Source organism: Rhagoletis zephyria, unplaced genomic scaffold, assembly GCF_001687245.7.
Source record: "Rhagoletis zephyria isolate East Lansing unplaced genomic scaffold, Rhagoletis_zephyria_1.1 Rzeph_scaffold_00006, whole genome shotgun sequence".
In the NCBI taxonomy this organism is placed as follows: Eukaryota; Metazoa; Arthropoda; class Insecta; order Diptera; family Tephritidae; genus Rhagoletis; species Rhagoletis zephyria.
This window is the reverse complement of record NW_016157090.1, coordinates 148875-437232: the sequence shown is the minus strand read 5'-3', so window position 1 is coordinate 437232 and position 288358 is coordinate 148875. Positions and strand designations below refer to the sequence as shown.

The 288358-nt window shown below is 35.7% G+C and overlaps 16 protein-coding genes and 4 long non-coding RNA genes across 47 annotated transcripts; 9 read left to right on the top strand and 11 right to left on the bottom strand.

Annotated features, from left to right (window-relative positions):
• Positions 1-11067: 11067 nt before the first annotated feature.
• Positions 11068-22523, bottom strand: tyf (twenty-four). Of its 7 annotated transcripts, none has more exons than XM_017636926.1 (7): positions 21930-22523; positions 19937-21066; positions 17871-17978; positions 17092-17805; positions 16576-17028; positions 11970-16512; positions 11068-11135 (listed from the first exon to the last, which is right to left on the bottom strand). In XM_017636926.1, exons 2-7 carry the CDS (start codon positions 20366-20368, stop codon positions 11089-11091), a joined length of 6297 nt encoding a protein of 2098 aa, XP_017492415.1. In that variant the 5' UTR covers positions 20369-21066; positions 21930-22523; the 3' UTR covers positions 11068-11088. The 7 variants fall into 7 exon arrangements, with proteins under 7 accessions (XP_017492415.1, XP_017492491.1, XP_017492556.1 ...); XM_017637002.1 differs by having other exon boundaries at positions 19937-21026; XM_017637067.1 differs by having other exon boundaries at positions 21976-22523.
• Positions 22524-23902: 1379 nt separating this feature from the next.
• Positions 23903-26581, top strand: Pis (phosphatidylinositol synthase). Its single transcript, XM_017636715.1, has 5 exons — positions 23903-24379; positions 24620-24754; positions 25749-25902; positions 25983-26143; positions 26223-26581. The coding sequence occupies exons 1-5, from the start codon at positions 24328-24330 to the stop codon at positions 26393-26395; spliced, it is 675 nt and encodes a 224-aa protein (XP_017492204.1). The 5' UTR covers positions 23903-24327; the 3' UTR covers positions 26396-26581.
• Positions 26582-27548: 967 nt separating this feature from the next.
• Positions 27549-28366, top strand: LOC108380413 (mitochondrial inner membrane protease subunit 1). The gene is made up of 2 exons (XM_017636820.1): positions 27549-27775; positions 27842-28366. The coding sequence occupies exons 1-2, from the start codon at positions 27674-27676 to the stop codon at positions 28253-28255; spliced, it is 516 nt and encodes a 171-aa protein (XP_017492309.1). The 5' UTR covers positions 27549-27673; the 3' UTR covers positions 28256-28366.
• Positions 28367-29384: 1018 nt separating this feature from the next.
• Rrp4 (exosome complex component Rrp4) lies at positions 29385-30493 on the top strand. The gene has a single exon (XM_017635916.1). The coding sequence runs from the start codon at positions 29509-29511 to the stop codon at positions 30403-30405; it is 897 nt and encodes a 298-aa protein (XP_017491405.1). The 5' UTR covers positions 29385-29508; the 3' UTR covers positions 30406-30493.
• On the bottom strand, positions 30467-36335 carry RhoGAP16F (Rho GTPase activating protein at 16F). Of its 6 annotated transcripts, none has more exons than XM_017635292.1 (6): positions 36257-36335; positions 32699-33546; positions 31215-31550; positions 31031-31136; positions 30780-30962; positions 30467-30652 (listed from the first exon to the last, which is right to left on the bottom strand). In XM_017635292.1, the coding sequence occupies exons 2-6, from the start codon at positions 33522-33524 to the stop codon at positions 30559-30561; spliced, it is 1545 nt and encodes a 514-aa protein (XP_017490781.1). In that variant the 5' UTR covers positions 33525-33546; positions 36257-36335; the 3' UTR covers positions 30467-30558. The 6 variants fall into 6 exon arrangements, with proteins under 6 accessions (XP_017490781.1, XP_017490851.1, XP_017490572.1 ...); XM_017635362.1 differs by lacking the exon at positions 36257-36335 and adding an exon at positions 35552-36044; XM_017635083.1 differs by lacking the exon at positions 36257-36335 and adding an exon at positions 34014-34499 and having other exon boundaries at positions 32699-33775.
• Positions 36336-36468: 133 nt separating this feature from the next.
• LOC108380016 (thioredoxin, mitochondrial) lies at positions 36469-37796 on the top strand. The gene is made up of 3 exons (XM_017636417.1): positions 36469-36762; positions 36913-37116; positions 37192-37796. Exons 2-3 carry the CDS (start codon positions 36934-36936, stop codon positions 37510-37512), a joined length of 504 nt encoding a protein of 167 aa, XP_017491906.1. The 5' UTR covers positions 36469-36762; positions 36913-36933; the 3' UTR covers positions 37513-37796.
• Positions 37797-38188: 392 nt separating this feature from the next.
• AMPKalpha (AMP-activated protein kinase alpha subunit) lies at positions 38189-40737 on the bottom strand. Its single transcript, XM_017634983.1, has 2 exons — positions 39992-40737; positions 38189-39855 (listed from the first exon to the last, which is right to left on the bottom strand). Exons 1-2 carry the CDS (start codon positions 40265-40267, stop codon positions 38434-38436), a joined length of 1698 nt encoding a protein of 565 aa, XP_017490472.1. The 5' UTR covers positions 40268-40737; the 3' UTR covers positions 38189-38433.
• A 2232-nt stretch (positions 40738-42969) lies between these two features.
• svr (Carboxypeptidase D svr) lies at positions 42970-94470 on the top strand. 5 transcript variants are annotated; one of them, XM_017634082.1, is made up of 13 exons: positions 42970-43093; positions 43179-44104; positions 79560-79795; positions 81450-81929; positions 82236-82336; positions 87415-87520; positions 89970-90612; positions 90750-91159; positions 91230-91500; positions 91578-91801; positions 92010-92162; positions 92246-93336; positions 94251-94470. In XM_017634082.1, the coding sequence occupies exons 2-13, from the start codon at positions 43565-43567 to the stop codon at positions 94391-94393; spliced, it is 4398 nt and encodes a 1465-aa protein (XP_017489571.1). In that variant the 5' UTR covers positions 42970-43093; positions 43179-43564; the 3' UTR covers positions 94394-94470. The 5 variants fall into 5 exon arrangements, with proteins under 5 accessions (XP_017489571.1, XP_017489776.1, XP_017489708.1 ...); XM_017634287.1 differs by having other exon boundaries at positions 42970-43281; positions 43432-44104; XM_017634219.1 differs by having other exon boundaries at positions 42970-43290; positions 43432-44104.
• Positions 94471-99559: 5089 nt separating this feature from the next.
• arg (arginase) lies at positions 99560-141393 on the top strand. The gene is made up of 5 exons (XM_017635811.1): positions 99560-100205; positions 100286-100483; positions 103248-103434; positions 136286-136385; positions 140076-141393. Exons 1-5 carry the CDS (start codon positions 100001-100003, stop codon positions 140439-140441), a joined length of 1056 nt encoding a protein of 351 aa, XP_017491300.1. The 5' UTR covers positions 99560-100000; the 3' UTR covers positions 140442-141393.
• Positions 113979-142130, bottom strand: LOC108380244 (uncharacterized). Its single transcript, XR_001849552.1, has 3 exons — positions 142120-142130; positions 138420-138426; positions 113979-115160 (listed from the first exon to the last, which is right to left on the bottom strand). It is a non-coding gene; the product is annotated as an uncharacterized LOC108380244 (long non-coding RNA).
• elav (embryonic lethal abnormal vision) lies at positions 118235-127277 on the bottom strand. 2 transcript variants are annotated; one of them, XM_017635528.1, is made up of 3 exons: positions 126976-127277; positions 125651-126018; positions 118235-122236 (listed from the first exon to the last, which is right to left on the bottom strand). In XM_017635528.1, coding segments are annotated over exons 2-3 (1341 nt in total). In that variant the 5' UTR covers positions 125652-126018; positions 126976-127277; the 3' UTR covers positions 118235-120896. The 2 variants fall into 2 exon arrangements, with proteins under 2 accessions (XP_017491017.1, XP_017491089.1); XM_017635600.1 differs by lacking the exon at positions 126976-127277 and adding an exon at positions 126373-126937.
• Positions 142131-142607: 477 nt separating the features above from the next.
• LOC108379327 (endoplasmic reticulum-Golgi intermediate compartment protein 2) lies at positions 142608-152228 on the bottom strand. Its single transcript, XM_017635703.1, has 6 exons — positions 151989-152228; positions 151768-151923; positions 151413-151705; positions 143518-143815; positions 143302-143451; positions 142608-143238 (listed from the first exon to the last, which is right to left on the bottom strand). Exons 1-6 carry the CDS (start codon positions 152107-152109, stop codon positions 142937-142939), a joined length of 1320 nt encoding a protein of 439 aa, XP_017491192.1. The 5' UTR covers positions 152110-152228; the 3' UTR covers positions 142608-142936.
• On the bottom strand, positions 145004-147609 carry vtd (RAD21 cohesin complex component verthandi). The gene has a single exon (XM_017634884.1). The coding sequence runs from the start codon at positions 147328-147330 to the stop codon at positions 145156-145158; it is 2175 nt and encodes a 724-aa protein (XP_017490373.1). The 5' UTR covers positions 147331-147609; the 3' UTR covers positions 145004-145155.
• A 161-nt stretch (positions 152229-152389) lies between the features above and the next one.
• Vlet (COMM domain containing 10 protein valette) lies at positions 152390-217078 on the top strand. 4 transcript variants are annotated; one of them, XM_017636322.1, is made up of 3 exons: positions 152390-152617; positions 152819-153462; positions 216456-217078. In XM_017636322.1, exons 1-2 carry the CDS (start codon positions 152586-152588, stop codon positions 153414-153416), a joined length of 630 nt encoding a protein of 209 aa, XP_017491811.1. In that variant the 5' UTR covers positions 152390-152585; the 3' UTR covers positions 153417-153462; positions 216456-217078. The 4 variants fall into 4 exon arrangements, with proteins under 4 accessions (XP_017491811.1, XP_017491737.1, XP_017491665.1 ...); XM_017636248.1 differs by lacking the exon at positions 216456-217078 and adding an exon at positions 205986-206045; XM_017636176.1 differs by lacking the exon at positions 216456-217078 and adding an exon at positions 153995-157538.
• Positions 189749-191212, bottom strand: LOC108379631 (uncharacterized). The gene is made up of 2 exons (XM_017636015.1): positions 190550-191212; positions 189749-190415 (listed from the first exon to the last, which is right to left on the bottom strand). Exons 1-2 carry the CDS (start codon positions 191192-191194, stop codon positions 190404-190406), a joined length of 657 nt encoding a protein of 218 aa, XP_017491504.1. The 5' UTR covers positions 191195-191212; the 3' UTR covers positions 189749-190403.
• spdi (sperm antigen with calponin homology and coiled-coil domains split discs) lies at positions 197226-221771 on the bottom strand. 6 transcript variants are annotated; one of them, XM_017634450.1, is made up of 12 exons: positions 221589-221771; positions 202270-203312; positions 202049-202189; positions 201637-201813; positions 200501-201433; positions 200282-200425; positions 200037-200205; positions 198960-199108; positions 198520-198651; positions 198240-198444; positions 197762-198036; positions 197226-197671 (listed from the first exon to the last, which is right to left on the bottom strand). In XM_017634450.1, exons 2-12 carry the CDS (start codon positions 203041-203043, stop codon positions 197582-197584), a joined length of 3189 nt encoding a protein of 1062 aa, XP_017489939.1. In that variant the 5' UTR covers positions 203044-203312; positions 221589-221771; the 3' UTR covers positions 197226-197581. The 6 variants fall into 6 exon arrangements, with proteins under 6 accessions (XP_017489939.1, XP_017490064.1, XP_017490004.1 ...); XM_017634575.1 differs by having other exon boundaries at positions 202270-203328; positions 221603-221771; XM_017634515.1 differs by having other exon boundaries at positions 221603-221771.
• A 26209-nt stretch (positions 221772-247980) lies between these two features.
• On the bottom strand, positions 247981-251360 carry LOC108380111 (uncharacterized). Of its 3 annotated transcripts, XR_001849548.1 has the most exons (3): positions 251036-251360; positions 248173-248194; positions 247981-248066 (listed from the first exon to the last, which is right to left on the bottom strand). It is a non-coding gene; the product is annotated as an uncharacterized LOC108380111 (long non-coding RNA). The 3 variants fall into 3 exon arrangements; XR_001849546.1 differs by lacking the exon at positions 248173-248194 and having other exon boundaries at positions 247981-248082; positions 251036-251358; XR_001849537.1 differs by lacking the exon at positions 248173-248194 and having other exon boundaries at positions 251036-251354.
• Positions 251361-252034: 674 nt separating this feature from the next.
• On the top strand, positions 252035-260508 carry LOC108377554 (zinc finger protein 140). 2 transcript variants are annotated; one of them, XM_017633916.1, is made up of 9 exons: positions 252035-252824; positions 256607-256969; positions 257130-257234; positions 257309-257441; positions 257595-257689; positions 257753-257842; positions 257907-258286; positions 258364-258563; positions 259370-260508. In XM_017633916.1, exons 1-9 carry the CDS (start codon positions 252786-252788, stop codon positions 259609-259611), a joined length of 1647 nt encoding a protein of 548 aa, XP_017489405.1. In that variant the 5' UTR covers positions 252035-252785; the 3' UTR covers positions 259612-260508. The 2 variants fall into 2 exon arrangements, with proteins under 2 accessions (XP_017489405.1, XP_017489343.1); XM_017633854.1 differs by having other exon boundaries at positions 258364-258590.
• On the bottom strand, positions 260170-260996 carry LOC108377711 (uncharacterized). The gene is made up of 2 exons (XR_001849355.1): positions 260945-260996; positions 260170-260569 (listed from the first exon to the last, which is right to left on the bottom strand). It is a non-coding gene; the product is annotated as an uncharacterized LOC108377711 (long non-coding RNA).
• A 1441-nt stretch (positions 260997-262437) lies between these two features.
• Positions 262438-263945, top strand: LOC108377489 (uncharacterized). The gene is made up of 3 exons (XR_001849332.1): positions 262438-262932; positions 263016-263568; positions 263628-263945. It is a non-coding gene; the product is annotated as an uncharacterized LOC108377489 (long non-coding RNA).
• The last annotated feature ends 24413 nt before the right edge of the window (positions 263946-288358 follow it).

The following is a 288358-nucleotide window of genomic DNA, read 5'->3' as shown; positions in this document are numbered from 1 at the left end:
TCAAAAAAAAGGAGGTTATCAATTCGTCGGAAGATTTTTTTATGACATACAAGGTATTTTACCGCATAACATTGGACCACGTTAACCGAGTTCCACAACTCTTTTTTTTTAAGGAAAGGTCGTACCTCAGAGGTGGTCCCATACTAATTTGGTTTAGATCCGATTATTGGATCATGAAGAAATTAACGGTACTCTTAATTTTTTTATATGAGAATTGAATCTGGTTTTGTTTTTTGCTTAAAAAATACTTGTTTGCTAAAAAATTACTTGCTTTTATTTTTGTTTTTTTTTCTATTAATAATAAAATAATTGCTTATTTAATTTTATATTAAGTCTGAAATTAACGTAAAGTTTCCGCACGGATCTTATACGATTCGCAATGTCGTAACAAGCCAGTGTGAAGGATTTGTTTCGTGCGAATGACATCCGTCGGATATATGCCTATTCCAGTCCGAAAGTTGCTTGTTACGACAGTGCGAATCGTTTAGATCCGTGCGGATGGCATCCGTCGTAAAGGGAAGGACTCCTTCGCACATGCAGAAATAGTGGTTTTCCTTCGGGAACCGGTTCTAAGAACTGTTTGAAGAAGGGTTATTTTTTCGGTGGCCTATCATATGCAAAGGAATTCATTCAATCAGAAATTTCATTTTCGAAAACTATAAAAATTAAGTCGAAATTCTTGCAATAATTTACAATATCGTTTCTAGTCTTTCTGCTGTTTAAAAGAGCCTCTAAAACAAAATTTTGGAAAATATGGTGAACCAATTAGGAAGTTCGGGTATGTTGTGCAAATTTTATAAAATAAAAAGATGACAATTTTTTTTTCTCTTTTTTATTTATTGATTAATCAATTAAATACAATGATTATTTATGGTTTACTTAGCTTTTGACTTTTGTTAACAACATTCACGCCCATATACTAACCGCAATTCACGCGTAAGATCCACGCATTTTACACATTCGCAACGCACAAATTAGCCGAACATTCAGACTTAACACAAACACACACGCAGATGTACCTAGAAAAATTCACATTGATAAAGAGTTAAAGTCTAGCTTTAGTTTGCAAGTTATGTTATTTGTTTTTGTTTATGCAGTTCAGTTATTTTTTTTTTTTTTGTATCTTTCTCGTATTTATAGATTATGTATATTTTTTTTTACCATTTTCTACACTTTTTAATTTTTTTTTATACGCTTTCCGTTGTTATTTTTTCTCATTTAATTTTGTTAAATTTTAACTTAACGGTTTATAACTTAATCCTTCACTAAATTTCAGTTTACTCATAACATCAAGCTGTAAACCACTTTTCTTAGTGTTTTTTTTTGTTTTTGTTTTTTACTTTCTCATTTGTTACTGAATTTAAGTATTATGCAAAAAAATTAAATACATACATACATTTTTGAAACGCTAATTGCCTTATAAATACATATACATATGTGTGTATGTGTTAGGTTTTTATATATGTATCTACATATATGCAGTTAAGTTTATAGGCAGGTATGTATGTACATACATATATAAATAAAGAGTGTGTATCTGTGTCCGTACCTATAAATATATGTATGTATGTGTGTATGAGTTTTTATTGTTGGATTTGTGGTACAATGCTTCCCTAGTTTTTAGTGTTTCAGTTTATATCGTAATTTTTCCTTAACATCTTTTCTCGCTTCTATTTTCGCAATATGTATTTGTATTTTTTTTTTTTTTACAAAAGTTTTCATTTTCAAATTTAACTGGACTTTTGAGTTTATGTCTTAGATCACATAATTAAAATATATGTTTATATTTAGTACATATGTATGTACATATATAATTAGCACTGAAAATTTAAGATTTCCGTGCTTTTCATTTAATTTTTTTATACACATGCATACATCATATGAAAATTATTATTTTTTTTTCATAGTTCTACATGGTGAATATTAGTATTTTTCATATTATTTCAGGTTATGTTGTTTATTTATTTTTTGATTTGGGCGTAAACAAAATAATTTATTTAGTGGAAGCAGCTTAGGCACAAAGGCACTGCTGTATCTCGGAACTTAGTTTTGAATTCTTCTTTTCGTCTACCTTAACGAAAATCCATTTCCACATTTGAAAAGTTTTGAAAATTGTGAATTTTAGAGCGAATGATAAAATGTTGAAACATCCCCGCTTAACCATAGATAAATCTGAGCTTCGCTTATTCAACACGCGCTGGCGTACAGCATCTTGGCATACAATTTACATATGTACATACATCTATATTCTGTTTTGTTTTACAACTATTTTCGTTTCTTTTATAATTGATTGCTTATATGTATTGCACGCATGTACACATGCATGGAAATAGCTAACGATTTAATGATTATTAAACTTGCATAAATTTAGCCTACCCATATTAGTTTTTAAATGTTAAGTTTTTCCCCTTGTTTGCTTATTTTTTTTTGTTTGTTTTTTTTTTTTAACGTTTATACCGCAAGTTCAAGATTAATTTTACTTTTTTATTGTAACCATGGCCAAATTTAACTAGCTAGTAGCCATAAATACATTCGTAAATGTTTTAGTTTAAGCAAATGCATTCTATAATTTCTTTAAAAATACTTAAACTGATGACCGGAGCTGTAAATTCGTGCAACATCTTAACAAAAAAAAGCAGTATGAAAACATAAATTAAACAATCAAAAATATACATATATAAATATGAACATAAAAAATATACAGAATTAAAAAGATAAATGTTTATAAACAAGTCAAAACAATATAAAATATAATATATACAGAAATTATAAAATAAAATTAATTTAACTGAGTCAAAAAACAAAAAAAAAAAAACGAAAAATACTAAACTAAAATTTTGTAAATTCGGGAAATTTATAGCGAATTAAAAAGATATAAAATTAATAAATTGAAAAAATAAAAGTAATTCTTTATTTATTTCAGTGTTTTTTTTTTCAGAGCAAAATCTAAGAAACTTATCCTCAGTTTCACCAATCAATTAAAAAATTTATCGCATTGTTACACTTTAAAATGACAAATTTTCCGAACAAAATTCTGTTATTTTAAATTTACTTACACTTTAAAATGACAAATTTTCCGAACAAAATTCTGTTATTTTAAATTTTAACAAGCTGATAAATATAAAATTGATTGGTGAAACTGGGGATTAGAAAAACAAATTAGCAGGTGCCGTAAATGGGGTAAAATATCAAGATTTTTATTTTTTGATCATTACAAAATCGTTATCTTTTGATTTCTTCGCTCAAGTACAATCGTTAACTTAAAATTTTTTTGTTTAATTTGATCATTATTTGTGATTTTTTTTTCTACAAAAAATAAACGTTATTTTGGATGTTTATTTTTCGTGCAATTAAAAAATTTCTATCACAAAAATAAAATACAAGAACAAGATAATTTTGATAAATGTGAGGAATATGTATGTACATACATATATATGCATCTTCTCCGCCATAACAACCAGAAAAATTTAACAAACCAAACACAAAATTAAAACAAGTGCAAAAATAAATAAAACACTTTAATGTTTTTTTGCCTAATATTAAACAATTGTTATTGAGCTTAAGACCTTTTTATATGAAAAATTATTGTGGAAAAAACAACAATAGTTTATAAATAGTACCATACCACAATAATTTTTCATATAAAACGGCCTCAAGCTCAATAAAAATTGTTAAACAAAACGATAATTAGGGAACTGAGCAACTAATAAAAAATCAAGATATAAATATGATTAGTTAAATAGAAAAGGAAAATTAAAAAAAAAAATATAATATATCAAAATTAAAAACAAAATTGCAAAATTTCAAAAAATAGGCAAAATAAATTATTAATATATAGTGAAAAAAGGTAATACAAAATTTTTAGCCAAATGTTGAATATTAAGAAAGCGATGGCAAAAATATTAGAAAGTAAGTAAAATAAACATAAATCAAGAAAAAACAATACAAATAAGAGCCAGACAAATAAAATAAATTAGAATACAACAAAATAAAAAATATATAAATAAAACAAATAAAAAATTCGCGAAAATTAACTTAAAGTAGAAAAAATAAACCAAGTTAAAGCAAAGTAAGCAGCTTTCAAAGCTTAATTCAAAATTAAGAACAAAATCTTAAAACTCACATTGTCAAGTAATCATCTTCAATAATATTGTATATAGCATATAAGTACATGTTGATTAAAAGAAAATAAACACGCATTACATAGACTATGTTTTAATTAGTTATTATTTGTTTCAATTAAAACTAATACTAGTTGATATTCTAGCAAAATCGTATTTATATAACTCTCAAGTACACTCAGACTCAGGCGTGTTTGGATGTAGTGTGCATGTATGTATGTACATATTTTATTTTTTCTTTTTTAACGCAACTCTTGCCAATCAGGCACCAATGTAATACAACTTTTTTAAATTTATTAATCACAAAAAGCATTTTTCTTGCAAATTTCATTTTCCAAGCAACCGTTTGAATAGAAATAGCAAAATGTTTTGAAAGGCAGCAGCGGAAAATAGCAACACACCCGCTACAGTCGGGTTTGCGTTACCACAACAACTAAGCTGCATCTCACACAACTTTTTGTGGAGTTTCCGTGCTGAGCAGAGAGATGGCCGAATTCCTATGCGGCGTATTTTTAGGCAAACTATTTATGACAAGAGCAACTTCGGCGAGTTTTGTCCTCTCATGCTAATAGCAAAGAATTTCGCCTTTGGTTTCCCTTTTACTTTTCGTGTTCGATTCTAAAATAAAGACAAATAAATTTTGTTTTCGTTTCTTAAAATGTCGCCCTCTAGTTACGTAAAAAAAGGGTCATTATCTGCGCTTTGAAACTTTGTCAGACGGTTGCTTAAAACGACAATATTATAAAATGTATGAGCTAAACAAGCACAACTATATATATATAGCACATATGTACACTTTTAGTTACAAGGTTGAGTGTAACATCACACATATTTTGCAACATGGAAGGGCAACATTTTTTTGGAAAACAACGAATACGCCATAAAAGTTTTTCAAAAACGCTTATCTTCGCTTTAATTATTTTAGACCGGAAGGATATATTAGACTATATATGTATTTATGTATATCGGATTCGATATTCGGACGTTTCTAAGGCTCTTTACAACCTTAAATTCTAATCGTACTCATTGTGCAAATTTTAAATAGAAAAACTGGACATGGCTTAAACTTACAAAAGTATTTAAAATATTCACGAAAGGGTCGCGAAATTACTTTTTCAGTTAATAAAAACTGAGTTGATTCGCATGACAATTTTAAATGCCTTTTAAGCTTTACATGCATTTTAATAGTGTTAAAAAAAAAACATAGGCGTTTATAAGTAAAACGAAATACTTAAAAGTAATCGAATTTTTTTTTTTTTTAATATTATTTCTTCTTTTACAAATTACCCTGAGCCATATTTTCACTAGCTTTAATAATAAAACCACTCTTGCTGAAATCTATGTGTAGCCGAACACTAGCTGAACAACAAATGATATGTAAATTTTCTATTAAACAACAAATATTAGGTTTTGGCTACGACCGCATAAAAATTCGCTACAAGGTTTCCGGATGGCAAAAATAAAGTATAATTTATCCAGCAATAACTGTTGCAACAAGTACTTTCTCATCCCTACTAAGATCGTAGGTCCTTCCCACTTTTATGAGGCCCAAACTTCCGCTGAAGGCTTTAGATTTTAAGCGGTTTTCTTGTTTGAAGCAAAAAGTCGTTATTGAAATAATTTCTGTAGGAATAAGTGAAGTCTTTTGTAATATATGTAAGTATGTGTGTACATACACATTTCATTTTTAATTTATATACATATGTATGTATGTATGTACATTCGAAAACAATTTTACACACTTTAGTATGCCTTTAAACCTAATTGAACGCATTCTTTGTCAATATGTTTGTTCGTCTGTGGCAGGAGGTTGCGTGTTTTTTTTTGGAGTCAAATCCCAAATCCATTTATTTATTTATTTCTGAATTGAAAGATGTATCAAATCCTAAATAATATAAAACTTATTATTTGTTCGACAATTCAAATCATGAATAAAATTAATTTGGGATTTGATTTGTCGGACAAATAATAAGTTCATTTCATTTGTGATTTAATTTGGCGACCAAATAAATTTTATTCGTGATTTTCGTGAAAATAAAATTTATTTTTTATCACAAATAAATTGTATTTCTTATTTGGTCGATAAATCAAATAACAGATCAAATACATTTCTTAATTAATAGTGGAATTAAAATCAAAAAGGATTTTAAATCACGCAACCCTGGTCTGTGGCTGGTTGTGTCGTTACAATATACATATGTTGGTATGCAAGTATGAATACATGTATGTGTATGTAATGTATGCAGTTGCGTTTTTTTAGTAAATTTCAAGTCGATTTTTAAACTTCAAAGACAAAATTGTATACAAAGCTGTGTTTGTTATTGATTACAGTAATTACAAACATGTACCGTAATGTATTTAAATTTAGGCAAATAGCAAACTTTTGATTAGTGTTTTTATGTTTTAATTTTACATACATATGTATCTATACATATCTATCTGTATACAAATACTTTTTTCTTGCTTTAACTGTAAGTTAATTTGAATATTCAATTTATTTTCGGGTTAGTACTTGGATTGCCATAAAATGGGCTTTTAACATTGCGTAAAAAGAAACTTTTGACGGTTATGACTAAAAAAGAAATTACGTGTTTTTTATATTTAATTTTAAATTCGAAATTTTTTTTTTCATTTTATGCTAAATACATGGTAGAAAATTTCTTGTTTTTGGTTTTTTATAAACCATATATTTTTTTATCGTAATTTATTAATAGTTCTTAATGTTTTTTTTTTTGGGGGTTTCCTTTACAAGTAAATTCTCTGCAGGCTTTGTACTCGCCTTTTACTAAATTTGTATACATATCAGCAGTAAACAAACGCTAATGCATACTAGAGTTCTCCTACAATTTAAATTTTTACTTTTTGGATTCCAAGGCTTCGACTTCTTGACTTTCAGTTGCCTAACTGCATAACTACACTGGATTGCGTTAATTACCACCATTTTTTAATAAGCTTTTTTATGAAATGCTATCTACATACATATCTAGCGCAGCGATTACTTAATTGCGCGAATTTCGGAAACTTTTGTTTAAGCCAAGTTTGTTTCATTTTTTTTTGCTAGTTTCGCAAGTCTCTTTTATGTACTTTCACATGTGTTTATGTACATACATGGTCTTATATATACATATATTTTTACATATGTACATATTTTAAACGTCTTTACGTACATACAAGTTGGAAGCGAAATTGTCGTAGAAATTTGGAATTGTCGCAGGCAAAATTATTTAAATAACTATCAAATGCATTTTTAGCACGTCATCGAAATATAAAAAATGCCAAAAAAATAAATAAAATTAAACAGTTTATATAATCGTAATTCCAGCTGTGGCGTTTTTATTTATGTAAACTTTCCATACAAAATATTGAAATTCATTCATTTGAATTGCTTTAAAGTCGATACTTTTCATTATGGTTCTTTCGTTTTAAACAAATTAGAAAAAAGTGAACGGTAGACGGTAGTATTACAAAAGTCTCAATACAATAGCTTAGGGGTTTGAAATATTAATTACATCACAAGGCAGAGAAATTTATAATTCTGTTGGCATAAATTTGTAATTTCCTTTTAAGGCGATTTAAGTAATAATTAGCAAATTAATTTGATTAGTCGCATAATTTTATTTAAAACGCAAGTGCGAGTATGTTGTATGCAGTGATGGCATTCACTCAGGTTGAAGTAATGCTTGGCGAAAAACAAAAACTACATACACAATTTTCTCCGGACAGTCGGGGCTAGGCAACCGAAACGACCCAGATTAAGAACTGGTAAAGGACTGTCACTTCATCCACATTCCCCAAAACTCTGTTTCTGGAAATGTTTATACTTTTACAACAACACAAGTATTTTGATCACGTATTCGGCAATTGAAATGAGCATCAGTAGTATGGAAATTCATGGGAAAATGTTGTTAATAGCCACTGACGTTTAGCGTAAGAGGCCTAAAGGCTGTCAATGGAACGCTATCGGTTCGTCAGATAGCTTTTTTTGCCATTGTATCATAGCATAATGATTAATAAGTATGTATGTAGGTACATGTATATTTTTTTTGGAAGCTAACTGTATCTACATATTCTCTCGAATGATTTTACTTAATTTTCCAACCAGCTAAATAAGCAAGAACAAAGTTATAAAGGCACATCAAAACATGCGAGGCGTACTCGCTCCCGATGACAATCGGAACGTACTCAGTTTTATTTCTTAGCAACTGACTGCCTTTCCCTCCAACAGCATTTTCCAAAATGTTTAGGAATTTTTGCTTGCTATTTCAACAAAAACAATAACATGCAAGTGTGCTCTCATTGTGCAAGTAGCCCATTCCAAAATAGAAGCGCATTTATACGCGACTATGGCCAGTCACTTCAATAGCTGGCGTTCAAAATTCACTTCGAACGTATGCAGCTATGTAACCAACTGCAAAGCAAAACCATATTTTGCATTTTTTGTTGTTGAAAATTTTGTATGCACGCCGTTATGCTCTATTTGCTGCTGCAAACATATGTATGTAAATAACTTGTTGTCGATTTAGCCACGCATTAATACAATCACTGCATTTACATACTACTACATATACACATTTACACCTTTAAAAAAAAAAACTGAAAAAAAAATTAAATAAAAAGTACAAAAGTAGTTTACAACATTTAAAATAAGCAACGGCTTCTAGTGCTTAGCTCAAAATAAAAAAAAAAAAATCCAACGCTATGCTTTTTACCATTATTATTTTTTTAAGCATAACTTAGTTCATTTCAATTATTAACGCTTTCCAAAAAAAAACTTCAGTTATAACTAATTTTAGTCGCTCTCATATTTCAGCATGCATTAGAGATTGCAATTAGCGTAGCCACTGCTTGCTAACATTTTTTTTTGTAATATAAATAACCTTAAAATACTTACAAATTATATACATATAAGGATTTTAGTTCATTAATCGTGTTTTTCTCAATGTTTTGGTTGTTTTTCTTCTTCAAGGCTTTACGTTATTGATAAATAATTTTTAATATCGCGTGACTTCAATGCAACTATTATGCATTTATAGTTTTTCTTCTACTTTATTTTGGTTTAATGTATAGGCGGCGCGTGTGGATGTAAGTGTGTGTACATATGTGTTTCTAACCATGTGAGTTGTTTTTTTTTTTACTTTTTCCTGTGTGTGGGTGTGTATGTATTTATGCACTATTTAACCAGTCCAGTTGATTTGCTATGCTACTTAGTGGCTTACTTATACATTTTTTTTGCGTTTTTGTTTTGTTTGCGTACTTGTTTCTGTGCTACCGTCTTGTTTACCCACAAACACAAACGCTAAGCTCACTTGCTGCTCAAGTCCCTTGTTCGATGTCTTATAATCATTTTCTTTTACCCTTAAGCGTTTCTGTTTTACAGTTTAGCTTTTTTTCTTTGATTAACCAACATAGGCGATCCTTGCGTTGGCAAATCCCTACTCTGTGATGCGCTGCGCATGTGGCTTGGCGCCGGTGGTACGTAGCACATAGTGTAAATTTGGTTATATACACTAAGAGAAGTACATTTAGATCGTAAACATATGTACATATAACTACAATATATATTACAGCTTCTGCGAGAGAGCACAATAGGCCAGCTGCAAGCAATATTGCTAAATTTGCCATTCATTTCACTTGCGTTTGTGTAAATTCCATACATGACACTCAGCTGTGGCATTAAACTCAACTTATGGTTTATTCTTCTGATATTTTCGGAGCTATTTATCAGCACTCGGTACTCGTTCGCTTCTCACCGTCTTCCTGCCAATTAATTGTTCTGTACGTTTTTTTGTTTAAATTTTTTCAAAATCCCTTTACATAGTTTCTGTTGCGGAATTCTTCTCCATTTTATATAAAAGGATTTGTGTTTGCAATTCAATAATGCGTTCACTTTTTTTTTCAATTTTAAATGTTTTCGTAGCTCTTTGAGACTCCATCCAGTTTAGAGTTTGCGGCTACTTTCCATACATTTTCATACATACATACTTCATACATTTGATTTCTTTCGTTTTTCTTTAATTTTATTGTTTTGCGCTCAATTTTCCATTGTCTCTCTCTCTCTCTGCTTCGAATTCGTATTTATTATAAAAACTAGCGTTTTCACTAACTTCTAATTTAATTAAAAATAGTATTAATAGTAGTTGTATAAGTTCAGCGTAATTTTTGAGTAGGGGGTTAGGAGACAAAAAAGCACGTAAAGCAATGTACAGCCCAAAAGCAATACACAGACATACATATATATTTTTTGGGGTTGTTTGCTAACCATACATATATATATTTATGTGTAGTTCCCGTTATTCTTTTCATATATGTTTGTATATTTTTTATTCCTTTCTTGTAAACTACAGTAAATGTTAATGCTTTGCTTTTCACTTTTACCGTTTTTTTTTTTTGCTTTTTCGTGCTTTCGTTATTTGCAGTTCATGTTTTTTATAATATAATCAAACACTTATAATTACATACTTTAAATAAGCAACTATACGTACAAGCTAGTTTATTTGACAACGCACCCACCGCCGGCCAGCACACTTTTTCGCATAAAACACGCGATTGAGCGGAGCTAAATCCACCCGCGACACTACCGCCCACCCAAAAGGAAAAAACAGTATCATCACAATCACACTTGGTCCTCTTTAGAACAGCCAAACCATGCACTAGCTGTCACAACAAAAGGACAATTTTCCACTTTCCACTATATATCTAAGATCTAAGCGCCAAGCTGACAGTCGGTCCTACTCCACTGTGGTTTAGGTGCGCTGTAGCCAAAGCGCTCCGAACGCTGTGGCAGTTAGTGCATGAGGCTAAGTGAGTCGACTTAAATTTACATGGTAATTCGGGCGGTGCTACTGGTAGCGTTGGAATCTTGAATCTTACTGCGTGGTGCTGCTGTTGCGCTGGTTGCTGCGCTTACGTTGATGTTGCTGCTGTGGTTTCTCTTTTTTTTTTTTGCTGCTGCTGCCTTGGCGGCGCTTTATTGTCCTTCGTAGAATTTCGTCACTTTAGCAACTTCCTCCCAGGCTATAAAATACAAAGAATTTAGTGGTGGTTGTTGGTAAAAATTATAAAATGTTTTAGAGCAGCGAGAAAGGTTTTAAATGAGTTGGATAAGACACAAAACTGGCGATTTTTTTTTAATTGCTTAACGGTTTTGAGTGTTAACGGCCACTTCTTTTTATTCTCCATTTACTATTTATCAAACCATCCCAAAAAAACTACAAGAAGATTACAAGAGCTGTATTTTCAGCAGCTTTTGTACCGAACATTGTATGTTTTACCACGCCAAGTCCATAACGACTAATTTTTAAAAGACCTAATAAATTTTAACGATTCGCCGTCAGCTTCTTCTGCCGATTCTTGCGACAGATGAAGGCTTGCAAAGTCGGCCTGCGACTCCTTTTATTATATACATAAATGCAATAAATTCGATCAAGTTTTATTATAGTTACATAGAAATATATATTTTTAACCGACTTCACAAAGAGGAGAAGGTTATCAATCAGTTCGTCGGAATATATATTTTTTGTTTATCTATGTTGCCGCATAACTTTGGACCACGTTAACACAAACAAATTATATTGTAACGAATATTTTTTAGCAAAAACTAACATTTTGACGAAAAACTATGTTTTTAGCTGAAATTTAAAAAAATATAGATCAACATTTTTGTATGATAAAATTTAACGCAGGGTTTGCGATGAAAGATTTTAATTTTTAGGGATCTTTTTGAAGTTTTTAAACACGAAGATAAGTTTTTCATCTTTTGTTTTAACCCCTTCTGAACTCTACTCGCCTACATATCGTTTCAAATTCCCTTTCTAATAATGTGATAGTTCCTAATTTTGCAACACTTACCGGAGCCAATGAAATCCACAATGATCTCATTGTGTTGCAACGAGCTGTATGCGTTCGACATTGTTGGCGGTATGAAATGTATGTCGAATTCTTTGCGTTGGATGTTTACCACAACAGATGGTGAAGTATTTGGCGATTGTGGCGGCGGTGTGTGGCCCGATGCATCGTATGAATTAGTATTGTTGTTGCTGCTACTGCTGCGGCTGCGCGAAGCACTGTTGCTGCTGCCACTTTGGTGATAATGGTAGTGTTGCTGCTGTTGTTGTTGCTGGTATGAAGTATGATAATGTGGTTGTTGTTGTGGCTGGTAGTGATTTGGTGCGTCTCTGGCGTACGCTGACGACTGTGAACGCTGCTCGCGCGGGTGTGTCGGCTCATAGCCGATGTTGGCATTGCCATAAGAAGTACTTCTGTACTGTTGCTGCTGATGTTTTTGCCTAAAAGAGCGCTGCTGTTGCGCTGGGGGTGGCTGCATTGGTTGCTGATGTTGCTGCTCGGCAGCTGCACGGGCCGCAGCCAAAATCGCAGTCTCAATTTCATTGCAAGTTTCCAACTGTTGCAGCTGTGGCGTTTCACTGTTTCTCCGCTGCGATGACTGCTGTAGCTGTTCACAGTCGAGTGTGGCCGGCACAGACGCCTGGCTGATCGTTTCATTGCTTTCGTCAGTATCTTGTACACCGGGGAGCGTATTGACTTTGTCGCCTTCACTTTCCACCGCACGAACTCTCAATTTATTGCCAGACTCAGTACCAGCTGCAGTATTTGGAGGTTGCGGATTTGAATGCTCCGCCATTGAGACACCAGCAAACATTGTGGAGCTTTCCGCAAACGCTGACATATTGTTCGCATTCGAAATATCGGACGCTATTCCAGAATCATTGAAGCATGCGGCGGTATTTGTCGAAGTAGCTGTGGATGCAGTTTTGGTAGCCACTTTACCCTCAGAAGCTGCCTGTGGCAGTTCGTCGCCCGTAAATCCATCCGCGCACTCCTCCTCGGTGACGCTTTCATCAAAGAACTTTAGTTCGTCCTCGTTAAAATCGCCGAATGTGAACTCAATGCCCGTTGCGCTGCTGTCGCCGGAGCGATCATCGTTCAAAATAATGACTGCGGGCCGATTGCTGGCACTGCCACCACCTGTGGTCGCCCCTCCCGCAGTAGCTGAAATAGTGGCTGTTCCACGTGACACTGCGTTGGTTTTGTTGCTACCGCCGACGCTGCTCGCATGCTGTCTTTGCGTTTTGCTCAAAGCAGGGGTCGTCATAACTACCTCGCTGCCGACCACAAATGCCGGCTGAGAACGCGCAATAGTTTTGCTGGGCATTACCACTACATCCATCGACGTCGATTGAGTCTGGGTGGCGGTGCTGGATTTTTGTGCAACATGACCGAGTGGCTCACCGGCCACCTCAGCGCTCAACAGTGGTTGCGCCTTGTCTTTCTTGTTCTTTCGGACTATGTTAGTAGCAGCAGCATCAGGAGCGTTTATTGTGGTAGGCTGCGCCCCTACACCAATGTTGATGGTTGCTGGAACAAACACCGATGTCGGCGACTTTTCTTTTGCCTTGCGCGTCGCTGCGGCTAATGGTGCCACATTTGATGATGACGCTGCCAACGGTGAAGCTGCCGTCGCCATCGAATAATTCGTGTTTGAGGTAGTTGTTGCAGCCACGTTGGTTGTTTGTGACGCTGGCTCTGCGCTTGGCGGCTCTGTCGCAATTGACGGCGACATTGGTACTGGCTGAGGTGCAATACCGCCTTTGCTAGCTAGCTGCTTGGCAGCTGCGGCGAAATTGAATTTGCCGACGCTCGTAGCGTTGGTTGGTAGCATTGAGGTAGCGGCTAAAGCAGCAGTACTGCTGCTGGCACTTCCGCCGCCGCTAACTGAACCAGCTGCCGTCGGTGGTGACATCGACACATTTGTTGCGCTGTGCCGCTTCACGGTTTTCTCCAGCGCCGGGTACTGTTGGTCCAAGTTACTGCTGTTGAAGCTGTAACTGTCGTGCTCCACACTCTTCGATTTATGTAGCGTTTGTTGTTGCAGCTGCTGTTGGTGTTGCGTCGCTTGGTGCTGAGGTATGCGGGTTGTGCTGACGCTGTTGTTGTCAACTTTGTTGACATCTGGGACGGTGTTGCTGGCTTTGATGTTACCCGAGCCACTGGCTGCTTCGACTATTGCGCCGGCTGTTTTTTCCACGAGCGCATTGCCTACACTGCTGGACGATTGTTGAGCTGGCGCAGCGACTAAACTCTGTGAATACGAAATTGTCTTTGAAGCGACCGCGGCCGAAGATGGGTTAGCTGAGGCTTTACCGATATCCGTAGCCGTCGCGTTAGTGGCTACCAGTTCTGGGAAATCAGGCTTGCTAGCGAGCTTCTTACTCTTACCCGGCTTGGTGGCTGAGCTTGCAGCTGTGGAAGCAACAACTGCTGCGGTGGCAGCTGCATTATTTGCGTTCGTCAGAGGGGCAGGTGTGGCGTCCACATTGGCTGCGTGCTGTTGTGATTGTTCAACCGTACTAGTGGCCACACTTAAGCTGCCGTTGCCAGTCGCCGAAGAGTTGTTATTGTTGGCTGCATCCAAGCTGGGCCAACGATCAACCGCTGCTGCGGCTGCAATATGTGCATAGGAAATGGGCGCAGGCGCTGGTGAACCAAGGCTTGTCGCGCTCTTCGGAGTTTCGGGCGTCGCCGCGGCGGAGGAGGCAGGCTTAAGACGTTGTTTGTTCTTAGAGGCAGATGCTGCCGTTGATTCTATAGGCAAAGAATGCACCGAATCGAGATCACTAGAATCGGATTTCTCCGAAGGTGGCACTGAGGAAGTTGACTTGCGGCGCGATTTGTCCGTGGCGCTGCCGCTCATGGTGTTAGGAGTTACATGCTGCTGCTGTTGCTGTTGCTGGTGCTGCTGCTGTTGCTGTTGCTGCTGCTGGTGCTGTTGATGTTGTTGATGCTGCTGTTGCTGATGATGGTGGTGATAGTGGTATTGGCTTTGCTGTTGATAGCCGCCGTATTGTTGGTACGAATGATTATTGTTGCTGCTATTATTTAAATTATAGTTGTTGTTATAATTGGAATTATAGTTGTTGTGATAGTCAAGGCGTGCACCATCCCCGCCACCGCTATTGTTGTTATTGCCGTAAGTGTTGAATCCATGTGCATTGTTGTTATAGTATTTGTAACGAGATTGTTGTTGCAGTTGTTGTTGGTTGCCAAACGATGAGGCGCTGTTACTGTTATTGCTGCCTTTCTGTGCATTTATTACCAAATTGTGCGCACGTGCAAAACTGCCAGTTGTACCAGTTGTGTTATTGCTATTGTTGTTGTTATAATTGTAGCTGTTGTGGCTTGTGTTGTTGTGATAGTTCGAGCCCTGCGTGCAATGCGTTTCGTCGATGGAAGCGCGTTGCTTCTTTGGCTTCTTCTTCTTGGTAACAACATGGAATTCCGCAGTCTCTGATATTAGTGTATTCATCGATAGCAAATCGATTGGAGAGAAATCCGGAGTATTAGCGGGTTGACTATTTTGACGTTCCAAATTTGTGGCAGTTTTCGTTGGAGTGGTGGACAACTGCACCAAGCTTTCGGATTTTTTGCGTTTCTCCAGCTTATCCGGCTTTTCCAATTTTTCTTGTTTTTCTATCTTCTCGATCTTTTCGTTTCTATCATGCCTTTCCAACTTCGCATTACTGTCCAATCTATTATTTGTAGGTTTTTCATGTCTATCGCCGTCTTTATCTTTCTCCTTTTCTTTGTCCCTTCCCTTCTCTTTTTCGATATCACGATCTTTGTCCTTTTCCTTCTCTTTATCCTTGCTTTTCTTATCCTTTTTTTCCTTCACCTTCTCTTCAATGTTGATGGAGGCACCGTTGCCTCCAGCATTGCCAACATTGCCCTCAATGCCCAAATACTGTAGTTCCTCGGTCCCCCAAGAACGCCGTTCGCCTTTGCGATTATTCGCTGGCGTTGCTCCTGTTGTAGTAGCCGCTATGGGTACCTGCTTACTACAGCTGACTGCAGCCGTAGCTGCTACTTCCTTGCTACCTCCATCGAAATTCTTATTTATATCCGCTGTAGAGCCAGAGTTATTTTTAGTACCCTTGCCACCGCCACTTCCTTTGCTGCGCATTGTTACATTGTTGCTTTCTGTGGTGGCGGCTGACCGCTTCAGCTCGCCTACATCAATTTTGGCACAACTGCGTAACTCTTCCAGCGAGTTGCTTTTCTTCATCTTATTTTGTTTCACCTTTTCCTTCCTGCGTTCTTTCTTTTTGGTGTTTTCACCAAATTTGCTGTTGCCACTGCCCCCACCACTACCGCTCTGTTTGCTGTCCTCTTCTGTACTCTCGATAAATTTGACCAACACCTCTACCGGATCTTTGCCGCGATATCCAGCCTCGTTCTCCACATCGACGGGTATGGTATTGTCCTTTTGTGGCTTCTTTTTAGCTTTGGCCTTCGCCTGCGATTGCCCTGCGCTGACCACAATGCTGCTGCTGTGCTGTTGACGCTCACAGTCATTGCCGTTCTCATCTGTCTGACGCTAGAAGGACAAAATTATTAGAAGCTTATTTATTTTTTCTCACTTTTCGTTCGATTCACTTACCGAGAGGGGCAGCGATTTGCTGTAACTGCCAATGCCAATACTGTTGCTACCACCGCCACTGCTCACGCTATTGTTTGAATTGTTGCCGGAGCTGCCACTATTTGGAACCATAGATGTGGAACTCTTTGCTGTCGATACTGAATTTACACTGGCGCCTGCACCTTCGCCCTTTTCACCCATCACCGATTTAATGGACCGATAACGCTCATCTAACGGCATCGGGAGGGAACAGGACGCAGCTGCTGACTTCAGTGTGCTACCAAGAGCGTTAACAGAAATGGCCACTTCACCACTCTCACACAAACCGCCTTCTCCGCTATCGATTTGATGAAAGCGTATCACTTCGTCGACATAATGATGCGAACGTGTTGGCGCAAAATCACCACCATCGCGAACCAAGTTTGGACGCGGTATACGCATATCAATGTCCACACGCTCGTAATACGGCAAGCCCTGATAAGGGTTATGAACGAACAAAAATGCAAAAAATTGCTGAAGAGTTTAATCATCACTTACCTGCCCGCCGTCTTGTGCTTTTGACGGCAAAATTTGCTGTTGTTGCTGTATATCTATCATATCGCCGATATTAATAATGTAATCACCGCTGCCACTCTTGGGATTGGTGTTTTTCAATCCAGTATTGCCGATACCTGCGCCAGTTGCCATGGTGCTACCGACACTATGGCCGCTCGCTGTTGTCGCCATGTTGCCACTGCCTCCACTGACACTCGTAACACTAGCACCAATGCTATTACCACCCTCCTTATTGCATAAACTCGTAGAGTTTGTGCTGCCACTGCCACTGGAATTTGTGCTTAGTCCTCCGGTTGCGTTATTCCCGCCGCTAGGGCCACCAACTACCCCAACCAAAGTATTATTGCTATTCAAAGCTACTGTTGCGGTTTCCACGCCTAGCAAAATCGCACGGCGAACTCGTTTATCTGCGTAGACGGACGCCTGCTGTTCGAAGCTACTTAGCAAACAATTGGCGACATTTACGTTACTGGGCAAGCTGCCACCTTCACGTTGGCGCGATGATACCGACGAGTTCTTCTTGTGGCGCGATGTGTGATTTTGGCGGCGATAATCGGGTGGCAACTGTAGAAGATCTTGCAGGGAGCCGCCCTGTTTTTGCTGATGCCGATTTTGAGAGTGTGGGTGATGGCGATGACTATCGGAACGCGTGGATGTTATGCCCAGATCTTCATTTTCCACTTTTTGTAGCAAGTCCTGCAGGATAAGTTGGTAATAACTAGGAATATTCTGATTTAAACAGATATATTTTATTTACTTACCAAAAATATTTCGCTTTTATCTTTTTTATCTTTGGGCGTTTTATAGGTGTAGGCCTCTTCAAGTAGCTTTTTTAAATCGGGTTCTTCCAAATCTGAGACATCAGATTTCTGTAAAAGTTTAATATAAAGCGTGAAGAGTAAAATGTATTAAAATCAATACTAAAATTCTCGTCTGACTATCAGCATTTAAAAAAGGGAGTGAAAGAGTGCAAAAATTTAAGAAAGTATAATATTAGATTGGACACAGGTAATTTTGATAATTGCTTTCAAGGGTCATTTGAAACATGTTTTGTAAATTAATCAGCTCTACATTTTTCACATGCACTATTACACACACACACACGCACACAAAACTCAAAGCGAATGGTGTAATCATAACCTTAATATTTCTTGATTTCCACAAAAGCCGTTAGTTTCACTTTAAAGTAAGAAAACTTTTTCGGATTAACTTTCGATCCAATTGCTTTGCAAATGCACTTTAAAATTAAAATTTTTTAATATTGCATTTGTTATCGGTCTCTGAACTTACTTACATATGTATTTCCCAACTTTTGAATTCGAGTTTAATAAATTGGTTTTACACCATTCGAAGCTGTAATCTATCAATTTTTAAAACAATATGCTAACGAAAAGCAGATTTTTATAACATATTTTTCGTATTTTATAATAAATATATACACGTAGGTATTGAAGTATAAAATTTGATTCGTTTTAGTCGCGGCGTCGTTGCAATAATGTGGTTTATGGTTTGCCTGTAAATTAAAACACTTTAACACTTTACTTACTCGCAGAGGGGCATACACCGAACATCAACGATTTAATGTGCGCTCCAACGGACTATGTAGTCATTTCAAGTCGTTTCCCCCCGGCCTCCGAGTTTGTTTCTGTTGTTTTTGGGTAATTGGGAATTGTCGCAACACTCACCGCTAACGGTGCATTGCGGTTTTCTATGTTTTAATTTTTTTTATGTATGTATGTACAAATGTACATATGTACAAATGTACATACATATTATATATGCTTTTTTTTTTATCAAGTAGGTGCTGATAGCAAGGAATATACGACAGAACAATTCTAGGTGAATTCTGCAATTGCCTTGTCACCAGTACGTACTCACCGCTGCTGCTATCTGCTATCAGTGTGCGAATGGAAGGTGCGGTATGGTGACAAACAGTAAACATTCGACAAACACTTTGAATACCAAGCAAAGTACATATTAAGGCATTGCAAAAAGGTGTACACGTTTGTCTGGTGATATGTAAATACATATTATGTATACGGGAGAATACATACTATGATAATATACACAATTATAAATATGTATAAGACCGATCCCTTTGTGCTAAGATATACATACATCCACACTTATATGCATACAACGCTTTGACTACAGTTAAAAATCATGTGTTGTGATTGACGACAGCCAACAGAAGACATTGACTAAATATTTGAATTTTCTGAAATAGACATAAATTTGGAAATGAGTATGCAATTCCGGGTCAAGCGGCTTTGACTGACAGCGGCAGTCATTTGGAAACCGTAGGTCAAAGAATAAAGGTTAAGAAATGAAGAGTTTTTACTATATTCAATAAAATCATAGAAGCATACAAGCATAGCTATCACTTGTTCTCTGAATGTGGCAAAATAAAGGCATTAAAAATTAGCGTAGAAAAATTATGAACACTTTGTGAAATGCATTTGGAAAGTACATTACAAGTGTATATATGTATGTACATATGTATGTATACCAAGCCCAACGTGAGCATTTTAAAGGCCATGTTATTGATTTCTAATTTTTATTTCCCTGCCACAATGATCAACAAAACTTCAATAGCCAGTGTCTTCTCTAATCATCAAACTTATGTGTGACGCCATTTTTCGCTCCCACTTCTAGGCAGTAGCACCGGACTCTATGGACACCGCAACGTAAAAGCGATACATTTGTTCAAGGTTGTACTAAGTGATTTAATTCTGCTTATAGTATATATGTACATATGTATGTTCCAAACATACATATGGACATGCATACGTACGTAGAGATAGAGCAAATGAAATGCACCACTTACCTTTGTGTCGATTGTTGTATTCGTAGTAGCTTCATCTGTTTTTCCAACATGGGCAGCATTCACAATAATTGGATGCTCTGTTGTGGCATTTTTACCGGCTATTCCACCTGGATCAGCGAGCGCGTCGTTGGCTCTTGTTATATTTGTTGCAGTGGCGTTGGCAGTGGTGTTACCGTTGCCTCCTGCTGACTTGGTGACAGCAGCATCAGACATTGGATTGTTTGGCAAATTGGCTATACTATGGTCTTTGTTGAGTTTCGTTGAAGGTATAAAGGATATAGGCGTTGGTGTCGTGGTTGTCGAGGTGGTTGTGGTAGTGATTTCGCTTAAAGTGGCACCGGCTATGGACACAATAGGTGTGTCAGGTATGATGGCGGCGGCGATCGATGCGGTGACAGATAAAAGAGTCTTACCACTGATTTCATTGTTCATTTTTCTGCACCAGAAGGGGAGAAGGGCCAACAAATGCCATTAAAATAGAAAGAGTATAACGTGATTGGCCGTGGAATCGTGAGTAATTTCTTTATTTATGTTATACGGAGAAAATAAGGATCCAAATAAATAACAAACGATTATTCAGATGGGCGGTGTACTCTAGACGGCTGAAATGTAGTGACACGAATTACAATTTATATCAGTACGACTCTGCAGCGTTGAGTGGTTAGGTTTGTTATCCCAAAGCCGGTGTTCACACGACAGGCGTACGTGGCTATGACGACGTTGGCGTATGTAACCACAAAAGCTGCTAATGGCTGCGCCAGTTCTTCGTAACGTAACAATTGACTTTCCACTGAAATGGTATTGCTATGTCTGCAGTGGAGTTTCTTTGAAATGTTGTACTATATTGTTTTTCGTCAATTTATTTTTTTGTTCATTTGGGCTATTTTAACACAGAATCAATGCATATCAGCAATTTTTCCCCCAAGTGATACATCAGAACGGCACTAGACTAACCACGTTTATTTTTTTTTATTCATCTGTATCCTTTTTCGTTCGGTATTTTTTTATGTCCGTTTTATTATAAATTTTAAAAGATTTTTACATTTTTTTGTGAATTTAGAAGTTTTTGATCAATTCACATTATTTTTCGCTGCGTAACATACACAAAAGTAAAATATGAAAAACGGCGACTTGTCAAAAGAGTTCGCCGTTCAATCACTCGGTTTAATATGCCGCATGCGAAACCACCGTAGAGAGAAAGAGACAAAAATAGGGTGTCCGAAAGGAAATACGCTCAAAAGAAAGCAGCCGAGAAGGAATTCAAAACGAAATGCAAAAAACGGCAAGAGATCATTTTTTTAAGTTTTAAGGTTAGAAAACCTGTGCTAAATTTTATATATAAGGAATTAGGTCTGTTCATGTGTTCTCCAGTTCAAAATTATCCAGTAATTGCCAGTAGCTTAATTTTCGAGAATCACACTCAATGAGAACAGAATCTCTCAACAAGAATCATAGAATACATCGCGATCTCTCAACTATCCAAAAAAGTACGACGCTAACCTTGACAGCATGTAGCTACTAATTTTATGAAATTTTAATTAGTTTCATTTACTTTACAATTCCAAATTACTCATTCCTGTTTTTCTTACTGGCAGTTACAAGTAAAAATTTATCCAGTAAAATTTGCAACTTTCCCTCAAAATCAAGTGTCGTTTTGCTCTCTCAATTTCCCCTTCTTTCAAAGTTTTTGAGAAGAAAACAACGCCAGAACATGAAAACTTGTAATAGTTTTTACAAACAAGCGAAAATTGCAAAGATTCAAAATTTTGCAATACTTGACCCATAGAAAATTTTTAAAAAGGGTTTTTACAAAACAAAACCCTTTTTAAACTCATTAAATATCAACCGCATGCATTTTTTATTATTTTTATAAGTAAACTATTTTTGGTATTCAACTTTTACATTTTTCGCGCATGACTCGCCGAGATTGCCTCATTTATCGCTACATAGTGGTTGGAAAACACGTCATATGCCTTTACTCGACTCTGCATACAATTTTCAAACTCATGCTGTTTTTTTCGCTTATTCTTATCGCATACTTCGCACAATTTTCCGTACGGCGCGACTTGGTCTAACACCGCAAAAAATTGTCCAGTTTTTATGGCCTTGGTGAAAGCAATTTTCCACAAATTATTTACAGCAATTTTGAAGCGTTTCACCTCGCCATCGCACGATGATAAACATTTATTTTCTCGTTGGTTTAAATGCACTATTTTTAACAGCTCGATGACTGATTACAGCTTACAGCTACGCACAAAAATCTACATACGTGCTTCGCCTTTTTAACTTGCTGTCGTACTCCTTGTTCTGCTTTGCACATTTACACACAGCACTGTCACCAATTCTTCTTCCACTTATTTTTTCATTCTGTGGGCCAAATTTTCAACACATTTTCTGCATCAAATCACTCACTTCACAACTTGTATTTAGTTTTTAAATGTTTTTTCTATATAGTTATTTATAGTTTATCAGTTTTCAATGATTTTTTCACGGTTTTAAAGCACGAATTTAGCTGCTCAAAATTCACAAGGACTGTGATCAGAAAATCTATTCGAGTTTTTTTCGTTTCGCTTCGCCTTCGCTTCCGCCAGAGTTACCCACAGTATTGCCAAATGCACGGTTTCATCCAAGGCGAATTTATACGAGGCGGTGTTGCATGAAGCAAAATCCAAAATCACGCGAGAAGAAGATTAGCTCGTTTTAAACGCATTTTGGAAAAAAGTCGGGCGATTTTGACATAAGCCGTTCTTTTTATATTTGTTCGTTATTTACAATTTGGTGGTGGCTTTTTACTGCAATTTTCTTCATTTTCGCTTGTCGGTATATGGGTGCACTCAAACAGACGCGGTATTGGAAGTCGGCATGATCCAACTAATCACATGATCTGACAAGATGAAATAAAAGAAAAAAATATTCTGGCTGACGTTTTAATTTCAGCGCCATGTTATTTTCTCTGAAATGGACCAGATTAAATAAAGTATAGGGGTCTTCATCTAAAGTGATAAAGGGATACATTGCTTAAATTTATCAGTTTATCTGCATTCTTTCATGAACGCACCTTGGTAAATAATTCCACAAACTTGTTTATTATTTAACTTAGCTGGCTAGCTACGTTTCATTCTTACCGCGTCCATTGTACTAATTTGCTTTTTATGTATTCGGTGCAAACTCGATCACCTGTCAGTCTGTCAGGGTTGAATTTTGCTGAAATTTATACGTTGATAAACTTTGGTTAAATAGATGTCCATACAAAGTTTGACAGTTCATTTATCAAAACGATAAATTTATCATTTTATCAGGTTTATCAACAGTTTATCACTTTTGTTGAAGATCCCTAATTTGATGACGAAGCATAAAAAAAAAATGAAAGCAACTTTTGAGCCCATGTTTGTGCGAACCAATTTATTATTTTTGTGCGTGTTTTTACAACCTGTTAACGCAGGTTCTTGCTAGTCCAAGCGTATTACTTCCTCTTTTTATACCTTAATGTTGTTAGCGCAGTTACTTGCTTGTTTAAGCGTACCAATCCTCTGTTTGTACCTTAATGTTATTGTTGTCGATTTCTAATTTTGCAAAAACTACCACATATCTAATGAAAAACTCATTCGTGATTCGGCATGTCAGTGCAAAATTACATCGATGTTTTTCGATGCATCAATTTATAAAAGTATCGATACTGAGTACTCCAAAGTAGCATTCAATCGACGTTATTTGGAATTAATATATTAATTTGAATGAAGTCCTGCCGTCTAGTGAGATTTCTTTACTAAGCATTGAAATGTTACCAACATATGTATATGTAAAGAAAGTACTCGAATCTCAAAAGTACTCGATACTCCCAACACTAAATTTAGCTATTTTAGAAAATTGGAAATATCGATAGAAAACATCGAATTTTGAACCGATACTATCCATGAACGGAATGTTTCAAAAACATCGATGCATTGTTTGCCTTCCTAGCTTAGCTAGTTCGCAGTGAACAGAACCCAATTGAATTTGTTGTAGAAAAATTTCGTTGGCGATGAAAAATTCCGATACAAAAAAGTGCAATTGCAGGGAAATGCTTCCGACAGTATAAATTTGCATTCCAATAAGAAATTAGTTATAAAAAATCAAAGATCATCGCGTATTAAATAGTTAATATTGAAACATTTGCCTAAAACACGCTTGTTCGACAATTAAAAAGGGGGCAAAGACGCAATTCAATTAATTTCAATTAATCAGCGCTATTAACGTTGCTGTCGTCATCATTACATAGTGCAGGCACGAAAGCATCTCGTCGCATCACAAACCAGTTTACATCACCTCACCGGCAAGCAATTGGCAGTAACGACAAGATCACGATACCCACATCACAACAGCTAGAAGAAAATCTGCAGTGAAAATCTACAATGGCGGTGTCGGAACATGATAACGTCTTCTTTTTCATCCCAAACTTAATTGGTGCGTCTTCAACGTAAAAAAGTAATGTGATACAAGTGCAAAGGGCATTACATATAAACATATGCGGCTTGCATATTACAAAACGGATAGCAGGCAAAGCATTTGATGCTAATTCAATTAGTTTGCGTCTGATAATAATTTGTGTACCTATGTATCTTTGCCTGTTTCACGACCAATTATTGATTTTCCACTCATTTGTATACCCATTGAAACACTAATTCGATTTGTTCTTTTCTACAGGATACGCGCGCATAGTGCTGGCACTGATAGCTTTTTGGTTCATGTCCACCAATTATGTCGTTGCTGGCTGGTGCTATGTCATAAGTGCCCTCTTGGATGCAGTCGATGGACATGCAGCACGTGCATTTAATCAAAGTAAGTCATAGGAAGAAAGAAGCAGCTGGTGTCTATGTTTTTGTAATGGTAGTAATTTAAATACATATGCATATGCTTCTAAAATTTTATATGGGAAATACTGCATAAGTAACATTCCTTCGCCGGGTTCCTCAGGTGACATACATCGATACCATTATTGTATGTTGGCATCATACTTTACAATTTTAGTGAGCTTTTTTAATGAAATATTGTTATCTATTTTTTAGTAAACCTAAACGACTTCAATTAAATTTAATTTCTTTTTTATCAGCTAAAGTTCATTAGCAACCACTTTTATCAGAATTTTAATATCGCATAATTTTCGTTTTTGATAGGCAACCAAGGATCGATCATACATACATCGTCGTAAAATACAAAACCGCGTATCGTCCTTTTTCAAAAGTGCGTAACTGACATTTTTTGCCAAAAATTGGATTTGCTCACGCACGCTCTTGGCTCAATCCTTATCCATTCGCCCTGAAATAGCTAGAAATGCGATTGCTTTATAAAAAAGAGAACCGTTTTGCAATATGAGTTTCTTTACTCTCAAGAAAATAATTTATGCAACCTCACAAACGCGGTTATGGGCCAATTGCACAATGCGTAGTTAACTCAGAATCGGGAGTTAACTACAGATTTTTGTACTGAAAATCTCTAGTTAACCGTCGATTCTGAGTTAACTACGCACTGTGAAATTGGCCCTATGCATTTTGTTGATACGCGGCTTTGTACTTTAACCGACGACATGCATAGTAGGTATATTTATTTATTTATTTATTTGTTTAATGTTTGTGAACATATTTTATATTATATTTTGGGGTATTCACAACGTAAAGTGTCGTATTGAATGTCGTAAACTTTATACGTTTAAAAAATATATTAAGGGGTTTTCGCAAAGTGCCATTAAAGTCATATTATAAATTTTCGCAGTGTTAAAAAATAGTTGTTGTATAATGTACATATTTCCAATCACTTTTGTCTTGTTTCTCCATAGGTACACGTTTTGGCGCCATGTTGGATCAATTGACTGATCGTTGTGGCACCACTGGCCTCTTGGTTACACTCAGCTATTTCTATCCGAAGTATATGTTCTGGTTCCAAGTCTCAATTGCCATAGATATCGCCTGTCATTGGCTTTATATGCAAACGTAAGTACATAGTTAGAAAAAGTTGCTCAACTTAATCATAATGTACATTGTATAATCAATGTATTCGCTAATTTCTATAGGAGCGCCATGATCGGCAAAACATCACACAAAACATTTGACGTCAAAGAAAATGCGATAATGCGCACTTACTATCAGAAGAATGTGCTCACCTTTATGTGTTGTGCAAATGAACTTTTTTACGTTTGCTTGTATCTTCTACATTTCACATATGGACCATTGAGTACGTAATTGCATTTGATATTTGTCTGAATATTTTGATATACTTACTGAATAATCTTTCCATTTTTTTTTACCGACAGTCCTTGGACTTTCACTTTTCAGAATTTTGGCCATCGCTATGGCTCCATTCGCTGTTGTCAAGTCATTAATTTCTTGTCTACATGCCTATGTGGCCAGTATTGATTTGGTCTCTTTAGACGTGCGTGAACGTGAAGCCAAGCGCCAGAAAGAAGGGGGCCAGAAAGCTGAATAAATTGGCGTAGTTAAATTTCTGAGATAATTTTAAGATATACATATATATATATATATATATATATATATCCGCAAAACACGCTTTTGGCAAAAAGTGTGCGAACTCATGGTTCTCCGATTGTTGTTAATATTGATTTATTTTTTTATTTATTTTTGATATACATATTACATATACTTAAAAACAATACTTGTTTAGTCTTTTCCTTAATTGCAGTTAGCTAATTTTAATAGTATTTTTAAAGCGTTAAATGTACCTTATTTAAAATTTAAATTAACAAACGACAAACGCATTTTAGTAGATTAATAAAAATAGACATCCCTAAACCGCATAGTCGCAGCGGTGTCGTTGTACGCAATTGGAATAGGTAAAGAATTAACAAAAACAATATATGTATTAATTTAATAAATAAGTGTATGCCTCAGATTGATATTAGAAATATTGCATTTTCATGGAACAAAAGTCACTTCAAGAATATTACAAATATATAAATGTATTTAAAAAGTGGCAAATCCAATAATACAAAAACCCTTCCAAAACAAATGTAATTTATAAGGTTATGGATGGTTATAAGGTTTGGATTCAACATAAAAAAGGCTGAATTCCAAGTTGCATTAATTCAAAGCATCAGCCTCTTTTATTTCTAAACTATAATTGATGGAAATGCCCAATATGCCATCAGCTAGTTTTCCATCAGTTACAGTTCAGAAATAAAAGAGGCTGATGCTTTGTATTAATACAACTTGGAACTCAGCCAAACTGGTTGCATTTTGAGATTGAGAATTGATCTACATAGAGATATATTTTAATGTTTAACATCCTAAAACAGTAACGTGGTTTTCCAACCAAAATATTTGCAAACAAATTTTTTTGTTTTAAGCACTTAAGATACAATGAAATATGTATGTATCTAAATTCAAAGCTTCAGAGTAAAAATTAATCTGTAACTATAAATTAATCAGACTCGTAATGAATAAAATTTGTCGTTTAAAACAAAACTAAATTTTTTATATTGTGTTATTTATATTTAACGCCTCTGCAATCTGGTTCCTTTGTTAGTAGCCCAATATAGTCCTACGAGAAAGCATGTACCGCAGTTTTACCGCTTTTTAGTAAGTTTATTGTGGTCCTAACCTTATATATTGCTCACACTGAATATACCCCAGTCAATCAGCTGTTTATTTTAATTAATTCGCCGCCGCACATCTTTTTAGCAACATTTACGAAAATTGTAGTTAAATTTAGTTTAAATATGTATTATAACTCGTAATTCAGGCAAGGATGGTGTCTGTATTTTCAAAGGTTAAAGATGTAGTAAAATACAGCATTATGTACGCCTGCCTTACGCACTGCACTTTCGAATATGTCGGGGATTTTGTGGTGGTAAGTTGAAAGAATAAATTGCTGCTATAAAAATAAAAATTCTTTATCATTTTGAATTACCAAAAGTGCAATGGCCCATCAATGGAGCCCACTCTACATTCGAAAAATATCCTGCTGACAGAGCGTATATCGACGCGCTTCCATAACCCAAGACGCGGCGATATCATCATCGCTGTTTCACCCACCGACCCAAAGCAATTTATATGCAAACGCATTATCGGTATACCCGGTGATAGAATCGTTTTAAAGAATAATGCACCACCCACAGATACTGCCGCTGATGCTGCTATCTTAGCAAGTACAAAACCAAAACTTATAGAATTTACAGAGGAGTACGTGCCGCGAGGTTTCATCTGGATTGAAGGTGACAACAGCGAAAATAGTTCAGATTCACGTTACTATGGTCCAATACCTCAGGGGTTGGTAAAAAGTAGGGTCGTTTGTCGACTTTGGCCCTTGAGTGAAATGCGTATGCTATAGACCGAAAAGTTTACTAGGGGAATAGGAGAATACAATTCTCAGCAAACACATATACAATTATTTATTCTTGCAAGCTTACGAATAAAGTGTCTATAAAATGTGCTAACAAAAGCAGGAATTTTATTTAAATGCAAAAATTAGCTAACATTTCTTGTTCACGACTATCGACTGCGAATCCTTTAAGAGAATTGAAAATATGTAAAATATATTTGCATTTGTTAATAACTTACAAAAAAATTAAAAGTAATCTTGATAAATATCTTTTTGTGTATAATTAATATCACCCAATTTGGTGGAAAATTTGTAGCCATCTGGCAATCTTGCGGCAACCCTGCTGTCAAGAATGATAGAATACAAATTATTAGGTGCGTTCGTTTAAAATCTCCAACAGAAACCAACCAACTGCCAAATTCCGGCGAAATGTCATCTGTTCTCTCACAAAGGAGAAATATCCAAAATTGTACGCGAACAGAAAACTTGCAAGTTAGACGAACAGCTGATAGAAATTTTGTTTACAGTCAAAAGTGTAAAATTTAAAACGTACGAAAAGTCATCAGAAAGTGTTATACTGACACAGTTTATTGATTAAACAAATAACTACTTATTTCTTACAAGTAATTTTGTAATTTTTAACTTCCAAACCATCATTTTCAATTTTGTGATTTGCGTAAATGCCAACCAGCTGTTTTTGATCAGCTATTTTCCTGTTGGCAAATTGCTGTTGGCGAAAATTTTTCCAGCAGAAACCAGCAGCTCCCCTCAAAATGAAATGTCACTTTTCTCTCTCAATTTCCCTTACTTTGCAAGTTTTTTGCGTACGCGAACGCAAAAACTTGTAAGTTTTGGTTAAACATGAACAATTAACGGCTACGCGAACGCAACTATAATCGCATTTGTTCGTTGTTTAAAATCTGGTAGTGGCTTTTTACTGCAATTTTCTTCATTTTCGCTACACACGGATCGATTTATCGGCCAACCAGTTGGTGGTAAATAAGCCCTGTGTAGGCAAGTTGGAAAACCTTCGTCAGGTTGGAGCAAAATCAAAATTTTTTGATTTTTAGACAGATTGGTCAACTTGTTGCTCTGTCTGTGTAGACAAGTTAGCAGCATAAAATGTCAATGAAACATGAGCACTAGGTAGATTTTTGACAAAAATTTTCTGGCAACACTGTAGCCTTGTACCATCTTGTATAAATTCGCCTTGGTTTTTCACAACAGAAAATTTCAATAATTAAGATTTAAAAACTTTTAAAATGACTACCAACGTCAATATTCGGCTTGCTATTGACCGCGTGAATATGGGCCTGTTGGCACAGAACCAAACTAGAGCGCCGCGTCTCTACACGCCCGGCGAAGTTGTTACCGGGCAGTTTGGTTTCATGAAAGGACACGGCACGTATGTTGAAGGCGATGACATCAAGGCCTCAGTGGCAGGTGTAATGGAGCAGGTGAACAAACTTATCTCAATAAAGCCGCTCAAAAGTCGTTATGTTGGCGAAATCGGTGATGTTGTTGTTGCGCGCATCACGGAGGTGCAACAAAGACGCTGGAAGGTGAACACGAACTCACGCCTAGACTCGGCATTGCTGTTGTCATCTGTGAATCTACCCGGTGGCGAGTTGCGCCGACGAGGTGTTGAAGATGAGCAAATGATGCGTAAATACCTGCAAGAGGGTGATCTTATATCTGCGGAAGTGCAAAACATCTTCGACGATGGCACGCTATCTCTCTATACACGCAGCTTGAAATATGGCAAACTCTCACAGGGTGTTTTGGTCAAAGTGTTTCCATCATTAGTAAAGCGGCGCAAGACGCACTTTCATAACTTGCCTTGTGGTGCATCAATTATACTCGGCAACAACGGGTTTATATGGATATCACCTACAGTCAATACCGAAGCTGATGGCGGGGACGGTGGTTATGTGCAGAACTTGAGCGAAGTTATACCAAGAGCAGATCGTGAAGTGATTGCACGTCTACGCAACTGTATTTTGGCTTTAGTACATTGCAAGATGATGCTGTATGACACGAGCATATTGTACGCCTTTGAGGAGTCTATGAAATATGAGGTGGATGAGTTGCTGCAGCAGGAAGCTATATTTGACGTTGCATTCTTAACGCAACATCGACTACGTCTGCAGGAAGAATAGCAGTATATCATAAGGTGGGTGATAATTCAAAGAAAGCCAAGGTCTATTTTTAAACATAAATAAAAGTAAGCATTTTTCTAAATAAAAATCAGTTTATTTTTTATAAAATTTTTTGTTAAATACTTAACAATCTATAATCCTAGTATTATTTGATCAAAAGAAATTTTGGAAAATCATATCCGGTTGAGAGAGTGTCTTCCGCAAGCGTCGCACACTGATTCGTTTATGCCGTCGCTCGACCGAGCATCTGTATCGGGGAAGGATTAGCGAAAGCCGTAAGTTCAAACATTTCTTTGAATTAAAATTAATTAGGACAACCAAAACCACAACCAAACACAAACATAGAAAACGCAAAGCCCATATACACTACTTACTCGAATATTCGACTTTGATATTCGATCATAATTTTAACACAATCCGCCAGCAGTTGACTCTCTCTGACCAACTCTTGTAAATCCTGCATGTTTGCGCCCTTCTGAACGGGATGAAAAATGGTGGGGGTTATGGAAATGGCAAGCGTATCGGCGCTGACTTGCTGTAGAGGCACTTTTGTGAGTCTATAATTGGAAATTACCAAAAATATCGTTTACTGATATACCAAACAAATTATATTTGAAACGCTTACTTGTTTAAATGCGCAAATATGTAATTCATTGTATCCCTATTTACTTCCGGCAATGTACGGATCAGTCTTTTGAGAATTTCGATTTTCGCTGCAACATCCATTAAGACTAAAATAACGATAAAAAACGATGACAATTGAATGTCTTGGCAATAACTCATAAATTTGTTGCGAAACGATGGCTTACCCCACTGATTCGGTTTACCAATAAAAGTCCTCGCTTCATTTGCGCTCACAAGTGGACTTTTTATTTCGCGTAGAAATAATTTTAGCACGCCGGTCAATGTATGAATGTCGACATTTGGTTGCCGCAATGACTCATAATCATTTGCATCGATGCGAAAGCGCAGACTTTGCATTTTATTATAATCGCCACATTGCCGGTAAATGCCCTCGATGGGCTCTGAAGACTTGCGATAACGTTCCTCGATCAAATCACAGCAGTCCACAACGATTTTCGGCACAGTTTTGTGTACCTCGTGTTTGAGTACCATTTCGATTTCTGTATCGAAACAAGGCTCATCTAGAAATGAGAAGAAAAAAGTTGTCAAAATTATTTGGCAAAAACGCGTTCTTTTCTTCATGACATAATTGAATTCATAAATAAAACTTGAATTAGGTCGCTGACCACAAATAATCAAGGCTTGTCGGCCTTCTAATCGGCAGGGTCTCGGGTTCGAGTCCAGTTTCCGACCAACACCAAAAAATAAAACATACACAAGTTTTTCTAATAGCGGTCGCCCCTCGAGAGGCAATGACAAACCTCCAAGTGTATTCTGCCATGAAAAACAGCTTCTCATAAAAATACAATCGCCGCTCGGAGTCTATTATCTATTATTATTTCGACTGGTCGATTGGAGAAACTCAATAGTACCTGAAGGATAAGTTAGTTAATTCCCAAAAAATTCGATTGGTGCTCCATAGCCTTCAGTCAACTTTATTTAAATTTTTTTATGAACTCTTCGCTTTCCCACTACTCTATTGCGTACACGTAATACTTTTAAATATTTTATCTGACTTTCCATACACATATGTATGTATATACATAATATGTATATTATGTACATAGTATCGTAAATAAATAAATTCATGCATATGCTGGTACATTTGTAGGTGTAAAAACTTTTTGATTCGCTTTTACTTTAGCTCTTTACTCGAAATACTTATCATTAGGAATTGATATCAATTGAAATGCTGATTAAATTTATAGTTGTAGATATTGCATGCCTCGGCAGAACCCTAATAGTTCCACTTGCTATCTTTTTGTTGTTGTATAACTTAACAAATGTTAGTATTTATCTCACTAATACGTTCCTTGTTTGAGTCATAAGCTGGGGAATATGGCGTGGCTTTACGCTGTAGCACTGAATTGTTCTTGTGAACTACAGCTCTTGTAATACTTAAACTTGCTGTCCACCATGAAATGCTCACAAACTCGCGCCAGAAATAGTAGTAATCACCTTATCTTATTAAGCCAAAGTTAATAGCTCGGCTTAAACCCATAAAGTACTATCTCCCAAGGTTCATCATTTACGCTTCCCTACGTGAACTTTAAACCATTCTTGCATGTTGATCTACACTTTGTACGCTTTTTTTCATCTGTACTTTTCTCTTCCGTTTCCACCACAGCCAATTTCAATAAAAACCTTAATTTAAATCTAAACCTCTTACCATTATAGATATTCTGTTCTTTCAGCGTTGCAATACTTGGCCGTTGCTTAAACCAGTTTGACAAATTCATCCACGCCACTAACTTTGAAGGCTGCACTGAAGCTTGTGAGTTCATATTTGCGTTTCCCTGTGACGCTTTTTTGCGCATGCTGCTGCGTTTTCGCTTATCAGGCGCATTTAATTGGCTTAGCTGCTCTACGCGTCGCAAGAGTTCATGTATGCGCGTGGATAGATCCTGTGCCACGGTCCGCTCATTTTGCACTTGCTGTTCCAAGTGTGTTATACGTGTTTCTAGCTCGGTGATACGTTGCCCACAATACTCCTCACAGTAGTTACGTTCACGTGCGCGTTGTCGCTTATGGTCATCCGCTGTTGACTCTCTCGAGGAGGCAGTGCCGGTGCTGCTAGTTGTTGAGCTGTCAAAATGTGTAATCATTGCCCGTGGTGTAGGAGCAACTGGTTGCTTTTCCTCGACAACCAAACGCGACAAGTCGCGTGTACTTGCACTTTTTAGTAGCGCCAGCTTGTTGATTGGATGTGGTTCCTTTAAATAAATTACTGCTTCTGGTCGCCTGCGGTTTAATCTGACTTGTGGCTGCTCCTGATGGTATTGATAGTAGAGTTGCTGTTGTTGTGCACGCGTATGACTCGGTGTGCGGTCACGAAAATAGTGCATTATCGTTTTATTACGTTTCTCGTAAACAGCTCGACCCGCAGCACCGACTAATATGCCCGCTGAATCGGGCGTGCCAGGAGTGACTGGTGTTGAGGGTGCTACATTGTAATGGCTGTGGTTACTGCTATTGCTGCTGCTGCTCGTTTGCATATTGAGGTGCTTGAAAGAGAGGCTGTCAAAGGAAGTTGGCGGAAGGGGTAAAAAAAATCACATATGTTTGCCAACTACGGCGCGAATGGATGTACATATGTACTTATGTAGCCCATGTGCATATTCTGTTTGTGTAAATATGTTTTGGTTGAGTGCGCGAAGGCGAAATTCAAAACCGCTGGCTATATTGATTATCACAGTTTGCGTTTTCGTAAGTTCCTCCAGCAACTTACTTAGGAGAGCGTTGGTCACTGAAACCACGTATGTATGCATGCATGTATGAGCTCCCATGTGCTTTCATATGTACATACGTACATATGTAGTAAAAATTAAGTAAATTAAATAAGCTACTGCTATGTAAATTTGTATGTACTATTGTATTTGTATTTATTATTTGATTCTGTTTGCAGCAAACTAATTGTAATTCAATCCACTGCAGTTCGCTGTTCATAAATATATATTTATGGTCTCGTGCACACGTATACATACATACATATAGTGTTTCCCGCTGTATTCCTGCAGCGTGTCGCTAGACGACGTCAGACACGATTACCAATAAGAAATGCAACAATTGTCCGCCTATATACATATAGTATAGTAAACGTATATAGATATGTATAACAATACGTTGACGTGAGGCATTCGACCGTGCCGATGACGCTTTACACTCCAATAGCACCTACTTACTGTTTTTGGAAACTCTCAGGGAACTTAAATTTTATGGAAATTGCCCTAGCGCTAGCCCGCTAAGGCGAAGTAATCTTATCTGTGCGCTCAATAGTATCCGACGACATTGCCACCACTCGCCTCAGCGCGCTCTGCGCTAAGCGTTCATTTTATCAATCGCAATTGTTATAACGATTTCGGATAAATATTTATGTGTCAATCTTTACTTTTTAACCAGTAGATAGACATATATATACGTCCATACACATTCCACGTTTAATAATATAGAGATGTAACTCAAAATTTACGTTTTTGGAGATTTCATTGTGCAATTAATAAACTTGATAAGTAGAATATGTTCAGTCTAAATGCAGTGTAGGGCGTTTGCCCAAAATTTGGTGCAAATCGTATCCTAATCGTGTGAATGCACAAATATTTTTATCTTGATCCCAACCACGACAATTTGTACAAATTTCTCAATAGAAGTTCGCTGCATTTCTGTAGTTTTTGTTAATTTTGTTTTAAAATATGGTTTATGTTTTAGCAAATCCCATTTGAATCCAAGAATGATATTGTTTACAAAATTTAAGAAAAATCAACAAAGCTTCTGCCAAATCGCGAACCTTTTAATACGCATTTCTAAAAGGAATTAGAGTAAGCAGTTTTATAGCCCATTAAATTTTAGTTTACAAAGTGCAAATTTCAAATGTCTAAAAATTCGCGTTGATTTTTTAGATTTTTTTTTTCTGACTGTCCTACGAGTTTTTTTCATATAAAAAAATTCTGAAAATTTTTCATGCATACCTGAATTCTTTTTAGAAATTCGTATTAAAAAGTTTGCGATTTTGCTGAAACCTTGCAGATTTTATTAATTTTTGTACACAGTATCATTCTTGGATTTAAATGGAGTTTGCTAACATTGCGAATATTAACAAAAAAGAGCCGTACGCTCATGTATGTATGTATATAGTAACTACTTTCTGTGCTTTGCCGTCTCAAAGCATGAGTTTGATTAATCATCGAAACTTAGCATAACCAAGTAATTTTTAAGCAAAAAATACAACCGACTTCAGTTCTCATACATGCGTTATGATTAATGCAACATAAATTGTTAGTATATCCATACATATGTACATATGTAGATAAATACAATCATACATATGTATGTATGTATATATATATTATTTAGAATTCTTATCAAAAGTACAGATTAATAATTCGGATCCGTTTTATTTTGCTGCGTTAAGTTAATTAAATAATTAAGTTAAAATTAAATAGCGATTAGTCCAAAAACCGCAAAAATCCTTTTTTAATTCAGTTAAATATGCATAACTGTTACTTCTATAGGATTACTTAGTGACCTGGATTCAATCCCTGGTCCGAGCAACGCCTAAATAAGTTTTCTTTAATAGCGGCCGGCCCTTTTAATAGCGGTTTTGATAAAATCCTTTTGACGTTCGGAGGCTGCAGGTCACTCCATTTGAGTAACACCATCAAGATGCACACCACAAATTGGAGAAGCTCGGCCAAACACTTAGCAAAGTGTAAACGCCAAAATGTTATCATTATGTGTGCTTGTATATATATTTAAACCATGATTTAACATAACAACCGTCTGCTATAAACAAAATTTTACACATGAAATTTTACAATGAAATGATTTAAATGGTCAAGAACTTCAGGAAGTTGAAAAACGAATATGGGGGAAAGTTTGAGTAGCACTGTGTGTGGTCCCACACGATGATTATGCGCACGAGCGTGTTCACCAACATTTCAAGTCGCTGAAATTTTTTTTTGTATTTTGATCTTGCGTTATATGGAAGGAAATGATCATACCTTTCACAAAAAAAAATCTAAAAAGTCTACGGCTATTTTTGCTGAAAATCAATTTTTTATAAGATGGTTTTTTGAATTTGGTAGTGTTTGGTATTTTAGACTATTTGATCAAGTAAGTTCCTGTGCAAGGAAAAAGGCCTTTCCTCCACTTTCCAGCGCGCCGTTTCGCTGACCTTCTCAGCATCTTTCTATTTTGAAAATCGAAAATTTAAAAATATGAGCATTCATACTAACTCTGTGTGGAACTATTTAAAATAGTTTTTTCTTACACAGGAGCTTGATCAAATATCCTAAAATACCAAACACTATCAATTTTTGTTTTTGCAAACATGCTTACGGTGAACCTGACAGCGCGAGCGTGCTCACCCAAATTGTCTTCGTTTATGGCCCGCATTGTAAAAATAAATATGGCATCATTCTGGCTTGACATTTCAGACTTGTCAAAACATTACAGTGGAGTTATTTTCGATAAATTGATTAATTTTTCCAAATTTCGCGAACATTTTTTTTAATCTATAAGCAACAGCTTTAAAAGCGTGTAAAATAAGTTATTTAAAAGCATAAAATCGGTGTGTTTTGGATGGAAAAAGTACAAGGTCATAGGTAGTAGGTACACTTTTCAGAGACGTCAGCCTGAACAGCTGATTGTAATTTCAATAAAAATAACGCGATTGCCTATTATATACGCGTAGAACCAGACATCTTTTAATCATACGTATATTTTTAAAAGCAACAAGTAAGCATAAATTCAAATCAAACTTATCTCATAAATGACATACGTAACATCACCTCAAGACTCATGTTATTGCTCTCATTTTTCCACTGAGGACGCTTCGCAATTGCATGCGCTTAAATATAAATAATATGTGTGTTAAACTATTCGCAGCTTAAAATTAATAAGGTGAAGATGCTAAAATTTGCTGCTCAAGGAATTGCGCCGCATTTAATCCTCGGATTGGTTAGCAGTACTCAGAGCAGTTGCCAACTTGTGGCACCCGTTGTATCTGCTGCCACACAAAAATTCATCTCGCAAAGTAGTTGCTATGACCGCAAAGTGGACGTCAAGGATCACTACGAATTCGATCAAAAGGTGGGTGCCTAATATCTAAGTTTGAAATAATCTTGTTATATAATCGAAATGATTGATTTCACATAATTTTGTCAGGTAATAAACAGCGACAATCCGGTTATAGTCAACTTCCATGCTGAATGGTGTGATCCTTGTAAGATTCTTACCCCAAAAATGCGCGAACTATTGGAGAATTCGGAAGATATCGATTTGGCTACAATAGACGTGGATTCAAATGCCGACTTGGTGGAAACTTTCGAAGTAAAAGCCGTGCCTGCCGTCCTGGCATTTCGTAATGGCGTAGTTGTTGATAAATTCATTGGATTAGTGGATGCAAATAGTATAGAAACTCTCATAAACAAATTAAAACGCAAGAAACAACTCGAAAATGCAGCGGCTAAAAGTAAGGAAGAATAACTTAATGAAAGGAGAAGGTACTTATGAGTCCAGTTCTTTTGGAATAGTTGAAACGAAATTAATTTCCCCGGTTTGGATTTTGTATGTACGTAAATCTTTATTTAAAGTTTCGTACTGTTCAGCTAGGATTAGTATATATTTTTTAATACACTCACTGCAATATTGATGATTAACTTTTTGGATTAGTGTTAAAAGTATATATTATGATTTATATAGTAACATAGTTGACATACGTAAGCCATAATGTGCGAAATTAAGAATAAAGCATTATTAAATGAGAATAAGATATTTTATAATGCTATGCCTGAGAAGTAAAATGATTAATCCTCGCTTAGTTTTGAATACTAATTAATATGCAATTGGTTATCTGTTGTATGGGCTGCTACATCGGCGTAGCCAGAATGAAATTTATGATCCTATTAAGCTGGCATTTCAGGGTACTATTTTATATATATATAAGGAAAATTTGAAAGTTAGGGGGGGCTCGAGCACCCCCCTTCCCCTACCTGGCTACGCCCATGGGCTGCTATCTGTTTTTCTCAAAATAATGCGCTCTCAGCCTCTACACAGTTAACTTTTTTCGCAAAATTCTACTAGAAAAATACGATAAAAATTGCGATTCTACTAAAGAAGCTAAAACTCGTTTAATATTTCTGTCTGCAACATAAAAAGCGTGTTTCCAAACGGTAAATGGTTATATTTCTATTAAAAGCGTTAGCGATATTGCATAAATGAAGATATTAAAATTTCCCTTACAATTCAAATTCCATATGTGGCAATCGAATGAAGAACTCAACTAAATTAAATAGGCACCTACACCTTCCCCTCTTCCTCCCACTGTATAGACATATTTTCTTTATTTTTGCTATTCAAAATAGCGCAATATGTTCCTCCCTCAACCTTTGCGTGCCTCTTAAACTCTTAACGTGCCAGCTGTATAATCAAAGCGGCGCACATTTCGAAGAACTCCATAGTGTGGTGGCCTGTTGGCTGCTGCGGCATTGCACCCTGTACGCTTAGCGGTGGTGGCGTTAAGCTTTCCAATATTACATCATCTCCCTGCTCAACTTCATCGTTGGTTAGTGATTTGAAATCCAGCAAATAACTTTTGGAATCTACTTGATATAGCTGCAGCGACATCTTCGAGTATTTGCCTGTCTTGAGATTTTGACGGCGCACACGCACGTGATAGGGGTTTATGATCTTCCACTCGTAATCGAGCGCCTTCATGGCACGATACACCTCCTGCATAATGTCGTTCGGTTTGCTCTGCGATCGTATGCCCAAGTGCCACTTAGCGCGCTTGATGGGCGTGCCACGCGCTGCTTTCTCGGGAAATGCAGCACCACCCGATGCCTGTACCGACATGGCCAGTTGACGTTCGCGCATTGGTGCTATGCGTTCGGGATGTGGACGCATTGCGCCGCTGGTGCCGCTAGGTGTCGATGTGCCCGAAGCTGAGCCACCGACAGTGTTCGAGGCCGTCGGTCCAATAGTTTCGGCGCGTTCACTCGGCGAGTGTGAGACAGGCGGCGGTGAACCGGCGACGAAAAAGTTGTTGATCTCTGTCTTTGCAGCCTCGTCAGCAAATCGCTTGTTGTCGATAATCAAATGGTAAGCAATGGCCAACTGGTCATGTGGATCGCCGCTGAGCAACGCATTATGCACCTCGGCCTCTTTAACTCCAAATTTGCCACAAACTTCGGCGACTGCAACGGTGTCAATGACATTCGAATCCTGCTCAATTGATGATGGAAAGAGATATGAGGGCAAATCCTTCTGGAACCACTCGTGCTTCTTGATTTCCTCCATTGTGGCGCGTTTTAAAGGATCGACTTGTAACATCTGGCATACCATATTCACAACTTGCTTGTTCAGGTACTCTGGTATGGGGAAGATACCAGATTTGATTTTTCGGAAGAGAGTAGGTACATGCTCGTCGTCGAATGGAAGGGTGCCGCAAAGCAGTGCATAGAGTATAACACCGCATGACCATATATCTACTTCGGGGCCAGCATACAGTTTGCCAGAAATTACCTCTGGCGCAGCGTAGTTGGGCGAGCCGCAGGATGTGCGCAAGAACTCGCCATCCAACATCATGTTGGACAAACCGAAATCAGCGATTTTCACATGTAGATTGTGATCCAGTAGCAGGTTCTCTGGTTTCAAATCTCGATGTACCACCATGTGACGATGGCAGTAGTCTACGCCGGATATGATCTGCTGGAAGAAGCGCCGTGCTTCGTGCTCCTGCAACTTTCCATGCTTTACGATGTAATCGAAAAGTTCACCTCCGCTCACATATTCCATGATCATAAAAATATCAGTAGGTGTAGAAATGACCTAATTTGGAAGAGAAAAACAATTGTTAATATATAGCAAAGACGGCGAAGAAATAATACATGTACCAGTAGTATACCTATAACAATTGTTGACCTTCGTAATTAAGTTATTAGTATTTACACACATGCATATGTACCTGATAAAGCTTTATGATGTGCGGATGACGGAAGAGTTTTAAATTCTGGATCTCTCTGCGAATCTTGCCCACCACATCGAGACTTTTGATTTTCTGCCGATTTAATATCTTTACTGCTACCTTGTGATGCGTCATTTGATGTTCGCCAATCTTCACTTTACCAAAGGTGCCCGTGCCGAGTGTTGCGCCTAGTAAATAGTGGCCAATTTTGACGAGTGGCTGTGGGCCACTGCCAGTAGCTGCAGCTTCAGCTGCGGCGGCACGTGATTGTGGCATAACGTTGATGGACAATTAGAATTGGATATCTAGAAGTTCGAAGCGAGAAATACAAAAAGGTTTGGTAAGGTGTTTCGGGCCGCTGCTGAGGTCACAAAGGCAAATGCAGCCACACGTGCGTACGTGCTGCGTAGAGACGTATATTATAGTTTTCCGAGCTCCAGTTCCTTATCGCACTATTATTTTCCTTATGACTTATAACTCTCTGCCACGATTTGCGCTGCTCGGGCGACGGCTGCTTGTACAAGAAAATTGCCCTCAACAAACATTTAAATACGTTTACTGGCACTTCGTGAGCGTCCGAAATACTTTGCTACAATTTTCTGCCTAATAATTTTTACTTTTTGAGGTACTAAAGCGATTATGAACTTTTATCACGTAGCTAAAATTTTTCGCAATGACGAATGACAACCAGTAAAATTTTCCGATTGTTTTCGACATATGAAAATCACAAATGGCAATTGAACGAATCGTGGTGTTATCGGATCCGCTGGTTTCATGGCGAGCTTGTACCTGTTGTCAAAATGATGTGTTTGTTGTAATTTTGTTTTGTGCTGGTTGTCAATATGCGTATAATTTGTTATTGTAATTTTTGTTTTTGTTCTAAATGGTGATTTTTTAAGAGCTTGATAACTTTTTTTTTAAAAAAAACGCATAAAATTTGCAAAATCTCATCGGTTCTTTATTTGAAACGTTAGATTGGTCCATGACATTTACTTTTTGAAGATAATTTCATTTAAATGTTGACCGCGGCTGCGTCTTAGGTGGTCCATTCGGAAAGTCCAATTTTGGGCAACTTTTTCGAGCATTTCGGCCGGAATAGCCCGAATTTCTTCGGAAATGTTGTCTTCCAAAGCTGGAATAGTTGCTGGCTTATTTCTGTAGACTTTAGACTTGACGTAGCCCCACAAAAAATAGTCTAAAGGCGTCAAATCGCATGATCTTGGTGGCCAACTTACCGGTCCATTTCTTGAGATGAATTGTTCTCCGAAGTTTTCCCTCAAAATGGCCATAGAATCGCGAGCTGTGTGGCATGTAGCGCCATCTTGTTGAAACCACATGTCAACCAAGTTCAGTTCTTCCATTTTTGGCAACAAAAAGTTTGTTAGCATCGAACGATAGCGATCGCCATTCACCGTAACGTTGCGTCCAACAGCATCTTTGAAAAAATACGGTCCAATGATTCCACCAGCGTACAAACCACACCAAACAGTGCATTTTTCGGGATGCATGGGCAGTTCTTGAACGGCTTCTGGTTGCTCTTCACTCCAAATGCGGCAATTTTGCTTATTTACGAAGCCATTCAACCAGAAATGAGCCTCATCGCTGAACAAAATTTGTCGATAAAAAAGCGGATTTTCTGCCAACTTTTCTAGGGCCCATTCACTGAAAATTCGACGTTGTGGCAGATCGTTCGGCTTCAGTTCTTGCACGAGCTGTATTTTATACGGTTTTACACCAAGATCTTTGCGTAAAATCTTCCATGTGGTCGAATAACACAAACCCAATTGCTGCGAACGGCGACGAATCGACATTTCACGGTCTTCAGCAACACTCTCAGAAACAGACGCAATATTCTCTTCTGTACGCACTGTACGCATTCGTGTGGTTGGTTTAATGTCCAATAAAGTAAACTGAGTGCGAAACTTGGTCACAATCGCATTAATTGTTTGCTCACTTGGTCGATTATGTAGACCATAAATCGGACGTAAAGCGCGAAACACATTTCGAACCGAACACTGATTTTGGTAATAAAATTCAATGATTTGCAAGCGTTGCTCGTTAGTAAGTCTATTCATGATGAAATGTCAAAGCATACTGAGCATCTTTCTCTTTGACACCATGTCTGAAATCCCACGTGATCTGTCAAATACTAATGCATGAAAATCCTAACCTCAAAAAAATCACCCGTTATTAACACCACCTTGTATAAATTCGCCTTGCCATATAATTAAACACAGGGTGTTTCCTTTTCTAATAACAATAAAAAAAATAACTAAATATTTCCTCTCAAAAAAAAACTATCATTAATTAAAAAATAAAGATTTGCATGCGGTGGTTAAATTTGGCAGCTGTTACCTAATCGGTTAAGGACCAAATGCATTACCGGAATCGGTTAGGGCACTGCCGGAAGTGCCAATTAAAAATAATAGTTGTGTTTTCGTATTCTCCAGCAAAAAATATCCAGTAACTTGCCAGTAACCAAATTTCGGAGAGTAAGCCAATATTTACTCCCAATGAGAGAAATATGCAAGAAAGTACAAAAACGCAAAACCAGCAAGAAGTTGCAAGTTTTATGAACAGCTGATTAATATGTTATTTTCAGACACAATTTTTTAAGAAAAATAGTTTTTTCCAACTTATTATATATTTAAATAGGTTCAGTTTGTCAATTGCAACTCTAAAAGCACCACAAACAATCCTTTGGTAATGGGCTGCAGCTGTTTTTCTTACTAGCAAATAGTTACTAGTAAAGATTTATCCAAAAAAAATCTAGTAAAACTTCAAGTTCAGCTGTCATTTTTGCTCCCTAAATTCTCTCTCATTTGCTGAATTCTTGCAAGATTTGCGTACGAAAACGCCTTCCAGTCAAAACCAGTTAAATTAGTATTGCATAGTGCGTACGTGAACAGGGCTAATGAAATGTATTCGGTTATTTGAGGCACTTTTTTCTCAGCTGTGCCACTTTTTGTATTTGAAAGCTGCTGCTTTTGCTATACGCTGCAGCTGCTGCTTGAGTTTTTCAGTTTGTGTCGTTCGCGTTGGTTGTCTCGGTTTTTAGTGTTTGTTCTTGGTGTTTGTTCGCTTTTATTTGTTAATAGTTCTGTAATAATATGAGTAAAATTGCTTTTGCGCATTTAAAACAAAAAGTATGATAAACTAATTTAAAGAATTTTTCTCTTATTTGAAGGGGCAAGTAGTGCTTGTGAAAGCGGGCGTGTGAAAATATCTGAAGGATCTCAGTAGCGCGCAACGCAGACAAAGAAATCGCGGAGCAGCGAAAAAAATCCAACGTCAGCAAAGTAGATTTGAGCGGTCCCCTTCATTGCGCAGCGTTGCGCAGTGTTATTTTTTGCAAAAATACATATATTTTTTTACCAATTAATTATAATAATATTGTGAAAGTGAAAAAAGCTTTAGATAGCAATTCGTCCCCATAACAGGTCGAGGAACGCATGTGAATTTTTCTCATAAATCGCAATTTACGTGTGTACGTGCGTTTTTTAGTGTATAATTCCCAACGACCGATTGTGATCACAAGTTAAACTAAATTAAAATAAATTATTTTCCAATAAAATGTGTATGAAAACGCTTATGCCTGCACACGGCATTTACGCCTTTTTAGTTGGCTTTGCCATTACATGCGCAAGCATACAACTCTCGCACAGCGCCGACGCAAACACTACCTCTGCTGGCCTCAGCGCAGCTGCAAATGCACCTGCATCGCCTGTGGAAGATGAAACATTCATACATCATCCACCGCCGCATTTTCTAAGCAATGGTGAAATAAGCGCACTATTCGGGAAGCTACAGGATCTTTATCCGCAGCTCGCCACGAAATATTCCATTGGCAAAACGGTGAAGGGTCGTGAAATGTATGCACTTGCATTGACTGCGCGCTACAATGATGACAAAAACGGTGATCTGCTGCGGCCAATGGTCAAGTTGACTGCAAATATACACGGCGATGAGGCGCTCGGTAGGCAAATGGTGCTATTTCTGGCAGAATATTTGACACTGAACTACGTAAATGTGCCGGAAGTTCAACGCCTTTTGAACAACACCGAAATACATATTTTACCCAGTTGCAATCCGGATGGATTTGCGGAGGCCAAGGTAAGTGGAATAGAAAAAAATTAGATTAGCAGATAAAGGTTCAATTAAATTGACAATTTTTGTTTAATTTTTGCTGTGTATGTGTGTACGTATGTACACTCTAGATCTTTCAATCCCGAAGCATTTTAACAATTTCGGGATTTCGGAATGCCAAAAGTTCTTAATCCGGGATCCCGAGATTTATCGGGATCTCGACTTAATCACAATTTGTGCATTTTGCAGTAGGCTCAACGTTCTCAGCGTCAAAAAAGAAAAATGGAACCACACAGATTCATTGCCGCCACGTTTGTTCTTATAGCCCGAACACAATGAAAACGACGAGCAACTGACCACAGCTGTCAAATTATTTTAACACGTACTCTTATGTAGATAATTATTTTGGCGACGACCGGGCTACGCGACGACTGTGGTTGTGGCCAGATTAGATCTAAATATTTCTATTTTTCCAGCGCCAGATCTTCCTCTTATTTTATGTCAAACCGATACAAATTCGTTTAGGTAATGAAGATAACAAATTGGAAGCTGTGGCCCGTAGCTGGTCGTTTTCAATGTGTTCAGAGCTTTAGGATACGCACTGACCGCAAGCCCATTTTTTTTTTTTTAATTACATACCCTCCTGAGTCCTCGCGTGTAGCCCACTGGACACTGTTTAAGTGGACATAAAATAAATTTTAAATTTATCTCAATTCGTTCCAGCTTTATACATACATATTTAGCTGGGCTTCTTAACCGCTTAAAAATCTCGCTTGCTGCTTTTTTTCTCGCAAATTAAATATTATCTTTTGTGATTGCTTTCCATAGCAAATATGAAGCGCTAGAATCATGTCTCTTAATTTTGGCAGAAATTGATTTTTTAGAAATTTGTAAAATAGTTTGCCAAAAGAGCATTGCGTAAAAAATTTGCAATGCAAAATTATTGCAAAAAAAACCGCAACAAACTAAGGTGTATTTTCTACAAATTAGCATAAGAAACTTTTGATAAAATTAGTAAATGCAAACGAAGAGAAATCTTGACTTAGAATTAAATTTACATACATGCATACATACATATGTCCATACTCGTATAATAAAACACCGTTGGAAACAACTATTTAACAGATGGATTGCGGTAGGTATGTATGTACATACAGTGACGAACAAAAGTATTGGCCCAGAGAATTTTTCGCAATATATGCCAAGTTTTTTATTCTAATTATTTTTTTCGATACTTTTTTGTTAAAAAAATATAGTTCATAAACATAAACACTCTAAATGCAAAATTTAGGAAAATCAATATTACATATTAATTTCCAATTTTCTATTCAGATTTTCTAGAAAATATATAGCCCATTCAAATTTAGTACAACAAAATGAAAGTTTGGAGTTGCTAGAAAATCGCGTTGATTTTTGACCATTTTTTTGCGGATGGTGTTATTATTTGGCAACATCAAACTTGCACTTTGTTATACTAAAATTGAAAGTTGCTAGGCGATACACATATACGAGTATTTTCGCATAATATTTTAGGCTCATTACTTCAGCCTAAATTGGAGCACCGTAGAGTAAGACTGAGCTGACTGGTCGCCGGGGACTAGCAGGACGCAGTGGATGAAGCTACAGACCTGCCACGGCATTACGAACTGCGACAGGTTGCCTCCTGATGACGCCCCAACACCACTTACATGACGAGGCGCATGACGAGAGGTTTATCAAACAACCTCTGGACCCGTCAACCTACCGACAGGCCCTGAACAGCATTCACAGGGAATCAGTATCAAGTTATGTAGCTCCCGCCCTGTGAATGCCGTTCTAGGCACACAACCACCGGACGTGGACGGGACAGAACTTTGTCTGCCTCGGGAGACCCGCACTACAATAGCCCAACTTCGTTCTGGCTATTGCAGCAGGCTCAACTCCTACTTGAGCAGAATCAACGAGGATGTGCCCAACAAATGCCCGGCATGTGGAGAGTCGCCACATGACTCCCGGCACCTCTTTACATGCCCTGAGAACCCCACTCAGCTAACGCCCCTGTCCCTATGGACAGCCCCTGTGGAAGTAGCACACTTCCTGCGCCTCCCCCTAGCTGAAATTGACGACAAAGTTGATGGATGAATCGCCCCGAACGGGGCTTATTAGCCGCTACAACAACAACAACAACTGAGCTGACCACTATACTAAGCAATGCTTTTCTACTATGTTTAGGACCGCCGATAGTTGGTATCATTCTAAATAGACATGCCTGTAAATTCGATGCTTTCTTTGCTGCATACAGGTGGGTCTTAACCATTAAAAATTACCCCCAAACTTTGTTTCTACGGTCTTTCTGCTACTTATCAATACTGCCTCTGTTTTGTGATCAGCGAATCCTAAATATTTTGATGTGATGATAGCCATACTCGCTTCGCTGGCTTTCCTTTTAGCATCATGTATATTATTCGCTACAATTACTACGGCGATATCGTCTGCGAATCCTATTATTTTTGTCCGAGGAGGCATATCGATGCTTAGAACCTCGTCATACATTAAGTTCCACAGTAGAGGCGCGAGAACCCAACCTTGGGGTACCCCATGGTAACGCTTCCATGTTTTTTTTTTTTTACCAAGCATTTGAGGAAGTTTGACGTGTGTTCTTCCCTCATTTAGAGGAGGAACAGTTCTCTCTTGGTTTAAGGGGGGAACTCTTCCCACAGCTATGGGATGATCAGTATGCAGAGGTATAAGTAGTATGTACGCTTAAATGAGGTACATAGTACTTGTCTTAAGGCAGTGGGTAGTTTTTCTTTGCATTTATTTGGAGTCTCTGTTAGTTGGAAATGGTATGCACGCGATCGTTTTGTGCCTTGAAGTGTAGTTTGTGGCAAACTTGGTTTCACGCAAAATGTTAAATGAATTTTCGTCTGGGGTATGGCGGGCACGCCTTCGAAATTAACTGTGACCCACAGTATACTCGTTACACTTGAGAGTTTACAGCCTTTCAAAAGCTTATTCGAACTGGTTCTATATTGTGATAGTTTATGCGAGTGTCACCTGGATCTGTGAGGGCCTTTCGATATTGCCTGTAGTAATGGCTTGCTTTGGGAAACAAAATCATGAAACATCTTTGACAGTGAATTCAACATTATAAGACTGCTATTCAGTATATTCTTTGCATTCAAAAGTATTGAAAAATATTAAACGAATGAAAATTGCGAACAATCGACAACAGGTAGTTATTTTTTCTTTTTGCTAAATAAATAAACATTTGCTTATAATACAATAACAGAACAGACAAGCGATAACCCACGTCGTCGTGCCCTCGAAAAAAATAAAAATAAAATAAAAAAGCGAGTATGGTGGCGTTTTTTTTTTTTTAAATTTTATTTATAAGACATGCCTCATTCCATGTCTCTTTATCTCGTATATGCATTGCTTTTCTACTTGTTTTAGCAAGAAATACTTACACTATATATACTTGTGCTTATACATATACTAAGTACATACATATGTAAGTAGATGGTCTCTAGTATTTACATACATCCCACTCGTCTTTCGCTAGCAGGTGGTAAGTACTATCTTCTTTCAATAACCACCTTTGATGAGAAGCGTGTAGAATCAGAAAAGTTGTGCAAGCGAGCTGGTGAAGAGGCTTTCATAAAAAATAAAATAAAAGCAATAAACAATGGTAGAAATAATTGAGATAAACAGCAACTGCTAGCTGGCATAAATAGTAGATAAATACACCTACACTTCTACATAAGTACATACAAATGCACCTAAACATATTGTCGATATATCTACATATCGTCGTTTAAAGTACAAAGCCGCATATCAAGATAATGCAAAACCAGCGTATGTCAGGTTGCATAAATGATTTTCTAGAGAGTAAAAAAACTCATATTTCAAAATGGTTCTCTTTTTATAAAGCAAACACATTTCTGGCTGGAATATTTCAGGACGAATGGCAAAGGATTGAGCCAAGAGCTTGTGTGAGCAAATCCAATTTTTGGCAGCTAATGTCAGTTACGCGCTTTTGCAGAATGGCGATGCGCGGTTTTGTACTTTAAACGACGACATGTATGTATGGCTGTGTGAAATGAAATGAACTACAAATGTACCTAAGTATATTTACTTATAGAAAAAAAATAGTAGCATTTTGTCACGAGTCTTTGCTACTTGGGTGACAAGAAGGAGCCGCAACCAACCAACCACTCGATAGTCTAACGAACTGCAGTCACATCAATCGACAAAGGCTTGCTAGCATTATTTGCCAACGTTGGCCCTGGGTTGGGTACTGCTTTTCGTTTTTTTTTCCCCCCCACTTCAACAACCTGGCAAAGTAAATTTCAAACCACTTACGGCACACTTGAAAAATACTCTATCTACAATTAAGTTCAATGGTTTCTTCCGGCGCGTCACATTTTTTTACATTTGTTTCACTTTTTTTTTATTTCTCCAACACTTTTTATTAGTTGTTTATGCGGTTGTTTGAGTCATCTTCAACAATTTAAATAACCGGCGAAACTGGTCAGGCCAAGTGTTTGTGAAGGCTGATCGCGCTTGTCTTCAGCGATGCCGACTGACAAATACTACTTGTTTATTCTTTATTTATTTATAAAATTTTTTATGTATTTTAAGTGTCAGCTTAGTTGTTGCAAAGTCAGCTTTACGAACGTGATTCATTCATACCTTTAAGGTTTCTTGCTGACACCCTTTGCAAGTCAATTTTCGCCTCTACTATGTTTGTGTATCGTATTTTTTTTTTTCTTTTTGCTCAATTGCTTAAGTGCGATTTTTTTCGCTTAAATCGTCTGTTTTTTCTTGCGTTTTTTTTTTTTTTTTGTATAAAATTTCTCATGTTGCAGTTTTCTTATGATTTTTTTGTTTGCACAAAAACTTACGCTGGCCAGCAAAGTGGTTCTCTTATTTCAATGCATTTGGTGAGTTGTGTGGCGGATTTATTAAAATGTTGTTGGTGTTATTCCCTTCCTTTTAAATGCATGTTTTCCGTTTACTTGAGTTTCTCGCTATTTCTAATATATTTTGTTGGGGCTTTTTGCAGTATTTTTTGTAACCTAATTTTTTCACCTTTCTTACAACTTTATTGTAGCTCTATGGCCTTAGATGGGTATTTATGTAAATTTATCATGGCGATGCCTTTCACTTTCTTCTTCTATGCGCCCTTTCTTTTTTCGTGGCTGGCATTTGGAAATGTTCCCAATTTGTTGATTATTGGCAATTGTGGACACATATCGTTACCCTAATATAGAAAGGCCGTATCTCACATCGTCGCTGAAATGCTAAAAAAGCCGAACTAACTAAAATTGTTTATTGCATAAAACGATGTGGGCACTTATAATTCGATGAAATGCATCGAACTCACCAAAAAGAGATTTTTGGATTTTTTGCTTAGTTGACATTTAGATGGATATTCTAGAAGTGAAATTTATTTGTAGCAAAAAAATCTTAACCCTTTTTCCAGAGATTTAACGGGATGGCCTAGACCACCGGGCCTTTAAAATGGAGGGAAGCAAAACAAAAGTTACGTATTTTTATACTTATAATCCGAATCTGTACTAAAGATTTGCATATCTAATTTGAAAAAAAAAAAATGGACTTCCGGTAAGTTTAGCCCAGTATACCCGACTTAGTAGATAAAATTTTTGTTGTTTTCAAAATTTCACTCCATTTTAGCGGGGGTTAGACCACCCGTCCACCCCCTGTATATTTTCATGCAGAGCTTAAATTTTTTTTGAACGCTTCCACAAGTGTTTTTGTAATATACCCAGGATAGGAAAGGGCCGGCTTCGTCTAATTCCAATAGTTTACGTTTTTTGTTAGGTGTGAACACGTTATAATCGTAACACATACGAATTTGATGCTAGCATTGTACGAATTCTGTGACATGAAGCAGTTGGCAAAACTAATCGAAATGATAAAATTAGCTTAAAGCATTTCAAATTGTGTTTATCAAGCCATTAACTGTGATGTTCCATTGCCACGATTGTTGTCAAGCATTTTGAAAGTGTGAGGTCCGCTTTAGTTTATGAATCAAAACGTTTATATAAAATAAATGAGAATTTTATGCCTTTAAGAAAAATCGGATCGAAAAAGGCTCAATTATTATTTTTTGTAGGTATTTTTAATTTCAAAATGTACATGCTCAATTATTATTGACGAAATAAAAAAGTTCTACGGATCGTTTTTTTTTTTTAATTTCTTTAGCAGGGAAGTACCTTGTTTTTTTTTAAATATGTTAATTTATTGATTTTTTTTTATTATTCACAATGTTTTTCAAGTTAAGCTTTTTATTTTTTCTATAAAAGTGTTTTCCATGCATTAAATAAATCAAAGTCTCAAACTTTATACAAAATCTAGAAAAAACTCAATGAATTTCAAACAAAATTTTGAACTTTTTATCTGAATTTTTAGAATATATTTTGGGTATGCTGTTTTATAGCGCATAAAATTCTACATAGTATGACAAAGATAGGGCTGGTTTTTTTTTAATTTCGAATTTGTTGAATTTTTCTGCGTTTTTTTATAGAGTTTGAAACTTGGATTTATACGGTTTTTATAGAAAAATATATAGTATAATAGTTTTTTACGCATTTTCTTCCGTCTCAGTTTCTTACAACTTTGAAATATTTTTTTCTAATCTAATACCCATTTAATTCTGATAAGCAATATAATTTTCTAATCAACATTTTTGCATCAATCAGTACATCAATAGTCGCTATGTTTCCAGTCCAGACTCGTAATTTCTGCGAATTTAGTACTTCATTTGAAATTGTTTAACTTTTTTTCACCAGCACTCACTCAGCAGTCATTTGTGTGCCACCAGCAAGCCAAATGAAACTGGTTTTTCCGCTTTTCTCTTCAATTGTAAAGCAAAAAGATTTACGGCAAGCTGAGCGAAATATAGCTGGCGTCATTTACTATGGAAATAGCACAGCGCGGCAAGGAAATGACATAAAAAATTACAGTATATGTATATTCATACATATATTAGAGATGTGCGTGTTATTAACGAATTAATCGAAACCCGAACACGTTAATTCCAAAGAGAGTTTGTTGTAGTAGAGTATAAAAGGAAAACTTTTTAATGGTGAAAGTGTCTTTTCAGTGTATTTTCTTTTTATTTATTTCACCACCATAAATACCATTCCTACGAAAAACTAATCTTTGCATACGCTTAGAAGTCACAGCACGTAAAACAAATAAAAAGGTTTTGAATACGTACATATGTATGACCATATGTATCTATGTGTTTATATGTATGAAACATTGAAAAGAAAACCACTTCCATGAAACTTGCTGGTGTCTGCGGCGAGCAAGTCCAAATGTTGACGTAAGCTGCGCACTCATTCGCATATCCTGCCAGCCTTGCGCTATTCATTTACTACGAACTTTTGTAACGCATAAAATATTTATTATTGGCCTTTTCATTCACAAGTTTATTCACACAAACATATGTAAATTTGTATGGAATTCTTTTTCATGCCAATTGACGTCGCTTCTTCGAAGGAGGAACTACAGAGTAGCAAGGTAAAAAAACGAATGTTGAAGTAAATTGTAAAAACTGCGAAAAGGATGTCATCGCATACTGGAAATCTATTTTTAGACTAATCACGCGTCATTTTCAAAGCGAAATTTGTTGTAGATACGTAAAAGTGTAAAAGATGGGCGTTGGTGTAATAAAAGCTTTTCATATCAACGATTGTTGCGCACAAAACTCAGTTTTAATGTAGGACATTCTAAAAATAGAAAAAAAAAATACATTAAATTTTTGAATAAAAATAGCTGATTTCTATTACAATTTATTCCAAATACACCAATACACTGAACCAAAAAGACCAATACACTAACCAAAATTACACCTACAGCCAGCCAAACACAAACTTACAGCCTGCCAGAAAACCGTAAGAAGAAATTACGTTACTTATATGCAGAAGTGTAGTATGCCCGCGACTCCGTCTGCGTAGATTAATACTTTTTAAAAATTAATTTCATACTGAAAGTGCCAAACGTATCTTAAACTTAGAGATTTTCTATTAAATAAACTTTTGAACTCTGTTACCAACATACAGGCTTACTTAGGTAGCTATACAACAGTATACATATACATATATAACAACATATACATATTTAACTGCAAAAAGCCTATTAGATCTGAACTAAGTCCAACCATAAATATAGATTTTCGAGAAATACGTATACGTTTTTAATTCCATCTAAATCGGCCACCTACCGGCTTCCTACACTCAGAATAAATTCAAGTAAATACATATATTTCTCTAAACACATAATTTGGTAGTAATAACCAAATAATTTATGTTTAACCAAATCATTTGGTAAGAGAAACATTTTTAGTTGACATAACTAATTTCGAGAAAAAAAAGTATTTCCCGTCGGATTGCAGTATCCGTTTCTAATCTCATCAAAATGGTTTCATAAATACAGATTCGGATCATAAACAGTTATTTTCTGAATAACTCGACTGCAGCGCCATCTGGCGGATCTATTTTTCTCAAAAGTATTTTTCATCACACTTGCAGTATATGTATATTTTTGATTTCATCAAAACGCACGGTTAATACAGATTTTCGACTCTATCGCTTAAAATAAAGCCTGTGTTCGTGCCACGGTTGCAAGGAATATACGGTCCAAATTTAGTTGAAATTCGCCTATAAGGTTTTGAGTCAAGTTTTAACAAAGAGAACGGCTAACTTTGTATATGTACATATATATATATATATATATATATATATATAGAAGATGAGAAAATTAAGGTTTTGTGAAAATTTTAATTAGATAAACACTTTACGCTTTGCTTTTCTGACGCTCAGTGACCATAACTTTTTCAATTCTGCAAATATTCTGTTTTGAAAATTTCAGCCAAAAATTATTGGCTGGGGTACAAAAGATTTTTAAGTTAGAAAAGTTAAATATTTTCAATTAAAAAAATTTTAGCTACCCATAAGATTGCCCAAAAAGTGATTAATAACTCAGCTATTTTCCGTTGTGTAAACGCATGGAATAATATCAACGGATTGCTGAATGCTGTTTTCTACTAGTGAAATTAGAAAATCTTGAATGAAAGAAATGAATGATTATTTTGTATTTCAGTCCGTTGTTTTTTTTTGCGGTATACAAATAAAAAATAAACAATGACATGTTTATGCAAAAAAATAGTCATGACAATGACAATTGATTTTCCCACACAGCTTCCATGAAATGGGCTGCTCATATTTCTTGCCACAGAATTGTTGTTTGCACTCAATTGTGCCAAAATAAAATCTCTAACAATAGTCACCAGATAAACCGAATTGCTACCACTAATATTTCGAGATATTATTATCGATGTTGTTTATCGATATAACGACTTATTTTTTCATTATTGTACTCATTTAATCCATAAGACTGCGGGCATTTTTGATATTGTTATCGATTTACTTTTAGATACAGCCATAATCAGATATTATAAAATAGATAATATAAAATTTTCGTTACTGTTTTTTCGATATTTTTACATATATTTATCGATATTGTTATCGCTATCGCTATTAAGTTGAAAAATAAATAAAAAAAAAAAAACAAGTGGAAAATCGATAAAAAGAGACAAATCATCGATACATATGTACTCTCAAAAAAGACATTCATAATGGCTTAATCAACGCTAGTTTAATTAAACTCATTAACACTTTATCCATACATACATGTGCTGCCATAAAAACGCAACGCGCATTAGCGAAAATGGCGAAACGCAGACTACTGCCACGCCAACATATCCAACCCAACCCGTCTGCACAGCATGACCGTATGGTATTGGCTATAAAACAGTCATGTGATCGACTCGACCAGAGGCTGTCTAGCTTATTGACGAGCTGGCTGGCTGGCTGGCTATTTGCCCAGCTTGCTAAGTAATTGACCAGCAATCGTCATGTCACTAGGGCGAATTGGCAAATCTATCGCTATTTACATTGTAATTATTGTTTAATGCATTTTCGCTACGGATTTCTCTTCGGATTTGTAGTTACATAGGCTGTTTTCTCTTTCTGTCAGCATAGCGAGTGGCATTTATGTTGCACTACTTCAAGTAGCTGTGTTTATGAAATCAGTTCTCTGACGGTGCTCGTCACTATTCGAATTTTCCGGGAAAGGAGCAGTGTCACTATTCGAAATAATTATGTTTATATGTATTAAAAAAAAAAATTAAATTACTTCCGCTCTGCAATATTTCAATGTCAATTGTTTTGTTAACAATCTCCAATCAGCTATTTCGGTTTCAAAGCGGAGCCAATTCTGAAAGTTATAGCTGCTAAATACATACATACATATTTACGTCTGTTCTTGCCTACTTTTTTGTTAAAACCTTTCTAATTCATGGCTCTAATTCATGTGCATGTCGGATATGTAATTCAGCAAGTGTTAAATGTCTAATGCTTAGCTTAATTCCACCGTTACCCCAGCTAATCCGTTCACAGCTCAGCTACTGTTGAAGCGCTCAGGTAAATACATACATTGTTATGCTTTTCCAATCCTCATGTGTAAATCTTGTTTTTTTATTTCTTTGCTCAACCACCAAGCTAATTGTTTGTTTACGCGGGCACTTACTTAATAATGAGTGTTGTTGAACGTTGAAAGCTCGCTTCTCTCTGCACTTGAGCCAATTTGGATGCTGACGTCACCAGTGATGCCAGATTGTAGGTAATTGCCCTGTCTTAGCGATATTTTGCAATTAAAGTTATTAAAAGGGAAAAAGGACATTAAAAACGAAAAAAAAGGATCTTTATGTAACACAACTATCGGTGCCTAATTGCTTGAAATTCAACTAAGAGTGTTCGGCACTCTTACACAGCACTGCATAGTGGTCTGAATAGAGAATCTAGCCGGACAAAACTATTTTAATAGATTGGTTTTGATGGATTTGTACATAACTTCGTATCTACTAGTTTATGGGGCCACTGATTACAAATCTTCAGTCAGGTTTCGAAAATCCAATATGGCGGACAGATTTTTAAAAATTTATTGCATTCGCCCGAAACTTGTTACTCGACGGTATTTGGAGTCGCTGATCATGAATCTGACCATACATTTTTAAAATTCGAAATGGCGGATCCGATATGGCGCAATAATTAAAAAAAAAGTTATTGAATTCGGCTCGAAACTTGTTTCTCGGGGGTTTTTGGTAATATTTCGGAGTTTTTATGGTGGCTGATTACTAATCTGAAAGCAGGTTTCAAAAATCCAATATGGTGGAAAATTTAAAAAAATTATTGAATTCGCTCAAAACTTGTTACTCTGTAAGCGGAAGTATTTAGTTTTTTTCTATTTAAATATTAAAATAAAAATAATTTCAAGTCCAAATTTTCACGTTGAGCTTAAAGGGCTATATAAAATTTATTTATTAAATTTTAGAAATTAAATTTTTTGCAATAGACGCACCGCTCAACTTAGGTAGGTAATAGAAAGCGCACAAAAATAACGTTTCTTTGCTGCAGCTAACTTACTTGCATCGATTAGCCAACTTATAAGCTTAATATTCTTTTATTAGTAAAAGAGATTAAAAAAAAACAAAAAATTAGTTAGTTTAGTAAATCCGACCTGTGTGCACTGTAGGGAAAATATCAAGTTTCGAAATAATACAAAAAAAAGCCGAGACGCGAAAATTTAATTTTGGGTTATAGATCATGGATCTGTGTACCATTTTTTCAGATCAGGCTATTTTTCCAAGAAATTGTAATGTTTATGAAAAAAAATTTCAACTTTAACAAGGAAAAAATTTAAACACTAACAACTTTTTTGTAATTTTTTCTTATTTGTGTTAAAGCCTATTCTGTTGCCAAAAAATTAAGCGATGAAAATCGCTGGATAAATGAACCACTTTTGAAATGTCAAATGAAAATGTGTAATAATTTTTAGTATGAAAAAGAATCCAGGAAAAAATGTTACTCATACGCCATATACATGGCGAATACTCATACATTACTCGTCCATGGCGTATGTATGGGTACTAGAAATGTTAATCCCGGGATCCCGGGATCCAGTTTTGGCTATATTCCTTTTGTTTATTTAATACTAGCTTTTACCCGCGGGTTTCACCCCACGTCTCTAAAACAAATATGAAAAATATTTTATGTAAATATGTTATACCCTCTGCTCCAATTTTACTATAGCCGTGTTGGCAGCGTATGGTAGGACAGCTGTATAGCTTGGGTGTTATGGAATGAAATGCAATAATAATTTTTTGGCACTACAGGTGTTTTTATTTAGGTCAAAATATCTCCAATAAATTATATAATAGAAGAAATACTATCTAATTTCCTACGAATAATAACTCTAATAGTATTTCACAGCATTTTTTAATACTTCAAAGTATCTATTAACATAAATGCATTTTCCAATACAATTATCATACATTTTATTTTCGATAAAGTTTCAGGTCTTTTAAATTCGAAAGGCATATCAAAAGGAATTAAAGGAGTCATGTGACTTGTGGTTCCAAAGTTATGGCTGATGAAAAATTCCACGCCTATATTATAAACCTTACTATAAGCACCTACCATTGATATGTTTGCATACCAAATTTCAATTTTATGTAACTTATGGTTCCGAAGTTATGGCTGATTAGAAAATCTACGACTATGAGAAATGCATCTGCTTAAAATGTTTAAGGTTTTGTTCAATAGTTGTCAAAATTCTTCGAATTTTTATAAATGTAGCTGATGTTAAATTTTCATTAAATCTCTAATATGTAAAAAGATATTAGGGATGGGAACTTTAGAGTTATTTTGAGTGAACCGTTAAGTTTTACTTCGTTCACCTTACTGAACTAGTTCATTTAGTTCAATTGACGAATACGTATGTTATTTTAGACAAAGTTAAATTATTTGTATTAACGAAAACAAAAGCTTTGATAATTTGAATTCACAGAATACTTTTACATACATAAAAAAACGTATGTGTATGGAACATATACAAAATCACATCGTCGACCGCCTAAATCGCCATTGTAGCGAAAATTAGATTTGGTAACCCTGAATATAAACATCAAGATTTATGCATAAAAGTCGTAAAATCGTTATTAAAAGAACTGATTTGTATTATTAAAAGAACTGATTTGTTAAATATTAGCTAGAGAAAAACCGCCTGTGTCAATGCCATCGAAGAAAGACGGGGTTTTCGATCTTCTGTAAAATTTGACTGCCGCAAGAAAGGCGGTTTTGCAATTGGTCGATGGTCGCTTTTGCAAAGTCATCAACGATATGCAAATTATTAACCCTTTTTTAAACGAGGGCTGCATTTGCAGTAATGGCAATCTTCTTAGCATTATTGCTATTACACAAAAATATTTAGTAACATGCGTAAGTACGTAGCTTATTTAACTTAAACATCAATCTTTTGCAGAGTTTTCGTATAAATAAAATACAAAATGAGAAATAGTAGCACCGACAAATTTAGTTCAATGAAAACACCGAGCTAGCAGGCTAGTTCATTGAGATGAACTAGTTCTCAAGTTCATTTAGTTCCTAAGCCTATTACATACTTATTTTAGGATAAATTGTGTTTATTTTTGAGAATTCTTTTCGTTGAAGATGTTGCTAATTTTGTTCCAAATAAAACAAATTCGAGGCTATGGTATATGGAAGAAAATGAGTAATGCTTTCAATAGAGTAATTACAAAACTTTATAAAAACTAAAGTTCAAAATCCTGGGTTCTAATAAACACTGAAACTAATTTGTTGATGTAGTAGTTATTTTTAAATTATACTAAGTAATCTACCGTACTTTATACAAAGCTGAATTTCGAAAGAAAATGAGTTATGAGTAATAAGAATGCTATCCCTTTACTACTGACATATATGTTTTGAATCCTAAAGAAATTTCGTGGTATTATTTTATTTAAAATGTGGGTAATTGAGGGATTTTTCCCGATTTTCGTAGGTAATTAACAGAGAATGTCTGGCATCACTGGACGCCACTAATGCGCCCTCTGAAATTCTGTGCTCCCCACGCTCTGCGTATTGCTCTCTTTGTGCGCTCTATCTCTTTCTCCCTTCGTCAAATTAAAGCTCAGCTTTTGCTACGTGATTTATTGTACTGTTTTCGCTTTTTCGCTTCACACACACATGCAATATTTTTTAGTAAGCTAAAGCGGTGAGCTATGGGCAGTTCTGTGTTCGATTAACATGCCTTTTTATATTATGCTTAAACAGCCCAATAAACGTTACTGTAATAATAGTAAATTATACTGCATATATAGTATATGTGTTATATTTAAAAATTTTGAAAAAAATATCAATCAAATTTTTTTAAATTTTACACATTTGTTCAACAATTTTATTGAGCTTGAGGCCGTTTTTGTTATTAGGCCAATAAATAGAAAATTGCAATTTTGGCAAAAAGTTAATGTTTCCATTCTAAGTTTTTTGACAACTTTTAAACCACATTACATTTTTTTAATTATTTTTTTTTTTGATTTTTTCACAAATTTGCATACTTTTCTGAACGCTGGAGATTTATTTTGTCAAGCTTTAAACATTTTAAAGCCTCAATTCGAATTATGTACATATGTATTTAAATTTGTAGAATTTGTTAAGCTTAATTATGGATATTTTAAATTTAAAGCTCTAATGCACAAATCAGTTTTAAATTTTTCAGCCTGTCAAGCTTTAAAATGACACAATTTTAAAATTGATTGGTGAAACTGGCGATAAGATTAATAATTTAAAGGAAGGCTAGAATTTGTGAGTCGTTAAAAAACTGAATGTTGCTTGTATAAGCTTAATCTGAGGCAACTTTGAAGGCGAACTCCCAGATTTTTATTGTTTTATGCGAATTCTAAAATTTTAGAGCCGTTTTCTCGAGTAGCTTTTAAAATTTATCAGTCCTTCAAACATATTTTTTCAGAACAAGAATTGTGTTTAAAAGACAGATAAAATTTAAAAGTTGCGGAGAAACTTAACCCTCAACGTAGCATAAAAAACTTCACTTTTAAAATTGGAAAAATAAGCTTTAAGTTTTCTTATCCTTTCAAAGTATTTTATGTATTTTTCATATCTATGCGACAATTTTTATATCACAATACATATACATAGTATCTACATACATAACTCTCCAGTTTTCATATGAAATAATTAGTTTGAGAGCTTGTCTTGCTTTATTTTATTTTCTCTATTCTAAAGTTTTAAAAATTTTTACGTAATGACCAATTCTGCTCTAGTTTTGGTACTCAGTCGTATATTCAAAATTTATTAATTTTTAATACGTTTACAATGAAAGCTATAATGTAGGTGCTTTTCACGATTGAGAGAATACAAAGGTTGCGCCGATCTCGGACCGCTATTCCTCTCTTAACGAATTTGACAGAATCGTGGTTTGCATGACGTCACACTTGTGCAACTTGTTTACGTTTTCCTTGCAACATTTTTTCTTCTTCTTCCATTCTTGCTCACGTTTTGGCATTTCTCTCTCGCAATTGCACCAGTGTGACGTCACACAAAAGTTATTCTCGAAAATCCTCTCTGATCGGCGCAATCTTGTATTCTATCATTCTTGGGTGCTTTTTGGTTTTACTGTGAAAGCCTTAAGTTTTCAATGGTCACTTTATAGCGTGGGTTTTTTTTGAGATTTTTATGCTTTAATTTTGGAGCTTTTAACTAAGAAAATAGTTAAAATTTAAGGCACCGCATTTCTGGCACAAAAAAACCCAAAAATTATCTTTATTGCTGTATGGCTTAAAAATAAATACTTTTTTAATCAGCGTGCAAACTGTTTCATTCCATGCATAAAACACCAAATTGGCACATACATTTGTACATGCATACATACGTAACATGATTATGTTTATAGTTTACAATATTTTCGATTAGCATTTTTTTTTCATACCGAAAAAGCGGATAATCAAACCAGTTGTAACCTGATAAGGCAACAATAGCAATAACGACTAAACAACACCAAACGAGTGTTGATAAGTCGATAATGACAGTAATAGGTACATATTTGTTTACTTGAGTTGATGTAGTAAATAAACAGAGAGTGGGTATATTAGTACGCGAGAGTATAGTGAGAGCTTATGCCAACCGCGAGACTGGCGTCCGAAAACTCCAAAGCGAAAGGTGGCGAGATACTCGGAGAAAAGCTGAGCCCAAAAGAACGCGGAAAAATAACGAATGCTGCAGTGGTTGGAACCAGGGGCGTGACGTCATTACCATGCGCTCTAAAAAGTATGTAACACCAAACAGTAAAGGCGCAATTCGTCAACGACGTAGCGTAAACGTACGTTGACGCTGACACAATCTTTCTTATGAGATTTGCGTGTTTACGTGTTTACGAAAACTCACCGCCGCATGACGGTGACCAGTGCACTGACTTAGAAAAGATTAAAAGTGGTAGATTTTACATAAAAAAATTGTTAGAAGTTGGTAGATTTTTTAAAAGAAATAATATTAGATAGTTTTTACTCATATAGGATAAATGAAGGCGAATTCAGGTAAGGGAGTGTTATCAGAGTAGATGGATTAAACACCGAGGTGAAAATCCTTATTGAATATCTTATTGTCAAAATGATGTATTTGTTGTAATTCTTGTTGTTTTTGAACTTCTGCTGTCACCTTATATGAATTCGCCTTGGAATATATTGTATCTTTTTATAAAACAACAAAAAATGTATTTTACTCCAATAAAACATTCAAGAAAAAACGTATACTGGGCTGGAATCATAGCATCCGTGATCGAATGAAATACGATTCGAATCGAATGAAATAAAATGACTGCTGTTTATCTTAAATCACTTATAGGCACTGCCTTGCCCGCGGGCAAAGCTCTTTTAAGCTTTCTATACATTCTGTATAGGCGCATGCAGAGTAAAAGCTCTCTCTGCCCATCGCTGTCTTAAATACATTTTAAGTTGAAAATGCGAACTCGCTACCAAATGCCATAATCTCAAAAAGAAATTTCGATTCGAATTTGATTCGATTACCCATGCCTTGATTCTACATTACAAAAACAAAAAACAATTATTCTGCACTAAAAAACTGTTTGATTAAAATTAGTTTTGAAATGCTTGAAATTTTCAACCAATTCATTTGGAATTCTCCCACCCAAACGTATTGCAAGCGAAAAATATTTCCATAAACAGCTGATAGAGACGTAATTTCACTTTTAAATTGGTCATGATGGTCAGAGTTATTTTTTCATATTTATTTTAGGTGTGTTCGATGACAAAATATGTAGCCACTGCGTTCATTTAAATCTTTTTGCTTTCTTTCCGAAAAATGTTGGTAGATTTTTAGCCTTTGTTGATTAAAATGGTGAAAAATAAAATAGAGTTTAAAAGTTGGTGGTCTACCAATAAAGTGGTAAGGTCCGTGCCCTAACGTGACGTTGACTTTGCTTATCTCTTTCTCTCTATCAACACTAAATTTGATATGTTGTTACGTACGTTTACACTACGTCGTTGACTAATAGCGCCTTAATACGAGCGTTACCCAAGTCGGCACTTCCCACTCGATTAAAGTGTAGCAAGCGTTGTGCGCTGATAGCTAACATTTTTACATACATATATACATATAACCAGTTACATTATTTCGATTCATTTCTGCATTTCTCACAATTTTCGGAAACGAATGCAACAACGAGGTGTGTCCAAGTCTTGTGGAACCGCGAATTCCCCAACAAGAGCGCGCGTACTCACTCTCACTCTCATCGACGAATCGCGCAGCGGCGGCGAAGTACTTCTTGGGTGATGACTTTTGCCGCGGCGTTGAGGCGATGACACTGTCGTTGCCGCCACCGACAAGCGCGATTCACACAGTTTACGGCATAAATCAGCAGCGAGTCATTGGATTTCATTCAGTTTGTGCAAAACGAGCGGCGAGCAATGCAGTGATAGAGCAGTGTTAAAAGCTTTGTGGACGATAGAACAATTTTTATTCACCCTCCCTTCACTCTACTAATTGTTGGTGGCAGTGTTTAAAGGAAGGAAAATAAAAAAAAATTAAAACAAAAAAAAAAATTAAAAACTGAAACGAGGGCAAAAACAACAAATCGTGTGCAAAAAGGAAAGTCGAAGGAAGGAAGTTTTACTCCTGCAGTGAGGTTGGCATCGGAAGTGGTGGCTACTATAAAAAAATTTAAATTCTCGCAGATTTTTTAACTTTTTTCCTGCTTATCTGCTTGCTTGGTGTCTGCTGATAACAAAAAGCTTATTGCAAGCGCTTGCAAAGTAGTGCAAGGCGGCAGCGGGGAGCAGCAGCGGTTAAGCAGAACCGTCGAGAGCTGCAACGTAGTGCTTGAAGTATCGTTAGATTGGTCTGCAGGCGGAGGCGTATTTCATTTTCAGTATAACAAGGAGCTTAGCAACAGACAGGGTGCAAGTTTTAAGAAAACATATTCTAATAAGCGAAGCACAAAAGGAAAGTAAGGAACAACCCCGGCGCAACAGTGCTACAGGCTCATTGAACGCATACAAAAATATATCCAAAAATAGACACACCGAAAATCGAACAGGAAAGGCAGCGCCTGACCGCCCACCCGCACTCGGCCGCCCACGGCACACGCGCATCCAAGTAGACGCCCACGCGCTCCAGTTTGCGTTGTACACCAGATAGCCGACAAGCGGAAATCAACGACCGACGTCGAACCTCTCAATTGCTAAACAGACAAAGCTTGGCCAAAAGCCGTACCAGTGCAAACTTGCGCCTCGCAGCTTAGCGTAGCAAGTAGAAAATAGCAACCAAATTTAGCGAAAAAAACACCTCTCCGCCACAGCGCTACTTCTGTCACTTGCCACTTGTCAACTGCACGTCAAGATGTTCACACGTCGCATCAGCTGCCGTCATTCACAGCATCGGCACCACCGCCTCCACCAGCCACAGCTGTTGCTGCTCGCCTGCACGCTTGTCGCGCTGATGTTCGGCGCCATCACGCAGGCCTTCATCATCAAGGAGGATGAGTCCTTCCTGCAGTCGCCCTACTATCAATCGCAGAGCGAAATCGAGGACATGTTTGCACGTTTCGCCAAGACATTCCCGGAGAATGCGCGTGTCGAGACCATAGGCCGTTCGCTAGAGGGTCGCAACTTAATCGTGCTGCAGATTGGCAAGAATGTGCAACAGCCACGCACGCCACTCACGCCCATGGTCAAGTACATTGGCAATATGCATGGCGACGAGACAATTGGCCGCCAGCTGCTCATCTATTTGGCGCAGTACCTGCTGTACAACTATGAGACCAGCTTGGAGGTGGCGAACCTGGTCAACAGCACCGATATTTATTTGATGCCCACCATGAATCCCGATGGCTATGAACGCTCGCAGGTGAATATGGGATAAGGGAAGGATGGGGAGAGAAAAAAGTTTAAAAGCAGAAAAAACTTGCTGAAAAACAGCTATAGAAAAAAGTGCAAGATAAACAAATTTCAACGAAAATTAGTATTTGAAATGTGAAAAAGTGCGAAATTCTTTAATTAATCAGCTAAGAAGAGTCAATTCGAAAGCAGTGTCGAATTCGAAGGCGTTAATTGTAAATTCATGTACATAAGTGTGTACATACATACGTATGTATGTCGTCAATGGCGTTGTTGGTGGTGTGCATGGACTGTAAAGTTTGCAATTAATGTGCTTTTGAGTGTTTCGTTTTAGCCGATTCCCTTGCTTTAATTTAAAACTTAACGTGTATTTATTTTAATCGTCTCTTCGATGACAAGGCAAGGCTTAACATTTATTTTCCACACACGTCAATTGCATAACATTAAAGTTTAAAATAGCTTGTTTTTATATGTTGATGTTATCGTAATACCTTAATCGTAATGTCTTAAACGAGAGCAACTAATGCAACCCAATTAACCTTTTCATGTTTGGGCAGGGAATAGTCCCGGCTTGTTTGTGCTAAAAATAAGTGCAATGAGTTTCATTAAAGCAATGTGATAGGAGTGGAGTGATCATGGAAGACGCTGCTAGCTCAGATAGGTTTTGTAAACCTTTGGAACCAGTCTCGGAACATATTCGATGTAATTCTTTTTTATATTTTCTTCACAATCCAGAGCTGGTCGTCGCAACCTTCAGAATCTAAATCAGCTTATCATTAATCGCTTTGTTTGAGTCGTTCTTTCCATACATTTTTCAATACTCAACCAAACACCCCTAAATACTAGGACTAATTTTTACTAAAGGGCAATGTAATATATTTCGAAAAGGCTGTCAAATTGAGAAATCTCAACAAGCAGCCACACAATAAACTCTTTCTTGCAGAGACAATGCATGTTCACACAGCAAATGAATTTCTGGCAATCTTTATCGATACTAAAATGAGCCGCGTTACCTGTTCTTTGTTGTTTCTATTGGTTGTAATTAACTTTATTTTCGGTTCAACTTAACAATTAAATTCCGAAAAACAATTGAGTCGGTGAGTTCGACAACCGTAAAGGTACAAAATCAGTTTTTCGATGTTGATTGTCTGTTATTTGTAATGTTTTTGATCTCAACAATGAATAACTAATTTTGAACTTGTACGGCCGCCGAACTCACCGATTCAATTAGTTAAAACCATTTTTGATATTTTACTCAAAATTATACTTTACTGTCTCTCACAAATTAGCGATCAGTGTCACACGGCAACACTCGAATGATTTGCCGTAACTTGCAGCAAACATAATAAATTGCTAGTGCAGCACGAGCAAGTTGAAATATATGTATTTTCGAAATCGATTTGCGCTCTTTCAGTTGCAGTCATACTGGGCAACTTTTATGTATTTCTGAACCTGACTGCCGAAAAGGGGAAAATAGATCTTTCTGGCTGCACCCACTTGGAAATATAATTTCTCAATTTGACAGCGAATTGCATGGAAAAGTTGGAAATATTGCCGTGTCTGAAACGCTCTTAACTGTTATAGAAATATGTATACTCGATGCCCAAATATCAATGTTTTTTTTTTAATTTTTTAGTGAAAAAGTTGGTCAGTCTCTTAATTAGTCGCATTTGAGGCTAAGCAGCTTTTCCTATAGGAGGAAAAAATCGATGTAAAACTCGGTCAGTGTCTTATGAGTCTGTCTTACAGTAAATAATCACAATTTTCTGGCAGCTGTATACTAATTAAATTAAAAAAATCACATTGAATACCCACAAGATTTTGCGGTTTTTGAAATATGTAAAAATATTTGCGAAAAATAATTGCATACAGCCAGCGAACTACATTAGACATTAAGCTACTTATTTGATTTTCAAGCAATAAAAAAGGATGGTAGTTATCCAACAATCGGAACTAAACCAAATCAGGTTGGAACCACATTCCCACCCCAGTCGGGTCTGCGTAACCTCAACGACCCAAATTCATATCTGACCAACGACTGTCACTCCAGTATCATTCCCCAAAAACACTTTGGGAAATTGGTATGCTGCTACAACTAACCAACTAGGATGCCATCTTTCATAAGAGAAGAATTATCGAAAACGGGTCACGTGGCCCAAAGTTATCCGAAAACATACATCTTTTTATTAAAATACAAAAAAAAATACAAAAATATTCATACGAATTGAATATCCTTCTTCAAGTCGCTTAAAAATTGTTTGATTTACAAATAACACATAGTAAACGTATTCCGTACATTCATACAGCTTTTTCAGATTAGAATCATCTCTCATTGTATTGTTCCTTTTGAAATTTTTTTCAACAATTTTATTGAGCTTGAGGTCGTTTTTAAGGAAAATTGTTGTGGAAAATCCACATATGGTAGAAGTTACAGGTGCTATTTCGGAGATCACCACATCTCCTCATTAGACTTCTTCATCAAGTTCACTTTACTCAACTTTACCAGCAACTCCGGCGTTCAAAGTCAGTAGTCTACACATTGCGTTTTTCCGCTTTTACCAATTTTTCATTTGTCAACCAACTACAATTTTAGGCGTAATTTCCCTAATAAAACTCAAGCAACGAGCGTCAAACTTTTGAAGGAGAATAGCAAGAAGATTCACTTAAGCATCAATCGAACTTTGTCTTAAATTATTATTTTTTTATTATTTTTATTTTTTATTTCGAAATTTGTTTTGCTGAAACATGCCCAGAAAGTACCTTAGACTAGCTGAGATATTTACTTAATAATTTAACACCTTATCCAGGGCGCGCTAATTGATCTAGTTCAAGCGCTACTGCTCTACATTTTTGAGAAAAGATTAATGCTTGTTGGCATCGAAAATTTGCACTGAAAATTTGAAATTGTACTGTTCGTTGGCTGTGTAAGTAACACTCATTACCGATATTACAGCTCATATCGCTTACTGTCCTCTTTCGCGGCCTCACAGCTCAGCCCGAATCTATATTTAAATTGCTTATCTGAGTTCTAAACGTTTATTGTTAATATTTTTAGCTTCCTTTCCTTTTAATTATTATTAAACGGAAAAGTGAGTTGATTTCTTTAGCATTCTTTTAATTTATTTAGCATTTATTACAAAATGGTTGATAGTAAAGTATAACTTCGGCAAAAAGGTTTACGAATTTTTATTACTCTTTGTGTCTGTATTTATGTAGATTTAACGACACGACACGTCGCGACGCCATATGTTGTATTTATGTATGTACATACATATATGCCTATTTCAAACTCTCTTTGCGTATGCCAACCTTCTGCTATGAATATAATTTATCATGCTTTAACACTTGGAGCGTCCTTCAGTACAATTTGCTGCGCATACTCATACTGGAACATACAAACATGCATACACGCATGCTAGAAATGCATGTCCTAGCGCAATACCAACACCTGTTTGTCAGCTACTCAGCCTATGTGCAGTGTATATACATATGTATACTTCAATTTAATTTTCTCTATACCACCACCCAATGTCTGTATGGCTAACTTTGCAGGTACACAAATTCTCCAAACTTTCTGTTGGTCGGTCACTCACTCCACTCGCCGCTATACGTTTTTAACAGATACAGACTTTATCTAACTACATATGCACAAACATATGTACATACATATGTATGTGTACGTTTGAAATTCGCAAGCTTTTTGAGGAAAATCGATATTAGGCCAGCATTGCAGTTTTCCACCCCAAAATTTGTCGCATTAGACTGTGTCAACCCACAACAAAATTCTAACAACAAAAAATTGTTTAAGCAATTGTATGTTGCGCCAGCGATGTCTACTTTTTGGTTGTTAGTTAAATGTAGGCGAAGCAAAAAAAAAATATATATATATGTATATAACACTCAACATAGGCGCTGTTGTGTGACGAATGAGCCGCTGCTGTTGCTGATATTTTCGTTTGAAAAGAAAGATAGAAAATGTTAGTTTTTTCTTTCAACAAAAAAAAAAAAATAAATACATACATTTTCATGTACATATGTATATACGTACATAAATTGATATGTAGTATGGAGTGTGGTATAGCAGTTATTAGCCAGGGAGGAGGTTATTTGCTAGGGGTATTTCCATTAGATATCGCCTGGAAAAATCCCCTATGAAGCCGATTTATGGGCTTTAGCATACATATGTATGTATGCATGAAGGTATGTATGTATGTATGTAGTTGAACAAATTTGCTATTAGCTGTTTTTGCGTTGACGGCATCCATATATTAACCATTCACTTTTTGCTATTCACCTGTGGGTGTGTGTGTATTTTTCATTCAACTTTTGACACTATTGTCAACTTTAGTTAGAAGATTTCGCATCACAAGGGCTAATAATTATTTTGTTGTCGTTTTCCTTTTTTTAACAACTGGCATTGGTGCGTATGATGACAAAAAAACCACACACAAAAATATTTTCATAAATACTGCATACGTGTATTAACTCCTTGGGCGGCGAAAATTTTAAGTCTTTAAGCCCCTTAAGTGCCAAAGAAAATTTATTTTTGGTTGTTGTTTTTAACAATAAAAATTTATTGAATATGAATTAAAACTTTAAAAAAATTAAATAAAAAAATTAATAAAAAATAATATATTAAAAAATAAAAAAAAATAAAAAATATATAAAATAAATAAAAAATAATATATACAAATTATATATGTATATATTTTAAATCTTTGCTCCGCGTAGAATAGAGGAAAATATTTGCAGTTTAAAAAATGTACCACCTTCGCGCTACACCTCAAACATATGTGGTTCAAATTCTAAACCAGTGCTGCCGAAAGAGTTGACATCCTCTCTCGCTTTCCCACTGAATTTTCACCGTGGCGTGGCGTTGTCGTAGAAACTAGAACACAAATTGTTTGTATGTTTATTTTTCACATTCGCGTTTTAGCACAATTAATGTTAAGCTTGGAAGTTAAAAAAGTGTTTTTAAATTTTTTTTTATTCATTGTTATTTCTTATATCCTCGTGATTAAATAAAACTTCAAATAAAAACAAGAACTCAATTTAGGTAAAAAATAGTAAGAAGATTTTCAAATAGAAAAAAAAAAAAATTCTCTAAAAACGGCCGCAAGCTCAATCGAATTGTTGAATAAAAATTGTTATTATGTCAAAAAATAACTGAAACAAAAATAGTTTCTTAAGGGGGAGCATTCAAGTAAATGTCAAAAAATAGAACAACTAAAAAAATAAAAAATAAACAACCAGATCATCAAGTCTAAATAGCAACAAACAGTTGCCCTTGATTGTAGTTGGGGTAACAATACTGAAAAAACGCAACAAGAGTTTATTATAAATTATTGTTGCCTGTCAAAAAATTAACTTAAATTCAAAAAAGCATACAAAATGATTAAACTAAAATAAAATCAATAACATTTTTCATCACAGAATGAATAGTCACCTCAAGTTGAAAAATAGTGAACTTATAGTGCATAGTTGAGTTCCCTACAGGCGAATTCTATTTTATTTCATACAAATTTTGAAAATTTAATAACGGTTTTGCGATTTTCTAGGCTATCCCTAAATTTGTTTGATAATGTTGCATTTTGAAATTTTCGTAAATAAAAATTTAAAAATTCTAAAACTTGAAAATAATACATATCGCATTAATAAAAAAATATCAGAAGACGGAAATTGCCTTAGTCAAAAATATTAACAACTATCATGCATGCTGAAAATTTGTCCACAATTTAATTAAAATTTCTTAATACCTTAAATTTTTCGCATATTTGTTGTTTAATTCAATGCTAATTTTTGTTATTATTTTTATTTTACTGGTAAACTTATTTAATGCTATAATTTTTTTATATTTTTTTGTTATAATTTTTTTTTTTTCGTTATATTTTTTTGTTGTATTTTCCCTGTTATAATTTTTTTAGGTATTTGTTATAACTTTTTAAATTTTTTTGTTATCTATATTTCTTATTTGGCTTTATTTTTATTTTTTGCTTAATTTTTATTTTATTTATTTTACTTTTTTTCGTTTTCAAAAAGAAGGTACTCAGAAAAAAAACAGGACACCTGTAGTGGAAAAAATCCCACCACACTCTTTTTAATTCACTCTTTTTGGCTTCTGGTCCTGGGGGCTTGAGATTTTTCTGCGTGCCTTATTCTCAAGCTATTCAAAGATGCGCGAGAGGGGAAAAATTCGGATGTTTGTAATTTTCATATATCTCGGAAATGCTCTAGTGAACATATGTATATGCATTTTATTATGCACTTACAGACAAATAACTATTTTATATTTTTTTGCTATCTATATACATTGCGGCGAAGCCTCTTTCTCACGTTGCAGAAAAAAATCAAAGTGCAAAATTTTACAACAACAATAAAGAGAGAGCCATAAACAAACGATTTGCTTGTTGCCAATTTTTTCAAATGAAATCTTTGTTCATTGCAAATAATTGCATTTTTATTTTTAGTTTTTTTTTTTTGTTAATTTTATGTAATCATGACACATTTTTACTGTAACTATGTATGTATGTTATTTTTTCACTCGCAATTTTTTGTTCTAATAATTCTTTGTTGCCGCTGTTTCTAAATTCGTTTCGCGCAAGAATACATAGCCAACAGCTTCATTATTTCGATTTTCGCTTGCTGTCAATACTACATACCGATGCTGCTACTTATGTACATATGTATATGTATGTACGTACTTATTTATGTTGCTTTATTGCAATATCAGTCTATGTCAGCGGTGACGCCAGTGATGCAGCGCTGCAGCTTTGCTGGTTGTCAGATAGCTCATGCACTTTGAGTTATATATATGTATGTATGTATATATATAGTAAAACGATTAAATTCAACGATTCGCCTTCGTATTTCTACTTGCCTTCAAAGACAACTGTTAGAGCGCATTTTGTTTTTATAATATTAGTTATTAATGTGGTTACATATTGCTTGTTTTTTGTGCTTCACAGCATGTCTACTGTTTTACGCTCATAAATATTTGTAGTTTGCAGCGGATTTGTGTCTTTTCTTGTTGTTGACGTCGTGCAAAACTGCATTCCATGGATACGACTATTTTTACATAATTTCTACAGCTCTATTTATGTACATAAATGGAAATATGTATGCATATATATATAGCAAGCGATTTAAGCGTTAGCATTTCTGCTATCGGTCGCAGTATTTTTAAGCCGTCTACCCAAAATTCATTAAATACTATCTTGGCATTGGTAGATTCGACTCTTTGAAGAATTAACGGACAGCTACATATCTCCTCATGCAACACTAATACTCTCTCTTTTTCAGCTTCAGTTTTAGATTTGTATATATGCACCTATCATCTGTGTGTAATCAAATCGTGTAGTAAAATTTTTAACCAACTCCCCGATGAGCTAGAGTCTTGAAAATTCAAACCTAGCTCCGAACCTGATGACAATCCTCTTGGCGGCGCAGGTGTCGAGATATATGAAAAACATTTGTTTTTGTAAAGAACTCTTACCAAAGAAAAACGGCGACCTATCAGCAAGGCCCCTTTTATTAAGTGGCTAGAGTGGGGACATAAGGTTTCAGCGCATTTTGCTGAAGAAGCAAATTATGTATGCATGCGGGTTGAAGCATCTGCACCAAGGCATAGGAAACAGGTAGTAGCATAAGAGCAAAAACCAATATTTACAAGTATTTTGTTGTTTCTTCTGGTCTCGAAAGTGTAAAAAGAATAGTCTGCTTTTTTAATATCATAGTGAAAGACAACTTAAATAAAATAATATAATTGGTGCACGCTTCTTTCTAAAGCTGCTTCCTAATGATGGGTTTCAATCGCTTCTTTTTGTGATAAAAGGTTTCTACCGAAAATACATTATCCCAATTTTGACTTTTTGTTAAAAAAATAAACACTATTTCACACTTTAGAGGCCAAATAATTTCAAGAAAAATTATATCAGCTGATCCGCTGATACTACCCGTTCAATATACAGTATCGGTCATATCTATAGCACGCCATTTCAAAGTGATATTGTGTACAACTTATGTTTATTTATTTATTTTTGAGAATTTTCAATTAAAATACAGTTCTTTCTCTAACAAACCCCATATAAATCCAAATTTAACAATTTGTAGAAAACTTCAAAAAAGTGCAACAAATTTTCACCTAAATTTCAAACTTTTTTCTCAGAAGTGTTTGAATTTTTCTGAATACACAGTTTTATAGCCCAATGAATTTTAGTCTGATAATGTGCAAGTTTCAAGTGACTGAAAGTTACCGTTGATTTTTTAGAATTTTTTTCTCCAAAGGTGTTGCGGCTTTCCTCCATATACAAATAAATTGAGTTTATTCATTATATGGAAGCCAATGCGACAAAAAAATTCTAAAAAATTAACGGTACTTCGTACCTACTTGAAATTTGCACATTATCAGACTAAAATTGCAAGGGCTAAAAAACTGTGTACTCGAAAAAAATCTAACACTTCCGAGAAAAAAGTTTGAAACTTAGGTGAAAATTTGTTGCGCTTTTTTGAAGTTTTCTATAAATTGTTAAACTTGGGTTTATATGGGGTTTGTTAGAGAAAGAACTGTATTTTAATTGAAAATTCTTAAAAATAAATAAATAAACATAAGTGGCACACAATATCACTTTGAAATGGCGTGCTATAGATATGACCGATACTGTACCTTGATCTGCACAAAATTTTTCCGACAAATAATGAAAACATATGAAACGTTTTTCTGTTTCATAAGTAGCATCGAAAATTCCACTACGAAACGTTTTCGTTTTCACATGATAAATTGACTTAAACAAAATTTTATTTTAAGTGTTTCGTTTTACTTTGCTGGTGGAAAATTTTGTGGCACTACAATTTGTAGGAATAATATCCTAAAATGTTTAAGCAGTTTTGGTTTGAAAAATGCAAATTTTGGGAGTAATTTTTAATATGTTTTATTTTTTTATTTTAGTTGCTCTTCTCAGCCAAAATGCAAAATATGGTATAATGGCATATATCGTCGGTGATGCGGCAAAACATTCTATGTCTACTAGTACCCTTGACACTTAAATGGTCTCTTACGTATAAATCGTTACACTCTGAACGGTTGCCATAAGCGATCAGACACTGATAACAGTTCAATTAAGCACCAGAGGCAATAAGTGACATGGAACGTTTTGCAGTATCATTGACAATATGTAGTACTCCTATGTTGGCAGTAAAAGCTAGTAGCGCCCGAAAACATTACAGTACAGATATATGTAGCAATAAACACGTACAACAAAAATGGAACATGTCCCTGCAGAAAAAAATTATCAATTGATAAAAAATAATACCCTTGTAGTTAGCTAGAAAAAGCTAACTTGAAACATTGAAGGAGATTGTTTTCTTTAAACGCGTTTCTATTTAAATATCCTGCACTTCGCAAATACTTTTTCGAATTGAGGACAAATAAAAGGAAGATCGAAATTTCATATTATCGAGCCCTAACCGCCAAAATAACGTAAGCGACATTTTTTTTCAAAATTTTCTTTTAGATGCAGAAATATTCCTAGAGCATCTAGATACATTTCTGCATCAAAAAGAAAATTTTGAAAAAAATGTCGCTTACGTTATTTTGGCGGTAAGGGCTCGTTATCATTTTGAAGTTAAGTCTGACGGAGTTCGAATATGGGATCACCTACAGCAGAATATGGAAACAAATATGAAATGTAATAAAATAGTTAAAGTAAATAAAAATAACAAAATAAAAAATAAAAATAAAAAAGTTAAAAAAAAAATAAAGCAAAAAAAAATAAAGTAAAAAAAATAAAAACATAAATAAAAAAGTAAAAAAAAAAATAAAATAATATAAAAAAGTAAAAAAAAACTTTAAAAAATATTTTGTTTTTCTTATTGATATTTTATGCCCAAAAGTAGTTAGTTACAAGTTTTTTAAATTAAATGCAGAAGCAAACCACCCTTGACTATTCCGCGGCCATCGCCATAGAAATATAGTTAGCTTTCGTCAAAGAGAATATACAGATAATAAGTGATTTTTAGCTCCTTTCTAATCAACTTAAATAAACATTTACATAACACATACACGAAAATGTCGCTCACGTATACAACACACACACAAAAACGATACTAGACTCTCTTGCGTCCCGCTTTGTTTTCGGAATGCTTACACATTGAGAAGTTAGCTTACTGCCAATATAGAAGTACATATTACATATGTATAAGTATGTATAATGGTCGTTATTGTTTTGCGACTGTTACGTTTTAAAGTCATGTATACATGTACTGCACATATTTTTAATTTTGTATGAAGTAAAATTATTTCAAAAATTTTTGCTTGACAATTTCTTTTGAATTCGCGAGTTTTCCTCTATAATTTATCAGTGCTAGACAAATTCGTTGTGTTGTCATCAATAATGTCAACAGTGTGCACAAATCAATGAACCATTTCAGTTGTCTGCCTGCCACTCACGCCACGAACACTAAATAGTATCTGTAAGGTTACTCATACGCAGCGACACCCCAGCAGCGATTGCCGGTGCACGCACATACAGACAGCTACAATTGTTCACAACCTGGTACGGAGAGAAACTAGTTTAAATATTGTTGTTGTTCAACCAGTTTTTTATCCATCACAACTAATTGAAGATCCAACTGACCTTCCTCCTTGGAACGAACTGTTGACTTTAACATGGCGATGTCCTAGGCTTCAGTCAATTATCCGACTATGCATTTGATTTCAGCTACTTTAAAATGCATTTGGCTTAAAACACTTCAAATTCAGTATGTTTCTTTTGTAGATGTATTTTCATTCTACAATAGTTAATAGTTATGCCCAAAGTTAGATGATTTTACAACAAATATTGAATTATGTATGTATTTGCAAAAAAGAGTATCAAAAGTGTAAGCATTTTGGTTTATCTCAAGGAGTTAGTTGCTACTTAAGCAGAAATAAATTAAATTTTCTGAGGTAATTGGTTGAGCTATGCCGTACTGGGTATTTACATAGATACATATGTATGAATGGTTGTATGTACATATAAGACTGAATGTGAGTGCCCGCTTTTAATTTCATGTTTTTTTTTCTGTAATGTTCTTTTCTCGCATTTGTTTGCCCATTTGTAAAGCTTAAAAAAAATAAGCTCGCTTTTAATATCATTCAGTTCCTCATGCCAAGCGTTTGAATACATTTTTTTTTGTAATAATTTTCCTCCTTACTGTTTTAAATGCACAGCTCGCGTTTGGGCGCATTTTACCGCCAACTAAAGCGACAACGTTTTAGCTTTGTGAGACGAATTGTCATTGTTGATATGTTTACTATGTGTCACGTATCTACTTATTTTGTTCATTGGCGTTACGTCTAGCATATTTGGGGATTTTAATGTTTATTTTTTTGCTTTGAGTTTGCTGTAGATGACTTTAACAAACTGGTTAAGCAACTGGTCGATGGGCGGTTTTGCAAAAACATCGACGATATGTATGTACATGTCGCAGACGATCTCCAAAGGTGTTGCTGAAAGGTAAAGTGCATTTGCAGCGCATAATTTCAAAAATGAAATAACAAATTTTGAATTGTGTCACTCTTTAAGATAGTGTGCGATATGTACATATATACATATGTATGTATCTTTATTTAGTAAAATGAAAGCGAGATGAGTTATTTCCCTGGTAACATATGTACATAGATTGAAAATAAATAGAATAATACTAAATATTTAGAAGAAAGTCTGATAAAATAAACAAAAATTAATAAATATAATAAAAAAGTTTAAATAAAATTTAAAACAAAAATAAAGAAAACAAGTAATTTTTAGGCAAAAAATAAGACCGACTTCAGTTCTCATATAAAATTTTAAGATTATCGTTAATTTCCTCATGATTCACCCAAATTAGTATGGGAACACCTGTGAGGTAACACCTTTCCTTTAAAAAAATAATTATAGAAATCGGTTAGCGCGGTCCAAAGTTATGCGGTACATAAAAAACAAAATATATATTCCTACGAATTGATAACCTCATTTTTGAAGTCGGTTAATAAATAAAGCATAAAATATCGAAATAAAAACAAAAAAATATATATTAAATTAAATTAACCAAATCAAAGAAATGTAAGTGAAATGAAAAAAAGGAAGTGAAAAATGTATAAAAAAAATAAAATAAAAATTAAATAAAAAAATAAACTGAAGTAAAGTAAAATAAAATAATGAAAATTCAAATTAAACTAAGTTGAAAATGTACAACATTAAAATAAATTTAAGCAAAACAGAGTATAAAAAAACTTTGAACTGGTATACGCTGAACAAAAAAGCGACATACATAAAAAAATAACAAGTAATATAAAAAAAATTAAGACCAGCCTTTATTAGTGGTTATAAAAAAAAAATGAAAAATTTACATTTTTTATGAAGTTATTTCTTTTTATTTAAATAAAATACGTTCTAAATATGAAACAAATCGGACCCTAAATACGGGTTTTACAAACATTTCAACGCCTACGCCACCTAGCGTATTAATTCATCTTTCATATTACATTATCATAGGACAAGTTAGAAATTAAAAGTCTCTAACTCATCGGGAAGGTGGTTTAAAATTGATTGCCAGATTTGATTACACACAGGTGAAAATTAATAAAAGCTTATAAAAAAATAAAATATATTTTAATAAAATCATTCTTCTTCTTCTTCTTGATTGGCGCTGTAACCGCCTAAGCGATTTTGGCCGAGTCCAAAACAGCACGCCAGTCATTTCTCTTCTGTGCTAACTGACGCCAATTGAAAATGCCAAGTGAAGCCAAGTCCTTCTCCACCTGGTCTTTCCAACGCAGAGGAGGCCTTCCTCTTCCTCTGTTACCAGCATCGCGGCCCGCGTTGAATATTTTCAGAGCAGGAGCGTTTCTGTCCATCCGAACGACATGGCCAAGCCAGCGGAGCCGCTGAATTTTAATTCGCTGCACTATGTCTATATCGTTGTATAGCTCATACAGGTCATCGTTAAATCGTCTGCGATATTCGCCATCACCAACGCGTAAAGGTCCGTAAATCTTTCGCAGAATCTTTCTCTCGAAAACTCCAAGAGCCGCCTCATCAGATGCTTTCATCTTTCATTGTCCATGCCTCCGCGCCATACATTAGCACAGGCATGATGACTGACTTATAGAGTGTGATCTTTGTACGACGAGAGAGGACTTTACTTCTCAATTGCCTACTCAGCCCAAAGTAGCACTTGTTGGCAAGAGTGATTCTCCGTTGGATTTCAAGGCTGACATAAAATCATCTAAAATCATAAAATAAAACAAATACAATTATTGTATTTGGAGCCGGTTATATAAAGCTGCAAATACCATAACATTAAACTTTCAAAGATGGCTCAAGAAAAAAAATGATAAAGTAATAAAAAAATTTAAGTACCAAAAACTGAAATTAATTTGGAAATAAAATTCGATAAAAAACAAAACAAATTACTTTTTAAAAAAATGCTCAATACGGGTACTTCTACTTTCTTTGTTTGAAAAAAAGGAAACATTTAAATATAAAAAAGGATAAATTGAAATATCAAAAGTTATAAAATAGTAGTTTAATAAGCAACTACATACATATGTATAAGCAAAAACCTCAATAAAAAAATAAAAAAAATAAACGCAGTAACAATCGCTGCTGTAATTACATATGTATGTATGCATATTAAATTCAAAATCGCTTAAAATAATGTTAGTTCAATTTTAATTCGCACATTCTGACAACAGTTGACGCCTGCCGCCATTAACTGTATTTAATTGTTCGTAACAAAAATAAATGCCTCTTTTAAAAAATGTATGTTTACATAAATGCGTACATTTGGGCATAAATACATGTGTATGTACGTACAAACGTATGTACATATATCACGCACGTGTTTGTGGTGTAAAAAGCATGCACTTGGCTCTATCTTCTATTTAAGTACCACTTGTGTTTTTAGCTTTTTATAGCTAAAAACAACGCACGCATTTTTCTTATTAAATAATGTCTGCCTTTTTCGAATGCATGGCGTATAAAAATGGCGAAATAACTGCGTATGTGACGACATTTGTCGAACGACTTTCAACGGTTTCGCATTTTTCTAAACTGCTGATTATATACGTATGTACATAAAACTGTGTATTCAGAAAAATTCAAACACTTCCGAGAAAAAAGTTTGAAATTTAGGTGAAAATTTGTTGCCCTTTTTCGAAGTTTTCTACAAATTGTTAAACTTGGGTTTATATGGGGTTTGTTAGAGAAAGAACTGTATTTTAATTGAAAATTCTCAAAAATAAATAAATAAACATAAGTTGCACACAATATCACTTTGAAATGGCGTGCTATAGATATGACCGATACTGTATGTACATACATATGTATTTATTTATGTACTTAGTACATATGAAAGTGTATATTATAGTTATTTGTTGTGCTACTAAGTAGCGCAAGCCATCCATTAAATTCTGTTTTCAAAAATACAAGTAATTTTTAAGCAAAAAATACAACCGACCTCAATGCTCATATAAAATTTTAGAAGACGTTTAATTTCTTCATGACGCAATGTTCGGAACTAAACCAAATTAGTATGGGACCACCCTTGAAATGGCCTCGAACCTGACATTATTGACCTCAAATTCGGGTTCAGCGCATCGATTAACTTAGGGATATAGATAGAGGTTTGGTACAATATGCAGAAACTTTACGCAAAGCTCTTTCTTATTTAACAAGTAAGGTAAATGGGGCCAATTTGGACGTAGTATTGCGGTACTCATGAGCCTATTCTTGTGTACTGGTACAAGTTTTTTCTCTAAGCGGTTCGAATCGCTGAAACGAAAATGTTACATATTGACTTTATATATTAAGGCAAGCATATTTATATTTGTCTAATATTAAATATTGGTTTATATTTCAGTCGTTTAATTCATTTAATTTTTGTTTTATTTTTTATCAAATATTTTTATTTTTGTACTTTATTATTTTATTTTATTTTTCTATTGCATTTAATTTTTGTTTAATTTTACATGATTTTTTATTTGATTTAGTTTTTGTTTTATTTAATTTTATATTTAGTTTAATTTGTTATTAATTTTCTGGTTTATTTTAATTTCTTAGATTTATTTTTTTAAACTTAAAAAAAAAAAATGATTTTAAATTTTATATTTTTTAATTTCTATACCTTTGCCCTTAAATTTTTTTATTTCTTATATTTAATGTTTTACTTTTTTATTTTTCTTTGTAACTGAAATACATATTTTATTCGAATTTTTTGGTTTTATTTCTTTATTTTTTATTTTTTTAATTGGCTGAATATGTTTTTCAATTTTTTACTATATAAGCTGTTATTAATTTATTCTCCACCACCACTATCTAGTACTCATATTACTAAAGTTTTTTTATTGCATTTGTTTGCATTTCGCGGTTTATTGCGTTGAATACCAATAAGTATTGAAAACCCCCAACTAACCAAACAATTGCTAACTGCTTTGAATGCTAATTAGATACTTAGAAAGGTCAAGTACAGGTGCAGCGTCACCACAACACCATTAGGTTTCTTACAAACTACTCAACTACAAACCACATTTGGTATTACCAAACAAAAATAGATTTTACTTTTTTTTGCAAAATATTTATTGCTCCACTTTGAGCGGTTGCCGTCGAATGTTGCTGACATTTTACGATATGCCATCACATGGCTGCATAAATGCATATGTACATATGTATGTATGTATGTACATATATATATATATATTGAAATATACGCCGGCTGCATGTGTGAAAGTTATGTTTGCGTTTAGGTACATATCGTTACCTTAATATAGATATGTTGCCTTATGGCAACTACATAAGTATTAGAATAGCTATCAGCACCCGTGGTGCAACAGTTGTACTATGTATTTATGTACATACATACATATGTATGTAGGTGTCAAAGCTAGACGCCTGCATTGACGCAATAACTGCCGCATTAACAACCTACATATTTACGAACGTAAGAGGCACAAACAAGTATAAATGAACTAATGAACTGCGCGTCCATTTTGAAATTTGGCCTTATCAATTTCGCACTTTTTCTATTTTTACACCTTGCTATTTTTGCAGCCATGTTTTTTCGATATGTTTTTTTTTTTGTAATATCTGATAAACGTAAATCAATATTTTCTATCATTGCTTTCTGGTGCATATTCGTTTTTTTCGTGTGCGCTATTTATATTTTCAGGAAGGTAACTGTGAATCACTTCCGAATTATGTTGGACGCACCAATGCTGCTGGCGTCGATTTAAATCGTGATTTTCCTGATCGGCTGGAAAATCAACAGACCATTCAATTGCGTTCGCACACACGTCAACCGGAGACAGCGGCCATCATAAACTGGGTGTTGAGCAAACCGTTTGTCTTATCGGCGAATTTCCATGGCGGTGCTATTGTGGCCAGTTATCCGTATGATAATTCAATGTAAGTGAGAAGAAGGAAAGGGAGTCGTCGGCTAGTAGTTGGGTGGGTGTGTGGCAGTGGTGAGGTGAGAGGGTTCGCAGGCGCGGTTGTGTGTTAAAGGTGCTAAAACGACCAAACTACATTTTCATTCGATTAATCGAAAAGCGATTTTTCATTCGATTAATCGATAACAGATTTTGTATTTGATTAAACGAAATCACAAAACCTTTTTTCATTTGAAAAATCGATACTACATTTTAATTCGATTTATTCAAAATCTATTTTTTCATTCTAATAATCGATTAAATCATATTTCTGCTATTTAATAGAGCAGCCATCCGAAAAACGTAAAATACTTCAGCGCACGTGTGCCGTCCCTGCCAAATACTGACTGCCTTGCACTCAAAACTCATGCTTTTTTAACTCGAATAAAATTGGCAAGAGATCTAGATATTAGTTGTATATACAGTGACTCAAACAAATGACCACGTGTTGATTTTGTTCAAATATTCGTAGTGTTTTTCGAGTTAATTTTTTTTTGTTATTTTTATATAAAAATATCGTCTATGCTTTAACCAAAACCATGTAAAAATTCAAACTTTATAAAAAAATTCAGAAAATCCAACAAATTTTCATAAAAATATCAACTTTTTATTCTGAATTTTTAGAATTTTAGTCTACTCAAGTGCAAGTTTCAAACGGCTAAAAAATCGCGTTGATTTTTGAGAATTTGTTGTTTTTGGTGACGGATTTTTACTCTTTTTCATATAAGCATGAATTTCTTATGAAATAAAAATATCAACGCAACTTTTAAATATTGCGCTTGTTATATTAAAAAACCCGAAAAAGTAGCCTCCGAAAAATAATTCTCAAAAATCAACGCGATTTTTAGCCGTTTGAAACGTGCACTTAATTAGACTAAAATTTGATGGGCTATAAAACTGCACACCCAAAAATTTTCTAAAAATTCGGAATAAAAAGTTGAAAATTTGTTGAATTTTCCTAAATTTTATATAAAGTTAAAACTGTGAAAAACAACAACACGTGATAATTTGTTTGGGTCACTGTACATATGTACATACATACATATGTATACCCTTAAACTGGAAAACCGTCGAAATCCTATAAATTTTCGAGATTTCTACTTAGCTGTCAACATTCTTAAAAAGTACTATCGAATTTTTCTTAAAAATCCCCCGAGTGTTTTTTTTTTCTTATCGAGGTACATAATACATAAAGATTGAAAATTGCAACATAAAGAAAAAATTTAATTGTAAAAAACTTTTGACTAATAAGTTTTATCTATTATCGAATAAAAAAGTTTAAAAAAAACTTAATATAAATAAAAAATTAAAAAAAAAAAGATTTTTTGGTATTTGGAAATTTTAAAACTGTTTGATATTTAGAAAGTTTTGCAAATAATAAAATTTTAAAAGCTTATAAATTTTATTAAAAAAAGAGCAACTATCGAAAAGTCAAAAATACTATAAACTGCCCATAAAAAAATCCACAACTGCGGTGGCTAGAATAAAAAAAAAAACGTTCGAGTTAAAAACGATTGCCTCTTACGTGTACCACCCGTCACAATTAATTTCTTATCACTATGTATTCGCTCTTCCAAAAACTCTTCAATTCACACAAAACTCAACAAACAAACAATCTTCGCCATCACCAGCGCCCATCGCGAATGCTGCGAAGAGAGTCTCACACCCGACGATCGCATCTTCAAGCTAATGGCCCACACATATGCCAACAATCATCCGATCATGCGCAAGGGTCACAACTGCAACGACACATTCACCGATGGCATAACGAACGGCGCTAATTGGTACGAGCTAAACGGCGGCATGCAAGATTTCAATTACGCCTTCACCAACTGCTTCGAGTTGACCATCGAGTTGTCGTGTTGCAAATTCCCAACAGCAGCCTCGCTGCCCACCGAATGGGCACGCAATAAGCGCAGTCTGTTGCAGCTGCTGCAACTGGCCCATATCGGCATCAAAGGCCTCATAACGGACGCCAGCGGTTATCCAATCAATGATGCAAGCATTGTGGTCTCCGGTCTGGAGGATAAGCCAATGCGTACCACACAGCGCGGCGAATACTGGCGTCTACTTACGCCCGGCATTTACAATGTGCAGGCGTTGGCATTTGGGTGAGTAGTTGCAGAAAAGAGTGGTAGACTGAAAGGAAAGGAAGAGTGGGAGAGGAATGAGTGGGAAATTTATGAATGTCGCAATGGGCGTGTTTGTGCAGGCATGAAAGCTTGCAAAAGCGATCGAATGTACTACTTGCAAGCGTGTGTGTGTGTGTGTTTGTGTGCGAAAACTAGTGAATGCAAATTTACGTAAAAACTTGATAACTTTATAAGCAACATATTTAAATCACTTTTATTTTGTTTTTTCTTTCTACTTCCATTTTTTCCACTTTGCTTGCGCTCTGTCACCTTGTCAATGCGCAGCTATCAGCCCAGTGAGCCGAAACAGGTGCATGTGACCAACGAGAACAGCGAAGCATTGCGCCTTGACTTCACTCTCTCACCGCTCGAGACGAATTACGATGGTATAAGCAGTTTCTATAACCCATATTTTTTTAGGCATTAAAACGCCAGTACACAACTGCGGTCCAACCCGCCCAGTTCTACACTGTTTCTGTTACAACACTTTCATTTCATTGTTCATTTGCCATTTTTTGTTTAGCCAATTCAAGAATTGCACGTACATACATATGTATGTACTTAGTTAGATAAAAGTTGCTGCGAAAGCTCGCGTAAGGAATTGCACAAAATCACCAATTTTCCGACTACGCATCGCTTTTAAACATTAATGTATTTCGTTTTTTTTTTTCAGTCGCCTTCTTTCAGGTGCTTTGTGGGCTCTTTTGCTTGCGTTAGCTTTCACAACACTACTCTGTACTATCAATATTATATGTGTACATATTTTTCACAAGAATACCACACAAAGAACTTTCACTCAAACTTTCATCTTTTCAAGGAGCTTTCATTATCGCTCAAAACACTCGAATAAACTTGCACTTTAATTCATTATTTTACGCACTCGACTACTATCATTCCAAGCACGCTCTCCTCCACATATTTATGTACATTCCATGAAACGTTCACTGGTTCATATCATAAGCTTTCACTATATCATAAAACAAGCTTTCACTATTATTTTCCACTGCACAAATGGACTTCCACACCATACTACATATACTGTTTGCACTGTGTCCTTGTATGCATAAGTTTCCTTCTAACGAAATTCGCGTCAAACATTTCATAGCTCCCGCTATACATTAATAAGTCCGCATACTCTATGCAATAAAAGGAGTAAATTTATCATATACCTATAATGAAATGGAACAAAAAAAAATTAAATAGATAAAAGTACGTACTTATAATACATCATATACATGTGTATGTATGTATACTTAATCACTGTTATTGTTATAATATATGTATGTGTGTATGTGAGGAATAAAGAAAAATAAAAATCAACTGCTTCGTGTTCACTTATTTATAATTTATCGCCCTAGCTCATAAAATTTGTTTATTAATTAATGAAAAATCACGTATACAAAATTATGAATACTTGATAAATATATATAACATAGACATTGTTGTATTTAAGAATATATTTATATTGGGCCTAGAAAATTTTCGTTTATTTATACATAATCTTATCAGACAAATGATGTCTTAAAAGTTCAAATTTTTAAATGAAAGTCAAGCATCACGAGAAATTTTATAATAAATTTTAAAAGTTTGAAAAATGCACGTTGTTAAAGTTTGAAGGTGACAAAATATTTCTATCAACTTTTTTGCGTAGAGAATTTTTCCCAAAAGACAGCGTAGTTTTTGGAAATTATTTAAAATTAATTGATTTATTTAGGACTCTCTGTACCGAGCACTTGAAAGATTTTGATGCTTTTCAAAACTTTCATTTAACTAGTTACACTAGAACTTTTACTACTAAAACGTTGTATAAGAAATTTATTATGAGAGTCAAATTTCAGGCGCCACATAATACAGAAAAGGCAGCACCGAACACGGTGAACATTTTTGAATTTTCACCGAACTCATAAAGAGCTTGCAAATCCACAAGGTAAAAATCAGTAATGTGCGCACTTTTAAGCTTTTACTTATTCAGATTGAAAACTTAACCAAAAGGCGGATCTGTTGAAGTTGTTCGACGCTTTGTTTTCTGAAGTTTTGAAATTATTTTTAATTTTCTCTTCTAACAAATTGATAAATCAAGCGAAAGCTTTGCTGTAATATACACCTGAACACTTTGAGCTTTCACGTATGTACATATATATGTATGTATAGTAGAAAAGCTTTACATATAACCGAAACGTTTTACATATAACAGAAAAGCTTTATCTAGTTAAGTTGCGGTCAAAATATATTCCTTGGAAAAAGAGCTACTTAGATTCTAAGTATATAGGCGCGCACAAGGTAAAAGCTCACTCTGGTCGGCTCCGATCTATTTGCCGAATAAGCTTCCAGATTCTACGCTTATCATTAAAATGTGATAAAGATTATATTTACGTTGAAATGTGTTGCGATACAGAGGTACATACGTGAAGTCCAAAAAGGAAGATGAAGACCAAGAGCTAGAGGCTGGATGGAGCCTACTGGAGTAAATCGCCAAATTGAGAATACTATTCTTTGACAGATCTAAGAAGCAGAGGAAACTCTCCACGCTGGACTTTCTTTTTATACATTTTGCAATGATTTTATGATTTCGTATTTGTTTTTTTTTCAGAATATTTAGTTGAAATTTCCATTGAAGATGCTATTTTATTTATAATAGCTAGCTGGAAAAAGTTTAGGGTGTAACGATTTGCGCTACAAAATTAGCATAGCAACCGACATTTTTAACACTAAAAAATACACAGCTAAACATTCGTTAATTTATTTTTATTTTATTAATTTTGTATTAGAAAGCAATCATTGGGTTCCGATTTTTTTTTCTCTAATTGAAATTTTTCTTTTAAAAATCTACATTTGTTTTAAAATTTGAAATTGCCTATACTCGTACCTTGCACTGCTGCATGGTGAAATTATACTAAGTGAAGTAATAAGAGCCAGAAAAATAATTTGATACAATCTTATTTGAAAATTTGCCCTTTAACCTTTTGTATAAAATTTGAATATAAAAAATTTGACTGACACCATTCCAACGTGTCTGAAAAATTTAACATTAAATGAATAGTGCGTATCATAACTATACGACACCCACATTTTTTACTACTTATTTTTTTGTTATTTGATTTTAATATTATTTTTTTTTTTTGTTAAAATATAGTTCATTCCTTTAGTTTCAAACTTTGCGCTAAAATTAAAAAAAAAAATTCAATAAATATTCATTAAAATTTCAAGCTTTTTAGGTACTTAAATTTCTAGATTTAGCTTAAAAAGCTTGAAATTTTGATACAACTTTTAATATTAATACAAAGTTGGACTTATGTATATGGTTTTTATTATGGAATGAACTAAGTAAATATCGATGGACCTCTGCAATAATGACACAATTCAAAATTCAAAAATAAAAACTCTTACTACTATTATGTGGCTCATGTCTTTAATTCTTGTCTAATCCTTTTGTAGTCCTTACTACTTACTTTAGCACATAATTGTTAGACATGGATTAGACAAGGATTAGATACATGAGTCTCTTACAGTGGTAAGGGATTTTATTTTTTGAATTGTGTCGTTTTTGCAGAGGATCATAGATATGCGTATTAGATAAAAACAAAATTTATGAAACAATTAAAAAAATTGCCAAATCATGATAAAATATGGGTGACGTATAGTTATGATACAAACTATACGTTTAGCGATAAAACTTTCCGAGACGCCGGTTTTAGTAAACTTCTTTAACAGCAGTCAAATAACATGTATTAAGTATTTTAAAGATAAAAATGTGTTTCTAACTTTCAAACCGAAAATCATCAAATAATTTTATGCTGTAATCAGATTCTAATGTAAAAAATGTAAGAGAAATGCAAATGGGCTTACAGACGTGGTTTGAATGTACAACAGCATTTACATACATATATAGTCGTTAATTTTTAAAAATTATTTTTGAATTGAAGTTTTCTGATATGCTCAAAATATATGTAAGTAGGTATTTGTTGGGAACTCTTTTTTATCCACTTTACTCGGAATTATACGAACAAATGAACTCTACGGGTCTTATTTGCTTTTACTTTTTAAAATATAAGTATTAAAAAAACTAAATTTTATGCAAAAAAAAAAATATTAAATACATGTATGAAAAAATATTTATCTTCCTTAAAATCATTTTCTCCTCTCAAATTGAATTATACGTAGCATAGCTAAGCATAAATATATATGTTACCATAATATATCTATAACTAGTATGAAATATTGTAACTATGAGTTATGCATACAAAAATTAATAAAAAATTTAATTATATCAATAAAGCAACTTAGCCCTTATGCACCAAATATTACTGCAATAAAGTATGAATATGACCTTGGGAGAAAAAAAAAACGCATAACAGCTGTGAAAGGCAGCAAATTGCTCTGACTTATTTCAATGTTAGGTATGTTTGTACAATCTATTCAAAGTTCATAGAAGGATATACCGCAACTTTCGAACCCCCATTGCCTACAAAGTAGTATTGGATGTGGAAAATAAATTGCACTTTTTGTTTGGTTTGGTAAAATGTATTTTGTTAAAAAATAGTTTTTCCCCGAAATCAAACTTATTTTTTGGCAATCTTTTCGTAGTACACTGCACTTTTTGCATAGTTTAGGATTATTCAAATTCCAAAATTGATTTTTTTTTAAATATTTTTTAATCAAGAGTTTCAGTAGGTACATTTTTTCCACTTTATTATTTAAAAAACAAAAAAAAAACAAAAAACGCACAAAATTTTTTATTTATAAATTTTTTTGTTTGCATATTTTAACGTTTTTTTTGGGGATTTCCACATATGTATGGATGTGTTTCTTCCGAAATGACTTAAATTTCATTAAAAAAAAAAATCGAAATATTTTTTAATTTAAGGCGGATTCATTGTTTTAGTTTGTAAATTCTCTTAATGTAGACATTTATTTTGTAAATTTTTAATTCCACTTGAAAGTTTTATTAATTTTTGACAATTTGTTTTATTTCACCGCATTCAAAATTGGTATTTCGTTTCGAATAATTTTAACGAAAAAGTTAAAAAAAAGATTATATTTTAAAGACAAAACAACTCAAAATTTTACGTATTAATAGGGTATGTATTTTCTTTTATCAATCTCTCCATAGTTTGTTTTCATCAATAATACTAAATTTCGTTTTTATATTTTATCTGTTCATCGCTTTATAATATAATATCTGATTATATTGTTGCCATTTCCAGTTCTTCATTTTTGAACGGTTTCATATTCACTTCTCATTTGGTTGTTGTCTACCTGTTTATTTTTGATTTTTTTCTTTTTCCATTCTGCAAAGCATCCCATTCGCATAAATTTTGCATATTTTTTACACATAAATTTAAATTTGTAAACACATAACACGCACGCTTTCGTTTTCAAATCGGGCCATAGTTATTATAAATTTCTTTACTTTTACTTTCTACTTCATTATTTACATGCATACGTACGTTCTACTCGTTTTTAGGGAATTTCCGCAAGGTGAAAGTGGAACGGTCCAAAGCTTCGACCAACGATGATGATTTTCTAACACCCACCAAGTTCGAGCATCACAATTTCACGGCAATGGAAAAGTTTGTATCAAAAACAAGAAAAATTTGTATTAATATTTCAGATTATGAACTCAAGCAGTTGATTGAAGAAAAATTGCGTAATGTTTCCCATAGCAGGGGATAGCATTCAGGTTAGAATTGAGCTTTCGGTTTGAAAGCTTGCTCTGAACAGTTTTTACAAGATTTAGAACTTACGAGGTGAGGTGGGCTGTTAACAACTCTGACTGCAAGGTAAGTATTGGCCAGCGATAAAAATTCTGGTCGTAATGCAAAAAGTTCCTCAAGTCAGAATCATATACAGCTCAAAGTTCAGCTAAGTGTCCGATAATCTCATTGTTACAAACTTATATGCTGGAGCCTTAATATAAGACCTTCCACGCCTAAGTAAGCTGACCTTTTCTTCAATGCTTCGGTGAAGCTTCGAGTGACACAAATACAGTAAGTGCTTTCGACAGACGGCAACGTTAATGCCGATTAACGGCGCAGTTGATCTGATCAAAATTGTACCTTGATACACGGGCAGTAATGCGGGTTAACGAGCGGCGCGCGAGGTCGTGATTTCGTGTTCGACTGCCAGTAGAATTTTCATTTAATTTTTATACCCGAGCGCACTTGTGCACAAGGGTATTATAACTTTGTCACATAACGGTTTTTGTATTAGTCAAAACGAATCGAGGTAGCTATAGACAAATGTATACATATATGATCAGAATGAAAAAATAAATCGATTAAGCGGTGACTGTCTGTCCTTTCGTCCGTTCGTCCGCCCCTCTGTGCACACGATAACTCGAGTAAAAGTTGAAGTATGTGTACTTCTTTTCAGCGTAGGACGAACGGTATTGAAAATGGGCAAAATCGGGCAATAACCACGCCTACCTCCCACAAAGCGGTATTTTTCAGAAGTACGCAAACTGCGATACTTAAGTAACAACTGAAGCTTCTTCATTCAAAATTGATATTTACAATGATTTTTAGACGAAAAATAAAAATATTATAAATTTTTTGGAAATGGGCGCAGCCACACCCACTTATGATTACATTTGTATATCTTGGTAACCACTCCACCAATTTCTCCCAAATTTGACACCGCTGTTGGCCTTGGTACCACATACCAATCGGCTGAAATTTAGAAAATCGGACAATAACCACGTCCACATTCCATATAACGGTAGTTTAGAGAAATACGAAATCTTCGATAAATCAGTAATACTGAAGCTAATGTATTTAAAATTGATTTTTGCAATAATTCTTTGGGAAAAAATACCTCTATGATAGAATTTAGGAATATGGGCGTGGTACCGCCGACTTATGGCCAGATATATATATGTATATGTGTATCTCGGTGACCGTTCGACTAATTTGTACCAATCTCATTATGATAATTGTGCTTCCCACATAAAAGCATACCGTTAAAAATTATTGAAATCGGACTAAAACTACGCCCACTTTTCATATAATGGTAAATTTCATAAATGCTTTTCAACTTTGATCTTTCGAAATTTAAGGACGCTAATTTGCTCAAAATTTATACTTACAGAAATTTCTTGAATAGAAGTAACGTTATTAGGGAATTTTGAAAAATGGGCGTGATACCGCCCACATATAAGTTTATCTCATTATCAATAGGGGTAAAACCACCCCTGCTTACTATGTAGCGGTAGTTTTCGGAAAGGTGAAAAACTGTATTTAATACTTGCGCCGGGCATTTAATGTTCGGCTCCGCCCGAACTTAGACCTTTTACTTGTTGTTAATGCATTCAATTATGACTTTTATTTATATTTTCTATGTAATTACATAAAAGGGATGATCCATCTAGACCTTTTTTTGTTCGTTCGCGAACCTTGTATAAAATATATGCAGCCAAGATTCGGTTCGAAATAAATGTTTGCTTACTTGTACAATATAAAAGATCTGGGCTCGAATCGTAACATCCGTTCACGGATCGAAAACGATACGAAAGAAAATTACGTGATACATCAGGTAGTATAAGCTGAATGGGGCAAAGAGTACGTTCACGTAAGTCATAATCCGAAAAATGTGTTTTTACGTGACGAGTGGAACGCTATCGTGTGTGACGATTCGAGCCCTGGCCATTTTTACCAGGCTTGTCATCAAAAATTCCATTGATCCGATTTAATTTTGGGAATTAGCTCTAGAACTTAATCCGGATCAACTGCAGATAATTCCTAATTAACGAGCTGATCCAGATCAACGCTGCCGTCTGTCTATGCTTTAAGCTCTCTCTGTTAAGTTAAGTATAACAGCTTTCGCAAGGCATACCACCATGGAATAGTATTCTTCCACACGTGTGTATGTATGTAAGTATGTGTGCTTGCACAAATGTACATTCTGACATGGATGACTGCTTGAGTTCCTAGCACGCTTCTTTACGAATTTCCTGCGAAGCCATTAACTAACCAACTACGTCCAACGTCTTTTTCCCTTTACGACTCCCCAAACGCATTCTAGATTCATTCGCAACATCGCCGAATCATATCCAAGCATCACACGTCTCTATTCAATCGGTCAGAGCGTGCAGCATCGCGATCTCTGGGTTATGGAGATATTCGCCACACCCGGCCAGCATATACCCGGCGTACCAGAATTCAAATATGTCGCCAATATGCATGGCAATGAAGTTGTCGGCAAGGAAATGCTGCTGCTACTCACGAAGTACATGTGCGAACGTTACGGGGTCGATGAACGCATTACAAAGCTGGTAAATACGACGCGCATGCATTTTCTCTATAGCATGAATCCCGACGGGTATGAGATCTCGCACGAGGGTGATAAAACGAGTGGCAATGGACGTGAGAATGCCAATCATATCGATTTGAATCGCAATTTCCCCGATCAGTATGGTACGGATAAGTACAATGCGGTAACAGAACCGGAAGTGGCTGCTGTGATGAATTGGACACTTTCGATACCGTTTGTATTGTCGGCGAATTTGCATGGCGGATCATTGGTGGCCAACTATCCGTACGATGACAATGAGAATGATTTCTCCGATCCGATAGCGCGTCTGCGCATAGCAACGAATGTCGGGAGGAAAATAAATCCGACGGAGGAGAATGATTTGTTCAAACATTTGGCGCTGGTGTACTCGGAGGTGAGTGAGCGAATGAGGCTGAGGCATAACTTTCACCTTAACGGCGAGTTTGTGTAATTTAGAAGCTTATTTTAAGCTCCAGGTTTAGCCAAAATATTTCATGGGTTCTAGTTTAATCTAACCATATTTGTTTTCAGGCCCACCCCTCTATGCATCTCGGCAATCCCTGTCCCTCCTTCAAACACGAGATCTTCCCGCAAGGCATTGTTAATGGCGCCCAATGGTACAGCGTAACCGGCGGCATGCAGGATTGGAACTATGTACGCGCTGGCGTGCTGGAACTTACACTCGAGCTGGGCTGCGACAAGTTTCCAATGACCGATGAGCTTCCTAAATATTGGCACGACAACCGTGAGCCACTGCTGAAATTCATCGAGCAGGTACATTATGGAGTGCATGGCACGGTGCGTAGTTCCATCGGCACAGCTATTGCGGGCGCGGTGGTAATGCTGGACGGAGCCAAGCATGCCAGTTTCAGTGGTGTATACGGTGATTACTGGAAGCTGGCGCTACCAGGCAGGCATAACATCACGATAATAGCTGATGGGTGAGTACTGCAGGCGAAAATGCATCGATGGTGTTGCTAATTCTAAAAATAACTCGTTTTTACTGCACAGATTTGCGCCCTACCGCGAGGAAATCGAAATCCCGGAAGACACACACGAAATGCGACTGGATGTGATATTGATGCGTGACGATCCACAGCATTGGTCGTCAGCTAATGATTTCCGTATCATCGAGAATGTGGTGAAGACACGCTATCACAGCAACCCGGAGATCCGACAACGCTTGGCGGAATTTGAGACTCGCCACGGACAGATTGCTACCTTCGGCTATGCGGAGAGTGAATTTGGAATTTACTACAACTCCATTAAGCTAACGTCAGACGTAAGTGTTGCCAATATTAAAGAAAAGTTAACTTTGTATATGCTTTCGACATTAATTTCTTTTTAAATCATTTATAGATTGGAGAGCCGGAGGAGAGCAAATACAAAATACTTATATTGAGTTCGTTCTTCGACACAACCTCGCCACTGGGCCGTGAAATCACCATGAATGTGGCACGTCACGTACTTGAGGGATATAAAATACGCGACACAGGCACCTTGAATATGCTGCAAAGAAGTGTCTTATATCTTTTACCGTTAACCGATAACTTTGAGGTCATCTTCAAAATGTATAACAGAAAGTGAGTTCATATCGTTACTATTGATTTATCTTAAATTCAGTAATGGACAAAAAGAGTTGTTACCCGGTGCGCGTCTATATGTTACTTATATGAAGTGTATTGAAAGCTTAAAATGCTCTGTTTGCATGCCAAATCGAAGCATATTCCACGGCAGAAGCTTTTTAAAGCTACACTATAATTTCCCTCTCTCTCTCTCTTTGATCCACAGCAACTCGATTTGTGATCCCGAACTGGGCAATGAACTCGCCGATCGTATGCTCAGCCCTGAATCGGAGAAGAAGCGCGATTTGTTGTTGCAATTCTTGGAAAGCGAACGATTCGATTTGATGTTAACCTTCACTGCTGGCAGTTCAGAATTAATGTAAGCAATCTTCCATCTTTTTTTTATATTGCGCATACATATAAATATCTGTCCTTTCCTCCTGCTTACTCTGCCGCTCATAGCTACCCCAAAGGCGAGCCGGTCATTGAGAAATTCGCGCACATCATCAAAGACAGCGAATTCAACGCACCGCCGCTTCAATGTCCCACCACCAGCACGCGTTCGCTTCATCATGCAGCCACCGAGCGGCTTACCAACCTCCTTTACAAAATGTACAACATTCCACTCTTCAGTTTAGGGCTCTCCTGCTGTCGCATGCCCGTTCAGTCGAATATCGCCTCCGTTTGGCGCACAAATATCAATAAAATCAAGAATTTCCTACGACTGATCGAAACAGGCATAGTCGGCGTTGTACACAATGACAAGAGCGAACCGCTGCGCGAGGCATTCATACGCCTCATCGACCATAAGCATGTCTATAATGTGACGCGCAATGCGGCGCGCTTTCAAATTATTTTACCAGCTGGCGAGTATGCGTTGGAGATAAGCGCGTCCGGCTATGAGTCGACGGTGAAGCGCGTTACGGTCACACCACACCAGATCAACAATTTGGGTGTGGTGCAGTTGAACGCTTACGCGCTGCTGACCGGCGTAAGTGAAATACATCGGTTGGGAGGCGGCGACAGCGGATATATCGACAACACGGGCAGTGCCACCTCGCTCACCGCTCAAACTGCGACCATCTCCGGCTTCGTTCTGGATATCGGCAACCATCCAGTGAAGCATGCCAAGGTGTCGGTGATAGCGCCGCACACGCGCGAATACCTGCGCAATTTCACCGATAGTCTGGGCGCTTACAGCATACGCGGCGTGCCGCTGGGCGAAATCACGCTGAAGGTGGAGGCACCGCGCCATGAGGGCACACAGCGTGCAGTGCATGTGGAAAGTGGCGCGGTGCGTGGCGTCATATTCCGACTGAAGGTGGACGAGCATGTTTGGGGTATGCCGCGTTTGTTGTTCATCTTATTTGCCAGCATAGTGATAATTGTTGCTATGATTCTGTTCTTCCTGTGCGTGCAATTCCTGTTGGCACGGCGACATCGCGCCGATAAGCGGTACTACAGTTTCTCGTTGTTGCCGCAAAAGGGTAAAGAACTATTCGAGGACGATGGCGAGGATGGTGAAACGGAACTTTTCCGGTCGCCCATTAAAAGTAAGTAGATACATTACCCATTATTACTAAGTACGAAGAAAATTTGGGTGAAGTACTTGTGAGTAAAGTGAGTCTAAGTAGTTAAAGCAATTCGCTTGGGTATATGAGTTTCCATCACTTTATTTCGATTATTCGCAGTAGGAACCCTCAAGATGCGATATCGATTTATATGTATATAGGGACTCAGCAAAAGCCGGATATTTTTTGTTTGTTTCTGATATAAAAAATTTAGACATCCATAACGTTCGAAATATTCTAAATATTTGAGCGGTTTCGTAAAATTCTCAAATTTACAGAATCTATCGAGTTGCAAAATAAATAATAAAACGCTTCATTTAAACACAAACGAATAGAACGGATAGAACTTCCAGCCCTAATAACGATATTGATAAATTTAGAGATAAACATATCGATGAATGCATCACTTCTGATAAATCATTACGTCGTTTAAAATACAAAACGCGTATTAAGAAAATGCAAAACCTCATATGTGAGGTTGTCGCAATTTTATAGGAGAAGGTTTGTCTTATTTCAAAACGGGTCTCTTTTTTTATCCCTATTTATCTTTTCTTCTTATATCTAAGTATCGATATTTTAGTATGAATGGATAAGGGCTTGATGCCAGGAGCTTCCCGTGAGCGAATATCTTTTTTGGCACAAATGTCAGTTACGAAATTTTGCAGAACCACGATACGCGGTTTTGTACTTTAAAGAATGATTATATGGACTCTGACAAGAAATTATGGGGACATAAAAAATAAACCAATACATTTAACCATAACGATGCCTATTAGTACATCGATAATGATATAATGTATCGATAAATACCACTTAAAGCCACATTTGTTCTTTTTTAATATGGTACAACAAATTTCTAATTTGGCCTGCCTAACTAAACATTTTTCTTTTCACAGACGGCATGTCCATACAGCCGTACTTTGACGAGCACATTGAACACGGTCGCAGCGACGATGATGACGATGATGATTTTGATAACGACTTCAATGAAGATAGTGGCGAAGATATTGTTATGTTGGATAAACGAAATCAACTGTGATCTAGAGAGGACATATGAAAATATATAACAACAACAATAACAAGCTACAAATAACAATTCTGACAATGTAGTAAGAAGAAAATATATACATATATATATATATATTTATTTATGGAAACTACACACGTACTAAATAATATAGACTTTAAAAAACTTGTAAAAAGCATTTTTAGAAACAACATTACGCTCTACATGCTTGCATGCATACATATGTACATACCATTTTATAAAATGTGTGAGTAGTTACAGTTGTCCACAAAATAATAGGAGTGCGATATTTTGTCCAGTTTTGGCTATTTGCCTTTTGTTTATTTAATGTTTATTATTTTTTTATAAAAGCCTAGCTGGCTATACAACAAACACCATATAAATTCAGATTTTAAACTTTGTATAAAAATTATAAAAATTTTGCAATTTTTCACCCAAATTTCAAACTTTTTAATCAGAATCTTTAGAAAAAATTCTGGTATGCAGTTTTGTAGCACATTCAATTCTAGTCTGAAGAAGTGCAAGTTTCAAGCGGCTAAAAAATTCCGTTGATTTTTGGCAATTTTTTTGCTGGCAGTGTCCTCCATATAAAAGAAAATTGTCGACATACTTTGTATGGAAAAAACGTGAAACACCTTTAACCAAAAAAATTCTCAAAAATCAACGGAATTTTTTAGCCGCTTGAAACTTGCACTTCTTCAGACTAGAATTGAATGTGCTACAAAACTGCATACCAGAATTTTTTCTAAAGATTCTGATTAAAAAGTTTGAAATTTGGGTGAAAAATTGCAAAATTTTTATAATTTTTATACAAAGTTTAAAATCTGAATTTATATGGTGTTTGTTGTATAGCCAGCTAGGCTTTTATAAAAAAATAATAAACATTAAATAAACAAAAGACAAATAGCCAAAACTGGTCAAAATATCGCACTCCTATTATTTTGTGGACAACTGTAAGTACTAATTTGGCAAATAAAAATTTGTATAGTATTTTTATACACACCAGACATGAATGATTAAAAAAATGCTTAAAATGATATTAACTATTCTATTAAAAAGAACTACTGCCAACCACTCCAATCGAATCTCATCTAAAGAACAGAGTTAACATAAAAATGTTGATAAAAATGCGTAACGTAAAATCTAATGTAAAAAAAACGTATAGCCAAGTTCATAAGAAAAAAATTAACATTGAAAAGTTAAAAAATAATGGCGATGAAATTTAAATTTTTTTTTTTGTTAATTCGTAAAGAGTTTTGCCCAGTAGTACTCTTACTCTTTGTTGCTGTTACTAAAGACCAATATGCATAAAAAGTAAAATAGACTTAAATTGAAATGCTTATACATTTTCTGAATTTATGAAAAATTTCACATATGTATATATATATTTTTTGAATTTATTTAATGAAATTATTTGCTAAACAAAGACTGATGAAATAAAAATCGCTAATGTTTTAAATAAAAGAGTGGTTCAATTCTGTAGGCAGCTACTTAAATAGTTATTTCAAATGCTAAACTATTTTGCGTGTTAAAAAAAAGAAAGTTTGCAGCTAATACAATAATAAATGAGCAGTTTTAAAATTATACATTCCTTCTTTTATCAATAAGGCCTTTTTTAACAAATTAAAGAAAAATAAAAATTACATTTTTTTTAAATTTCATTAAAAAAATGTATCACTCCTTTTTAATAAGCTTTTGAAAACAAAAAATTTCCCAATATTAAAAACGACAAATACTAAAAAACCCAAGAGTGCTATTTATAATTCTCCAATCTACTTTTGCTTAATATTTTGTTCATTATCTAACTAAAAAATATTTTTGATGGTAATCAATTGCCGCAAATGATTCAATTCTTTTAATTAATTGAATTTAAGACTTCCTTGAACATTTTTTTTCCCGCGTGCAATATCTATAAAAACATAAGATAAAAATTTTTTATTGGTAATATTTAGTTAATTTTTTTAGTAAAAATTCTTATGGTAGGTATGATTTATGTATGTAAACATTTTAATTTTTAATTTTAAAATTTTTGTAAACTTTTGAAGTTTAGTTCCTTTTTATATAAAATTTTGTGATTTTTAATTTTTTTTCTTTAATTTTGGGTTTTGTTTAATTTGTTGTTTTTATTTTTTTATTGTTTTATTTTTTATTTAATAAATTTTTGTTTTTTATTCAGTTTTTGAATTTTATTTCATTACTTGTTCTTGTAACCAAAAGTTATTAATTTTTTTCCGAAAACATAATAGTTTAAATATTGCTTAAAAAATTAAAAGGAATAGAAAATAAATAAAATTTACACTTGGAAGTTTGGTTTAGATATTTTTATAAAGAATAAATTAAGAAAAGATTCCCCCAATGAATCCAACATTCCATAAAAATTCAAGCAGTATGGCACTATTTTTTAAAGCAAATTCTCTGTAGAGGTTGTATTTGAAGTACGTATGTATGTAACTTTTTTATGCTGTTTAATTTGTTTAGAGTACATTTTTATACATTTTTATATATTTAATAAAAAAAAAACGTTTTGTATACCAAAAGTGTACAATAAGCTAAGAATAATAATTTATAGAAATATAAATATGATGAAATAAAGTTAATTTTTATGAAAAACCGATGACCGATTTTCAAAAAATTATAAATCATACAAAATTTTTTTTTATTTACATATATTTGCTTATTGAACGAAATCATAAAAAAACCTAAGTGTGCACACAAAAAGGCATTGCAAGAATGCTAGTAAAATGTAAAATTCATATGCAATTTAGTAAGTACATAAACAGATATACATACATACATACATACACACAAATTGTGCAGCGTAATTTTTAGCGTGTAAGGAATTATATTTTTTAACGAATGAAAAAAGTAATAAAGCATATACATACATATTTATTAGCGAAAACCACAAAAAAATATTGTTTTCATTCTAAGGCTCCATATCAGCAAGCACAAAAGAGGGGCGTGGCAAATAATAGCGATTTTGGAAAATAAAGCAGGGATGGTAACGGTCATAATTTTTATTATAAAAGTCACTTTTTAATCGTTATTAACAGAGTTTTATTTTTTTGCTCGAAACAACGATTATTTTTTGATTTTAATTTTTGGCTCGGAAAATAATGGTTACGCTTTAGGTTTTATTTTTTGCTCGGAAAATAATCGTTACGTTTTAAGTATTATTATTTGCTCAGAAATTAAAACTTAATTTTTGCGTATGCGTATGCGCATGCGTGAATAGATGGTGCGGCTGCATTGAACTTTTAACGCCACTGTGTCTGTGGTTTTGTCGTTGCCCTTGCCTTTGTTTCTGCCCTTGTATCTTGCTCTCTGTATTTTCATTACCCACTCCAGTGGCGTTAAAAATTTAATGCAGCCACCCCGTCTATACACGCATGCGCATACGCATACGCAAATTTAAAAAAAATTTCAATTTCAGCTAAAAATTTCCTCTTTCGATTGGTGCCATTACTTTTGAGGAAAATTAAAGTTTTAGTAGAAGAAATATCAAATGGATGAAGGATTTCTAAAATTAACTCATTACAACAAACATTTCGAGTATCACAATCGATATTGCGTGCCGACAGTTTGAGAGGCCTAGATGCGCGAAAAAGTTAACAATTTTACTCGAGTATATCGGCCTGAAAAAATTAGCTTACCTAATATTTGTATATTTGGCAGAAACCTATAAAGGTTTAGCTCTTTAAAAAGCGTTTTAGAAATTTTCCAAATCCTAAACCTTCTTCAGAAAAATTCACTATTTTTAGGGGCTGAAAATTTCAAAAACGATGTTGAAATTCGTCAGCCATTTGAAGTTATCAACTTTTTTTCCCAAAACCTAATTAGGAAAAATTTTAGACAAAAAAACTAATATTCACCTTCTCGAAAGTTCTTGGATATCTTTTTAGCGGTTATTCCAATTTTTTTAGGAAGTACTTCGATCGACGCGCCATCTCATTTGGAATCTCATACATATAAAAAAAACGCATTACAACAAACACCTCGACAATCATAGCGGAAGCGGCGTGCCGACAGTTTGAGAGGCCTGTAAATCTGTAATCTAAACTGGCGCAAAAAAATCGTCACAGCGGTCAAATGTTAACCGATTACAGCAATATCGGTATCACATAGAAGAGCATCACATAGCGGTGCATCCTAGACTGCTATCGATGCTAAACGCCTAGAGGCCGGCCCAGTATACAAATACATCTCAGATAGCGGAAGTAAAAATTGTCGCATTATTCAGTCTTTCACTATTACATACTTGCGATATTTCTTCGAGGATTAATAAAAAAAATATCATATTCATAAATAATCAAAATGTAACGAAAAATAATTAGAAATTGCGATTTCCAGTCTTGTTTTTTTTTTTCTTTTGGGCCCTTTGGGCGTTTTATTATTTTCATTCAGCTATATCTAGATTCTAGATATTAAACATTTCATAGGGAAAAAATTAAATGAATGTAAAATATGAAAATTGAGGCCATAATACGTGTTTTTTGTTCACTGTAACGGACTAGGACTTTTGGACGCGAGATTTTCGGCTATGGAGCTGTATGGGTGGCTTAGGTGAGAAAAACTATAAAATTTCGATCTCGATATTGTACTCGTATCACAAAAAAAGTATTTTTCGAAAATTATATTTATCGATAAATTTATCGGCTATTTTATCAGTATACTTACCAATATCGCTGTCGTCATTATTGGCGATAAAATAATCGATAATATTATATATTTATCTATACATACTTACGCACATTTATCGAAACCGTTAGCTCTATTTTAACCGATATATATACATAAGAATTTAACGAGCTGTTTATTGATGAATATATCCATATTTCTATTCCCACATTCATCGGGAAAACTATCGATAACTATGATGATTGCTATAAACACAAAAAATGCGATTCCTTGTATTGAAATCAAGTTTAAATCAATAATAAAAACTTGCCCTCACACTTATTCCATCTCCTAATACATACTCAAAGTCACGACATATGTATGTATGTACATCGACGCACCAGTTTAGAAAGGTTATCACTACCGGCTTATCACTTTCGCGAGCGCCAGCCTCATCTCTCCACACAATTCGCTTGCGTTAGCGGCCTTCCCGCAGCATCTTTCAGTTTTGCTGGCGTCCGTTTTTCATTCGCGTAGCCTTTGGCAGGCTAATCAGCACCTCTTTGAATAGCTTCAGTCACTTTGCAAATTTTTTTTCCAACTTTCATCATATTTTTTTGCGTGACTAAAAAATTATAAATAAAAACAAAAAAAAAACCCCCACGAACCACCAGAGGAACGGCTGAAAATAGGCGTGGACGCTTAAAATCTTACCACCATCAGCAACTAATCTCTATATCTGCAAGAAAACAATTCCGATTTATGCTTATCAGTTGTTTTCTTTCCAAAAATTGAAAAAAAAACAAGCCTGTAGCAGTTTTCGACTTTTCTACGGCCACACATAGCTTCAGGCGAGTAGTTAGTGTCGAGTGAAAGCGCAAGTGAAACACGCGTAGCGGCTAGTAAAAATCTGCGGATCATTCACGTGCTGTGTACTGTGCAAAGTTCTAAAATAACAAATTATTTTTAGGAAAAAGTAAAAACATTTGAAAACAAACAAAAATGTTAAAGCGCTGTGCCACACGTGTCGCGTGCCAATTGCGGCACGCACGTAATTTCAGTAGCCACGCGGATAGCGACTCGAAAGCGCGCCTGGGCATTATCGGTGTGCCTTTCTCGAAGGGTCAGGGCAAGGGCGGTGTAGAGCGTGCGCCTGCATTGCTGCGCGAAAATGGACTCGTACCGCTGCTCGAACAGGTGTCCTATGGTAAGTGACCGAAATTTCAGCGGTATTTCATTTGAATGCAAAAACTAAGTACATACATATTCGCGTTTTCAACCGTCCAGGCAATTTGCAAGTGCATGACTATGGCGATCTGCAATTCGAAGTCGATCCTATACCGACAGAAGCGCCCGAATACCGCAACATTAAGAACTATGGTGAATTTATGGGCTGCAATAAGGCGCTGATCCGCAAGGTGCAAGAACTGTTGCAGGAGAACGATCAGTTTTTGACTATCGGCGGTGATCATGCAATTGGATTTGGTAAGCAAGAAACGCCAGTGAGCGGACGGTGTTGCAAAGTTCATTAAAAAAAGAAAAGTAGTGAATTTATTGCGCTCTAAAGAGAGGCCTAAAATTTAGTTTTAGTTTTGAACCTAACCGAAATTGGTTGATGCAAGAGAATAACTGATAACGGTGCATGGTATATTAACTAAAATTATAAAGCTCACAAGTTTTAAAAATTTATGTTTTATTTTTTCTTGATACATATTTAATTTTAGTTAATTTTTATAAAAATATACACCCCTATTGCGAATGTCGACCAATAGTAGATAAACGACTGTTATTCGATTATCGCTTTTCCATGATATTGTGAACGTCGTTGTCTAGTTCAATATGTCATACTCGTTACGTAAAAACATTTTTCGCATTATGACATACGTGAACGTACTCTTTGTCCCATTCAGCTTATACTGCCGGACGTGTCACGTAATTTTCTTTCGTATGGTTTTCGATCCGTGAACGGGTGTTAATTCGAGCCAAGTTTTGTTGCCCATTAAATTTAAGAGCAAGTTTGAAATAGCTAGAACTTACAAAGTGTGTTCGACGATTTTTGAAAGGGAAGAAAATGAGCAACACTTTCAACGAAAAAAAAAAATAAAAATTTACGGTAAGCCATAGGTACTTCAAGCTTGCGCTAAAATTTAATTGACTACAAACTGAATACTCAAAATTTTTCTAAGATATCGTAGGTCTCATAAAAAACCTCTAGAACTTGATTTCCCAAAATTTGAATTTTTACACATTAATGTTTCTGGCAAATGGGGACTATATAGACACCTGAGTGGAAGATCGACCGATCTCAGCAGCCAGTTCGAAAACACCTTATCTCAGAATTTGGTTGAAGAACGCCCTATCTTAGAATTCGGTTCAAAAACACACTATCTCAGCATATTTTCAATATGTTTTCCGATGAGATAGGGTGTTTTTCAATAAAATTATTAAATATGGCGTTCTTGAAAAGTTTTCTGATATAGGGGTTTTTCGAACTGGCTGCCGAGATAGGTCTTCCACTCAGTAATATAATAAAAAACTTGAAATTTTTTACAAATGTTGAAATTTTTTTTTTAATATTGCACACCCTTTGAAACTTGGAAGCGTACGGTTTTTTTTTAAGAATAAACTATGTTTTTATGGAAAAAATAACTAAAATTAAGCAAAAAAAAAAATCAGTCGAAAAATCTGAATTCGAGAAAAAACATTTTAAACATTTGGATCGTAATGTTATCCTTAGGGGGAAACCAAAATATGTTTTAAATAGGGATTTCACACAGAATACGATAGCATAATATATATTATATAACTTAATTCTTTCTTAAGTCGACTTAGGCGGTTATTGTTTATGACCATAGATATAACAATTATAAAATTTATATTTTTTACTTTTAATTTTTTCCTTTTTTTAATTTTATTTTTTAACTTTTTTTGTATTAATATTTTTATATTATTTTATTTTTCTTTAGTTTTTTATATACTTTTTTAATTTTTTAATTGCTTTCAGCGTTGGTTTTTTATTCTTATTTTAGTGAGTATCATTTTTCCTTCATAAACGAGAATTTGTTTATTACCCTAATATAGAAAGGCTCTATCTAACATTTTCGTTTCCTTACAGAGTAGTTATAGGTACAACTTATTATTATTAATTTATAGATGTAGTAGTTGGTTTTAAATTTGATCAAGTCTTTAGTGAGTAATCTACCGACTTTTTATTTTTAATTCAGCAACACGTTGTGAAAATTCACTATAAAAACGGCGATGCAGATCAGACTGCACTTTTTAATTACGCACCTTGTCCTTAGAAAACTATGAACTGAATGAATCAGCCAATCTTATCGAGCATTTCATATGAATTTACCGGTCTCACAAATTCGATAGCAAACCATCATATGTGTGCTGTTTTGTAATTTATGGGTCGATTATGAATAGCAAACCAACTTCAGTTGAGTTGCCGAAGGCCAACGCCACTGCAATGAAAATGTGTATTATGAATAGCAACTATAGTTAAGTGCTGCAAAGTTGAAAATAACCAAGTTTTGAGGTGCCAGCAACCACGGTTTGAGTGTAAATAAACCGTGGAAACAGTTAAAAAAATAAATAAATTTTCACAATCAAAATTTGCGCGGCAACCACAAAGGTGCAGTTGCCAGTATAGCAACTCAGTTGCCAGATTTCAGTTGCCAGTTGCCATCAGTAACACACAGTAACTGAAGTTCGGTTGACATCCGTAATCGACCCATTATATAGACCGCTTCTGCAGCTCACTTCCGAGTGAATTTCAACAAAGGAAGTGAATTGCAGAAGCTGCCTGATAGAAATATACAGGGGGTGCAAAAATTAGTATATGGTGATATTTGTTAAATATTTTTTGCTGATTCTTAAAGTTAATCATTTTAATGGAAATTTGTATGGTTTTGGTTTAAGCACGAAAATAAAATAAAATATAAAATATAAAATAAAATAAAATAAATAAATAAAAAAAATAACAAAAAATTAACTTTAAAAACTTTGCAAATATTTAACAAAAATTACGATGTACTCATTCTTGCTCCCCACTATACTTTTGAATAGAATTCAGAAGATGTCGGCTGTAATGATCCTAATTTATGTCTTGTTGCAGGTACATTTATGAATTAAGACTGCAAAAGCTGAAAATATCCCATCATAAAATTATGTCCATTCTTTTTTAAGTAATCTAAAATTTTATTTATTAATTTCTTAAAGTTTATTTCATGATTCCCTACCTTAGGCTCCGTTGCCGGCCACTTGCAGCACACGCCCAATCTATCGCTGGTATGGGTGGACGCACATGCGGACATCAATCTGCATAATACCTCCGAGTCGGGTAATATACATGGCATGCCGGTGTCGTTTCTACTCAAAGAATTACGCGTCTTCTGGCAGCATGCGCAGCTCGAAAAAACGGCGCCTGTTTGGTAAGTCGCAATAAGTAAAGCTATAACCACTTGTAATATAAGAAAAAAAAAAATCATAGAATACATATATGTATCTACATTAGGGTGGTCCAAAATAAGTAAAGGAAGAATTTGAAACTCTCACCTCCTATGTGAGGTGATATATATATTGTTATATATCGAAATAATATACCCCTATTTTGTATTTTGAAATCAAAAAAATATTTAGAGGTCGCTGAAAGTGCTCAAAGTTTTCCATGTATTTTATATGGGCAAAAAAAACAACTTTTCGTTGAAATGGTATGGAATTCTTGAAAATCATAAGAGCCTAAAAATTCCGACTTTATTTTTTCACATGCATTTTTAGACCACCCTAATGTACGTATGTACATCCATCTGCATGTAAGTAGGCAACCCCCTGACCGACAGCACTCAACGTAAATATACAAACATATGTACTACATATTCTCTCTCAATAAACCTTGTTTTGTTCTGCACATAATTTTTGCGCTATCAGCTGGCAGATAAGACCCAGAAAAAATTAAGGAAACAAAGTTGATTTGATTTTTTTTTTTTTGCATAGAAAATAGTTTATTTCGATGGTTTTGAGTTTTAGAAAATAAAATGCAAACGATGTTTAAAGATTTGTTGAAAATCAGCAGGGCTTGAATAAGCCCGACGTGGGTCAGCATCATTTTACACTTTGCGATATCAGCTGTTCAATTTCGCGTATATTCCACATTTGCTTCAAACGAATTTACTCCTGCTGAGTAAAATTGGTTTAGTTCAGGAAGCAATCTTCATAGCGCTTTTGATGGTCAATTTATTTCTTTGCTGTCGCGAATTCTGTTAAAATCTCGTTCTCGTTTTGCGAAAAGCAACAGGAATACACGGAACAATACGGAACGGAATGGTAGTTAAGACAGTTTTTTCCTGTTCGCAACAGAAAAATTTCCTTTTTCTGCTCCCCTTACGCGTTCACCATTTGCTCCTGCGTTCTTTTGTCTTCTCAATATGCATACAAATTTTCGAAAAAAAAGTTTATAAAACATGTGAAGTTTATTATTATTTTTAACGGCATTACTATATATAAATATTCTAAATATATTTACTCTAAATATATCACAATGTTGTTTTTTTTTTTTGCAAAAATACGTACGTCATACAAAGGTTGCACCTAACATTCACAGTCTTATCAGCATTGTACATAAATATGTTAATTTACTTAAATCTATTTGTACTTCTCAAGTAATTTTTTTATTGGAATATGTTTTCGTTTTTTTTTTACAACTGCTAAGCAAAAATATATTGTTTAAAAGAACCTTTAAGTAAATTAGGTGAAACCAAAAAGTTAATTTTTTTAAATAAACTAGAACTTGTTAAAAAATCATAAAAAAAAAAATACTTCCACGTCTAATTGGCAATCAAATAAATTGAAAATAGCAAACTCAATCGATAACCAAGCTTACATATGTATGTACGTATTTCCTTTTTAAGAAAAATAACTCATCTCTAAAATTAACATAATTTTAAAAAGGAAAAGATACAGAAAAAATTATTTCCCACTTTTAAACTTACATTTTGCGCATCAAATAATTACCACTATATGTAAATACAATAATAAAAGTACATTGAAGAAAATAAGTTCTAATCTAATTCAAATAATACACATTTCTTGTGCTTAAAAGTTAGTTAGAATGGCATAACTTAAAAGCTTTTAATTGCTTGCAAAAAAAAAAAAGTTATTTAAGTCTAGTAAGTGCTTTCAACAAAAAATATTTCGTTTTCTAAAACTCATAATGCATACAAATTTAATAAATTTAGTAAGGAATTCAGAAAAACAATGCGAATTCGACACATCGAAATTAAGTTGCAATTTTATAATTTCTTGTGGAATGCAAGTCAAAGCTCGCAAGAGCTGGAGTGGTGGCTTACTTTTTGATGACAAGTCAAAAAAGAACCGAGCGAGTGGTGGGTGTAGTTGGAGAAAGCTAAGAATGGTTTAATACTTAAGTTTTTTGGTAAAAGCATTAATACTTTTTTCTCGAGAAGCGGGAGCTATTCGCAGTTTCCCCTTCAAATCACACGAAAGGTGTCGACTAATGATTTGTTGGGTTCTCTTTGTTCTTTCAAGCAGACCGTACATGTATACCGTTGAAGCTTTTAAGCCATTAATACAATGCACAAATAAATAAATAAATTATAAGTATATAACTTTACAATTACGTAATAAATATAATGACATAGCATATTAAACTTAAAATTACAAGTTTGGTAAAATTGTTAATTATGGGAAAATGTTACAATGCGATTTAGTTATGGGATCTGAAGAAAAAAAAAACATAAATGACTTGGTAGAAAATGACAAATATGCAAATGTATTAAAGTAGACCAGACATAAGTATGTTAATTTTATTTTTGTGGAACCAAAATTCATAGAAGCTACTCCGAATTCCAAAGTTTTCACAAATGAAAACCAAATGCCCATAGCTAGCATAGTTTTTTCTTTCTCGCTTTTGGAAGTAAAATCCTACAATTTTTGAATTTCGAAAGAATTTGGCATCTTATTGAACAACGCCTTATTTCAGAATTCAGTTCAAAAATTCCCTATCTCAGCAGCCCATTCAGAAACGCCCCATATCTCAACATATTTTCAGTTGAGATAGTTCGCTTTTGAACCAAATTCTGAGATGGGGCCATTTTTTAATCAAATTCTGAAGTAGGCGTCCTTAAAAAGTTTTCTGAGGTAGGGCGTTTTCGAATCATTCCATTCGGCCGTCGATATGTAGTTTGTATACAAACAGAAAACACGATCGAAAGGCACATATAACAGATGTATGTATCTTCGCCAATTTTTTTTTTAATTTAGTTATCTGTTAGACTGAACATATTATCCTGCTTAACCTTATTAATTAATTGTATGATAAAATGTCCAAAAACATATATTATTTTGACTTAATTTTTGTTATTAATTATGTACAGCCAGTAACAAGAATGGATAAATTAGAAATATCGCATTTTGAAATTAAAATATTTGAAAATAATTGCAGTTGGCTTTGCAATTGAATTTGAATTCACATTACCTACAGAACCTGCCTGTATATTGTTTTTTTTTTTTATTTTACTCAATCGGGTCTACGTTAATAATTATCATCATGATCGCCTTCGCTGCTTGAGTGGATGACAAGCGTGATTAATGAATGGTTGCTTGGTACGGTAACTTGAATTATTTTTGTTGATTGTCTTATGCTTTGTATTGTTTTTTTGTTCATATTTTTGCCAAAAATTATAAACAAGTCTTACATACGCTTACAAAAAATTATACACTAAATTTTTAACAAAAAGAATATAGATTATTAAAATATAATAATAATAATAATAATAATAATAATACAATTATAATAATTAAATACTTTGTACGTGAGCGGTTGGCGTTCAAGAAGTTCAAATAATCTGGGATTACTTTTTTATGGTTTTTATATATTGTTTATTTCTTTAACTGTGAAAATTAGCACACAAACACCTGTAAATAAACAAATCAGAATTAAATTAAAAATATTACAATACAATGTTTTGCAAAATGTACGACTAAGTAATTGAATAGAAGAAGAAAAATACAAACCGAGCGTTTTTTGACTCATTTATGTAACTGTCGACTGATTTGGAGAAAATTGGGAGAAAACGAAAAAAGTTAAACATGTAACTGACAAGTGGTAAACAAACAGTGTTGTTGTTTTCATTTTATTTTTATTTCTTTGATGACTCGATACGGAGCACATCCAAAGATAACCAATAATGGGAGTGTTGAAAAGATGTAGGTACGTAACGCAATTCATAGAATAAAAAAAAAATTATAATAAATTTGTATGAACTATCAAGTATAAATACATTATTATAAGCCAATTAAGAAATATGGAATGCTAATTTTTCAAAATATGAAAAATTATAATAACTTATAAAATTTACTTACCGAAAATATACACAATACAGTTATACAATATACAGAGACAATATACAAAACTAGACTCAACAAATGCGTGAAATCGTGGGGAAAATACCGTTGTCATTATTTGTTCGATTCATTATCCGTTCATTACGTATAGCAGAGAAGAAACAGCTGCAAAAAAACTGAAAATTTGTTGGCGAAAAATTATCGTACACTATATTCAAACAAAAATACAAGTACATTTGTGTTCCAGTGTAAATAAACAACTGATAAATATTCTTGTTTAGCGATGGGATGTTGTAGTCGATGAATACGATACGATCAAAGAATTATAACAACAAATGAAAAGAGAGAAAATTAAATGGGAAGTTTGAGAACAAATGGCAAGTGAGAGCACAAAAAGAAAGTCGGCGAAAGGGAAGCGTCACAAACGCACACAATTCACGCAATACAGTATGTGTGCACATAAATAAGAACTGTGAGGAAAAGGAGTGTAGTAGCACATAATTTGAAGTAAAAAATGTGTGCTTTCGGGATTTTTTAAATTATTACTCGCATCGAATTTCATTAAAAACTTAAATCAATGAGCTTAAAAGCACAAAGCGATTACAACCTAAAAGAAAAACGCTAGCGAATTCAATTTTTTGGTACGCAGCTGACAAGTATTACAACGCTATCAAATGAAGAAACGGATTTGAGAATTGAAAACTAAATAAAATAACGCTTAAAAATTAACAACATAGAATGGCGAAAAGAAAATGAAAAAATAAAACATTTTTTCTTTTCAAATGACATACATAAATCAATGGCACATCAAAAACCACAAATCGAAAAAAAAAATATCTGAAAAAAAAATTAAAAATGAAAAATAGAAAAAAATCGAAAATAGAAAAAATAGTAGTGAAATCAAATCACCCAGCGAAGTTAAATCAAATCACTCGAACCAAATGAGAGAATGCAAGTAACGAAACTGAAGCGCAGAATTAGTGCAAAAAACACATACAAAAACATATCTAAAATAGAAAAAAGTTAGAAGCTAAATCAAATAGTTCACAGAGGAAAAAATGGAAAAACACAATCATAAATTGACAGAAAATTAGAAGTGAAATCAAATCACACAATGACGTGAAATAAAATCACTCAACCAAGTGAAAAAATCTGGTAAACGAAATCCAAGAGTAGAATTCGTAGATACAAACAGAAAAACGCAAATCGAAAATCGACAAAAATTACGAGGTGAAATGAGTTCACCCAAAGAAGTGAAATCATAGTATTTAACGAAGTGAGGAAACTAAATAACCGAAAGGAAAATGCAACTAACGAAATCGAAGCACAAGATTTGTGAAAACAAGACAAAGTATAACGTCTAAGAAAACAAGTTTAACTAAAATAGCTTCGAAATCCTCATTAAATATTAATAAAAAATACGCAAAATAATAACCAACATAATTTCACAAACTAAGCAGTTGAAAAGAAAAAATAATACAAGTGAAAATAAAAATAAACAAATACGTAAAAAAAAAATATATATAGTAAATCGAAAACAGGGCTATGTATATCGAAACAAATACTCGGAGTGAAAATTTACATGGAAATATCACTTGTAATATTTCTATGTGGTATACTAATTTTTTAGGTAAAGTAAATGAAGAAAAACTCATAAGCATATTTTGAAACACATTTATATGTAATATTACTTTCATTTTGGGTTTTTGGTTAAGTTTTATGTTTTTTGTTTTAGTTTTGCTTATAAATATGCTGCTAGCAGAATAATAATATCATAAATGTAATCATAATGTTTAAGATAGATAATAAATTGCATAAATATCATTTGCTTCGTTTTTGTTTTTATGCTTGTAATTGATAAATATATAAGAATTGAATAAATTAAATTTCATAAACTTATAAATGTCTGTCTTTTCGTTTTTCAATAGAAGCATTATTTTTTTTTTGGTTATGCATCATTTGCTTTTTGTTATACGCTTTTATAATTCAATTAAAAATTCACATTTTTCACTGAAATACATACAAATTTAAATTAACACCTTTGTTATAAGCCTGCATTTTTTCTAGTAAAAATATAATATAAGAATGTCAATAAAATTTTTGTTGAGTATTCTTGTAAATAAGTAGATTATTTGCTGCAATATCATTCTAACTTTTTTGGAATGCTTCAAAAAATAAATAAAGAAACTTGTAAAATTAGTTTCTTCTTCCTCTTAAGGATAGTTCTTTTTCTGTTATAAGTACACGTTTTACACCTATTTTTTAAGACTTTATTTTTGCGTTTTGACTAGCATTGGAATGTTTTTTTTTTAACATATTCTGTATTTTAAATTTTTATAAAAAAAAATATTTTGAATTCCAAAAAAGAATTCGAATTGCGAGTTCAATCCTCATACACTGGACAGCTGTTTAGCTGCTTGACTAGAAAGAAAATTCACAGAATTTTTTAGAAAATCTTCAGCAATACTGAAAAAATACTTTTCCACAAAACAAATGAATTTTCTGAAATGTGAAATACAAAAGAACAAGTAGAAACAGCGAGCATAAATATAAATAGAAGAAAACTGCGGGAATTCGCAGCTCTCCTGGGTGATATCTTTTACATTCTTATCTCAGGGAAATGCCACTTAAATGTTGAGAAAGAGCCGCCACAAGCAAAACAACAGAATTACTACACGCCGACATAAATGGGAGAAAACCGAAAAAACGAATGAAAAAACACAAAAGTAAACCAAACAAAATTATATCTTTGACAACAAAACGAAAACTTAATAACAGTACAACAAAAATTAACCAACTAACGAGATATGGTAGAACGAGCAACGAAAAACAAAGAGAATGATAAAAAAGTGAGGGAGAGAGAAAGAGAAAAGTTACAACTGGGTAAGGAGTAAAAAGAAAAAGGGACGTGAAAATAAAGAGGGCGGAGCTCGATGTAGAGGTGAATAAATGCAGCATGAATGAGTAGAGCGCAGCACACAAATAGCGGCAACGATTTTTTTTAACGGTATTCAATTTTTTTCCTAAATTAAAACAAAAACTTTAAGCAACAGAAACTTTAAATTTCAAATTAAAAAAATTTAGTTTGAATTGCTAGAAAATTTTCAGAATTTTACAAAGCAAACAATTTTTGACTTTCAAAAAGAAAATTCACTTCAAGCCAAGGTGAATTCATATAAGTTGGTATTAATAGAACAGCTGATTTGATTTTCGTCGGTACACAAATGTCAAAATTTCATATATCGCTTCAGCGAGTGTGAGAAAGTGAGTGTTTGATTTTTGCTTCCTCTTCTTCCGTGAAAAAAGAATAGCTGAAATTTGACACGTGTGTGGCAAAAGTCAAAACGAAATACGTACATATTGTAATTCCAACAAATGTTAATAATTTTAAGCAAAAAATATATATATGCTTAAATTTTTTGCTGCAAATTTTAAAGTTTTTGGCTTGAAGTAATTTTTTGTACGTTGACTTGAAAAATTTTTTAAATTTTTGGTTTAAAATTTCAAAATTTGCTAAATTTTTCAAAAAGTTTTTAATATTTTGAGAAAGTATTTGCTTGTTTTATCGCCTAAAATACTACTAAGTCAGTGGATGCATAAGGTTTCATGAGTCTTATTATCATAATGTCATACATTTCAAAAGGGCTAAAAGAACGGTTTCGGAGAATCACTCGAAAATATTTTTAACCCCAATAAAATGAATGATTTTATGATAATATGACTAGTGATGCTATTTTGTGAATACCCCAAATAAGTAAGCTAATTGCCATATTTAGTGATAATTTAACAGTGGTAAGTTTTCGCACTTGTTTGTGTGCCACACTAATGAACAAAATATTTTTGGCCATAAAATGATAAATGGGAAACGGAGAGGACGAGAAATGAAAAAATGATGAATGTGTAACGTCCTTTAAAGTACAAAACCGCGTATCATCATTCTGCAAAACCGCGTAACTGACATTTGCTGCCAAAAATTCGATTTGCTCACACAAGCTTTTGGCTCAATCCTTTGCCATTCGTCCTGAAATATACTAGCCAGAAATACGACTGCTTTATAAAAAAAGAGACCCATTTTGAAATGTTAGTGTTTTTACTCTCTAGAAAATAGTTTATGCAACCGAACATGCGCGGTTTTGTACTTTAAACGACGATAATAATATTGATAATGACAATGGTAATACATAATGATAATCATAATAATAAAATAAAAAACAAATCAAATTTAAAAATCAAAATTGATATTTTATTTAAGGTCAAAACCACAGATTTTCGTCTAAAAATTCTCTTGCGTATTTTCCTTACAGTTTTTTCAATACAATTTTGATGTCTTCCTTTTTATGTGAGAAATACAAATTTGAATTTTAATTAAATTAAAATGAAAACACAAACTTATAATTAAAATTAAAAGTAATAATGAAGCTTAAACTTTTTTGTTTTTGCAAATATTTGTTGTGGATACTTGTGGTGTTAAACGAGCAATTTTTTATTATTTATTTATTTTTTTTTTTTTGAAGGACTGCTGTCAACATATCGACCCCTAACCGCACAAAAAAAAATGTAAGCGACATTTTTTCCGACATTTTATTTTTGATGCAGAAATATTCCTAGAGCATCTAGATGCATTTTTGCATCGAAAAGAAAAAAAAAAAAATACGCTCACCTCTTTTGGCAGTTAGGGCTCGATATAAAAACTCCAGGCGGGCCTCTGTTCAAGCCCTGGTCAATCAAAGCAAACATCGCAAAAAATATAGAAAAAAAAGATTTTTTCTTAACAGCGCAAGCAATGGCAAACTGCCGAGTGTATTTCTGCAATGAAAAACCGCTTCTCATAAAAATACAATCGCCGTTGGGCTCGGCGTAAAACTGTAAGTCCCTTCACTTTGTGTGACAAGATCAAGGCGCACGCCACAAATCGGAGGAGAAGCTCGGCCAAACACTAACATATAAGCGCCAATCAATAACTATATCAACTCTTTAGCAATATTTGTATATAAAAGTGAGAAGTATTAGCGTTCCTTATTGGAATAAAGTCAGAAAGAGAGGGAGCGATTTGTATCTATTTGGAACTCAATAAATATTTGAGAAATGTTAGCCGTACCTCAGTCATTGCAATGAAAGACCACATATGTATGTATGTATGCTTTTAAAGCGGGAAATTTACAATGGTTATAATTCGGAATCTCCACTTTTAAATGCCGAACATATGTTATTTGTTGCCTAGTGAAAAGCAATTAACATTTACATTTTACGGTTGAACGACAAAAATCGATTCGTGTAAAGGCAGCTTAACTCATACAATTATTGCCAGAAATTTTTAATTTGTATGCAAATGAGGCTTCCATTCCAACTCCCCTTTTACTACGCTGTGGAGCTACACTAATCTGTATTGGCGTGTTTGGAAAAATTTGTGATTAGTTACATTAACAAAATAAAATTTAAATGCGCAAATATGGTTCAGAGAAAGGACACAAGTTCATCAGAACTAAATAAAATAATATGTATTAAAATTTGATTTAAAATAATTATACATACATGTGTATGCATATTTGAAAATAATAACTAATATTTAAAAAATATAATTTTTTAGTTTGCAAAAAAGGCGCTTGTGCAGGCTGTATCCAAATGCTACGCGCAGCTCTGCACAGTGGGCCTGTACAGCAAAATTTTGCAATGCATTCATTTCATATGCAATTTTTTTGTAGTTTTCAAATACACGTTCTGTTTGATAAGATTTTAACGTTTCTTTTTACACAATTTTTATTTTAATTTGCTGCATACAAACATTGTTGTCGTAAAACATAAATATAAACAGATTAAAATGGCTAAATTATAAACATTAATAAATGAAAAAAATAAATAAATTATAGTGAAATTAAAATTACATTGGTTAACGCAAATCAATTACAAACTAAACGCAAGGACTGCTATGAAGGGAATTAAAACAAAATATAATAATTACGTATAAGTAAAATAATATTTAAAAACACAAGTCAATTAAAACTATGGTTTACAAACTGCATTTACTGCTATTTTGTGGTTTGTTGGATTAGTTAAAAAAAAAAATTATATTACGAAATCATACAAAACAAACTGAAAACCCATGAAAATAGTAATTATTGTTATTTTTTTCCTTTACCCATTTCTTTTTTTTTCTTTGTTCTTGTTAAGGTACGCATATAATAGCAATAACTACAAAACATAAAACATGAATATAAAAGAGTTTGTTTCATAATATAAAAATTAAAATTAAAATCTTATAATTATTTGAAATTAAGAAAAATAATAATTATATGTAATATAAAACGCACACACATTTCAAAAATGCAATTTGAAATACATGAAAACAAACTAAAAAAAAAACTGTAAACACTAAACTAACTGCCTGCCGTAACTTTAGTTACTTTTTTGTATTAAAATTTGGTGCTGCGCTTTTGTACGTCTATTTGCATATCGGTCGAGTTTTTAACATTTTCCTTATCTTTCCTGTGTCATTTTCATTCTTTTTTCAGCCTTTTTTGAGTGCCTCTGTGCCAAAAAAAGCGCCTGACATCGCTCGAAAATTTGCTCTTCATTTCTCTGTTTTTTTTTTTCCTTTTGGCTTATTGCTCTTTCTAAACATTTTTCTTGTTGGTGCCGCCTTTAATTTCTTTTTCTAACACCTCTCTTCTCTCTTGTATGGTGTGATTGCAACATGGTTTTCCTTTAATTTTGGTCTATTTTCCTGTTTAAGTTCTATTAAGATTCATTTTTATTTCTCCAATTTCTTGCCGATTTTTGCCCTTCTCTTCGTCTGTACTCCCCTGTCCATCTATTTGCATGTGCTCGCTTTATTTCAATTGTAGCTGCTGCATTTCATTAAAAAATTCATTTATTTTTCGTGCCAAAAAAAAGAAAGCAAAGTACTTTATCAATCAAATTTGCTTCTTGCACTCGGATCTTTTCTTACTTTGCTATACTTTCGCTTTCATTTTCAACTACTCTTTTGTAAGTATGCATAATAATTTAAAATATTAATGCTTAAAATAAGTATGTACTACATTTTAAAATTAGTTTTATCATAAAATATATGCAAAAAATTTATACTTTCTTCTGAGATACACATTTTCGCGTAGACACTATTGCACAGAATTTCTCCTCGCTTTTGTAGCAAAACAAAAATATTTCGAATACATTTTTAATGCCTCATTTTTTGTTGCTTTGTGTGCAGTTTGAACTTAAAAGTGTAGATAAATTCATAAGCGGAGAAAAGAACCTCAAAAAATTAGTTTTCCAAACTCTTCAGATCTTTTTATTTTTTATAACTGAAGTTTTTCCGGAAATTTTAGTAAGCGTTTTAGCACGGAAAATATGTATAAAAAATTGGTTATTTCACGAAAGTAGCTTAAGAAAAGCACAATAGTGAGAGTTGTTTTAATATAACAAGCGAACTTCGGAAGTTTTAGACTTCGTATTTCGAACATAGAATTTTTTTCGGTAAAAATACCATAAATATTCGAAGTTCGAAAATTTTCGAACTGAACTTTGTGCAAACGCGTGTTGAAAGAAAATCATCTGCCACTTTTAAAAACAAAATCAACAGGTTCATAAAAAAGTTTAAAAGCAATCACACTTTTGCTATACCGTCGGAACGAATCCGGGGAATTTGAAAGACATTTCGAAAAATCAGCCTCATTATGAGTTGCTGATTAAAAGATTTTCCAATTTTTTTCTAAATCTTTTTAAATATATCAGCAAAGCGTTCGAAACTCCTAAAATTTCAGCTTTTCAAAGTTCACTTAAGAATTTTGAAAATCGTCTAACTTCCATGATTTAGAAACTTTTGTTCAAAATATTTAAATATATTTTTTTTTTAACTTCGTCGTAGCACATCTCTCACGGCCATATGAAGTGAAAATATCGTCGAAATTTCTAAAGAATGCGCAAAATTGAGACGACTTTTTATAAACCAAATTAGCACATATGTACTTATTATGTAACATAAGTATAGGAAATATTATTCTTTTTGAAAATTTTCATATTAAATTTGTCCCTGAACCGTACACACGTATTTTTTTCACCGCCTTTCTTAGCATAAACATAATAATTGCATTGCATAATGAACGGTGGCAGACAACATACTCTGGATGTTATTTTAGTGTTATTTTTATCTTTGCTTTCGCCGTTGTTGTGTTTTCTTTCGAATAATGTATGTAGTATGTACATATGTATGTGTTTAGTAGTTTCTATAGCTGCAGAAATTGTATCGTATTTTTATGCAATTAAAATTGTTCCTTGCCATGCTTTCATAGCTGCGACGAAACATGCGTCAGTCACACTTAATCATTTAATTGCTATTATTTTTTTTTGCGTCAATTAAACATCATATGCCGCTGCTGCTTAACTTCATTAGCAAATATTTAATTTTTTTAATTCGCTTTTACTACACTTCCTTCTTCTCTCCTACTTTTTTGCTTTATGCATTTTTTTATTTTGCATTTTTGACTAGAATTCTTGTTTGTTTCATGCGTTTTGTGTATACTTGTGTTTTTGTTTACCACCTATTTCTCTACTACAACTACGTCCATCTTAAGTGTAATTTTATTTTTAATTTAACTTAATTACTTTTATTTGTTCTCATGCGTTTCCTCGCTTAGCGCTCGGCTCACTTTTTGCATTTTTTTCTTCATTTGTTCATGTTTCACTGTCTCACTTTGAAGAAAGAATACTAAGAATAATAATAATAATATGTATAACAATGCATGTGGCAATAAGCTGCGGCCACATGTTGTTTAGCATCCATAAAATGTACTAATTTAAAAATAATGTAAACTAGAATAATAAATATGTAAATTGATTACTTTTTTCTGGGGCTTTGTAACTTCTTCTCCTATTACCGCGCAACTTAATAGAAAAACGGGGTATTCACTCTGTTGGTCGCATTTCCTATTGGACAGTTGAGCTTTCTTATACTATGTATGCCGAAAAAGAATTACAAGCATTGGCAAGCCACGCCTTTATGCAGGCACAATGCCCAATCCCGGACACATTGAATACCCCTATTGCGCTAGTTTTCGGCTGCTTTGTTCCTTCTCGAATTGAAAATTAAAATCTAAAACTAAAATCACTTAACAACTACCAAATTAATGCTTAAATAAACACATACACCAAAGTATGTGTTTGCATGTTTTTGTAAATATGTTGACGTGTAGATAATGTGCTTGTGTATTAAAAAAAAAAATAAATGTTTTGCGAATATAAATTAGGCGCACATATGTATATGTACTCGTGTTTGCAATAGTATCATTATTTTCCTTTTTCCTATTTCATTGCGCAATTGTCCTTAGCTTTGTGTATAGAAATTGAAAGCAAAATTGTTTTACTTTTAACAACGTTAAAGAAATAAAATAAGTATTTATGTATAATATGTATGTAAATATGCAATAAATATGAATTTTTATATATTTATATACATATATATATATACGTATATATGTATATTTCCCTTAATCAAATACATATGTGTATATTGTATGCAAGTATGTGTATAAATTTATGTGTACAACATATTGTAGCTGGGGAAACAAACGCGCACGTATCAACATTTTACATGTATGCAATTTTTATATATATGTATGTAAATATATGTATGTAAATATATGTATGTATGTACTAGGTATGTGTGTATAAAATTAAATTGTCAAACTGGGTGTTACTCACGTAAAAGTTCAATACGCGGGTCAATAATTTTCTTTAAAAATTAAACATTAAAAACAACAACAACAACAAACTTAAGAGTAGTAGCTGAGGTGAGAAATCGAACTGAACCCAAAACCAAAACTGTAAACTGCACCCTATTGGAAATATATGTAGCGGAGTGCTTGTAAGCCGCAGCGCAGGCGTTTAGAAAATTAAAATTGTTCTTAAAAATTGATGCTAAATTATTTTAAGCTTTAAACGCTCTAATAGCTGATTAAAAAAAAAAAAGCGCGCAAAATTTGTCTATACGCAACAACAAGACGAAATGAAATTGAAACAGAGAAATCAACACAAGATAACAATGTATTGCACACACAACCAACGAAAAATACTATCGAAAAACGAGGTATGCATGAGAAATCAAAAGCCCAGGAAAGGTATGCTAACAATAATTAAAAAAAATTTTAAATGATGTTCACTAAAAAATTAAGATCGCATTCCATGTCGTCTCTGTTGCTTTTGTAACTAAACTAAATGGAAATTTTTGATAAATGTAGCAAAAATATGCAATTTTTGTTGAAAATTTACAAATATGTATGTACGTGTGTTTGTTCAAATGTATGTTTTTAGGAAAACATAAATAAAATGCAATCACATAATAGTAATTATTGTATTCGTAGACTTTTTGTGCTTTAAATTACAATTTTGTCGCAGGACATTTTTAATTTTCAAAAATAAAAACAATCGCCTTATGCAACAGCGATGGCGAAAAAGTAGCGCTTGTGATAGACAGTTCCAAAGAAGTTTACTTTAACGCGATTTGGTTGATTTCAGCGCATAGAAACTTTTAAATTTCAAAATACACCGCTTCCCTTCCCATTTTTATTTTTAGCGCAGTCAACACAACTTTAACGCAATTCAGCGCTTTAAGATTTTTGAAATTTTAAATGCTCTTTCTTTTCGACCATAGACTTGCCATACGAGCTTTTCGTTACTTTTTGCGACTATAATGTGCGTATCCCTGGTACTTTCGTTCATATGCATGCATAAAGTGTATGTATGTAAAATACTGTATTATTTTGAGTTATTTCCGAATTTTATGTAATTTTTGCAGGCATTTTATGCTTAAGTTCATATTGAAGTGGATGTGTGCACGTGGAATTATAGTAGCTTGCTCGATACTGACTTTTTACGTTTTTTTTGCATACAAATTTTGTTTGCAAAACTGACGCAAATTTTAGCTTTCTTATTGCTATATTAAATATTTTATAATGCAAATGCGCACGCATGCTTTGCTCTAATTTTCTATTTATTTTTCTTTATTAACTTATTTAAAAGTTTTTCTTTTAAAAATTTACTTTTTGCTATTTAATACTGTAGCAGCCTCCTTTACGTTGCCTTTACACTATGTTCTCTAATGTTTTTTTCTTTCTTTTAATTATTTATATTTTATGTTAATTGCTGGTTTGCTTTTGATAGTCTATTTAAATATTTGAAAATTAGTACCGGTTTATGTTTTGAAATTATTTTATATTTTATTCTCGCGCTTTCATCGGTCCGAAGCTCACCAAACTTATCTTTATTCGTTTTTTTTAAGCTTAATATTTATGTTTGCCATTTATTGGGTTATTTATAGCAAGAAAAAACGTTTTCAAACGCTTAAGTTAATTTTATTTATATTTCTTTTTATCGCTCCTGCGTACGCGCCCATGCAGTGAACATTCTCTCCTCTAGCTTTGAAGCACCTGCCTACTTTATTGCATTTTAAAATTTATCGATTTTGCTCTTTTTACTTGGTATTTGTGTAAAATTGTCAACTTTGGAAATTGCAAATTTAAATTTATTGAGAAATACCCATATTGCTGCCTGGAGGCCGTTTTTTTTTTTGTTTTACGCTTTTTACGACGTTTCGGAAGATTCACGTTTACTTGATTTTTTTTTTTTAGTTTTTGATGCCTATGCATAGTATTATATTCATATATTTTTTCTGCCTAATTGGCGCTCATTGAGCATATCGATTTTCTTATACTGTTATTTAGTAGTAGTTTCATTACATTTTTTTTTATTTTTAGATTGCTCAGTTTGAGCCAATTTTAGCAGTAATTACAAATCTCAGTGTGATTCAAAAAATCATGTGTTGATTTCTTTGTGTAATTTCGATTTTTTATAAGTTTTTTGAAGCTTAGTTATTGCATAAGCGGTCCATGCGCTTACTCGTACGATTATAGAAGGGATATTGGCGAACAGACGCAGAAATACATTTTTGGAGTTGAATGAACAATTTTTAATTTCCACTTTGCTTTTTTGCATCCAAGTCTCCAAACTTTTGCATATTTTTTACATTTTTTCCTCAATTCTTTTAAACAATTGTTTGATTCTTACAAAACAACGTATTTTACAAAATGCCAAAATCTCAGCGTATTTTCCAAAGGTGGCGACAATAGGAAAACCAATTTCGCGTTCCGAACTACAAAAACTTTATTAATTTTGCATTGAATTTGTTAGAAATACTAGCTAGCAACTAAATTATATTTTTTATTGCTAAAATTCGACAACTTATTTGCCGCTGGCAACTCGTACAAGCGCAATCAGGAACACACATGTACATATGGCGCACACACGCATTTAAGAGATGCAGCTGTGGGCGAAATTAAAAATAGCAAAAAATTTTTGTAATAATTTTTAATTGTTGTTAGCCATTTGCTTTCTATGCAGCACAATTAAGCTGAATTCTGGCAGCACTTGTGCTAATAACGAGTAAAATTACTAAATTTCGCCAAAAATATACAGGAAATATGGTTATGGTATATTTTCATTTAGGTATGTATGTATGTGTAGCAACCTTTTGCCCTGAATTTTCTGAAGGTTCGCACGCGAGCAGGTTCACCAGCGATCATTGTGAAAAAAACGAGGGATGTGTGTGATTTGAAGTGGTTTGTGGTTGCTACAAATACATCGCTCGGGCGTGTGGGCAGATTGCCGCCTGCTGTCACGCTCATCGGGTGGTTGCTAGCCGGCATTTGGCGCGCCATTTTATTATTTGGCGCATACATTTTTTTCTTTATCTTTTTGCTCGTTCTTTTTATTTGCGTGGGGGTGGCAAAACGTTAACACAGAACAAATGTAATCGCTTTGGTTTTCCTATTCTATGTCTGCTTCAGCATGCTGTCTTTCTAGTTGCTCTTTAAGCTACAAAACTTTTGTAATTTCTTCTTCGTTCTTTTCATGCACCTTGACTACTCAGTTTGTTTTGTTGCTTAACTTAACTAACTTCTGCCTTGGACACAGTTGTGTAGCAACAAATTAAATAAATTAATTTCACTTTCGCAAATTGTTAATTGATTTAATTTGTCACTATGTGCTGCTAGCTAACATTTCTTGAACGGTATTCCTTCTCGATTTTTCTTAAGTTTCAAGATCTCTTTAATACAAAATATGGAAAATACGCGGTTGGCGCGCACGTGGTACTTCGCATGTGGCAATGAGAGCGCATTGCGAGTTGGGGTACGCACCCACCCTGTCCATCACAACGCGCTCCCGCCACATACGCACACACACACACAACAGTTTCGAAACAAACTAGTACCAACAAAGCCAACACGCGCATTTCCACCAACTTGCCTGCAGTGACGGACGCTACAGCTTTCTCCGACGCTTTTTTTTTCTTTTTGTTCCTGCAACTGCTGTTGTATGTATTTCCGCTACGTTGTTGTTGGTTGTTGTTTTGTGTATGCATGTATCTGTTCTGCTTGCTGTTGTTGTCATTGTTGTTTACTACTACTACTATTACTTTGCTGTTTGTTTCTGTTTGCTGCTACTACTGAAGTTATCTGGTTCTGGAAAAGTTGATACCTTCTTACTTTGATTTGTTGGTCTTGAAGCTGACTTGCAGCACCCGATTGCCCAATGTGTAGCCGTTGAGTGCACGAATGGCCATTGCCGCTTCATCGTAGTTGGTCATCGACACAAATCCGTAGCCTTTGCACTGGTTCGTAGTTTGATCCTTGACGATCTTCACCGATTGCACTGCGCCGAATGGCCCGAATAGCTGCCAGAGGGACGCTTCTTCCGTTTCGGGTGCCAAATTATAAATGAAAATGGGGTAAGCGCCGCCCGGACCACTGGCCAGTGCGCTTGCAGCGGCCGCTGTCGCACCCAAACCATTGGGCAGCATTACGTCCAACATATCGCCGGCCATGGGTGAGAAGCGGGCCAAGCCCTTATTGACCGGCGTATGCATAGCGCCGCCGATGCGCCGCACCAGCTGTGGATTGAGGAATGCAGGCAGCTGTGGTTGCATGATCTTGCTGGTGCTACCGGGTGTGTTCGAGAACTTGACCACAATGGGGTCGGTGCATCCGGTTGGTGTGGTGCCGTTCAATGCAATGATGGCGCGTGTCGCTTCTTCACGTTTATCGAAGCGTATGAAACCTACGCCTTTGGTTTGGGTATCGTTGCCAGCATTTTGCAGTATGCGCGATGTAATAATTGCGCCGAATGGTGCAAAAATTGCTTCCAACTCGGGCTGTGACATATTCTTGGGTAATCCGGACACATACAAATTGGCTCCTTTGATGGCATCCGACGAGGGGCGTGCAAACGATACTTTAATAGTTTTATTTTGCAAGCGCAACCCATTCAATACATTCACTGCCTGTTCGGCATCTTGTGGGCGTACATAGTTAACGAAGCCATAGCCCAAACTTTGTCCCTTACTCGGTCCTTGCGGATTCAATGGATCCATGAAGGCCTGCGATTTGTCTCGTATCAATTTGACAGACTCTATCTCGCCTACACTGGAGAATAACGAACGTATCTCATCTTCGGTCATTGTTTGTGGCAAATAGTTGACAATGAGATTGGTGCGTGTCTCGTTAGAGCCATTGCTTCCATTCTGTTGATTATTCGAATTGCCATTGGTGTTTTGCTGCTGCAATTGCTGGGTGACGGCTGCAGCGGCGGCGGCGACGGCTTGTTGTGTTTGCTGTTGCTGCACCTGTAAAATGGCCTGCTGCACCTGCTGCTGCTGTTGCAGTTGTGCGGCAGCTGCAGCAGCGGCAGCAGTCTGCGCAGGCGATGCATTCGAAGCAGCGAGGGCGGCTGCGGCAGCGGCCGGATTGGCAGCGGTCTGGGCCATTAGCTGGGCCTGCGCGTCAACGGCGCTTGCAGCACCGGCATTTGCCATCATAAAATCCACTAAGTTGCGTATGGACAGGTGCGCAATGGGGCAAGTGCAATCGATTGAAGCGAAGATGTTTAGTGAGCGGGAATGTTGCGGGCATAGAGTAGATGATAGAAGCAGGTAGAAAAAAGAAGTAAATTAGTGATGCTAAATTATTAGATTTATTTTTATTTACATATGTACATATTTAAAACTATGCATGGAAATAAAAATGACTTAATTTATCAAAAATGAAATTGGTTTTAAATGCTTTTTCCAAGCGACTTCCTTAAACAATTGTATCCAGTTACAAAGCATTTCAAATTTTATTTATTTTTACGGACTTGGTTGTTATTTTAATGAGAATAAGATAGATTAGAAAAATACATATCGCACACGTTCGTATTAATTCAAATTTTCATGTTTCATGAAAACGCAAAAAACTATTTCTACGCACATTCTAATCATATCAGCAAGAAATACTTGACAAATAAAAGCTGACAGAGCATTTTTAGTGCATCATATCATAAATTACAAATTTTGAAATACATCTCTTTTGAAGAACGTGTGCGATATGTACAATGCAAATTCAATTCCATTATATTATGGCATTTGTCACAAATTGAACGATGATCCAAGTCTTAACTTCAAACTAAATCACAGAGAATTTGCGAATTTTATCTGGGATGTGCCATCAAACTCATTGCAACAGATTTTTTTTTATCCAACGAGTGTAAGAATGATGCGTTATCCGGTATACGAAGTCGCTGTGCTAAAATCTTAAAATTAGAATGATGAAAATTTAACAACCAACTCTACCATAGCTGTGCATTTGGAAAGTGGCTAGTTTATTTTCTGGAATGTAAAGTTTCGCCTTCGGTCTGATATTTTCTAATGTCTCATTATTGTAAAAGTATGTACAGACTACAAACATGTACACATATCGGTGTTTGGGGTATTAAACCGCGTATCAATTATTAGATTGCAAAGCACTGCTACATACTCATTTTCAGTTTTATTTTACATTAGCACTAAATTTGGTAGAATTTTGTAAATTAATAAATTTTTACTTATTTTATTTTATTTATTTTTTTAATTTAGTTAAAGCAGCAACAAAAACTATATAAATAACAGTTTCAAGCTTTGTAAAAAATTTAGAAATAATTATCAAAATTTCAAATTTAAAAAAAATTTGTAGGAAAATTTTAATTTTATTCTAATAATATGCAAGTTTAAAGTAGCTAGGACTTACCGTTGATTTTTTTAAGTTTGAAATTTTGATGAAATTTTTAAGAACTTTCTAAATTTTTTAAAAATTTTGAAACTTTCATTTATAAAGTTCTTTTTGCGGTTTGAACTATATTAAAAAATATATACATATATATTAAACAATTTTACAAAACAACAATAGCAGCAATAACTTCTACCTATAAAAATTGTTGTTTGATTTTTTTTTTACAAAATTATAACAAGAATTCTTCTAAATTATAGTTTGAATATTTTATTTATATAATTTTTGTTGGGGTTTTTATTATGTACATATGTATGTATGTACACTTGCTTTCAACTAATTAGAAACGAAATTCAAAATGATATTGTTTGCAAATTATATATATATATTTTTTTTAATAATTTTCATTTAAAATATAATTCGATCTGTAACAGAAACCACAATAATAAAAGTTTCAAAGCTTGCAAACAAATTAAACAAACTTCAAAAAATTGTCATCAAAATTTCCAAATCTTTAATCAGAATATTTAGAAAATTTTCGAGTAGGTAGTTCTGTAGCCCACTCAATTGTAGTCTAAGGAAGTGCAAGTCTCAAGTCGTTAAGAATTACCGTTGATTTTTTAGAATTGTTTTTGTAGAGGGTGTCGCGCATTTTCTTCCATATAACACATGATCAAAATTTTTTTTGGATGAACACCCTCCACAAAAAAAAAATTGAAAAACCGTAATTTTTAACGACTTGAGAATGGCACTTACTTTGACCACAATTGAATGGGCTACAGAACTACATACCCGAAAATTTTCTAAATATTGTGTTTAAAAATTGGGAAATTTTGATGACAATTTTTTGAAGAATGATTAAAATTTTTTGCAAGATTTGAAACTTTAATTATTGTGATTTCTGTTACTGATTGAATTATATTTTAAATGAAAATTATCTAAAATAAAAAAATAAACATAATTTGCAAACAATATCATTTTGAATTAAGTTTCTAATTATTTCAACGCAGGTGTATAAAAAAAAAATTAAGTCTTTACACTATTCTACCAAACTAAAAAAAAATTGGTGGTAAGGTTTCCCTAGTCACGAATGTACACATATAGTGGTGGAAAAATGAATAGGAACACGACCTTTTAACAAATTTTTCATATTTTTCGTTTGTTCATTTCATATTTATTATTTTTTTCTTTTATAAAAGTTCTGCAAAATTGCATCTAAATTTTCAACTTTTTAATCGGATTTTTAAGAATTTTTTGCGTATGCAGTTTTATAGCCCATTAAAGGGTAAGCTAAAAAAAATCGCGTTGATTTTTGATAATTTTTATTCTGAATGTATTATGTACTTTTTTCATACAAAAATTTAGCGAACATACTTTGTATGGAAGAAAATGCGTAATTTAATGGGCTATAAAACTGCATACTCAAAAAAATCTAAAAAATCCGATTAAAAAGTTGAAATACATATGAATTCATATGGTTTTTGTTAGATGGTGAGCTATAATTTTATAAAAGCGAAAGAAAAGTAGGCAAAATTTGAAAAAAAAGTCGTGTCCCTATTTATTTTTCCACCATTGTATATGTGCCGTTCAGTTAAAGTAGCTAAGTGACTTTAAAAGGGTTTGACTTTGAATTAAAAAATAATCAATTGCCCTCGAAAATGTTTATAATTTTTTGTTTTTATTTGTATTATTTCCAAACACCTAATGGAATAAAATTGCCATACCAATGCCACTTCGCCGCCCCCTCAACATGACTACCGATTAAAAACTACCCGGCTAATATACAAATGCGATGAAATCGCTTGAAAAACGAGCTACAAAATTTTAACCCTAGAAACTTGGTTTTAGCAGAGCTAGTATGTAGTACTTGGGTGGGGACCTTACTGCCGTCGCAGAGTAATGTGCACAATCAACGGCGTCAGAGCAAAATACACATCGACAGACATATGCACACCACCCTCCTTTTACCCTAACGACTATAGCTGGCTGTTTTTGCATTTATGTATTTCTATTTTGTGTTGATGCGCCGACGCATGAAAGAATGAAATAAAGCTACATACAAAGAAGAGAATAGAAAAGTGCGCACTCTCACTCTAAACAAACACATAACAATACATATGTAATGCGGAAGCGACAACGTAAACAGCGACGCATCATTGCGTTTTATACAAAAGCAAGTCGCGTTGCATTTGCTTTTTTTGTTGTAAATAGTACTTACTTGTGTTGGCGTGTGGTTTTCTCGTTGCGGCTAGAATTTTGATGCCTTTTTTATACTACTGCGCTGTTGCGTAAATTTGTGCTTTCGCTTTGAAGCTGCGCTGATTTGCCGGCGGCGGCTGCGTAAGTTACGTCAACGTCGACTACTTGAAATTGCAATTAGTTGGCAACGCTAAAGTAAGCGTTTTGTCGAATCTGCTGGATGCGCCAATCGATTAATCGATTTTCTTATATTGCATGTATTTGCCTTTTTTCTCGTATAAATTTTCCGCTTTCAGACGATTGCGCGGTAGATACACTTTTCCTGGATGATTTTTCTCGTTTGTGTTAATTTGCTTGCATGCTGCTTACGAATTCTGCACGTATTTGCTGTAAAATTAATTGAAGTTGGTGTAGAGAAAATTTTTGTGCAAAACATGACACAATACATGTGCATGTACATAAGTATATAGCAGCCCCCCGAATGATATGGGGGAAATCGCTAAATTGCATATACATATATATTTTTGACAAAAAAGTGTAGTTTAGTCTTTTCACAGTTCTAGTTTTAGCGTGAATACAAAAAATAACCACTGCATACATACACAAACGCTCACACTTGCACGTATGTAGTCCTATGACGCTATTGCCGTCACTTTTCTGTATCTATGAGATACTTTTCTTTTGTAGTTCATATTTGCAATGGATAATTATAAAGATGTATTTTTTCGCTTTCCTCAATACCTCACTAGGTTTTTGCTGCGATTAATTTGGACTTTTTGTACGTGCTGTTAGATAAATATCCAAACAAAATATTTATGTACAAATCTAGATTTAATATTTTCTGCTAGACCACCGACTATTACGCTTATTAACGCCCGACAATTCACTACTATTGCTTCTCTTGCTTTGCTGCACTAGCTCTAGCTACAAATGCCTGTGGGAGGACGATCTTTCCCTTCCTGTTCCCGCTCCGTATGAACAAAAGGAAAATTCTTTTCTGCGCTAGCTGCGCAATCGCGAGCTTGACTCTTCAAATCGATATATTCACATATGCTTGCTGCTTCGTAGCTACATTCGTGCGGCTCTTTCGTCTATTGGACGCTTGGTCTGGGTTGCTACAGCTGCACCCTTTTTCTTTGCACGCTCAGGTCCGTCTTGAATTTCCTTCAATTTTTCCATACTAGCAACGCAACATGGAGTTTAATGAACTTTGCACACACGCGTTTAGTTTAATTACAAACTTTTTAGATATGTATGCAATTACAGTGCAAGTGGGCACATGTACTTATTAGTTTTCAGTCGATTTTATCTAAACACAAAAAATTCATTGAATTTTCACTTTACCTCTTTATAGCTTTTCCGTAAAATTTTCTCTGCCCAACACACAAAATATGTATACGAATACTGGCGTAATTAGTTGCCGTCGTGTCGTGTAACTAACGAATACTTAATAGTTTTTTATTTTACTTTTTATTCTGCTACTTCACTCCACTAAGCGATTAAATTTGTTTTATAATTTGCTAAATTTTTTTTTCTAGTTTTTTATACATATATATGTATGTATTAAGTTAATGCTGTTGGTTTTTTTGTGATTCTGTTTGCACGATAAAGACAACTTAACCCGACAATTGATGTGTTTCCGGCGAGCGTACGATTCCAAGTGAAGAACAAATTTCACAGATGCGAGAACCGCAGCTACGAATTCACAAACGAATGTCGAGCAGAAAAACGCCGCAGCGCGCGTCAGCGTGCACGACTGGCAGCGCAGTCGACTTCGTTGGCGCAGTTTGTCATTGCCGGACGCTACTTTGCGTTGCCGGATTTTTCTACGACTTCTTTTAATATTGTGTTTGGTATTTCTTTGCATTGGGTAATATTTGTGTTGTTGTTTGTGTTGTAATGCAAAACAGCCCGTGTTTCACGTTTTCTGGTATATAAAACTATTAGATATACACATCTATATATATATATATATATATGTACATACTTTGTCGATCATGTTGTTGTTGTTGGAGTTTTACCTTTATTCATTGTATTGTTTATGGCGTTTAAAATGGCCGACGCTTTGAAACACGCAAGCAACCGTATCTGGAAATAGTACATTCATATATACAAACTTTATATGTATGTATGTATGTATATAGTGCTGGATTAGTACACAATTGTCATTAAATTGCACATTCTTTTGTGCGTGTATGTATGTACATATATATACATATAATTGCATAGACGCAAACAATGTACATACTTGCAAACACACATGCATCTACAAATCAGTACATGCATACGAACACCTAGCGTCAAAACGATACAGTCATCCGTTTAGACCATTATTTTTTTCAAATTTCATAATTTTTTTTTTTACAAAACCCTATAAACCCAATTTCAAACTAAGTACAAAAATTAGAAAAAATCAACAAATTTTCAACATGCGCTTATTAGTATGTAGCTACCCCGCAAACATATTCTGAGCGATCAGAATATATGAGTCCGAAAGGAGTCCTAGATGGGTAAGAAATATGAGTTTCAAAAATGAAAAAATTTGTGACTTATATGAGTCTTTCACCTTGTGCCAATACAAAAACAATTAAGATTCTCGGTTAAAAATTATAAAAATTTTAAACAAATATGTAGCACAACCCCGGTGACTGCATAATTTTGTCCCGGGGTGTGTGGATGTACATATGTATGTACCTATGCAAGTGTTCTTCAGTATGCATGTTATTTTTGTGTGTGTTTACATGTGATATTTATAAATGTGTACAGTGTTCTTTCCGGTGTCTTTCAACTTCCGCTGGATTCGTAGGTGTAAATATACATATGTATGTGCATATGTATGTATATATATGTATGCCCGTGTGCGTGGGCATTTGTATGTAAACTTCTCCACCTTCATTTGCGGAGCTCATGAACAGATTACTCGTTGTTGTTTACTTCGCCGTCGACTCCTGCGCTGGCGGAACTGTTAACAGCGGTTACCGTCGTTGCGGCAGGTATGTTAATGCACTAAATATGTATGTACATATGTACATGCATGTAAAAATACATATTGTTCGTAATTGAAGTAAATTCACAACGAAACAAGGGAGTGCAATCTTCCGCCCTACTTCACGCACAGCGAAATTCGAGTGAAAGAAGAACAGGAAGGAGAGGTCGTCAACCGCTTTATAGGACCGAAAGCAAGGATTCCGAACCACAGCGCTGGTTGCTGCCGCATATCCCTTTTGGGCGGCGATTTAGCCCAAACGATCAGATACTGTATTTGCAACGAGTAATAAGGTGCGACAGCACATAATGCAGGGCTGCAGGGTGGTCGATTGTTTGCGTAGCAGCAGTGAACCAGTGAGTAGACGACAGACTGGTACTTAGTGCAAATCTCTGGCACAAATGGGCGCCCAGTTAAGGGTTGGAAAAGTCTGATTTTAATAGCGTGAATTTTATTTACATCTCCTGCATGAGCTGGAGGCGGCGTAGGCGGTGGCACGGACGGTTTCGGCAAATCCTCGGCGATTTGCGTAACACACGCGCACGCTGCGATGTAGTGAAGGTAAAAAATATAGTGAAACTGTCAGCAAAGAAGAGAAAAATTACAAAAAATGTATGCATGTATATACATATGTATGTATGTATGTAAGGCAAGTGGGACATTTTGCGTAGGAAATTGCAAAACGTCCAAAGTAAAGCAGCGTTGGCAAAACAGCCCTACATAAAATCACAAAAGGTCCCTATTGTTGCAGCATAATGCAATGCAATTAACACTATCAAAAGCGTGCGACAGCAACAACAACCAGCTGCGACAAATTACCCAGCCGCAAAACAAAACGAGGCAACGTTATTCGATCCTCAGAATTTCGATCAGTTCAATCGATTCGCGTCAATGCGATTAATAGTCATCATTTATTGCCCATGCACCGAATGTACAATATAGGTATGTACATATTTTTGGCTCTGTGCTGGAAGTTTTTCAACCACCACACACCAATTTCCTAACAAAAGCAACAACACAAAACGACGTAAAACATTACAAGTACACGTACGACGTACTCATAGCTTCCGTTTCCTCACTTATGCAGCTGCTTGTGAAAACATACATATGTACGTACATACATATATGTATATATGTATATGAATTTTTTGTGCCGCAGTACTTAAATAAAATGATTTTAGTAGACCAAGTGGCGACATTTCACATTGAAGACAACAACAAGAATCACAGCATCATCACGAAGAGCGAATTCACACGGTGTGGTGCTTTTGCAGTTGATATATATATGTACATACATATGTACGTGTTATGTAGATACCTACTACATCCTTACATATGTATATGCACATATATGTATATGTGCAAATAACAAGTGGTCACACGAGGATCGTATTTTAAAACAAAGGCCAAGAGTTTTAAATTCATCGATGGACTTTTAAGTAGACTTCGAAATGACACTCAATATATGTACATATTTAATAAGATTAGTTAAAACACCATTTAAACAGTTTTGAAGAAAATACATGTTTATGATATTTTGTGAAATTTTCGGACTAACTTATATGTATGTACATACATGTATGAGCCTTTTTGCAGTTTCTTTTTTTCGACTTTTATTATATAATATTACCTTCGTTTCTTTATAAACGAACGGTAAAAGAACGGCCAACTCGGGTAAAACTTCCTTTTAGCTACTTAAGCAACCCTGTTGGTATCTGGCAAAAGAATCCGCCTATTAAACAAAAGCAAAATAGCCCACTCTAATCCACAGCAAGACTTTATTTTTCTTTTTTTGTGAATGTTCAATACATGAATCCTTGTAACCTCCTTTTATGCCATTCCACGGTATCTTACATGCCTTTGGCACTAACAAACAAATATAAGGGAAGACGGAAATATAGAACCAAAGACAATAAGCATAGTAGTAACATGAGTCAAGGTAGTATAGGTCAGGAATATGATGACAAGAAAGGGTGGACACTTGCATATACATACATATGTACATATATATATATATTTGTATGTAAATATTATACTATGTTTGAAAGTAAAACCACAAAAGAAAATCCTTTATAATTTCACGAATTACCACTAGGCATTAAAATGGCAAAAAATTGGAGGCATTTAAAAAATTGCATGTGGAAATGACTTTAATGGTAATTACAAAAATATTTTTTTATGCCCGAGTTTTTCATTAAAATTTTTGCCTTTTAATGCCTAATGTAAATCCAGCATAATTTGGTTAGGTACGCTAAATTCAATGCTGTCACCCGTTTTGCCGATTTGGCTCATGCCCCCATACAACATTTTCAAATCAAAACTTTGCCTAAAAATTAGGGGTTTCTGATTAAGTTATTCTCTGAAAATCTGAATATATCGTTGAATTTTGTGAAAATTTGAAAAAAAACATGTTTTCGGTAAAAAAGTGACAAAATATTGCTCAAAATGGTTTAGAATTTGGTTTAAATCCGATCATTGGATCACGAACAAATTAACGGTACTCTTAAATTTTTTATGATAGCTGAAGTCGGTTTTTTTTTTGTTTTAAAATTACTTGTTATTTAACAGAATCATGTTCAATAATTATTTTTGAGTTTTATTCGTTGCTCCGCAAATAATCGTTATTTCGTTATGTTTGGGTGTTTTTTTTTCAAACAATGGCACAGCTTAAACAACAACAACAAAGACAAAGCCTTTCAACCTTAATCCATTATTTAACCAAAAGCTACTTTTGCTTTCAAGGCAAAAAAATAAACCAAAAATTAAATTCTATTTTCAGAAAAAAATTAAAACTCAAGAAAACGATTATTTTCCGAGCATAAAATAAATTTAAAAAAAACGATGATTTTCTGAGCAAAAAATATAACTCAGTAAATATTCATTAAAGAGTAATTTTTATAATAAAAGTTATAAAATGGTTTTTGTTAGATAACGAGCTACACTTTCATAAAAAATAATGAAGATTACTAACTATAATATCGATTTTTATCGATGTCATTATCCCCATCGCTTTTTTATATTCGTGTTCATTTAAATTTTTAAGTTGGATATTTAGTTGGATATTTTTCTAATAAAGCGTAGAATGCCGCCTGGGTTCTAATTTTTAAAGCGACGAGATAAGATATAAAACAAAGAAATGCAAATGGCAAACACACCCTTAACTTATGCAAATCTAGAGAAAATAAACACTAATATTGTACGTATTTATGTATGTAGTACATTGTACATATGGATGTGTATCTGCAGGCTAGTAAACCGCCAAAACCTGAAAAGTCAGCCGATTATTGTAAGACCTTTACAACAGCAAAACTACTTTCAATAAAATGCACCATAAGGACATACATACATACATGTACATATGTATGTATGTATGTATGTATGTGGAAGCACCCCTTTGGCTTTTTCCTCTAAAACCAAAATTCTAATACTCGTAATGTGTAGTTGTGTGGCATAGAAACTAATATGAAATGCACTTTCAACGTTGCTCGCCTGAACGAGCGCCGCTTAAACACTTACAGGGTGGACAAAATTGGGTGGTGGTACAGCCAACGCTGGCCAGTGCGGTTGCATTGAAAATACATACATCTATACATACATACATATGTACATACAGTGACTCAAACAAATGACGGAGTGTTGATTTTTTTTTAATATTCGAGCTAATTTTTTTGTTGTTATTTTTCTAAAAAATACCGTGTAAGCTTCAACCTTAACCATATAAATCACAGTTTCAAACTTAATAAAAAATTTAGGAAGATTCAACAAGTTTTCAGCAAAATTTCAACTTTTTAATCTGAATCTTGAGACCGCAAAAGCAGTCTCCGAAAAAAAAATTTTTTCAAAAATCAACGCGATTTTTTAGCCGGTTGAAACTTGCACTTCATTATGCTAAAATTGTATGGGCTATAAATTGCATACCAAAAAATGTTGTAAAGATTCAGATTAAAAGGTTGAAATTTTGATGAAAATTTGTTGAGTTTTCCTAAATTTTGCGTAAAGTTTGGAACTGTGATTTATATGTTTTCGATTAAAGCTTGGACGGTATTCTTATAGAAAATAAAAAAAAACTTAGCTCGAAACACATTACGAATATAAAAAAAAAAAAAAATCGACACATGGTCAATTGTTTGAGTCACTGAATATTGTTTGTAATGTGACATAAAAGCAGCGGCCAACTGCCAGCCAGCCAAGCAGTTAGCGTGTCGCGAGTCGCTGTGCTGGAAAATTAAGGACCCTTGAAACGTTGCTCGACTTGCCATGCGTGCTTACATCCATGCACGCATACATGTGTAGGATTAGGTGTCTATCATACACATACACACAAATATCCTTTTACAAGGATTCCAGCCGTTTTTTGTATTATTTTTTTAATTTTCCATTTTCTAAACACACAGTTCTCAGCGGGGTGCTTTCGATTGACTCGCAGCCTTTATGCAAATGATTCAGTTTTGTCGTTTAGGCGTTGCCCACTGATCGAGTAATGGTGATCGTAGATCGTGCCATGTGTTCCGAAAGTTTTCAACAATGTGCACATTTGGTTTTTATGTCCTTATGTATGTACGTGGGCAACTAGCTTGGCCTAAAATGTCAGCTGTGTAGCAAGGAAAGTGACGTATGTATGTAAGCTCACAAAAAAAAAATTATTTTAACCTCAAAGTGTCAAGGACATTTTTACACAATACATACTACATAGATATTAAAATACTGACTGTGAGATAGTAATTTGCTAAAGTTTAAGCTTAATGACCTGATATCTTTAGGCAGTTTTGAGATTTTAACAAAACTCAGATTGAGTTAAATGAAAAGTTGAGCTTATTCACTATCGATTAAAACTTTTACAATAACAACGATAATGATTTCTACAACCCTTCCGATATCGATAATACATATACAACCCAACCAATTTGCCACAGAGCGAGGACGAGTTCGAAACGACGCCATTACGACGTCGGTCTGGTGAAGTCGTTTGGGTGAACTCGAAACGACGTCGAAACGAAGTCGTTTTTTCCATACAATCCACAATCGACAATCGTTCCGACGTCGTTTTTTCCTCATAGAATCGAAGTAGTTACGACGTCGGTCTGATGATGTCGTTTTGGTGAATTCGAAATGACGTCAAATCGAATTCATTTCTCAAATTGTTCACCAGAACGAGTCGGAAACGACGTCGTCGCAAAGTCGTTTGGCAAATTGGGTATGTACATATGTATACATTCAGATATATGTATTTAATAATTGGCACTCACATTTTTGCAAGGTTTTAGGCCGAGATTCTCCTACAGTTTCCGGTGTGCGCCTTGAAACCATTACACAATCCGCTGTCTCTGAACTGCAGTTGAATTTTCGTAACCACTGTCTATACCTGCTATGGTCACTCGCATACGAACTGTCGATTTTGTCCTCCACTTGGAGGGTTGTCATGCCTGCAGAGGGGCGACCGTATATCGAAAATAGACTCGATAAAAACTACTTACATATGCATATATTGGAGTGGTCCAAAAACAATTTTTCGGGGCATATTTTTTTACTTCGCCTTACTGTGCATTTGAAAAAAAGTTATAAACCACTTTAACAATAGTGCCTTCTGAACTCACTTCTTCAAGTATGGAATCCAGTTGATTACCAAAAGATCTTTGAAATAATAATTTTTGTTATTAACAAAGCAAAGTTTTGATAAATATCATGTGTACGTGTTTGAATTTGATCTCAATAGCAAAGGCTTTTGTTTTTAACCGACTTGAAAAAATGAGGAGTTTATCAATTCTCGGAATTCTTTTTTTTATATATAGATGTTAGCGAATAACTTCGGATCACGTGAACCGTTTTAGATAGTTCGGAAATATGGTACGTCAAGGGTGGTCCCATACTAATTGGATCACGAAGAAACTAGGAGTATTCCTAAACTTTATATGAGCATTGATGTCGGTATTTTTTAACTGACTTCACAGAACGAGAAGTTTATAAATTCGTCGGAATATATATTTTTTTATGTATGTTGCCGCATAACTTTGGACCACGTTAACCGATTTCAATAATTCTTTTTTTAAAGGAAAGGTGTTACCTCACAGGTGGACCCATACTACACTACATTTGGGTTAGATCCGTTCATTGGATCTTGAATAAATTAACGATAATCGTAAATTTTTTTTATGGGAATTGAAGTCGGTTTTGTTTTTTGCTTAAATTTACTTGTTTGCTTAAAAAATTACTTGTTATATATGTATGTACATATGTACATTAGGGCGGGCCAATTTCTATGTAAGATTTTTTTCGACTATGCGCGTATAGCACAGAAGGATTCTACATGTAATTCTAAGCAAATTTTCGGAAGAAATCTTGAACCAAAAATCAATTTCGAGTTTGTAAATTGCGAAAGTAGGTCTCTTAGCATTTTGCTGTAGTGTCGTAAAGAAGTACCTAAATTTTCTATAGAAACATGCTATAAGGAGTTTTTTGATATGAAGAATCCGTTTCTGCACTTATCTTTTTCTAAAAAGTTCCACTAGAGGGCGCAACAGTAAACATTTTCCCATTTTGTTCGAAACCTTTTTTCGCAATTTGGCAAACTGCAAATTAATTTTAGACCCATAGCTTTTTCGGCAAATTTGCTTACAACTACACGTAGAATACTCCTATGCTATACGCGCATAGTAAATAAAAATACCCGCCCTAATATACATACACATATAGTATTTGACATATATTTGAGATATTTGGAAGAGAGATACTAATGAGCCGGTTCTTGTACCGGTACACGTTTTGCTAAGTGATTCGAACCATTGCACCGAATTTCAAAGCGGTTTGGCGACGAAAAAAATTCAACACTTTTGTAAAAACTTCAAGCCTTTTAATTACTTAGATCTTGAGATGCAGTTTTTAGTACACGTAGCTAGAATTTACTGTTGATTTTTGGCGATTTTTTTTTTGCTGGTGGTGTGGCCCAGTTTATTGCATTAAAAAAAAACGGTAAACATACATATCTATGTACATTAGGATGATCCAAAAAAAAAAGGATTGTTCTATATCGAAAAAAGTATACCCCTATTTTTTATTTTAAAATAAAAAATGTATTTAGAGGTCGCTCAAAGCGCTTAAGGTTATCCATGTATTTTATATGGGAAAAAACCACTTTTCGTAGAAGTGGTACAACAATTCTTGAAAATCAATACTTTTCGATCGGAAAACTGTGGTTCTCTTCAGGAGACTTCCAATAACAATACCCAATTGTTTATTTAACCATTTTTTATCACTAAAGATTTGTTATTTATTCCCCCTATTGTATTTTCTGGCATTTTCTGGGGCTTTTGGCGGACCTATAAAATATAGTTACTATGAAAAATGGTTAAATTAATATTTGGGGTACTATTATTGGGGATCTCTTGAAGAGAAACAGAGTTTACCGATAAAAAATATTGATTTTCAAGAATTCTATACCACTTCTACGAAACGTTGTTTTTTCCCCATATAAAATACATGGAAACCTTTGGGCGCTTTGAGCGACCTCTAAAAAAATTTTTGATTTCAAAATAAAAAAAATAGGGGTATACTTTTTCGGTATAGAACAATCCTAGGGGGTGAGAGTATAAAATTCCCGATTTNCATACAAACGAGTAGAAATAATTTTAATACATCATTTATTAATTCATTTTGCTTGATTTTCGCCTACAGCTTAGCCGCCGATCAGCTTGTCTACATTGGCTTGAGGGACATTGACCCGTACGAAGCATATATCCTGAATAAATTGGGCATACGAGCGTTTGCTATGGATGTAAGTATACTCAAATACATACATATGTGTGTGTAGTTTAAAAACACACATGTGCATAGATGTATATGTGCACACAAATATAAATACGAATAAATTTGCGGGCTAGATTTGCACAGTGACCAATTTACAACTTTCCTCAAAAAAATAAGTACAACGCACCCAAATTGTAAAGGAGCTCGAGCTAGCCTCAACTCATTTACGATTAAATGGATTTGCCTTGAATATTTTGTTGAAATTCCGATTCGACTACATCCCACTTTTGACTTAGCCCACTGTGCTATTAGCTTGCTTGACGGCTACTCGCCTGCGATCATATGTATTTCCGTGACTAACCGTGTGTGTGTGTGTATGCCTGTAATATTTATTTATGTTGTTACAAAACTTGTTTGACGTCGTTGTTACTTTCACTGCCAATGGAACAGCGACGGCGAAGACGACGGCGACAACAGCAGGAACAGGATCAATTTACCCATAACCCACTGCAGTCATTGCAGTGATCATTGATATCCTCCTTTCGTGAGTGTGCATGTGTGTGTATGTGTGCTTGTGCGAGGTGCTCGAAACAACCCCCGTGCCAATATTGAGGCGGTTGTAATGAACGCAGGGCGTAGGGTGCAAAATACTTACGCATGCATACAAGTGTATACACAGATGTGTGTATATATGTACATATGTATATACATACATATTTATGTATAAGCACAATTTTGTATACGCCTAGGGTGCGCGGTATCCGGCGGTGTTATGTGCAAGGACATTAATTTTTACAACGTGCGTCAAAAGGGGAATGAACTGAATTGGTGGCATGGTGCACGAAGTCGCAAAGGGACATGCGTATAGACTCTAAATCATAAAGTACATTCAGGCCTTTAAGTATGTGCATATGTATGCATGTATGTATGTATTTATAAATGTACGCACTCATATGCAGTTCAGTGCATTTTGCAGACCATTTGAAATGTTCCCTTTTGCCTTATTTGCCACTGTATGGTGACTGGAGGGGTGGCGCGGCGCAGCACAAATGCCTTGCACTTTCCGTAGCTGCCTTACTATATTTGTCATTTTATTTATGAGACGTGAAAATCGTTGCATTGAAAAATTTGAATGATTTTTTTTTTTTTGTGAAAATGATATCATTTCTTTGCCTTGAGCGGTCACAATTTCATCAGTTTCCATGTAGGGTTCTTTAATGTACAGAGTCAAAACTAATCAGCACGAATCGGAATATATTTTTGTTAAAGCCTATAAGGAACAGTTTCTAGCGGAAATATTGAAAAATATTTGCGGCGCGATCTCCCTTCTTGTGGAATGGACAAAGTACACCGAGATTCCAGTCTTCAAGCATGTATTCATCAGACCAAATTCTGCTGGTACATGCGCCCTACCAACTCTTCGTCGCCGGCTTTGAACAGCTCAGCCGGTATACCACCGGCTCTGGGTCCCTTGTTGTTCTTAAGCCGCCTTATTGCTGTTCTCACCTCGTCTTGGCCGAGTAGAGAGACGTGAGCTTCGTCCATATACATTGCTTCGGGTTCTCCTTCATCAAACGCGCCAACTGTGTCGCCCTTCCAAAACCGTTGAGAAGTGTCCCTCCATATCTGAAGTGAACTCTGGAAAACAGTTACCAGATTTCCATTTTCATGTTTTTAGGAGCTAGCCCCGGTTTTAAAACCCTTTGATTTCCGCCTTATTTTCTGATAGAATTTTCGAGCCGCATTCTTGCCTGCCAGCATCTCAAGCTCTTCGCATTTACGCCTTTCTGTCTCTCTTTTCTTTCTCTTAAAAAGGCGTCTCTCTTACCTCATATGTACCCGCTTTCGCTCAATTGTCGTGCGTGTTACCCAGTGTTGCCAGAAATAAATATTCATTAAGAGCTAAAAACCCCAGAAAAAATGGCTGAATAAAAAAATTTTGAGCTAAGAAAAGGGCTACTTTCATTATTCATCGAATAAAGATTTTTTCGTTTATTTTAGAACGAATTTCCAAAATTTTATTTATTTAGGTACATGGGCACATACATTTTCCATTCTAAACAAACATTCTGAGCTTAAAACTAGTAAAAAGAAAATATAAAAAATATATAGGTACATTACGAATTCATTAATTACACTTACACTAAAGAAGCGTTTTCGAGATTTAAAAAAGCTCCAGAAAACCGAATGAAACTAAACTTCTTTGGATACCTTTCCAAAATTATTTATTTTCATTCACTCCTTTCAGTTGATCATCTTTGTAAAAAAAATGTTAAGTTAGGCCGAAGGACAGTTTTATAAAGAAAATGTGAAGCATAAGGGCGCCCAAATCGGACAGAAAATGTTAAACTTTTGACAAATTTAATAAAAGCGGCCAATTTCAATTTTTGCTATAATCACTCTTTCAGTTGGAAATGTGAAATGAATTTAAAAATTTAATTTTTAAAATTAAGTTAAGAATTTTCCAAAGGGCTGTTTCAAATTTAAAAGGGCTAAAAAAGAGCTAGGGACTAAAAGCAAACTTCCGGGGCAATTTAAAATAAAAAGATAGAAAAAAAATAAAAATAGTAAAAAAAAGATAAAAAGATAGAACGCACGCCAAGACCGCTCGAAGGGTATATTCCGTCTATCACAACATGATCAATTTGGTTCTTCGTTCATTGAGCAGGTTAAACCCAAGTGGCTTTGTGGATGTTTCAATGCTGGTATCTGGTACTACTAACTACGATGTTCCGTGCCGCGCTGAAGTCGATCAGCCTATCACCGTTGTCGGGAGTGGTGTGGCGGGGGTAGCGCTCCTACGCTTCTCCTACGCGCTCATAGAAAAGCCCCTTAGTCCAGCGTCAAATTAGCCTGAAGTTGTTAAATTTTGCCTTTATGCAGATTGTGGAAGTTCGCTAACTGATGGGGGTGAACCTGGATACAAGGCATCGGAGTCTCCGCCCAACCACAAATCCCATACCGAATTTGTGCGCCGTCTCATGCCAGGTGTAGTAGAAATCGCATGCTGCATTTTTTTTTTTTGCAGCCATGCCCCGTGCAACGCATTTCCTGAACTGCGGTCATGCCCACCTGGTATTTTGTTTTGAAATCTAGCAGGTGGATATAGACACCTTCCCTATAGAGGGTTCAGTCATTCCGCAAATCGTGGTCCTTGTTTAGTTTACGAGGGTCGTCCACGTTGGGGGGGCCAATATTCCGAGGATTCTTTTGTCTTTTCATTGGAGCCCGGCGCATTGCTGGCAGGCGTGGTTTCTCAACCGAATGCACGTTTATGTAGCGCCCCGCTTGCTCCAAGACAGACGCCCGCTTCCAACCGCACCTCATGGCGAATAGACGTTGCAGACTCCAGTGAGCCCTTAAACCGAATAAGTCGGAGTGGCCCCACCGAAGCTCGCTCTCTTTTTATGCCGTGACTCAAGGCTCCACTCGGATTGGTTACCGTATCTCGCACATGGGTGTGCGCGAACGAGAACGCGGGAGTCGGAATTTAGTATAGCCGTCCAACTGTAACTGCATAACTAGGACAACGGCAGCGTCGAATCGCCTTAGTGGAAATGGTATTCAACTAAATGGGTTTTTATCGGATATTACTTAGCTACACTGCTTAAAAATAGCTGTGGTTCATTTGGGTTTTTACTTTTTTTTTTTTTAATTTTGACCTATCATTTCATTTTCAGCTCCACTTATAGTTCTTGAGTTTTTTATTCCGTTTCAGTCTGTGGATAAGTATGGCATTTCGAAAATTATCGAGCGTACACTAGATTCGCTGAAACCGCAAAATAAGATTCATGTTAGCTTCGATGTTGATGCATTGGATAAGTCGGTGGCGCCCAGTACCGGAACTGCAGTTTGTGCTGGACTGACGCTACGTGAGGGCATTTCGGTTGTGGAGGCATTACGGGACACAAATCGAGTACAGGGCATTGATTTGGTGGAATTGAATCCTAGCTTGGGCAGCGAACATGATGTACAGACGACCATCGCATCGAGTTTGGAGATTTTGAAAAGCATTTGCGGTTACAAACGCAGCGGAAGTTTTGCCAATATAAAGACGGATTTATTTGAAACGTTGAAAAATTAATACATAATGTACATACACTGCCGGTCAAAACGGGATGAATGATTTTTTTTAAATATCTATAGGGGTTTTTAACCAAAACTATATATTGGGGCCCCCATTGATTTTTTTTTTGAAATTTCAAGACTCTACCCCCTAATTTCCCTCCTTTTTATGAGAAACATTATTGCCTATTTTTATAAATATTTTCAAAGTCATTTAGAGGTCGCGACTTGTCATTTTAGGCCAGAAAATATGATTTTTTAAATTTATCAGTTTTTGAATGACTATTTTTCACTAAATTTTAAAGATCAAACATGTTATTATTAAAACGATTAAAAAGTTCAAAATTTTGATGAAAATTTGTTGAATTGTTCTAAATTCTGAAAAAAAGTTTGATCTTTTTAGTTTTGGTTAATGAAAGAAAAATATTGTTTTAAAAAAATAACAAAAAAAAAACATTATAGCTTGAAAAACATTGTAAATATAAAAGGAAAAACGCCATTCACCCAGTTTTGACCGCCAGTGTGTAAATATAGAGACTACCCTGCAGAAAATGTATCTAGATATTTATAAGTTAACTTGAAGTTGATTAGGAGGGTACTAAATATAACTATTATGTGTATATTTTCTTTAAGGAAAGCTAATTATACAGTCAGGGTCAAATGTAAGTGTGCACCTTGTTCTAATATAATACTCAGAATTATTTTCATGAAAATTTGTTTCATAAATTATTTATAAAAATATAGTTCATTCTATAAAATAAACAATCACACACAAACAAAGGATCACACTTTATATAAGGTTCACGAAAATTCACACAATTTTCATCAAAATTTCAAAATTTGTATTTAGAATTTCCAGAAAATTTTCGAGTTTGCAGTTTGTAGATCATTCAAGTTTAGCAAAACAAACTGCAAGTTTCAAGTTGCTAAACACGCTTGATTTTTAAGAATCTTTTTTGTGGAGGGTGTTGCGCATTTTTTCATATAAAAATGATTTTGATCACGTGTAAAATTGAACGGGCTACAAAACTGCATACTCGAAAATTTTCTAGATTTTTTGAATGAAAATTTTGAACTATATTTTCATAAATAATTATAAAAAAAAAAAAAAATGTTTTTAAAATAATTATGAATCTTCAGCCTCATTGCGAGAGCCGTGTCGAATGCATGTCGTTTTTCGAGAGTCGAATCGTATCGACAATTTCACGTCATTGCTTAAAATTTCCAATCGATAAGTATATTAAAACGGAAAAACTTGGCAGCACTGCACAGTTTTCGACGATTTTCGTAGTTTATTTATTTCAGCACGACAGTAGACAATGCCAATGTTGTCGCGTTATACAATTTAGCCCAATTACAATGAGGCTGATTATATTAGAACACGGTGTATACTTACATTTGAAACTGACTGTATATGTACGGCGATGGCCGCGAAATATTCAAGGGTTACATCTCTATTTGGTGTCAACTAACTTACTTTTGGACATGAAATATCAATATGAAAACAATTTTTTTTTTTTAATCTTTTTACTTGTTTATTTTAACATTAAATATTCGAACTCCGTCAGATATACATAACTTCAAATTGATAAAATTTCGATCTTAATTTTATTTGCCCTGAATTCGAAAAAGTATTTGCGAAGTTCAGAAAAAAGTGTATTCAAGTAAAATTTGTATGAGGATATTTAAATAGAAACTTTTTTAAAAAGAAAGTAAACACCCGATTACGTCAGCACGACTCCTGCATTACTTTTCAACTAGCTTAGTTAGCCTTGCATAGTTAACTAAAAGTTATATATTTAAGCGAAATCCCGAAACAAGTTGTTGTTTTTTATCAACTAATAATTTTTTTTTCTGCATGGTATTGATGTATAGTATATTTCCATACATACGTACGCACATACAGTCATGTGACAAATAATAGGGACACAACATTTCTAAAAACTCTTAATGAAAAATTTGCGGTTGTTGTAAAACTTTGTTGTATTCTTCAAATTTTTTTACAAAGTTTGAAATTTGGACATATATGGTTTATGTTAGAGCTGTATTTGTATAAAAATAATAATAAATATTAAACAAATAAAAGAAAAATAATAGTCAAAACTGGTCAAAATATCGTGTCCCTATTATTTTTCACACGCTTGTACATCTGTGCCTACATACATTTTAATGTATTGTATATGCATTTAGGTACTATAAAGAAATATATATTTTATTATTTTGATTAAACTGTGGAATGTTTATTAGTTAAGAACTAAGTAAATAATTTTCAGATTAAAAGCAGTAATGTACACATGAAATACTCGTAAGTATATTTTACTAATAAACGAGATGAATTAATTCTTTACAATTATTAACTTTTGTTTTAAAAAGCGCTAATAAACCTCACGCTTTCAGCATACATAATTAATATAAATGCAGGCAAACGGCGATCAGTAGAGATTCAAGCAGTTGGTTAATCCATTATTGGCGTTATCATCGACTATATTAAAATAAAATTAATGTGCGAATGCACTACTTCGCTTGCGGCGGTTCATCCACAGCTATGGGCACGTAGGTCGTAGCGTCGCTGGTCGTGGGTGCAATGCTTGCACTCAGTAGGCTTACACTGTTCGACATGCTGTTCGCCATATTGATGAGATTATTCGGGCTTGCGGGCTGCGCACTTAGTAAGCTCACATTTGCGGCAATAGGAATCTCGGAGCCTGTGTCCCCATGGAACGATGCACGCTTTTGCTTTGAGTGCTGTAAAAGTTGCGGCGCTAATGTGTTAATGGTTGCACGCTGCAGTGACACCAGCAAAGAGTTTAAAATGCCTGTAAACCATGAGTTGAAATATTAAAGAACTTTTATCATACTTTGATATCGAACTGTATTACCTGAAATAACGATAATACCAGCAATTATTGAGCACAAACGAACTATGAATTGCAGGAGATTATCGCGATCGGTGCGCACGATGATCTTCAAAGCCGACCAATCGTACTTGAAGTAAATGCCAGGAGAGCCATATGAGTTCTTGATTGAATCTAAAAGATAGTTTAAAAATGCTTAATGTGTTCATTGCTTAAATTGGCGACAGATCAGAGGGGTACCTAGTTGACGCACATTCTCCGTTACCGAATACTGGTACGTATTGATGGTCGTGAAAGTGTTGTGAATTTCGGTTGGTACGATTTTTAAGAAATACTGAACTGTCGTCTCTTCATCTACTACCACAGTTTCATCTCCCTCCAATGGCTGTACTATCCGGCGCGAATATTGTCCGAAACTCAGGCGATTGATGCGATGAGTGAAATTGGCTGATGTTCGCCGAAAATCGATTGTCCAGTGATCTTCAAAGAGACCCACAAACGGTTGCGCTCCGCCAACTAAGTGCAGGACACCAGCGACCTTAAATTTTTGTGCACATACAATTTAACAGAAAAAACGAATGGGTATGACAGTAAATATGCAAATGTTTGTATGACTATCTATCGAATAAACAGAAGCCTACAAATCAACATTAACTTTCTCATAGGCTCATGAAACCGTTTAAAACCCAGTCACCGAGTCAATTTCGCCTATAAATGAGCGGTGGCTACTTGTAACCGAATGCATCTGTAAATCGCTCTATCGTCATAATTTTCGTGTATGCAGTTTTGTAGCCCATTAAATTTTAGTCTAATAAGGTGCAAGTTTGAAGTAGCTAGTTTTTGCAGTTGATTTTTTAGATTTTTTTTTTTTTGATCATGTGTTATATGCAAGAAAATGCGCGACACCCTCCACAAAAACAATTCTAAAAAAGTAACGGTAATTCTTAACGACATGAGACTTGAACTTTCTTAGACTACAATTAAATGGACTACAGAACTGCATACCCAAAAATTATCTAAATATTCTAATTAAAAATTTTGATGTAAATTTTTTGAAGTTAGGTTAATTTTTTGGAAATTCTTGCAAGCTTTGAAACTTTCTTATTGTGGTTTCTGTTATAGATTGAATTATATTTTAAATTAAAATTATTAAAAATAAATATTTAAACATAATTTGCAAACAATATCATTTAATAATAATAATTTAGTTGCTAATTAGTTCAAGGAGCTTACCTGAACAACTAATTGAACTAAACGACAACTATAGACTAGCCGAATTTGAAATGACTAAAAGAAGCACTTCCAAAAGAATGTCAATTAAGGCTTGTTGCAGCTATGATACCGATTACCTACAAAAACCACATTACCATTGGCAACGTTCCCACGCCAGTCGGGTCTTCGTAACCGGAACAACGCATTCGAGATCTTTGGGAAATATGTATGCTGTTACAACAACAACATAAATTACCATTGACAAAAAATCTTGGGGGAATTTGTATGCAACAACATTTGACATTGTTTCCCAAAAACGCTTATAGGGAATTTACATGATTTATCTTTCACAGGCGATTAGTTGACCAACTTCATTGAAAGCGTTTAGTTGAAAGGCCATTTGCATCAGGCAACTGCTGCATTCAGCTAAAAGTTGCCTGTAAAATTGCCCCATGTGAAACCCACAATTATACATATGTATTTAAAAATTAAAATTACAATCACAAAGTTAAACTTAAATTTTTATACAATAATATTTATTTATATAAAAATAATTTATTATTTACATACTGAAAGTTACGATTTAAAACCGAATTTGAATTCGTTACATAAAGTATACATAATAATAATAATAATAATAATAATGAAAATAAACGTGTGCATGCTTTATAATTTCGGATTTTCAAACATTGGTCCTCGTGATATCTCTATATCTGAATATGGCTGAGTCTGTTGAATGTTGAGTGCTCGAAACTTTTTTAGCACAAGTAGCGAATAAAATTTCTGTGCCGCCTGCTTCCTGGTATTGTTTACAGTTAATGCTGACAATATTAGGCAATCCTGCTTGAGTAAACGCGACTTGACCGTGTAGAATAATTGGGCAGCTCTCTTATTGAGTACACGCTCTTCAAATTGTTCATCGGTTTCATTCTCCAATTGCTCTTCAGCTGGGTGTGGCGGTGGTGGTGGTAAGTCGTAATCATTCCAATCAGTTGATATATCACTGGTGCGTTGTGTTTTGTTTGGTTGCGCTTCTTGTTGTATAATTGGCATGTTTTCAGCTTCTTGCAATATAGACGACACTTGATCCGGCGGTAGATTGGGTAGGTTCTCTATGTTTTCAATACCGGAATGATGAGGTGTTTGATATCCATGATGTAGTCCTGCCGGTGTCGCATCACCATGATTGAAGTCATCGGATGCATCAATGCCCTGATGAATATTACCCGGCGTCAGAGGTAAATCATGGAGTGCCGTTAAATTGTCTAGACCATTTATATCAGTCATACTTAACATACGACTGGGACTGCGCATATTATCAAACAATAAGTTCTCTGCGGGCGGTAATAAATTGTCGGTCAAAGAGAACTGAGCTTGAGCGGCACTCTGTTCGTGTTCGCGTACAGGTTCGGGTGCTGCAAGACTCTGTGCTGTAACGTCCACCATATTCTGTTGTACGGCTGGTATTTCATGTTTTCGTTTGCGCCCACGTTTGCTATTAATTATATTTGCATCATTCTCATTTTGTATATGCTCTATAGCCAATAAATCTGATGGTCCAAGTATGGAGAAATCTTCCAGTGCCGAATTGCGTGATTGTAAATGACGATGATAGTTCGTAAATAGCGCGCGTGCTGGTATAGTTCGAGACGGTAGAGAAAATAGTTTTTCCACACCACCAGTTTCTTTCCAATAAGTCAATCTCTTTGTTGGTGGAGCCAAGTCTAATGTCGTCACAATATCGGAAGTGTTTGCAAGTTGCGCCTTCATTTCCTCGCCGGATATGTTTTTAACTTCGTCTACAATAAGTTTACGTTTGCGTTTAGCTTTCGTCACACCTTTGTAAGCAGAAGCATCTACAGGAGCCAGAGCAAAGCTCTCGTCTTCATTTTGCAGCAAAGTTGATTGATCTAAAGGATTTTCATCTTCTTTCGCATTGTCTATAGCCTCATTGGCTTCTTCTTCTTTACGAGTTTCTTTCTCAATTTCATGTACCTCAGAAACATGCCCACAACTTGATGCCACTGATGGCGGTCTAATATCCATATGATCCATACCATCGTCATCTGACTCTTGTGCGGCACCTATAGCAGCTTTCAGGTTATTATCGCTGGTGTCTAATGGAGGCTCTGCAAATAGATCGTCTTCAAAAAGTTCAGGTTGTCCAAATTCATCTCCAAAACCATCCCCGTCCAAACGGGAATTGGCCAAGTCTGAGTCGTTCAAAGTTATCTTAGGTTCATCTACTAGAGTAACGTCTGCCATGCCGCCATCTCCGAAAAGCTGGTCGTCTATATTTGCATCAATCGGACCACGAATCAAATCAGGAGTATCACCTTCAAAGCCCATATCGCCAAAGCCGTCGTCGTGGATGGAAAGCGACAAACTGCCGCCATAGTCTTCGCGCATAGTGATCTCATCAGCTCGGGATTGATTTATAGCAAATTGTGCCTCAATATCAATGTCATTCAACTCGGGCAACGCTGTATCGAAGTCATGAAATACTTCTGGTAGAGTAATTGCGTTAACATTCGCTTCTCTGTGACCTTCGGGTAGATCAACCATTCCCGGCCTAAAGGCCATTTTAATCTTAACAAACGCTTCATTACAATCCGCTAACAAATATTTGGCTTTTCTTGAATAAATTCTAACGACGCCCAATAGTAAATGTCCCGATGTGCGAAGCGCCAATTTTACCTTTGGTTGCATTATGCCCTCCACGGACTTCTCAATATTCGTCTCAAACACATGCGCCTTTGTTATTTTCTTATCCCAATGTGCAGCCAACCACACTCTTGCTAGTGGGCCTTTCTTGGCCAAAATTAAATGTGCATAAAACATATTTTATATTGTAAAATTCTAACAGCTACGACACAATTAACCAAACATTTCTTTGCAGCTTTCCTTTTGATTGGATTTTGGAGTAGCCATATGATATAAAATTATAATAATTTTTTGTTGTGATGTGTATAAGTTGTTGCCACTTAATTATTGAGCCACGAAACGGAGATTTCTACGATATCGCGTAAATTGGATTTGAATAGTCGAATACGCTACTAATGTTTTAAAACAGAAACTTATAACTATAGTTAACTATAAATGGAAATTTTTCACGATCTACTCCATCTTTTAAAGCTTAAACAGACGGCAGCGTTGATCCGGATTAATTCGGACTTAATCCGGATCAACTGCAGTTAATTCCCGTGTTGAACCGGATCAACGCTGCCGTCTGTTTAAGCTTTTACGTGACTACCAGTTTTTTGTGGATAACGGGTGATTTCTCTATGAAAATAAATAGGCGGTAGTGACTATTTTTGTGACTTGAGAAGATTTGGGTATTCAGTAGGAGCCACATAAAGTTCACAAAAAATGTGTGGAGAAAACCACACGCCGCGCCGCTCCAACAGTGGCAATGGCCGAGTGGTTAAAGCATTAGACTGCCGCTCGAGAGATCCGGGTTCAAGTCCTCCTAGGGCGCAGAGGTTTTTTTCATTATTTTTAATTTACTTTTTTTGGTTAGGTTTGTTCACTTTACATAATCTTAAGATTTTAACGTTTCAAAAACAAAAAGCAAAAAAAACAATTCAATGAAGTTGTACGATATTAAAGCATTTTGGTTTATTTCCCAACTCCAGGTCTCCTCCTTCTACAGACTCTGTTAAAAAAGCTGTGTTAAGACAGAAATGTCAGGTGAAGACTGCAAATTTCACCAGTAAACTATATATGTCTTGCCGAATTTGTTACCATCGCTGTCTTAATCTGATCGGTTTGATGTCATTTTGAAAGTGATATTTTAAGACAGCAAGTTGCTCACATGAGAAAACTGGACAAAGCTAAAACAGAAATTTGACAGATGTTGACCATGAACCAAAAATACAAGATCACGCCTTCTTCTTAGTAGCCCGTTATAATCGCATTTAGGAAAAAAGTTGAGCGACTTTGACATTAGCCGTTTGTTTACATTTCTTCGTTGTTTACAATTTGGTGGTGGATTTTTACTGCAATTTTCTTTATTTTCGCCTGTGACAACGTGTGTACACATAAGATAAAGAATAATTTAACACAACGGCATGATTTATAGAAGAACTTGCATAATAAAAATGATTATTCATACGTTCAACAATTTCGCGGGATTCTCCGTTCTCTTCGTTGTTTACTTCTTACAACAAAGATGGCGTCGAGATTTCGATAGCTATAAAATAACTTTTCTTTCTTTCGGGAAGACGTGATCTTGTGTCTTTCGTTCATGGATGTTGACACATTTAGTAGAAGGTGGAGACGTGAGGTAATGAAATTGTTGTTGAACATACACATATTAAGATTTTTGTATTGCAATTGATAGTTCGTCGATTGTTCTTTACTGTTCGTCCATTTTTAACGTTTGTTCGTTAGCCACACAGTAATAATTAATTTTTCAATTTTACCTTTACGTTAAGCATTACGTTGTTAGTTTAGCATAATGTTTAACGTAAAGTAAGAATTGAAAAATTAATTATTACTGTATGACTAACGAATAAACATTAAAAATGGACGAACAGTAAAGTACAATCGACGAACTATCGAATGCAATACAAAAATCTTTATATTCATACTAATCCCATTTATGAGATCCCGTACGAGTCCGGACTAGTCAGAAATCGTCAGAATTAGTCAGATTTTACTAGAAATCGATCACGTACTCGGTTCTATGACTATTGAGAGGACAAAAAAGAGTAAATACGGTTCTCTCTGTCAGAAGTTACCAGTTTTAGTCCGAGAATTTTTTGCTGGTAAATTCTGGTAAATACGTCAAACTATCAGCTGTAGTGTGTTTGGCAACCAAATTGTAAACAAAAGAAAAGTGCACTCTGCTAATTCATGTTGAAATGTATTTAATTACTTGTTTAAGTGGATTTTAATGAATTTGAAAGCATTTTTGGTCATTTACATGTGTGAGCTGAAAATAAGCAAAAATTTACAACGAAAATTTGGAGGTTATGTTGAAGTTGACAGAAGTTACCATTTTTTACTAGAAAGCGATCCCCCACTTTTCAATGTTACTCTCTCGCTCTGAACGAATTTTTATTTTTTGCAGTTTTCTAGTCCGAGTCCGAGGAATACGGGATTGCACCTAAAACTTACGAATACCAACATTTCACCTGCCCGAAAAAGTGGCATCACTCTGCGTTGCCAACTGATTTAAATCTACATTCAGCAAGAGGTGTGCTTATCCACCGCCTTCACCTGCATGCAATACGCCAGCGTTCTACTTTTTTTTCGCAAGCAGTACGAGCTTTGTTTGAAAGCATAACTTTTGATTTCTAAAATATAAAATCATTAATAGTCAAGAACACTTTCTAAATTAATTTTCTTTTTGAGAAAATGGCTCTCGCAACAACAAAAATTACACTTCCAACTCGCTTACCGCGTAGTAATTGGCCAAATACAGCAAACAGTATGGGTCTTCAAACCAAAGCTTGGTACTCGGTAACTCGATGTTCGGTAATCTTTTCCCATGTATTTTGTTTGTGTTACACTATTTTACACAAACAAAATACATTAGAAAAAATGACCGGACATCGAGTTACCGAATACTGCTAGGTGTGAAGACCTATAGTATGTCTGCGCATCGCGAGTACGATAAGTACAATTTCAGCACCTAAAAATATCAGAACTTCGCAATTTGACTAAAAGGATGCAATTTAAATGTTCTGATTTTAATAGAAATTTTCAAACTGCATATCGATACCTGATTGATCGACCTATCAGAAAACTTTTCAAGAACGCCCTACTTCGGAATTTGATTGAATAATGCCTTATTTCAGAATTTGATTGAAAAACGCCCTGTCTCAGATGCCGATTAAAAAACGCCCTATCTCATCACATTTTAGATTTATTTTCAGCTGAGATAAATCGGTTTTTAACGAAATTATGAGACAGTGTTTCTCAATCAAATTCTGAAAGAGGTCGTTCTTCAATCAAATTTTGAAGTAGGACGTTCTTGATAGGGAGTTTCTCAATCAAATTCTGAAAGAGGTCGTTCTTCAATCAAATTTTGAAGTAGGACGTTCTTGAAAAGTTCTTAGATAGGGCGTTTTCGAACTGTCTGGATCTTCGAGACTGGGTACTGGGTAATTCGGTGTTCGATACTAGGGTTACGATACTATTGATACTCATATGGGTATTTTCTTTCGATACCGCTTAGTGTAGCATAATAAGGTCAATATCAATGTCAACTTCATAGATGCCATATTGATCCTAGAATTATATTTAACTATATCTCCTGATTAGTGACTTTATTATTTTTCACGTGATATTTTATTTGCTATGCCCATTTAATACTGGTATCGATACTTTTATAGGATCGTAATATATTCAAACCGTATAAAGACAGTATACAGCGTACCGACACTGATTTGTTTTTATTTCTGTTTTTGTTTTTACGCCGTATAGTAAAGTATGGAATCCCATTACCAAGATTGATAAAATCTCGGTTAAGCTCAACGTTCGAAAAATCTGAAATTTTCGGGCATACAACAAATTTAATGACACATTTACCTACTGAAGACACTTTATATATAATCATTCCATTAAGTGCATTTCCTGATTCATAATTTTCGCGCTTTCCTCTTTTCGTATTCTGATGAAAACTATAACTTTTGGCTTAGCCTAGATGGTGAAAATGAATAAGTCAAAAAAATGGCTAACTAAGTTAAGTCGAGTTGGAGAAACCAGACCTTAGAATTGAAATTCAACTAGAACTAAAAAGTATGTCATTCTAATGAAAATATTATGCTCCAATTGACAGAGCAAGCACCAATGTTCCGTGGCTAATGTGCACTTTAGGAATGTTCAGGCCAAAGGATATTTTCATATCAATTACAATTCCAACAGTTTTGACAAAAATGTGCATTGATTGCTGCCTAACTAAACACACTACTTACCTTATTAATGCCCAAGGTTCCATGCAGCCGGCAAGCATCGTAACGCTCTTCAGGCAGTGATTTGGCACTTTCCAAAGGCTTCACATTCACTTCATTGTTTTTAATGATATCTTTAAAAAGTATATCCGCAACTGAATGATATTCCTCTCGTAAAAAGGTATTCATATGTTGCATACGTTCGAATTGTAGTCGTTCTTCTTCTGGCAAAGCCCACCAGGTACCTTCACGTTGCAATGTACCGTATGCAAAAACATCCTGTTGTGTTTCATCCATGAGATCGACGCCCGAAAGAGCTGCGGAGAACCACGATTAAAAATTTAATATTATGTACGAAATCTGATTGTACAAAACTTACATGAACATGGCATGGCCACTGTGATATCGACGTGCATTTGTACCTTATCGTCCATGTCAATGTCCGGCTCAAATTGATATATGAGATTTGCTTCCCTGTAATAGCATACTTCCTTGTATATGAGGTAAATAATGAGCAGGCGACTGAGCAAGGATACTGTGCAAGGGATCAAATAGGATACATTGAACTCAGTACGGACCAAGATTCGAATATTTACTTACATGTACCACCGATTTCCGTTGCCTCTGTATATTTCTCAGGCACCTTTTTGAATGCGTCTAAATTTTTTGCTATCTCAATAAGGTTGTTTTTTTCGCCTCGATAACGTAATGTGGCCGTCATTCTCAAGTTTTTTATAATAAAAATCTGCTATTCAAAAATAACAAAATCGCAGTCAAGTTGAGTAAACAGCTGAGGCATAAAAACAAACAATAGTTGGTAGCGCCATTGACGCCAGTGCTGCCGGTATTTCAATCTTTGAATATTATAATACTATGATGAGCATTTTAATTCTTAAAATCAAGCCCATATACATGTTGGGTTTTATAGTTATTATAAAAATTGTCATTCTTTATAATTTTAAAACTCAAATAATGTAAAATAATATACGGACGTATTTGAATATATTTCCTGCAGTGAGACAAATGGTTGGCAATACCGTGTGATGTTGGCGGCACTGTTCAGCGCAAACGAAGCCATTTTGATATACCAAACGGCATTTTCGCAGGCGGCTTTTCTCGCATCTGCAGAAATCAATTTTTCGTTGTGCGTCGAGTAGTGAACATTAAAATTTTCTTCCGCGCGAAGTTTTCGGAGTTATGGCTGCTAATTGGATAAAAATTACAGACAGGTAAGTGGTTAAATATGAAATAATTTAAGTTTTATAGGTAGTTAAATTCGCCCATCGTTCGTGTGAAATACGACTCCGAAAAAATTTCTTCGTTGAAAAGTTGGGAGTGCTATACGAGTTTTTTGTAGTATATTTTTAGATCTAAGTTTGAGGTATTTAGTATGCATTTTTAAATAAAACAATTCATTTTATTGCACATAGAGCGCGAGAGGGCCTTAAAATTATAAATGCCATACCTTACGACACTTTCACTACTGTACTAAATTTTGTACATCGGCAAATGACTCCCGCCGTCACCGAAGATGTGATAGAGCCCGAAAATGCCTTGGAGGAATTAGAACGCTTGGTTGGTGTGCCACGTGCTGATTTTCTACTTATGATTAAAACATTTTCCTACATTCTTCGACGCACTTCCACATTTGTTATAAAACCAACTCGTTTGCATGCAGAATTACGAGAAAAGCTCGAACTTCAGGATGATGCGAAAATCGATGCGATAGTACGACTGTGGGTGCGCCAAACTACGCCCATCATGAATAGTTTGGCTTGTGAACGGTACGAATCAAATGAAATCCAAGACGTGGCATGGAAGTTAAATGTTGAGATTTCTTCGCATTGTGAGCAACGTGAAAAAAGTGCCTTGGCAATGTTGCAGCTAAAAACTGGTACTGGCGAAGATATTAATTTAGAGATGAACCACGACGAATTACTACAATTATATAACCAATTTGAATGCATTCAAAGCGAGTTAGATTCTCTAAAACAGCAGCAAGCGCATCAGAAAGCACTGACGGAGTAAATTCAGATCTGACGTCTGCCCGGCTATTTTAAAGCAAAAAGACGGAGTAAGTAACTTAAATTCATGTCTGGGAAAGAAATGAACGGATGCTGTGAGACACTAGAATACGATATATATTTAAAATACTATAGAGTTAAAACATTTATTTAGATCTAAATATTAATTAATTTTTTTAAATGGTTATCAAATTCAATGCAAAGTATTTAAAGTTACTTTTACTGTTAACTGGTAGTTTACCGATTCATGTAATAAATAGCGGAACTCGCTCTTATGTGTATTCGTTGTATGTTTTGTAATCGTAACTGCATGAGCGCGTGATTTGTTGTTGCTAGCGGTACATCAAATACACATGCAACTACAACCACACGCTCGTCCAGTTACAGGCTGACTTCCAAAACGTAGCAATACAATTGTTGGATACTGTTATATTGCAGTACTCAATCTGTTTGTATATCAGAGTTGCGACACATTGCATCCATATATGTACATTGCATATTTTAAATATTCAATATAGCAATTAATAATTTTTCTGAATTTTCCATTTCTAAAACACCAATGGTAAACAATAACAAACGAAGCATAACCTTTGTTTCTGATGCGCTGATTGCTCCAGCGATGCATTTCGATAACTATTCAGATGCGTTTGGGAAAAGCATACATCGCCAATATTTTGTATTTCGGCGTTATGGAACATTATACTTTGAACGTATGCAAAGCAATTGACGTTTTGGAAGTCAGCACACTTACGCAGGATACAACGAATACACAGAAGCGCGAATACCACTATTGAAATTTGATTAACATACTCACATTCGTAAAACTTTCTTTAAAACGTGTAAACGTTTATGAAAAAATCATGTACATATACGTTCGTTTAGTTCATGATTCAATAATAAATTATTATTATTGAATCATGAGTTTAGTTTGGTTTGTTGCGATTGACAGTTATCCCCAGTTTCACCAATCGATTTTAAAATTTATTTGACTGTTAAAATTAATTGGTGCAACCGGGCATAAGACCGTCGAATTTTCGAAAATTACAATGCAATCTTGATATAGATTGCAACCAAAACAACATAACACCCATTGAATTTCCTCCCAAAGCATTTAGCTCTAGACTTTTTTTTAAGAAACAAGCTTAGTTGAAAACCCTCTCCAAGAAGCGACACAGGGCTATCTTTTCCCTTTTTCCCTTTTTCGATTTTATTAAATCTAACTTGACATTTTCAATTCCGCAGATGATACAACTGCATTATCTAAAAAATTTTCTGTTGCATTTAGTTTTCTGTCTCAAGAATTAACATTATACATTGCATTGACTATGTGTAAGTTCTATGGTATAGTTATCTCTGGGTATCGCGATATTATGTAGTTGTGTGTAAGAAAATTTTGCTTGTCTCTACGTTTGAACTCTGCTTCTATTTGTACAGCACTTGCCGATCTTGTTATGATGCTCGAGCGGAATATGGAAATTCTGGTAGGTACTAGTGGTTGCATAAAACATTGTTTTACGCCTTTCGATTAAACTTAAACTTGAATACTTTTGGAAAGCCGATTTTCTATAGGAGTTAGGTCGATGTTTCCTGAGCTGACCAATGACTTTATATACAACCCCTGCTTTAGTTTCTGGGCATATTTAAAGAAAAAAATAAATAACCTTCGTCCTTTTATGAAGTCGTGTCAATAATAGTGACGGAGTAAGTTGTCTTTTGCTTGGTTTTAAATAACAAGCCGTTAATACATTTTCACAATGTTGACTAGCCTGGCAGTATAGACAATACAGTATTTGACCGGCAATGTCCCCGAGTTGACAAGTTTGGAGCAAAGGCCGGTTTCGTATTGAATAAGACGATTTTCCGAATATTGATTTATTTCTTAACGAGTCGCTACAACCGTGATTCGGATTTGTTCAGTATTGTAAATATTGTAAGGAGTTTAGTATTTTCTTAGCTCTACAGCCGCATTTAGGTGAGCATTAAAATGCCCCACAATGATTCCAAAAGTAAAACGCAAGTAAAAACGTTGAGTCTTGAAAGTGGGAATGTTTTATTCGGCTCATCGCCGTTCTTTTATATGCTTACAATCTACCTTATGAGTAATCTAATTTACAAACTTACATTTCTAAGTTGTTAGTCATGCTTATGATTCTACGTTGTTGTGCATGCATACATAAATGTATATGGGTTCAATCGAGTTTATGTTATTGGAGAAGTGCAGCGCAAGCTAAATTGATTTGAGTACTTTGGCCTAGTTATTGCCAAAAGTATATTGAACTTTTTACTTAATATTGTGTGAACATTTTGTTTTGCTTAGCTGTCATGCTACAGTATATATTTGGTGTAGCATAAATGCAATTACAAATTAGGGGTATATTTTTAGTGACTCAACCTTACTGCTTCAAAAATACATAGCAAATATCACTACTACCCCAGAGTGAGTGGTGTGCGTTTGCGTTTGTCTTTCTATAGGAGTTAAGTCCAGGTTGTTTGGTGAACAGATCAATATGGCTTTATATCTGTATAATTCTTTTTTTGGTTTCTAGGTATATTCGATGCAATAACGAAAATAATAATAACCGTAGCTGTACGATCTTAATCGATGGGGTAATGCATACGGTTTATAGGTAAACCGACACATTAACTCTAATTAAGATCCATATTATCGGCGACCTTTGATGCGGTCTTTAGTGCATACTTGCAAGTATAGTACTCCTGCAAACACACGGTACTCTCAGAAGTTTTTTTAATTAGTGGTGTTAAACGAAATATCTTCAATGAAAGTGTTGGTATCGCTGCTACCCCACAGTATATGATGAGCGTTTGCATCTCATCTAATTATAATAGGCATTGTTCATTTACGGGTGATGATTGGTTTAAACCGATTTAATCCGATGGGAAATAAAATAATTTGAGTTCTTACTTCACTGATGATTTAATGGCTTCAATAAAAAAATGATACAAAAGGGAGTTGATTAGAGCTACTTGAATCGAGTTAATAATACTAAGCGTTCAGAGGCACGTCTGTGCTGTGTAACAATCGCAGTGCCATTTATTTCTTTAGTTTTTACATTTCATTTTGTTAGTTAAGGTTTATGTACATACATATATACGTATAAATAAGTATTCATTTTGCTAGTTCTACATTTCATTTTGGAAGCTAGTGTGTATGTACAGGCAGGCGTATGTGTAGGTCGTTCATTTGGAATGGTTGCCACATTACTCGTCCTCATCGCCGACAATCATGAATATTTTTTCGGCTATGCAAAAGATTCAGTCGAAATAATCGTCCCATGATTTGTTTTCGTTGCTAGAGAAATACGGCAAAATTTCACACAGACTGCCTCGAGCCCCAAAATATTTACTGCAGTCGTTGTGCCAGGCCGTGCTTGGGAAAACTTAAGTTGTCGCGTCATTGTGTTAAACGATGGTGATATTTGCAATAAAGAGGGACGCGGTTGTCTTGGAGTCTGAACTGCGTCTGCATGTGGTAGTGGGATTTTTGCTGATGGGACACGTTTATTTAGTGACTACTCAAACCCTTCCTATTCAACGGGTTCACGTATTCATACAGCCCGCGACAAAACGATAGCACCTTAACGACTATTTATTTGTGCTGATCCCTTGTGTTTAAATATTTTTTTTTTGTATAGGCTTTGTGGATCTAATGTTCGCAAGTGCAAGTAAAACTAAAATTTCTTCACTTCATGCCCAACGTTTCGCTAAATTTCCTTAGCTTCTTCAGGGGCGGAAATCGAAGAATCGGCCAATTGGGATTAATCCCCAATTAGATCCTCCCACGCATCGGCTACGTTCCCGTGTATCCTTTTGTTTGTTTAATGTTCATTCTTTTTCTCTAAAATTATAGCTCTTTATCTAACTTGTAAATAAAATTTCAAACTTTGAAAAAAAAAATATAAAAATTTCACAAATTTTACGTCCACGCTTCAAGATTCAGTCGAAATAATCGTCCCATGATTTGTTTTCGTTGCTAGAGAAATACGGCAAAATTTCACACAGACTGCCTCGAGCCCCAAAATATTTACTGCAGTCGTTGTGCCAGGCCGTGCTTGGGAAAACTTAAGTTGTCGCGTCATTGTGTTAAACGATGGTGATATTTGCAATAAAGAGGGCCGCGGTTGCCTTGGAGTCTGAACTGCGTCTGCATGTGGTAGTGGGATTTTTGCTGATGGGACACGTTTATTTAGCGACTACTCAACCCCCCTATTCAAAGTAAACACTATGCACGTATTCAGACATCCCGCGACAAAACGATAGCACCTTAACGACTATTTGTGCTGATCCCTTGTGTTTAAATATTTTGTTTTTGTATAGGCTTTGTGGATCTAATGTTCGCAAGTGCAAGTAAAACTAAAATTTCTTCACTTCATGCCCAACGTTTCGCTAAATTTCCTTAGCTTTTTCAGGGGCGGAAATCGTAGAATCGGCTGATTGGGATTGATCCCCAATTAGATCTTTTTTTTTAAATTATAGCTCTTTATCTAACTTGTAAATAAAATTTCAAACTTTGAAAAAAAAATTATAAAAATTTCACAAATTTTACGTCCACGCTCTGGTATGCTAGAACCTTTATTTATAGCAAAACTTTTATAATAAAAACTTGGATACCTAAAACATCTGTGTTGTACTACACATGCATTAGGTATTATAACTTAACCTGATATACAACTGAATCGACACTATAACTAAATAGGCCCTACGAAGAAGCAGTAAAAATAGTCCACTGTTTCACTTGCATCTTAATGCCAAATGCACTGTGCATGCGTGGCTATGCCATTATTGGGATAGTCCATTCACTTATTCATATCCATGTTAATAAAATCACTTATATCACTACTGCCCCATATTGTATGGTGAGCGTTTGCATCGCAACCGATTATGACTGGTTTGATTTAGCGTAGTAGTTAGTAGTAATTCAATAATCTAAAACAATAAGACAATCTAAGTGTTGTTAATTTGTTTAGTCTTAACAAGCTATTTGCAATCGAATTTTTATATAGTGCAAAAAAAAATCAATTGTTTCACACTTAAACCTTAAAAGTGAAAGAAAAATCGAAATAAAAAGACAATCTAAGAATTGATAATTTTTCCGAAGTGTTTTAAATAATTCAACAAACAAAAATAATTCCTTTTGAGCTCTTTTTCCATTAAATCGCCACTACCACATATACTGTGGTGTGCGTTTATATGTTGATAGCTGACATAATGGAGATCGAAACAAAAATTTGAACATTTAGCATATAACAAAACCGCATTCACAAATATGGACCATGAACACTGGTGCGTGGTTGAAAACCACTTCCTGGACGACAGTTTCCAGTTTGTATTATGAAAAATTGTATTGTTGAAATCGTACATTGAATTACTGTTTACAAAAAATTAGAAAATGAAATATCATATTCCAATATCATAATTGGGTATTTTCGATTAGAATTACGTTGTTTGCTATTACTGGAGGAACGTTAATAGTAAATGTGGATATTTCTTCAGCAGACATGGCAACCGACGACGTTCTACCATATAATATATTCAATACCCTCTATCTGCAATTTTCAAAAAACTACTTACCTGTCTTACTAATCCTGTCATCACTAATGTAAACTCTGACTTTCCAATTGAATAGTAAATTCTTCCGTTTTAATTGTTGTACTAGGTCAGTATTAATATCACCGGTGACAGTTAAGTCTTAGGTGGATTCTTATATCAGAATCTCGTTTTTGTGAAAAGTGCAGATAGAGGGTATTTGAATATAAGCCCTCGATAATATGTATATTAAAGTTTTCTGTAGATTGATTTAGAGTTGATGAAAGTGTCAACCGTTTCTGTAGATGCCAAGTGCGATTTGAATGATATGCTTCCGAGTATGACGACATCGATAGCTAGATTCTTGGTTGCGCCGCACTTCTTCGCAGTAGACAAAATTTTGATATTTTCAAGTAATACACAGGCAAACATGGCCAAGAAAAAATTCACACTCTAGAATGTAATTAATTTTGCAAAATATTATTGGGATAGTTCATTCATTGATTTAGATTCATGGTAAAAAAATCCTTCATATCACTACTGCCCCAGATTGTGTGATGAGCGTTTGCATCACAACCAATTACTATTGGTTTTATTTAATTTAGTGTTTTGCCGGCTCGAGGTCAATTTTAAAAAATTCTTTTATGAAAACACAAGTTTTTTGGTGTTTATTTCCAAATTAATTTACACGTCCGCACTGTTTGACGTGGAGTTTTATTTAGTGTTAGTAAAAATTAGTGTGTTGGTCCTATCTGGTTTTATTCGTGTAGTTATAGTCAGCCTTCTTCATTCATTCATTCTTCATCTTTGCAGTTGCCGAATTAGGAGAATAGATGAGGTTTATGCATGTCAATCATATTCTGTTTTATTTACTAAGTCTTAACTCTATTTATACAAAATTGGTCACCGAAAGTGATTTTCATAATTCCGCCTCTCTCTTTTCGTTTTCATTATGATTGCATTGCTGAATTTGAAAGCAACCAATGATGAGGCAGCTGGCAGCGCAGCTGGCAGAGCTGAGTACGTTGCCAAACTATTCTACTTGCGAGTGATCGAGAAGCAACCTATCGAAATGTGTAGTGGCTAGCGGATGCAGCGAGCATAATTGAAATACTCTGCTTGCAAGTGGCAGCGCTAAATGTTAATAACATTTGCCTGGTCAGCATTGCCCTCAAATGCATATCTAGGTCGCTGTGCTCATATTGCTTTGGTTGTGCATTTGTCGGTTGGCGCTTCTAATGCATTTGGTATGTGTGATCACTACAGTAGGAATCGGACTTACCATATTCCTCCTCAGGATCCATGAACATCTGCTCTGCCTCTTTTGCAAAGCTTTCATACTATGGATTCCATAGGCCATCAGTGCGGAACAGTATCGGTAGCGTCACCCAGTTGTTCCTATTCTTAGTATGGAAAAACAAATACACCATCGCCTCTAACTTCTTAAACTATGTGCGTTCGGCTGCCGTCCTTTTTTGGTACTGGCATCAGATGCTCCTGCTATTGTATTCGATGGTTCAAAGAATTCATCACAGAACATAAACCAAGCATATGTGTATCCTATCCTATGACATATCGTAATATATCTTCAATACTGTGAAGATTGATTCTAAAGTGCATGCCGTTGGTATCCGGCCGGTATGTAAGCCACTCATACAACATCGTTCCAGAATCAATGGCAGGTGATGCTTTCGGGTCAGGACTCAGATGTTGTTCCATGATTTTAAACAGCAATGAGGAAATGTTGGGTACATTTAACAACGCAAATAGAGCAATGAATATCGCTGTTATGACACCACTTGTGTTGTTCCCCCAACTCCAGTAATATGAGTGCAGGCTATAATGACGATGACAATGGGGGTAGGGTTGAAGATGGAACCACGCTTACTTGAGGAGTCGCTAGTGCTATTATTAGGGTGTATCCGATGAGAATCGATAAACTACAGGAAAGATTGACATTCCAATTTGATGAGTTGGGTTTGGAAACTAAGCATAGACAAACATACTCAATGGCAGCCTCAGCTTGGAAAGAAAGGCTTGGCCTTTGCTAACTTAAACCAGTCGGATGGGTATGTAGCAACTTTAGTTTCCGCGATCGCATTTACTTGTAACTGGTTTGTTTGTTCTGAACGAGTATACTGCCTCTTTAGATTGAGACTTTCCTTCTTTTTCGGTAGAAGAATCTTAGAAAGTGATAACAATAACACAATCTTAGAATTTTTAATTTTCTCCGAAATGTTTGAAATAATTTAAGAAATCAAAAAAAAAAGAAAAAATCCTTATTGTCACAAATTTGAACATTTAGCATATAACAAAACCGCATTCACAAATAATGGACCATGTAAACTTGTGTGTGCTTGAAAGTGTAGTGGAGGTTTTCCTATCTTATCTCATTCGTATTATTTTTAAAGGCTTAGGCCGTTCAATAGGCAACTAACGGGTTGCCGCAATGCATAGAATGGAAACACAAGTTGTTTGTCGTTATTTCTAGTCTTATTTTATTGAACAAACTTAAGACTATTTATACAAAATTTGTCACCAAATGTGATTTTCACAATCCGCCTCTCTTCGTTTTCACTATCATTGCATTGCTGAATGTGGAGCAACCAATGATGGGGCAGCTGGCAGAGCTGAATACGTTGCCGAACTATTCTACTTGTGAGTGATCGCGAAGCAATCAATCGAAATATGCAGCGGTTAGCGGAAGCAGCGAGCATAATTGAAATCTCTGCTTACACACGGCAGCGCTAAATATTAATAACGTTTGCCTGGTCAGCATTGCCCTCAAAAGCATGTCTGGGTCGCTGCGCTCATATTGCTTTGGTTGGTCTTTGAAGGAATAGATCTATATACTGCAACAAAAGTTCCCTTGTTCCAACCCACTTTTGTCCATGATGGTCTAGCAAAACAAAACAATTTCTTGATATAGTAAATTGAGAAATTTCCAATTTCAGGGTGTAAATGGACTCTTCTGCGGTTATCTTTTTCCAGGGTGTGTTCATACTATGAATATCTTTTGATATGTCTTCTTTGTTGTTGGTTAATCCTGCACGAACAACACCTTGATAAAGAGCCGTAAACCATGAGTGGTAATGCTTAAGTACAAAGGGAGGATTTTTTGCAATCATCAGTTTTTCTTTAAGGAGATCATTCAGTGTTGCTTTCGTTGGAGGACCATCTTCTTGGGGGTTGTCTGGAATAGATGAATGAGATGGAAGTTGCAATTCCAAATTTATTAAAGAAGCTGCCAGCAATTTTTCAAGAGAGTTACGGCTGTTAAATTGAGACATTAGATCAGATATCATCGAATTTATTGTATTAAAAGTAGGAGGCGTCCTTAGTATGAAACTGTGCAACTAAAGAGTGACATAGAATTGAATGTATGACGTGATTTGCTTACATTTAAATAAATAATTAGCTAGATTCAAAATAGTTTTATAGGATCGTACTTATGTGCCCAAACCAGGATACTTTTATAAGCACGTTTTTTGCCATATTACAATCTAAATTGATGTTTGAATAAAAGAATAAAAATTCGGTTTAGAACTAAGGACTAAGGAGGATGCAATGCGTCATAAACTTAATTCGGATAACTAGATGATCTATATTTAAAAATGCTGTTTGAACGGCGCCTATGGCCGTTGCTGTTTGAGTAGAATGCCGCACGCGTGTGATAATCTTGCAATTGAACTTGATCAATTATTTGCTAGAATTTTGGTGTCTCACGTGTCTCACGTGAAATATATATTACATAAACGCGTGGGGTGTTGCCAAGACCAGTTGGCTTGTATTATCTAACCGTTAATTTTGCGAAACATTATTGGGATAGTTCATTCATTGATTCAGATTCATGTTAAAAAAATTCTTCATATCACTACTGCCCCATATTGTGTGGTGAGCGTTTGCATCACAACCGATTATGATTGGTTTGATTTAGCGTTAGAAAAATTAAATAATCTAAAACAATAAGACAATCTAAGAATTGTTTATTTTTTTCCGAACTATAGGTGAGTGAGAAATATATTGACTGACAAAAAACAATTCCTTCTGAGCTTGTTTGCCTTTAAACCGCTACTACCTCATATACCGTGGTGGTCGTTCGTATCATAATAACCTGAAATCAACTTCGCTGAGTTTAATTGAGCAGCAGAGGCTGATAAGACGACATGGGCCGAGGAAAATTCCTTTCAAAGTAACGCATTGTATTACCTCTGAAAGGGTTGTCAAGCTACTACACTCTTAAGAAGTGTAGAAAGTAAATATGTGGAAAAGTTACTTTAGATAGGTATTTTATTTAATAATTATTTTGGAATTTCTACTGCCCCATAGTGAGGGGTGTGCGCGTTTGCATTGCATTTGTTAATTTATAGTTCTCAAAACTTGATCGCTTATGAAGCTAGAACGAGTATGAATTTAGGAATTCTGCTTTATCAGTTTATCACTGTTATTGATACTGGTACATAATATGTATTACATATATCGTTCATAACTCTGCTTCCCCATAACTTGTGGTGGGCGTTTTCACGGTCGCCATATAGATCGCACGATCTACACGAGATATTCTTGTGAAGTCTAGTATAATATGTTATTAGTGTTTTTAGAGTTTGGATAGCTATTGCATTAGCATGAAAGCGCGACTAATGCAATAGGAGCCTTGGTTTATAAAGCGAGGCTCAAAACTCGGCAGACGAGCAATTAATGCCCTTTTTTGAGTTCAGTAAAATAACAAGACAAGCAAGTTCAAGTATAAAACTGAATCTGAGTTTTTATTATAAATTTTCCAACTTATATACTAATTTACAAATAATCTAGAAATTATCTGACACATCTTGCATTTCATTCATATGTTCAAAATGCCCTATGTAACATGGTGGTCTGGTTTTTGTTCATGTTACAAATGCATTTACTTGATCTATTGACCAATCAGTATTTAGCATCGTCATCAATTTTAAACACATTGCATTTCTCCCATTTATGATATTTGACATATCGAAAACTGAAAGAAAGAAATTTGACTTGCTATTGTTTACCTTTTAAGTACGGTCAAGTACCTTAACAATGAACTGTATGTGGAGCAAGTGAAAATACTCATGTTTCACTTCGCTGTATGTCTTTGGGTATATGTATGAAATGTTTGTTTACCATATGTGTCATGATATTTATGTGTGTCATAGTTAATTATGGAAAGCAATATCTTAGGGATTTGTTTTCTTGGTTTTTACAAATGTTTGTTTTTTGGTTTTTTCTTACAAAAATATTGTGTGATGTTTTTGTGGAAAAACTGAAATGACTGTACATCACACTAGGTAGGATGCTTACATTGTGGACGAACCACTTCATTGCTAAGACAGTGGTTTTTGCCGGAATGTCATAGACAACTGGAGGTTGTCGAATAGAACGTGTTAGACGTGGCAATATTTCGCGATAGATCGTACAATCTACACGAGAAATTCTTGTGGACGAACCACTTCAGTATATATATAAGTACACCTTAGCGGATTCTATAAACCCGTGGATGGAATATAACGTTAAACGGTAAACTCGGAATAGAGGTTCTCTTGTATCGTACTAAAGTAAATGAGTACTTTTCAACGACTTAGTAATAACATGAGAAAACCGCTAATGTGATAATATACATACATATGTACTTATGTTTACATAATATTGATATAATTGGCACTTACTTTGGCATCCTTATTTTATTTTATTTTTTTTTTACCACCTTTGAGACTGTACCGTCCGGGAGTTTGCTGCTTCGTGCGGCTGCTCTGCCTGCTGCATTTTTTTTGTTAAGGGGTTCGCAGGTATTCTGCTAGCGCCGTGAAAATATATATATATTTTTTTGTTAAGGGGGGCGCAGGTATTCTGCTAGCGCCGTGAAAATTTTATAGTTTCTATTTCACTTTGAAGATTTTTTGTGAGAGCTTCCTTATGTACTTTGTGTGTATGTAAATTTGTATGTACATAAGTTTGTACTTTATTGAGAGGGAGGGTTACCAATTGTGATATCTTCTGAATTTTAAAAATTTTTGCTCGGGCGCCATGATCACGAATCCGTGATTACTGGAGTGAGTTGGACAATGAGTAAGGAAAAACGCAACTGCTTCCTTTAAATTCATACATGTTTTCTTTAATTACTGTTTTGTTTAGCGATTACAAATTAGGGGAATTTCAAAAATGGAATATTTAGCGAAGCGGCAGTCTGGCTGGTAGCAAGTCAAAAAAAGAAGTGAGAGGAGGCAGCCTATTACATGCCTACTAGGCAACCTATTCAAAGTATTCAAGATTCACAATAGTTATTTTGAGTTTAGTACTAGAAGAGTTACAATAATAAGGAGGTGCCAGAGCTGCCGCGCTTCGTCGCTGACAATATTTACAAAAATTATAAGACAACAAATTTAAACTGAAGCCTCGCTGAGGTCCATGTCCTCGACAATATTCCTAATCTAATTTTATCTAACAAACTAAGTGCCTCAATGTTCATTCATTCTCATCTTCTAGGTATAGTGTTAACTCGTTGCATAGGCACGGTTTCTCCATAAGCATTCAGCTTCGCATCGCATCCGATCATCAATGGTTCCGAAACATGAGAGGGATGTTAAGCTGCACTCTTAAGACGTGTGTACCATTTCTGTAGCCTTTTATTTAAACCTTATTTTGAAATTTCTACTGCTCATAGTGAGTGATACGCGTTTCTAGTTCTCAAAACTTGATTGCTTGTGAAGCTAGAACGAGTATGAATTTAGGAATTCTGCTTTATCAGTTTTATCATTGTTATTGATACTGGTACATAACATTTATATACATATATCGTTTATAACTCTGCTTCCCCATAACTTGTGGTGGGCGTTTTCACGGTCGCCATATAGATCGCACGATCTACACGAGAAATTCTTGTGAAATTTAGGTAGGATCATTACATTTTGGACGAACCACTTCATTGCTAAGACAGAGTGGCTTCTGCCGGAGTGTCATAGACAACTGGAGGTTGTCGAAATATACGCGAGAATAAAATATGTTGGCCCGGTTACTTGATATTACACTCAACCTCTTTATGAAGGCAGAGTGGCTTCTGCCAATCATTAGGCTGCTGATTTATTCAACAAAAACGAATTATAGCCGCATATTTTGATAATTTTTTATGAAACTATAGTTTATTCTTTGACAAAACCCGTGTGAATCCAAAAAAAAAAAAAAAAAAAAAAAATCTTAACAAACTTTTGTAAACATTTCGAGCTTTTCAATTAGATTTCCTAGAAAAATGCCGAGTATGCAGTTTTGCAGCCCATTGAATGATACTAAAATAAAGTAGTAGCTACAAGTTTCAATCGCCTTTCGGAAATAAAAAACCTCTTTCGAAAGACACTTGTAGCATATTTAATTATATAATTGTATTTAAAAAAAAAAAATTATTTTTATATAAACTTTATTTTAATTTAACGATTACTTCAGAATTTTTTCTTCTTTGATATTTTAAAATACGTTAAATTAAAATTAAGTTTATATAAAAATAAATTTTTTTTTTTAAATACAATTATATAATTAAATATGCTACAATTGGCGATCCTGCCAGGAGTAATATAAGAAATTACATTAAGCTGATGTATTGATTTTGTGCACTTGGTTTGTTGCTCCGCGGTACTAGTCCACAGATGATGAGATGTTACACCAAAATGTTGAAGTGCAATGCGTCGCAATAGTCAGCAGTGAAAAAGAGTAGCACCATTGCGAGCAGCTGGAATATTCCAACACGCACTACTACCACCACCGTTATCACCACCACTTGAATCACAGCAGCAGCAACATCAGAAAGCAATATCCACATTGCCTTTTGTTGAAGATCAGCAATCACAATTAGTAGAGCAACAACAGCAACAGCTTCAAACGCACCAATGCGCATTCAACGACATTAGCACAATTGCCGATATCATTGATGCATCTGCATTAGAAGCAGTCACTGGAGAAGCTATTTTAAGTGCTGATATTGCATCAACCAGTCAACAACAACCACATAACCAGCAGCAGCAGCAGCGTTCTCAAGATCAAGAACAGCAATCGGAAAGTTGTAGCATATTTAATTATATAATTGTATTTAAAAAAAAAAAATTTATTTTTATATAAACTTAATTTTAATTTAACGTATTTTAAATTTCAAAGAAGAAAAAATTCTGGAGTAGTCTGACACGCTCTGTACTTTATATTAAATCTAATCTACTAGAACTCAATGGCTTGCAAAAACTGCACAGCTTGAGTCAAACGGGAAACAATTTTTAAGAGCAATTGAATTCACTTTTTATTTTCAAATAATGCGAAATTACTTGGCGTTGAGTTCAATTAATAACTAATTTAACACAGTGTACTGATGCTTTAAAACAATATGTTTTCTCACTGCTTGACAAAAATGAAAATGCGCTTATTTCTAGTTTAAAATGTCATTTTAAACAAAATAGTGGCACCAAATAACACCGTGTAGAGAACAAGAAATAGTAAGAATATGTATGTACATACATATGTATGTATTCAAGTATGTATTATATTCAGTTAAAATTGAGAAAGCGAAAATATAATAGATAATAACTAATATAAATACATAATACAGTGGCGGCGGTAACAAAGCTCGAAATTTTTACGAAAGCTTGCTGAATCATTTTTAAATATTGCAAAAAGTTTGAAACTTGGATGTACATGTGTTTGGTTAAAAAATGATCTATAGTTTTATAAAAATCAAAATTAAATAACAAAAAAAAAAAAAATTATGTGTTATATAATGTGCATTATAGATTCCGGCGTAAGGTGGAAGTAGTGCTTGATGGATTATGGTGAATATATCGCCCGCTTGTTCTACCATTGCGTCTGACGATGTTTCCTCTAAGGAGGATCCATCTGTAAAGTAGGTAACATCCGGTGATAGGCTATTCTTATACTCTATGAATTGTTGTTTGAAGTATTCAGGACAGGTGTCGTTTATTCAATTTCTTCATTAGTTGGCCTATACTTACTCCATCTTTTTAAATGTAATACGCGCGCCCATGACAATACAGCAATATAATAGGCATAAGCGGATGATGAAACAGATCTTTTAAAATTTAAATTGTGAGCGAATAAAAAATATTTATGAAACCAAACTATGGGTATGGACTTTCAAGTGGGTTTAGCATAGATGTAGGTCAATTTGGCACAGTATGTAGCGCATACATACACATATACTTAATTGTATATATTTATAATGTTTTATTATCTGTATTTAGCAATTTCATATAAAATTATTATTGCTAACATCTTTTATACTGTTCTCCAAAGTATGTAAGTAAGTACTTATGAGAGTAAGAAACAAAAATTAATTAGTTTTGGCTTTCCGTAAATAAATATTAACTTAATCGATGATATCTCTACTGCTCCATAGTGAGTGGTGTGCGTTTGCATCCGATCCTATTATACGCGGCTAATGTATGTGTTGGTCCTAGTTGAGAGTGAAAGGATTAGTTATTTTGAAGGATTAACCACTTCAGGTTTATACAGCAGAGTGGCTTCAGCAGGAGCTGTTAAATCTGGTGAACGTGGAGGCCAGTTAAAATCGCTTGTGCGCGAAATAATGCGTTCGCCGAATATGTCCCTTAACAAAGCCATTGAGGCACGTGCAGTATGTGCTCTGGGTCCATCTTGTTGAAACCACAAGTTTGGATGGTTTTCCACAGCTGGCCTAATAAAATTTTCCAACATCGTCCGATATGCAGCACCGTTGACAGAGATTGAGACACCACTTTCATTTTCAAAAAAAAAAATGGGCCAATTATCCTTTCGGAGGATACACCGCACCAAACAGTACACTTAAGTGGGTGTAATTCTCGCTGATGCTCTGCTCTTGGATTTTCCGTAGCCCGTAGCAGTATTGCTTGTTAACATACCCGTTTAATAGGAAGTGGGCTTCATCGCTCATTACCAAATTGTGAATAAAGTCTGGATTTTCCTCCGCTTTTTCATGGAAACGAATGGAATGGAATGTTCGATCGTGTAATGATTCATAATTAATTCCCCAAGTCTTCTTGACAAATTTCTGAAAAAAAAAAAAAATGAAAAAATAATAATTAAAAAAGTTGTAAAGAACTCAAACCATATAGCTCATTCGGCCCGACCCTGTACTATTTTTCATGTATGTGAGTAAAAAACAAAAATTAACTAATGGTCTGATTATGCATACTTCGCATAACTTCGCGCAAACATTTGTACCAGTGCAATAAAAATGTATCTTAAGAAAATGTGATGCAAAATATAAACTCAGCAGATCGCTAAGTTAATGAAAGTTCTGCTATTTTCTGGGTAATGGTTTGTTTTTTATGCGAAGTTGTGTGAAGTTTATGCGAAGTTGTGCGAACCCAATAAACATTTGGGTTTGAGCTCAACTTGAGGTGAAGTTGCGAACTAAGGTAATTCTCAAATCTCCAACGTTTTTTCTCAACAGTACCTCAAGTGGAGGATCATAGCGTTCTCAACAAAAAGGGCATTTTTCTTTGTATGAAAAAAGGACTGTTTCTCAAGTTGAGAAAATGCTAGTTCTCAACTTGAACTCCAATGTAATTCTCCAACTGGTCTCAAACATATCATTGAAATAGTAAAATACCNTGGATTTTCCTCCGCTTTTTCATGGAAACGAATGGAATGGAATGTTCGATCGTGTAATGATTCATAATTAATTCCCCAAGTCTTCTTGACAAATTTCTGAAAAAAAAAAATAAATGAAAAAATAATAATTAAAAAATAATAATTAAAAAAGTTGTAAAGAATTCAAACCATATAGCTCATTCGGCCCAACCCTGTACTATTTTTCATGTATGTGAGTAAAAAACAAAAATTAACTAATGGTCTGATTACACTAAGTAACAAAAAAAAAAANCTTTGAGACCAGTTATCATATACATATCATTGAAATACTGAAATTGAAATAGTAAAATACCATATACCTTTTTGATTGAAACGATATACATAGATGAATTTAAATATAAATTTTTCATTTTATTACTCCTTTTGTATTATGTAGTTAATCAATATCTTATTACAATAATTCACTTTAGTATACAGTACGACAGTAATTTTGCCACTTGATTCAATTCGCGTTTTATTTTCTTTCCAGATTATTTGAGGATACTTTGAAGATTATTTACTTTTTGTTGGCAATTTTCCTCTTTATATAGCTTTCGTTTTTCACTTAATAATTAAAAATTCGTTTCTCTATCACTTTTTACGTATCTGCGCGTCGGTTAGAGATGAGTTGGAGAATGATGTTGGATATCAACTTGAGAACTATGAATTTCTCCAAGGTTGGAGTAATATTTTTTTGGTGTTTATTGGGAAGTTATGCGCAGTATGCATAATCAGACCATAACATAACATAGCTTACCATAAATAAATATAAACTTAATCGTTGATAACTCTACTTCCCTATACCGCGCAAAAAGTTGTCAATCATTGTTCTGTAAGGAGCCACAATAGACGTTGCTCGGCTGATATTCTCCGCTATAACAAAAACAAATACATTTATATTTGAATTTTTGATACTATGGGTAATAAACTTTCTTCTATTATATTTAGCCATATCATTTAAAATGATTATTGCATGCGTATTCGATTTTTTTTATAGTTAAAACTACACTCGATTCCACCTATTTGTCGCAGTGATTCTAATAGCTAAATCACTAAAACTTCGACAGGCATAGCTAATAATCCGAGCTCTTCATCTTATTATTAAAGCACCGAGTATGGTGGTAGCATAAAAACCACTTGAAAAAGTGCTGCCACAAGCCTAATAAAACTTGTATATCTAAAGAATTCGTTGAAATATCTACTGCCCCATAGTGAGTGGACATTCCAATTTACTCAGTTTGTTATTAACAAGTTTTATTATTTTCTGAAAAATTAATTATTTCTTAACATATTTATTTTTTCTTTTAATTTAATCTATCAACCGTATTTGTTGTTAGATTCAGTAGCCTAAAAGTTTCGGCTATTTCTTTCTTTTTTTTTTTTTGAATTGTTTAAGGGGTCTGGTTGTTGTGCTGCGAGTCAGATTCCTTCAAATATTCCACCCATTTATGCTATCGAAGCTCTGGAGGTCTGGCTGCTGTGCTGCCAGTCAGATTCCTTCAAATATTCCACCCTTTTATGCTATCGAAGCTCTGGAGATCTGGTTGCTGGGCTGCCAGTCAGATTCCTTCTGATTCGGTGCTGCTACATGCTCTAGCGGGAGTATGTTTACTTCTAGAGGTTCACTGCTTATTTTCGAATTACCATCCTAGCCGACTTTATATTTATTATACGATTGTGAATCTTTTGTAAAAATTGACTGTGAAAACCCGAGTAAAGTGAACTATTTAGAATCTATTTGCAATTTCTTTTTCTCAGTGGCGCGCGGTCTTTTTAGCGGTTTTGCTTATTGAGCAAATTTTTCCGCTGACTAACGACCGAAGCCTGGCAGGATCGCCATGTAAATTAAAGAAATGCTTACGTGTAGCGTGCAACAAGAATTGATTCTTTATTTGAAATTACTTTCTTTTTATACAAAATTTCTTACACTAATTTACACTAATAATTACAAACTACAAATGTGCATATGGTATGCTAAATCAGCATATGTGTCATAGTTATTTTTGCAGTCGCACTGACAAACTGACGCTGACGATCTGTTAAGCTGATCGTCACGTGAGTTGGTCAGTGTGCCTGTCTTGAGTAATGCAATTGGCAAGTGTAAACTGAACTGTGCCTTTGAACGTTTGGTGTTGAACTCCCGCTGAGTTCATTATGACTTATGTGGGTCATGATGGCATTGACATCGTGTGCGGTCGATATTTGTAAATGCATTAGAGTGGTGTATTTACTGTAATACTACAGTTTGCATCAGATCCAATTATGACGCGGCTAATGTAATTCTGAGAATGATGATAACATTCTTCTCAGAAACATAGTCCCTTATGGTTGTCATTTATATCTGCCACGCTCATGATTTTTTCAGCTGTTAAATCCAAAATTGCTTGTAGTTTTATATGTGCTCCTGATTCAGTGATAGTTATATCTTCTGGTGGCGGATAGCATTCCTTCTTCTTCTCAATTAACTTTTGATAAGAAGGAAAAGCCACTATATCCTTGTCGCTTAAAAAGGTCCTTAACGCCAAATACTGCCATTTCGATAAGTTTAACGCCGTCACAAGAGCCAGAGTGTCATCCTCAGGAACAGTTTTTTTATTGAAAGATGTGAATCAAAAATCGTGGACATCTTTTACTTTTCTGGAGTCTCTGGATAAATATTCTATAATCTTAGTGAAATCGATTTTGTTGTTTCCCTTCAGCTTTCCGACGAACGCATACAGCAACTCTTCTTCATCATGTTCTAATAAGGAGACAGTTCGTATTTTCTTTTGTTTATTGCCCAAATCTGTAAAGGTTTTCCTTGTTCGTCGGGTATTAGTACTCATATCTGATGTAGATGATCCAGCTTCTTGAGTAAGCGAACTTAGTTGTTGTTCTTCAACGTTCATTATTTCCGGAATTAATATTGTAGCAAAGTCCAAAGTTTCACTTATTGGCCATGAAATACTGGCTTCTAGCCATGTTTGATTATTTTTTTTTGAATCTGCTTCCGTTCCTGCTTGAATTTTGCCATCTTCTGTACAAGTGCGTGGTATAGTTACGGCAAAATTTTTTTTATTATACTATTTGTAATAATCTTTATTTAGCCATTTCATTTAAAATAGTTCTATAACGGTTTGTTCTTGAGAGAAAAAAAAAACAAAAATTAACTAAAATGACATTCCATAAATAAATATAAACTAAATCGTTGATAACTCTACTGCCCCATAACTTGTGATGCGCATTTGCATCGCATCCGATCATGATTGGGTTTAGAGCTTTGTTTTACACTCTAAATTCTTCCTTTTTTGTCGCTGTGACTAAAACTTCTATAGGCGTGATTAAGTCACTAAAACTTCGGTAGGTATGATTTAGAACAGGACGCTAATTATCCGAGCTCTTCATCTTATTAATTTAGTCCAGCGCATGCTGGTGGCACCAATGCCACTTGAAGAAGTAGTGTTATGAAACAAAGAAAACGAATAAATAAAACCCTTTGACATAGTAACGGCCCCACAGAAAAATAAACCCATGGTTTTATTAAACCACAAAACCTAACAAAACACGAGTTTGTTAATATATCTACTCCCCCATAATAAGTGGTGTGCGTTTGCATCGGACCCGATTATCACGCGGTTAGTTTATTTTGAAAGACATGTTGACGTCCAATTCTGAGAATGATTGCAGATAATTCTTTAACATTTGAGTGGTTGTTTTATTATAATTTCCGTTTTGAAAGGAAAAAGTATAAATTTTGCATTTTAGCTTGGAAATAATAATAGGAACAAACATCAATTGCAATTTTTTTTCTAACTTTTCTTGAAATCATTAGTTTTGTCCGTTAAAATCTAATAATCTTGCAATGCAAGGATAAGATGCATAGAATCTCGCGTTCTCGCGTAACTCCCCAAAAAAAACCTTTAAAATAGGGAGGTGTTGTTACATCCTGGTACGTTGGTTTCTTCAATCTGAACCTTAATGTATGGAATCCACTTGGATGTTCTGTGTTTCCAATACCTGCTAGGTAAGCTCCTAGGACCTTTGGAGGCTTGTATCGATAACAAGCGTCAATTAACTGTCTCTTATCAAACGACAGTACGCCACCGTTCTTCGCATCAACTTCCAGCATTCTAGCCCATGTCAGAACCGCTGCATAATAACAGTATCCTGATAGTGAAATAGACCGTTTGTGTGGGCCACGAGCGCAGTATATTCCTCTGTGGCTAGCGGAATCATTCCTTCGGCTCCAGTATAGATATACTTGAGACCTGAAGTGGGGGCCATTGCCTCTCCAGGAATGGGGAAAAAACATTTGTCCGCTAAAGGATCATTAACCACAGGGCCACTTGCTGCGAGATGTCTAGGAGCAAATGGATCTCCATTGACTGGTACTGCTGGCTTATTCCTTGGCTTATTTCTACGTCTTATTTGCCCAGGTTTATCGCTACTCTGCTGCTGTGCCTGCGAAGTCATGCATAAACTCCCATTTAAGGGGCATGTGCTCCTCTGCATAGAGCAATATTACCGTGTTAAGGATGTTGATGTAATCTGTGGCGCACATTTTGTCTTGTATTCAATAAATTGGCCCAACTCCAGCAGCAGAAAAGCAGCCCCATACCATTATTGATCCGCCTCCGTGCTTTATTGTCTTTCGTATGTATCTGGGGTCGAATTCCGCATTCCGGGGTCGTCGGACGAACATTCTGCCATCGGAACCAAATAAATTTACTTTGCTCTCATTATTAACCGATCTGGGCGGGGTTGTTATAGCCGCTAAACAACCACTTCGCTCTCATCAGAACAAAGAACGTTGCTCCGATTTCCACGAAACAACTGCCTCTGCGCGAATTCCATCCTTTGATTCATATTTTTTGTTTGCTTAAAAACGAAACTTTTCTTGCACTTCTTCCATTTAAGTCTGTTTCCCGAAGTCGGTTTCGAATCGTGCGGCTGGTTACTGGAGCATTTAGTAACTCCTTAAAGTCATTCGACGACAAGAATGGATTTTTTTCGATTCTCTTACCAGCAAAAGGTGAAAATGCATCGTAGTTTTTCCTTTTCTTCCTTTTTTACGCGTGATTTGAGGACACTACAGACCTTATTTTTGGAACATTTCATTATATCTGCGCTATGTGACGCATAGCTTTTCCCGATTTTCTCAATTTTTCTTTTTTCTTTTTCTCTTCATTTTCCGTACAACTATTATAATTATATTATTTACAAATTCTTATTAATTAATATTTCTGGTAATAAATACAACCAATTTCGATCAAAGAGTAAATCACTTTCATTAAAAAACTATTTCGACCCGTTTTTTTTTTGCTAATTTTTCAATGCCAACTAGTATAACACTGCTTTTGTCCCTATTATTTTTTCCACTTCAAGTTGGGCGAGTGCACCGCAAAGCCTGTTTGTTTTTGCAATGCAAAGACAACTAAGCTTTAATAAGTTACAAAAAAAATGTAAGTACTCATTGATAGCATTAGTTTACAGTTGATTTCAGTCAAGTAGAACGAATGTATGCAAAGCTGTGCTACAATAAAAGGGATTTAATTCTATGTCCCTATTATTTTTTCCAACACTGTATGTATTTAAGAAATAAAAATCAACTAACATGGCTTACCACAAATAAATATAAACTGAATCGTTGATATTTCTACTTCCCCATACCGTTTGATGTGCATTTGCATCGCATCCGATCATGATTGGGTTTGGAGTTTTTTTTTTTTATTTAAAACTACACTCTAAATTCCACCTTTTTGTCGCAGTTATTGTAATAGCTAAGCCAATAAAATTGCGATAGGCATGGTTTAGAACAGGATGCTAATAATCCGAGCTATTCATCTTATTTGTAAAGCGCCGCGCATGGTGATAGCATCAAAGCCTCTTGAAGAAGTGCTGTTATTAAACAAAGAAAATGAATAAATAAAACGCTTTGGCTTACTGACGCACTACAAATAATAACAAACCCATGGTTTTATAAAACCACGAAGCCTAACAAAACTTGCATATCTAACGAATTCGTTAATATATCTACTACCCCATAGTGTGTGATGTGCGTTTGCATCGGTTCCGATTATGACGCGGTTAGTGTATTTTGAAACATATGTTGACGTCCAGTTCTGAGAATGATGATAACATTCTTCTCAAACCAACATCGTACTTTGCAGAATGATTTTTTCGCATCGGCGTCCGTCCTCCGCAATAGCAAAAACATCTCTCATCTGTATTTAGCCATTCGATATTAAAATGATAATGAAAATAATAATCACATCAAGTTTTGAATATATGTAACTACAAACATTTGAACAACCTGGCTGTGTAAGGGTCTCGAAACAGTCTCTGCCATCATCACCTTCCAATAAGAAGGAATTCAAAGGCCCAAAAATTAAAGATACTCTGAGAATGATGATAACATTGTTCTTAGAAACATCGTCCTTTGTGGAATGATGTTTCCACAATAGGCGTTGTTGCTCGGCTGATAGTCTCCGCTATAGCAAAAACAAATAAATATTTATTATATATTTGAACTTTTGATACTATTTGTAATAGTCAAAAAAATCTTTATTTAGCTATTTCATTTAAAATGAGTATTGCGTATGTCTCCTTTTATACTGTTCTCTGATGGTTGTACTTATGAGAATAAGAAACAAAAGTTGACTAACATGGCTTACCACAAATAAATATAAACTGAATCGTTGATATTTCTACTTCCCCATACCGTTTGATGTGCATTTGCATCGCATCCGATCATGATTGGGTTTGGAGTTTTTTTTTTTTATTTAAAACTACACTCTAAATTCCACCTTTTTGTCGCAGTTATTGTAATAGCTAAGCCAATAAAATTGCGATAGGCATGGTTTAGAACAGGATGCTAATAATCCGAGCTATTCATCTTATTTGTAAAGCGCCGCGCATGGTGATAGCATCAAAGCCTCTTGAAGAAGTGCTGTTATTAAACAAAGAAAATGAATAAATAAAACCCTTTGGCTTACTGACGCACTACAAATAAAAACAAACCCATGGTTTTATAAAACCACGAAGCCTAACAAAACTTGCATATCTAACGAATTCGTTAATAGATCTACTGCCCCATATTGTGTGATGTGCGTTTGCATCGGACCCGATTATGACGCGGTTAGTGTGTTTTAAAATACAGGTTTGAGTATAAATCAAAGCCATCTAGCTTCCCCGGTTAATATAGGGAAAATTGTTCCTATTTGATTGATGTTTGCCTATTTATCCATATAAAGACCTAGAGAAAAAATTCTAAAGAGGTTAGCAGGAACTAATGCTGCAAAAGTTTTTAAAGACTCATATAGTCTTTGGTTTGATACAAGAGAAAATAAGACACAATATTAAGCAACTCTAAAAACTAAGGAATAAATCTAGCTAACGTATCCTGTATTTTTATTGGAGTAGGGATGCTCCTCTATCACGCATCTTGCTTTACAAAGAGTTTCGTTGAAACGACGGGTATCTTCCGAGAGATATCTTCCTGGGTATGAGTAGTATAAATATGGCGGTTCTGGAACCGGAGCAGCTAGCTATTTTTCTAAATATTCAGTTGTATTAAATTTTAAATCAATATCGTGTATATAAAAGAGTCGGTATCCATATAGTTTAAAGATAGTTTTCCTTGAAACTTAAGTTTCATATAATTATAATGAAAATTATACATTTTCCCACTTAGATAACTCTAATACAACAAAACCAATATAAATGGGTTTGTCATATAAAGTGTATGATCTATTTAGTTGTATAGCAACCATATTTTCTGTAAATGATGAACAGCGATGAGAGCTCGAGGTCCTAATACTTTCCCATTCACAAACGATTTTAATATACAATATACAATTCCTTATTTAGTGGACTAATATTAATACTTCCTGGAATATTTGAAAGTTCTTTAACGAATAAATGACAATCATATGAGGAAAGATTATATAAAGTTTTGCGATTTTAAAATTTAAATTGCAATCATTATGGGCTAGACCTCGATATTTTCCAGTTATATGACAATGATCAATTTTACTCTATCGATTCCTAAGGGTTTTTCACAAATGGAACAAACAATACTATTGCGTATCCAATTCTGTAGAAGTGAGGAAATTTATAGGTTTTATCTTCTTTAAATAATTAAAATAAATTTCCCTCGCATCATCAATTGAACTTTTAATAAATATCGAAGCTGAATCCTCACCAGCATATATTCTAAGTTTATCTAAATAATAACTAAATATACCTTTAATATAAAACTAAATGTACATGGCTTATGTTTCTGAATTGCTTTGCTGTTATTTGAAATTTCTAAATCTTCCTCTACTAAGACACATTCAAAGTCAGCATAAACTGCGAAAGGAACCTATGCTTTAAGTTTAATTCCGTTAAGGGCAGGATCGCCATTTAATGTTTTTGTACATGTGGTACATGTGCGCATCAAGTGTACCTCATTAAGTATGTACTGTGCCACTTCCTTATTAATTAAATGTGGTGGAGGGAAGTAAAACATATATATAAAAATTAGTTGTTATTGAGATCGTATTTGAAATCTTTTATTGCATAAATGCACTCCCTTGATTTATTTAGACAGCTTTTTAGGCTTGTTGCTGATTCACTATGTATAGTTGGTAAATTTGAAATTTTCTTCAACTGTGATGTAAACTGTAATCTACTATTCTCGGTATCTGTTGTTTAAAATTTCTCATGCTGACAGAAAATTTTCATTGGTTGCCGTCGGATGGTGTATCAGACGTTCAGCTTCACCTTTAAGCATGATTTCAGTCGATACAACATGTGATATGGAAAGTTTATATGAGGTGATTCAATAAGACCACAGATGTTCGCAATAGGACCATTGTTTCATGCACTGTCTGACAAGTGGCACCGTCTCGGTGGTAAAACCACATATTGTTCACTTTAACGCGTTGTTCAACTGAGTATCGCTCCATGACGTAAGTTCGCCCTGTAGTACCAATTGTTTGAAAAAAAGAAACATCACAAATAATTTATGTCTAAAGATCTGCCCCCACCCCCATATTACGCTAAAGAAAGTGCTCCGGGTTGCACCGTGGATTTAGTTCGCCACTTCGACTTCCTAAAAGCTCTTTAAATATTTCAAATCAACTACCGTTACCCAATTTAAAAATTTAACATATAAATTATTTACGTTTTCGTATCTCGAAGGACCATGTAAAGGGATAACCCTTGCCTGTTATGTATATGAATAACAGAATGAATGTGGTTAAACACTACGAAAACGCTAGCTCGCTACTTGGGTTATAATGGATGTTTGATAGAATTTCGTATCACTTGCCAATTGAAGATGATTTATTCACAAAATATTTAAACTAATAGTGATAAGAGAGGATCTTAGGTAGGAGTCATCTATGTATGGCCACAGGTTTAGTTATTTCTTACCTCTGACGAATAACTAAGCGAATGTTTGCTATGTTGCTACGACGAAAGATTATTTTTCTAGTTTTCCAAGTTTATTTTCAGCTCTCAAGTTGATTTTAAAATAACCATATATGAAATAAATATCAGCTTTTCAGTTAAGATTTCTTATATTACTGAGTATCTTCATTCAACTGACTTTCATTTAAATATTTAACATTTAAAGTAAATCATGTTGTCGTATTGTAAATATTGGAAGGAGTTTAGTATTGTCTTAGCTCTACAGCCGCATTTAGGTGAGCATTAAAATGCCCCACAATGATTCCAAAAGTAAAACGCAAGTAAAAACGTTGAGTCTTAAAGTGGGAATGTTTTATTCGGCTCATCGCCGTTCTTTTATATGCTTACAATCTACCTTATGAGTAATCTAATTTACAAACTTACATTTCTAAGTTGTTAGTCATGCTTATGATTCTNCTTTTTACTTAATATTGTGTGAACATTTTGTTTTGCTTAGCTGTCATGCTACAGTATCTCGAAGGACCAATTGTAGGGATAACCCTTGATTGTTTTATAAAAAAACGAGATTTCCCGATTGCTGGAATTATCGACCAGTGCAGTCCTGCAAAGCTTCGATGGTGCCGTAGCAACTGGGCTATTGGATCACATATTTGTTGGATTATGTGAGGAACAGCTTTGAAACTCTTCTTTTACTTTTACCGTTACCTTATTTAAACATTTAACATATAACTAAATCATGTTGCCGTATCTCGAAGGACCATTTAAAGGGGCACCCCTTAACCGTTTCGGGACGGGAACTTTTGTGACGTACAATCTCAAGGAAAAGTGTTTATTTCGTCTCCTATGGCTATTTTAAGAAAAGTAATTTGATAATATATTTTTAGCGCATCCCTAAAAGGAGATATTGTCCTGGGATAAAAACATCCCAAATCCATCTGTATTCAAAAATAGGTGATATTGTCCTGGGATAAAAACATCCCAAATCCATCTGTATTCAAAAATATTAATAAAAATTCTAGACTTAAATTCACTCGATTTCATTTTATTTTGTCGTTTATATATTCAATTTTATCTTATAAGACATTATATTTATATCTGATGGCAAGGANTATTTTTTTTTTGGTAGTTTTGGAGTAATTTGTTGTTAAATTTGTCCCATTTCAATCACCATGTTTTAGACTGGAGTAAGCCAGCCTTTGACATTGCAGGATCGCCAATGCAATAAATGCGATGTGTGGTAGAAGTTTGAGCATTATGCTTATCTCTCTAGGCGAATTGTCCGAGCCGAGCATAAGGGTGCGTTTTGTGTCTGTTTTATAATGTTAATCTGTTTACATACCAGTTTTGAGTGAACGTTTAGTTAAATTAAAAATTCGAAAACGTATTATTGAAATAGATGGCCTTACTTTGCCATCAAGTGCTTAGCCTTATATAGATTGTGCTGTGGACAGAGCTCTCAAGAAAGCCGCCTATCCAATCTAATCTTGTCTTGTCACTATGGGTGAGTGCCAAAGAGCAAGTTAGATTTATTAAAATGAAAAGTGTTTATGTTTTATTAGGTTTTAAAATCAACAGTGTTTATTGAATGATTTTCAGTAACTGAACTACTTATGAACTTGCTTCTACTTATATAGCGTTGAAAACAATCGATGGCTAACACATTTGGTAAATGTGTCAAACTATTTTGGTTTCAATTGCTTTTGGACCTTCCANGCAATGAAATGCAATAAAAGAATGCACGTTAAAGGGTTTATGACCCCAGAACGGTCATATGCCTGTTTGGCTTATCGTTTGGTTATTGTTTCCACGTTTACCTACTTTTGACGAAAGTCACTACATTATTTATGTCCAAGCTTATAAACTAGCATGAGAAATCCCTGTATATTCACAAGAGAAGAACAACAAAAGAAAATTGAAGAGACTGAAAAACAATCCTAGGATAGGCGATATCATATTTGTGTTGGTCCTATCTGGTGTTATTATGTGGTTATAGCTGGCCTTCTTCTTTCATAGGCAGAGAAGGTTCTGCCGTTCAATAGGCGGCCGTGAGGCTGCCGAAAACTATCTAGGCAACTTTGCAGTTGCCGAATTAGGAGAAATGATGAAGCTAAAGCATGTCAATCATATTCTGTTTTATTTACTAAATCTATTAAATCTGTTTGTACAAACTTTGTCACCGAAAGTGATTTTCATAACTCCGCCTCTTTCTTTTCGTTTTCATTATCATTGCATTGCTGAATGTGGAAGCAACCAATGATGAGGCAGCTGGCAGAGCTGAATACGTTGTCGAACTATTCTACTTGCGAGTGATCGACAAGCAACTAATCGAAATGTGCAGCGGTTGGCGGAAGCAGTGAGCATTCTATGTGATTTCGGTTACTTTTAAAAATGCTTCCAATTCCCTATAGTTTCCGGAAAAGCTGGGAATGGCTTTTGGGCCCAGTTGCAAATTAAAATCAGACATTGTTTTTATGCCTTGAGTTGACTCTGAGCTTAAAATTTCTTTTGGGATTTGTATTTCTGTTGTAATTGAAAAATTAAATTAATAAACAAAAAAAACTAGACATTGCTGCCATACGTTCGGAAGAATTCTGAAGCATTTTATACTGAGTCTCAGATAGTCAGTAGGCGGGAGCAAGACAATTGGTGGTAACAATACACCAGTGCAGTCATCAGGTCATGATATATTTGAAAAGTAATGTTACACCTAATATTAATATTCATTGCGTTTAAGTAGTTAGTAATATCCGGTACTCACGAAGATTGTTGTCCTTCTGGTCTCCGACCGTTGAAAGTAAAAGCCATGGTTACAATTTGGTCATCTCTGTCATGATAGATGGGTGTTATTTGTGCAAAACCCCTGGCATCGTTCTGGGTACGAGGTCGCACCTCAGATGTTCTGCGTGGTATTATCACATCTAGGTCAGTTGGGCCCGGTACGCGAGTCAACGATGCTCTAGGCACCCAAAACTTAACACCGGGTGAAAGGCGGGAAATGTCTCGTATAACCAACGGTCTATACAACTATGCTTAGGAGACTCCCAAGTCTATCCTCTCAAAACTGTTTGCAACGCATACTACTACACACAAACTACAACGCACAAACACATCGGGAACACAAGGGAAAAGAACTGCAGCTGCCAGGCCACATTATTTTCAGGTAAAACCATTGTGAACCAACATCTTTACATTGATTCAAACTAATTAGACAATTAATAAAACCACTAAACTAAAACGAGTTTTATTTGTCTTTTTTACTTATTTTTCAAACTTCAATGTGACCATTTTGCGCCCCGCATTTGAGCCGCACTGTGTCACATTGACGTTTTTATTGGCGTTGTAGTTTATATGCATCATGGTAGCATTTAAAACAATCATTCACTATGTAATTGGGCAATCTTTGTCCTGGATCGCCTTTTAAACACTTAAAAAATCGCTTTGATAATCGCTCGGGTTAAAGATTTCGGTTGTTGAATCACTTGTTTTCTTGCACAAACGGAAAATAACATTTGAAAATTGTAAATGTCATCACGCAATTGATCGATGTCATCTATATTATCAGCCCAAAAGTCAAAAGGATTAAGAAGTAGAGGGAAATCACTATCATCATCTGCGGTGGCATCGCTGTGGACGGTCATTAGAGCCAGCTCTTCCGCGTCGGCCTCCCCAAATCGCACCTGGTAAACAATTTAAACGATAAAACTCACGGCGTACTTCCACCGGAGTGCGTGCGTTAGATAGAGCGCGTACTGTTGTTTGAAGATTTATGTACGTCACATTGAGTGCTGATATTAATTTGTTCTCGGTATAAATGGATAATATTTTCTCCAGAGAACACCAAATTACCAATAGATCGTAGAGTACTAGCTATAAGGTTAAAATTGTTGCTACATCCCTTTATGGCTTGCTGCTGCTCAAAAGTAAGGCGCTGTCGATACACGTTCTCTATGCGCATGTAAGTGTGATCACACTGCTTCTGCGTTACTTTTGTCATCCTGTGCTCAAATTAAGCAAGCGACACTCGGTACATAGTTTGTACATGTGTTGTACATCATGTAAGTATCAAATCCAATTCGTCGAGTGGTAACTGGCAACGCTGATGGGGTTTTCGCTATAACAGTGGACATATCCTCAAGTACTTGCTTGAGATCCTCAAACACTTTGAAGAGCACATTCTCTACCTCTTTCTTGATTATGGTTTCCATGAATTCATTTCCTTTCTTCTCGAGAAAGCGTTCACTTCGTTGTTTATCACGCGAAGATTTTGCGTGGGCTTGGTAGATTTCTTTTTGAAATGATAAAGGAAATTCTTGTTTCATAAAATTTCTTACCTCATCAATTTGTAAAATATTTTCCATTTAGGATAAAATGCTTCCTTAACGATGCCATGTCGCATAGACTGAAAATACCAAAATTTTAATTAAAAATATATATGGCTCATTCCATCTCAAATCACCCAGGCCGGGGGAAAGTGAATTTAAGTTTGCGATAAAACTCACAGGGATTGTTCCTTGAACAATTTAAGGAGACACGTATTTTTTCTTTTTGCTCAGAAATGCGAATTTTTCGAATAATGAATTTTTTTCTTTTTGAGTACGAACGCTTCTTTTTTCCTCTCTTAATAGCAACTTTTGATGAAATCGTTTATAACTGCCGCAGAAAAGCAAGGATTCGAACGATTTTTGTTTTAAATTGCAGATATTGATCTACTGAATCGATCTAGTGAACTAAACTTCAGTAATTGTTTATTAATAATTAATTATTGTTTATAAACAAAATAAATTTTTTTTTTCAAATTGATTTTTTTCAAATTGCCACATCTTTTTTTTCTCTCAAACTTGTTTGTGTATTAGGGAATAGTATAAACTATTTTGAGTACGAGTAGCAATATGCTAAAAGTCGTCGTTTTCGAGTTATGATTTTTTTTCTGAAAATGCACTTATATGATGCCAGCAGATTTTCGTGCCGGTTGAGGGCACAAAAATTGTTGCCCATTATAACAAAATTTCCTTGCTGGAAATTTTTTAAGGTTGCCCGATCAGAGCCAAAAGTTTTTCCCAATTGGCCTCTAATTTTGGCCCAATTGGGGCCCAATTAGCGATTTGCCCAATCTACCGAAGATTTCCCCAACCAGTGCTCACAATTTGCTCAAAGTGAACATGCATACGCAATTAAAACGTTTTTATCGATAAAATCACACATACACACATCAAAATTCCCTAAGAAAAAAAATATTTTTTAATTTTTTTCTTGAAAAATTTTCCATATACAAATGGCATATTTTCAAAAACTAATTTTTTTTATGAAACATTTAAAAAATCTCTACCCTTTACCACTGGTGAGGGAAAGTAGAGGCTGTATATGTATATTTATACTTTAAATACTACACACAATAAATAATGACACAACCGGAGAGAATTTCGCACTAGACTGACTTCTGGTTTCCCAGAACCTTTATTTATATATTACATAAATTTCTACTCTAAATACATAAATTATCACTTATCCTACATACATATACCGGGTGTCCCAGAACTCAACGTCAAGTCGAAACGGGGTGACAGGATTGATTGTAACCATCATGAGAAAAATCAGAAAAAATCTATCCCATGCAGTTTGAAAATGATGGGCATTTCAGAAAAACCTAGAAATTTGGTCAAACTGTAACCATTTTTCGGTTATTGTGGTTAATTTTTATTATTTTTGTTCATTTAAACTTTGGAACCTTAACCCTAAATAACATTTCTAGAATCTAAGTCAAAAATAATGACCCAATTGCCCGTTTTCTAGAATTAAGACTATTTGTTAAACTATGAATTAAATTTTTTTATAATTTGTCGACTTGAAGGGCCTCCTTAAAAAAAAAAAAAAATGTGCTAAAGTGCCGTGGCAAGTGCAAAAGTTCGCACATTTAATCAGGACTGTAAAATGGTACAATACTTGTTAGTTTCATACTAAAAAAAAAAAACCAGTAAAAAAATAAAAACCTCAACCCGATTTTTGCTAACCCATTTTACTCAGTTCAAATGTTTTTTATTCGCACAAGCTCTTGGTAGGTTCTTAATTTTACGACAAAATGATGAGAGAGATGGATAGTGGACATGTTTGCCATGAGCGAGCGAGACAGATAGTGACGCCACTTTTACCAAAGTCAACAAAAGTAAGTAAAATTAATAAAATAATGAAAACTCGACCTAGTTTAGTTTAGGTTTATTGGAATAAAAGTCAGATAGGGAAATAACATTTTTTATTACAATAAATGTTCAAATTGTTTACCATCAGCCTCAATACACGCCCTACCTCTTTTAAAAAAGATCTACTTATTAGCCGGGCATATCCTCGAGAGTGGATGTCCTCAGCAGCTTGAGAAATTCGTTCACGCAGCTCGGCTACGCTCTCAATAGGCTTTGAATAAACTTTTTCTTTGAGAACGCCCCAATAAAAAAAATCCAAATCTGGGGAATGGGCTGGCCACGAGATAGTGCCTGAACGTTCAATCCACCTTCCCGGATATTCCTGGTCAAGGAAATCTCTTACTTGCACTGCGTAATGCGCTGGGCAGCCATCTTGTTGATACCACATGTGGCGCGAACTGTTAGTGGTATGTCCTCTAACAAAGTTGGTAAATTTTCTCGTAAAAAATGTGGGTAATTCGTGCCATTCAAGTTCTCAGGCAGGTCTAAAGGCCCAATAATTTTGCCGTTTAAAATTCCGGTCCACAGGTTTACTTTAAAGCGATACTGGGATCTATCTTCTGGCATTAAATGTGGATTCGCCACATGCCACTCGTGATAATTGTTTAACCATCATTTTTAATTTTTAAACATTTTTTTAATTTGAACATTTATTGTAATAAAAAAAGGTTATTTCCATATCTGACTTTTATTCCAATAAACCTAAACTGTAGTGCTTATTGCTATTTTTGGTATGTGCAGATGTGGTAGATGCAAACAACCGAATACCCTAAGGACCAATGCACTGGTTTGTTGTTTATAGCATCTTATCGACAACTACTTGTGGCAATAAATTTTGTTCTTCGTTTAGGTTTCCGATAAGAAACTGAACAGAGGTTAATAAATAGGTTAGTTAAATCTTAAATGTTTTACCCTTACCACGGGTGGGAGGAAGTAAAACATCAAAAGAAAAGATGAAGCTGTTAGTTGAGATTGTCTTTCAAATCTGATTTACTTATTCTAAACGTTCACTTTTTATACAATTTCTTAGTGAGATCAAGAAAGAAACCAATGCATTGTTAAGACTACTGATAAGCAATATATCTGAGTATGCAATCTTATGATGTAGTGATAAGTTGATATCGTAAAATCGAATAATATACTCGTACCGATAACACAAACGTCGAAAATTTAGCGCCACAAGAAAGGGCCGTTTCACAACACTGTTTCTCGCTTCTACCTTTTCTCCGAAAAAAAATTATTGTTCACTGTCTCAATCTCCCGCATTTATCACGTCGCCCGCTTTGCAGGCAGCACGAATAGCGGAATTAAACGACGTAGCGAACACAGATGGGGCATTCTACGAGCGCACACCTCTAAAAACATTGGTTTGTTAACAAGGCAACATGTATGCCGAGCGCACGATCACACCATGCCGCCGCCGCCGCTCGGTTTCTTTCGTCTAAATCCCGCTATTCCTTCTCAAATGCAGCGCTCGAGTGCATGTACCGTCAACTTATATATGGCTTACGAAGGAGACAGTGATTTCGTTTCTTTTGAGTTGACATAAATTTAATTAACGTGCGTAGATGTGATTATTATTCGCATCTGCAACTACCTTTTTTTAAACATTTAACATCTAAATATAATGATATTTTCGTATCTCGAAGGACCATATAAAGGGATACCCCTTTGTCCTCTCACCAATGTTTTTCGCTAAAGTGATGAGAAGAAATATACTTATTGCTCTGCTGCACAGTGTAACTTTTGTCATTTTTAGGATGCCAAAATTAATAACAGCCAAACCAATGGACCAATTCATTTGAAATTTTGCAGTGTGGTTACAGATACCTAAATCTGATTTGAAAATGAAAATGGGCCTGTTCCGCCCACTTTTTCCCCTTGCCCTCATATAAGGTGAAATTTCACATAATCATATTTTCTAGTTAAAACGCATTTTCCAGTGGGAATATAAATAAAAATTGTTTAGATTTCTTAACTTTACAGTTAGAGGCTTTTGATTAATATTTAAAAAATTTTATTTTCAAAGTCAAACACAGCTCAGGTACATATATTTGTAAAAACTAAATCGAAATACATACAATAAATAAAAAGTGATATTTTAAAGTTAGTCGGAGTCAATATCGTCGACATTCTCTGGTTCCGATAGTAAGCTAATAACTTCACTCGTTAATGGTCGCCGCTTTGTCCTAGGGGTTTTCCGCAAACTATTTATGAACGGGTCTGACGATATCAGCAATCTGTGCAGCAAATCCAAGTTACTACAAATTCTTGACTTTTTTCTCGTGAAAAGTTTACGATAGTTTCGTGCATCTTTGTTTCTGGACTCTTGAGCTTCTTCCGAAAGTTGACCAATAGGAAGAACAGAAGACACGATTATACTCTTTCCATGAAACAGAATTTTATGTACCCTCACTGGCATATTGTACCAAGCATATTCCGATAAATATAGTTCCCTTGTCTCTGTCACATAATGGCCAAAAGCTTCAGCATTTATTTGAAACCCACATCCTATGCATGAAAGTATTGTATGAAACCTTTTCAAAAGATTGATGTTTATGCCGGTTATGTCTGATGTTATTTCAGGATCTCCAAAGAATCTTCTCGCAGTGTTGCCATCATTTGTGTTGCCGGTTTTTTGCTTTGGCATATCAATCAAAAGACCAACTTCTTTCCTGAATCTTTTTTGTATATGTTCTTTCTTCTTTTTCATCTTTTCCTTATTTTCTTCGCCCCGCACACACCAGGTCTTCATTTCCATTCGATAAGCGATGTGTAGCATACATTCCATGCATCGTATCCAAGAATGTAAAGGGGAAATTCCGAAAGCAAGCATGCTTTCGTCAATATTTCGCTCTGAGAGGGCTCGCATATTGTTCATATCTTTTGGTGAAGCCCCACATATGTAGCACTTTTGCGATGATGTATATGCCGATAGAGCGTTGCAAACTTTGCCATCAATCATGCACAACACAATCGTCGATTTCACTAGAAAGTTTAGGTTTTCCGTTTGAATTGTTGTAGGACGAAGACTGGAAATTTGGTCTTTGACAGATTGCACCTCCTTTGAAATAACATCTCGTGTTTCTTTTGTAAAAACAAATTTTATCGGGCGGCAGTATCTCGTGGAAGATGGAGCAGGATTACTCCAAACTATAACCTTACGTCCGTCAACTATTGTATACATTTCAAGGAGTACTAGTGAAATGAAAAACATACTAGTGTCCGATTTGTTATCTTCCGAAAATTGCTGTTTGTAACAGCTATGCTCAGCTCCATCACATCCCCATTTAATAATTGCATTTAGTTCATTAACTTCAGGAATAGAAAGCAATACCTCTTCTTGTGCAAGACACAATCTTCGTAAGCTGTGATCAATTAGGGATTGCAATTCAATTTCAGCATAGGTTTCCGTTACGGTAATTTTTTCAGGATAGCATAAAACCTTTGATTCTTTTAGACAGTTATATGAAGGATATATTTTCCTGTTAACTTCTGAAGTGTGCTGCCGGATCATTGAGTATTCATGTGTTGAAAGATTTGAGTCAACTATCATCGCAATTGCTTGATCTGGTGTCAAACTTTTCTTATTTTCATCCGATAGTCGGGACTTTTTGTATGCAGTGCCTCTTGATGGTGATGCTGAGGACAACTCCTCAACTATTTTTGCAGAATTTCTTTTTCCTGATGATCGTAATTTCAATTCCGCTGCCATTAACAGTTGATCATTATCGACATTGTTCATTAGTTCCTTAGCTTTTCGCTTTCTTGTGCGTATAGATAACTCAGCGAAGGTTTTTGTTGGCCTCCCCGGCCTAGGAATATCACGAGAAGTGCATGGCTCAACATCAAGGATACAATCTTTGAAATCATGATTTTTTGATAACCATTGAGACTCTTGCTCAATAAATTTTTTTGTAGATCGGCCACAACGTTCCCATCTCATACGAATATCATGACTTAGCCTCATGATGTATTGTTTTAGTTTTAAATGATCCACATCTCTTCCAATTACACTCAAAATATGGTTTAGCATAGCTTTGTGCTTTTCTTCATTGTTGCTTTTTAGCCAAACTTCAAAGAGTGGATTTCGTGGTACAGCCATAATTAATTGATGATAGGTATAGGCAAATTTGGTACAGCGCAGTTGGTTATACTTCAATGCAATCCTTTTTTAGTATGATGCATTTTTAGCTATGTTCTTTATTTATATAGTCTTAGCGAAAGCACTCACTTGCTTAAAAGTACTACCTAGAATAGACGACCCTCAGGTAGACGTGCTCGATGGTTATAAGGGATAAGAGCACAACATAGATTTTAAAGGCTCGCTAACAATAGGAAAACCCATATGACAAACAATGAAGGCTATTTAGTACACAACTTTCCTTTTTCTGGGTTTTTACCATTTCAGGTATAACTGTCTTTTTTGCGGATGTAGTATCGTAGACTTGAATTGAAGACATTCCATTGTTAGGTCATTGTGCATTCATATATGAGTAAGGGCATGCTGACCTTGAGTTAGCGATATGCAAAAATGACATAGTGTCGGCAAACTTCTGCATTGTTTTTTTTTTTATCTGAAACTATATTAAATTCCCTTTGTATATGTATATAATCATCAAGGCGAATTCGAGCGAAGTAAGTAAGTTCTATTCTATTGAAAACGAAAAATTTTCTAAGCTTTCCAAATTTTTAGTGGCTGTCTAAAAAAAAAAAAAAAAAAAATTAAAAAAATACCTACGTGGCTGAAACTTACCAATGCTGTTATAAACTACCCAAGTATGTAAAATAAAATAGTTTCAAGTCAAACCAGTTATCCAAAAATCCACCACGTGGCCACAAAGTTAATCAAAATTTTTAGACTGTGAAACGATTTTTACACTTGTTGCAATCAGCAAAGTTACATAACGGTTATCATGAGGATTGTGGGTTGTTTGCTTTGCTTTGAATACATTTTCTTAACAGTTGGTTATTTATCTGTAGCATATCAAAAAATTTTGAAGATTGGAGCACATTGTTTTTTTGACTTTTGGCATCCTAAAAGTGAAAAAAGTTACACTGTGCGGTCGTATGACTGACATGAGCATATGACCACTTTTTGCTTTTTATGAGTACATAGCGCCAACGCTTCTAGAATGGCACTTGCTTCTGCAGAGAATATTGAGGAAAGAGGGATCATTTGCTTTATGCTTAGATAAGAACCAGATTCGGTCGTAACGCTAAACGCTGTTGAGTAGTTTGTTTTGGAGCCATCTGTGTAAATGATAGTCCATCCGTTCTTTTTGAGGTCGGTTGTTTTTTGTAGAAACAGTTGTTTAAAGGTGGAGTTAGGGGTACTGTCTTTTTTATATCTATTTAACGACCAGTCGCATGACGCCTGATTAATTTTCCAAGGAGGGTTGTGATTATCGATTGCCCGGAGTTTTCGAGTTATCCAATTCTTGTAAGAATGGATATCCGCGAGTATATCACCCGAAGAATACCTAACCGGCCATATATCATCAGCGTTGACCAAGAGCTCACCTTCAAATTTTGCTCCTGGGATTGAATTATATTTAATAAAATCACGCCGCATTACTGCCGATGTTGCTGGATTTGAAAGGCGATGCAGTAAATCTCGCATAGTGTCTGGATTAATTACGAGACTATCGTATTCCTCATCGCACAAATCGCGCGTTGGATAACCAACATGCCAGATGAATCCGTCCTGTTCAACCTTTCCAATGCAGTCAAGTATCATCGCCATAACGTTTGGGACCTGTGTGATCAAGATCAATTCTTCCCGTATCTCATCAGCCAAGAAGATATGTTGGAGGGCGTTTTCCACGGAAACAGCTTCGGTCTGTATCTGTTGTGCTAAATACAGTTTCAGGTGCACTAACAAAAGGTGAACCCTATATACAACATGGATTGTTGCAATCTCAGCAATTGCTGCAGTATTCCATGTAGTACAAGTGCGTTGATAAGCAATGGCAGTGGCAAAGCCCACAGCACGGGTTGTTATGGACATTGGCGCAGCACGGGGCTGGACGGAAATTTGGACCGTATTTACGACCTCAGCGATCTTTCCATCTCTATCTGAATCCAATAATCCATAAGTAGCCTTGAGCTTGTTAGTGAACGCTTCCTATTGTTGATCACTCACTCTTGCACGAAATGCTTCCGTTGATTTTTTCTGAGCGCCCTTCCCTTTTCTTTTAGTACCATTCTTCTTCTTATTCTCTTCTGGCTTGGGTTGCGAAGCAGCAGCTTCAGGTAATGCAACATTCTCCTTCTTTTCAGACATGTTGTAGATATTTTGGTTTCTCCGTCAATTCAGTAACGAAAATCTGTGGATGAGGATAAAAAACACAGTTGCCTTGTCAAAATTTTGGTTTATTCAATAAAACTTAAGTCTATACAAAAATGTGATGCAAAGTCGTTTCCATAACCCCGCCTCTTAATTCCAATATTTCAGCTTGTAGTGCAAGGGCAACCAAGCAGAAGAGTGCATGCTACTATGTTTACATTGCTGGATTGTTTAGTCAGCAATAATGGCATGTGTGTTTTGTGGTGCTGCAGCAGACGAAATTGTTCTGTCTTTGCCAGTACAGTTGTCCCCTGTTTCGCCTAGTATTTCAACGAGTTGTATCTTATTCACTTTCGTTTTCCGGGCCGTGTTCTGGCAACTGGATTTCTTCTACATAAATGGAATCATCTGCAGTTGTATCATCTGCGTTATCGTCCACAATCTCTTCAGATATTAAATGGCTTGCCATCACTATTTTTCTCTGTTCTACCCTGATTAGTGTATGCTTGCTGTTCTTCACGATCAAGTACGCTAAGTTTTCTGCCATTTTGACTTATATAAATTTTGTTTCGTTGCATAAAACTTGATAATAAAAACTGTAGATACATATATCTATTCAGGTGAAATTCATCTTTGTACTACTGAAATAAAATTAATTAACGTGCGTAGATGTGATTATTATTCGCATCTGCCACTACCTTTTTTTAAACATTTAACATCTAAATATAATGATATTTTCGTATCTCGAAGGACCATATAAAGGGATACCCCTTTGTCCTCTCACCAATGTTTTTCGCTAAAGTGATGAGAAGAAATATACTTATTGCTCTGCTGGTTTAAGTGCAACTGAATCCACACTCTGTGCAAACCACATGTGTATAAGTACATATATAGCTACAAGATTCAACACCTTTACTGTTTTGTAGCAGAAAACAGTATTTAAAGCTGGCAACATATCCGTTACTGGATTTGTACTGATTTATTTAAAATTGAAGGGGTATATATTTATATTCCTTGCTCCTAATTGCTTCATAAATAAATGTGACATATCGGCGCAAATTGGAGCCACAAGGCGTTGGGAACAGGTTCAGAAAAAATCGGTTTACCGTGTAAAACGCTTTAGACTCGAGCATCAAAAAAATCACTAATCTATATAATTACACTCGATGTCACTCCTATTATTCCGTTTGTTTTTTTTTCAAGTTCTCCCGAGCTTGATTAAATATAAACATTTAACATTTATGAACGTTACCTTTTCGTGGCTTAGCCATATGTTATATGGTTCGCTGTCATAGCTTAGACGCTAGCAAAAAAAAAAAAAAACTAAAACTCCGTGATCAATGTAAACTGAGCATAAAATTGACAAGGTTAAAAAACAAAGAACCAAAAAAATATTAACCCTCAAACCGGCAAACTTTAAATAATGATCAGAAACGGTTGGGAATTTTTTTCTAGCTTAATTAGGACATAATAAACTCAATTCCGTCAACAGAAAGTCAATATGTCGTTTCGTTTGCCTGCCAGGTGAGAAATAAGAAACAGTGCNATTGCTTAAATTTCTTATATCACTGCTTCGTCAGTCTGCGTGACGCGCGTTCGCTTAGCTTAGACGCTAGCAGAAAAAACTTGCACTCGACGTCACTCCTATTACTCCGTTTGTTTTTTCAAGTTCTCCCGAGCTTGATGAAATATAAACATTTAACAGTTATGAACGTTAACTTTTCGTGGTGTGACTGGCGATAAATGGGTATCTGACCATAATCGATGCTATTGTATACAGCTACATATAGGCACTGTAATCTTATTTAATACAGACCACAAATTGTTTATATCACTGCTGACCATATGTTGTGTGGTACGTTGTCATAGCTTAGACGCTACCAAAAAAAAAACTAAAACTCCGTGATCAATGCAAAGTGAGCATAAAATTGATAAGTTTAAAAAACAAAGAACCAAAAAAATATTAATATTGCTTAAATTTCTTATATCACTGCTTCCCCAGACTGTGTGATGCGCGTTTGCTTAGCTTAGATGCTAGCAGAAAAAACTTAAGTTCCAGTGATCAATATCAACTGAGCATAATATTGAGCGTATCAAATCCTTATTAGTTTAATATTGCTTAAATTTCATATATCACTGCTTCCCCATATGGTATGATGTGCGTTTGCATCGGCGGGATCGCCATGCATGCAGGGTGGAGAGCCATTTTTTTTTTTTTTAAGAAATAGCCACTTCATATTTATACAGCAGAGTGGCTTCTGATAATCACTAGGCGGCCGCCGTGAAGTTGTCCAAATGGATGAGGATAAAAAACATAGTTGCCTTGTCAAAATTTTGGTTTATTCAATAATACTCAAGTCTATACAAAAATGTGATGCAAAGTCGTTTCCATAACCCCACCTCTTAATTCCAATATTTCAGCTTGTAGTGCAAGGGCAACCAATCAGAAGAGTGCATGCTACTATGTTTACATTGCTGGATTGTTTAGTCAGCAATAATGGCATGTGTGTTTTGTGGTGCTGCAGCAGACGAAATTGTTCCGTCTTTGCCAGTACAGTTGTCCCCTGTTTCGCCTAGTATTTCAACGAGTTGTATCTTATTCACTTTCGTTTTCCGGGCCGTGTTCTGGCAACTGGATTTCTTCTACATAAATGGAATCATCTGCAGTTGTATCATCTGCGTTATCGTCCACAATCTCTTCAGATATTAAATGGCTTGCCATCACTATTTTTCTCTGTTCTACCCTGATTAGTGTATGCTTGCTGTTCTTCACGATCAAGTACGCTAAGTTTTCTGCCATTTTGGCTTATATAAATTTTGTTTCGTTGCATAAAACTTGATAATAAAAACTGTAGATACATATATCTATTCAGGTGAAATTCATATTTGTACTACTGAAATACATACATTTACGAATTCGCTACTGGACTCTACTCGCATTATTAGATTTATCTTCGTTGCAAAAAAAGAGTACTACAAGAATATAATTACTATTATTGTGACCGCTGTGACTTCTTCCTCTTGTGCCAAACCTCAGAAAGGTGGTTATTTTTGACGGCTCTTAGAGCTGTTTAGTTGAGTAACCCTTTCCCGTTTCGTTACGGGGCTGTCAGTGCCGGTTACCACCAGTAATTTTTTGTTTGATACGGTCTAATGTATACACAGCCAACCATCGAATGCCAACTGCAGATATTGAAATTGTGAATGGACTGATTTAGGACTGAATAATCGACAATAATGGCTTTGCGGCTCCCGCCGTTTTAATTTTAAAAGTCTACCGATTCCTATGGCTTGTAAACACGCCAAATATTGAGCTTTTGCTGATTAATCGGCGTCCTAAATCAGTTATAGAATCGAACATGTATAAACATGGCATTTTTCATAAAATTTTATAAGCGAAATTTCCACTAGGCATTGAAATAGCCAAAAATGTGGCGTTTTACGTTAAATTACCGGGAACTACTTACCTTAGGAAAATACTTTGCATTGAATATTAGGTTTTTTATGAATGTTTTATAAAAATTCTTTTATTGTGATGTAATTATAAATAGTTCTTAAACACTATGTTGTAAGCTTGAGAGAAATATAATACTCATGCCCCTAGTATACGAATATTTAAGTAAAAAATTATATTTTGGTTGTATTTAATTATTTGGAGAACGTAAAATTTTTAACAAATAAGAGTATGAAAAAATATTGTTAACACAGGATACAAAGCATCAGTATCTTTATTTCTAAACCGCACTAGAAGAAAAGTTCTGACTTACGCAACGTAGTTTAAAACCAACATGTAACAGTGGTTGCGCACATTTGGTATTACAATCTACTGAGGTTTAGAAATGAAAGAGACTGATGCTTTGTGATTTAACGTTTTGTAGTGCACCCTCAATAACACGGGAGAAAATTGTAAAAAATGCACAAAATTAAAATTTTTCTTTAATATTCTGCTATAATTTAATCGTTAGAAACTACATGTCACGTCATACTAGTCAAGAAAATGTGAACAAATATTGTGAAAATTTTCCCATTAGTTTAAAGCTTAAATTAAGTCCAACATTTTTAGAGTATTATTTCTTAAATACAATTACAAGTTTAACGACTAAAAATGAGAACTGTTCAAACTGTTTGAAAAGCTGCACATTTTATGTAACACATTTATATGAACTGTTGTTAAAAATCAATCGAAAAAATAAAATTTGAAACGCTCCTAAAATTTAACTAATATGTTTCACTTCAACCTGCAGTAGCAAAACGGATGCGGTAAGTAATAGCAAACAATGTACAAGTTTACATGGTACTAGCAAAAATTCTTTTTTTATACAGGGTACTCGCCCAGGAGATAATTTCAGGAGTAAGAAGCCCTTCCGAAAGGCTTTCCTGAGAGTCAAGAGGCCTTACAATCTACATTCCTTTCTTTTTTGTATGGAGTGGCACAAATTGAAGGGCTTCTTCTTTCGCTACCCGTGGAAGGGCTTTTATATAAGGCCTTTTGGAGGAGTTCTTTTAAAGTTGCTTCTTTAATTTATAAAAAGCATACATCTTTTAACTGGTGAAGTACTGGTACTTTTCGGAAATTTGGCCACCTTATTGCTGCAGGCTCCTTAGTAACACCAACGTCAAGGCGCTCGCCGCCACAAATCGGAGCGGCTCGGCCAAACACTAACATTAGGTGCGTTCAGAATTGGAACTTAGTTCTGTTAACAAGGAATTTCCATAAATTATAAGTTGAAAATAAAAGAGACTGATGCTTTGTCTGGATGCATTTCTGAACACACCCATATGTGTAAGCGCCAATTTATTTATGTATTGCTGCAGGGATGTGTCGGAAAGTCTTATTTATATACGCAAATACATGTCGTGTAAGAACACTTTACAAAAGTACGTTCCCACGGTACGTAATTCGCTCTCCCATTCGTAATTGTGACCCCAATTACCCTACGAATTACGTCATTCGCCATAAAAAATTTTGAGAGCGAATCACCTCATTTGTAAGTAATTCAGTCTCAATTACCTTGCGAATTACGAACAAATCGTTGTCTTCCGTAATTTTTGTCGGAATTTCATTGAAATTGCGGGTTTATTAATGGCGAAAAAAATTTTTTCTGTAGTACCTGGAATTAATATAAAAAAAAAATTAAAAATAAATAAATTTAAATCTTTATTTTAACTTACTTTTTTCTCCATCATCGGGTGTTCACAGCAAAACACAAGAACAAGAAGTGGAACTGCCAAACGAATTACGGATGCGTCGCAGAAACATGGTAATTCGCGAAGTACTTCAGTCTTTATTATTTGTTTACCTAGTTCCGTTAGAATTGTCTGTAATTTTTTTTACTTCTCATGCACCTATTAAATGCATACATCTTTTATTTACGCGTTTCATGTTTTTTTCTCTGCAATTTCCATGCAATTTGTATATTCCCAACACTAAATTCCCTTCAGTTTATCAACGTAAACTTCCAAATTTATTTTGCTCAAATAAATAAGCTTAAGAAATAAATTTTCAATCAGTACGTGACACCCTGTATTGACAATGTGAACTTTCCATACGCGCCCTTGCCTGAATTTCGAACACGCCCATTCTACCAGGCGCGCATGAACAACCAGCAAGCGCGAAGAACAATGTTTCTAGCAAAACGTATACAGAAAAGCAGCGCAACATAGTTGCTAAACACAAATCAAAAGAAAATGTTGCATGCACAGCAAGGAAGCGCTTGCAGCAAAGTTTCGCAACATTGTTGCTATACTCAAATCAATAAATCATTAATCTTGCTTTTATTCAATAAATTAAATATGTGTAAAGTAATTACAATAATAAAAATGAAAAATTAAAATAAAATAATCTATGGAACAAGAGTGTGATACTAAAGTGTATGTGTTACGCCATTGCCACTAAATGTGCTTCTTTTTTGTTTGTAAGTCTACATTATACTGCGATTAAGTCTTAATATTTTCCCATTTTCGTTTATTTTGTTGGACTGAAAGCACATGCACACGCAGCAGCAGCCGCCGCACGCAGGGTAACAAAAGCGCATTAAAAGTGCCAGGTTCATACATTAACGTTACGTCTCAGCTCAATAAGTAATTGATTATGCAAGCTTGCTGCACCTACGTCTCGAAATGTTTATAAATTGCAGTAACGTAGGTCATCACCTGCGTCCAGTCGGGTCTTTCAATCTGACACATATCGTTGATGTTCTATTGAAGAGCAGAAAAAGGAGCCAAATTAATATTTATTTAGTCTATTCACATATACAGACTATGTAAAGGTTTTATGCTAATACTTGCCAGCGTCGTTTGAATGCCTACAGATTCCGCCGCCGCAAACGCCAACGAGAAGTTACGTCGCTTATTTGTCGGATTAAGTGTGTCGTAGGGTATACGATCTGGCAGATAGGAATGCAATATCGCACAAAGCGCCAAACCGTCGTTCCAAGACGAACTGAAATTCGTTATATCTATATTGCGATAGCCAACTGTTTTATTTTGACACCATTTCAGCAGTGCATTTCGCTTCGAGCCACCATTTTTCGCCAGCATATTCAAAGGATCTTTGCGTTCGCCTACAAAAAATAGAAAATAAATGAAGATGATAACCAAATGTAGAAAAAGTTGAACTGAAGTCAAAAAAAAAGAAATTTTAAGTTTTTAAGTGATTTAAGGATACCCCAAAAATTAGTTGGTGCACTTCAAATTTTTCTAGCCGAAGTATATGAACTTAGGCCTTCTTTCGGGCGTTTCTCTACTCCCGTGCCGGTTTACTTACCACTAATAAGGGATTTGCCGGTCACATTGTTCAATCCACTAAAATGATGTAGATTAGAGACTAAGGAAGAATGCGTTGTAGCTGCTGGCGATGCTTGCTGTTGTTGTTGTTGCTCACGCAATGGGCCTTTAGAAGGAATTGAGCTATTGGATTGACTGTTGCTTGTGTTGGTGGCTGGTGTCGTTGCTGTGGTCTGTAGACGGATCTAAAAACAGTTCACAAAGAAAGTAGTGTAAATACTCGTAAAAAGTGAAAACGCAACGTTTCATTCGGCGCTTACATTCTCACTCCAGTCGGTATTTGTAACACCCGTATTCCCGGCTGTCGGCAGCAAATTGGAGGTTATATCTGGCGCGGCGCTATTTAAGCTGGATGTGGAGCTGTAATGTGACTCAGCCTCCTCTACTTTGGGCTGGAAAAGGCAAAAACAAATCATTAGATTTCCATTTCTATAGTTTTTTCATGACAGAAATATACTCGGAGGTCAGCAATTGTCTGACTGAGGACCGACCACTTTTCTATTACGTTAGGATGTGGCGAGGACATGGAATCGCAACTTGCTACTAAAGCTGCACTTACATGGGGCGATTTTTTGGGCAATTCAACTTTGATAAACAAAAATCTCGTCGAGTAGTCAGCAAGTCAAATTTTGCAGGCGATTATCGCCTTTTAATAAATCGCCTCATTGCAAATGCATCTTAATCATCGTTTTATCCTTACTTTATTGTTTTCAATGCTTTCGATAAGCGTTTTCACCGACAACCGCGAGTCCTGACGATTCAAGCTGCTGCCGATTTTGCTACGTCGTGAAGCCATTTCCTGTTGGACTGTGCTCAACACTGATTGCTGTGTTTCGTTTTGTTGCATTTCTGCATGGTAGGAAAGTATGAAATACACAAATGTGAACAAAAACAAAAGCTAGTAGTAAAATAAATAGGACAATCAAGGTTACAGTTAGTGTCAAATGTAAGTGTACCCCTTGTTCTAATATAATATTCACAATTATTTTCTTGAACAATTTTCTTCAATAATTATTAACCGACTTGGCAAAAAGGAGAAGGTTATCAATTCGTCGAAATATTTTTATTTTATTTTTTATTTTTATGTATATTACCGCATAACTTTGGACCACGTTAACTGATTTCTATAATTCTTTTTTTAAAAGAAAGGTGTTACTTCACAGGTGGTCCCATACTAATTTGTTTTAAATCTGATCATTGGATCATGAAGAAATTTACGATTATCTTAAATTTGTATATGAGAATTAATTCGGTTTTGTTTTTTGTTTAAAAATTACTTGTTTATGAAAATAGTATAGTTCATTCACCATATAAGTCAACTATTTATATAAAGTTCGCAAAAAATCAAAAAATTTTCGGGTATGCCGTTTTGTATCCCGTTCAATTTCAGTAAAACAAAGTGCAAGTTTCAAGTCGCTAGAAATTACCGTTGATTTTTTAGATTTGTTTTGTGGAGGAAGTTGCGCATTTTCTTCCATATAAAAATAGATTTTTATCACGCGTTATATAGAAGAAAAAATTGAAAGGTATACAAAACTGTGTACTAGCAAATTTTCTAGACATTTTGAATGAAATTTTTGAAATTTTGATGAAAATTTTTGGAACTTTTGTGAACTTTACATAAAGTGTGAAACTTTGATTTATATGGTTTATGTTATAGAATGAACGATATTTTCATAAATATTAATGAAAATAATTTTCCATGAAAATAATTGTGAATATTATATTAGAACAAGGTGTACACTTACATTTGACCCTGACTGTATGCGGCACTTACGTTGCTTCGTCAACTTGTCGATTTGCTGCTCCAACAGCCGTATCTTCTCCTTTTGCGTCTTATTGTCAAGCACAAGCTGTTCGCGTGCACTCAACGCTTCAGTCTTAAAATCGTTGGCAACCCGTACGGTCATTAATAGATCCGACTGGAACTGTTGCCATTCCTCCGCCTGAAAGGAATGGGAAAATTTTTTAAATTTAACACAAAAAATTTTTGAACAAACTTTTTTATAATTCTTCGCCTACCTCTTGCTTCCGCAGATTCACCTCCTCCTCCAGCTGCTTTTCGGTCGTGTTCAGCTTACTCTCCACATCGCCCAAATGCTTCTGCGTTTCGCTGAGTAAATTCTGCAGTTGCTGCTTGTCTTCCAAGTGGCATTTACATTGCACCTGTTAGGTCAACCAATCAGACAAATGCAATCGAAGTCAACATTTGAAATTTTTTTATTTCTGCATAAAACGTACCTGCAATTCGGCGGTGCTCTCGACTAGCTGCTGATGCTCGCCACTCAGCTTGTCCTTCTCCTGCTGCAACTGCTCCAGCCGATATTCTAGATGCGAGACGGCACACTTCGCATTATTCTTGGCCACCTTGCACTCCTCGGTCACACCGGAAAGCTGCTCTTTTAAACGTCTTATCTCCGCCTGACTCCGCGAGTACTGATCCTGCATCTCGGCCACACGCTCCTCGAGCGCATCTTTCTCCTTGCGTGCCGCATCCAATAAATCGGTTAAATCTGTCTTTTCGCCACGCGCCAAATCTTGTTCCAGCTCCTCGATCTTGGAGCGTGCATTTTCCAGCAGCGTACTTAAGCGGCTTATCTCGATGCTGTGCTGGGAGATCTCCTCTTTGGCCTGCGCTAGCTGTTGTTCCATTTGTTTGCGTTCGGCATTTGCCGCATCGACGGTGGAATCCAGCAGCCCGTTGCGTTCACGAGCGCGTGTGCAGTCCGCCATAGAAGCATCCAATTGCTGACGCAACTCTTGCATTTCTGCGTTGAGCTCTTCCTGCTTGACGAGTATCCCTTCGCGTTCCTCCTGCGACGTTTTAATCAGATCGAGTAGTTTACGTTCGCGCTCAGAGGAGCTAATTTCCGTGCGTAGCGTATTGATTTGGGTGCGTGAATCGTTTAGTTTCTCCGTTTGGCGACAGAGTGTCTGAAAAAGCACATCCTTCTCCTCGGCCAAGCGTTCGTTTTCCGCTTGTGCATCACTCAATTGGGCCTGCAAGTCAGCCAGCTCTTGGAGTGTGGCCTGAAGTTCTTCATTGGTGGAGTAGTGCGTCTCCTCCATTTGAATGATCTTATCCTGCAGACAGGCAACCGAGATTTCACTAGACGACGAGTGTTTGTCCCAGTCGGGCGTGAGACAGGGCGTGCCCACATCGTTATCGGTGAACTGGGGAGAAAAGGAGAAAAGGGAGACACACGTACAATTTTAATCATTTGAAAACTAGACATACATATATAAGTTCTCGGTCATTAAGAAGCTGAACATAAATTTTTGATAAATCAAAAACTGAGCAAATTAGCTAAACTTCTATTAATAAAATTTTATTTTCCAAACAAGATCTCTTTGGCGAATTGTTTCCATTAACTTACACTTGGCAGCGCAATCGATGCCGGCGCCGAACTGTGTAAACGCTGGGAATCCTGTATGATTTGATGTTTCTCCGCATCTGATAACGGCGAATTGACGACATCACGCAAGCGATTGCGCAACGATTCATTCTCGTACTTGAGATTTGCCACCTCCAATTGACTTTTCTCCTGCTGGGTCTGTGAGAAAGACAAATTAATTTAATGGTTTGCATGTGAGCAGAAAATGACGAGTGCCAGTTTTAATTGAATCTCATAGCTCGCATGTGCCAATTAAACAACTGTAAATCACTGCCGAGCACACGGCGCAAAAACGAAAAATAGAAACTTTTGTAAGACTTCGGTGGCCCTTGACTTCGATGAGTTTTCAGTAGAGTTTCCAACTACCACTCACTGCACCCCACAGCCCACCTACCTGCATCTTATGCAGCTCCGCCTTTAGCTTGGCGACTTCACTCTGGTACGGCAGTAATTCGGCAATACGCGCTTCCAGTAAAAGTTTCTCATGCCCCATACGTTCTAGCTGCGCTTGCAGATCCTGCATTTTGTTGTTAGCCTGCAACGAAAAAAAAATAAATAAATATCCAATTCTGAGTAACCACATATAAACACTCATTTCACAAAGTGCTCACTCACCTCTAATAGTTGTTGCTGTTGTTGTTGTTGTTGCTGCAATAGTTGCTCGTTGTTGATGAATTGCTGATAATTGGCCGCGTTCAACTTGTACAGATCGATGCCCGCTTCAGCTGCTGTTGCGGTGACACCACGTTGCGTTGGCAGCGGCGCCTGAGCAGCCGTTGCGCTGCTAATCAATTCACCGCCTGTGTAATTATTATTTGTTGCTGCCGCGACTGCTGTGGCCGCTGTATTAACCGCGGAATTGTGACTTCCCGGCGCGGCAGCTATTGTCGTCATTACATTGCCAGCTGGTGCGGCGGCAACTACGATATCGGCGCGTGGTGGTGGTTGTGGAGGCTGCGCGCCCGCGTTGGCGGGCAATTGCTTCGGCTGCTTCTGACCCTTCTTGGTTGCGCCGGCAACTTTTGGCTTCTTGTGCGGCAAAGTATTAGCGTTGTTCACCGCTGATATGGCGTTGTTGTGCGCGCTGCGCAGCGTTTCGGGTGTGCGACTGCGCGTACGCGCTGCCAATGGTGCAACAAGATTCAATTCACCGTCGCCCACGTCAACGCCGCGCTCCGTGGCCGGATCGATTGGCGGATAGAAAGTGGCGGACGAGGCGGTAGCGCCGGCTGCTGCTTGCTGCTGTGCCGCTGCTGGCTCCTGACTGCTGCCGACCGTATTCAGCGAAGTGCTGGACTGCGATTTGTGGCGGTTGCTCGATGAGGAGGAGTGCTTCGAGGAACCCGAGGGTCCTTGCCCTCTGCGGAACAACGATTTCAATTTGATCATTGTTTTTTTTTTTGTATTTGATTTATAAGAATGTAGGAGACGTGAAAGGGGCTGGGAAGTGTGGGTTTTTTGGAGGTGAATTTCGGGCTGGTGCGCTGCGGAGGCGCGTAATTATTTTTAGTCGGTTACGACGGTAATTGTCCAATGTATTTTTTTTTTGTTCTCGCCGAACTCGTTGTTTTTCTTAATTATACACTTAACTCAAAGTTTTTCGGTCTTTTATTTATTATCTTTTTACTTTTGCTACTTTCAGTTCCATTTCGCATTTACTGTAAAAAAAAAGTACTGTTCCAAATTATTTGTACCTTGCATTCGTTCACAGTCGTTTCGGGTCTAAATTAAACTAACAGCCAAATTCATAAAAAAATTAAAGAAGACTTTAACTCGAAAATGTTTAAATCGAAAATTTGTATGAAAATGTCACTTTATAGAGCTCTTTAAATCTATTTCATTTTTTTATGAATAATACCATAAAAATGCAGCAATGTGAAATCTAGTAGAAAGTTAAGAAAAGCGTACTCGACAGAATTCGAACGTGCTGGGTACTCCTTGATAGCAGAAGCAGTTGTTTCAGCAAACTATAGAATATTTTAATATAAATATGTATGTATGTATTGAAATTGAAATTTTCACGGCAGCCAACATGGCGAAGCTTTTAACAGCATGTGACCTTACACAGATTAATGTTAATTCGTAGGCCATTGCTTTGAACTCAGTGAGAGCGAATGGGACCTGAATATCGGCATCGAATTACGGTAATATCGTTACAGAAGTGATAGTGATATCGATAAACCTAACGATAAGCATACAGATATACAAACTTAAATCGATAGACGAAGATCAATAGCGATATTAATAAATTCGTAAGACAAACGAACGGCAATATACTACAAAAATTACTAAATAACCACTAAAAATATATAAATATCAACCCATAATCTTTAATAATAATTAGGTAAATACCGAAAATCGATAAACATTGACGAAAATCGATAAATATTGATGAAAATCGATAAATATCGTCAAAAAAGGATAAATATTTACAACGAATCGATAAATGACTAGGCATAATTGATAAGGTTAAAAAAAAAATCGACAAAAAACGATGAATTTCGATAAAATCGTTCAATATCTATTTCTAGCAAATTTTTAAACAAAGATGATAATTTGTAACGAAAAAATTTATGAATACATACATATATGCTCTTCGGTCACCGCAAGCGTCACACCAGCAGCACTTTATTATTAACTTTAACCAAACTAACTGTATGTATGTACATACCGTGAATGTCGATGCTTTTAATATTAACCAGAGATGATGAAAACAGTCCTAAGCGCAATTAACATTTAACTTTTAACAGCAAAATACATACATAAATATGTGTCTTATATTTTGTGCAAAAAGTGAAATTCGCTGTTCGATCCCACCAGCCAATCACTCGGCTAGCTACCATCCGACACGCTACTGTAGGTAGAATGCACAACAGCATGCAACGCTGTGACGACGATCAATGCAACAGTGGGGGAAGTATGCAGCATAAATACATACATATGTATGTACATATTGAGTAAGTAGAAGGGGGGTAATAATGTATAAAAATGCAAACAAATCGACAAGCCGACAGCCAAAGGGGACAAAGCGTCGATTGTTCATTGGCTTGATTGCCGTCGCTGGCGCTGAGACAGACACGCAAAACTGCATTAAAGCAGTGTTGCATGCCACAGTAACATAGGTACCATTCGCCCAAAATGTGGTATCTAAAGAAAGAAAATATAAGAAAAAACCGAATGAATGCAAGCAAGAACTGTACACCACACAGCCACTAAAGGCTGTTTTTAATCCAAGGAAATCCGTTGCAGTTTGTGGTTACTGCTTTAATTGAAGATATACTATGTATGTACATGCGTATTTACATACAGGTTTCTATGTACATATATATTTCTGTACAGGGTGTATCGTTTGGTATTTTCCATCACTTTATTGAGCTAATAAGCAGATACATCAAATCTGTTGATTTCAAACTTGCTACAGAATTACTACAACTACAAGAATTTGCCTTGGTCTGGTATAAACCATAATACAAATATTTATCTATATATTATTTATTTAATTTTTACATTTTTATTAATTTTTTTTCAAAGTTTTTGGAAAAAAAAATTAATTAATAAAAAATAAGTGATCAAAACTCGTAAAGAAGTAGTGTCCCAAGATTTTCATTTGGCAAAAACAAAAACATTAAAATTAAAATAAGTAAATTAAAACCCTTTAATTTTTAAAAACTTTACATCCTACGGGCAACGTTTTCAAACACCCTGTATTGAAATATGTAGTTCACCCGTATTTTGTTTGAATAAATTGCATTAAGCGTATTAATTGGCTTCTGAATCAGTTATCAGAATGAATGCCAAGTGTTTGTATTCGCTTTGAATGGGTTAATCAAGGCACAACAATAACTTAATTGTACTCGAGAACTTTGAAACAAACAAACGTAGCTGAATTAAAAGAAATATTAATTTGAAAAATTCGAAGCTAAGCACAGAAAACCAGATTCTTTTTTTTTTTTTTAAATTGGACTATGGAGTAGTATGCAGTACATACATAAATGCATGTGCGAAACAAAATTTAAATAAAAAAAATTCTATAAACAATTCGTTTGTGCTGATCAATTTTTTTGCTTCCAAGTCTATACAACAAAATAAAAATAAATGAATAAAAAGTTTAAATAAAAAAACAAATTCTAAAAAACTTATACTAAAAAACTTAAATAAATAATGTTAAAACTTAAAAAACGAGATGATTTAAGGAATCATGAAAAAATTTATAATTTTATTATTGTATTTTATTTTTTTTTTTTAACTAAAAAAATATGTTTTTCGCATTCTAAAAATTATTTAAAAAACCCTAATTGCATCGTAAATATTTTCATTTTTACTTTTCCGAGATTCTAGATATATCAAGCACCCATCGCCAAAAGAACGAACATCGGAATCTTCAAAACCTCGCATTATTTACAAAACAAAACTTCAACACAAAAGACTAGCGATTTTGCCAATTCATAATTTTTATGCACACAGGAAGGCAATAGTAATCTTTTCAAAATAAATAAATATGTAAACTAAACGCACAGCATTAAAGGAAGGAAGGCGGCCGCGTTGTGTTAAGAATATTTAATCAAAAACCTGCTGACGTTCAGAAAAGTTAGGGGCTGAGAGAGAACGCTTACAGCAAGTATTTGCATAGATAGTTAGGTACTCGTGTATTGTTGCTGATTCACGAGCGATAAAGAAAACAACAACATTTGCCATACAAAAAATAACAAATGAAGCCCACATCAACGAACAAGGCAAAAATAAAGAGATAATAAAGAAACAGAAAAGAGCCTCTAAGTACAACGGAAAGATAAAAAACAAATCAAAATGTTTGTGCAAGATAACATTTGCAATATGGCGAAAAAAGTGGTATGCTTACGCTTATAAAATTGTCTCTTGATTCAGAAAGAAACAGTGGCTGAGCGCGCTAGCCTCACGATGCAATAATAAAGGATGACGTACCTAGTAATATTTTATAGATTATAAAAACTTTTTGGGGCTTGTTAAAATTTTATTCATCGTCATTTGTAAATTTACTATACCTTCTAAAATCCAATTTAACATTTTATTTACGAAGTTTACGCGGTTGCGAGGCACGTAAGCGTTTAGATGAATACCCATAATACATATATTTTATGTTTTCTTTTTAATTAATATTCTTTTACTTCTTCCTCACAGGCACACATTTCGCTCTGCTTTAACATTTTTTTTTTTTTTTATTATGAAGGAACCATAATCAAAACGAGGACAAGGCAACACATTTCGAGGCTGTCAAAATGAGAAATATCAGAAAGCAGTTGCATGAGTTACACTTTGCTTGTTAAGTGTTTTTCGAAAGCGGTTTTTTTTTTTTGGTTTCCGAAAAGCGAGTTGCATGGACAATTTCGGAAAACGCTTTTTGGCTTTTCACTCAGCGAATGAATTTCTGACAATCTACTACTGCGGTACTAAAATGCAACCTAGAGCCGCTTTGCCGGTTGTTGATTATTTCTCTTCGTTATAATAACCCTTATTTTCAGTTTGAACATTAATTTATTATTCATAACTAAACAATTAAGTTCCGAAAAATAATTAATGAAAAGTATTTCTGCTGTTTCATTCAAAATAAAGCGTTATTGTGTCACACGGCAAAACTCGATCAGTTTTACAGTACTTGCTGCAGAAATAAAAATTGCTAGTGCAGCACGAGCATGTTGTAATATATTTTATATTTTAATTTCTGAAACAGATTTCCGAAATGTATCAGAAAGGTCTTCCGACTGTTCACACGTGGAAATAAATTTCTCTTTCTCAATTTGATAGGGAATTGTGTGCAAAAGTTGGAAACATTGCCTAGTCTAGCAGGCGCTAAATATTGAAATAAAAATCGCTTATTCCTTTTTTATTTTAATGCGTCGAAATCGAAATAGTTTCGCTGTAAAATTAAAAAATATTTTTTTAAAGGCAAATTGAATTTTCTAAGCGAGCTTAAGCGGACGGATTAGAGCGAGAAGTTGCCTTTTATTATTCAAATTTTTTTTTTTGAGATTTAATTCCAGCTCAAAACTAAAAAAACCCATAATATTAATAATAGATTGGCGCTTACACATATGTTAGTGTTTGGCCGAGCTTCTCCTCTGATTTGTGGCGTGCGCATTGATGTTGTCACACAAAGCGGAGGGACCTACAGTTTTACGCCGACTCCGAACGGCGATTGTGTTTTTATGAGAAGCTGTTTTTCATGGCAGAAATACACTCGGAGGTTTGCCATTGCCTGCCGACGGACGGCCGCCGTTAAGAAAAAACCTTTTTCTGTATTTTTTGCGATGTTGCTTTGACCAGGATTTGAACCCAGGCGTTGCGGAGTGGAAGCGCGCACTGCTTACCACTACACCACAGCGGCCGAATATACATACCTATGTATGTATATATGTACATATGCATTTATTTTTGGCTCTTCGGGAAAACTACGGTTGTTGTAGCGGCTACAACAACCCCGCCCAGATCGGCTGTTATCTCAGTCGTTGTCGTCGAGTTCCACTAACGGCAGCCCCAAGAAGCGTGGAGCCTCTATTGGGTCGGTCGACAGGGACGACGCCGTTAGGGTTGTGGGGTTTTCCGGGCATGCGAAGAGATGTTTCGAGTCGTGAGGGGTCTCTCCGCATGCCGGGCATCGTTCGGCACATCCGCATTTAGCCTACTCAGGTAGGAGTTTAGCCTGCTGCAGTAGCCGAGCGAAGTTGGGCTATTGTTGTTCTGGTCTCCCGAGGCAGATGGAGCTCCGTCGCGTCAATGTCCGGTGTTTGTGTGCCTAGAACGGCATTCACAGGTCTTGAGTCTACATAACTCGAGACTGCGTCCCTGTGAATGCCGTTCAGGGCCTGTCTGTGAGCTGACGGGTCCAGAGGCTGCTTAATGAACCTCTGGACTTCGTCCGTCAGTTCATATAGATGCCTCCTGACGTGCCTCGGCGAGGGCTCCTCTGCAAGCAGCTGTCTATTTGGGTGGCCACATTTGTGGCTACCAGGAACTGCTTGCAGAGCATCGTGTTGTGCTGCCTAATTGGGAGCATTTTCGCCTCATCGTGGAGGTGGTGTTCTGGTGACATCAGGAGGCATCCGGTCGCTGTCCTAAGTGCCGTATTTTGTACCGTCTGTAGCTTCGTCCACTGCGTCCTACGATCTTGCTCTGAAGCCCGTTACAGTTAAATTGAAGGACCTTCATGTGGTCCGGAGACGTGTGGTGATGCGGGGTGTGAGGGATGTGTGTGTTCGTGCCGCAGTTGGCTGTGTGCGCTGCTGAGGTGGTTGCCGCCCTGAGGTGGTGGCGGGAGGCGTCGCAGTTGTGGTCTGCGACCGAGCAGCGCAACACGGGCCCTCGAAGTTCCTCGTCCAATATCGCGTGGTGCGCAGACCAGAGCATGCCCTAAAGTGGCACCAGCCAAGGCAGGTGTTGCACATGACTGNCTACGGTCTTTCCGCGCGCTGACGCACACTTCGAAAGCGAGAGAAGTAGAGAAAATTACAGAATTGGATTTGCAAAAAAAATAGCATTAAATGAAAACAAAAAGGGTTAATTTCAAAAAGCCATCATCTTTTTACCCAGCGAACACAGTCTCTGGCGTTAGAGATATATTTTGAATTTACATAAGATTTCTAATATAGGTTAGAGAACAATGTCAGAATTCGATTATAGAACGATTACAAAAACACTAGACATTAGAAACCGACTAGAATTCAAGGTTAGAATACGATTAGATATCTAACCATTTTCTTTATCAGCCTTATCATGAATTTTAATTTCGTGTGAACTCGTTCACATTTCGCCCATACAGTGTTCACCTATTGTACGTTAAATATTCACACTATCATATACCGTATTCACCAGTGATATAACTGTCACTCGCACGCATAAAACCGCAAAACAATTGCTAAATTTTCACAAATGTACGAGATACTCGCACGTATGCTCGAAATTTAAATTGTATTTAATGGCTTTGACAGCGGTTATCTCAACTTTGAAATTTCTATGTGCAATGCCGTTCACCCGAAATTGTTCCACATTCATGATAAAGTGAACCATTTGGTTGGACGAAATTTTTCGCCGGAGAAATTTTTCACCGAATATTCATGATAAGGCTGTATATTGAGAACTAAGTCCTCTTTTTGTAGAGAATACTAAAATTCTCGAAAGTTTCCCTAATCGTCTTCTAACCTTCTACCTCAGAGAAACACATTAACCTAAATGTTTGTTTTGGGTAGCCACCTCTAAATAATAGGTTGCTTGAAAGTCCTAAAAAGAAATTTGTGTCAGTTTGCGAGAATATGCTGTGTGAGGTATGTATGTAACAGTCCGCAGGTTGTCTGCTTTCAATGGCTGTCAAACGGAAACTCAATGAGGCAGCTTGTTTAAAAATTTGACAGTACTTAACTTACTAACAAATTTTTATTGACAGGAGCAATATTATATTTAAAGACTGCCAAATGCCAATTCGTACAATATTGCAATTTTAAAAATACTAGTTGTTAGAATGAATGAACGGAGAAATACATACATACATAAAGGCGGAATAATTACTGAGCTGAGCTGCAAAGCATACGGGTGCTATCCTGGTCACATCTAATAGCATTCTCTACAGGGCAACCGTACGCAAACAAATACACACACTTACATATGTATGTACATATTTATCAGGTGAGCTGAACTCATTTCCTTTGGTTTTATTACTTTTGTTGTTAATTGTCTTCTAAGTAGCTTCGTTGTTTTCTTTTTCGAGTTTTTCTCTTGGGCACATATTCCTATTTTTCTTTTAACTAGTTAAGCAACAAGCAGCAGTTTTGTGATGGAGACGACCATTAGTCATAGACAACTCGTAGCAGTAAAGGGCATTCTGTAGCTCCCGCAGAAGTTGACACACTATTTACGCTGCAGCTAGAAACGAGCATTCATTTGTCAGATAACATTATTTACTTCAGATCCATTTACTCCAATGTCGACAGTTAGCTGCGACTGGTTCTATGTAAACCATTTTTGGAGGCACTGAAATACGATCGTGACTTAGTGGTTCACATTGTTAAGTCACTTACAGACTTGCATATGTATTTAGGTTATCACCCAGTCGGAAAATCGGTCATAAAAAAACTAAGGTTTCAATTAAGCGCTCCATTTTTAGATGCCAGTTATTTAATAAGAAATCAAACGCTTGTTAGCATGCATCTCAGAAACAGCGAACTAATCATTTTTACGCTCTCCGCTCGAGCTTAAAACATTAATTCTTCCTTGCATTACCCTGGCATGTAGAAAGGGATGCATGATTTTCCTAGGACATCGCCGTGAAAAAATTAGCATCCTTTTATTATGAGAACTTCAAGAGAGCTTCCTGATATCAAATCAAGTACAATCTTGAGGTGGAAGCATAAATAGGGACACGAAATTTTTTTAAACTTGCCTATTCCTTCCTATTTACTATTTTGTTTTTTTATAAAATTATAACTCATTATCTAAGAAAAACCATATAAATTCATATTTAAAAATTTGCGCAAAAATTATAAAAATTCTGCAGAAGTGCATCTAAATTTTCAACGTTTTAATCAGATTTTTTTAGTACGCAGTTTATAGCCCATTAAATTTTATTAGAATAAATTGCAAGTTTTAAGTTCCTAAAAAATCGCGTTGATTTTTGGCATTTTTTTATTTTTTTTAACACGTATTCTTCCATACAAAGTATGTTCGACAATTTTTTTTGTATGGAAAAAATTATCAAAAATCTACGCGATTTTTTAGAAGCTTCAAACTTGCACATTGTTCTACTAAAATTTAATGGGTTATAAAACTGCATACTAAAAAAAAAATCTAAAAAATCTAATTAAAAAGTTGAAAATGTAGATGCAATTTTGCACAATTTTTATAATTTTTGCATAAAGTTTGAAATATGAATTTATATGGATTTGTTAGATAATGAGCTATACTTTTATAAAACAAAAATTAAAAAATATTGAATAAACAAAAGAAAAATTTGTTGAAATGTCGTGTCCCTATTTATTTTTCCACCACTGTGTGTACATACATATGTATGGATGTACATATGTATGTAAGAATAAACTACCTTTTATGCTAATAGATAATGTATTTAGGTGCACAAATCCGTTCATATAACCAAGGCAGCGCGATTTCATTGGTGCTTTTCCTCAGAATCTTTTCTCAGTCTTCGCCTTTTCTTTTTTATTTATCTTACATGCTTTTAAAATATTCTCCATGCTTCGTGCAGGCACTTGCAAAGAAAACCTTGCTTTATACATATATAGGATTGAACGATGCACTGAGAACGATAACAGTACCAGTGCAGTGGTGGCAATAGCAGCGGCTGCCAAGTAAACAAACAAGTCTTACCACGGCTGTACTTGCTGTCAACTCAATGTACTCGTATACTTTTTACTGTTGTGCTGCTAGTATTTATGCTGTTGGCCTACAGTACACTGGTCGCCTGCAATGTTACGCTGCACACCTCTGCGTAGCACGAATAAATTCGTGCCTTGTTACAACTCTGATTTTAATTTTACTCTCTTTATGCACATTCATACCTAGAAAGAAAGATAGCTTCATATTAATGCTTTTCAATTCCATGCTGCGTTGACAGATGTGATTTGCTGACCGCCAGTGCAAGCGTTGCCAGGTTGACGTTTTTAACTTCATTTTAACGGTTTTTACTGCCTGCCGAATTCAGCATATCTCTTGATCGGCATATTTAAAACGCTGAAGGTCAGATCACCGTAGTGTTTCACAAGCTGAGTTTTCTTCAACAAAAGTACCGGGAACAGATTGCTTTGCTTATGCTGGAACAAGCTAATTCTGAGCATAAATTGGAATGAAGGAGTGTAGCTCTAAACTTAAAGTAAACTTGATTATTTTCTTCGACATTTGTGGTGTGCTGCATTATGAATTTGTTACAAATGAACAGACGGTTAAAAACAGGTTACAGAGTAGGCGTCATTTGGCGTTGCGAAAGTAAAACCGTGTTCGAGGTAAAATTCGTGGATTTTACATGACGATGATGCACCTACTTACCGAGCTACTAAGTGACGAGATTTACAGTGAAAAAAAAATCAACGAATGTATCAACCCCATATTCGCCTTAAGTGTCGTTACATATCGCACACCTATGTAGATCTAAACTAAGCTAACTCAAAATTCAGAGAGGGAAATATAACTGCTTTTGGATCGTACAGATGCAACGGAATTAATAAAAACAGGAATGTATATATGAACAGTTAATGTATATAATCATGAAGAAAAAAATATGTCGTATGAGTCCTAAGAATTGATTTATGCAAAAAAATAGACACCATTTTTTTTTTGTTGATCGCACTTGTTTGCAGTGATCGGATTTAAAAAACATTCTGTGTGGTAGATTGTGAAAAAAAATATGGTAGACTTCAAAAAATTGTGGAAGATCTCAGGTTTTAGAAAAGCTTTGTACGAAAATTTAAAAAAAATCTGCAACGTTTCATCGAAATTGCAAACTTTTTAGTTAGAATCTGCAAAAAAAAAGTTTTAAATTTTAGTATAATAAAGTACAAATTTGAAGTCTCTAAAAATTTCGTTAAGTTTTGGCATTTTTTTCCTTGACAGTGTAAAACTATTCCTTCCATATAAGATATTTTTCGAACATATTTTGTCAGATTCCTTGCGGAGTGCGGCCAGCTTTTCGTTTTATCACATCACTATGTTTTGTCGATTTTGACAATGATCAAGTAAAAGTAAACAATAAACTTTAGATGCACAGAAATTTGCTAATACTTTTACAAAAATCGGCGATTTTTAACATTTTCTTTAATAATTCTTTTTATAAATCAAATATTTTACAATTTAACACAATAAAACCACGTTTCCTGTCGAAAAATTGAATATTTAGAAAATTTACTGTTTGACAGTTTCATTTATCCTCCCATTCGTCTTTGTTTACTTTTAATTGAGAACTCTCATCACCGCCGGGAATGCGAATTCTTGTATTCTATCATTCTTGTTATCACATAGTGCTTGGTGTTGGGAAAGTTTTGCTCTTAAAATTAAAAAAATTAAAAAAAAAACTTGTCGAGAAAAATAAAACTACTCAAAAAAGCGAATATGTGGTAGAAGTCCGATTACTGTGTGTGAAATATGAAAATGATAAACTCGTTGTTTTCTGCAGCCAACTTCACTTCCTAACGCCCTCTCAAAATCGGATTTTATTACGGCTCAGCGTTGCCACAACGTTATTTCGGTATGCTCATAGAAATTGTTTGGGCATGAGAAATTTTTAACAGCTAGACAGCCGGTTTCATCAGCAATTTAAATGGAAAATGATTTTTAATTTTCTGTCAATTTCCATATAAGAAAATTTAAAAAAATTAAAATCTTTTTTCACTTAAATTACTTTCGTGAAATTGGCTGTAAGAGGGCCTTCTTCGAATGCGGCAAAATTAATTTTACTATTACCTATTACAGCGGCCGCTGTGGTGTAGTGATAAGCAGTGGCGCTTCCCTGGTCAAAGCAACATCGAAAAAAAAAGTAGAAAAACAGTTTCTCATAAAAATACAATCGGTGTCGGCGTAAAACTGTTGGTCCCTGCCCTTTGGTGACAACATCAAGGCGCACGCCACAAATCGAAGGAGAAGCTCGGCCAAACACTAACATACATATGTGTAAGTGCCAATCTATTATTATTATTTGTACCTATGTATGAGTAAGTACGAATATATGCTTTTTGGATACACTAGAAAAAGTACGAGTTTTTGAACTAAATTACCTTTTTTCTAGACAAAGTGGCACGTTTTCTCATGCCGAGCACCTGGCAACGCTAGCCATTGCGGCACATATTTCGTATGCTTCCCTTGTCACATAACAGCAACGAATGTTGGGAGTACATACTCGCTTTCTGACGAGGTACCTACTTTTCCCTTTTCGCTGGTTGTTTTTCTTCTTTTTCATAAGACTCGTAGCATCTGTTTGCCACTCTCGACACAGCTGGGAAATTTGTGATTTGAGTAAACGATTGTCTCAGGAGAAATCTTGGGAATTTTATTAAAGTCGTGCTCTCATCGTTGAAAACAGGCAGCCATTTTTTATGTCAAAATGAGGAGAGCATTTTAACAAAAAACTATGTAGTACAAAAGCCGGCACTGTAAAATTAATAGAAAATAATAATTGGAAAAAATAATGCACTTCAAAAATTACCCACATAAGCAACAAATGTGCAAACAGCGATACATATGAATGTATGTATGTACATATCTGTGTGAATATTCACTTTAGCGGGTAATTGAACACGTGCGGATTATGGTGTAGTTGGTAATATGAATGAATGATTGAGTTGATTACTTGAAAATGTAATACCACCAAATTTGGCTTAAGCAGTTTATAATATCTACAAGTACTGATATTGACAGTAAACGTATAATAATATCAAAGGTAAACACCTAAGTAGGCGGAGATACCGTTGAAATGTAGGTAGAGCCGACAAGAAAAAAAATATTTAAAAATAGTTACTGTCAATGCAACGGAGGGTAATAAAATATTTTAATCTTTTTATAATAAAAAACTATAAACGAATAATACCCAGTTAAGAAATTATAAAACACTCTACATTATATTGGTGGTACTATAGAAGACACAAACACAAATACACACAGCCACATACACATGCCTGCATACAAACTGCAGCCGTGGAAAATTCCTAAGAAACTAGAAAATAAAACGTCCATGAAAACGATGAGTCACAGAAGAGTAGGTACTTGAAACATGGCTGATCATTTCAGAAAATACAAAAGAAAAATATGTGAGGATAAAAAAAAAATATTGCATTTCAAACAGCAACATCGGAGTCATATTAAATTACGAAGCAACAAGAACTTGATATACATACATACATAGTATGTAAATGTAGTTATCAGTTGCGCAACGCGTGACAAAGCCACGGTCAAGTTTTACAACTATCCATCTGAGAAAGCGATCGATCGCTCCTCGGGTTACATGTAGCTTCAAAGTGAAAAACGTAAAAACAACTCAGATAATAATTTTAATATTTTTAAGACATAAGTAACAAAATTATGCACTGAATATTAAAGGAAGCGCTATTTATGGTTAAAATACCATTTTTTAAGTAAAAAGTTCTATATCTTCAAAAACTCATGGTAGATAAACAAATCAAAAGCTTTTGTTATTACACAAACTCTTTGATGAACCAAGTCATCTCATTTCTATAGCTTACCACAGAGTATAACTCTATACGAAATCTGCTTTAGAAATAAAATACTCATAAAGAGTTTCAAGCTGTTGAAAGTGACCTTAAAACCGCAAAAGAGATGTTGAGTATCTTTTCTAAAGTTTGGTGTATTGTGTATGTTGCGGTCGATAGTTAATTTAGCAGGGAATAGAAGCCATTAACTAAGCGTGCTTTGGATATAAGTCACTACATCTTCACCTTTTATCGTTTTTATGTAATTTCTCCCTGGCTTTGAAATCTCCGGTAACCCGCAGCACCGTTTGTTAGAATTGCTGGGCGCCTGTCACTCTGCATTTTCTTTTCCTTCTTCGAACCATAAATATATATATTCCTTCCTTTTTTACTGCTTACTGCCCGTCTCCACAGGAAAACGTTTATATCTTCAAGTTAACTCATAATAAATAAAATAAATACATACTGTATGTATGTTAGAATATAAATAGCCAATGGAGATCGCTCTTCAAGAGCAATATATATCAGAGCTTATACAGGGTGGGCCAAATAAGATCTACCGATGTTAATAAACACGTATAACTTCTTTATTTTTTAATATTATTATTTTTTTTTTTCTGCATGTTATAGTTAATCTCTTGGAAAGTCATAATGGATACTTACAGCAAGACCACCAACAACGACTACAATACGCTATTATCTACACAAATTGATTTTTTAGGTAATGTTTTGATATCGGATGAAGCGCATGAGCATGCAAAACTGTAGATTGTGGGGCTTTGAAAATCCAAGGGCAACACACCAGCACCAGTTACACCCATCCAGATGCACTGAAAAAGTTATCGGCCCATATTTGTTCGAGAATGAGGATGAAAGGCCAGAAACGATTTCTGACAATGATTGACAACTTTTTGCGGGCAACGGCAGAGCAGCATCCTAATTTGTGGTTCCAACAAGATGGAGCGATTACGCACACTGCTAGGCAAACTATGGACCTGCTGCGGTAGGTAGGTAGGTCTTATTTGGCCCACCCAGTATCTTGCAGCTACATTTTCAATTGTACGAAAACTTCGTGGAGGCAAAATTATATATATTTTAATATAAAAGCAAAAATTGAGCCGTTTTCTGTTAAAATATTTGTTATTATGTGCTTGGATGCAAAATAGTCCATTGCCTAAATTTTTTAAGGGATTAAATCCGGCAAAAATACGTTTTAGAAGCTATCTTACAAATGCTTATATCAAGAATTAAAAAGCCCACACAAATATTGCCACTGATATAACTTATAAATGACAGCTGGACAGCAATAAATTTTATCCTGTGGAAACGGCCAGTTATGGACCGATATCGGTGCCAGTGGCTGAAATCGCTTTACACATTGTAACTGGCAATTGAAAGCTGGCAACTGATTGTTTGTGGTTGCCGCGGAAATGTTTATTGAGAAAATCTAATAATTTTTTTCAACTGTTTCTTCAGCTTATATACACTCAAGTCTTGGTTGCTAGTACTCCAAAAATTCTATTATTATCAACTTTATAGGACTTTATAGGACTGTTGCTATTCATTTTCATTTCAGTGGCGTTTCCCATCGGCAACCGAACTGAGGTTGCCTTGCAATCCATAATCGACTCATTAAATTACAATGGCGCCTCTAAACGGTACAGCAATAAATTTTATCCTGTGGAAACTGTGGACCGATATCGGTGCCAGTGGCTGAAATCGCTTTACACATTGCAACTGGCAATTGAAAGCTGGCAACTGATTGTTTGTGGTTGCCGCGGAAATNAGTATGGTTATTGTGCTTGCCAAATTTGAGGCCGCTTTTCATATAACGGTAAATTTCAGATATGCTTGAAATTTCAATATTTCGAAATTTAAGGACGCTAATTTACTTAAAATGTATACACNCTGGCAACTGATTGTTTGTGGTTGCCGCGGAAATGTTTATTGAGAAAATCTAATAATTTTTTTCAACTGTTTCTTCAGCTTATATACACTCAAGTCTTGGTTGCTAGTACTCCAAAAATTCTATTATTATCAACTTTATAGGACTTTATAGGACTGTTGCTATTCATTTTCATTTCAGTGGCGTTGCCCATCGGCAACCGAACTGAGGTTGCCTTGCAATCCATAATCGACTCATTAAATTACGATGGCGCCTCTAAACGGCAGAGGGAATTTGTACATACATAACTAAAGCTGAGTCAGTGCTGTTTTAGATTGCGATTTAATTCGAAATATATAACATATGAATGCACTTTTTTCTAAGTTTGAAAATTTCATTAAAATTTTCCAGCACAGTTTCGAAATTTCCCCATTTGGTAAGCGCAAAGAAAAGATTGCACATAATTTCTGCATTTGTTTTTATACCCGAGCGCACTTGTGCACAAGGGTATTATAACTTTGTTCACATAACGGTTGTTTGTAACAGGCAAAACGAATCGAGATAGATATAGACAAATGTATACATAAATGATCAGAATGAAAAGAGAAATNATGTTCGGCTCCGCCCGAACTTAGACTTTCTTACTTGTTTCAGCTTCAAATATTTATTGCATGCGAATAAGCGCTGTTGGTAATCGAAACTCCATAGGCAAGTGCAAATAAAATAAAAAATAAGTACAAAAAAGTATAAATATGAATGAGCGAGCTGGGTGCTCAGTTGAAGAAGAGAAGGGCCAGACCAACAGGTGACTGGCATAAAAAAATGTGTATATAGGAGTATCAACGTTTACATATATATTTCATACATCAGTATTAGTGCTTTTTTTTAACACATAGACTCGATTAACAATAATGATCGCCAATGAGCTTTGATTCAACGAGTAAAAGAGCGTGCGCAAAAAGGCAAGGAAGAGCGAAAGGCGAGTGAGTGACAGCTGTTGTTTCACAGCTGTTGCGCAGAAGTGATTATTTATTTTTACGTAAATGAAGTGAAAAAGAAATAATTATTTTCCACAACTTTCAGATATTGGACTGCTAATTTTGTGTGTGAGAAAGATGATTTGACTACATATACATACATAATAGAGAAACCACAACTGGCAATTCTTGCAGTTTTTTTTTTAATGTTTTCGTGACTGGATTGCCATGCGACAAGTAAGAAAAAGATGTTCCAGAATGTAGCGGACAAATTTAAAAAGTTTTAAGTTGTAAAACTTTGGTTCAGAGAAACATATGCAACTGTAATAACTGGTTAACAGAAAATCGATCCTTAATTTTAGGCAAATACACAACACAGTTTTATGTCTGCATAGACGGTCTCACATGCCGTCTGTGTAGGATCCAAAAATTTAGATTTTAGTCACCGATGCGTAGAGACCCGACTGTGGTGTGGAGTGTAGACGTGCGCGGATACAAATGGAGCAATATAAAAAATTTCTCGTAAAATTCTTTAAGACGGTATTTTTTTGTTTAGTCTGTTGACATGGTGTAAGGCGAGTTGCGTTGTAAGTGCATTGCGGTGAAAGTACTCGCGATGCGCAGACATACTGTGCAGTGTATTTGGCCTATTACACAGCTAAGCTTTCAGTTTAGCTGTACCGGCAAATGTTTGCGCCTTTGAAAATTGTGGCTATTTAACTTTTTTCTTTTTAGCTTTTAACAGTTCCATGTGATATTTGTTATCTTGCATGTACAAGTATGTATGTACATATGTATCTATAGTATTTTTCATTGGCAACCTCAGTAGTCACATGTCATGTGCTCCTCGTATGTGTGTATGTATGTATATGTCATCTACATACATATGTATGTATATATTTATGTAATTTGTAGCTGCCAAGCTCAGCTCGACCCTCAACACTGCTACACACGGCAGGTGGGGTATGCGGAGAGGTGGACATGGGGTTGTCACATTGCTAGCGAACAGAATATAGAGTGCGTACTACACAGAGAAAAAAGCACCTAATAAAATGGAACAAAACTAATAAGATACATATCTCTACGGTTTTCCGTTAAGAAGATATTCCTCATGCTTCCAGAGGGAAAAACTTTTTAATAAAATCAAAAACAAATCTTTTGCTTTTTATAATGTTTTCTAATTAAATGCAAAAAAAAAAAAGAAATTGAAAAAAAGTTCACGCCGACCTGTCCTCGAACCCGTGACTTTCTGTTTGGCAGTTTACAGCTCTACCTAGTCGGCTACGGTGGTCGCCTTACCGTCCGTATTCTATTAATTACAATGAATTTAAGATAAATTCAAGAAGACATCACATGAAAGTAAGAAGAACAACTTTTCAACAAATTGAAGTATACATCACATACAATTAAGAAGTATTTTTCATGAAACACTATTACACAGGTTTGTTAAATATTTTCTGTAGCAGCTAGTGCACTAGCAGCGAGAGCGTAAACACAAAATTGAGATAAAAAATAAAAATAAATCAATATACATACTATGTATGTAAAATAAAATAAAAAATACAAAAATAATAAAAAATAAAAAAGTAAGAAACAAGGCCCGTTCCACATGATTTGAACCCACGACTAAAAGGTCGTACTCGCATCCGTTAGGCTAGAACATCTATTGAGAAGACATGGAAAACATACAATCTTCAATTCATTGTCTATTTATTCAAGAAGAATTTACACATAAAATCTCTATGGAATTTTCTTAATTTTTTCGTCTGTTTACCCCATAGCCCAGAAACTTTTCATGCGTCATATTTTTCTCTGTGTATACATATAGGACGTTTGTGTCTAGGGAGGGTTGTTGTTTTCTCTGCTAGTATTTCTTTGATCGTGGGGTGGCTGTTAAAATACGGCATTAAGGGTATTTTCGCAGTCTTGCAAAGCACGGTTTGCGCGGTTTGCAAAGGCTTCCCATGCGTAATCCGGTTTTTACCGTGCAATCCGTGCAATTTGTGCACCGCGCAAGGGCTTTGCAAGACTCAGAGAATACCCCTATTGAAACTTTGATGAACGAATGCAAAGCTAATGAATAATTTTATGTGTAATATTAGCAGATGATGCATTTTTTCTATGCCATAGAATAATGGCAAAATAAGCAATTCTATGAATTACACATTGAGCACTCTTGAGTATTTTGCTATTGCATGACGCGGCTTCATTCACTATTTCCCCTCCTACGTGTGTCAACATTCATGTCACGCACACAACATTTCGCAATTTAAATGTTATGTAGATAGTAATTTTCGCAACCCTTTGAATCTTTTTTTTTTTTAATTTTTGCCGTAAAAATTGACACATATGAGAAGTTTGACACTTGCAGATCTTCACCGCTTCAATTTATAAAATTTATTTATTTTAATTGCGTACTTTAAGAATTTGTTAACACTTCATTAGCATAAAAAATATCCATTTTGCCTCCGAACGCAATGAACGTAAGAAACAACGCCCGAAAGCAAGGGAAAAAACAAGTGAAAAACACGCGCACACAAAATTGAATGGCGTTGCACTGTCAGACGCTTTGACGTTTCGTCTTTTATGAGTACACGATCGTCGAAAATGAAGCAGAAAAACCCCATATCAAGCAAAGTAAAGCAAACAAGTAAGAAAAACACTGAAAATCGTAGTAAGTTAAATATGGGTAAGCGCTAACGAATGGCTGCCGTTGCTGGCTTGCTTGAGTACTCGCTCTACTCGAGACGGGCGACGACTCGGCGACGAGCAAAATAAACCGGTATACAAAATCAAAAACACAAACAACAAGCGAGAAACACCAACAATCGCAAATAGCACGACAGCAATTTTACAACAAAATTAAACACAACACTGATATCTATATACAAACAAAAGTACATGTAATTTAGTACTCTATGTGTAGCGCAATGCGTGACCGTCATGATCAACAATAAAATCGACCGTACGACCTACTCTCGTTTGTTCACACAACCGCTCAACCGCTCGCTTATCCAACAACTACATTGCGACTACACGGCGATATCCGGTGGAAGCGTGTGGAGTACTCGCTGGATGTTAAACAACAGACAACAGTCCCCGCATCCAGCTATATACATATAGACATACACTATACAAATATGCTCTTTGCAACTCGACTCCCAGCCGAACCATGCGGATGTGCCTGTATTGGTGTTGGCGCGGTACAGCTCCGACATCGGTGGTGAGAGCGGTATTGCCACATGTGTATAGCCAGCTGGGTTGATTTACATTAGGAAAAAATCCACAAAATCTCCAATTTCGTAATTTAGGAGCGATCCACGAAAAATTTTTATAAAAAAATTGGTATTTACCTGAAATTCTACTCCTTTGCTTAACAAAAAACCTTACCGAAGCACGGTAGGGGTTTAAGTCGGTTTAAGTCTTTGGGACGGTTACAAATTTCTTTACAATATCTATTATTTTTAGAGGGATCCATTACAACGCTACTTAAATCTGAAGACCGCAAGTTTTCCAAAATAGGCCAATTAGTAGTTGCAAGCCGACCAGTTGTTTCCTAAATAGCAAAAACATACTCAAGTGGAGTATATGAAGCTCAGAGCAGACTCTCCAACGAATACAAGTTTCCTAAAACCATGAAGAGTGATGATCCTCGCATCGTAAAAACTGTACTGGCAAAACCGAGAAACTACCCTTATAAATGGTCTTAACTGTGAGACGTGATAAGAATCTTGCAATTTTAAGATCAACACTCAAGCGTCACCGTAAGAAAAATAACGTAGACACTTATTGGCGCCAAATAATATCACAACTCACAAAAAAATTATCACTTTAAGACTGAAAGGAATGAAATCGGATTTTGGAACAATGGATAAAACGATTAAACAGAAAATAAGATATTCATTAGGCTTACTTTGCTTATATATAAAAGAACGCTGCTCGTATCCCCTGTTGCTGTAAAAAATAGAATTCTCTTCGTAGATTATGGTGCGAGCAGCTATCAGACCAGAGCTTCTATATTTTTTGTAGGCGATACTCTGGGAAAGGAAAAATAGTATTTAAAGGTGTTAAAAGATGCTTTTAACCCCTCCTAGAAAACAGTGAGAGCCAATACGGCTACATTTTTATGCTAGACCTGCCACATAGCAAAAAAAAAAAATGGGCTCCCTCAAGTGGGCCCCGAATTTACCAAGATTAATATTTTTCAATGATACTCAGGCAGCACCGAGTTTTGTAGTCGAAAAGTACACTGTGTAAATTTTGTAGCAAAATTCCAAATAGTTTTTTTTTAATCAAGTATTGAAAAGTTTTGGAAATTTTTATTTTTCTTTGAAAGTAAGTGTCCGAACGAAACAATCTTTTTTGGCTGCAGATTTAAAAAACATTAAACTATACAATGAAATTATTTCTGTTACAAAAATATTTTGTTTTTGCTTTTCAATAATTTTTTATGAACAATTCAACATTGAAAACATTTGTGCGCCTAGTGGACGAAAATTTTTAACAACAACTTACATATGTAATAAACATTTCTGCATTTACTATGACAAAATGCGTGCATTTCGATATAGCTTGGTCGGAATGAATTTTTGTTTGTCAGCGTTCGGGCCCGACTTACAAATGGTTTCATAGAACGCGAATGAGTCCAACTGGGTAAACCCAGGCATGCAGTTATAACAAAAATTGGCAATGACAACGCGATTCAGCTCCACGCAAGCTACGGGAATGCGTTTCCAGTTATGGCGTGAGCTTACAAAATTAGTCCACCTATTTTAAGATTCAACAGTTGATTAATTTTTTTCTAAAACCACACGATCGTAACAATGAAGAAAATTTTCTATTGGCCCTTGGGATATTTAGGCAGAACTCTCCATACTCTTTTTCCCCTAGAGTTTGGGGGCCATAGTGAATATCAATAATAAATAATGCAACTTTGTTTCACAGCCTCAATATGGCAACACTGAGAGCGCATTGAATGCTCCCATTAAAATAAGAGTTGGTTAAGAGAACGCAACTTACTTAAGTTGGCAATTGGAATGTTAACACTGTTGCCAACTTAGTGCTTTTCGCACTAAATTTAGTGCTTTGGTACTTGGTGCGTTTTTTTGGTACTTTTTTAGTTTGGAGACACCAAAACTGTAAATCTGAAACAAAAATAGAAGTTAAATTTAGAGCAATTGAAAGCATATGTTTGTAAAAAAATATGTGGCAGCACTTTCAATCACGTCAGAGTTAAATACGGTAATTTGCCATTGCCTGCAAAAACGTCCACGTTGCTGGGATCAGATACTGCTCTTTAAACCTTTAATTTGGGCTGAAGTTGTTATATTTTTTAAAAATCGCTAGCTTAGAGTGAAAAGTTGCTAAGTCCACTTTTTATGAAAACTCATATTTTGATACAAGAAAGTAAAAATGCATCGTTTCGAAAAGGGTAAAGGTCCTTGTTCATGTTTTCTCGTTTATATTGAATGAAAGAAAAATTTGCTAAGTCCAAAAAATGCTCCGAAAATTCGATAAGGCTAAAATAGTACGAAATCTTTGAATATAGATCGAATCCCTTTGATTCGTATGGAGTTTGTCTTTGCTTTAAGCAGGCAAAATGTTGTATTCAAAGTTTTGCGAAATACTTGAAGAAAATGGCTATAATGAAGTTTTTTTCCTCTCCTGTACAATTTTCAAATAGGGACTTAGCAACTTTTCACTTTAAGCTAGCGAAATATTAAAAAAAGCACCTTCGACCGGCGAGCAAGAAACACTAATTTGAATCGGCATACCTACAATAAAATGTTGTATGCATACAAAGTCCATTAAATCTTGTAATAAAAAATTTGGTGTTTTTTTCGAGAAAAACGCGATTTTTCTTGGGTTTTAGTACTTTTTCAAACTCAAAATTCAAAACTTGGCAACACTGCTAGTTAATGCATTTGAAGTGCATATGAGTATTTCGTACTTATTTAGGCGTCGAAGTAAACATGGATTACATACTATGTAAATATGTATGCACATGGCTGTGCAAGTCTGTTACTACTGCAAACAGCGGCGTTGGAAAGCTGTTGCTTGTTTGTGATGGTTCATAGATGTTGATAACTACAGAAAGCATTAAGGATATTGCGCATTGGGTGAGCAACCAGCATAAGAAACAACAAAAAAAAAACGGTTATTAAAGACTTAAAATAACTAAGTTTAATGGCAAAAATTTGATTTGCTGACTTGGTTTTCGTATTCATTCAATCAAGCATTGCCACATCGCATGCAACGTAAAGACTGTTAACAGAAATCTTGTAAGCACATACTAAATACTGTTAATGGCAGACTTAAAAGTTCGCTGCTAAAACGATCTGCTGTTGATCTGCTCTGTTTCTAAATTATGTTAATAACGTAGCATAAAGAAATAACGAAAACACAGCAGTGTTAATGCTCCGTTACGACACTGTTATTCCTCTGTTACGTTGCTTTACACGTTTTACAGTAGCGGCGATGCAAATGTGAGCAGATGCAACACGATTTTCCCAAATGAAAAATAGGGACAAAAAAAAACTTAAAAAGTGAATCAAGAAGAATGGAAACTAGCTTTATTGGATTGCTGATTTTAAGGGAAAAGTGAAATACAATTTGAGAAACTTTGAGAAAAAATAAACCAAACAAAAGCTGGCATCACTTTTGTGGCCAACAGTGTAATAAGGCATGTAACTGCATTGGAAGTGCAAAAAATTGTTAAAAAAGTTTTAAATTTTTTCATTTGACTTTCTTTACCTTAACTACCAGTAAACGCTGGCTTTAGCAAATACATACCACGTCGACCGCATGATTTATAGCATTATTAATAACAAAATACCTTCGAATTCTCAAGCATGCAACAGTACAGTGGTCGGCGCGAAAAAAAATGTAATTACTTGAAAGGGTATAAATTAAGTTTTAATTAAAACATTGAAAAACATACATACATAGGTAAACAAATCACGCTATTTAAATACATATTCATTAGACAGAGATATGAATGTAAATTATTTAAACAAGTATTGAATGGGAATTATATAACAATCAAAAATTATTAAAAAATATATATGTATATATGCATTTCTATAATTGTTATTGGTCTTTTTTTGTCGTGTGTAGCGCTATTATTAGTAGAAGCAAGAATGATGTTTAGACAAGCACTAGAAAATGAAATTATTCATATGAACAGATGAATGCTTATGCATGTGCATTAGACTGCACCACCAAAAACCGGGATTAAAAAAATTTATTATATTTTAAGACTTCCACCAAAATATTTCGGAAAAATATTAGGACTTACGTGAGCTGGACCGATTTGAAAATACCTCCAAAAATCGATTTTTTTTTATGAAAAAAATAGTTTCTTAAAGGACTTTTTGGAAAAAATCTCCTCGGATGACAAAAAAGTTTAAACTTTAAAAATCTGCATAAAAATATTCAAATTTTTTTTTAACGGAATCATAATGGGATTTTTGGATGCTGTTTTTTTTTAAACTTTTTCGATTCCGTTGAAAACTTTTTTTTAAATACTTTTTGCAAATTTTTTAAGTTTAAACTGTTTTGTCACCTAAGGTGATTTTTTGAAAGAAAAAAAAACTTAAAAAAACTGTCTTTATTCACAAAAACCTAAATTTTTGGAGGTATTTTCAAATCTGTCCAGCTCACGTAAATCTTAATATTTTTCCGAAATATTTCGGTGAATCTCAAAATATAATAGATTTTATAATACCGGTAGAAAAACAGTACCTATTTTTTTTTGTATGGGGTGTGATGCAGTCTAATGTACATACGTAAGGATGTTTGCATGCCTGTAGTTGGTATGTAGACAGCAAATAGACACAAAACTAGAAACAAAGTAATAAATTCAAATCAATTCGACTTGAATAAAAAAAAATGTATGTGGAACACGTTTTGCATTTTAATTACTATTTGCATTCTATTCATATTCCATCGTGTGCACAGTGCAAGTAAAGGGGCGTTTAAATGCTTTTATTTTATGAACGCGAATGGACATCAGTAGCTCAAGAGATTAATCGAAAGTACTTGAAAAGCTTGAAACGTTTACAAAATATTGTACGTAATAAAACTATGTATGTTTTTCTAAACCAGTTTTAGCCGCTTTTTCCCAAAATTTTCGGAGTTTTTTTTGAAATCGTGATTTTTTGAATATCGAATAAATCGAAGTTTTGTTCTCGATTAAACCGGGTTTTCCACTGTAAATTCATTAATATTTATTATTTTGTTGAACCCTCGCACACAACTTTTTTACCAATCTTGCTCGTAAATAAATACAGTCAAGTTCCCTTCGATGTTTTTTTTTCAAATTGGAGCAAATCCATGTACTTTGAAATCAACTGAAGAACATTTCGTTTGGCTGCATTCGATTTAAAGTGTACGCTTTAATATACCTAAGCAAATATGCAGCTACGATTTAATAAAAAGTATTAAAAATCCGTAAAAATTTCCGCAAACAAGTGATTGAAGCAAATGTAAGGTTAAGGTTTTTCACAAGTAAGGAAAAAATCAGTTGATCGAAGAACTTTTAAATATTTCTTAGATCTTATGTTTGCTTTACTATCAATCCAAATTCGAGTAACCTTGAACTGATTCCATTTAATTGTCTTTTGTATAAAAGCCATACCTAATTTTAATAATTTTATTCCATTTTTTGCTTTCATTTCTAACTAACTGTAAGCGTTATCCAAACACGAAACTTAAAAAGCAAATATCCGGTCTAACTGGTTTTTTCTAAATTACAAAATTAAGAACCGTTTTTTTTTTAATTATCATTTTTTCGAATAACTCGAAAACCGGTTTCGGCGCCGCCCACCTGACGAGATCGCCCGAGGCGTGAATCGAGAAAATAAAAGAAAAACGTGTTTGGTTTTTAATTCTAAATAGCTGAAAATAGCCAATGCAATGTTAAGAAGAAATTTATATCATTCTTTAAACGATGACATCTGTGAATCGAATCGATTAACCGTGATCTCGCAATAATTTGTTTTTGGTAGAGTTTTTTAAGTTAAAAATCGAACCATAAACCGAAAGATTAGGGATTTGACAATCGTTCAATTCGACTATCGATTAATCCAGATCTTAATTTTGTGTTTTTTTTATGTTAGTTTATAAATCGATCCATGAACCGAGAGATTTTTGAATCGAATAATTCGATGTCCTGAGCAACAGCTAAATGCGTAAAACTTTTATCTAACAGTGGTCGCCCCTCGGGGCAGGCAATGGCCGCGCTCCGAGTGTATTTCTGCCATAAAAAAAGCTTATCATAAAATCCATTTGCCGTTCGGGGCGCAGTAAAACTTTAGGTCCCACATTTGTGTAACAACGTTAAGACCCACACACCAAAAAATTAAAGAGAATCTCCGCCAATTAATTCGACTATTGGGCAATGGGAACCTCAGCAAAAAACATTTGCTTTCTCCTAAACCTATGAATTGAGTCTTGAACCATCTCGAATCAATAGTGAAAAAAAGTATTTAGTAAAGTAAAAAAAAAAACTTAACTTAACAAAAACTTAAACTTAATAATAAAAAAATTAAGCTCCAATAATTTTTATATATTCTTTTCTATGATACGCTTCTTTTTTCGAATAAAATGGGTCCGAGCTCGTATTTTTAATTTTCCATATGGCAAATCTACCACCTTACCGCCTACGAAAAATTCATTGGAAGTTAAATTTGGACGCTGAAAAAACTACAGGTGACAGCTAAGTGGCATAAAAGGCGATTTACAAAAATTGGTATAAAAAAATATGAAAAATAAACAAATTAAAAAAAAAATAAAAAAAATAAAAATATTTCAATATTTATTTTCAGCTGCTTATAAAAATGTCTCGCGATTGTTTCTTAGAGTAACTGTATATGCACATTTACTGCGATGCATAAATAGTTTCACAGCGGTATGTAGCTGTTGTACATACATATTATTTGTTATTAAATTGTTTTACGACACCGCATATTTAATTTATTTTTATTTTTTTTTATTTTTTTATATATATTTTTTTTTGCTTCAATTGCATTTATTAGCTTAATCAAAGCACTATTTTTAGCATATTGTACATGTCGACATATTTACATCCATACACATGTAAGTACAAATGCACGTAGGATTTTTTTATTTTGTAAAAAGAAACAGTTATAATTTATTTGACAACGCGAATGTCGCGCTCGCTTTTAATCTAAACGCTTTCTGTTTATGGCAAAAAAGTGACAGATATGCTTGTTTACTAATTAATTTATTGAATGAAAAATATGTATGTGTGACAAGTTGGAATATTTATGGGTAAATATGGTGGGGAGCGGAAGAAAAAGTGCGGCTTATCGGAAGCCTCTCGAACCCTTTCGCCCTCGCTTCAAGTGTATCGGTGTAATATGCTTTCTGAAGTAATTCCTTCACATCACTAGGTTTTCTTGAAATATATCTATTCTTTTCGATTCTCTTGAGTCATATTCTTCTCACTAGTACTTTCTCCCCACTCCTCAACGCTGCCGGCGACAATAAATAGAATATCTAATGCGACAATAAATTGCTCAAATGCAGCAACCGCGAAACAAGTTTCAATTGCAGCGGTGGCTGCCATCACCACCACCGCCGACAACAATGTAACAACAACAACAACGTCGCCGCCATCGTCATTTGCTTGCGCCGACGATGATCTGCGCATATTAATTACACAAATTAAATGGCTAGGTTTGAGCAATTGCATTTTCGCAACGAGAACTAAATACACAACCAACAACAAGAAGAGCAATTGCAACAAATTGTGCGCGCAGCTATCAGGCTGAGATATAGAAGCTAGAGGCGGCATTTAGTGACCACACCAAGCAGATAGCAAGCTCGTTGTCGGGTTGGTTGTGGGGTTTCTTTTTGTTGCTTTTATTAAGCGGCGATCAGTTAGATCATTGCGCATAGCGCTTGTGTGGCTTCAATGCTGTTGTTGCTGCTGCTGCTGCTGAGGGACGGACAGCTGTTTGTGCAGAGTTGGTGGAGTGTACGCCTAAAAGGAAACACGCACGAGCAAGAGTCGGGCTGGCGGATTGGCGGTTTGGGACATGGACGCGACCTGCAACGTCGCATGCTTGCATGTGTGAGTGTGACAATGCATGCGAAGGGCAATGATCGCTTTCCCATTTATGGTTGGACTCTATGAAAAGAAAAGTTGTTAGTTGATAGAAAATAAAAATAGAAAGTGCAACAAAATTGCAAGAAACTAAATGCGGTGCAGATAGAATATGTAATAGAAGCGTGAAAAGAAAATATAATAGGCACAACGAGGCGGATAAGAGAAGTGTAACAGCCAAGATGGAAGAATTACTCTGTAGTAGTTGACAAATAAATAAGGAACTGGAGCCGTTTTGGGAATAAATAGAGTCTTAACATTTGACTGTTGCCAGCAACGATTTCTTCACTTACCAGTTGCTATGAGGAAGCGAGAAAAATCGCAAAATCAATGCCATAGCCGGACGCCAAAATGGAGCAGTTGTCAGCAAATGAGATCAGTGAAACTCCCTCTGATGGCTGAGCAAGGACCGCCTGTGTAATTCTTATTGTCTTAGAGGCTTGATCTTGAAAGACTACTACTGATCACTGATCCGGTAGGCTAAAAGAATTTCTCAAAATGGCATCCTACTCGGAAAGTTCTACCACAGGGAGATCTCGGTTAACGCCATGAGTTACCCGAGCGCTTATGGCATTAGGTTATGTGATGGAGTTAAGTTCTTTGGCTTCGCAACTGGCGATAGGAGAGTTTTCAGGCAATAAAACTTTTACATTTCCGATAACCACCTGAACATCAAAAGCCTTCTGGTCGCTTGACGTTTGATCTTATCCACCGAAGGATACACTGTGAACAGTTGGCTTAAATAACTCGCACACTTTTTCGAGTCTGACGATGCCTCTTCACAGTATATGATTTCCATGTAGTGATGTTGTAGCGACACACCTCTAAGCCCGCCTGGGTCGGTTTATTCATCAATCGTTGTCCTCGATCTCAACTAACGGTAGTCCAAATAAACCAGCTGTTTTGGACGAGGTCGGACCAGAGGGAGATGGGTGTTAGCTTATTGGAATTGATTTGACATGTGGAGAGGTGGCTGGTGTCATGGGAGGTAATCTCCATATCCAGTAGGTGAGGCTGTAGGTGGATGAATCTAAAGTGGATGGTACGGATGCCAAAATTTTTGAGACTTTTTGCCGGGCCGATATTCCTTCGATTCCATGGGCATCCCGTTTTTTTTTATCCGCATTATTCTTTCTCTCTTTATTCTGGTTTCGCGAAAAGACGTGGAAATCGTTTGTAAGTATGTAATGAATTAAAAGTGTCGGCAACGTTGCTACATATTCAAAAATATTAAGCCGTGATTCCGCCATACATATCCACAGGACACTCCTATTCTTGCCTCTGCAAGAAATGCCACAAATCTCTGAACCCCTTCTCCACCCTTTCCATGCAACTACTTATTTTCCCACTCGGTCTGTATGTTGATGCCACCACTTTCATCTTAGTGCTAGTTGCAGCGTATCCCTTTACATTACTTCTTCCTTTACAGAAATTCTCCCATGTTCAGCTGGCCATCCTAAAACTGTGGATCACTGCAGCATGGCTAAACCAGCATTAACTGTGCGTTGCAATCTCTAGCCGTTCGCGATTTGCAAGTGCAATTAAATGCATGCCAGAGCGTGCGCTCACTTTTGCTATCTCTTCGTGTCACACTCTCGCGACTTTTCGAAAAGCAGTTCAGCTTTTTCATTGCATATTCTGCACACTATTTCTATTTGTATGCCTTTTTACTTCGCATTTATTTTTCTTCTCTGCATCGTTTCATTGTTATGTTTTTATTGCCTCACTCGCCTTCGCCGTCGTTGCAGAGGTTGTTGCTACTATTTTGTACTGTTATTAGTGGGATTGTGGGTATTATTAAATAGCTGTATCTCTAAAGTCTGCGTTGTTGTTGGAATTATTGAAGTTCTTGCGTGCAGTTTTTACGTTGGTTGTTCTTTTACACTTTTTTGCTTATATTAAGTATTCTATCTTTTTTACTGTTGTTGGTATTGGTGGCGATTGGTGCCGTTTCGTGTCGTTTGGGTGTCGATAGCAGCTCGCAAGTGCTGCATTTGCAATGCATGCAATTTAAACGAATGAACAAAAGATAGAAAATATAGATTTCCATATTTGCTTTTTTTAATTAAAAAATTTATTTTAGTCTGCGGCTATTTTCAGCTATTTTCATGGCTTCAGGCAACCAGTTTTGCAGTTGGCTTTTTCTGACTGGTTTGCGGCAAAATCTTGCTACTGCTGTTTTTGCTGTTGTTGTTGTTGTGGTTATTTATTGAAGTTCAGCAGGTTGCATTTGTCGCTTTTCGCCAACAAAAAAGGTAAACGGTCGCATTGCTGAGAGCATAACGGTTTGCCCGCGCGTAGTCGATTTTAGGAAGCAATTCACACAGATTCGGACAAGTGTAAGGAGTAACCTCTGTGTTTTACTCTTGTACGAGTATCTATGAAATTTACTATACATAGAAGTTAAAAATTCGCTGTTGAGTAAAGTTTTAAAGTTCTCACATAAGCTCGAGTTTTGGGTAGTTCCTTGTATATAATTGGGTTATTGAATATATAACCGTATCGATTGTGCTTTCGAGATGTGTTTCTAATTATTCTTTATTCGTCACCTTACGATTTCCCGCTCTGAATATAGAACACCATAATTAGCCTCCGTGCCTTTTCGAATGTGTGGGTGGCGGTTCGTTACGAAGCAAAGCGTGGTTAGCATTCCAAGAGAAACTGCTTCAAGTCCAACGCTCTTTCATCGTCAGCATCTGTGTTTCATCGTGGATGTGATATTCCGAGGACATGAGGTGCCAGCCAGAAGCCGTAGAAACAGCTAAGTTCTGCGAAATTTGGATATGTATAATTCCACTGTGTATTGCTTGCAAAAGCTCAACCGCGATGAGTTCTCTCGCATCACATGGTCGACGTATAGGTCATCAGCATTCATCAGCAAAAACCGCAAGAATCGGATTTTTGAAACTTTATATATTTTAATTCGATTTTTATCAAAAAAACAACAAAAATTTGGTTCGGAAAATATAAATAAATAAAATCGACCAAACGTCAAGGTATACTTATTTTTATGATTCGAAAAGATCCGCGCTCTTTCCTTCTTCAGAAAGAGATTGATTCCACCCATTTTTCATATCTCGTTGATGATCAGGAAAGAAGTATCACATGTATGCTGAGGTGGACTAATTCTGTTCAGCAACCCCTGAATAGTTAGTCGAAGCTGTGGATTATCCGGATTCGACATATGCAGGTATGTATTTGCTTAAAATGAGTACTAATCCCTTTCCTCCTATTTATTTTTGAATTTGCATTAGCCTATGGAAATCTTTGTAAAACATTTGATGATGGGACGTGTTCGGGAATTACATATCACTTGTGCGTAATCGCACAATTGTTCGAATCGTAAATAGTAAACATTGGACCAGAGATGGACAAAGTGGCTCCCAGGAGCCTTTTGCATTAGGAGCCGGCTTGGCACATTTAGGTGCCAGATGAGGGGTGACGTTAAGAGCCAGCATGTAGGGGGAAGAGGAGCGTAATAAAATTTCTTGTACTCCGACTCTCATTACCAATATATATGATGCTTTTAATGTTTTTGGGGGTGTCCGTTTTCCCCGAGAACTGCTTTACTTAGCCTGCAGCACTTGCTGGCTCTTTGAGTGCTTTAAGAACCAAAAATCTGTCCATCCCTGAATTAGACCGTACCACCTTACAGGAAAAAAAAACGTTCGCCTCATACCTTTCGGCATTTACAATCGGATCTTAAAGTAGGACAAATCGATGTTTTTGTTTTTTTTTTGTTGCAAACGTCATTTACGTTAGGGTGATAAGAAACCCGAGATCTGGTGTGTTAGTATGTACTACTTATTTTTCACATCGCTTCATTTAATAAACTAATTCGCTACCAAAGCCGACTAATTTTACAAATCAGCTGTAATAACCATTTTTGCATTTTCATTGCTTTTACTTTGTCAAAAAACTTGTGTAACAAAATCCACTCGTGGAACCAGCGATCTAAATCCAAAGAAATTCAACAACAACCATAGCAAACTACATACATACAAAAGTATTATAGAAAACAATGTGAGGCAAAGTAAACAACCGATGCAAAGCAATTGTCGTAGGTAGTGGCTACAACAACAAGCAACTACAACAACAACATTTAGCACAATAGCAACAGCAAACAAAATACACAGAATACGAATGCAAATGCCAGGGATCCCAGGATTAGTCTCGGGATTTAGATATTCATTACTTTTCAACAACCTAAATCGAAAAAAATGCGTCTATATTGTTTGAGAAGCTCTCCTACCATGAAATAAATAATAAATAAATGGGTTTGAAACCTACTTTTTTATTTAAGGTAGCGTTTTTATTTTTTCTCTCAGATGTCAGGATTTCTTTAAAGACTTCGTAAATTTAATATGATTAATGCCAAAAATTGTTAAAAAAAAATCAATGCAATGTAGAATAAAAAATGGGTACCAAATGCAAGAGGAAATTTCTTTAGAATTTACAAAAATTAAAAGTTTTTGGATCCACAAGGACGAATAGGTATTTTTTTTGCTGATAAAGTCCTTAACATATAATTTTTTCAAAAACAAATATTGCGAAATTTCAATGATAAAATTTTAAAAGGACAGTTTAAATACTTACCAGTCCTTCTGCACCAAAAACTTGAATCTGCTTAAATTTTACAGGATTTCCTCTTTAATTTGATACCCATACTTCTTCTCTAAGCACATTTCTTGGATTTTTTAAATCATTTTTGAATTACTGACGTAAGAGTGAAATACTAAAAACGCAATTTTACTATATTTGGCCCGTGGTTTCGCGAATATTTTGATATTTGTGTTTAAAATGTATTATTGCGCGGTGTTATTATATATGTATAATGAGCTAGACATTTATAAAAGAATATTAATTATTAAATAAAAAAATGAAATATAGCCAATACTGGTCAAGAAAACAAATCCTGAAAATCCCGCGATTATTTGCCAAGAATCCCGGGATTTTTGGGACCTTAAAAAGGCCGGGATCTCGGGATGCCGGGATTAACAGTCCTAGTACGTATGTATAGTAACGATTATGTATAACAATTGCATTTGCTAGCCATTGCAGCAACAACAGCAACAAATAAAAGAACAAAACATTGTGCAATACTATACCAACAATGGAAATAAGAAATCAAATATGTATGTGACTGCTTGCATTGGAGGAAAAGTAACTGAGCTTGCGTCTATGATATTACAGACACTGGCAACAGTTCAGTGGAGCGAGTCAGTCTGTTTGTGGGCTGTAGGGCGGCGAATCGGGGTGGTTGCAGTGAAGAAGTTACACACGGCAGCACTGAAGGCGAATTGAAAAAAAGCATAAATAAATAAAATAAAATGCGAATATGCGCGTGTAGCTATAAACACACTATGCTACAAACATGGGTGCAAATTGAATAAAAAAAAATGCAAAGCAAATTGCGGGCTGTTAAGAAATGTTAGTAAACATACAAAGGTATGCACTTATGTACATATGTATATCCATACATATGTGAATCGAGGCAAAATAGGCGAATCGCAGCACAGTAGCCGACGCGTCTGTTGCCTGCTAGTTTGTTGATCACTGATCTTTATTACAAATCAGTGGCGACGCAACAGATCGATTGCAATCGGCAGAGTTGGCCAATAGCGTGAGAAGCATTGCGAACTGGAGGAACTCGAAAGGCGCTGCAGAGGGTGGTGAGGAGTTTACAGAAGCAGAGGGCGAACACAACAAAGATAAATATTTATACTTAAATACATATGTATGTATGTAGTTGAGTGAAAAAAATTGAAATAACAACAACAAATTTATTTCCCATGTGCTGCACTGTTTCAGCAAAATAAGCCTTTTTACGCTGTTTTTACCTTCCTTTATTTGAAACACTCTTTCATTTAGAACTTAATACGAGTATGTATGTATGTATGTACCTACAGCTGCGTTCAACTAATTAGCACAGAAATTGACAACAATATTGTTTTCCACTTACGTTTATTTATTTACTTTTAATAATTCTCATTTTAAATATAATTCAATCTATAACAGAAACCACATAAATAAAAGTTTCAAAGCTTAAGACTACAACAAATTGTCATCGAAATTCCCAAATTTTTAATCAGAATATTTAGAAAACTTTCGGGTATGCAGTTTTGTAGCCCATTCAATTTTAGTCTAATACATTGTAAGTTTCAAGTTGCTAAAACTTACCGTTGACTTTTAAGATTTTTTTTTGTGGAGGGTGTTGCGGTTTTTTTACAAAAAATAAGAATTATTAGACTAAAATTAAATGGGCTACGTAACTGCATACTCGAAAATTTTCTTAATATTCTGATTAAAAAATTGGAAATTTTGATGACAATTTTTTAAGTTTGATTAGTTTTTTTTTTTGGAAATTTGTGCAAGCTTTGAAACTCTTACTTATGTAGTTTCTGTTATAGATTGTGTTATTTTTTTAATTTCGGTGCTAATTAGTTGCGCGCAGGTGTACCTACATTCTATTGCAGAAACTTGTTATGCCTGCACGCTTACCAAACTGGTTGTTGTTGCAATGATTATCTTGTCGTTGTTGTTGTTGTTGCTGCTTAGCTTTTGCTCTTGTTCTTTGCAAGATGGGCAAAATGCATGACTACATTGTTGCTGTTGTCGCCTAGAGCATTGTTATCTTTTTTAAAGCAATATTGTATGTGCAACATAATACTACAGAGCAGTTGTTGTTGCCATTGTTGCTGTTGATGCTGTTTTTTGCTGCTGCTGTTGTTGGCTGTTGACGCACAAAGATGTCTCGTCGTCTAGTTTTACAAGTTTATAACAACAACAAACAAGTAAATTATCCACTTTACTAGCGTGGAAAAGAATAGAGCAAAATATGCTGCATTTGAGAGCAAAAGAAAACTAAGCGGAGAATAAACACAGAAAGATATGTATACGCATGTTTGCATACATGCATGCAATATTTGTTGCTGCAAGTAAATTTGTTATCTGAGAAATGTTTGAACAATTACTAAACTCGGATTAAATTTACAACTAAACTGGCATCGAAGCAACGATACAGCTTATCGCATTTCTCGACGAATACTCAAAAAACTGCTAGCGTACGAAAAAAGTACTGATTTAGTATTAAAAGTAGTAGTATTAAACTAGTACTAAAAGTAAAAAAATTTTCCACTAAAAGTTCGCCAAACTGCTGCAAAGTCTCTCAAAGTATTTCAGTGAATTTCGAAAAATTTCTGCTATTTTCTATATAGTACTAAAAATATACGAAAGTTTTTTTATACGCATTGATCGATATAAAAATTACGAATTAGTACTAAAAATGTACGGTTTTACGTACAAAAATGCACTGATTTAACACTAAAAAATTAAAGTGTACTCAGTTATTACGAAACTTAAGCAATTTTTAAAACACACCGGTATACACCACTTTTGAAGAATTTCCGAAACTTTCAATTGACTAATAAGTTATACTAAAATTTTTCTCATAAAGAGGAACTTAAAAATGTAGTAAAATGTAGTAAAATTAAAAGTGTACTTTTTTCAGAACTAGTAGCGTAATAATTATGAGAGGTATGTATGTATTTTCATATTTCATTAGCATTCGAAATTCGTTAAAAAAAAATATAAAAAAATAAGTACTAAAAATGTTTTTAGTTGAATAACAAAACGGCAAGAACGCTAAGAATTCTCCTAAGCGCATAGCTTTTTAGTACTTGCGAATGATTGCGAGTTGAAAATTTAGCAGAGCTGTACTAAACTAGATATGCCATAAAAAAATAGTACTAAGAATGTCTGAAAGCGTAAGAAATGCGTTAGAAATGTTTGTACTGTGCGAATTTAAATTTTTAAGTGTACAGAAATGCAAAACTTAAGTACTAAAAATGTACTAATTTTTTTACAGCAAGTTGCGCATATTTTTCTTGGATTTCAATTCCAAAAACATACATTTGACGCAAGGTAAGCAAGTTATATTTGTAGTACAAATATTAAATTTCTTTTATTTACAATAACGTTATTTTTATTTTCCTACCTCTTTTTAGCTCCTTATAATTAAAGGTTACTTGCTAAATAGCAAAAGGCCTTCGGAAACATTTTTCTTGCCTTCCGCTACTCAATCATAAAGTTATAAACGGTATGTTTGGTTTAATAACGTCGTTTAGTGTTGTCATTATTGTTGATTACTTGATTCGCATGGTCATCAGTTTTGTTGTGACTTGAATCTAATACGGCTTTTGGTGGGTCCTTAGCACATTTTTCTTATTTCAATAACTGTTGTTTGTTACTTTGTGAGCGGCCGATTATTTTTGGATTTTGAATTTCTCGTCTTTCTTGTTGTTGTTGAGCGCAATTGAAATGCTCAACCACGCTTAGCTAACTTCTTTAGACCATTTTCGGCAAAAGCAAAAGGTAGTTTGTTTTATGTTTCTAAATTTTTCGCCCTACCTGGACGTCGTCAACACCTGACAATATGACGTTGTTCTTGCTGCTTTTTTTTTTGTGTAAACGACCGGCAGTTTGCAACTGACGACAACAATAAACAATAAAAAAATATGTATGCTTGTTCGCAAGTTCGTAGTAGAATATCAAATCTTATTATTTTTCGCTTTGCGGTTTTGGGCTGCGTTGCAAAGCGAGCGAGCTAGCGGATGATCGCTTGGAATTCGACAAATGCTAGCAAAAAAATTAACTTTTTTCCTAAAAAAAAGTATCGGCAAACCACAGTCTAGCAAAATTTTTAATTAAAAATACAAATGTTAAATAGTTTGGCATTGGTTCGTTTCGTTTTTTTCTTCTTTCTTGCAGCTGAACAAACTGCCTTTTCAGTTAGTTTGAAAACTGGCTGGTTAGTTGGTTGGAACACTGGCTAGCAGTTTGGTTTTGGTGTCGCGCATGCGCACCAGCTCTCAGGCAGCAGACAGCCAGCCATCCACCCATCCACCCAACGCAGTCAACCGTAGTGGCGGCGAACAAACGACCGTGGCAACGTTGGCTCGGTCGCTCTTATAAGCCACAGCCACAGAGTTTCGGGTGCTCTTCCATCATCCACTTTGCTGTGCGGTTACATGTTCCGTTGGCATTTGCCGTTAGATGTACAGACAGGCACACACGTCCCGACGTCGCAGAGCGTTTGAAGTCACTGAAGCGCGAATATTTTTTTTCCATTTGTATTTACGCTTTGGATTCTCTGCTTAGCATTTATACAAATTTTATTTTATTTTTTATTTTTTAATTTTAGCTTTCCACATAAATTTCCCATTTCTTTTCCGCTTCGCTGGCAACTAACTAAACTGGACAAACGCGTTGTGTGGCTGATGTTCGTGGTGGTGTGGTTGAATTCACGCCGCGCCGCAAGCTCTAGCATGGAACATATGGATTTGTGATTTTTCCTTTCAACGAAAAAGGCACTTTAATTTCACGGTCATTTTCCATGTACTTTTTCGACAAGAATTGATCTAAGCCGGTACAGTATTTTCGAGAAACCAATTTTGAAAAAATATTTTGCGCTCGAACCGTTTCTTCCAGCTAGAGTCCCATAAGAAGCGAGGTCTCCTTTGTTTGGTTCCATAGCGCCTTTGGTGATAGATGATGGGTATTTTGGATCTGTGACATTGGAGGTCAATCAAATTTCCCAATCTTTCGTCTGATTGTTTAATAATGTGGCCGAAGATCATTTAAGTTTAGACGACAGACTTTCGCATCGTGAGAATCCAAAAAATGAACGGTATAGTGTGGCCAATTTCCGAATTATCGATAGATGTCGGTGCTGTCAATGTCAAGCTTGACCATAGTTTATCGAGGTAATTCAATCTCGCTCGTTGATACTTTCCAAATAACGTCTTAGCGGTATTTGAAGGTGTTGTCAGATGTCTACTTCCAGACGACTAAGGTGTATTCTTACATAGGACGCGATCTTTTTTGCGAATGAAGATTTTTTCACCAGTTTTATTGGCGTCAACAGTTCACACTCGGTCATCGGACTTTTGGTACACCTCGTTTAATCCTCCGCACTCTTTATGTTTTTAGCGGAATATTCTCGATAATTGCTTTCCGCATAAGTAGCGATTGACGGTGGCACCGAATTTTGTTTTCATAGTTCAAGTCCTATGCAGGCATTTCCCATATCCAGGAAACCTAACCTAAATTAGTTAATTATGTCACTCTTTTTTCATCAAAGTGGCACATGCTCAAAGTGTGTTTAGGCATTAGCTAACCTCTTGCAGGGCACCACAATGCACTTTCGGCACTTTAATCCCGTAACTATATGCAGCAAATGACCTTTCGTAACCTTGAAATTTCGCACAGCCGCAATTTGAATAAATTGACCGGTGCACATGCTTAAAGAATTATGTGTTAGTAGCGCAGAATTCTAGCAAAACCTCATTCGAAACTATGTCAAGCTCTATCGATTGCCACTTGCCACTAGCTGACCTCACAGCAGCTGTGGCCTGATTGCGATTTTCCATCGACTGTTATACATTAGTAGGTTTTTCATTTATGTCTACTCTTGCAAGTACATACAGTGGTGGAAAAATAATAGAAACAAAAACAAGTTTGACAAGTTTTGGATATTTTTCTTTAATTTATTTAATGTTTACATTTTTCTATGAATTGCTAACTCATTCAAGAAATAACAGCATATAAATAGACGTTTTAAATTTTGTACAGAATTCATAAAAAAAATTTAAAATTTGTTATCAAATTTATTAACCTTTGCAAGTTTCAAGGGGCTAGAATACATACAACACTCTCGGCGAAGAGGACTTGAGCTACAAAAGTGCAAGGCCAGAATTTTTCTAAAAAATCCGATTAAAAAGTTAAACAACTTGATAACAATTTTTTTTTTGAATTCGGTATAAAGTTTGAAATGCTGATTTAACGTTGCTTCATTAATTCTTTCATACCCGCGTTACTACGTTAAAAAATAGTGGTTAAATTCATTTCCACATGCAATTTTTTAAACGACTCCAATTTTTCGTAATTTTTATGCCTAGTGAAAATTTGGCATTAAGCTTTTATAAATAATTACAGCGCTTTTCTACGATAAGTATTTGCATATGTAAATGCTACTTTTTTGTATCTATTCGTATGCACCATATATTAGAACGTACCAGAAAAGTAGTATTTCCATATCGTCGCCTTGGTAAAAGATTGTCGTAAGCGCAATTTTGAAGATTTTTTGTTATAGATGCAGTTATATATTTTAAAATAAGATCTTTTCATTGATGTCATCAGTTCTTGGATATCTCCTTTAGTTTCCGAGATATTCGCCAAAAAATTTCGAAAATTTAGTAAAAATTGCGTTAACAATGCAGTCATGTTAAACTAATCAATATCTTCAAAATGGCGCTATCCATTTTTGGATATCTTCTTTAGTTTCCGAGATATTGAGTAAAAAGTATCGTTTACTTAGTACAAATTTTGACCACATTTTGTCGTATTTCATACAAAGTGGCTGCCAAATTGTGGACAAATGACGCTTACGACAAAATTTTACCAAAGAAATTCCTTCATAAACTCAAAACTAATTAGCAATAAACAATAAAACTTAAATAATTTAAGAAATTTATGAACTTTTATGAAATTCTCCGAAACTTTGGAGAAAATCTACCTTCGCGTTTTGGAGAAATTCAAATCAAATTTCAATCGCGATTTCCCAAAACCTGCCGAAATTTACATACGACAATCTGTTACGCAGGTGACGATATGCAAATACATATCGTGTAACGGGGCTTTTATTAAAAATTAACTTATACATTTTAAAGTTTATATGGAATTTTCTGTAGTTAAGTTGAACTAATGATTTAACTATATGTACTTTAAAATAGATAACAATTTTTGATGCAGAATGACAGATAATGCGAATCTACATTAATTTTTCGTACCTCCCTAAGAATTTCAAAAAAATAGATTTGGCACCTTTTCACGTTTAGGCAACGAATAAGTTAACGACCCTAAATAAACAACAACAAAAAATTCAAAATTTAACAAATTTTGTGTTTCTATTACTTCTTCCACCACTGCACATACATACATACATATATGTACAGATGTATGCATGTACATTTGTGTGCATTAGTTTATTTTTAATTACACATCGTTCACCAATATTTAACGCACTCTCTCTTTTTCCTATTTTTTATTAGCGATTTTTTAATGCTACACCTTTGACTGTTAATATTTGTATTTAATTAATTACCAACAGCTCTAGCAAAGCGCTCTCTAACATTAACAAACAATTCGCTGGCACTGTTACCACGGCGATTTTTTTAATTGGCTTGCGGCGCTTTGTTGGCTGTCAAACCTTCGTTAGTTTGCTGTTATTGTTATAATTTTATTTATTTTTATTTACAAGAAAATCCGTGTTGTGTGTAGTAGTTAGGTTATTGCTGTTGTTGCATTTTTTTCATGAATTTTCTCTTGTTGCTGTTCATGTTTAGCAATTCAAATTTACTTCAAAGCTGCAAACAAAAAACGGCAAAATCAGCAACTTTACTTTGACTTCGATAGAAAAAAGGAGGTGTACCACCACAATTACAATAACAAACAGCAATAGTAGACGGGGGAAAAAAGACAACAAAAGCCATAATAATAAAGCAAGAAATCGAAAGGAAAGGGAATTTCAGCAGAAATAAATAAAAGAAAGCAAAAGACAAAATAGAAATATATACATAAATGATTTGAATGCAATTTCAAGGCAGTTTAGCCAATTGTTGTCGCCTCCAGCGCTCGCTCAAACCGACAGACAGTTAGCACAGCTACCCCCACCCCCTCCACCAGCCCATGCTGTCCATAACGTAACTACAGCTTTGTTGTAGCTGTGAAAGTGAACAGACGCTAGTTGGCAAAGCAGAAATAGTTGTCGTCGTCACAACAACAACAACACCAAACGAACAAACGAAAGCGAAATAACAATACCTCAAAGCTCCAAAGATAGCTCAGCTGTTACTACTACTTTTATTTAGTTATTGTTTTTGTTTAGCATTTGGAGCTATTTTGTAGCGAAGTTGTAGAGCAAGCGTGGCATTTGGTGATACCCCACTAAACTGTCATGAACTATAGATTCTATAGCTAGCCGTACGTGCCCCAGCGCTGCTGAGGGAGCTGAGGCAATTCAAAGCAGCCGAGGATTGGTGGGAAGACGGCTGAATGGCTGGCTTGTTGTTGGCTTTCTGCGTTCGCACTGGCATTAAAATTGCAGATAATTTATTCTGTGATGCTAAGTCGTTGATAACACAAAAGCACAAAAGCTATGGAGATGGCAATGAAGATGGGGATGGGGCTGGCGCTGGTGACGATAACAGCGAAGATGACGCCTTGAAAATTATAAAATTTCTATACGAACACATACTACAAATAGAACTGTGAATACAAGCGCGCAATTTGCATATGGGCATTTCCATTATGCCCAGTTTGACCATTGCACACATTCAAACTGAAAAGAAAAAAAAAATACCGTAATTTAAAAACGTTTTTATTTTGACCGTAGGCTTAACTTATAGCTCTTATTGTACTTTTTTTAATTTAATTTTAATCACTGTCGCACGGCACATTTTTTACATCGTGATATTTTTGTTACGATTATTTTTAACACAAATAAAACATGAATAATATGTCGAATATACTTTATATTTTGACCTCGGCGCCAATTCGAGGTAAATTTTTTGGAAATCTATATATTTTTTTTTTTGTTTCAATTACATACGCTAATTTTGAATCGCACCATAAATACGGTTTTTCAAAATATCTCGAGCATCACAAATGTTTCTGCTTACACATGTACACAGTGTATATTGTAAAAAGCAGACAAATTGGCTCATAAATACGTCATAAATCTTTTCTTATTTTTTTTTTGTTCACGGTAGACCTTTCCATGGAAACACCCATCTGTATGTACATATGTATATTAGAATGTGGACGCGACTGAATGCAAAATTATTTAATTAATGTATTTTAAATTGGATATGGAGGCAGCTTGTCAGCGACGAAGAAAATAAGGAATAAGATGAGCTGGGAAGGGTAATTTGTAGGGCTCTTCAAATTATTCGAATGATCCGATTATTCGAATGTTCCTATTCGAATAAATGACTCTCTGATTATTCGAATAGTCGAAAAGCTACAATTATTCGAATATCTTTTTAAAATCGAATATTCGATCATTGTAATAAGCGTTATTTGTCAACAAAAAAAATACAATTTATATTTTTTTTTTTTGTGTACATGAGCAAGAAAAAAGTTTACTAGAGTTTTTTTTATAAAGTAGAGTGATAGTTAGGAAGCTACTTGCTCCATTTGTAGATCAGTTCTTAGTTTCCACTTTCCACTCACCTTAAACAAGTCCAGGAAAAGGAACAGTGGTGGTGGTGACAACGAAGTGCAGAGGAACTAAGCTATGTATTTGTTATCAATAAAATACATACATATGTACGTACAGCTGCGAGCACTAAAATAGTAGTACATAACAAAAAGTTTTAAATTTGTATTAAAATGTTAATATTAATACTAAAATTTAGCACAATTACTTAGTATTTGGTAGCATGACCGTTGTTTTTAATAACTGCTGCATTACAATTTCTCTTGGAGTCTACGAGGCATTGACATCTTTCCTGAGGTATTGACTGCCATGCGCGGCCCATAGTTCGTGGTTATTTTTTTGGTTTTAGATCCCATACGGTTTTATTAAGGTTGGTCTAAAGGTTTTCTATAGGATTGAGGTCAGGAGATTGAGCTGGGCTCGAATCGTAACATCCATTCACGGATCGAAAACGATACGATAGAAAATTACGTGATACGTCAGGCAGTATAAGCTGAATGGGGCAAAGAGTACGTTCACGTATGTATGTCATAATCCGAAAAATGTGTTTTTACGCGACGAGTGGTACGCTATCGTATGTGACGATTCGAGCCCTGGCCACTCTATGACTTCAATTCCGTTGTCCCGAGACCACAATTTTGCTAGCTTACTTGCATGCTTCGGGTCGTTGTCCTGCTCTAGTACCCATTTGAGTGTCCAATACTGGCCTCCATGCTTCAACGTATTTGCAGTGTACCTTGAATGATATTCCATATTTCGGGGGGCGCCTTACGAACTGCCGAGCCTGTACCACCGTATATAAAAATTTTTGACTCATCCGTCCACAGAATGTTCCTCCGCTTCCGAATAGGCCAATCCAGGTGTTTTTTTGGGAAAATCTAGTTTGCGTATCACATGGTTTTTTTCAAAAGCGGTACTTTACGTGGACTTCAGCACAAAGTTTGTGTTCTTGGGGCTGTCTCTTTACTGTGTGAACACTACATGGTACCTTTAGGTTATCCAAACTTTGTAAAGCTGACATTGTGGGACGAGTCTTCGAATATTTAATAATTTGCCGTATGTTAGTCGTTGATAATTCCTGCTTACCACCCCGTTCTTCAGGTTGATTTTGATACGTTAACGTATTTCGAATAATGGAGGCTGAACATCCACCAATTTCTTCCAGTTCTTTATATGTTTTCCCCATTTTTTAATAAGGATTTTAGTAATTTCATGTTTTTCGTGACCTCGATGCAGACTTCATACCATAAAAATTACAAAAATGCGTTTTTGTCTATTCCGGCTAAATGTATAACAAACCAAGTCATTAAATTTACTTTTTATTCTAGAAACTAAAATATTTGCAATTGAAGTTAAAATTTGCGACTTTTTTTGTTATGCGCTACTATTTCACTGCTCGCCTTAAATGCCGTTCACGACAGGGGATACTTCTAAAAAAATTAAACCGTAGCTGTTGAACGGTTTGAAATTTGCACAGAGTTAAATCATACACTAAAGATGATAATTAAAAAAAAAAAACCGATTCCAATATCGCGTAGTATGCGACATTTCTACTACTATTTCAGTGATCGTAACTGTATATTGCACAAGCTTATTACGCTTAGAACATCGGACACGAATTTCGATGCATTTAGTGGTGAATGCTTTGAAATGCCGGTGAGCACTTCGGTTGGCTGTTAAAGAGAAAAGCACGACGACGTTCACGACTGCAAATTTGAATGACAAGAATCAATAATGGTATTCATGAAACGTCACAAAGTGGTTGCAAAATTTGCAACCTTGCGACTCGGTTCATTACTTTTGTATGAAAACTTTCTTACAACAAAATTGCGACACTGCCATATTATTTGAACTGGTAATCATTGCAAAGTCCAAGTCGCGAAACACAAATATTAATTTTTATCAAGGCATACGTATTTAACAAAGTAGAAGTGGCAACTAGCTCTAATACCCCTGTAGTTAACTATAATGTCAAAAAACTGTAAACAACAATATAACAAAATCACATTTAAATAATTTTAACTGCGTTCTCGTCTTATATGTATGTACTAGGGCTGTGCGATTATTCGATTACTCGAGCAAGTTGGTTAATCAATTATTGGGTTAATCAATTACTCGAGTAATCAAAATTTTGATTACTCAAAACGATGATTAATCGAGTTACTTGAAATATGATTACTCAAAAAAAATAATTTTGCTCGTAATAGAGTTTGCTTTGGAAAATGCTTATTTTCTTTTTTACATTCTGTGTATGAAAATTTTTTTTTTTAAATTTTTGAAAACAGAAACGTTGTTTTCAAAGTATCAAGGAACTTTAACTACTTTATACATATGTAAAGAGTTGAAATGTTGATTACTCATTTTACTCGAAATGTTGATTAATCATAAAGCATTTTACTCAAATATTTTTGTTTTTGGTTAATCAAAAATCTTGATTACTCGAGTAACTGAACTTTTGAGTAATCATAATTTCCAATTAATCGAATAATTGAGTTATTTACTTTATGATTAATTAAAATTTTGAGTAATCAATTAATCGCACAGCCCTAGTATGTACACATCGGAGACTAAAAATATCTATGATCTTGAATTTACAAATTGAAAACGTTGCCCGAATTCTGAAATTTAACGAAAATGTTGCTTCATAACAGTTATTGGATGAAAACTATTTTTCTAAACTATATTTCCCCGATAAGAATTATAACCCAAGGTTTATTTTTTACGTTGTTTGTAAACAGTTATTGTCCAACGTTTATTTTTTAAATCGCTTTATAACAGTTATTGCCCAACGTTAATTTTTTACATTTCTTAATAACAGTTATTGCCTGATAAACGTTGTAGTTAAGATAGGAATATTGACGAAAACGGAGATGGAAAACAAGATAAAGATAATGAAAATATGAGAGGAGGAGTGAATTAAATGTTATCAAGCAACGCAAAAAATTAACGCTGGGAAATAACTCTTATTGGCGACGGAAAACATATTTCTCCTGCATAACAGTTATCAGGCAGCGTAAAAAGTATACGTTGGCTTATAAGTCTCTTAACGGCGAAATAAAAAATACTTCTCATCTAATAACTGTTATGGAACAACGATTTTCCGATAAAACTTATAACTGTTATGTCTCTGGTACATACACACCCAAACAAAATAAAAAATATTCGCCCAATGCGCGTTTATTCTTAAATATTAAATACTTATTTAATTTTAAAAAGATCTGCCAAATTATAAAACAAAATATTTAATGTTTTTTCTAAATCTGTATGTATGGAAAATACACAGAATTATAGAAAAAGTTCACAATTTGGATAGTCGATTAACCGAATAGTAAGAGACCTAGTACGCTTATAGAAAGACAACTATCCGGTACCTAGTAGCTAAGGTTGCTACTTCAAAAATTAACACATCTTTTCATCAAACTTCCTACTAGACTTCGGCGTACTTGAGACTTCCGCATACCGCTGACGAATTTAGTTTGTTATTAAATCACTAACATTCAGTAAAAAAAAAAAAATAGTACCGTCCATATGTATATTTAAGGATTTGGTTTAGGGAAAAGTGTGGATAAGGGGTGGTGTAGTAAAAAATATATAGCTTACCTGCAAATTCAAAACGGGACGTTGAAGCAGTGAGCAGCAAGTACTATCCTTTTTCATGTAACTTAATTATCGGAAATAAATTTTTTCCAATCTTCCATAAAACGCAAGGTTCTTCTTAATGATTTATTTAGGCGTGTTTTTGAGTTTTTTCTGGATTTTTTATTTTTTTTTTTTTAAATTTTTAATATAACTGTTATTACTTTTTGGGAGTCTTTTTTTAGTTTTGGTAGATATTTTATAAAAATTTATTTTTTTTTGGTAATTTTTTTTTTAAATAGTTTTTATTTAGAAATTTACTGACTTCTTATTGTAATTGTTTTTTTTTTTTTAATTGTTTGCAGCATGTTTTTATCAGCAAATGTAGTAAAATCTAGAAATATGAGTGTCTTATGAAACTTTTAGTTTTTCAGTATTTAAATTTTTCTTAATAAACAGCTTCTACATTTACTCATCAGCATTGGAAAATCTATTAATACCAATTGATTTTGCTGCAGCCAGCTGTAAGTAAATATATATTTTTTTTGTTTGGTATTTTTTGCTTTTGTTGGTGCAGTCGTAAAATGTTGCCGCAGCTGTTGTAAAAATACTGTGCCAAGGGAACCAACATACATACATATTTTCAATTTCTTTTTATACATTCATGCTTGGTTGGTAGCCAAAGATTTCTTAATCCATACTTTTTTTTTTATAGAAAGTGAGTTTAGGTTTTTTGCAGATGCAATGTAACAGGCGGCATACACGGTGCGTCTGACTCGCGAGTCTGCTTGGATGTATCGCATTTTCTTCCATATAACACATGATTAAAATCTATTTTTAAAGAAAAAAAAAAATTCTAAAAAATCAACGGTGATTTCTAGCGACTTGAAACTTGCACTTTATTAGACTAAAATTGAATAGGCTACAAAACTGCATACCCGAACATTTCTAATTGCATCTAAATTTTCAACTTTTTAATCAGGTTTTTTAGAATTTTTTTTTTGAGTATGCAGTTTTATAGCCCGTTAAATTTTAAGAAAATGAAGTGTAAGTTTTAAGTTGCCAAAAAATCGCGTTGATTTTTGGCAATTTTATTTACCGCATTTTCTTGCATCAAAAAAAAAATACGAAAAATAAACACAATTTTTTAGGAATTTCAGACTTACATATCATTTTACAAAAATTTAATGGGCTATAAAACTGCATACTCAAAAAAAAATTGTGATAAAAAAGTTGAAAATTTTGATACAATTTTGCAGAATTTTTATAATTTTTGCACAAAGTTTGATATATGAATTTAAATGATTTTCGTTAGAATAATAAATATTAGATAAATTTAAAAAAATAGGAAACATTTGTTAAAATGTGTCTTTATTTATTTTTTTACCACTGTATGTATGAATGTAAACAGGCCTGCCACCAGTGTGCTGGTCTGCATAAACTTTTCCTTGGCTATTTTTATTGTTTTGACTGTGTTGTTGGCGTTGGTCGCGCGTTCGCTTTTAATTGTAAATTACGCGCTTAAATACTTAATAAGCAAGCTGCTGGGGAATCAGTTGTGGGCAAAATGGGCAACAAATGCGGTCAAAAAAATCAAAATAAAAAATTAAAGAAAACCAAACAAGTCACATAATGTAAAAATAGAATAAAACCAAGGAATGGCGTGACGATAGCTAGTTGACCTAACGGCACTAATTTCACTTTTTTAAATACGTTAAGTTTTTTAATTTTTCCTATTGTTGGTGTAAAAGTTTGTAAGTTTTGCCGAATGCTGTTGCAGTGACAATCGTTGGCCATATTCTAGGTAATATGTATGTACTACATTGTACATATGTACATGTATACTTTCATATACCTACATATTTGTGTTCGTATAGCGTATGTCGGGAAGGTGGCTTTAGTATAATGCGGCATTCATTATACGAATTTTTTGATGAGACTTAATAAGAATATTTTTATTATATTATTTATTTGCTAAAAGTTCTTCAACGGCTCGGCGCCAGTGAGTCATTCGCAATCGTATGCTGAGAATGCTGCATTATACTAAAGCCAACCTTTCGACATTAGCTACTAATCCATACGAACACAGATATGTATGTATATATGTACGTACTTACACATATGGGTCATTCCAGCGCAGACATCACTACAATAAATAATGTATGTACATACATACATATGTATGAGAGTAGATTGCGTTTAAATCTACAACAGTAAAGCATCTACTGTAATTCTTTGAAAACTATTTTTATCAATTTATTTTTCACATTTTTCTCTATTTCTACAGTTACATATAAATGCAGCCGTAGGGCGACCCCGGTAGGGTATTTTCTCATCAAGTTATCAAGGCAAATCAGTTTTTTGTTTAATTATACGAGTAAGAAGCTATTAACGGAATATGTATGTATGTATGTACATATTTATAGTTTGTCTAAAATTTGGAAAAGAATACATCAGCTCAGAGAAGCCGGTGTCATAGTTGTCTCTACCGCCACTCGTGGAAACTTAATTTTTTTGTGAAAATTAGCGATTAAGTAATACGTTACATACTATCTTAGTTAACGAGACAAAATGTTCCACCCGTCACGTTGGAATGCTCCATATGTAAATCTGTTTCGTTCCAGTTACCCAGACCCGACTGTCGCGGTAAACGTAATTATTATTTGCCTTTTAATTAGTTGTCTTTGCAAGCGAAAAAAAAGAAAAAAAAAACGGACGACTTTTCACGATGCTCGCAACGGCACTTGTCCATCGTGTTGGTGATGGTGGCAGCGCTTAACTGAAAATTGCGGCTGCAGCAGCACTCTAATTAGCTTTCTATTTTTCACTAGTTTTTATGCGTATCTAGTATGCACTTTTCCTATGATGGCTTTTTCGAAATTCACACCAACATTTTCCACGTAACTTTTCTTCTTTGTCACACTTCTCGTGCCATATTTTCAGTTGCTGATATGCTGCTGCAACTTTTTGTTTCCCTCAAATGCCACTCAAACGCTTTTCTAATGGCGAGTGGCGCGGCTGGCGTTAATTGCATTAGTAGAGCACATGCAAAAAATTAGAAAAACTAAAATATCGTTTGGAAAATGCACACGCTGAGTCAACTCGTAACTCGCGCGACAGCGGCTCGCAGGATGCTGGCTTAAAACAGCAGTGTGCAGATGTGTGAAAAATCCGAGTTGCAGGAACTTTTCACGAATTTTCTTCTTACTGCGGCGCCACTTTATTGCTCAGAATGTGTTTCCAACATTTTTCGCTGCAGTCAGCAGCGTGTAACATATATAAAAAAAAACCAATAAAATCCATTTTTCCTGCAATGCGACGATTTTTCCGCGTACACTACATTATATATATATTTTTGCCCACCTTTTTCGTACGCTTTCGCCGATTGTTTGTTTGTTATCCTTTTGCCGCGTAACCAAGCAATTTTAAGGAAAAATGGACACCGCAAATGCTTCCTTTAGTTTGGAATTAATTTCACTGGCGAATAATTAGAGAACTTGTGACACATTTGCATGCGCGGAATAGTTTATTATAGCAATCTTTCCATTTAATTAACTTGCACCCACTTTAATTTACCGACAACTGCAACCGCGAAAAATTAACTGCAATGCTTCTTCAGCAAAGAACGGAAGACAACAACATAACATAAACGCCAATAGCCAAGCAGCAGCCCAACGTCGAAATTTGTCGAAGCCGCAAAAAAGTGCAGAGCGAAATTCAATGCGGAAAGTGTGAGAGTGAGCGAGAAAGAAATAGAGGGCGCCTCTTTTGGACAATACAAAATCTGCTTGAAACATGCATAGTTGGCAACGCTGCTAAAGACAACAAATCAGTGGCCTGAAACACACGCGAACAATTGTGTGTGCATCAAACCAATGAACGTAAATATTACGTAGATTTACGTTCTTTGATTAAGCTATCGTTTGTGGTCGCGGTAGATGAAGGTGTGGTTATCTGCGCAATAATATTTCTACACCTTTGGACCTGCATGACCTGTGCAAAAAGCAAGATTCTACGATTACTTACAAGAACAAACCAACGTTAAGAACGTAAATGTATAAGAAGCGACAACACCAAATTTACGTACGTTCTTTGCTACCACCTTATATTTACGTTCTTTGGTAACAGCAAGCAGAGAACGTATAGTTACTATACATTCTCTGCAGCAAGTCCCACATTTTTCTAAAAAAATGGCATCCAAAAATTTAATTGCGATTTCATATCACTCTGTACTCTGAAGCAACCCTGTACTATTCTATTCTCGGTACACTTCATCCGATTTGACCCATTAATATCTTGTCTACTCTTTTACGCACATCATAACCGCATACTTTGTCGGCCGGCGCCTGCCTGAAATGCACCTGTGTAAATGAGACAGCTAGAAGCACTTGCGTTGGCAGCAACAACTACACTAACGAGTTGTGGGTGAACTTGGACGAGTAGAAAAATTTTTTCATTTCCACAAGCGAACGCCGAGAATGCTTCGAATTCTGTTGCAATAAAAAAGTTTTATTATTTTGATTAGTAGTCAAAGTCAAGGAACATTTCAGCAACAACAAGTGCAAACAATGTGGAGTAACAAAGTGAAAAAAGAAATATTTCAAAACATAAACAGCGTTTTAATTAGAAAATAAACGAGGGAAGAAAAAGATAGAACCGTACCGCCAATTTGTGAATTGTGAAAAAGAATATCAATTGGACAAAAAGCTGTGCGCAAATTGAGTGTGTAGCTGTGGAAAAAATATACGAAAACGCGAAATACATTTACCAACGCGAGTTGGTATTGCAGCGAAGGCGCAAGTGAAGCGAGACGCAAAAAAAAATTCGCGAAAGAATAGAATCCGCTGGTTCTCCGTTGGTCAGAATTTGAACTGTTGGAGATAAAAAAGCGTACATACAAGCCGTGTGAAAAAGTGTGGGTATTTTGGTGTAGTTTCGAAAATAATAGCATTGACAGAGCAGCTTGGAATTGCTGAAGTACAGCAGCGGGCTTCACAACAACAGCGAACGGTGCTGGCGCGCGAGACCCCCTCGATGTTGGATTCCTTGGGAGCTGACTTAGCTAACGCCAACGCCGCTAGGAACGCAACACAGGCTGTGCTGAGCAAACGACATGGAAAGCATCTGTAGATTGTGTTTCCAACCAGCAGCGGTAAGTGGATAAGCACGACATTTTGCATTTATTAAAAAATATATAAAATTTTTCGCTGAATTTTGCATTAACGATTTTTTTTCGTTCGATATTATGCATTTGCGCCATAGCGAATTTTGGTGGGAGGAGCTGCTGCAGCAGTTTTCAGTTGTTGGAAAAAATGTGTATTTTGTTATTTTTATTGATTTTTCAGGCGTATAGAATAGCGGGGATAGGCGGGCGGACGGTCGATTGGCCGAGCAAGTGACGGGCATACAATACAATCGGTGGGAGTGGCAATTGATGGAGTCCCAATGCTTGGAGTTTGGGTGGGGGTAGTTTTTTTTTTTCTAAATGGTCTAAATTGCAAAATGGAAAATTGGAAAGTGGGCTGTTAAGGCGCTTAAGGGGAAAACAGTTGTAAGGAAAGTGGAAGTAGGATGAGAAGAGATAAAAGGGCGGCAAAACTGGAGAATAAATGCGAAATGCATTTGGAAGGACAGTGTAGTTAGTGAGTGCATGGGCTGAGAAGTGTTATTCCAGAATAAGGAACATTTTTCTTTCTTAGATTTTTTAAGAATATTACAGCTATATTTTATTTGGTAAAAAATTTTTAGTACAGAGCGGACTAGATACCCATTTTCCCGTTCGGCTATTCATGAACCACTTGACCGGCTTTAATGCCACTAAAATGGCGTCTAAACGATTTTTTTTTACTTTTTACTTCTCTACGATCCCAGCGCGTTTATTACTTTTTCAGCACAATGTACGCCTTGTCTGTTGTACGGCGGCTGCACAACGCGCGCCACCTCTACCAACACACTTTCATCGACGACCAGCGTATTAATGTATAAATTTTTACACTTTATTTCCATTATATATTTTTCTTGGTTTTGTGTTTTGTTTGCTTTTATTTTTCTTTCGCTTTTGTTTTTCTACCACAATTCCCCCCTAACATTTAATGGCCGGCTGGACGCAAAACGCAAAAGCAATCAGCCAGGCAGGCAATAAAGCGAATGTCGATAGTGCTCATCGATGGACGGACGGTTTTTTGAGTCACAATAGCAAAGAAAAGTCAATAAATACAATTTTCAGCTAAATAGAAGTAGGAGAAAAAATGTACAAAAACCTTAAAAAATTGCTCTAAAAAATATGCTTAGAATAGATAAAATTCTACAAAATTGAGCCAAACCATCGATTATGATGACTACGGTGATGATGACTTCGTCAGCCCACGGCGGCAGTGCTTACATACAACGAATTTTCGCAAATAAGAAGTAACAACAGAGCCATTAAAGCCAGAGAACTTGTAAAATTTACTGAGTTAAGTAAGTAACTAAGCAAAAGCAAAACAGAAAGACAAACAAACAAGCAATGAATAACAAAACAACTACAAAAATGTGGCAAGCAGAATAATCCAAGCGAAGCCAACGAGTATAAAGCAGTGATGGATAATGTGGGCACATTTTACTTTTTTGGATACAATTTCTGATGGAGAAGTGTCTGCGTTCGGGGATCAGACTATCCTTCTCAAATGTATTTTTATCCGCTGAACACGAACCTGAAGTCTGTTTTGCTACATAACGTCACGATTTTTTCCTAATGTTCTTTGGGGGTAGGTACGACAAAATCCTGATGCGATGGAACAAAAGTGACTTCAGGTGTTCAGAGCACCAAAACACTATAGGTAAGATATTCTTGTCAACAGTACGTGACCTTTTCTTTTCGATTTTTTGGGAGTGTTGCTGGAGTGACAGTCCTTGGCCAGATATAAGTCTGGGTCGTTCCGGTTACGTAGACCCGACTGTTTTAACTTGTCGGCCGCTGTGTAGTAGTGGTAAGCAGTGCGCGCTTTCACTCATCAGCACCTGGGTTCAAGCCAGGGTCAAAGCAACTTCGCAAAAAATATATAAAAAGGTCTTCTTAACAGCAGTCGTCCCTCGGCAGGCAGTGACAAACCTCCGAGTGTATAGCTTCTCATAAAAATACAATCCCCGTTCGGAGTCGGCGTAAAACTGTAGATCCCTCCACTTTGTGTGACAACAAAGAACACGAGTTGTTTCTCTTCTGTGCCAACTGACGCTAATTTGAAATGCCAAGTGAAGCTAAGTTCTTCTCCACCTGGTCTTTCCAACGCAGAGGAGGCCTTCCTCTTCTTTTGTTACCTCCAGCGGGTTCCGAGTTGAATACTTTCAGAGCTGGATTGTTTTATGCTTAGCCATATATTTTTTTTAGTTAATAAAAACTTATTGTGCTTTCGTTTCAATCAAAGAATATGGCCTTTTATCGTTTCGTGTTCGATTGTAAAATAAAAGACAAACCGGTCAGAAATACTGTATAGCTGGTTTTCGATACAATGGCAAATGCCATCACTGATGTAAAGTCGTGAGCAGGTAGCGGCGACTGCGGCGCCAGCGTTTCCAATAGCAAGGTATGTAGTAGAAAAGCAGCAACAATAAGTACAGCAGCAACACAAAGGGATGCAAACGATGGAACGATGCTTTTAAAAAACCGATCGGTTTAAAATTCGATGCTTGCGATCGATATTTCAAAATTTTTAACGAGAAATTGGTGATGCATCGATGCCAAATTCAACGATGATTTAAACATCGACTTGTATCTAATGATTTTAAAAATTTGTTTTGACTGATCATACAATTTTATATCATTCATTCCTTGGAGAACATTCAGTTTATCGCCAAATATTGATACCTAGTTATTAAAAAGGGCGGACCATGCGCCTATGAGAATTTTATGGCCTAAACATTTTTTCGATTACAGGCCTTGGCACTTTAGGCCCCAGCCAAATTAATACGAAATTCAAAAGTATTTTGTTGGGATTAAAAATTAGCATTGAATATGACTAGACTTTAAAAAATAGTAACATATAGTAAACTATCGACGATATCGAGCCCTAACCTCCAAAATAACGTAAGCGACATTTTTTTCTAAATTTTCTTTTTGATGCAGAAATATTCCTAGATCATCTAGATACATTTCTGCATCAAAAAGAAAATTTTGAAAAAAATGTCGCTTACGTTATTTTGGCGGTTAGGGCTCGATATTTTTCCGGTGATATAGTTATTTAAAAATAAATTTTGCATCCCTAGCAGCACAGCAGTTGACTGATTACTTTGAGAACGAACGAAGCGCGTACACAAGACGTTGTGCCGAGGGGTAGAAGAACAAACATTGAAAAAAATGAGTGCTGCAAAGAATAAGTAGCAGCGCCATTGGCAGAGCGACGCAAAAATGCTTGGCTGACTGTTCCGCCGGCCGTCCGTTTGTGGCAACGGTTGACTGCGCTGACACAATAACAACAAAAGCAATTGTGGCTTGGTCAGCACTAGGTAGACAGCGCACAAAGAAAACAGCTCTTATGGAAGCACATTTATTATGCTTTTTTATTTGTTTCTTCTCCTTTTGCCTGCGTTATTTTTCCACTTACCCACTACCGCGCTGAAGCGGCCTGTAATGGACTTTGTTTTCTTTTAATTAAAAAAAATGTGCTTGAATGCCACCGGGCCGGGCCGGGCAACCTGGGAACAAGTGATGACGGATATGTTGGGTGTGGGTGTGCCGCCAAGCAGGATTTATGCAGAGTTGCCAAGTGAAAAGAATGTGGCTTTTGTATTTAAATCAGATTAAAGGCGACAATTTGTCTACTTTCTTATTTTTAATTGTTTCAAGCACAGCCGGCATTTATTTATGGTTTTTGCTTTCGGTTTTATTAAATATTTAAACTGGTGGAAATGCCTATATGTATGCAATTTTTTAAATTTTTTCTCTTCTCTCCTCTTCAGTTGTTCCAAGTTCCCGGCTATAATATACCCACCTGTGTCAAGTGCTCCGAGCATCTAACTGCAAACGGTTTCTATCCATCGGTACGTGGCGGTGTGGCCGGTGCTGGTGGTGCAAGTGCTGTGGACACACAAAATCTAGCGAATGTCGCCGCAGTCGCTGCACAATTGAGTAATAACGTCGCCGCTGCGGCAAACAATAATAACGTCGCTGCCGTTAACGCTTTGGCACAACAGCTACAGCAGCAACACCAACAACATCAACAGCAACAGCAACAACAGCAACAACAACAGCAGCAACAACATCAACTACAATCAACAAGTTCTTCCGAAAGTATACAGTCCGCATCTGAGATTACAGAGAAGGTGAGAACAGATGTGTGGCTTAAAGAAAATTTAAAGAATTCCATTGCATATTTTTAGGAGTTAATTTGTGTTTTTTTTTCATTTGCCTCTACTTTTTTATACGTAAATTTAGTAATACTGAACTTTCTAAACTCAATATTTTTTCCGGTTCTATTCGCAGCAAAATCGTCAAAATCGGCGCCAAGTTTCCCTTCAGAATCGCGCGAAATTAAAAACGGTCACAATGTCGGCCTTTGAATTGGAGAAGACCATACAGCAGTTAGACGTAATTATCATTATCGCATTTTAAATCGTCTCCTTTTTCAAATCTCTGTGTGAATGTGCTTCTCTTCCTTTCAGGTGGACTTGATTTTCAACGAGGAGGGCTCCTGCCCCCTTTGCAACAAGACATTCTCACGCAAATCTTCGCTACTGACACATATACGCAATCATGCAGCCGAGCGGAAATTTGTTTGCAATTTTTGTAATAAAGGTAAGTAGTGAGAGGCTAAAAGTAATAAAAACTAAAACAAAAAAATCAAAAGCTAGAAGATCAAAAAAAAAAAAAAAAATCAAAAATCTAACAACCAAACACAACAGATTTATGTATTTTGGTTTATCATATACAACTTTTCCACTTTTTAAGGCTTTACACAAGCAGCCAATTTGCGTAACCATGAACGCATACACACAAACGATCGACCATACGTGTGTGTGGATTGTGGCAAACAATTTACACAGGTTGGTAGAAAGCTGAATATTTAAAATTGGAAAAAAGTGTATTTAAATTTCCATTTTTCACAGATCACAAATTTGAATAATCATCGTCGCTTGCATACTGGGGAACGCCCCTTCGTCTGCATAGAGCCCGAGTGCGGGCGCTCATTTGCGCAGGTAATTCGAGTCCATATTTTTTTATTTTTTATTACGAAAAATACTAACATTTTCCCCGACTCAGGTGACCAACCTCAACAATCACATGAAGACACACCACAAAGTACAGCAATACTGCTGCAATCAGTGCCCCAAGAAATTCACGCAAGTCACCTCGCTCAATCAGCATCTCCAAGCGCATGCCGGCATTACCGGCTACTATTGTCCACGCTGTCCGGATAAGACGTTCAAGCAGCAATCGCAGCTGCATACACACATGAAATCGCATGGCATGGCTTTCCCATACGAATGCAGCAAGTGTGATGAGAAATTCCTGCAGCAGGCGCATCTCGATCAGCATCTGAAGATGCACGATGAATTCAAATTCAAATGCGACATCTGTCCGAGCTCATTCAACCAGGAAACGTTGTTGAAGAAACATGTGCAGCGACATGTGGAGGGCAGGTGGGTAGCGCTCGTCGCTCAATCTATTATAAAGTAAATGGCATAAAATAAATTGCTTCGCTCTTCTTTGTTTTTAGGTACCTCAACTGTCCTGTGCCCAATTGCAATGAGGCATTCGCTGTGCGCCAGCATTTATCCAAACACTTGCTAACGAATCACGCACACAATGAGCTGCCGCCGCCGAAACGTTCAAAGAAGTCGATAACACTGCAATCGCCGCAACAGCCGTTGGCTATGATTGGACAGCCACTCTCAATACAACACACCGCCGGCCAACGTATGTGTTCGAATACTGGAAGAAAGCGTAAACAAAACAGTTTATTTACATGAAAGCTTGAAAGCCATTCGGCTAGTAAAAATGTTTGCTTGTTTGATTAAGCATGTGGATTTTTGTTAGCAAGCGGCAAGCAGGCATTCGTTCATTAATCTAAGCTGCTCTAAACTGTGTAGATATACGCCTGGACCGATTTGCGAATATTACTTACTAAATTATAAATTTGTTGCTGTTTTTGACAACTCGGCGCTTGCAAAATTTGCAAAGATTTCTATTGAGTTTATTAAAATTTTATTCTCTTATCGTTTTCACACTTGCTTCAGCTGTTTGTCTCTTTTATACTCTGTCCAGTTACTTTTTACATATTTAGTTGCGGATTTTAATTTCGCATTCCAAATTAAACTTACCCAAACCGCTGGTGCTTGCTATTTTACAAAATTATTAATTTCCTTCCCCGCAATGGCGAACTACTCTTGAAGTGAAACTTCTTTGTCTACTGAATTTAAAAATAGGCACGCAAAAATGTAATACTTGCAGTGTAACGGAAATGCATCTTTGTTCCTTCTACTGCCTCCCTCTCTTGCCGCCTAAACTAAAATTTTGAGTAGATTATGCAATGAAATGCATCGAGAGAAGAAGCTTCACTTCCATAGATAGTGTCGCACTAATTTTGTAAAATCGTTTATTCCACGTTTTTCAACTAATTTTACCAAGTTTATATCCATTTTGCTAACTGTACTGAACGCTTCTCTCCCTTCCCAACCTTACCATACTTGTCATGTGAAATTGATTTCTCTTACTTTTGGCAGGTGGTCGTCCGCGCAAGAACAAAGAACCTCAAAATCCTCCCATCAAAGTTGAGATTAATGAGCCATTGCACAATCAGCATGTCATCAGCAATGCTAGCGGCTTATCCATACAACAACAAATTAGCCAACATATGCAACAGCAGCAACAACAGCAGCAACAACAATTGCATCAGCAACAGCAGCAACAACAACATCATTTGCTGGCCAATCAAGTGAAGGCGCGCTTCATACCGACTAAATAGAGGCGGCAACTGCAACTGCAGCGGGAGCAGCATCAGCGCACGTTGATCCACTAAATTGCTTTATAACTACTTTTTAATATTAATTTCGAAATTTCTAATTAGTTTCGAAACTTCGATTTTTTTTAGTAATATTTAAGGCTTTAACTTAACTTTTAATGTTAATTTTTTACTTCATTTATTTGTTATTGTTTCATTGTATTGCATGCAGTGATGCGGACCATCGTGAATCCTGGAAGTATGCTAGGAAAAATGTTGCATGAAAATGCGAAAAAGAAATTAGAAATTCAACAGTTTAAGAAATATAGCTAACTTAGTGTAAAAAAAATTTTACAAAAAACTTTGCAGACAGGCGGTGGGAAATTGATTGGCAAATGCGTGGCGGTGTGAAGCCGAAAGTTTTGAAAAAAACTGCAGAATTTTGAATCTGAAATAATTTGGATTACCCGTTATTGGTGAAAAAATACACGAAAATCTCGTAACATATGCTGAACTGCCAAAATTTGTTTGAAATATTTTTTCGTTTTCCGAGTTTTCAACATTTTACGCATTTTCCTCACGTTTTTTCTATAATCGGTTTTTTTTTTAATATTTTCTAAACCATAATTTGCCTCGATTTTCTACCGCATGTAACGACATCAGTAAAAAATTGTAAATAATTCTAAAACAGATTAAAAAATTAAGTATAAAAGCAGAGTAATTTTACTTATAATTGTTGCTTGTGTAACAAATGGCAAACATTTATTTAAACATTTTTAAGTGTTAAAGCGAAAGAAGAAATTAAAAAATAACAATTTTTCTAACATTGCGAAAAGCTTTATTTATCATAAAAGTCGCAAAAAAAGGTTGCGCCAAAAGGTGGAAAAAATGAAATTCTTTTTTTTTAATATTTTTTGTTCTACTTAAAAATTCAAAACCTTTTGCAGGCTTGTTATGGCTGGTGCCCCCATATTTTTTTTACCTCCCTTTTATTAGCTCGGGGTGTAACTATGTAATATTGANATGTAACGACATCAGTAAAAAATTGTAAATAATTCTAAAACAGATTAAAAAATTAAGTATAAAAGCAGAGTAATTTTACTTATAATTGTTGCTTGTGTAACAAATGGCAAACATTTATTTAAACATTTTTAAGTGTTAAAGCGAAAGAAGAAATTAAAAAATAACAATTTTTCTAACATTGCGAAAAGCTTTATTTATCATAAAAGTCGCAAAAAAAGGTTGCGCCAAAAGGTGGAAAAAATGAAATTCTTTTTTTTTAATATTTTTTGTTCTACTTAAAAATTCAAAACCTTTTGCAGGCTTGTTATGGCTGGTGCCCCCATATTTTTTTTACCTCCCTTTTATTAGCTCGGGATGTAACTATGTAATATTGATGCGCCTAAAAGATGCAGCGATTTCTATTCTCAAGTTACATACCTTAATGTTAATGTTAATGTTATTTTTAATTTTTAAAATTTTTCCTGAATTTTTTATTAACTTCTTTTATTTTTTATTTAAAAGCTAAAAATTGGTGTTTTAATTCTGTCAACAACTACGTAGTAATAGCAAAAGAGTATCATTAAAATTTCGAAGTTGAGTCAAAATTTATTTTCTCTAAATTCTGTACTTTTTCGCCGTAAGTTTTTGAACTTTCATCTGTTTAGGAAATATACATAAACAGAAATAGTATTTTTATGTGTATATAATCCTTTTTTTAATTATTCGCATGTAAATCTTTTGCACTTGCCTGAGCTGCCAATGCCTGCTTTATGGGATTGTTGCCTTATTTGGAAAATTTCCAATTTTTAATAATTCTTAAAAAAATATAAAAATTTATTAATTAATCGCTTCTTTTCGTTTAAAAAATTGGTTTTTCTTAATAGAAATATTTAAAATTTCGCAATTTTCCAAGTTTTTGCTTTGCTTAATTTAATTTAATTTTTGTTTTTTGAGTTCTCTAAATTCCGTAATTTGAGTGAATTGTTGACAAAAGTTGTAATATTATTATATTCATTAATATTACGTTCTTTAATTAAAATTGTTTAGAAAAAGAATCTTCTAAATTTTATTTGTTTCTTTATTTATTTTTTTTTGTACACATTTTCTTTAGATATTTGTTTAGATAGTTTCTAACTTCCATATTTTGAAATTTTTTTCTTTTTTTTTCAAATTGTAACCAGACGTTTTTTTTTAATTGATCGCTTTTTAAAACTTATTTATTTTGCGATTCATTTCCAAAAATACTCTTAAATGCTTTAAATATTGTCTATCCCTAATTTAGTGCCCTTACTTATTTTTTAATCCCTTCATTATAATTTGCTCACACTTGTGCAAACCGCAAACTGCACCCTCTGCAGTCCCCTTATATTCTCTGTAGTCTTCCCAAGTTTGCTTTCCTTTATTCATTAAGAATTCGCAAGCCTTTCCTTCTGACTGAATTGTCGCGTTCGAGCTTGCAATTTTCTTAAAAATATATGTTCACATTCTCATTAAAATTTTTTTAAATAAATACGTATATATATCTCAAGTAATTTTTAATAAAAAATTGAATTTTTTAAACTAAATACTTTACATAAAATGAACAGCAACAGATCTATTTACCTGCTGTTTTAAGGCAATATTTGATTTTTTATACACACATTAGTATGTAGCTAAAAAGTTATTAAAAAAAAACAATTTTAAATTAGTTTTGTAAGCTGTAGTTTTAAGCGCTAATCAACTATTCAAATTCTATAAAGAGAAAAAATGAGTAAAATAATTACATACATACATACATGCATATATACATATTTAGTACATAATAAAAATACAATTACATAATTAATTCGAAGAATATAAACTCAAATAGCAATAATACTAATAACTATACAATTAATAAGAAAAAATAATAATGAAAATTAAGAAATGCAAAAATAACATTTCTATTGATTGTAAGCTCATGTGAATAAGTGTTTTCAAATTTTGAAATAAATTCTTAAACATTTGAATGTTTTAGGTTAATTTGAAGGTGGAACCAGCGCCAGAAAGAAGCCGAAAAAATTTAATAAAAAGAAAAAAAACTTGTTGCAGCCCTGAAGTTGTTTTCAAAGATTGCCGAAGTACAGATATCACTACAAGCAAGCTTATGCCATCATAGACATATGTATTTTCATTGAAGGCGAGAGGTATTAAAATAACACCAATCTTAACCGCCCACCGATTCGAATAACTTACATATTTCAAAAGTAACATTGAAGTCTCGCGACTCGTACGATCAATGAGAATTATCTACGCAGAAATAAAGCTCTACTTCAAGCTGCACTTTGGCGGGATTTCATTCATTATAGCCTAAACCTAGTTTAGGTAAGTAAATTACTTAAATTTTGTTGGTTTTCAAAAATACAATGCTTACTTCAACGTTTCTCTACTTCCAAAACATTCTACAGCGGATTTCTTGCCTGATATATTCACTTCGAAAAAATAAAAGAGCTTATTTATACTCAAGAAGAGCTGATACACTGCTAGGCTTTTCGAAGCGAAGTATATTGAAGTCCCTCTTTGTATCAAGTAAGAAAGCTATTAAGAGCGTTTTTGGAACCTAAAAGCACTTAAAAGAAGTTGCGATAAAAGGAAGATGCTGCGCTCGAGTAAACTTAACCATGACAGTTCCCACAAAGAAGAAGTCTAACCCCAAAACCAGTTCTCGCGAATGATTAGTCATTACTATATAGATAAGTACATTAATTTAAATATTATACTGCGAAATTGAACGAATTAGGTGGAAAAAATCTCTGCGAATCGGCATGACAACGAATTGAATCTTGCATGCTGAATGAAAAGCCTCGTATTATACAACAAAAATCTGGCTCATTCCTGTAAATCTATGAAACAACTCGTATCAGCCACACGTTTTTTTGGTACCTCTGGTTTGCTGAGTAAAACAATGGCGGAGAGCTTGCTTGTAGAATGGGATCTTAGACTCGTCTATTACCACAAAAGGTTCAGTACCATTTACGGCGTAAATTGCTTTTATAATTAATTTCAAAATTATATTTTAGTTAATTATCTCAAAGCTACTTGCCTATCAGTTATGCTTATTTTTCAATGGGTTTTTAAATAACCTCGAGCACCAAAACAACCAGCAATCAATCATGTGATTCGCCATATTCAAGAAAAAATCCCTACATAAGTACACACAGAAAGTAAGCTGGAGATATATGTATATACACATCCGAGCGCAGAAATTTCCAAGAAATATCCCAAAAAAAAGAAAGGGGTAAGTACTCGAGCGAAAGAGACAAATGTTTAACTTCTGACTAAATAAAGACGAGGGGTGGTTAAGGCAGGTAAAATATGAGCAAGAGAGCGCTAATGGCTGTTTGCTGGCACCTGCGTCGTCATCAGCAGCAGCAGCAGTTGGGGATGAGGAAGTAAAAGAGCTAGTGTCGCGCAACTACACACCCCCAACAGGGTTTAATTTGAAACAAGAGATGCGCGCCATTTTGCCAGAGTGCCGCTCAATCACAGTCCTCTCTCTCTTTGCCCCTCTGCGCCTGTCTGTGCCGCAGCTCGTGTGAGTTTTAATACTTGCGGCTAATTAAGTCGTTGCTTTGTGGTTTAGTGTGTTTTTTTTAAATATGTCTGCGGTTAAAACACCCCTGTCCTTCCGTTTTCATTTGTCCATACCTATTATGTACGTACATATATGTATGTATGCATGTATGTTTATGTGTTTGTGTATTGCTCATCAGTCAGCGCTCCTCTGTGCATCTCATCAAAGGCTTAGTGGCATTTTAGGCGTTTTGCCTTTACACCTGCAGTACATCTGGTTTTTTTGCAATCCCTTCATATGTTTTCGTCCAATCAAAGCGTCTGCGTTGACAGTTTGTGATGGATGCGTTGGGCGTATCGGTGATGAACGATGATGAGTTGATGAAAAAAGTATTTTTCGATATTAAATGACTTAGCTGGCAGCAGGCAGCTGGGAAAAGGATTAAGTTGCCAACGCTTTGCGCGTCTTATTAAAACTCAACGAATATAAAATTAAACGAATGCCCTTATTTTGAAACTTTTAATTAAAAATTTTAGGCCAAAGATTTAATTTTAAATTTTCTCTCCGAATTCTTCCTGGAAAACAATTATATATATACATATATAAAAGTTATTAAAATTTTATAGCGTTACGCTTTACTCCTTCGGCCGAACAGTGCATTGCTTTTTGTTGCATCCTTATTAAAATCATAAAGTGTTGCTATGTTGGTAGGTAATTTAATCTCAACGCGTTCCGCTCCGGGTCGACTTTTTTTTTTTTTATTAAGATCTCGCGTTTGTATGAAGGTTTGTGCCAGGCAATTTAAAAAGTGCCTTCACTTTCCCAAGTCTTAATTTGCTGTCTGCGGGCCGTGGTGCAACCTTGCCAGCTTAATGAATACAAATTATTATCACCGCTGTGCAGTTGCTGTGTGCTTTAATGGTACAGTGGTCAAATATGTATTTTTGTGTTTTCGCCCATCAGTTACTTACTAGATTTTTGCACTTTTTTATTTACCTCAGTTCGACGACGGTCGAAAAGAAAAGTTGAGCTCCAAACCACGCCAAAAATGATTCTTCAGACGAAGTAGTACTTAGGGGTTTAAGTTCCTCAAGGAGTTTTTCATAAAAGTGGCAATTTCCCATTGCCAGCATGGACATACCGAGCCTTGGCATGGAATGGAATCGTGGTTGGCCGGAAACCCATAAATAATTTGTTCAAGTACTCAGGCAGTATTGCTCATTGTAATTAAGGTATAGAAAGAGGATTTAGAGGATAGGTATATATAGATGGAGTGGGAATTCATTGCTCCTCTTCTAACTTACCGGCCTCCGTTATGAGCCTTTGCAGTTTGTCGAGGGAACGAGATTGAAGCTCGTCCAATGTAAAAAACATCCGAACCAAAAAATTGCCATCGTAAGTCTGGCGAAGGCCGGGAAGCGGCAGAAAAACTATTCTGTTAGTCGTGTGTGTCGTCCTTGGATTATGCCCCGCAATCAGTTTTATCTGGGCTCGTAGATCACTCCTCTGCCTGAGGTGAATTTTGATACCACCATGTCAGCCCGTTATAGGAAATACTTGGCTCTCATTAGATAGATTTATCCTTGATGAATCCGATTATTCACACTATGCTTGGCCCTAAAACTGGCTCCGCGTCAATTTTGTGCTCCAGAGAACCGCAGTGCGCCAATTTATAAGCCAGTTTGTGCACTTGAACACCACAGTATCGTGGCATCCACACAAGTTTAAGTTCATTCCACCTTACAATGGAGTTTAGCCTCTACCTACACTCCTGGCCTATTTTTTAATGAGGTGCGAGCGGCATCGAAGATCTTTAGAGCTGCTCGGCTGTCACTGCAGACACGGATTTTATATCCCGCTACGTATGTATTGCCAATTATCCAGTCTGCTACTTTCAGTATTGTAAAGGCTTCCTATTCAAAGACCGTTGCTATTACACCCAAAGTAGTGAAGCACCTGAAGTTACAGTGTATATGTCAACAAGCTCCAGTACAATTTTCAGCCTCCCATAGATTTTCTGGATCTGTCCATTGCTCTCTTAAAGAGAATCTTACGATGTACTTTCTTCCAAAGAAGACTCTAGGACGTATCTTTTGCCATTAGGTGCCAAAAACAAAGGGTATTACTCTGCAACCCTTCTAAGCAACTTTCTGTGCCCGGAACCGATTCTTAAATTTAACAAAACATTCCTTCACAATGGAAACTCAATTGAATCGGTGTAGGTAAACCGATTCTATCTCTGTCTATAATCCGAGCTCAGACTCGTACATTCCCCTAAATAATTTCCCGGATAATAGAGACACATGTCTTGAAGATCACCTGTATTTATTTTCGATAACAAAGTTGTCTTGACTAATTATGAGACTTAGATTTCAGCTTATCTGATTGAAAAAATTGCTTGCCTGAAGAAGGGAGCTACATTGTTGTCACAAATAGCCATCACTATTTGTTTTGTCAAATTTCCCCGCCAATTTTTTTAATCTACATACATTGTTGTGAACCTAATTCCGGAGAGTTTCACGGCGGATATCGAATTTTCTGCGCCAATTCGGCTTAATATTGACCTTGGAAACACGCTGCGGCTTAGAGCGTCTGCAAATTTTTCTCTTAAAATTTGTTGCTGCGAGAATGGAAAATTATAACTCTGTTTAAACGACAGTCGGATCTAATTAACAGGAACTACCCAGATTTACATATATGTACCATCTAGAAGGCTACTCTGTAATGGGATACGACAGGCAATCGCCACTGCATATTAAACTATGTTCACATATCAATATTATCCCAATCAAAGCTCGTTTTTTAATCACCCTGTTTACACAGGCAAATCTCAGTTTATTAGCCGTCAAATTTGTTGTGCTTGTTATTCTCCCATCTCAAGGAAAAGTTATGTTTCTTCTCTGTGCCACCGTGATAACGTTTTTATGCTATAATAAGCAATATAAATATATTTTAACTTAACATTTTATTAAAAATACCTTTACAAACCTCTTTTCCTTGCTAGCGTACATTTTTGTTTACTTTTACATTTGGCATTTCTCCTCTTTTTTGCAAAAACAATCGATAAAACTAGTATGGACACCGAAAACTTATCGGTTTAATCTGAGATTATTTTATAATTACAGATTAACAAGGGACGAGTTTTATATGGCTAATCTGTTGTTATAATTACAGATTAGGGTGTTAAGCTCGAAAATGAAGATAATCTACTTATATGTGAACCTAGTATTACTTACGATGTATTTGCTTATCGCATTGCATTGCTCTTTCATATCGCATTACAGAGAAGACCCCTGGTTAAGGACAGAAACTTGTATGCTATGACAATGAAAAAAAAAAAACATTCAGGCTTAACAGTTAAAACTGAGTAAGTCTCGTCATCCCAGCAAATAATACATCGCACAGCTAGATCTACACAGCGAAAGACTAAAAAATGTAGGACGTTTTTTTGCATCAATTAATTCATTATAAAGCTACCTGGCTGTCTCCAAATTGAAAAACGAGAAACCAAATCGATCATGTTGTGATAACGGACGGAAGGCACGATTCACATCGACCGGACCACTATCTTGTTGCAGCCAAGATACGCACCCGCCTCTGTGCAGCAAGAAATGTGCGCTCAACAATGCAAGGAAAGCTTAACATCGAAAGGCTGCAGTCACAATAGACGGCCAATTTATTCGCCACTCGACTCTCACACCTGCTCTCCAAGAGCACTCCGACAAACCGACATACGCGAGCAGTGGAACTACATTTCCCACTCACTAACTACCGCCGCCGAAGAAGTAGTTATATTTCAGCGAGTCCGAAATAACAACTGGTTCGATGAGGAATGCCAAAAAGCTCCATAGAAAAACGATGCCGTCTACAGGTTAGGCGACTTACGATAGGTTTCAAGACCAGGGCGAACTGCTGTAAGAACAATAATGGCGATCTATAGAGTTGATAAGGTTTACGGATCAACTCCTATGCAGAATATGGTCAGATGAACGCATTCCCAACGACTGGAATTTAAGTGTGCTCTGCCCAATCCCCAAGAAAGGCGATCCCGCCATACGCGCAAACTACAGCGGGATCAGCCTTCTAAGCATAGGTTACAAGGTCTTATCAAGTGTATTGTGTGAAAGACTGAATCCAACCGTCAACGAACTGATTGAGCCTTATCAGTGTGGCTTTATACCTGGAAAATCCACCATAGAACAGGTATCCACAATACGTTAAATCTTAGAAAAGACCTGCGAGAATAGGGTCGACACACACCACCCATTTGTCGATTTCAATGCTGCTTTCGACAGCACGAAAAGAAGTTGTGTTTATGCCGCAATATCTGAATTTGGTATCCCCACGAAACTAATACGGCTGTGTAAAACGACGTTGAGCAATACCACCAGCTCCGTCAGAATTGGGAATGACCTCTCCTTTTCGGGTGTTTTTATCTAATATTGGAGAAGATAATAAGAGCCGAAGTACTGAACGTTCAGGCACAATACTTTATAAGAGCGTACAATTGCTGGCGTATGCTGACGACATCAACATTATTGGTAAAAACAAGGGCTACGTCTGTTCTGCCTTCTCGGGATTAGATAGTAAGAAAAGCGAATGGTTTGGTGGTGAACGAGGACAAAACGAAGTAACTCTCTCCTGGCATCACACAAACAGTCAGAGCATACGCGTCTTGGCACCCACGTTACTTTGACAGTTACAAGTTTGAAAAAGTAGACTTCGTTTATTTGGGAACTAGCATTAACACCAATAAATAATAATGTCCGCCTTGGACTGGGTATGCAATTGAGAAGTAAAGTCCTCTCTCGTCGTAAAAAATCACACTATAAGTCACTCATCATGCCTGTGCTGGTATATGGCGCGGATATATATACATTGCCAGATTCAGTGGTTGTAGTGTGTATTGTTAGAACTCGCCCTTTAATTTGTAGAGAGGTAGCTTCTGACATGCCTAGGTGGAGGTTTCGCCTCTACCAAGTATCTTGCGTTTGTAGCACCCAACTAGAGACTGCTTGCTGAACACTTGGGCCTAACTATGTAAGTGGCGTTCTGGCGACATCAGAAGGCATTCCGTGGCTGTCCGGAGTGTTGCATTATAGCATGTCTGTGGCTTCGTCCACTACGTTCTACTTGTTCCAGGCGAACTCACGGGCGCTACACAGTTTAGAAGCGGCCGGCCAATTGCCTTGTTTGTTTCCAATAGCGGTTCCTTGTTTTTGTGTCCCAACTGCTGCCGGCCAGCGCGCTGAGTACTTTGTTGGCAATTGCGGTTGTGTGTACCGAGAAAGAGAGCAGGCTGTCAAAGGTTACTGGTTCTGCAGGTGTTGAAAATGGTTGCTGGGGACTTCGTAGGGGAGAGGGTTAGGCTCCTCGCAGTGAATAAGGGAGAAATTTCGCAGAGGTAAACGTTGTGGCATACGCCAGCCTTTTTTTTTTGGGCGTTATATGAGTTGGCCTTTATTCGCCAGTTGAGAAGTGTTACCAATAATATTTCTTCTCTCTTGAGGCATATTTTCCGCTTCGCACTACCCGAACACATCTTCACGTCCCTTTATTTCTCTCGTATGCCTTTTAAGACAATATTTATTTTGTTGTAGTTCTTGTTGTTGCCTCTTTTAATAAAGCGTATAATTTACACGCCGCGTTTAATGCGCTTTTGATGATTCCATCATGTCATATTACAGGCGAAAATTACGCCAATACAACGGCAACAATAGCAGCAACAGCAACAGAATCAACAACAAATTAAATGCCTCGTATTTACAGCGCAAAAGTCAACAAAATTTACAAAACAACAACAACCGAACAGCCGCGTAAGTCAAACAACAAATAAAGCCGTAAAATTTCCCAAGAGGGGGTGGCGCACCACCGAAGCCGAAACTCGAAACGACGGCAATGCTTCTCAGCCCTCTTGCGAGCTATTTAACGCCTTAAATAATGAACTTTCCACCCGTCGTGTCGAAGCGCGCTGAATGCGGCTGTGAGGCGGTGGTGGGTGGCTGCTGACACGGTTAAACTTAAATACAATGGCAATCTTCTGCTTGTATCTTACAAGGGCGTTGTTGTTGTTGTTGCTATTGTCCGTGTTTGCACGCTTGTGTGAAAAACTCATAAACACTTTTCGGGTACAAATTGAAATCTGGCTTTTATGCGATTTTTGTTGTTCTTTTCTGATGCGGCATCACATGCAGCGCAAGTGGGTGGTCGGACGGACAAACAAAAAGTGACAGTGAGACAATGAAACAGGCGCACGAATTGACTTACAAGCGTTTTAATGCCTTAACTAAGCGTATCACTTTTGGCTAAGGGTATTGTGGCATGAACTGTTAGCATCCGTCTAAGGCTGTTTATCCACCCTCCGCCTACTTTCTGCCAGTGCAAACTTATTTAAGCATTCATGAGCGTATGCCACACGTCCGGCGGCTGTCATCTATGTGGTAGATACGCGCACTCGCACGTCCAAAGGCGTTGTGTATGTAAGTGAATACAGAAAAAGCGCGAACAGAGACGCTGTTGGGAATTGCTGGTGGGGAGGAAAAGGGTTTGTTGGAAAATTCGGCAGGTTATGCTGAACTTGGACTCAACTTATAAGGGGGGCCTTTCAAGTGTGCCATTACTACTTAGCCCCACCCAAATCTATATATTTCTACCGGACCGATTTTGAAACCAAAAACACCAACGGAAAGATATACATATGTATTTCTGTTTATGACGAGAGTTTTTATGGTTTCGAAATTGATTGAAAATTACGAACACGAAAACGAATACGAGGGCGAACAAGAATGCAGGAAAAGGAAGGAGGACGATTGAGAACAGGAACACGAACACGAAAACAAATATAACCTTTTAAGCCTTGAATATGAACCAATTAATATTTTTAAAGGCTTTTATCTTTTGGGGCTCAATAACCCATAGGGAGTAACAGAAGTACCAGAAGCTATCGCAAATTGTCGCTAAGTACTTTTCCAAAATTGAAGTAATTTAATGCACCTGAAGATGATAACGACGAATACGAGAACGAATACGGAGACCAACACGAATACGAACAAGAATGCAAGGACGAGTAGGAAGACGATTACGAATACTAATACGAAGAATATACGAAGACCAATACGAAAACGATGACAAATACCAAGGGATATATGAACACAAATACGAACGCGAATGTGAGTACAAATATACAGACGAATACGAAGGTGAGGTTGAATATACAAACACGTAGATCATCCGAAAACGAATAGGAAAGCGAATTTGGCTACGAATTCGAATATTACGACCAAGATCAATACTAAGACGAACACGAACACGAATACGATCCGAAGACGAAAATTTTAAAGAAAACAGAATAGCTGTCGAATTTCGGCAGTACCTGGATATGGTTAATCACTCCCTGCCAGCACCTACAGTTGTCCGCAAAATAATAGGAGGGCGATATTTGGATCAGTTTTGGCTATTTGGCTTTTTTTTTTTTTTTTTTTATAAAAGTCTAGCTGGTTGTACAAAAAAACACCATATACATTTTTATTTCAACCTTTTTATAAAGATTATAAAAATTTTGCAAAAAATTCATCAATATTTCAAACTTCAGTTCAAGTCCTTCGCCACTTTCCATCACAGCGGGGGCCTCCCTCTTTCTCTGCTACCACCAGCGGGTTCCGAGTTGAATAATTTCAGAGCTGGGGCGTCGGAGTCCATTCGAACGACATGGCCAAGCTAGCAGAGCTGTTGTATTTCAATTTGCTGCACTATGTGCGTGTCGTTGTAAAGCTCATACAGCTCATCGTTCCATTTTACTCCAAGAGCCGCCTGAGCCGTATACCAGCACGGGCATGATGAGTGACTTATAGAGCGTGGTTTTCGTAAGTCGAGAGAGGACTTTACTCCTGAATTGCCTACTCAGTCCAAAATTGGACTTGCTGGCGAGAGTGATTCTGCGTTGGATTTCAAGGCTGACATTATTTATTGGTGTTAATGCTGGTTCCCAAATAAACGAAGTCGCCTACTTTTTCAAACTTTTAACTGTCAAGAGTGATGTGAGCGCCAAGGCGGGAATGCGCTGATTGTTAGTTTCATGACAGCAGATACTTCGTCTTGTCTTCGTTGACCACCAGAGCTAATCTCTTTGCTTCCCTGTCCAACTTAGAAAAGGAGGAACACACTTCGCGGTTCTTATTACCGTTGATGTCGATGTCATCGGCATACGCCAGCAATTGCAGGCTATTGTAAAAAATGGTTCATGAGCGGTTCAGTCCTGCAGCTCTTATTATGTTCTCCAATATCAGATTAAAGAAATCACATGAAAGGGAGTCGCCCTGTCTGAAACCTCGTTTGGTATAAAACGGCTCGGAGAGGTCTTTACTAATTCTGACTGAGCTGGTGATATTGCTCAACGTCATTTTACACAGCCGTATCAGTTTCGCTGGGATACCAAATTCGGGCATAGCAGCATAAAGACAACTCCTTTATGTGCTGTCGAAAGGGGATTTGAAGCCGACAAGCAAGTGGTGAGTGTCGATCCTTTTCGCGCGGGTATTTTCCAAGATTTGGCGTATTATGAATACCTGGTCTATGGTGGATTTGCCAGGTCTAAAGCCACAATGATAAGCCCCAACCAGTTCGTTGACGGTTGGCTTCAGTCTTTCATGCAATACGCTCGATAAGACCTTGTAATATATGATTAGAAGGCTGATTCCCCGGTAGTTGGCGCTTTTCTTGTTGATTGGGCAGAGAACACTTAAATTCCAGTCGTCGGGCATGCGTTCTTCTCACCCAATTCTGCATAAGGGTTGATGCATGCACCTTATCAATTCCTCACCACCGTATTTGAATAGCGCAGCTGGCTGGCATTCAGCTCAATCAGCCTTGTTGTTGTTTTTCAAGCGCGCAATGGCTATTCGTACCTCGTCATAATCAGGCGGTGGAACATCGACTCCATCATCATCGACTGGGGGCTCGGGTTCGTTCGTGGGAAAGTGTTTCCTCCATAATTCAAGCACGTTCTGGACATCGGTAACTAGGTCGCCATTGTTGTTCTTACCGGAGTACGCCCTGGTCTTGAAACCTTCAGTAAGTCGCTTAGCTCTCTGGTAAAATTTTCGGGCATTTTTCCTGTCGGCCAGCATTTCAAGCTTTTCGCACTCACGTATTTCGGCCTCTCTCTTCTTATTGCGTCAAATACGGCACATTTTTTCTCAGCAGCATCCTGACCAGGGATGCCAACTATTCTTAGCTATGAGGTGCCATATTGAGGATAAAAAAGTGCCAAATAGAAAAATAAAAGTGCGAAAAATAGTGTCATCCTTTTTAATCCTTCCCATTTAGCAATAAAATAAAAACCACATCTCTAAACCAAAAGTGCAATGCCAAAATAAGATAAACCAGTTGAATAATCTTTAAAAAGTAGAAAATTTTAGTTGAGTAAAAGAAGTACACGCGAAGGATTTCACAAAAATATATTGAAATATTACTATTTTTGAAAAGTGCCATTTTGGCACTAAGTACCAAATTGAAAAATTAAGGGCCATTTGATGTAAAATAGGGCCAAAAATGGCACGGTTTGAGTCAAGTTGGCAGCCCTGATCCTGGCACTCCTCATATAGGCGGCATATTTTTCCTCAGCAGCATCCTCAACACTCCTCATCGTACCAGTTATTCTTTCGGGCTCACTGAAATCCGACTACTTCTTCGGTGGCGGTACTTAATGAGCGGCAAATGTGGTTCTACTGCTCGCATATGTCGGTTGGTTGAAGAGTGCTTTCTGAGGGCAGGTGTGATAAATAGTAATTGTTAAATACCGTTAGGTGCAAAATTTAAGATTTTTATTGCGTTACTTTTAAAGTGCAGTGATTTAAGCCAAAGAATAAAGAGAACCATTTAATATAGATAAATCCCTGCAAATATGCATTTAATAATGTAGTAGTTATTGAATATTTGTAAAGCGTGCGTGTGTATGGAAATATCCAAACCACAAAATCGGAACATAATCGCCAGCTTATCTCGATGCGGTCGCAGAGTGCGTCCTGACCGTGGCTCACATATTAATATACAAGTAAAATTACAAATGACCCAAATCTCAACGAGCTGATATTATGTATTCCATACACCTACTGCTACATATGTATGTACATACATATTTATGCACATAGTAAATACATATACATAATATCCCACCATGCAAAACATGAAAAATAGGCAACAATCGTCAATGGCAACAAATTGGCGACTCACCGATTTATTGCTGTGGTGACAAATCGGCAACACCACTTCGTTCATGTCAATTTTGAATAAAAAAAGTTCTCAAAAATTCGGAAACTTATGAATATGGCGTCAATAGCATTGGCCAAAAGCATTTAAATTATGTCCAAGGACAAGATTGAAAAAATAGGAAGTCTCACAGCGAGAAAATTAATTAATTCCGATTGTAAGTTGCAATTTGGTATACAAAAAAATAAATGAAGTATTAAGAAGAATAAAATTATTCCAAATATCGCCTAAAGCGATAAGAAAAGGACTCATTCAGGTAATAAGAAAACGACTCACCCAGGCGAGTTGCCTTCGGCGGACGTTTTAGAGCGACCGGTAATAGGAAATCGATTCGATGGCAATATTACCGGCAATAAATTTGTTTCCGAGGGCGACACGTTTTCTTATTGCCGGCAACACAAATTGTTTGGTGGGATGTAATATGTAATATATTTAATAAATATTCCACGGCAGCCGCGCCAGCTACGAGTATTAAGCGGCATATAATCAGTGCTATGAGCATATTGTGTAAATGTTAATCCCTTTACGAGCGTGTACACCCCATTCGGTAGAGCATTCGCACCATCAGATGCACCAGTCAACAACCAAACGGTAGCGCTGTGTTATTTGTTTATGATTTATGCGGACATTTATGATGTTTAGGAGGAGGTGGGGTAGCACAGACCAAGTGGGTTGAATGCGTGCACATATGACCAGCGTTAAGAGATTTTTCGTGGCGCTGGTGATGATGTTTTCGACCCATAACTATGCATACTTTTTGGAGAACATTTTTCTTTTTTCCACAAAGAAATTTAGATTTTTTTTTCCGATATTCACTATTTTGCACATCAAAGTGGCCAGGCATGTCCATAAGATTTTAGCACTTTTGGCACGCGTGTTGGTCCTTTGCTTTCTGTGCATTTAAGCGGAAACTATAGATAAATATTTTTATGGATGAATATCAGTGAAAAAGGTTGGAAATATAATCGACACATAGAGTAGCCCAAGACGAGTGGGTTAACACACAAGTGTGTGAAGGTGTTGATTGTGGTAAATAGCATGGAAAGTGGAGTAAGAGCACAGAAGAGTGCAGTTTTAGTATTTTTTTCCTCTTACAGAATATGAGCGCCACCTCAAAATTAATGAAAATTTGGCAGCTCTATGATAGATGGTAAATACTTGCAAAGGCTAGCCGCATATAGTGGTCAATTCCGGTCAAGTATGTTAGCGTGTGTCAGCAGAAATTAAGCGGTTGCTAATCGAATTCGAGCTGCTCGCAATGAGAAGGCACTATTTGAAGCAAAATCATGAAATATTGCATATTGTTATTGTGCGTGCGGTGTGGTCAGCGATAATATTTGAGAAATGAATATGCGACTAATGGATTTTTATTAACTGAGTATGCAAAGTGTGAGCAAATGCCATTAAGAGCGACGACGCTAGCGCCAGATATGAAATATTATGTGTGAAAAAAAAATTTCCGAAATTTGATTTTAGTAAAATGTCCTACTCCATAGATACGAGGAATCAAGGTATCAAGTTTAGCGCACTTAACTCATATTTCTTACAGGTAAATCAAAAAAACTAAGACAATAGACGACTTGGAAGCAAAACGATCTTTGATTGTAGGCCCGACGACGCACTGCGACATCAGCTAATAAAGTTGAAAAGGTACGCCTACGACTTTATCGAAACAAAGAGTGCAGTGGAAATCAGCTTTCGAAAGAAACCAGTTTGAGCTGCGGGTCCGTCGAACGCACACTTAAAAAGAAGCTCAAAGCAAGTCCCTTAAAAAAAACCCTGTCTCAAGAATGAACAGCTGTGCAGCGAAAAGTGACTGGAGTGATCAAACTAAGACTTTTCTGGTGAGAAAACATTTTATGTGGGGCAGTCCGTCAAAAGAAAAATATTCGCGTTTGGTTAAATCGACGGTCCCCAGATCATTCTTACGAATTTAGAGCTAATGCCGACAAAGTATGGTGTGGGTCGCAGTCACTAAAAAGGCCGGGATAAAGTATTAGAAGGTGGCTTGCCACCATGGGCATGGTGGGTTCCCACGACAGTCGAGTCTACGTAACCGGAACGACCCAGATTTATATCCAAGGCCAAGGACCGTCACTCCAGCAACACTCCCCAAAAACCCTGTGGGGAACTTGTATGCTGCTACAACAACAACAATCAATTTGGTTTGAAGCGCTGGGCATTTCAGCAGGTCTCGGCACCATCATATAAAGTCACAGGTACGCAAAAGTGGCTTACAGAAAACGTTCCTTCGTTCATTGGGGCTCAAACGGTGGCCGTCATTGTCGCTGGATTATGGAGTTTCAAGCATTCTATAGGCCAAGGGGTGTGGCAAGAAACTCTCCAAACTGAATGCGCTGAAAAACTCTTCAATACGAGAAAGGGGTCTAATAGATGAGAATATCATTCGTACAGCTATCCAGGAATTCTGGAAAGGCCCTTGAACTCGTTCTGAAAGCGAAAGGCGGCGTTATTCCAAGGGATTGATGCAGAGCTCAACACGAACGTGCTCTTTAATATTTTATAAAATAAAATAATAAAAGTAAAACCATCAGAGCTAACTTAAAGTATAAAAAGAACCAAATCGCCGGGCGAATTTCATCGGTCGGAGCGATGCCGCCGGGTGATATTCGCCGCAACATTTTCGCCCAGTAAAGCAACGGAAACGAAATTCGCATCAAATGAATGACGAACAAAAAATATAAAATTTCAAAATCGAAGAGATGAATCACCAAATTTTGCCATTCTGATACTTGCTGATAATTATCTGCTAGAAAAATGGGGAAACTAAGCTACTTTTCCACTGAGAGCTGATTTTGTGACCGGCGGCAGCGGCAAAATTAAAAATAAATCTATTCTTGACGAATTTCGTCAGACGAACTTCGTCGTGGCTTTGGTTGTGGGCAATCTCATATACTGCAGTGTGTTTTAATTTTGGCAGCGCACTTTCTTTCTACGAATTACTCTTATCGATTTGATTCGGTTTATACCAAGGCACATTAAACAGGTAGTATCAGTAGAGCAAAAACAACATTTGCGTGTATTTTGTTGTTTCTTCTGGTATCGAAAGTGTCAAAAACTGTTCTGAATTTTTTCTTCTAAATCAAAGCGTGCCATGTGAAATACAAAAAATTATAAAAAATAAAAAATTGAAATTGGAAAAAATAAAAATTGATGCAACTTTCTTTCCTAGTAAATTTGTTTGCTTCTCGAAGCATTGATCCATCCTTTACAAGGGCCAGTAATCAGCGGTTGTGCTGCTGAGTTGGGCGAACGTTCCAAAAGCTGCTATTCAATCGCTTGTTTTGTATGGAAAAAGGTTTCACATGCAAATGGATTTTAACAATTCAGAATTTTTGTGAGAAAAAATTAAAAATATTTGACATTTTCGAGACCAAATAATTTGAAAATAAATCAAATCAGCTGCTCTACTGATACTACCTGTTCAATGTACCTTGGTTTATACTTTTACTTGAAAAAGTAAACAAAAAATTGATTGAAAATCACAACTCAAAGGCAATTTGCCTAGTTACTGGCACAACTAGCATGCCTAAAGATCAAGTTCGCTTGTGATTGGGCAACTACGCAATATGTCCGGCAAACGCACAGCTCAAACCACGATTGAATCATCAAAATTTTGATTAATAAAAGCTCAACAAAAACCACATATTTCCATACACATACAAATACATCACTGATAGAATAATATGTAGCACAAATGGTCAAGAAGAGAGGATGTTCGAAAACATATAAGCAGCCGAAATCACTAGCGAATCACTTCCTCCGCATGCCAGTTACACAAAACATAATCCCTGCATACAAAAGAAGATGAAAAAAATTCACCAGATTTACCATTGACTGGCATACATCCAGTCAAGTCATCCGGTCAACGCTGTTTCCGCCTTCAATGTCCCAAAAGAAAACAAACAAACAAACAGTGACATCAAAAATGCTTGCGTCGTTGAGAGGAGCGAAAAGGTCAATGGCGATAAAGACGATTTGTTGTCAATAATAAAATAATAAAAAACGTTTGTATATGCAATAACTTCCTATCCAATAAGTGGCACAATGACTGGGTACAAATAATGCCGCAAATCAGTTATTCAATGAAGAAATAGCGCAACATGACAACGGCAAATGAAAGAGATCAAGAAAATGTAAATGTGGCATAAAAGAGTTCGCAAACAATTGACTAAAAAGTGAACAAGTGTAACCGATTCATAAGAGTAAGCAGAATCAAGAAATGGAATGAGAGAAGTTAAATGCGAGTCGAGTGGCAGGCAAGTAAATATCTTGGAGGATACTCATAAATGGAGCGAAAATAAGCATAGAATACTTGAAAAAGAAGGAAAAAGCACAACTTATGAGATTTGTTAAGAGGTGTGCATAGAAATCCAGGAAAACACATTTTGCTTCTAGAAAAACGCCCTCTCATCCGTCGTCAGCCTTTGACACCCATTAGAAATATTCCTGAGATCTAAATGGCAAGGCGCAGCGATGTCGATTCGTCGTCCTTTGATCCTTTCGTCCTTCGCCCTTTTTTATCGAAAGGGTAATTCGACGATTCCCCACTCTCTGTGCATAGCTATGGAGTTGTGGCATTGTTGCTTTTATCTAGAAAAGCTGCTGATAGAACCCGCGTTTTGGTTTGAGGTACCGTAAGTGATACAAAAAGTCGCGCGAAAATTTTCTCATCATATACATACATATATGTATCAATTTTAACCAATCACCCAAACCACAGCCAAGGATTCCCACAACTCTTTTTAGACCACAACCACTAAAAGCTTCTCCGCTGTCATTAATGGAAGCATCGCGTGTGTTACACATGCCACACAGTCTTGCGCTGCCACACGAGCACATTAAAACATCAATTTAAATATTGCCGCATAGAAATTTGCATATCATAACAATAAATATCTATAAAAACACTAACAGCAAAATCAAAGTGTTAAAGCAATATAATACAATAAAATTCGAGACAGAGCCGGTCTATTGTGTCATGAAACCATTAAACAAATCAAAATCAAATTTTGCACTTTCACATGACCTCGCGAGCTAATTTTCGTGGTTGAACAAAGAGGACAAACGAAAATAGGAGGGTAAGGAAATACTACAATAGAAGTGAATAATAGCGAAGCAGCTCTTCCCACGCTAGCGATATGCTAATTGAGACACTTAGGTTCAGCGGTTTTGAACCCGTAAAAAGCAGAAAGGGAACTGGAGGCGGCCACTATGAGCAGAAGTAAATTTACATGCGTTTTTTATATATCATTTCTTGAATTTTTCACATTGCTCGAAGTGCTTAAACGCAACTCGGTAGCCTGAAAGGCGACACTATCCGCACAAAAAACAGGGGTGCTGCTCATCGAAAGCCAAAAGGTGAAAGTCAGCACACGTGGCGCTCGGCTGCCTCGCACCTACAACATTTGATTGTAAGGAGAAAAACCAAAAGGGTTATAGAAGAACAAATCAATCTCGCGATTGACTCTACAATCAACAGAAAATGAAAACACAAACAACACGAAATCATCTCCACAAACAAAAAAAAAAAAACAAATAAATTACACGCCCTCACAAGTTTGCTTGAAATTTTGGTTATACGCAGACATGTAAGCGACTCACAAAGGCTATAAATACAAGCAATAGTAACAACAAATAATGTGCACTGCACACATAACAAATTATTATTAGGATTGCATATTGTCTCATATTTCACTCACTTTGACTGCTACCATTTATGTCATTGCTTTATTTTGTCGTGTTGTTGTAGGTGTTTTGTTGATTGTTTAGCGTGAAACCCCATCTATTTTACACACGCGCAACCCTTTCCTTGCCACACATAAGTTTTTTTTTACTACTTCTGCTACTCGGCGGCAATTTAAGGACTTCCGCTCACAGAGGGTCACAGCCCTCGCGGCTGTCGTTCGCCGCTAATTGTTGCTGCGGCTATTAGGCAAGTCAATAAATTTTTTTTTTTTTTGGGGAAAGTCAATGAGTGCAGTAGCTTTCTTTGGCTTGAATTCCAAATAAACTTGTAATTTGAGGAACATTTTTTCCAGAGAAATACTTTTAAAGAATATTTTTACTCGTACGTTTCCCACTGCCAGAGTTTTAATTATTTAGTCAATCACTGCAATCCAACAATATTTCAGGCTCGTTAATTTTCTTGCATTAACAACCAAAATCAATTTAAAAATACAATAAATTTTGGCAGCACACTTACACTCCCAACAAATAATGATTACTCTGTGCAAAACTTAATTTGTTGCTGCCGGCAAATGCTAGACCAACGACCCCTTTTCTGCTACCTTTCCCGCAATCAATTCTCAACGATGCGTTTGGACGAAGTCAAATAAAATTCTTAATAAAATGATTTACGCGTCTTTGCGGAAAAATATGAAAAATGTCAAAATTAAATAACTGATAATTTATAAGCGGTCCAAAGCAATTATAACGAACACAAATATAGTCACAAACAGACGACTAACATATCTGGTGGTATGCGAACAAAAGAAAAAAAAAAATGAAGAGAGAAATGGTCCAAAAGAATTATGATGGGTCACTGCGAGCAGAGCAAAAGCAGTAGAAGGCTGCGGCTGTATGGGAGGCACATAAGTCGAGTAAAGAGTAACTGTGCAAATGGCTTATAGTAGTCGAAACTAAGCTTTGGAGCGGGATGCACAGGAAAGTAAAAGGATTCAGGCCATTAAGTTCCGGAAGTGTGACAAAAACTAGTGAGGCAAGTGAAGCAGCAGCTATGTAAAAGCGATATTGAAGCTGGAAAATTGTCAAGAGCGCTGAAAAATATGGGCATAGAAGGTAAATATTTGCATACTGCATGATTTATTTATGAAAGTATTTTTATTTTTAGCAAACGAATTGGTATGAAGTGATTACAAAGAAAGAAATTAAATTAAAAAAATTTAACTATAAGAAGTGAAGCGTCTGAAAATGAGAGCTCTTAACAGCTAGAGAATAAAGTAAATAAAAAGAAAAAAGCTAAGAGCAAGGTTTTACAAAAAATATTCAAATACCTGAGTAAAATATAGCCGTGAACGATGCCCAGCGAGCAAGGTGGGGGTATTCGTGCAACGAACAAAAACCAACAAACACAAACTCTATGACAAACTCGGCTACAAACGTAAGACTAATGGCTTTCTGCACTTCCTTCCGGTTCCGTTGTTAGGCAGTCTGATGGGGACACCCTCTTGGCGTTCAGCTGGGAAAATATTAAAAGTGTTTCCGTTACTACCAACGACAGTACACTCGAAGATCAAGCACCACATTAATAAATATCCAAGGGTACCAAACAAGGTATCCCTAACACCCAAGAACTTCCATTTATCAATGCTGCCGGCTGTCCCAACAGTACTACGATGGTTGAGGTAGAGAAGGACAAAACGAAAAACAAAGAGCCCCTGAATCAAATCAGCAAAAGTCGCTACCAGAGACCGGTCTATATGCTGGACAAAATATCCAGAAATTCGGCTCCAGGCGTTTCATATGGAATGCGAGCGCTTACTGAAATAGAAGCAATCGGCAAACTTCAAGCCCTCTGACCAATTAAATGAGAAGGGTAAATTCCAAATGAGAAATCGTTTCAGCAACGATAGCTGCACACCAAAGTGACTTAGAAGCCTCCACAGGCAACTGCATCTGACCACAACTCGTTGAACCGCCATTTTGATGACGTTGCCAAAGTTAATTTGATGATAGCTATTGTCGACAATTCGATGGATTACGTCCCATACAACCCGGCTGGTCCTCATCCGGAATTTTATTCCACCGGATCCTCTCGAGGGTTAGCGTATGCGCGGACCAAGCCTTTTTTCCTTCCTCGCTGAACGTGTTGCTAAAGAAGCTAAGCTTTCATCGGCCTTAAACTACGGCTTATTCTAGCTAGGGACGCCCCAAAAAGGCCACGTGCACGTATATTGTTGTCCTCCCTGAAGAAACCAGGCGAGAAACTGTTGAGATGCCTCAAGCTTAAAAAAAACGATATAACGTGCAAATCAGTTTAGCAACTTTTAAAGTTGAATAACCAAACAGAACTAGCAACCCCTTCACTTGGCCTTCTGTGAGGAATCCTTCGATGCTCTGCCAATACCGTACATTAAAATTCGCTCTTCGCATCCGCATACCGAAGATGAAAATTTCCCAAGGCGACAAGCGAGTTTCTGAAGGATGTCAACTTCTTCGACTTTCCCGCTGATGGGCTGCATACAGATAAATCTGCAGCAGTGGATATGTGCGACATATAAACTGTCGATGCTTTTCGGAGAGGGAAGCATCGACGTTAGTTTTCAGTAGCCGTGGATGCGAGGTGATCTGGTTCACGGAGTGTGCTTTCTCTGTCCAAATTCCAGCACACCAGACTTAACTGTATTGAAAGTAGATATGAAAGGACAACAAACCCTGTGACTGGCATCTGAAAGTAAGGAACCGACCCTACACTATCTTTGCAAGTGCCCACAATCGGAAGGTATAAGGCATGATAAGGAGACTCAATGCAAAATATAATGGAGATCTTCAAATGCTCCCTTGATAACTCATGTTATAGATTCATCGACAAATCCAAGTGCTTTGACGAAACTGACGAATCTTGAAAACAGATAATATAAGGGATTCCAGAGAAAGCGTTGAAAAATGGTGCTCTCGGCGCTGATTGGGTCCAGGGCAAGTGCTCAGGCGACGCTTCCATCAACCAAAATACCATAATATAAATAAGTACCGTACTATCTGGAATAAAAAAATAAACAAATAATTCATCATTTGCCTGCGATTAATTTTAAGTTATGTAAGTTTCTGCCGCTCTTCCGTTCGCCATAAATCAGCAAATTAGTAAACTCGAAGTAATAAACAAACAAACTTACACAGAGTCGAGCAATATGCGCAAAGTAAAGCCATTAAAAGGCTAACGACTTGGTTGATGGGCGCGAAAAAGGATAACAGCTGGCATTTCAAGCACTTTAAAAAATGGTCTGAGCAATAGCGGTGAACACATGCGGGCACTTGAAAAAGCGCTTTTGCACATGTACAAATATATTTGTATGCTTGGCTGATTTTCGGCGCCGCCCTCTAGCATTTGAAACCGCTAAACTAAGTGTGTTTACATTTTAAAGTTGTTTAAAAAATAAACCGCAAGTGTCGACACCAACGCCTAAACGAAAAGGAAGGCGCATGGCAACCCCATTTACAAACAAAATGTGTTTTTAAAATTTAAAAAATTGTGAAATCACAAAATCGCACACTTCCGGGTCGGCGCGTCGTTTGCAAAACATTTCAAACTCAATTGCTTAATTTTTTGCATTTTTCGGGTTGTTATCCTTTTTTGCTATGGCTTTCACAAATCATTTAACAGACGATTTCATTAGCTTAAGTGTAAGCTGCGCTGGAATGCAATAGGGCGGGTGGAGTGCGAAATATTTTGTTGCGAACGTATGTTAAACTTTTGCAATAACGTCAACAAAGTGTAGTTCTTTGCTGTTATATGTACTTTTCTGTTTTTCAATGACGAATACACCACTGATATTTTCTTACGCTCTAGTACTTTGCTTTCAAATCTTATTATGCGAGATCTACGCTACTTTGTTGCTCTTTTCTTTGCTTGCACTCGCCCCTTGTCGCAGTTACACGCTTCTTTGTTGTCTGCTATCGCCGTTTCGAGCTCGTTACTCAAGTTTGCTTTTCCGCCCAAACTATTTTTATTGAATATCCTGTCGTTTTTTATGGTTTCGAGTGCTTGCATATGTGCCATTCATTCACTTGTGCGTCCCACCGCCGCCCCCTCCTTTCATTTGATTTTCTAACGATTTCATAAAAAATCGCAAAATCGCACTCGGATCAGGGGGGCGTCCGGCAGGCTATTAGCGCTAATCTAAACAAATTCGGTCGTTAAGCGCTCACCCTCGCCGCGCCGAGTGAATAGCAGCCAGCAGTGGGAGGTGGGCAATGCGAAAGTTGTTACAAAAAGCACAAAAAATCCCTGCGACAATGAAATAAAAATAAACATAAAATATTGTCAATCAATTCAATTACAAGTTGTCAGCTCAATGAGTGCAATGCAAGAAGTTGGTCCAGTTCGTTTGTTTGTTATTTAACCTCGGTGATTTATGCGCTCGAAACATGTAATTTATGTGGCTAAAAAGGAGCTAGAGGAAGCGCAGCAGTGGGCTTGGTAAACATCCGAATGGTGTGGGAGTTGATTTGCGGCTGGTCAGAGCTGCCTGCTACTACTTGATGAATATCTTTTTAGCAAGGCTACTAAAGAGTATCCGTATAACATCACTTCGGTAATGTCGTTGGACTAGTTAATTATGTTAACTCAACATTATTTAAGCGCTGTCAGGGAGATAGTCATTGGAGAAAATTATTGGCTTGTACTTGAGCAGCTAGAAGCTCTTGCTAACGGCCTTTTCGAGCTAGTTAAATGTTCCCTACAATTCGAAGGCAATTCGTCGATAACTGAATGGAAATGGGAGATCCGTTCAAGCAGCTGACAACTTCCAATTTTTTACGGAAGAGATTGGAAAGACATACACCAATACGAACCGCAGCTGGACAAATATAAATACCTGCAAAGCATACTGTGATCTTCGGCTTACAGTTTACGAATGAGAAGAACAGGTCTAAGGTTCACAAAACATCTTCGCGTGCAGAGAAGGAGTACAATGGACGATTGGATTGGATGATAGAAATACATATTTGAATGTAATTATTGCAGGAGCTTTAGAGATGAGGTAAGGACAAAATCTACAGAGCTTCCACAGTGAAGATCGTACACTTCGCAAAGCGTCTTAATTTCTCTAGGTGCTAGTTTATGGAAATCTCGGCAACTGTAGACTGGAATCGCTAAAAATTCGTATCCCAGTAAGATTATACAGCGAAAGCCCGTAGACTAAAATTTTTAGAGACCTAAAAGATCGACAATCCTAATATCTGAAGAGTCTGGTTGGTTGGTTGATCTAAGCGGATTGCCCCCCTGGTGACAAACAATTAGCAAGTTTTGACATTTTGATTCCACATCGTGTAACCAACAGGTAGAATTTCAGTATGTCATACAAAGAGAGGCGGCTGCAGTCTGAATTATTCTGCAGCAATGGTTTGACGAGTGTTTTTAACCTCATCCTTGTGAGGGCTAGGCACTCGCACAGGAAGTGTTCGACTGTCTACTTTGAGCCAGCGTCCTCGCAACTGCGACATCAGCATCTATTGTAAAGTAAAGTTTCTTTGCTCATTAGCAAAAAAGCCTTGGTCTTGATGGAGTCATCGGACACCCAGAACTGCCGGGTAATCATATACGATCCCGTACAGTTCTCTCTCTCTCTGTCTAGCTTTCGACTAATAAAATTCGGCAATTCTGCCCTTGCATCCATGTCCACCGCGTGGGACACATTTAAGTAAATGTCCCTATGTCCCGAGATCCATATTAGGGTAATTTCGTATTGATCGGGAATAGACAAGTTGACATCTAACAGAGGTAAAAGAAGGTGTTCCTTAACATAGCTTACTGCCTCCTTAACTGCAAACGTTTCGGTCTGGGAAACCCTTGCGTGGTCTGGTAAGCGGAACGATAGCTTTTTTCAGCTCATTTTCCTTTTGTTTCGTTCGTAAAAATCGTCAAGCCCTGAAAGAACTGGAACTTTCCTTGAATCCAGTCATTGCACTTGGGAATTCCGTCCGGGGTCTGTGGTGAACCCAGGCTAGCGGTAGGATATACATATGTAGTCAGTGGGCAGCGACTTAATTTAAGGTGGTAATGCGTTTAGGATGGAATTATATCCGAACAGTCTTTCCTTCCAGAGCCCTAAGGCACGCAGTCTGATGGCGCCCTTAGCAGCTGAGTTTCGATTAAAATATCTGTCGGCAATAAATCCGGCAGAGCGTCCAAACCATCCTTCGGACAGGATTTCATTGCACCTCGACGTCTACCAAAAGTTGGAACTCGCTGATAGATGAATAGAATGGCTGGTAGGCAAACAAGTTTTATGGTTGCCGATCTAACTCTACCGAACTCTTGGAGTTAAGAGTTTATGATTAGCCTGCTTTGTTCGGACTGAAAAATGGATAGGGGTTTCTATTATTAGAAAATAATCGCAGTGTACATAGACTCATTTACCCGAACAATGGAACTCCAATTCAAGAAACCTACCCAGTTGATTTTCTCTCCTTAATATTACTTTCTTACCTGAGCTCTATGTATTACTCGTAATAAGTGAAGGCCTCTCCTGCCATTTTATCTCCCTCCTCATCGTTAAATTCCCACACGAATATTAATATCCTTCAGCGCGGTCGCTAGTTCATTAAAATCTCAACTAATTAGTTGTGCTTTCCCGCAGTAAAATTTTTCACTTTAATAGCCAACCTAACACGCGCCCACATATCAGAGATGGCTTACGAATGAGGCCACAAAACAGGAACAAAATCAAATACATGTAATTACCACACAAGCGATACAACTGTTAAAGCAATGTAATTAGCTAGTAAATCGCTGGAGAGTGAGCATCGGATGGGTGGCAAAGACAAACGTCGCCCAAAATCGCATTAATCCGCTGGCGGTTGGTTGGCTGACAGCGAGTGAGCCCACCATCTTAATGGCACACCAATACCCTCCTCCAAACAGTATTTGACGGCGGTTGATGGGCTTTAAAATGTTTTACATTTTTTCCTCAGCGCTGAGCTAAATATATTGTGCGCGGCAGTCATTAGCTGCGACGGCCAATGACGGCTGCATGCCGACGGCCGATTGCTCAATTTGATTTCATTTCGGCAATTTCTCATTTTCATAGTCAATTAAGTCAATCACACGCCCTTTTAGCCACCTTTTCAGGTTGGTACTGCTGATCGGTTATTCGGTGAGTTTGGTGGGCGCGTTTTAGCACTTCCGTTGCTTCTGCTTGCGACTGCCGACTGCCGCGCGGCGTTAATTCGCGCTTCGACATTTATTGCTCAATTTCAGCGGTTTTCACAACAACAACAACAACAACCACTAAGCAATGCATAAAATTATTTTTTTAATTTCAAAGTGTTGTTGGCGCGCGTGGCAACCTGCGTGTGGGTGAGCCCTTTTAGGCCGCATAAGTTCCGGTTGCTGCGCGCAAAGGACGAATGGAGGAATAGTGTGCGAGGGAACGCGCATGAGCGTGTGTGTATGCACCTTATACTTATATATGTTTGCAGCAGTTGCCGACGTGTGGGCGCTGGTGATGACAACATCAAAAAATGTACATCAACAACAACAACCACAACACCTCTTACAATAATAGACAAGCGTTGTTGGCGCGCATTATTATTAAGTGCCACAAAAACAATTTACTATTAGCACATGGCTGGTGTTGTTGGCATTGCTGCTTACGGAAGCAGGGGGAAAAAAGGACACGTGGCAGCTGCTTTTAAAATTGAATTTCCAAATTTCCGCTCATGTAATCTACTCGCGTCAATTGTTTTGCTGTAATGTTGAGCGACGCGGGAGTTGTTACTGTTATTGTTTGTTAGTGGTGGTAGGGTTGTTGATGATTTGCAATACATTGCATATGCAGCAATGCAACACGTTGTTGGGCAAGAGAAGAGAGGAGGACGAAGGAGGGAAAGTTGATTAGATATCTCACCTTCTATTTTTGAAGTAGGGTAAAAACTACTTCCATTTGTATTAAAATGTAAAATTTCAGAATAAAAAGTTGAAATTTTTTAACAGAAACACTTTATATGAAAAAAAAAAAAATTAAATTTTTAGCAGAAAATTTTTTCATTTATGTAAGCGAAAAATGTTTTTTAATGCAATATGAAAACTAACTCAAATCGCTGGTGAAGTAATGAAAAGAAAATTCTTGATATAAAACTAAAATTTTTTTAAATCCATTTTTTTAATTTTACGATTGAAGATTTCATTTTTTATAATTTTTTTGTTTTCAAAATAATAAAAATAATAATAAATACGCGTGCTCATATTATTAAAAAGTGTACAATTTT

Bases quoted from the DNA above. Each gene is read 5' to 3' on its own strand.
- tyf (XM_017636926.1), bottom strand. From the start codon at position 20,368: ATGAACAATGAAATCAGTGGTAAGACTCTTTTATCTGTCACCGCATCG. The intron at 17,029-17,091 runs GTAAGTGATGAT...AACCCTTATCAG, and splicing joins AAGCACAAGACGGCGGGCAG to GGCTTGCCGTATTACGAGCG. The intron at 16,513-16,575 runs GTAAGTGAATCG...TTGTCCTTCTAG, and splicing joins GCAAATCGCTGCCCCTCTCG to CGTCAGACAGATGAGAACGG.
- Pis (XM_017636715.1), top strand. From the start codon at position 24,328: ATGGCGGTGTCGGAACATGATAACGTCTTCTTTTTCATCCCAAACTTA. The intron at 24,755-25,748 runs GTAAGTCATAGG...GTTTCTCCATAG, and splicing joins AGCACGTGCATTTAATCAAA to GTACACGTTTTGGCGCCATG. The intron at 25,903-25,982 runs GTAAGTACATAG...TAATTTCTATAG, and splicing joins CATTGGCTTTATATGCAAAC to GAGCGCCATGATCGGCAAAA.
- LOC108380413 (XM_017636820.1), top strand. From the start codon at position 27,674: ATGGTGTCTGTATTTTCAAAGGTTAAAGATGTAGTAAAATACAGCATT. The intron at 27,776-27,841 runs GTAAGTTGAAAG...AATTACCAAAAG, and splicing joins ATGTCGGGGATTTTGTGGTG to TGCAATGGCCCATCAATGGA.
- Rrp4 (XM_017635916.1), top strand. From the start codon at position 29,509: ATGACTACCAACGTCAATATTCGGCTTGCTATTGACCGCGTGAATATG.
- RhoGAP16F (XM_017635292.1), bottom strand. From the start codon at position 33,524: ATGCAAACGAGCAGCAGCAGCAATAGCAGTAACCACAGCCATTACAAT. The intron at 31,137-31,214 runs GTAAGCCATCGT...TCGTTATTTTAG, and splicing joins TGGTAAACCGAATCAGTGGG to TCTTAATGGATGTTGCAGCG. The intron at 30,653-30,779 runs GTAAGTAGTGTA...TCCCCGATACAG, and splicing joins TATCAAAGTCGAATATTCGA to ATGCTCGGTCGAGCGACGGC.
- LOC108380016 (XM_017636417.1), top strand. From the start codon at position 36,934: ATGCTAAAATTTGCTGCTCAAGGAATTGCGCCGCATTTAATCCTCGGA. The intron at 37,117-37,191 runs GTGGGTGCCTAA...TAATTTTGTCAG, and splicing joins ACTACGAATTCGATCAAAAG to GTAATAAACAGCGACAATCC.
- AMPKalpha (XM_017634983.1), bottom strand. From the start codon at position 40,267: ATGCCACAATCACGTGCCGCCGCAGCTGAAGCTGCAGCTACTGGCAGT. The intron at 39,856-39,991 runs GTACATATGCAT...CTTCCAAATTAG, and splicing joins ACATCATAAAGCTTTATCAG to GTCATTTCTACACCTACTGA.
- svr (XM_017634082.1), top strand. From the start codon at position 43,565: ATGTGTATGAAAACGCTTATGCCTGCACACGGCATTTACGCCTTTTTA. The intron at 81,930-82,235 runs GTGAGTAGTTGC...GTCAATGCGCAG, and splicing joins GTGCAGGCGTTGGCATTTGG to CTATCAGCCCAGTGAGCCGA. The intron at 91,160-91,229 runs GTGAGTACTGCA...TTTACTGCACAG, and splicing joins ATCACGATAATAGCTGATGG to ATTTGCGCCCTACCGCGAGG.
- arg (XM_017635811.1), top strand. From the start codon at position 100,001: ATGTTAAAGCGCTGTGCCACACGTGTCGCGTGCCAATTGCGGCACGCA. The intron at 100,206-100,285 runs GTAAGTGACCGA...TCAACCGTCCAG, and splicing joins GCTCGAACAGGTGTCCTATG to GCAATTTGCAAGTGCATGAC. The intron at 100,484-103,247 runs GTAAGCAAGAAA...TCCCTACCTTAG, and splicing joins TGATCATGCAATTGGATTTG to GCTCCGTTGCCGGCCACTTG.
- vtd (XM_017634884.1), bottom strand. From the start codon at position 147,330: ATGTTTTATGCACATTTAATTTTGGCCAAGAAAGGCCCACTAGCAAGA.
- LOC108379327 (XM_017635703.1), bottom strand. From the start codon at position 152,109: ATGACGGCCACATTACGTTATCGAGGCGAAAAAAACAACCTTATTGAG. The intron at 151,706-151,767 runs GTAAGTTTTGTA...GGTTCTCCGCAG, and splicing joins AGTGGCCATGCCATGTTCAT to CTCTTTCGGGCGTCGATCTC. The intron at 143,816-151,412 runs GTAAGTAGTGTG...CAAAAATTTAAG, and splicing joins GAACCTTGGGCATTAATAAG to GTCGCTGGTGTCCTGCACTT.
- Vlet (XM_017636322.1), top strand. From the start codon at position 152,586: ATGGCTGCTAATTGGATAAAAATTACAGACAG. The intron at 152,618-152,818 runs GTAAGTGGTTAA...TATTGCACATAG, and splicing joins TGGATAAAAATTACAGACAG to AGCGCGAGAGGGCCTTAAAA.
- LOC108379631 (XM_017636015.1), bottom strand. From the start codon at position 191,194: ATGTCCATAACAACCCGTGCTGTGGGCTTTGCCACTGCCATTGCTTAT.
- spdi (XM_017634450.1), bottom strand. From the start codon at position 203,043: ATGATCAAATTGAAATCGTTGTTCCGCAGAGGGCAAGGACCCTCGGGT. The intron at 202,190-202,269 runs GTGAGTGAGCAC...TTTTCGTTGCAG, and splicing joins AACAGCAACAACTATTAGAG to GCTAACAACAAAATGCAGGA. The intron at 198,652-198,959 runs GTAAGGATAAAA...TGCCTTTTCCAG, and splicing joins AAAGCATTGAAAACAATAAA to CCCAAAGTAGAGGAGGCTGA.
- LOC108377554 (XM_017633854.1), top strand. From the start codon at position 252,786: ATGGAAAGCATCTGTAGATTGTGTTTCCAACCAGCAGCG. The intron at 257,442-257,594 runs GTAAGTAGTGAG...CCACTTTTTAAG, and splicing joins TTGCAATTTTTGTAATAAAG to GCTTTACACAAGCAGCCAAT. The intron at 258,287-258,363 runs GTGGGTAGCGCT...CTTTGTTTTTAG, and splicing joins CAGCGACATGTGGAGGGCAG to GTACCTCAACTGTCCTGTGC.